General features: G+C 41.4%; 17 protein-coding genes across 27 annotated transcripts; 12 read left to right on the top strand and 5 right to left on the bottom strand.

Annotated features, from left to right (window-relative positions):
* Positions 1-19,679: 19,679 nt before the first annotated feature.
* Positions 19,680-33,563, top strand: LOC130202294 (apolipoprotein B-100-like). Its single transcript, XM_056427712.1, has 26 exons — positions 19,680-19,734; positions 20,075-20,119; positions 20,335-20,447; positions 20,539-20,684; positions 20,817-20,964; positions 21,379-21,531; positions 21,782-21,906; positions 22,241-22,332; positions 22,421-22,871; positions 22,976-23,090; positions 23,175-23,321; positions 23,412-23,623; positions 23,752-23,971; positions 24,202-24,375; positions 24,475-24,678; positions 24,777-24,944; positions 25,172-25,377; positions 25,528-25,698; positions 25,909-26,039; positions 26,146-26,347; positions 26,501-26,673; positions 26,783-26,958; positions 27,057-27,172; positions 27,290-27,663; positions 27,761-32,130; positions 32,249-33,563. The coding sequence occupies exons 1-26, from the start codon at positions 19,680-19,682 to the stop codon at positions 33,362-33,364; spliced, it is 9,603 nt and encodes a 3,200-aa protein (XP_056283687.1). The 3' UTR covers positions 33,365-33,563.
* Positions 33,564-34,478: 915 nt separating this feature from the next.
* LOC130202293 (rho-related GTP-binding protein RhoB-like) lies at positions 34,479-37,403 on the bottom strand. Its single transcript, XM_056427711.1, has one exon. It carries the CDS (start codon positions 37,269-37,271, stop codon positions 36,681-36,683), a length of 591 nt encoding a protein of 196 aa, XP_056283686.1. The 5' UTR covers positions 37,272-37,403; the 3' UTR covers positions 34,479-36,680.
* Positions 37,404-37,871: 468 nt separating this feature from the next.
* Positions 37,872-53,715, top strand: pum2 (pumilio RNA-binding family member 2). 8 transcript variants are annotated; one of them, XM_056427707.1, is made up of 24 exons: positions 37,886-38,125; positions 39,558-39,754; positions 39,820-39,900; positions 41,357-41,425; positions 41,820-41,925; positions 42,144-42,331; positions 42,447-42,619; positions 42,869-43,160; positions 43,252-43,345; positions 43,513-43,620; positions 43,782-43,921; positions 44,275-44,395; positions 45,087-45,227; positions 45,383-45,676; positions 45,772-45,999; positions 46,173-46,440; positions 46,556-46,685; positions 46,808-46,942; positions 47,069-47,206; positions 47,667-47,792; positions 48,059-48,130; positions 49,011-49,132; positions 50,662-50,854; positions 51,267-53,715. In XM_056427707.1, exons 2-24 carry the CDS (start codon positions 39,602-39,604, stop codon positions 51,396-51,398), a joined length of 3,504 nt encoding a protein of 1,167 aa, XP_056283682.1. In that variant the 5' UTR covers positions 37,886-38,125; positions 39,558-39,601; the 3' UTR covers positions 51,399-53,715. The 8 variants fall into 8 exon arrangements, with proteins under 8 accessions (XP_056283685.1, XP_056283684.1, XP_056283682.1 ...); XM_056427708.1 differs by lacking the exon at positions 37,886-38,125 and adding an exon at positions 38,280-38,447; XM_056427709.1 differs by having other exon boundaries at positions 37,885-38,125; positions 39,558-39,900; positions 42,240-42,331.
* A 577-nt stretch (positions 53,716-54,292) lies between these two features.
* On the top strand, positions 54,293-58,614 carry LOC130202658 (syndecan-1-like). The gene is made up of 5 exons (XM_056428361.1): positions 54,293-54,439; positions 56,191-56,275; positions 56,389-56,447; positions 56,545-56,650; positions 56,733-58,614. Exons 1-5 carry the CDS (start codon positions 54,374-54,376, stop codon positions 56,894-56,896), a joined length of 480 nt encoding a protein of 159 aa, XP_056284336.1. The 5' UTR covers positions 54,293-54,373; the 3' UTR covers positions 56,897-58,614.
* Positions 58,615-59,183: 569 nt separating this feature from the next.
* On the top strand, positions 59,184-67,370 carry laptm4a (lysosomal protein transmembrane 4 alpha). The gene is made up of 7 exons (XM_056428000.1): positions 59,184-59,415; positions 61,304-61,424; positions 63,468-63,544; positions 64,885-65,007; positions 65,637-65,732; positions 66,037-66,135; positions 66,509-67,370. Exons 1-7 carry the CDS (start codon positions 59,287-59,289, stop codon positions 66,581-66,583), a joined length of 720 nt encoding a protein of 239 aa, XP_056283975.1. The 5' UTR covers positions 59,184-59,286; the 3' UTR covers positions 66,584-67,370.
* A 91-nt stretch (positions 67,371-67,461) lies between these two features.
* On the top strand, positions 67,462-74,737 carry matn3a (matrilin 3a). The gene is made up of 7 exons (XM_056428001.1): positions 67,462-68,227; positions 69,184-69,693; positions 71,583-72,158; positions 73,220-73,345; positions 73,688-73,795; positions 73,982-74,055; positions 74,141-74,737. Exons 1-6 carry the CDS (start codon positions 67,924-67,926, stop codon positions 74,035-74,037), a joined length of 1,680 nt encoding a protein of 559 aa, XP_056283976.1. The 5' UTR covers positions 67,462-67,923; the 3' UTR covers positions 74,038-74,055; positions 74,141-74,737.
* A 2,572-nt stretch (positions 74,738-77,309) lies between these two features.
* ttc32 (tetratricopeptide repeat domain 32) lies at positions 77,310-79,158 on the top strand. The gene is made up of 3 exons (XM_056428835.1): positions 77,310-77,435; positions 77,641-77,807; positions 78,803-79,158. Exons 1-3 carry the CDS (start codon positions 77,320-77,322, stop codon positions 78,946-78,948), a joined length of 429 nt encoding a protein of 142 aa, XP_056284810.1. The 5' UTR covers positions 77,310-77,319; the 3' UTR covers positions 78,949-79,158.
* A 455-nt stretch (positions 79,159-79,613) lies between these two features.
* On the top strand, positions 79,614-84,684 carry LOC130202475 (uncharacterized). Of its 3 annotated transcripts, XM_056428049.1 has the most exons (21): positions 79,614-79,800; positions 79,881-79,960; positions 80,041-80,136; positions 80,215-80,339; positions 80,550-80,693; positions 80,768-80,842; positions 80,939-81,103; positions 81,179-81,275; positions 81,359-81,576; positions 81,656-81,812; positions 81,885-82,093; positions 82,178-82,295; positions 82,597-82,793; positions 82,861-82,975; positions 83,053-83,219; positions 83,296-83,378; positions 83,460-83,590; positions 83,664-83,853; positions 83,967-84,108; positions 84,193-84,310; positions 84,384-84,479. In XM_056428049.1, the coding sequence occupies exons 1-21, from the start codon at positions 79,781-79,783 to the stop codon at positions 84,452-84,454; spliced, it is 2,718 nt and encodes a 905-aa protein (XP_056284024.1). In that variant the 5' UTR covers positions 79,614-79,780; the 3' UTR covers positions 84,455-84,479. The 3 variants fall into 3 exon arrangements, with proteins under 3 accessions (XP_056284024.1, XP_056284023.1, XP_056284022.1); XM_056428048.1 differs by lacking the exon at positions 84,384-84,479 and adding an exon at positions 84,579-84,684 and having other exon boundaries at positions 81,656-82,093; XM_056428047.1 differs by having other exon boundaries at positions 81,656-82,093.
* Positions 84,685-86,822: 2,138 nt separating this feature from the next.
* LOC130202620 (uncharacterized) lies at positions 86,823-91,701 on the top strand. Its single transcript, XM_056428305.1, has 21 exons — positions 86,823-86,883; positions 86,963-87,042; positions 87,120-87,215; positions 87,295-87,419; positions 87,752-87,895; positions 87,966-88,040; positions 88,141-88,305; positions 88,379-88,475; positions 88,556-88,773; positions 88,853-89,009; positions 89,082-89,290; positions 89,375-89,492; positions 89,798-89,994; positions 90,062-90,176; positions 90,260-90,429; positions 90,506-90,588; positions 90,670-90,800; positions 90,879-91,068; positions 91,181-91,322; positions 91,407-91,524; positions 91,598-91,701. Exons 1-21 carry the CDS (start codon positions 86,864-86,866, stop codon positions 91,675-91,677), a joined length of 2,730 nt encoding a protein of 909 aa, XP_056284280.1. The 5' UTR covers positions 86,823-86,863; the 3' UTR covers positions 91,678-91,701.
* Positions 91,702-96,172: 4,471 nt separating this feature from the next.
* On the top strand, positions 96,173-99,298 carry LOC130202645 (uncharacterized). The gene is made up of 12 exons (XM_056428343.1): positions 96,173-96,377; positions 96,461-96,617; positions 96,695-96,903; positions 96,987-97,104; positions 97,449-97,645; positions 97,711-97,825; positions 97,899-98,068; positions 98,144-98,226; positions 98,308-98,438; positions 98,517-98,706; positions 98,832-98,973; positions 99,059-99,298. Exons 1-12 carry the CDS (start codon positions 96,249-96,251, stop codon positions 99,230-99,232), a joined length of 1,815 nt encoding a protein of 604 aa, XP_056284318.1. The 5' UTR covers positions 96,173-96,248; the 3' UTR covers positions 99,233-99,298.
* A 7,625-nt stretch (positions 99,299-106,923) lies between these two features.
* On the top strand, positions 106,924-112,139 carry tcp1 (t-complex 1). The gene is made up of 12 exons (XM_056428423.1): positions 106,924-107,020; positions 107,520-107,605; positions 107,894-108,022; positions 108,405-108,502; positions 108,613-108,723; positions 108,841-109,022; positions 109,393-109,519; positions 110,385-110,560; positions 110,704-110,827; positions 111,048-111,240; positions 111,336-111,499; positions 111,751-112,139. Exons 1-12 carry the CDS (start codon positions 106,948-106,950, stop codon positions 111,962-111,964), a joined length of 1,677 nt encoding a protein of 558 aa, XP_056284398.1. The 5' UTR covers positions 106,924-106,947; the 3' UTR covers positions 111,965-112,139.
* Positions 112,140-112,195: 56 nt separating this feature from the next.
* On the bottom strand, positions 112,196-116,944 carry acat2 (acetyl-CoA acetyltransferase 2). Its single transcript, XM_056428424.1, has 9 exons — positions 116,804-116,944; positions 115,018-115,152; positions 114,757-114,938; positions 113,788-113,905; positions 113,574-113,717; positions 113,374-113,496; positions 113,126-113,280; positions 112,932-113,042; positions 112,196-112,839 (listed from the first exon to the last, which is right to left on the bottom strand). Exons 1-9 carry the CDS (start codon positions 116,850-116,852, stop codon positions 112,669-112,671), a joined length of 1,188 nt encoding a protein of 395 aa, XP_056284399.1. The 5' UTR covers positions 116,853-116,944; the 3' UTR covers positions 112,196-112,668.
* Positions 116,945-117,421: 477 nt separating this feature from the next.
* Positions 117,422-123,554, bottom strand: wtap (WT1 associated protein). 2 transcript variants are annotated; one of them, XM_056428660.1, is made up of 8 exons: positions 123,369-123,554; positions 122,763-122,800; positions 122,597-122,652; positions 122,455-122,513; positions 122,185-122,315; positions 121,210-121,388; positions 118,776-118,930; positions 117,422-118,643 (listed from the first exon to the last, which is right to left on the bottom strand). In XM_056428660.1, the coding sequence occupies exons 2-8, from the start codon at positions 122,790-122,792 to the stop codon at positions 117,985-117,987; spliced, it is 1,269 nt and encodes a 422-aa protein (XP_056284635.1). In that variant the 5' UTR covers positions 122,793-122,800; positions 123,369-123,554; the 3' UTR covers positions 117,422-117,984. The 2 variants fall into 2 exon arrangements, with proteins under 2 accessions (XP_056284635.1, XP_056284636.1); XM_056428661.1 differs by lacking the exon at positions 123,369-123,554 and adding an exon at positions 123,066-123,351.
* A 1,210-nt stretch (positions 123,555-124,764) lies between these two features.
* sod2 (superoxide dismutase 2, mitochondrial) lies at positions 124,765-127,664 on the top strand. The gene is made up of 5 exons (XM_056428089.1): positions 124,765-124,871; positions 125,561-125,766; positions 125,975-126,091; positions 126,777-126,956; positions 127,030-127,664. The coding sequence occupies exons 1-5, from the start codon at positions 124,834-124,836 to the stop codon at positions 127,173-127,175; spliced, it is 687 nt and encodes a 228-aa protein (XP_056284064.1). The 5' UTR covers positions 124,765-124,833; the 3' UTR covers positions 127,176-127,664.
* A 19,564-nt stretch (positions 127,665-147,228) lies between these two features.
* fndc1 (fibronectin type III domain containing 1) lies at positions 147,229-181,799 on the bottom strand. The gene is made up of 22 exons (XM_056428437.1): positions 181,721-181,799; positions 171,193-171,384; positions 169,781-169,849; positions 166,248-166,490; positions 165,951-166,049; positions 165,588-165,705; positions 165,284-165,471; positions 164,633-164,740; positions 164,123-164,311; positions 161,824-164,028; positions 161,542-161,657; positions 160,909-161,020; positions 160,412-160,729; positions 159,362-159,436; positions 158,253-158,420; positions 155,543-155,779; positions 153,475-153,583; positions 150,276-150,355; positions 150,119-150,148; positions 148,948-149,109; positions 148,729-148,851; positions 147,229-148,222 (listed from the first exon to the last, which is right to left on the bottom strand). Exons 1-22 carry the CDS (start codon positions 181,791-181,793, stop codon positions 148,107-148,109), a joined length of 5,130 nt encoding a protein of 1,709 aa, XP_056284412.1. The 5' UTR covers positions 181,794-181,799; the 3' UTR covers positions 147,229-148,106.
* A 5,604-nt stretch (positions 181,800-187,403) lies between these two features.
* otofa (otoferlin a) lies at positions 187,404-268,296 on the top strand. Its single transcript, XM_056428458.1, is given in 47 exon segments — positions 187,404-187,482; positions 195,104-195,162; positions 217,893-217,981; positions 230,248-230,347; positions 232,204-232,403; positions 240,730-240,803; positions 241,400-241,526; positions 241,815-241,869; positions 242,586-242,717; positions 244,263-244,325; positions 245,619-245,703; positions 245,858-246,017; positions 246,268-246,336; positions 246,338-246,452; positions 247,420-247,606; positions 248,403-248,626; positions 250,088-250,196; positions 250,340-250,526; positions 250,633-250,753; positions 251,796-251,896; positions 252,244-252,334; positions 252,965-253,081; positions 253,289-253,441; positions 253,794-253,986; positions 254,257-254,381; positions 254,716-254,850; positions 255,562-255,723; positions 257,955-258,074; positions 258,147-258,308; positions 258,525-258,687; positions 259,378-259,448; positions 259,651-259,680; positions 259,804-259,932; positions 260,022-260,097; positions 261,565-261,710; positions 261,803-261,937; positions 262,021-262,158; positions 262,276-262,403; positions 262,589-262,759; positions 263,068-263,228; positions 263,741-263,883; positions 263,963-264,051; positions 264,297-264,395; positions 266,696-266,937; positions 267,039-267,217; positions 267,603-267,703; positions 268,116-268,296. Coding segments are annotated over 47 exon segments (5,976 nt in total).
* An 8,261-nt stretch (positions 268,297-276,557) lies between these two features.
* ostm1 (osteoclastogenesis associated transmembrane protein 1) lies at positions 276,558-283,612 on the bottom strand. The gene is made up of 6 exons (XM_056428128.1): positions 283,195-283,612; positions 282,823-282,937; positions 281,805-281,902; positions 281,606-281,716; positions 280,567-280,732; positions 276,558-277,907 (listed from the first exon to the last, which is right to left on the bottom strand). The coding sequence occupies exons 1-6, from the start codon at positions 283,585-283,587 to the stop codon at positions 277,852-277,854; spliced, it is 939 nt and encodes a 312-aa protein (XP_056284103.1). The 5' UTR covers positions 283,588-283,612; the 3' UTR covers positions 276,558-277,851.
* Between the last annotated feature and the right edge of the window lie 232 nt (positions 283,613-283,844).

The raw sequence follows: 283,844 nt of genomic DNA, 5'->3' as shown, positions 1-283,844 counted from the left end.
AAGAAAAAAATTTGGAATAATTTTTATTAATATGTTGTCATAATTTATGGAAACAATTTTCAATAGCTTCACTATTATCAAGTCTAGAGTGAAATCATTCAATATCTACGTCAATGGGCTCCACATGAGTGGACTACACCTCTAATTTTGAGGAAAAAAGATTTGGAATAATTTTTATTAATATTTTGTCATAATTTATGGAAACAATTTTCAATAGCTTCACTATTATCAAGTGTAGAGTGAAATCATTCAATATCTACATCAATGGGCTCCACATCAGTGGACTACACCTTTTATTTTGAAGAAATGTGTTTTTGAATAATTATTATGAATATTTTGTCATAATTTATGGAAACAATTTTCAATAGCTTCACTGTTATCAAGTCTAGAGTGAAATCATTCAATATCTACATCAATGGGCTCCACTTCAGTGTACTACACCTGTTATTTTTGAAGAAATATGATTATGAATAATTATGAATTATTTTAAATATTTTATGGAGACAATATTTAATATTCCCAATGTAGTAAAGTGTTGGCTGACAACATTTCCTACGTCAATCCTTTGTTGTACTAGATCAGCTATATTGATGTGCTTTTGCATAATTTTAAATAAAATGATGTTTAACCACCAATCCTGTGTTGGTAAAACTACAATACTTTCTTCAGAAGATCTCTTTTAATCATCTCAGTTTCGTTTTTAGGACAAAGTGTAGTGGCACCATTTTCTCGTCAGTCACTACCAGGATATTGATTATGAAAAACCAATGTGTATTTAAGATCGTTTGTTCAATTTGGAACCGAAATGTGTTTAGCATCGATACAATGTAAAACGGTGTCCCATTTGCTTTCCAGAAACCAGCATATTGGTTAAGGAGCACTTTCATGATTTATTATACATACTCAAACAAACAATAGATCTTATATTAACCAATTGCTTCTTCTGAGAAAACATGTAACCCAGTGGTATCAACGATCAGAAAAATGATACAATCTAAAGAAAGACATATTGAGAAGGTTTGTTGAACATGTATATAATTGTGCTACTCAGTAAATAAACAGTAACAATACTGTACATACATGAACATGAACATACAGGAATTTATGCGACAATGACATTTGAAAGCTTTTAGATGATTATTTCTCGTTCAGCCTGAAGCGTCAGTCTCCTCCTTGATTTCTTGTCAGCAGATGATGCAAACAGCGGATGACAGCTTCCTGTCTGGATGACAGCTTCCTGTGTGTGTGTGAGGAGCTTCCAGATGGAAACAAACTACGTCCTCTGTGCTGGTGGGGACGGGACCCTCCTCGTCCTCCTGGCTGGCGGGTGGTGTCGGGGTGGGGGGGCAGCTAGGACCTTATTCACTGGGTCTTGGACTCTCTGGGGTGCTGAGAGGGGTTCAGAGGTCTGCTGGGGGTCTGGGCATCGGGATGGTTGACGCCCACCCTCAGCTTCCCCAAGAGTGAGACAAAAGCCCAGTGGAGTCCTGCCTGTGAGACACAAACACAAGAGATGAATACTTTTGAACTCAACGACACATTGTTGTGTTGAATCTGGCCTCCATTGATGGAATCGTACTACTTCTGTAGTCTTGGAGAGGGATTACTTACTCAGCCCACTGAAAGAAAGACCACCGCCGCTGTCCATCTGGTGCTGTGGTCCTCCATCCTCCTCATCTGGTCCTCCATCCTCCTCATCTAGTCATCTGGTCCTCATCTGGTCCTCTGGTCCTCCGTCCTCCTCATCTGGTCCTCAGGTCCTTAACCTGGGTAAAAGAGACTTGGAGACTTTTCTTAACGTTAGTAGTTTTTATCACACATCTGTCTGGTTCAGCCACCTTCACCTAACTCTAAAAATAACCAGAGAGAGTCAAATGAACGCCGGGAACATATCTGATTTATTGCAGAGAATACAAACAGCTCATACTGCAGTCGCACAGAGACCCGACAGCCCGGCACCCCAAACTCTCGCAACACCCCACACAAAAGCCCCAGAGGAACCCAGGAGAAAGCCTTGTCCAAGTCCACAAAACACATGTAGACTGGTTGGGCAAACTCCCAGGACCCCTCCAGCAGTCTTGCGAGGGTAAAGAGCTGGTCCACTGTTTCACAACCGACGGTTTTGGTTTTGGTCCCCTGCTACCGCCTTGTCAGCTTAAGCGTATGATGGGAGACCCGACTATGCACTGACCAACGCTTGTCACTTGCGATGCCCCTGACGTTAGATCTTCGACCCTGGTAAGAGTTCCTAAATTGAAAGGGAGTCAGGATTTATTAGTAAGGGCCACTATTGAGTATAAAAGAATTTTAAGAAGGAGAGGCTGTGGTCCCAGCTGAGTCCGGCCCCAGCCGAGGTGGTTGAAGTTTGTGTTACGGTTTTTAAAGAATTAAAACCTATGTAGTTCGTTAGGAAGCGACTGAAGGTCTGTGGTAAAGTGGAATGGTGTGAGCAAGCAGGAAGCAGAGCTGTAAGGGGGGTGTGGATACACCGAGCACCCTTACTCACCTGGATAGGCGAGTCTGCAAACCTACCCGTCACGCCATTAGTTGGGAGCGTCGGGAGGTGGGAGGAGTTTTAATTTTAATTCTAAAGTAATTTAAGCGTTAATTTTATTTATTTTGATTCCTAGTTTTATTGGAGGTCTGTGTTATTATTAAGTTGTAATTATTATAATACTTGCAGGTTTTTTTTGAAGGTAAGTTTTTAATTAAACCTAATGTGACATTGTATTAATTGTATTGGTGACATGGTTTTCAGGTAAGTTACTGGTAGTGGATCTCAAGTTCGAGCGTCGTTGCCTTCATAGTTAGAGGTCAAAGGTCAATTTGTGGACCCATTATTCATTCAAACATCATAGGTCTGTCAAGTTGTTCCAATTCTAAAGTCCCCATATAGCCAACCACGGTCCAGATGCCCGGATGGGACTTGCTCCACTTTACCGAATGCAGAATGCATTTCCCACCAGCATCAGGGAACAATGGCGGAGGAGACAATACACAACTGGAAATGTAAACTTTGAAATGGTATTTTCTTGAGGTGAGATGTGAGTTGTTTAGGCATCACATCTGGTCGGGTTGTCAAGATTAAGCCTCCATACAAATGGATCTGAGTTGATGATGTCGTCAGGTGAGCTGCTGGTCTAATTGCAGGATGACCGTACTGCATCCTCCCGTGCCTGGGACTCCAAAGTACACATCTGGGGGCGGAGCTTCTTCAGGATGATCTGCACCAAAACCTCTCCTACAGGATGAAACCTATTGCCAACCCCGCCACACGCGAGGGAAGGCTGTCTGGTGCTTTGTCAGTCCTGCCAGACATAAAGGTTTAAAATCCTGCAGCGAACAGGCTGGGGGTCTCAATCCGAGTCGCTGTCCTCGTCCCACTGCCAGTGTGTTCTGTTTGTGGAGGATCCGAGGCCTGAAGTGGAGGGCGGAGATCGTGGTCCTCATCTCAAAACCAGTTCTTGTCTGAACTTGTGAAACATCTCAAGTCTGTCAAGTTGTTCCAATTCTGAAGTTCCCATAGAGCCAAAGTGGGAGGAGTCACATCTGAGCACAGATGTGACTCCGCCCACTTTAACGGTGATGCATCCTCAATGACTTGTCCGTACTTGGGAGACAAATATCCCAGAATTCTGCCTCCTTAAAATTGTGCTGGGACAATTTGGTGGCGTGATGGTAAAAATGCTTGACAGGGAGGAGCCCGAGTAAACTCAAGAGCAAGAGCAGCTGATGTGATGATGTAATCAGGTGAGCTGCTGTTCTAAAGGCAGAATGACCGCACTGCGTCCTCCTGACCATGGGACTCCAAAGTGCACAACGGGGACGGAGCTTCTTCAGGATTGACCGCACCAAAACCTGTGCTGCAGGATGAAACCTATTCCCAACCCCGCCAGACGCGAGGGAAGGCTGTCTGGGGCTTTATCAGTCCTGCCAGACATGAAGGTTTAAGATCCTGCAGCAAGCAAGTGGTCGGCCTCAATCCTCGTCGCTGTCCTCATCCGTCCGCCAGTATCTTCGGAAGGTAGCAACGCCTCAAGTCCTCTTCTCTGGTCCTCTTGGTGGAGGGTCCGCCGCCCTCTTCCCTGGTCCTCTTCACGGAGGAGCCGGAGGAGGAGGGGGCGGAGTCCTCTTCTGGCCGGGGGAAGAAGGGGGGCGGCGCACCAAGGAAGGGGATGGGAGGAAGGAAGGGCTGGTCATCTTCTTCGTCCTCCCTCTCGGACATGGAGCCGGAGTCCTCGCTGTCCGAGATGGCCTCCTCTCCTCGTCGTCATCAAATGGGACCTGGGACGCCACCAACCGCGACCCCAACCACCGCGACCCTAACCACCCTCAGGCATGGCCTGACCCACAAATGCAATCACAGCCTCACCTCGATTACCTTCGGTCGCCTGAGGCGATCCGGATGACGTAGCGCAGGCAGCGGCATGATGTCGTTCAGAGCAGCTAAGAGGGAAAGGTTCAAACCGTCAGGATTTTTCGTAACAGTAAATAAATATTTCTGTATTACATTTAGCAATAATATATTATTATTAGAAATAATAGAAAATAAAAAACCACAGCGTATCCTAACAACGACAGACCACATAAGAGTGCTTAAGAGCCTTTTATACATTTAACAGTTATATCCAACATAGTGCAGCTCTGTTTAAACAGATGAGGGAATGAGAATCAAGTAATGCTGCTTCCATGTGACACTTCATGTTAAACTTTAATACATTTTGTAAATATTAAAAACATATGTTTCACAAAGATGGACATGTTGACTATATAATAAAGATGTATTCTTTATGGAAATCATAATAATAATAATCGTTATTGATAATGTCAGCAGTATTTGCATATGCCCCAAACAACAAAGTGGGGTTCATAATGAATTAGTTAATTTAATCATTATTAATTCATAAAGTTTGGGGGCCTTTCACAGCTTCTGGTGGTCAATTAAGCGACAGTTGAGCTCTCGGCAAAGACATTTATTCAGGACGTCGGTGTTTGTGAATAAAAAGATGAATAAGACAATCTCCGGTTGTCTAAACTGTAACTGTTTTAATGTGTTGTACGGCAACCTCGAGTGCCTTGAAATGCGCCTTATAAATACAATGTGTATTATTAATTATTATAATAAATGGTTCGCGATAAACGGCGTGAACGTATTTAATATACATTAAACCACGCGCGTCATGACGCACAGTGAAACATGGCGACACAGGAACCTCTTTGGTTTATAACTCATTATTCTCCCGTTCACGAGGTGCTGGAGGCAGCGCGCGCTCTGCGCTGCCATCAGTTAACGCTACTGAACAGATCGCTCTCTTGTCCCCCCGAAAGCAAAGCACCGCAACAACGAGCACAGTGCATTTCAATGTTAAATGTCAAAGAAATCACTTTAATGTGTTAAAGTAAAGGAGCAGATGTGTGTACAGTAAGTCCCGTTTCAACCGGAACAACAGAGCAACTCAGGGTCACGTGCATGCAGGTCACGTGACCGCGGAGGCCCCAGCGCTTCATATCGAACAAAATAAATGCACTTTGCAAATTTTACTTGAAAATTCTATAAAAACGTTCGAGGCGCCATCTTTTTTCTGTAAATGCCAAGTTAAACTTCGACGTTTTGATGCCTTAAATCCACAATCATCGGGGTTTCGCCTACGCTACACTAATTGTCAACACACTCCGCACATCTTCAGCAATTTTCAAGACAGTCTGCAGCTCAAATATCTTTTTACACGACGAATCATCGACTGAGGCTCACTTTTCACAAAACATTGTTTCCCCCTCATTGCCAGACACCATTTTAAACCTTAAAAGTCAAACAGTTTCACTGATTTCTAAACTAAGAACACTTTTATGGATTTAAGGGGACACATTAATAATATAAATGCTAAATTAAATGTAAAATGGGTCTTACCGTCACAGTTATAGTCCAAATCAAAGCCCAGTCCGTTCAGCAGGGGCTCGTCCTCGGTGCTCGGTCGTCGGGAGGGCCTCTTTCAGGGTCTCAGGGTCTCTCGTAGTCCGGATCTGGTGTCGTTCGGTTCGCCAACAAGTTTTGTATCCAGCAAAAAGTCTCAAGAAGTGCAAAAGCCTCAGAGTATCCTTCACAGGTTTGGGTTCACAGGAGAGTCCACGGGGGGTTCAGCTCATGTCAAAGTCCAAAGTGCAAAGGGAAGAATCAGAACGTCCGCGGCCTTCTTATAGCCTCGGTCCGGTTTCCATGGCATTGACGTTAGTGCACGTGCGTGCGTGCGTGCGATTGAGCAATACAGAGAGATATTAATTATTTCCCCCATATTTTTCATATATTATATATTTGATTCAAACGAGAAATATTATTATTATTATTATTAAATTACAATAACAAATCACTGACATCAAAACACAGAGTTGCGTTTCATGTTTCGTGTAGGCTACCTGCGTGCAGGTACCGGAGGCAGAGAGAGGGGCTGCCGTCTCAGCCGGTAGCTGAGTTTACAATAATTTGCCATTTTTTAAAGATACAAACTGTTAGCTGAACAGGTCGGCCACATACAGACAGCTTTAGCTTATTTGACAACGATTTGCTGCTAGCTTAACCAGCGCTGTGGTGAAGTACAATTTACCGAGACACCGCGGTCAAAATAGCGGAAAATAACGCTATTCTACAAATTGTTGAGCGGCCGTTCGCCTCCTCTCATTGGCTTTTACCTGCGAAGGTTGTATTGCAGGTACAGTGACACGGTAGTTGCTGTTAGCTCAAACCTTATCTTTACTTCACCTGGTTCACTGTTTCTTCAACACAGCTTCCCTGCTCTGCTTTGTTACGCCCCACCCTCAGTCAGTATCTAAGTCGAAATAATGAGATAGTATCTCATTATTATGAGATAGTAAGTCGAAATAATGAGATAGTATCTCATAATTATGAGATAGTAAGTCGAAATAATGAGATAGTATCTCATTATTATGAGATAGTAAGTCGAAATAATGAGATAGTATCTCATAATTATGAGATAGTAAGTCGAAATAATGAGATAGTATCTCATTATTATGAGATAGTAAGTCGAAATAATGAGATAGTATCTCATAATTATGAGATAGTAAGTCGAAATAATGAGATAGTATCTCATTATTATGAGATAGTAAGTCGAAATAATGAGATAGTATCTCATAATTATGAGATAGTAAGTCGAAATTATGAGATAGTATCTCATAATTATGAGATAGTAAGTCAAAATTATGAGATAGTTAAGTCATAATTATGAGATAGTATCTCATAATTATGACTTACAGGATCTTAATTTTTTTATCACAGTGGCGGAAACGGGCTTCCATAGAAACGGGCTTCCATACACAACACACAACAACACTGACAGATCAAATACAAAAAATATTAAATATAGACAGAGTGCAAAAAGCAAAGCGTGTGTATGAGTGCAGAGCAAATGAAATGAAATGTGTGTGTATGTGTGTAGTGCAAACAAATGAGATGTGTGAAGTGCAGATCAACACTATGATCTGGCAAGAGGTGATCTGTTGTAGAGCCTCATAGCCGCCGGCAGGAATGTTCTCCTGTATCTGTCCTTGTGGCAGCGGAGCGTGAGGAGACGTCTGGAGAAAGTCCTCCTCTGTCCCTGTAGGAGGTGGTGGAGAGGGTGGTCCGGGTTGTCCAATATGGACAAACGTTTCTTCAACGTCCTCCTCTCCACCACCTGTTCCAGGTGCTCCAGCTGGCAGCCGATGATGGAGCCAGCCTTCCTAACCAGTTTGTTGAGACGGCTGGTGTCACCGGCTCCGATGCTGCTCCCCCAGCAGACAATGGCAAAGTGCAGCACACTGGCCACAACCGACTGGTAGAATAACTCCAACATCTTGCTGCACACGTTGAAGGATCGAAGCTTTCTCAGGAAAAAGAGTCGACTCATCCCCTTCTTGTACACAGCGTTGATGTTGGCCTTCCAGTTCAGTCGGCTGTCCATGGAGACGCCCAGGTACTTGTACTCCTCCACCATGTCCACGTCCACTCCCAGGACACTCAGAGGTGGAGGAGCTGTCGCCTTCCTCCTGAAGTCCACCACCATCTCTCTGGTCTTGGCCACGTTCAGCCGCAGGTGATTCTCCCCGGCCCACTTTACAAAGTCGCTCACCACTGCCCTGTACTCCTCCTCCCGTCCATCCCTAATACACCCGACCACTGCAGAGTCATCAGAGTACTTCTGCAGATGGCATGACTCCGTGTTGTACTGGAAGTCACTGGTGTACAGGGTGAAGAGGAAGGAGACAGAACAGTTCCGTGGGGCTCCAACATCACTGACCACCGTTCCAGACAGCACACGCCCATTCTGACAAACTGTGGTCTGCCTGTGAGGTAGTCAGTGATCCAGGAGATGGTGGACGCATCCACACCGACCACCCGCAGCTTCTCACTCAGCAGCAGTGGCTGGATGGTGTTAAATGCACTGGAGAAGTCAAAGAAAGTGACTCTCACAGAGACACCGGTTCCATCCAGGTGCGACTGAGCTCGTTGCAGCAGGTAGATGATGGCGTCGTCCACTCCCACATGAGGCTGGTAAGCAAATTGCAGAGGGTCCAGCGACGATTTCACCTGGCTGGATTTAAAAAATCTTTATCTTAAAGTAAAGTATTTAATTTCACAAACATTAACTTAACTTATTGTCTTTGCCCTGTAGCTTTAAATTCAGTGAATTCAGATGTTAAGTGATGTCCCCAAAAAAGCCAAGATTTTATCTTATTATATTCTTCTAAAAAGAGAAATTGAGTGTGCAAGAACATTATCTGTGGTTAATGAAATATCTTGTTTCAGTTCTATCCTCGCCGTTAACATCATTATTGGACAGAGAATTAATGTGTTCGGATTCTGATCGTATTGGGCTCTTAGATCGTTTATTATTTGGTGCCTTCATTTTGAATTTGAGTATTGTACGTTTGTTCAAAGAATGTCTGCTTTTTCTCGTAGTGGCGTTTCACATTAACGCTTTTAATAATCGTCAAGGTTACTGAACATATGAGAAATACTGTTTTTTAACTGCATTTAGGAAGAATAAACCTATAATATTAGGTCCATTCTTAACGGCTCTGGTTTAGCTGTCTACATTTCGCCATGGACCCGGTCCGCCTATTCGTGACCCCTGGCAGAGGCCGCCTGGTCATACCTTTCACCACCTGGGCACTGCAGAGCTGAACAACAAGCACATACATGCTCTGAACCTGTGTCACACGCTTTCTACAATGCCTAGGTCTTTAAAAGGCATGTCATAATGTGCTGATAGTATTTTTTTGCAAGGAAAGTAGCACATTATGAATCCCAATAGTTGTAATACATTATATTATTATAATCCCCAAAAAGATTACATTATTACATGTCATTTTAGCTGACGCTTTTATCCAAAGTGTCTTACAATCCTGTTACATTCATACACTGTAGACGCAGCTACAGGGAGCAATTCAGGGTTGAGTGTCTTGCTCAAGGACAAATCGACTAGGGCGGGGATTGAACTTCTAACCCCCTGATTGAAAAGACGGACGTGCTACCCACTGACCCATAGTCTCCCAAGATCATCTATTTCATGTATTACAAATGTGGGAATCATAATATACTTGTCATGTGGCATCGTAGCGAGAGAGAGGACCCAAATTCCAACAGCTTCTTCCAAACCAATATTTAATTCTGAATTTACAGGTAACAGCGGAAGACAAACACGAACCAAACGGTACAAAGCCACACTGGGAAAGAGACAAACAGGGTTTAAATACACAGGCAAGGGGAAGGTGATTGGACAACGGGGAAGGAGACACAGGTGGAAACAATGAGGGCGGGGCTAGCAATCACACCGAAGGAAACAATCAGGACAAGGGCAGAGAATCACAGGGAGACAGATGACACAAGGACTTCAAAATAAGACACAAAACGAGACAGAAACTCCGGGTCATATGATCTTTAAAAAACATTTAGTGGGTACCCAGCAATTTGAAACCAGCAATTTGGAAAGATATCTAACCATTTAAGTATTAAATGGTAAATAATGTATTCTGACTATGGTTATCAGACATTATGAATATGTTTGCTTATAAGTATATTTACAGTGCTATTGACCTTATTATTTGCCTGAATAGGACGTGCCTGCATTTGTAATCGTACTTCCGTTTTAGAGCAGAAATGAAATTACGTTGCCTACAGTCTGTCATGACTGGTTCTCACTACTTATCTTATGTAACATCCCCTTGACTTATTTTGAACTGCATGTATTAAAAGTGTTCATTACTTCTGTAATTGAGCTGATTTTAAATGTATGTTCGTGCAGCAATCAGTAAGTTCAATGTTATAAAACCACATGCCACAGACTTAAAGAATATTAATCATAAAACGTTCTAAATGTTACTATATTGCGCATTTTTCTCATCAAATGTCACAACTCTTATTGACTGATTAGGCTACCAAAACAATTGCACAATGTATTTTGTGTCCGTGCTTTAGAATTCACTCACAGGCCCTCAAACCTCATTATCATCACTACTTTCACTCTGTCACTACGAAACAGTTTGGATGTTGATAGCAAGTGAAGAGGGAACAAGTCCTAATACAACTGCACTTCAAGGCAAACAGCTGTCGGTTCCCTTCTCTGTGCACGGAAGGCCTTCATGCACTTTACTCAGGGGCCACTAGAGGTCAGTCTTCGATCTCTGTGGCACACAATGAAGGCAACGGTGTGGGAGAGTGAACTGCAGTTGTGCACGCGGGTCCGTTTACCTGGGAATACAAATGACCACTGACTCAGGATGTGAAGAATTCTTTTTTTTATCAGCCTATTTCATTTATACTATTATAAACACTATGATGTTATAAAAGAGCAATGAGCTTTTGGCATTATGTTGTTCTCATTGTGCTTGGAGGTTCTTGACAATATGTCCATAACATGCATGCTGCTTCATATATAAAACATGTCAATCTAAAATATAATAATAACGTTTCTGCTCTGCAGGAGTCAAAAGACAATAAAACACACTTTTAGTATATAAATAAGAATAAAATAAGTATTTAATCGATTAATAACATAATTATTTACATACTCACATTGCACATACGTAAAAAATGTTACATTAACTTATTTAAATTATTTTATTCTCATTTTACAACATAATACTTATTATTTACTTGTTGTCATTGTTCGAGCTGTCTATCGTGAAATCAGCAATTTGGGGTTAAGTGTCTTGCTCAAGGACACTTCGACTAGGGCTAGCCGGGAATTGAACCACCGATCCACTGATTGAAAGACGGACCTGCTAACCACTGACCCACAGGTGCCCACATCTTCACCTCCGCCCAGTCTTTGCAGGTCCATCAGCTTCACTAACTCATCATTCCATCAGCCTCATCAGCACCACCACCATGTCTGGACTCCACGGGCCAGAACGTGTTGGTCTAACAATAAAGTTGCATTCAACAAGTCTTAACCTCTTGGATTTTGACAAGCACTTCTTTTCTGAAGTACGGGGAGTATACAACTAGGTGCACAGTATTTCTTGAGAGAAGCTGAGTTCTAATAAATAATACAAATCCGATGTTGTCAGTTTATAAACATAATATTTGCTGAGTGTTTGAATTAATCTTTAATGATAGCCGCCAAAAGTGGAGGACAACCCCGTCTGTGTTGGAGCGGTTGAAAACTAGGGGATTTACTGGGAAAGTAGAAATGATAGTTATGTGTTGTTTATCATGTTTATTTCCCGTTCTTTCTTAAATTAGAGAGCAAAGTCAACAATGATACATTTAAATAAGTTTGGGTGATACTAAAGCTGTGTTTATGTAAGGTTCATTTTAGCTACCCCGGCTTAAAGTCCACACTAATCTCTATAAATTGATTCTGCATTCATATTGCAATCTCTAACACCCACATGTTACTTATGACAATGATCTGATGAGCTTGGCTATACTTGTAAAACAGTCTTTGTGCAGTATCCGCTGGCTACACCTGCTTGAGGTTCATTCTCTGCCATTATTTCATATTTTAATGGATCAGTAACCTCATATTATGGGCTGCGGATGGGGAAAGTAGTTGTAGAAAGTAAATTGGAAATATTAAGTCTGTTGGCCATGTGATGGGAAAGTTCACACTCTAAGTGGATTGAGGCTCAAAGTATTTTTTATTCAATTACCTCATATCGGTCACATGTGCATAGATAACACAATAGATACCAATTGCCCACTGATCTTCTGCTGGCAGTAACACAGCAAGATATGCAGCAATGCACCTGCAACGGCAAATAATATGAATGCAAACTAGTAGACGTGAATGTAAACAATGCTGGATTTGGGGGTGGGGGTGGGGCTGGGGGTAGAATCACCAGATGTAAAGAAAACAGAAAGCAGAAGAAAAACAATCACCAGCAGGGACAATGAGGAAAGTCCAAAGCATCCCGAATCACTCCAGCTGGTCATTCAGAAGGGCACTGATATTATTTATAGATGTGAGAAGCACACTTTCAGCTTAACATCTCTGATATACACACATGTACATACATAAATACATTGTGAACTAATCTTACATTAGGTTGTTCAGCTGTAGTAAGACGGCATTGAAGGCCTAGGTAGAAAATGCACGGCTCGCCACTGTGTATAAGTAAGTGTTCCATACATATCTTTTTAATTTTTCTAGTGTACGTATGCAGAAATAGACACAGCTAATAGCATGGATACAAATATGGGGTCAGATCAGTCTCAATAATTGAAAATGCACACAGAGACTCCAGAGAGACCTGGAAGTCTTCGTCAATCCAGGTACATTCACGTTGATCTTCATTAGTGACACAGATACATCCTTTCTGAAGATGAGACAGACCCTGAGTGCTGACTCTGACATCTTCAGATATTTCAAGTTAGATGTTCGCTCTGAAGTAGAATGCTCATCAATTAAAAGTAATCTTTTAGTAGGATCAGCTTATGCCAAACTGCATGACCCAAAGCTTGAGCTGAAGGCCCACAGCACAGATGTAATAGGTGTCTTCAATGGAGCCCTATACAATGTGATCACAATATAAACATTTTGAGCTGGTCGAACTATGTTTATTCTATCCAAATAAAAGGTACCAATTTAATTGGTACTAAATGACACTTAAAACCTTTGCTAACAGGATACAGTATTACTATACATACCATTGTCTCGTCTGGAACAAATACATGTTTGTTACGTCCCGTGACTGAGATGGCCCTGTTCCAGGAAGAGGGTGGAGCTATGTCTTTCAGGTCTGGCACGCCTGGAGCAACACTACCTGAGAGGCATCGCCTAATCAGTGGGCGGGACATATATACACCCTGAAAGCAAGTGTCTCTCTCTCTTCACCTCTGAGCTTGACCATTCTGTGGCATGGTGCCAAAGTGTAGGCCACCATTTGTGTTTTTCTGGGTCAAGCTGTGTAGGGGTTCTCTGCCATTTTTGTTGTGTCTTTTCTCCTGTTTTGTGGTAAGACAGGGAGCTCAGTATTGTTTTTCATTTCACCACGGTAGTTTAGTGTGACCTTTTGTTTTCTAGACCCTGACGCCTTTTTGTTTCTGTTTTAGTCTACCCTTAGTTAAGCCTTATCTCTGCTAAATAAATATTCCTTATTTTGCTGAAGTATTTCACTTTATTGTTCACCTCCTTGTTCCCCCCTTAGCTGTATCCCTTATTATTTGTATGTTACGGCCTGTGCATCCCTAGACAACCGAGAGGCCGTAACAATGTTATATACTTCGAAACACGGTCAATTAAATCAAAATTACAGTCACAATATTAATTTTGTGAAATCTAAAATAGTTGTTATGATGTACAAACAAGAATGTATCAAGTTAAATATGTACGGTCACTTGGGCTGTCAAATATTTTGAATATTTGTTCTAAAAAAACATAGGTTTGAATTATTCAAACATTTGCTTATTATGTCCAGGAGGCAGCACGACACGGTGTGCCAGATTAACTTTTTGGGATGCTCGTGTTTATACTGTATGTATTCTTGTCGCTTGCTTTGAAAACCTGCAACGGCCGAAGAACAGCTGATTTGAGAAGATAAATGAGGAGTTGTCTCTCCAATACCTCCTCATATTGGTACAAACACCTTCATAAGGTGGCAGCCAGTGATTGCGTTAGACTCCACGGTCTGCTGGCTGTTCTGTGTGTGCAATGAGGAACAGTTGGTTGTACACAGCCCTAGCTCTCAGAGTTCAAAGCTTCTATTGAGGTATTAGAATGAAGTTTCTCATGTCTACAGTTGCAAGCCTTCCTTTCTGTGTGTGTGGCAGCAAGTGGGAAAGCAAAAGAGTTTATAATGAGTATCAGTAAGACGTGTGACATCTTACATTCTCATCAGAGCTCTCAACCTGAGCAGAGGTCTGAAAAACTCACAACACCTGTCGGTGTTCAGGCTGTACACTGTAAATTTGACAAATGTGCTTTCTGTCGCCTATATTGGATATCAGAATCATGAACAGGCCAACAAATGTCTATTAGCAACCAAAGGGGGGCAGCAGAACATATTCTTTTTATACCATTGAAGACTAATACTAATGATATGACTTAAATGGGAATATATATGCATGTTGGGGAATCAATCTATACCAAAGAAATAAATAGATGGTTTGTGTGTGGCTGTGAATGATAACTATGCCACAATGGTACCTGGTGTCTGGCTGGTTAATGGCCAGAAGATTGTGTTCTGCATAAAACATAGCTTCCAGATTTAATATTTACAATTTTTGTTGATGAAAAAAAAGGAGAGATAACTTCAACTGAATCACTGATTGAGCTTTTGAGGTATATTTTAGAAACTGTCACCTTTGATCCATGATGTTCTCCCCTAAACAGTATTAGAACATGTTAAGATAAAAGGAGATAGAAATCAGTGAGTCAGACGTCATTTGAGCGTGTCACATTCAGAAGTGGACTAGTTTCAACAACAGTCTTTGCACGCATACTGGATAGAGCTACTCGTGAACAACAAACATGTACATTGCTTAATTGATCCAACAATTACCTTTGGGGTCAATTTGACTCCATTTAATGTTTAACGTCTCTAAATAAATGATTGGCATCTTTTTTTCCCTTCATATTTCATTTTTCAAGATTACAACTGGGTAGACATACAATTCACATGAAGATATGTTTTCAATGTCCTGTACACAACTTGTACGTATCGGTGTTCTTTAGGGTAAATTTGACCACAGACTTTTTTTCACTGTGTAAAACATATAAGAACTAGAATGGGCACTCGGTAGAGCACATACCTTCGCATATCACAAGATTGGGCATTGAATTATGAACATTTTGGCATTAGTTGCATGCCAATTGGACAAAAATGTATTGTGCTATGGTAAAAAAAAGAGTTTGACCTTTCCATGACCTTGACCTTGACCTTTGACCCGATTGATCCCAAAATCTAATCGAATGGTCCCCGGATAATAACCAATCATCCCACCAAATTTCATGCGATTCAAGAACATTTTGACCTGTTCATGACCTTTGACCTTGACCTTTGACCCGATCGATCCCAAAATCTAATCAACTGGTCCCCGGATAATAACCAATCATCCCACCAAATTTCATGCGATTCGGTTCAATACTTTTTGAGTTCTGCGAAAGATTTTGACCTGTTCATGACCTTTGACCTTGACCTTTGACCCGATCGATCCCAAAATCTAATCAACTGGTCCCCGGATAATAAACAATCATCCCACGAAATTTCATGCGATTCGGTTCAATACTTTTTGAGTTTTGCGAATAACACGCATACAACTAAATAAATAAATAAATAAATAAATACACGGCGATCAAAACATAACCTTCCGGCATTTTCAATGCGAAGGTAAATATCAACATTTTACACACATTGGTTTTGGTTGTTTGGATGACATTGAGGTCCCTATAACATTCAATTGTATAATCTTCATAGAGTTTTAGGGCCCTCACCCTACACACCTACATGACAGCTTTTATGTAATGTTATGCAATAAATTAAAACCGAGGCCAGCCCAAACATGTATGATGCATCCTGGATGCTCAGCACTGAACGCTAGGCAAACTAATATTGGTTCATTGTCAGTTATGCAATTCAAAAGCTGATGTTTGCCAACAAACACACACGCACACCAGATTTGTAGAATTACACATTAACTGATGGGAGCAACAATAAGATAACTCAACAACATGTTTACCGGGCTCTACTTTGGTACTCAGATACACATTTATATCATGGTTAAGTCATTATTAGAACCGTGGGGAACTTAATCACACACACAACCACTGGGAAACCCAGAACCAGAACTCTCAAAGCAGTGTTACAACAAAACCAGTCCTGCCAAACCAATCTCTGCAACTACAATGTAGGTGAGAGGCACACAGGACACAGCATTACATATTGGTTCTGTGGTTCAACACTGCCCTGATTGGGGCTGAGCTCTTGAGAATAATGTTTTAATGTGGTTGTGTAATGGCCCATGGGCCCTCCTATTGAATGACACTGCCATAGTTCAGAGTTGTCAAGGAAAATCACAGGTATAAGTAGTAGAGTGACATTAATAATAACTCAAATCCATTTACCTGGCCAAAGGACCTGGTATTGAACAAGCTGGCTCACTGGAAGGGATTGGTACCTAAAAGGGATGAATTGAAAGGAGAAAACTGATTGGTTCTCCTGTTGGTACGAGTGGTTCTTGCAAAAAGCCCAATGATGAAAAGGCCCATTACAGCAATGTACACTCAAGGATATCATGCAATTAATTCCTCACATCTCTACTGGAGAGCCTTCTAGACACACACACACACACACACACACAGACACACACACACACACACATACACACACACACATACACATAAGTTAACAGAGCCGCAAGCTGTCGGTGAATATATTAATATGGCCATGGTGTTAATTGGAAAGTAGCATCCTAGCCTTAAGTAAGTTATCAAGCCCATCTAAATTATTTTGAATCCCATGTCCTTTATTTATCTTGAACGATAAAGTTAGAGGCTCTCAACAGAACGGTCAGCGGACCATATCGAGAGAGAAAGGACTAAAAAACAACCACCTTCGGCCAGAAAATATTTGACAATATGGTGTAATTGTGTAAAAGACAAATATTTAAGCCTAGAATATCCCTCACATATGGAAACTAAAAACACATTTTCAACATGAAATCAACAGTACAGGACTTAGCAGCTGTGATTAGCGATTGGTCTATAATTTGTTGTGCAAATCCAAAGTTTTTATAGTCACCTTTTATATATCTGGTTAGGATTTTAAAATATGACTTGTGGTTTTTATCATAACAACCCCAGAAAAGGGTAATTTAAAATAACAGATTTTGAATTGTCACGTTAATTGTCCCACAATTTCTTTCTATTCATATAACATTGTTTTCCGTTCTATTCCATTACCCGAACCACTTGTATTATGGCCATTTGTTCCAGGCCCAATGATATACTTTGTAGGTACAGTAATCACTGTAACTAGTACTGCTGTGACTCTTGTGCAATTCCATGCTTCTTCTGCCTGATTACTTATCTTGAGTTCAGGCTGTTGTAATCCTGATCAAACAGCAGTCACAGACATCTCTTAGGAAGTTAAAGGTTAACCAAGACTGTTAAGACACCCGTGTTTTTGATCAGCACAAAATAACACACACATGTACTGTTTGATTGTAACATTAAACCACTGCGTTGGAGGACATTGGTTAATTGTGACTTTTCTTTAGAATAAATGTAACATTATGGAACAGTGTCTGAGACACAGTTAGTTATTAAGACAAGTACACAAGAGACCTTCATTTGAGTAGTAGGATACATTGTAGTGCATTGTCATGTCTTTTCAGGGAAAATAGTATAGGATTTAGCCACGAAGTATACTGCAGAGGTCATTCACATAATTGTAATGTAAAATAAGTCTTTAATTTTTATCTGAGTGATTTTATGTAAGTGTTTGTGTTTGAAGTACTCAAATTCTACAGTTAAGTAAAAGTACCAATATCACTAAATGAAAATATAAAATGTTAGGTAAAGCTGAAGCAATGCTTCCCACGTCCATGAGTACGCAAACTTTCACTTGGGTTGACATGACGTCAATTTCGCCATCAGTGTGTACGCGATGAATCTGTGTGGATATCAGCTTACAACTAATTTGCTGTGGCCGTGTGGACCGTCCACTCAGCCACCACACCACCAGTGGTCGTGTAGCGCTTTGCTCGACGCAGCAATAAGTCATCAAGCTATTGGAAATATTGTGTTTCAGAGCACATTGTTGTTTTCTGTGTGAATGTCTCCTAAGTCCTACACTGACCATTTTAAATTCAGTAAGAGTACAGGTCAAATATACCTGAAGTCTCAAATGTAGAAGTATTCAATGCATGACAACGGCCCCGTTGAGTGTGTATATTATACAGTATTACTCATGCAAACAGGTTCAAGCAGCATTGTACTCCCTTGGTTGGTTTCGGTGGAGCTAATTGTCAACTACTTTAGGGATAATGATTATGACACATAATGATCATGGTTAACTCTGCTAATGAAATGCCCAACACAGTTACCAATGCTTATAATGACACTTCTAAATACCTTTCTTCTTTCTGTCGGACAGTCCAAAATAATTTAGTTGACTGTAATTTAAGACAAGGAATAAACTTTATTCGTAGAAGACATTTTTATTTAAAGCACACACACGCTAAAAATGACTGTGTTGCATTCAGGCGTTCCAGTAAACCATGCCAGTTAGACACAATGCACGATATGCTCAGGAACTGGCACAACTAAATTAATGTTAGGTGTGGTTATAATATACAAATCAATCATGATATTGAGTGTGCACAATATTTAAAATGTAAAGAGCAGCGTGACATGACAATAAAGATCATATAGGATCATAAAAGAGCCAAGGCTACAGCTTTAAGATATACTGTAATATGTAGTGATACCTACTGAAACAAAAGCAGCAGGTAACTAAAGTTTCTATTCTGTATGAATATGATTTGTTGTTCAGCAAACAAGTGTAGCCTTTGGGCATGAAGTCAATAAAGAGCTGCAGAGTATTTACTTATTTTTTAAACATGAAATCCCAACTCTAAAATAGTCAAATGTCAAATAATCATTTGACTTGACGACAATAGTTTTTAAACATTTACAATAGAAAGCTAAATGGCACACACAACTAGAGGTAAAGAAACATAATCACCTTACTTTGCTGCTACAACCAAATAAGTTTGTGTACTACTACACACAAGTGTTCTACGTTAGTGGTTTGCGATACATGAACTATAATATAACATTGACCTGATTAGAAAAATATTACTGTTTAGATAAAGATATGTAATAAACATGAATATATTATTTTCTCCATCAAAATGACCCAAGGATCAGCCTAATGTCTCAAGGAAACAATCTGAAACAATAAAACAAAAGCAGAAGAGGTAATGTCACACAATCACGTAGAACATCCCCACCCAGTGCTGACGGAAAAGCCTTAGTTTGTGAAACGCTTTGACCTTTGGCCTGCCACAAGGACTGCTCAAACTTTGGAATCAGGGCAACACATTTGCAAGTCCTGGTGATCACATACAGTGAGATTGGAACACTATAAAAGCCAAAGGACCAAAGCACGAAAATTAGTCTTCACAGAAAGAGGAAGACTCGACGTACCTTAAAGCCGACAAGAGCTTTACTACGCCCATTATGGGGGGTATCAAGCTCTTCCTTTTGCTGCTGCTGGGCACAATCACACTAGCCCGTAAGTAATATGCTTTTATTATGAACTAATAGATATCGTATGCTATTTTGTTGGAGAAGAAATGCAGCGTCTGTTTATTGTTTGGTTTTTAAAAAGAGCGGATGATTTCCTTTTACGATGCTGCTATCTTTATTGGCGAAAATACCTAAAAGAAAGGTTGGTAGTGTAGTTGTGTCAGTTGTGACTATTCAAATCCTTTCACAAAACATAAACAGTTAAAAATAGTTTAATTGTATCTTTCAATATTGATTTAATATCGTTTAAGCATTTCATGTTAAGTTTTAGAGCAGCTTTCGGCTTTGTAAAATGTCAAGCAAACACATGTTTTCATCCTTTACAGAGCAAGATGTGGAAAGTGTTGACGAACAACTTCCACTTTGCTATTGTGAGTTGCCTTTTCATTCTTAACAAAATGATTATAAGATGTGATTTATCTTGAAATACACAGCAAAAGTTCCACTTTTGAAACCCTTACTGATGAGCTCACCTGTCAGCAATCATTTGTCATGTTTGTCATGTATGTAGTACGTGTAAAATGTTGTACAGTGTATGAAACAATAACTTTGAAGAGCTCTAACTGATGTTTTAAATATGTTTTAGTGGCCAAAAGATTCAAAAACTTCCGCCGTTTTGTGTACGACTATGAAACTGAAACCTTTAACGGCATGAATGGAGCCACCAAAGATACGAGCGGCCCCAAAATCTCCTGCAAAGTACGTCTCAGAGCCCTGATCATTACTGCAAACACTCTATTGACCCTGATTAGAAACCATTCGTACTAAAACTGTTAACTCTGCTGTACAGGTTGAGATTGAAGTGCCCCAGATGTGTAGCTTCATCCTCCGTACCACAGAGTGCTCTCTGAGCGAGATCCATGGTATGGACACGGAAGGGAACCCAATGTATCGTCCAGCTGAGGGAGCTCTGGCTTTCCAAGCTGCTATGGCTAAGTAAGTTATGTTTCCAGCAAATGTTTATATTCAGCTGTATTATTTAGTCCTAAAACTGAAATGTGGCTTAGAATAAAAGAGAAGGATGGGCTAAAGGGCCGGTTGTAAATGAGGATCTGTCCACGACAACAGGAACCCCTTGAAGATTACAGTCGAAGGACAGACTGATGTCCGACTGTACTCCGGGGACGATGACACTGTCAACATCCTGAACATCAAGAGGGGAATTGTCTCTGCCCTCATCGTGCCAGTAATGGAAGAGGAGAAGAACGACAGAATGGTAGCTATCCTCACAGTTTTATTGCTTTACATTTGTTTTGTCAGTATTTATAGCAGTTACCAATCAATTCAGGTCACCATGTAGAGATCAATTCTGATTGTGGTGAAGACTCATGCATAGATAAACAAGTTGCACAATAAGCAGATAAGCTGCCCCAGTCACAGGTGATGAATACACTCCTGTAACATGTTCTCAGCGACAATCTTCAACTGCAGGTCGAAGTCCTAGATACGTGTATCTTGTTTCATGGCGTCACATGCTCTCATAATGGGGGGCGATCTTTTGGATCAAGTGTTTATCAGATTGAGGGAGATTGCTTAAGGACAAAAAAACATGTTTACCACATTTTGTCATTTTGTTTTTTTAAATGTTTCCAAGATCCTAAGCATGTAAGATGCCTCTCATCATTTTCAGGCCACCGTGCATGGATTGTGCCCCACCGACTTCACCGTCAACGCCAGAGAGAACATTGCCACCGATGTGACCGTCAGCAGGGATCTTTCCAAATGTGACTATTTCGTTATCCACAAGCAGGTCACAAGTCCCTTGGCCCTCATCACCGGCATGGTAAGAGATTAAGCCACCACCTCGCACTAGCACAATCACAAACTAAAGCCAAGAGTTGTTTTGATTGAGTACAGGATTCAATAGCATGATATACATTTTTAAAAAGCTATATTCTCATGGTATAAATCCAGAAGAAATACACTAGAAACAGCCCACGTGAAACTGAAAACAAGAAAATCCTATTTTCTTCACTGTTGTCCACCAGTCTTCATAATAATCTAACAACACGTTGTTGTCATTCTACTATCAGAACACCCGTCTGTTTAAAATGATGAGCAGCACCCAGACTTGCAACTACAAGTTTGACAACCAGAAGAAGCACATGACCAGTGGAAGCTGCACAGAGAAACACAACTTCCTGCCACTCTCCTCCCTGTAAGTTTTACATCATTTTGTAGACTTCAAAAGTGACTAATTTCTAGAACGGGCAAAGAGCCATACGTCCCACTTCTTGAGAGCAACAGTGTAAAATGTGAATGTAGGTTTGTTGTATTATTTGTGTAGAGTTCAGAACATTCTTTGACTTATATATGCTTTAGAAAAACTACATTTGGTATGTTTGTATAAATGTTGTTGTGCTGGATATGAACATTGTATTCTCCCAACTGGTCCATATTTTTCCAAAAGTTCTAAACCAAGTAAGAGAGGTTTATATTTGATAAAAAAACGTGTTGCCTATTATAACCATTGTCTCATTTTCTACATACAGTACTGAATATGGAATTTCCACTCTGGTGAAACAGACTTTGACTCTAAGAGATACCGGCAAGATCAATGACAGAATCTTTGACATCAGTGAGTGTTTTGGTTTTAAAAACAGTATTTTAAAAAACCCTCAATTTGTCAATTTGCTTGATTGTGATAATGTTTGTGACATAATTCTCTGCAGATACGTTCAACCACTTGAACTTAGCTATGGATGAAGATGACCACAAGTCTCCTGTGCAGACCAAGGATGCTGCCATTGCCACCATGCAGCAGCTGAACACCCTGTCACAGACGACTGAGGGCGAGGACCGTGCCAGCCTCTTCCACACGCTGGTGTCTGAGCTGCGTGGCCTGAAAGTTGACGTTTTGGGATCTGCTACTGAAGAAATGATGGACATGTCCCAATTTCTGACATGGCAAGCTTTAACTCAGTGCGGCACGCCAGAATGCACCAGCGCCATGCTGAAGATTCTCAGGACCTTTAACAATGACTCTCTTGAGGTTGACGCTACTGTCTACGCCCTTGGAATGCTGTCTAACCCCTCCCGCCTCATGGTGAAGGACATGCTGGCAATGGCTCAGTACAAGCAGAGCAAACCCATCATGTATGCCCTGAGCAATGCAGTCAGGAAGTGAGTACATCTTTTTTTTATATGAAGAAAATCCTCCTCAATACTGTGGCAGTGAGTGGGGGTTCATATTGTAAATGAATCACTCATGTCTAACTTGTCACTAGGCTGTACCAGGCTGAGCACGTCACCCCCGAGATCACTGCTGTCTCTGAGTTCATGGCGACCCTTCTGGGCGCAGACTGCGCTGGTGAAAAAGAGCTGACCTTCCTGACCTTGAGGGTGGGTAACCAGCTGTGAACACAACATTGTATGTCAACTCCCAGTTCAATGTTTTTGATTATTGTCTTTTACTATTCCATCCAGGTTATTGGAAACATGGGAGATGCAATGGAGGCCGCTGACGCTGCTGTAAAGACCACCCTGCTGAAGTGTATGAGACAGCCTGCAACCACACTGTCTGTGCAGCTTGCTGCCATCCAGGCCTTCAGACGCATGTCTGCGACAGATGAGGTAACTAACACCACTCAACACATATGAACAATACCCTAGATACCCAATTTGATAGTTTTGACAATAACAAACACGTGTTTTTCGATCTAGGTTCGTTCTAACCTCCAGAAGGTTTGCCAGTATCCCAAGGGTGCTGTGCAGAAGCGCCTGGCAGCGTACCTGATACTGATGAGGAATCCTCACGACAGTGACATTGAGATAGTGAAGAAGCTGCTTACACAGGAGCAAAACATGCAGATCAAGTCCTTTGTGACCTCCCACGTTTACAATATAATTTCCTCCACCGATTCAGAGACCCAGAAGTAAGAATAGAGCACCCTTCAACTCACAGCACGATCTATGCTTTCTTTAAATGAAAGTACTGTGTTTATTTAACAAGCCAACTTCATATCTTCAGTTGACTTTTTATTTCTTTTCATTTTCACCCCAGGCTTGGTCAGAAGATAATGGATGCCTTGAAGGACACTGAAGTCAGCACACACAGCGACTACGCCACAAAGTCTCGCAACTACAAGCTGGACCTGGCCCAAGGGAGCATGCAGGCTGCCGTCCTGGGCAACGTTGTCTTTGATCCAAGTAGCCAATTGCCAAGGGAGGTGTTGCTGGAAACTACATTGAAAGCTTTTGGTTTCAGCATGGATCTTTGGGAGGTATGTAAGACTGTAGGCCTAATAATCAGGAATGCATTGCTGTTTCAAATTGTAGCTTTACACTTACTGAAAACACTCGCAGCTAAAGACTACATTCATAGGTGTTTTCTTGTTATTAATACAAGTATTTGTTCTGCTGCACTTATTTAGATTATTTCCCAGATTCAGATGGTAACACTCTAGTCTAAAGCCACACTGTTGTTTAATCGAATTGAATCCTTTTCCCATAGATTGGCATGGAAGGAAGGGGCTTTGAGCCAACTATTGATGCTTTGTTTGGAAAGAACGGGTTCTTCCCTGACACTTTGGGCAAGACGATGTACTGGACTTTAGACAAGATACCACCAAAGATGAAAAAGGAACTGGGGAAATGGGTTTCTCCCCTGGACACAGCAGGACGAAAGGTAAATCTTGTGTGTTGTTATTTATGTTATCTTAACACACTTAGTCTGAGTTATTAGTATTTCAGCTGATAATACCACAACTAATACAACTTTTTATAGATTCCCGAAAATCTTGTGAGAGAAATTGCCCGCAACTTCAACAAGCTGTTAAAGGATCTGCAGAGTCAAGAGGCCCCAGAGGCCATGGCCTACCTGAAGATAATGGGAGCTGAGCTTGGCTACATCAAGGGCAATGATCTGAAGTTTATTGCTGATAACGCAATGATGTATGCAGAGATTTTCATGAAGATCATTCCTGCAACGGTACAGTGCTGTACTCCTGTTATGCATGTCATGTGTTGTCTGTCTTCTTCTAAACCACAGCGAGGGATAATTCAAAGTTACCTTTTTTTCTTTTTCAGGTTGTGAATAATCTGATGTCCGGCACTGATAAGGAGATCTTTGCCCATTACATCTTCATGGACCACAAATTCGTCATGTCAACAGCATCTGGCTTGCCTCTGACATTTGCTTTGTCTGGTACCTTCGCTCCTGGAGCAAAGGGAGGCCTCTCCATGGCTCCAAACAAGGTACATTGTTTAGCATTTGTCCTTAAGCTACCCTCAGTACTCAACTAGAGTATTATCATTATGCTTTTGCGGTTTTCTTGATGTACTTCTTTAAATTTCTTGGGGAAATTATTACAATAATAAAGATTAAGTATACAAAATATTTGCACAATAGCTTGTAGTTGTGTTGTTCTCATGACTCTGCAACCTATTCAATTTCCTTATAATCTATTTATTCTTTTACACAGAAGGAGCTCCTGTTTTCACCATCTGTTGGAGTTGAGTTTGTGACTAAGATGGGAGTCCATGTCCCTGGCTTTGTTGTGTCCGCTGTTGAGCTGCACACCAACATGTACCATGAGAGCACACTGAATGCCAAGATCACCATGGAGCAGAACCAGGTCAAGCTTTCCATCCCCGCCCCACACGGCACCACCAAGCTCTTGAGCATCAGGTAACAAAAAACACAAAATACATTGAGAAATGATCATTATCATGAATGAAAAGGGCTTTAGAGTTAGATGGGGATAGTTAATACAGAATGTTGAACACTGTTATTTATTAGAAGGTAGAAACTGATGTTGCTGTTTTCTCATTAAAAAAGCAATAAGGTGCTGATTGTGGGTGCTGGTCAAGCTGCAGTGATGCCACACGCAGAGGTTGAAGAAAGCTGCAGACCTCTTTTCTCTGGAGTCAAATACTGCACCAAAACACTGCGTGCCAGCACTGGAGATAATTCTGCTATTCCTTATTTCCCCCTGAATGGAGAGACTAAGTAAGTAGATCTTTGAAGAATCTGTGATTGTTTTGTTAATTTGAATAAGATTCTAACAGACTGATTGATTCCAGGAAATGGTTATTTAATTGTATCTCGCCTCTGTTTAGTAGTCCAAGTTTGATACACAAATACTTAAAGTGTTTTGTGTTTTTTAGTACAATATTAGAGAAGATTACTCTTTGTTTAATGGAACTCTTTTCAACCTAGGTTTGCTGTGGAGATCAAGCCTTCCCACGAGGTGTCTGAGTATACAGCCACCATCGCCTACAAACTCCTCCACGAAGGAAAGGACGGCCACCAGAAGGTTGATTCTTTGAAGTTGGCTCTGAGAGCTGAGGGTATGAGCATCTTATTTGGACATTATAATAAGTTTTTCGATGTGCCATAATATCTTCTGTTTAAATACTTACATGAGTGATCACATTATACTTTTGCTCACTTTAGGTTCTAAGCCTACCGAGGCTACCGCCACCATGAAGTACAACAGGAATAGGAATGTTTTCACCACCCAAATTCAGGTCCCTGACTTTGATGTTGAGGCCGGCGTTAAGATTGGCATGACCGACAGTAGTGCCAAAGGCAAATCCATTATCCTCGAGATCACCAACAAGAACGTGCCCCAGCTCTCTCTGATTGGCCGTGCCAAGTGAGTCAACCCAGCTTAAATCTTTGTTTAACACAATGTCAATAGAAAATATATCTGAGAGCTATGTATTGTAACATGCTCATGTCCACAATAATGCAACAGTATTTTTATTTACAGTTATTGACTTCATCTGTATTTCTCTATTAATCACAGGCTTCAGACTATGACAGATGGCATGCTGCAGGTTCAGCTTTTAGTCCCTTCACTCAGGACTGATGCCGCCATCACTGCTACCATGAGCAAAGCTGATGGATTCACCATGGAGATCAAAAGTGATGTCAAACTCCCAGAGACCTCTTCCATTCAGGCAGTCACATTCAAATATGGTATGTCTTCTCAAGAAAATACTACTAATGAACTTCGGAGATTTATATTTGTTGTCATGAACACTGTCTCAAAAGTAAAAAATATAATGCTAAATGCTTTGCATCTCAGGTGAAGAACAGGCTGAGATTCAGTTGATGTCCGACATGAATGCTGATACTAAGATCCTGGTGCCTTACACTGAAGCCCTTCAGGCCTGGATCGGGCAGTTGGTGGAGGATGTCATGGACCAGCAGGTTGTCAAGACGGACATGAAACTGCGTCATGTCTTCAACAAGGCAGTCGAGGTGAAAAGAATATAATCATTTCAATTATTTATCAGCCCTTTAGTTAGTTCTAGATCTTTCAGACTAATGCATGAGAAATGTGGTACTTTTTTCTTAAGGCCAGTGATATCTGGATGAACAAGATCTCCGCTGATGTTCCTTCTATTAAGACTCTGACAAACACAATTGCAAATGTGGAAATGCCCTCCATGCCTGAAAAACTATTCATGAACCTGTAAGTAAACCCCATATCTAATAATATATGTATTTATTTTCACAACATTCACTCACCAGTCGAATGTATATTTTAAATTACAGAATAACAAATGCTCTGCTTTAATACTTTCAACAGTGAGAGCACATTCAGATACCAGTTCAACCACGACCGTTTGACCATCACTGTCCCTCTACCTCTTGGAGGAAAATCATCTGAGGAGCTAAGGATACCTCCAATGGTCAACTCCCCACACATCTCACTGCCTCAGCTGGGCATGGAGTTCGCCTCACAAGATATCCCCATCCCCACTTTTACCATCCCCTCTGAATATGATCTCACCCTGCCTCTGATGGGAATGGTGGAGGCATCTGCCAAGGTCAACAGCAACTATTATAACTGGGAGGCAACTATGTCTGCTGGTAACAACACTGCAGAGTCTCCTAGCTACTCAGCCAAGTTCAGCGTCATGGCCGACAGTCCGATACAACTTCTCTCATTCTCAACAGAGGGTAATTATCTTAATTTTTTTCTTCTTATACATTTGTTTGTTTACGTTAGAGAAACATAATACAGGTTAATACTCATACATATGTTACTGTTTTACAGGAGCTACAACAATTAAAGGCACAGCAGAGGAGACAATGAAATTCACCATTGACGGTTCCCTGAACCATATGATAGTGAACACAAGTTTTACTGTGTTGGAAACTGTTGCTGTCACAGACAATATAATGTTAACAGGAAAGTACAACATCTATGTCATCGCACCTGTTGGCCTGGAGACATCGCTGAGTATTACCAGCCAGGTCACCTTAGATTCAAACATTCTCTCTGGAGATATCAACACAGATGGAAGTGTGTCTGTTGGATCCATGAGTGCTAGCACCACTTATCTCCACACCTTCTCAGTTGAGCCAGCAAAGAAAACAGCTAAACTAGAGAGTACACTGAGGCTGAACTCTGAAGCCCTGAAGGTTGCCAACAAGATCAAAGCATCGTATGCAAATGAGGAACTTGTGATTAGCACCAACACCAACATGAACACTAACCCCATCAAGCACACCACTAAAACGAGCCTCAGCTACAAAGATGCCAAGCTTACCATCCAGTCTGACTCTGTGACCAAGGCTGATGAGCGAATGCTTCGTAGCCAAATGGAGTTCGCTGCCTCTGCCGGACAGGCCAGCCTCAGGATAGAGAATCAAGCGGACGACACAGTGAACCGTGCCTACTCTTTGTTAACTGGGTCTCTGAACCCCTCCGGCTTGGAGATCAATGCGGATGCTTCTTTGAACGTCTTCTCAAGCCTTGCCTCTCACAAGGCAACCTTGGCCCTCAACATGAATGGCCTGACCACCAGCTGCACAACAACTGCTCAGCACAGCCCAATGACCTTCGAGAATGTTTTCCACGGTGGAGTTGACACCACTGGAGCCACCATGTCTCTCACTACTAAGGGAGCCATTAAAGAGAATAAAGCTGAGCTCAATGTTGAGGGAAAGATTGCAAGCAGAGAGATGTATCTCAACGGCATCCTTAAGGGTAACCTCTTTGAAATCAACACCTTGAACAGAGTGAACTTCAGACTGAACGAAGATGGCTTGATTCTCTCCAATAACATAGTTGGATCTCTCAATGAGATGAGGACCGAAAACACCAACTCACTGTCCCTTACACTGAGATCTTTCACTCTCCACTCCAAGACTGACAACTTCCTTGACCAGAAGAACTCCTACATGCATGACATCGCAGTTAACATGGAGCGTTTTACTGCCTCAGTTAATGTAAAGAATGATGTGAAGATCATGGAGGTTAACTTTGTGAATGATGCCCACTTCAAGGCGGAGCCCTTCAACATGGAGCTGACTGGAACGATGATGGGAGTCGTCTCAAAGGAAGAGCTCAAGCACACTTATGAAGTCAAGTTTGTTGATATGGTCTTTTCTACCAAGTGCAATACCATTGGTAAACTTCTGGGAGCTCAAATTACACATACCACTGATATGGAAGTTGCTGGTCTTACCATGACATTCAACAATGTAGCTAACTTCAACTCACCAGTTCTTCGTATAGACAGTACAGTCAAAACTGTTGCTGCACCCTTCGTTCTGAACATCGATGCTCTTATCAACTCAAATGGTGCACTGCATCTTTATGGGTTAAGGCAGAGTGGTGAACTATACAGCAAATTCCTCCTGAAGGCAGAACCCCTCCTGTTCACACATTCATTTGAGTACAGAGCCTCAACCACCCATGAACTGGAAGCCGGAAACACTATCAACACCAATATGGACAACAAATTCAACAGCATGATGAACCTCCAAGAGCAAAGTGTCACACTGAAGATGGCATCCACAGTAGACAAGCACACTTTCGATCAAGAAATAAGTGCCTATAACAATGCAGAGAGAATGGGTCTTGAGATGTCAGGAGCTGCTTCAACTCCTCTCTTCAGTGAGGCCACTGAAGATTACGCCATCTCTGGATTTGTGAAATATGACAAGAACAGTGACAGCCACTTCATCCAGATCCCATTCATTGAGCATCTGCCTGAAGTTATTGAAAACATAAAGACCACAGTGATGAGGCTCATGGACCAAAGCATTGAGATGCTCAAAGACATCAACACCAGGTATGAGATCAGTGCCAAAATGCAGAAGAAAGTGTCCGAACTAAAGAAAGTTGTTGATAGCTTTGACTTCAACCTCTTTGTCCAAAACCTGACAAAGTATATCAACTCCATAGAAAATGTCATGATCAACCTGACAAACAAGTTCCCAACTGATAAAGTCATGAATGTGCTGAAAAAGGAGATTATGGCTTGGATCCAGAGGCTTAACATTGTTCACAACTTTCATGCATTTAATGCCAAAATAGAGAATATCCTTTCCAGCTATGAGGTTGAAAAGGTGATTGGGGCCATCATGGATGAGGTTGTTAAAATGATGAAACAGTATCAGGTGAGGGAAAAGATGCAATCTGCCGTGGCTGCTCTCAAGTCAATTGACATCGAGCCTTTGCTCAATAGAGTTATGGCACCTGTTCAACAGCTTGTGAATGAGCTGCATTCTTTTAACTTCAAACAGCTGATTGATGACATGAGTGACTATTTCATGAGGATGGTACAGAAAATCAGATCTCTTGATTATGACACATTCACTCTGGAGTTGAAAGAGAAAGTTGTGGAAATGAGCAGGATTCCCTGTTTTGGAAAACTCTATGGAGAGTTCAGAGTCACCTCCCCTCACTACACACTCAGGACCACTGCCGACCTTGAGAATACCACAACTACATCAGTCACACCAGATTTCAAAATCAGCCTTCACTCAAGTGCTTCATCTACTTTGAAAGTTCTTGACTTCACAATGGATGCCAATGCTCATTTTGCTGCCCCCAAAATGAGTCGCCTGTCCATCTCTGAGAACATCAAAGTTGACCAGTCATGTTTCACACTTGACCACAAAGGAACCATGACTCTCTATGGCCTGTCAGTTCAAGCTTCTGCTGAAACTACTGCACACGCTAACACTGAGTTATATGTTGCCGAGCTTATCAACAATGCATTCTTTGCCCTTGAAAATGGAGTTTCTGCCACTGTGGAGACAAGCTACAAACATGATCTCAATATGCCATCTCTCAACATCTTCAGTGGAACATCATTCAATCAAAAGAATGTCCTTCAGCTGGATGCTGGCACTGCCAGTCTGGTCATTACTAATCTGGCCAATGGAAAATATGCAGTTCAGGACTTTTCAGATGAGGCCACCCACAAGAGTAATATGGAGGTGGTGATGGATCTGCACACAGCCAAAGTGACTTTCACTGGAGCAACAGAGAGCAGCCCCTTCAAAATGAATCAGCATGTTGTTGCTGAAATCTGCATTTTCCGCCATGTGATTATTGAAGCCAAGTTTGAGACAGAAACACCTTTCATGAAGGGCAGTGTTGCAGATGTAAAATTCCAGGTTAATGCTAGAGACATGAGAATTGATTTCACTGCTTCTCACAGTGCAGAGTTGGCTGGACAGGTTGAGGGAACTCTCTCAAACTCAGCCCTTGCTTTGGTCACACCCAGTGAGTTTATGTTTGACACCAAGAACAAGGGAAATGTCAAGGTTGCCCTTCCATTCAAGCTGTCTGGAAAGATGGATTTCCAGAATGACATCTCTTTGACCCTGAACTCTGAAGTGCAGCAGGCTAGTTGTACAGGTCTGGCTAGATTCAACCAGTACAAATACTCCCATCACTTCACCATGGATAATGGTGACAGAGAAATTAACATATATTCCCAGATCAATGGAGAAGCTAATCTGGATGTACTGAAGGACCCTATCACCATTCCTAAAATAGTTGTGCCATTTGTTGGCATGATGACACCAAGAGTTGAAGACTACTCTCTGTGGGAAGACACCGGCCTGAGCAATCTCCTGATCACAACTCGGCAGACATTTGACATGAACTCCAAACTGAAGTACATGAAGAGCTCTGAGATGAAAATTCAGAGCCTCAGGATTCCAGTACTGGGTGATCTGACCTACGAGTTCGCCATGAAAACCGCAATGGTCACAGTCAAAACTGATGCTAGCATCCTTAACCACGACAGCATCATCATCACACTTGATGCTTCTTCAACCTCTGAATTTGAGGTCCTGACTGGAACAATTGAGGGAAACACCAATGTGAACACTGCTGGTGGATTGAAAATGGTCTCTGCCCTGTCTGTGAAACATCCAATGATTGAGGCAAACCATGAAAGCACCATCACCGTAAGCTATGAAAATGTGGATACCTCCATCACCAATTCAGCCAAGGTCAATTTACCTGTCCTGAGTATAGAAATACATCAGGTGATTACTGGAAACCCAGAGGAAGGCCTTGTTGTCTCTATGTCCACTCCATCTGCAGGACTCATTGCACTTCAAATGCAGACGAAGCGCCCGGCACAAGTGAAAGCGAGACTCTATGGTCGCTACCTGGTAAGATCATTTTTGCGTACTTGTTTGCTTCCTACAAATATCCCTTGATTGTAATTACAATGTGAATAGTGTATTTATATTTCAGTAATATTTGTTTTATGTCTCCTATTCCACACAGTCGGAGCCAACAACTGACATTGATATCCTGGGGCTGAAGCTGTCTGTGAAGAACTCCGAGAAGCTAAACATTCAGGCAACCTGGAACATGGAGATGCCATATGAGATGATGCTGAGACTGAAGAAACAGGTGCCCACAGTCATGGAAACGGTGTCTGAGCCTGCTGTCAGGACATACAACACAATCTCCAGACATGCTAGAAGCCTTGAGGTTTCCTTTGAGCAGGCAAGAAAGCAGAGTAAAGTGATGTTCAAGAGAGCTGTTGACAACTTTGCAGCAGTAACTTCTTCTAATTTTCTGAAAACTGTCACAGAAAAAAGCATTTTGATCCTCAAAGCGTACCAAAAGAAAGTTGAAATTGTCCTGAATGCTGTTGTTAAATTTCTGAGAGAGACCACGTTCCAGATTCCCGGTTATGAACAGAGGCTGTCTGGGCTTGAGATCTACCAGAAATACAGTGCTTTTGTTGCCGATGTATCTGAAGAGGTTGTTCAAAAGGTTCCAAAGTACTTTGCCATCATGTTTACATCAGTACTTGATTATGTCCGAGCCATCGAGTTCACCATTCCTGGCTCGAGCACTGTTGTCAGCGGAAGCAAAAGTCTTGATAACTTGCTGTTCTTTTTGGGAAAGATTCAGGACCAAGTGATAATAACCATTAGGAAACTGGGGGAAATCCAGCTGGAAGATGTCATCAGTAGATTATCTGCATTTGTGCAGTTTACCACTGAACAAAGTGAAAAGTTTCTCCAAACCCTTAAATCTCTGAATGTAGAGAAGCTCTCCACCTTTGTGACTGATGTATACAATGATGCCATCAACTCTCCTGTGCTGGCTGATGTTGCCAAGCGGATTGAAACGGCATACAAAATTGTTGTCAAATTCTTAAAAACTGTAAAAGCTGAGCTCAAGAATATTTTGGCTGACATATCTTATGAACAACTTCAAGCTGACATCGAGTCCTGGATTGACATCATGGTAAAACGTGTGAACGCTTTCAACAACAATGTCATAAAGACACTTAAGGAGAAAAGCAAAAGTGTTGAACCATTTGTGAGAGTAGGTGACCGAAGAATGGAGATTAACATTCCTTTCGCATTTGTTGCCCAATTCTAAACTAAACTGATTGTGGATAACTAGGATATATGACAATGTTTGTATTGACTGTGTCTGTGGTGTAACCATGATATATGTCTCTTTACCATTTTTCAAATAAATTTTCCTTCCAGTAGTTCTGGTCCTACTGTTCTCCCTTTGTGTATTGTACTATTTAAAAAACATGTATGTCACCTTCAATAAAGACCATTTCACTGCAGACGGTACATCCCTGTGCATTTCTTCTATATAACTTAACATAAATGACCACAAATACAATCATTTGGCATGCTTATGAAAGTATGTGGAAGCAAATGTACTAACATATGATTTTTCCACGCTGGTAAAATTGTCTTTAAATCTAATATTCCTCCCAATATATAAATTGGCATTTTTTTGACGTGAACTTAGTTTGAGTCAAAGCTGCTTCCCTAAATCTCACAAATAAATTGTTACTCATAAAAATAATACATTCTCAACAAAGCCCCAATATAGATATTTTGTTTACTCACTATACATGGCTGCAAAATACCCATGAAACATTTGTATCCTTGTCTGAATTTAGCAGATACACAAATAATAGCGTGTGTGACACAAGCTCTCTGATCATAAACAATAGGAGTCCGTTTGAAGGTCTAAAAATGGACGCACGCATTGAAATGTACATTTTTCTTTTCTTTTTTAAATAATGATTTGTGTTAACATAAACAGTGTGATTCATATCATTTACATAAGCAGAAGTAGCAATACAACAGTATACAAATACTCCACAGCACATGCTTTTAAATATCTTTTGTAAAAGTACAGTTATTTCAGCTAGATTTATGTCAAATATGAAAATATAATATAGCAGAAAAGAAAAAGCCTTAACATAATAAAGTATTGTACTTTAAAAACTACTTCGACTTGTGTTTTGTGTGTAAAATATAAGTAAGTAAAGTACCAATTATGAAGTTATGGGGTAAATGTATTCTTCTATAAAAGAAATGCAATGGTTGATTCACAGAATATTACAACAAAGTTTATATAATTCTCAATAAATGTATACACATTCTTTGAGGTATGTTAAATCGTATACCAACTGCAACACCACATTAAGTATTGCTTGAGTGTGAAAAAACGAGGCAAACATGGATAAGTAGTGGTGTTGACACACAATGATTATTTTTTATTGACTATTGACTTTGCCAAAACAGTACCATTAGTTTTCTTACATTCTGTATAGTTTTTCCTCAAAAAAATCATTTCATAATTTTCCTTCTCCATGGTTTCATAGTTGTATTCTTCAAAGTATAATAAAGAAAAAGACGCTCGGTTTGATACGGGAATAACAACTTAAGTCAGAGGCACATGAGGGGGGCCAGTGTGGGAAAATTAACCAGTCTAGCACAATGCATTCCTATCCTGTAAATCAGCAAAAAACCCAGCAACAGAAGGCAGGGAAGAATGTGACTTTTACACCATTGTAACCAGTTGGATTTATAAAAGATAACTCTTATTAAACTCGGATTTAGTGTATGGTTATTCAATGAACCACATACAAATGACATAAATAGAAATGTAAGATTAACTGGCATAGTAATCCACCTGTGTTTCTACCCTGGATTTCCAGGTCACACACGGAAACTGATGTCCATAGCTGGGATTTGAACAAGCACTCCCACCATTGTGTAAAAGACGACAGCAACACAACACTGCTTGTGAACACAGGTCGAACATGAGCTCATTACACAAAAAAGAAAATAAGCTAAAATACGTTGATTTCTGTTGCTGACTTCATAGCTCCAACAATATCATCATCATAATGGAACCCATGAAGGTGGAAAGTGTGTATATTTCTCAATCATAATTCGTTCAGCTATAAACAAACCTTTCATATTTTTCAGAACATAAAATTATAATTTACATTTATTTTGTATCTAGTGTTTTAGTGGAAGACACACCCTTTTGTTTATGTTTGTGTAATAACTATACAACTGTGGTTTTAATAACATAACAGGAACAATGTAAATAGCCAAACTTTCCCATAATCCCATTTGAATGTGCTACCGGCTCAGAGCTCTGACACGGCCCTCTTTTTATGACACGAAGAAAAAGCATTTCACTCAGCAAAACACTCACTTACTCAAACTTCTCTTGGATATCACCACAGTACCTGCCCGTCTTTGAGACAGATAGATTTGAAAGTTAAGAAACATGGTGAGTATGTGCTTCAAATGGTAAGCTGTAATGACTCAACATCCTCCTCCTTTGTTCATGGGACAATTTACAGGCCACAATGCATTCGCGTGACTGTCATTGCTTAGTAATCTATTTTCAAAAACATATTTTACAAAATATCCTCCCAAATTGAGTCATTGTAGCCCCAATCAAAGCATACCATTTGGGGTAGAAGCATGTTTAGCAAACTTTTAAAAAGATTTCAAGTAATTGTACTTTTAACTAACAAATCATCTACATAAAAACGTGCTAAAATATACTGTCTAATGTCTCTCAGACCTACAATATTATTTGTCCTTTTATGCTATATACACACATAAATATATATTTATACACACATATAAATATACATTTATGAACATGTATTTATATACACACACATGTGTGTGTGTGTATATATATATATATACACATACACACACACACAAACATCAGCCTATAGACATGTAATACTGTAGAGTCAAAGACATACTTTGGGGATTTTTTTTGGTACCAGCACCTGATTTCTTTCACTGTAAACTGAAGTTACGTCTTCATTCCTGGATAAAACAGTTTAACTAAGAGTTAGAAAGTTTGAAACAAAAATTATGTAAATTGCTGTCGTGTCAAACAGTAATTCCGCTGTGCATTTTCACAAACTATATTTTTACAATACAAAGTGGACATAAACGAGTGCAATATTTGCTTATTAAAAAGTAAGCTGTAGCCTTGGCAGTCAGGCAGTGGCCTATGCAAACACATGAAACACAAAAAGTTAGCAATTTAAAACCAGGCTCAAAACCAGGCCTGAAGGGACATGTTCACATGAGACAGGGGTAACTAAGGCCTCCGCTGACATGAAGCGTGTCCTTTTTACCCCTCCACCTGTCATACTGGGATCATGTGACCCGTAAAGAACATGCTTTAACCAGTTAATTTCTCACTCACACACAGATTTCAGATGGTCATCGTGCGTGTTCAAAACCACTCGTTTGCAGTCTTTCCTTTTGGCTCAACCAAGGTCGTCCGATTACAAGGGAGTAACCAAACCATGGCCAGGGCCCATACATGTTCAGACACAGATCCCGGCGGTGGAAGCGCCTCGTTTGCGCGTCCCGGTTCTCTAGACAGCGTCGATTCACATCAAAACACAGCATTTGAGACAACTTTTCGATGGCATTTTCTTTTTTTGTAAAGATGCGCGTGTTGCCGTTTCGAAGACCTCCCAGATCCCTTCCTTGGTTTTAGCAGCGCACTCCAAATAGTCATATGCGCCAATGCGCATGGCCATGGCCCGCCCGTCCTCTGCTTTCACCAGCTCCAGCTTCAACCGGGACAGCTCGTTCTTCACGTTCTCGTCGTTGCGGAGATCTTTCTTGTTTGCCACCAATATAATGGGCACATTGGGACAAAAATGTTTGATTTCGGGCACCCACTTTTCGGGGATGTTTTCCAACGAGTCCGGGCTGTCCACGGAGAAGCACATCAGAATGACATCCGTGTCCGGGTAGGAGAGGGGCCGCAGCCGGTCGTAGTCCTCCTGCCCAGCGGTGTCCCACAAAGCTAGCTGTACTTGCTTGTTGTCCACCTCTATGTCCGCCACATACGTCTCAAAAACAGTCGGGACATACACATCGGGGAACTCGTCTTTGCTGAATACGATCAATAGACATGTTTTCCCACACGCGCCGTCCCCCACCACGACTAGTTTCTTCCGTATGTCTGCCATTACTGCCTTCTTCCTACCGCTCGCTTGAACACGGCATCAAAAACCCAGACGCTCTCGTGACGCTCACTCTTCCTGCTTTTAAACTACAAATGAGACGTGTCTCATAGGCCGCTCCCGAATAACAACTCCAGAACATTTACCAGAAACCACTGCGATCTCTTTATAAAGCACAGGGTGGTTTCCTAAATTTAGCAATCCAATCGGAAATAGGGAGGTGAGATCACAGTTGGAAAAGGAAGAGGTGATTGGATCTCATCGAGTTTCCTTATGTAGAGGAGGGACATGGACCACGAGGATCCACCCGACCCAGGATCAGCCGAAATCAAATCTAACTGCATGATGATAATTTGTGCGACGATTATGTGTTCTCTTTTATTGCGAATTATATTACGGGCCTCTCGTTATTAAATTGTTTCCCATATCCAAAATATTTGTTTGAACTATTCATACGTTTTTATCTACACTCATCCTTATATACATACATTAATGTTATACTATTTCATTCACTGATATATTTTATATCCAGCAGCAATATGAGCGCATATTAGGAGAAATTCTTATTCCTAAAATGTTGGTTGACAAGCACATTAAACACGCCTCGGCGTAACATCTACGTTACGTTCACATGGCGTACAAAGGGGAATATGTCGGGAGGCACACTTACATTGATTGTTATACGCATGTCTACGTAGTTCACGCTATTTACAGGGAGGGGGCACTAGCGCAGGCAAACTCTTAGCTTTGACTATCAAGCGAGCCTGGCTAAATCACCGCTCTCTCCAAGGAAACAAAACAATATAGAATTGGACTGACGGCGTGCAACGAGCAGAGACCCTCTCTCCAAACGACAACGCGTGAGTAGCTCCTCTTTATTTGTTCTCGTCGAAAGCAAAATATGTACAAAGCGATTGATTTAAACGCGGCTGGCGTGGTGTGGGTATTTCCCCTTTTGTTTAGCGGTTAAGGCCCCTCTGTTTGGGACTTGAAGGGGGGGCCATGTTGTTTAGCCACCGAGTGTTTGGGTGATGTTCTCGCGCACACAACACCAATTTAGCGTGTGCTTGCTCTTGCTTTGGCTATTTGGGATTTATTTGGCTCGTTGCATCCGATCAACGTGGAGAAAACGGCTAGTTGTTCGTCCAGCACCGGAGCACCGTTGTTTATTGTAATACAAAGGTACATTATTGAATTTAACTTTGATGTCTCCCGTCGCCAACCAATAATAAACAGAACAGGCCCGCTGCGGTTAGCGTTAGCTTGTTGCTAATGCGAAGTAGCCGTAGCTAACAATAAACATGGTAAATAAAGGGATTGGAGACGAAGAACCATGCTACGTTGTGCAACAAGGGAACAGACTTCTAGTCATTAGCTACCTTTAATTGAACCACAATTTAGTTCCGTGAATGTGCAGTTAAATCCGTTGGTTAGCGTGCTAATTATCAGCGGACGCTCTGGCTAGGTTAGCCCCGTTAGCTCGCACATCGGTCTGCTATCATAACCAGTAATGTTGGCCGTGTCGTTGTAGCTAGCGTTAGTTTTACGTTTTTAAAAGTCGACGGCAGCTCTCGTGGCTACAACACATCAGTGTTACGTGATAGCCGCGCGTGTCATTTAATCAATAGTAACGTGAATTGTCGCGTTAGCTACAACTAAGCTAACGACAGCGTTACCTAGCGTTAGCATTCTTGGTCTTGCGAGCCATCAACATGCCTGTAATGCACCTGATTTGTTCTTGTTCATAAACGAGAGAACCACCAGATGTAGACCTGCCATTTTACGTTAATACCCCCTTGCCGGATAGGCAGTCTAAATAAATTGGGATATTCAGAGCAATATTCACGCCAACTAACATTTCAATCTTCAGCCGGAGAACAGCCGAACCGTGAAGCTAGCAGTACAGGATTTAGTCTTGTCCCGGCGAAAAAACGTGTACCTGTTGTTCAAGTAGTATGTTGATGCATCCTTATCCCGACGTGTAATAAAAAAAATTGGATTTGTATCAAGACTAGCATCCGAGTCGGCGATAAAGGCCACATGTTGTACCGTACATGTTTCACAACCCCACAGTCGATTAGAATAGTATAGCTGTCACATTAACATGTGGGGCCTCGTTGATTTTATTCTGATGTAATAAGTAATTTTAGCAAAATATCAGACTTATTTGTGTCTGGCAAACACGTAGACTAGAAGTTCATTAATAGGCCAATTCCAAACATTCTGAAGGACCAATGTCCCAACACTGCATACATATGCTTGTCAACATAATGCTTCTGTTGTATTGTGCAGGCTTTCCCGTGGAATGAGCGTTCCATGCAGCATCCTAGGTATGAATGACGTGGCCTGGCAGGAGACAAGAGGTGGGATGCTGCATGCAAATGGTGCTCCTGAGACTGGAGGTGTCAGAGTTCATGTTGGGGCGGCTGGACAGGCTCCTGGAGTTCCACATTTACAGGGCATGGAGAGGGTTGTTATCCCCACCCCAGGTACGCCGCAGCCTCCACTGAGTGGACGATCTCAGGATGATGCCACAGTCGGATACTTTTTTCAGAGGCAGCCCGGGGAGCAGCTTGGAGGTTGCACACCAAGCAAACATCGGTGGCCAACTGGTGATGCCAATCATGTTGATCAGGTAAAGGGTCTTTGGTCATTAATATTATTTAATGAAGTGTGGGTTAGAGAGATAGGTGGCAGTATTTTTGTATTCGCTAAAGCTACACATTTTACAGAATATTATATCGACAATAAGCCTATTGTAGTTTTCTCATGTATTATACTTTGTGAATGGTGGAGGGGTTGTCAATTATACCTGAACTGCACACCGTAGAAAAGAAATCAACCAATTTTCAGACCACAACCCTCCTTTTCCCAAATAAAAAACAAAAGGGCCCATTAGGAATATTGTTAAATATGCCTGCCCCAGAAAATGGCAAATAAAGAAAATCATGGACAGATCACGCGGGTGATCTTTTTACTGGTATCTGGACTGAACGAGCCACCTCAACCTGCATGCATTTAGGCTATAGGAGGACACAGGGAAAGTACTTGGTAGAACATACTGTTCAAATAATACTATATTATTATTATTATGGCAAATGTATGGTCTCAACCGTAACTATTGTTGGACATTCTAAAGAAGGTCCCATTGGTATCAAAATGATCTTGATATGTTTTTTATTTAGGTATATTAATCTTGTATCAGACTGGGTTGGTTTTATTGACCTTGTTTCCTCTATAGGTTCCAGTAAGGTGAATCCATTAAGCAACACAATTCCTAAACTCATTATAAAAAATAAATAAATAAAGGATTCCCCCTTTTTCTTTGCTAATTTTTGTATTTAAAAAATAGTAGTTTGTGGCCAACCTTCTTAATATTTTGACACATGGCCTCGCCATGTCTGTTGCAATACATGAAACAAACAATAGTTCCGCTTTAATTTGTATATTGGGTCCCCAATCTTCAATGCATGTCTGAGACCGTTGTCTCAAACGAAGGCCCCCATGCATGCCTACATAAAGTGGATTGGGCCTGAGGTTATCACTCAGCCTAATGAAAAGAAAGATGTTATTGAGGGGCCACCTTATTTCTGTGTGTTTGTTTGAACTGCAGATGTTATATCAGGGTTAATGTTTCATTACTGCAATTTTTAAAAAAACATCCTAAAATATTTAAATACTTTTGGTGCTGCAACTCTCTGTCCTTATTTTAAATGATCATTTGACAGTTGTACTTAGGTGATTTTAATTTATGCATAGCTAATTAGGCTTAAATTTGAAGAATTACACATTTCAAAGCATGTTGACACTGGAGATTCTTAGGCTTTTTTCTTTTTTTTACCGAAAATGTGTGGGGGGTTTTGTATGTTGTATTGTGTTTGATAATTTAGATACTTCATGTTGAAAAACCTTTTGTGGGCTGGAGGGCCTCTTGATGTGTGAGACCAGGTTTTGTAGTCAATAAATCTAAGAAGCTATGCTTTGTTTGCTCTGCAACAAAATGAATGTCCTTCAGGGTCTCTATTTTGTGGCCTTTCATTTGGTGCTTTTAGTGCTTTTATCTTTCTTGTTACACCGTTTTTATCTCTCAGGTCCGTGCAGCGGATGAAATGAACTATGACTTTCAGGCTCTTGCTTTGGAGTCAAGGGGCATGGGAGAGGTAAGGGATGTTTGGTCCTAACATTAGTATTTTTCTCCATTACAGTATATTTTATTTGATCATGTATATCTATATTGCAGTAGTTGCAATTATTGGGGATAAAAATGCAATAAAGTATTCTCTATGAAGGTGCAAAATACAATCTACAGCCTCTCCAAGTCCATAGGGATATGTTCACAATCGCATATCTTTGCTGAATCATGACTAAGTGAGAACATGTTAAGCTGACCAACACAACAGTAAATACTCATATTTAAACTTCAGAATTGTAACCCAGCCGCTAAACATCACAATTTTAATATGCTGTGTGTTTTTAATCGTGGCCTTTTTCAAATATTATGTTGCACCTGGACATGCAACATGAGTTTACAAAAGATGTACATTTTATGTTTAGCTTCTGCCAGCAAAAAAACTCTGGGATTCTGATGAGCTGGCCAAGGATGGAAGGAAAGGCATGCTTCTTGGAGAGGAGTGGCGGGACAATGCATGGGGATCATCTCGTGAGTGGCTCCTATATCTAAATTGTATTTTCACCATATTTTTCTTTCCTCAAGATGAAGTATCAATTATTAGATCTGGTTGTATGGCACTTATTCCAAATCAAACTACATAATTGGAAATGGCATCATGCCCATTGACTAAGATTTGTCTGACTGGATGTTTTCTCGTCTAGTTTGTGCACACCTATTTATATATTTGATTACGACTTTTTATTCAGATCATTCAGTGTCTCAGCCAATCATGGTGCAGCGGCGGCCAGGCCAGAGTTTCCATGGAAATGGTGATGCCAATTCTGTGCTTTCACCTCGCTCAGAAGGTGGAGGTCTGGGTGTGAGCATGGTGGAGTACGTCCTCAGTTCTTCTCCTGGTGACAAGATGGATGGTCGCTACAGGAACGGTGGTTATGTAAGTTGAGCTTCTGTCTGATGAGCATTATACGCCGCTTCTTGTCAGTTAGAAGTCAAACCCTAATTCTAAAGGGTGGCACATCGTCTTGTCTAATCTTCTTGTATGTATTCAGGGTGGTGGAGATGTTGACCAAGATGGGAGAGAGAAGATTGATGTCCAAGAGAAAGTCTCCCCCTATGAAGTGGACAAGAGCCCAGAGATGAAGGTTGGAGATGAGAATGATCCCGCTAAAGCCAACGGAAGAGGTCTACATAACGGCATGGACAGGGACTGCAAAGACTTCAAGTAAGTGCTCCTTTTACGGCTATTTATTGTTTGACACTTTATGAATATAAATATTCAGACTTTAAACTGTATCTTTCAAACCATCATCGGTAATCTTTCAGAAATTCTCCCCATTTCAGAATGTCCAAGGCTATTTTAAAGGTGGTATTCTAATGTTTTAGCTCGTTTGCTTCTTGCAATGAAGCCTGAACAGACTGATAATACTTAATTGTCAAAATAACACGCACGTGCACTGCTTTACTTTTCAAGTCCTAACCCTGGAAGTCGCCAAGCTTCCCCCACTGAGGCTGTGGAGAGAATGGGTCCCAGTCAGTCAGGTTTGGAGATGATGGCACAGCACCACCCACACGCCTTCCAACAACATAACCCTGCCCAAAACAAGGCCCCTGAGGACTTCCAGAGCCAGGAGGCCCAGAACATGGGAGGTATGGAGCAGCAAGCCGGTGTGGAGTCCCTCCAGTTTGACTATGCTGGAAACCAGATTCAGGTGGACTCCTCAGGGACTCCAGTAGGATTGTTTGACTACAACTCTCAGCAGCAGGTTGGTTGACAAACAAAACGCATCTTTCAAGAGATCCAACTGCAAGTTTGCTCAGCAGGTTGATTAACTTTGTTTCTCCCCCTCCCCCCAGTTGTTCCAGAGATCAAATGCCCTGACTGTTCAACAGCTAACTGCAGCTCAGCAACAGCAATATGCCCTTGCTGCAGCCCAGCAGCAACATCTCGGTAAATGAGGCTCTTTGTTTTGCACAGGTGTAGTACGGACCGCTGCGTAATATAGTAGTAGTATTCGTAAAAGTTTTTGTCTCTGGAGATATATTTTATTCAGAGTTGCATATTCATTTGAATGGGATATGGAGAAATTAATTGCACTCCTGTTCCTCTTTACCCAGCTGGCCTTGCTCCTGCCTTTGTGCCAAACCCTTACATCATTAATGCTGCCCCCCCTGGAACGGATCCCTACACTGCCGCTGGGCTGGCTGCTGCAGCCTCGCTTGGAGGTGATCATACAGCACATTTTCATCCCTTGTGTTCTTGTCAGTTAAAGCTAGCATTTGAATGTATTTTTGATACACAATGCTGTCGTGCCATGTTCAGATGAATGTTACTATTATAATCGGTTGTACAAGATCTGCATGAAACGTCTAAATGTTTTCCACAGGTCCCACTGTGGTTCCACCACAGTACTATGGTGTTCCTTGGGGGGTGTATCCGGCCAACCTTTTCCAGCAACAGGCTGCATCCACTGCCAATCACTCAGCTAATCAGCAAGCATCCAATCAGGGGCCAGGACAACAACAGGTAGGAAGTGTTGTGCTTTTGGTCTGAGATGTTTCATAAAGGTGGCTTTGAAAATCAGGCTCATTAGGAAAAGCCCGTCTTGAATGACAAGTTGTACCATTCTATTCATATGAACGCCACTCAAAGCAGACATATTTCAGGGAGTGTCTTGTTTAAGTGGTATTTAAAGGGTAAACCAATTATTAAATGCTTGTTTATTATAAATCTTCACTTGGTAGGACGGTTTTCCTTCTCTGTGGCCTTATCTCATCAATGATCAAAAAGTTCTCGTAATATATAAATACAATAGATTTAAAACAGTTTTGAGCACTTCGGCAGGCTGTGTATGACCGTGTCCTTATCATCTTCTCCAGGTGATGCGTGCGGGAAACAACCAGCGACCTCTTACACCTGGGCAAGGCCAACAGAGTCAGCAGGAATCTCTAGCTGCAGCAGCAGCTGCAAACCCTGCACTGGCGTATGCAGGAATGTCTGGTTGGTAGACACCTCGTACACGTGTATCTTCTCTGCTTGATGTCATTTGAACTGCTCTTTTAAGTATGTTTTGTAGATAAAAATAACTGCATAGAAAAATGTGTGTTTCATTGCTCTATACAATGAACTAAAATATTATTGGAGACTTTATCTTAAACTCCATTTCTTCAGAGATGTTAAAATTCCCTCTAAAATGGGCCGATTTATTTAGAAAATGTCTTTGTTGTGCAAGCCAACTGTTGCCATCATCTGACCCGGGGGCTCGTCTCAGACAACATAGAAGCCAGATGTGGAGGTCCTGAGTTAGTGTTATTTACATGTGGTCTGCAGTTGTAAGACCACTTGGTTGAAGTACAAAAAGGAAAATGATGGCATCTTATAGTAGTAACATCCAATTCACAGGCAACTGCTCTAGGGTGCAGTCGGAATTCTAACACTCATAAAAAACGATGATAGTTGCACATTTCAGAGGGGCCTTCTTTGTGAGAAGGGACACCTGTGTAATTGTTTAATCAGTATTTTGATATGCCACACCTGTGGGGTGAACCAACATGTGAGTGAACTGAGTCTTTAGTAGCCATAGAAAGTCTGAGATCTTTAACTGAAAAGAGTGAAAAAACATAGTTGTTGCATTTTAAGTGTTGTACATGGTCATCTATATTTTCTGACTGTCTTTTTATTATGTTTTTAGGTTATCAGGTTTTAGCCCCTGCAGCGTATTATGACCAGACTGGGACCTTGGTGATGGGCCCTGGTGCGCGAGCTGGTCTAGGTGGGCCAGTTCGTCTAGTCCAGACCCCTCTGCTCATCAACCCTGCAGCAGCACAAGCCGGTAAGTACCAGTCCACTCCTCACTATCATTTCAAATGTGTAGATCCACTCCTCTGTTCTTACTTGGTTAGTACCATTCAGGGTGATGTTTTTGATGTTAGTGCCCCTTTTACACCCTCACACTCTCCTCTCTCCATCACCCCCCCACCCAACCAGCAGCTGCGGTGTCAGCATCTAACTCTGGAAACAACATGTCTGGTCCTCCAGGCAATGGTTTATACCGCTCGATGCCTCAACCTCAGCAGCAGCAGGCTCCCCCACCCAGCGGCGGCCTGCCCTCCAGCTCATTTTACGGCTCTGGATCAGTCCCGAACACTTCTCAGAGCAGCTCCCTTTTCTCACACACCTCTGCTGCGCCGCCACCACAAAACTCCTCCCTGGGCTTCAGCAGTACCGGTGGGTCCCTCGGCGTTGGCCTGGGCTCTGCTCTTGGAGGCTTCGGCTCTTCTGGTCAGTGACTTGGCTGCAAGCAACATGAGGATTAACGGACCTTTCCTTTTCCGTATTCTCTCTTCTCAACTGGTTCTCGACTCTTTTTCTTGCAGTGTCCAGCTCTACCAGTAGCAGTGTATCTCGCAGGGACTCCCTGCTGGCAAGTTCTGACCTATACAAACGCGGCGGCAGCAGTTTAACTCCCATCGGCCAGCCTTTTTACAACAGCCTGGGTTACTCTTCTTCACCAAGCCCCATTGGCCTCACACCAGGTCACTCTCCACTCACTCCTCCACCTTCTCTGCCCTCCTCTCATGGATCCTCTTCCAGCCTTCACCTAGGTAGGCCTCATATTCATTAGACTAGTAAATGATTGATGGCTTTTACGTAGTTTATAAAAGCGCATATTTTATTTCTTAAATCTGTCCATCCCAGTGTTCTGTTTTATATGAATAAGGATCATGTGTTACTGACACTACCACTACAACAATATCAGGTTATTCTCTAATCTTAGGTGGCCTGACGAATGGCAGCGGGCGTTACATTTCTGCCGCGCCTGGAGCTGAGGCCAAGTACCGGAGTACCGGGGGGACATCCAGTCTTTTCAATTCCAGCAGCCAGCTATTCCCTCCGTCTCGGCCTCGCTACAGTCGTTCAGATGTCATGCCGTCCGGACGCAGCCGCCTCCTGGAAGACTTTAGGAATAACCGCTTCCCAAACCTTCAACTCCGTGACCTGCCCGGCCACATGGTGGAGTTCTCTCAAGACCAACATGGATCCAGGTGGCTAAGAAATTCTCCTTTTTTCTTTCTCTTTTAACTAGACATTGCGTTTGTGTACCAAAATCCTACAAATTAATTTTCATCTCTACCCTTTTTGTTTCAATCGTCCGTCTAGATTTATCCAGCAGAAGTTGGAGAGGGCCACTCCAGCTGAGAGGCAGATGGTGTTTGGAGAGATTCTTCAAGCAGCATACCAACTGATGACTGACGTGTTTGGGAACTATGTCATCCAAAAGTTCTTTGAGGTTGGGACAGTTTACAGTTCATCTAGGTGTCATGTCAGTAACCACACATTAACTATAAGAGACTACAGAGTTCTCCTGCTCTCTGCATGTGTGCAATAGTGTTTGTGTTTTGTGTGGTGCAGTTTGGAAGTGCAGACCAGAAGCTGGCTTTGGCAACGCGTATCCGTGGACACGTCCTGCCTCTGGCTTTGCAGATGTATGGTTGTAGGGTCATTCAGAAAGCCCTGGAGTCCATTTCCTCAGACCAGCAGGTAATTGTAAGTGAGATTATACTTCTCTATGACGTTTTTGCTAACCTTGTTTTTCTTTTATTTATTCTTTATCAGTCAACCCGGTGACATCTGTGAAAGTTATGCCCTCGTTCCCTTTTATCTTCACTTCAGAGCGACATTGTCCGTGAGCTGGATGGCCATGTGTTGAAGTGTGTCAAGGACCAAAATGGCAACCATGTGGTGCAGAAGTGTATCGAGTGTGTCCAGCCTCAGGCCCTGCAGTTCATTATTGATGCTTTCCAAGGACAGGTGGGTTTATTATCATAAGCAATAGCTCAGCTGACGGTCATTCCCCTTTTTTATAATCTACTTTTTGTGATGGTGGAGATGAAAATGTAAAATGTTTAAAATGCCTGCTTATGTATCCCATTTGCTGTAATCAATGGTATCATTTATATACAAGCAAAAATGTAATGAAAAAGACATCGGTGATAACATAATGTGACTACAGAGTAGAAAATCAAACCTAAAACTACATGTATGCATCCATCACATGAACATTACACATGTCACATGTTTTGAATACATTCTATAAACCTATATAATCTCTTTGAAAATGCATAGATATAAAAATCAGTCGAAGGATACAAATTCGGTGATGTGCCTTTTTAGAGTTTTAACTAGACCTGCTTTCTGAAACGCCTACAACTCATGTCAATACACAATTTCTGGTATATTGATCAGCTTTTATTTTTGCTTTCTTTTGCAGGTGTTTGTGCTCTCCACACACCCCTATGGCTGCAGAGTTATCCAAAGGATTTTAGAGCACTGCACCCAGGAGCAAACTCTGCCCATCCTGGAAGAGCTGCATCAACACTCAGAACAGCTGGGCCAGGTGAGCACATCTGTCTGATTTCTAAGCCCTTTGTTGTTTGCAGAGGTTGGTTTGCTTGTTAGATGTGACGGATCATTGAGATGTATGCTTGTCATGTGTATTTGCATGTTTCCTTGTTTGAACATTTCATATTTTCAGCTTGTTCTTGTGTAGTTGTGGTCTGCTAAGTGTAAGGATGAATGTATTTGGACTGTTAGCTGTCTCATTGCATCTGACATATGTGATTATCTAAACATCCATCCTGCCCCCCCACTTATTCCATCTAGAAATATCAAGGCGTATCATTGGAGATGACACCCAAAACATATTATACCGTGTCCCGCGATGCACTGTTCAAGGTCAGAGCAATTTGCCTCTCTCTCGCGGATGTCCTTATCCTCCCTTCTTCTGTCCTTTTAAAAAAAATACATATTTTGTAAATAATCTAATCTAACCTGTAACTAGTTCTCCAACTACAGGCCTTCTCCTAACCCTCTTAGTTGCCTTTTTCTCTGTCTTGCTTTACGCCACTGAGGATTCACGAAGCACATGCTTCCCTGCTGTGACAACTCTCTCTTGCCCAAAGCATCTCCTGATCAATCTGTTTTTCTGTTTTCATCTACTTGATTATACTAATTGTTAGATAGGAGCTTCCAGGGAGCTTGAACCACTCGAGTGTTCAGAAGTAGTGCTCAAATCACTTCACCGTGAGTACTTGGCTGGACCTCAAGGCCAGCAGCAACATCATTCAGGTTCTTGTTCAAACGGATTGACAGGAAATGAATTTGAAGGCAAATGCCACCAAATAAAAGGTGGAGGTTACATTACCTACCTAACAAATTACGACTTTAACTAAATGTATTCAGTGTGGTGTCATTTGTTGCTTGTTCAGGTGAGTTCTTGTCGCACTAAAATTACACCTGTAACTGTCTATCACCCATTTCTGAAGGGGCAACGATGCTATTGGTTGTGTTGTGTGTTCAGCCAAACTCCAAATAACAGCATTTGTTTTGTCTGACCTTCCACGGTGATGACATGGGGGGTATTAGTAAGACTACAAATGGGGGTGTCACTCATTCGTCCACCCATCATATGAGCGATGCATGATTATCTCACACCAATTAAGACGAAAAGTTGTGCATGAGCGTCGGCGTAAATGGTGTCTTGGATCCTTTTGTGATTATCAAATATTGAAATGTTTTTTTTACTCTGAGCTCACACCGCCACTGCCTCCTACAGGATCAGTATGGTAACTACGTCATTCAGCATGTTTTGGAGCATGGCAGACCGGAAGATAAGAGCAAGATAGTTGCAGAAGTTCGTGGAAAGGTTCTTGTCCTCAGTCAACACAAATTTGCAAGGTGAGTTCTGTTTTACTGTCGTGACAGTCGAACACTACGTCGTACAGTGCGGCCACTGACCCGGTATCGGAACAATACTTGACTCTAGGGCTGCAACTAACGATTATTTAATCGATTAATCGGATAAAAAAACAAAAACACTTTAATTTTCAACCCTTTATTCAAAACAGAGTCCGTACGGTCATGGAAAACCTGGAAAAGTCATGGAGTTTTTAAATGGCTATTAGCAGGCCTAGAAAAGTAATTGAAAAAAATAAAATCCCAAAATATTTGGAAAAGTAATGCAAATTTGTTTTATTCAAATTTTAATTTACACGGTATATATACGGTATGCTTTGGAATTCTCATTGTTAGTTTAAATACTACATCTTCTCACTTTGTCACGTTTCGACAGTTTTCACAACATGTTTAATCATGGAAATTTGGTTTAAAGTCATGGACAGGTCCTGGAGACCCACTGGTCGCCATGGTGATGAACCTGTTCACTGGTCACCATGGTGATGAACCGTCACAAACAGACTGACAGCTTTCCTCTCCTGAGCAGTGGTCCCCATGTGGCCCCCTGAACAATATCAGACGCGTTCCGATTTATTATTTTTTTCACCTGGCCCGCTGCCGTTGAGATTGCAGTGAGACGCGGAAAAAATGTGAAGTGGTGCTCTTCGCAATAAAACATCTTTGATGGACGTGTCGCGTCTCGGCCAATCAGCGTTCAGATGTCGACAGCGTTTGGGAAGTTAGGTTAGCTTGAATGTTAGTCCGCTACATCTGCTGCTGTCACGCTGCACGGTGTATCGATACTAACAAAGTACCCGTGCGTTAAAAACGATGTGATTTAGCATATTTTTAGTTTCGATACTTCATTAAAAGAGCGCACGATCAGAGCGCACGCGCTGCTCCGCTCTGTTAAATGTTGTCTGCACGCGCAGCGCACACAGCGAGTGGCGTCGTGGCTTATCTCCGTTGCCTTTCTCCGTGGAAAAATATTTTCCGCTATCCGCCACGGAAAAAATAACCACGTTTTCTACGCTATACTCTTGTGGAAATGCCACACACGTCGTGACATGTAGCGCCCTGGTGTCTGGGTTCATAACGTCACCCGTAGGCGCTCACAGCTCGGTGAATGTCTCCGACGACGTGAATGACTTCAGCATCCAGAGCCACGTGAGCAGCAGCAGCCAATTAGATTAACTAACGGAGGAGCAGCTCAGCGCTGATTGGCTCTCACACCGCAGCGTTCTCTCCTCTCTCCTCTCTTGTTTCTCCAGCGCCGCTTTGCTCTCAACTCAATTTTGTTTATACTCCGCGACTTATTGAGCGCCGTAATAATCGCGCGACACAACGAATCGATAATGAAATTCGTTGCCAACTATTTTAATAATCGATTTTATTGATTCGTTGTTGCAGCCCTACTTTACTGTCACCATTAATGGGAAATTAATGTAGTTTTGATATGGTAAATGGTTTGTAGTACGAGCTGCTCCATATGAATTTGAAACTAAAGCTATCTGCTCTCTATTCTTCCTCAGTAATGTTGTGGAGAAGTGTGTGATCCACTCTTCGCGTGCAGAGAGGGCTCTGCTGATCGATGAAGTGTGCTGCCAGAAAGACGGCCCCCACAGCGCCCTGTACACCATGATGAAGGACCAGTACGCCAACTACGTTGTTCAAAGAATGATTGACATGGCAGAACCTGCTCAGCGCAAAATCATCATGCACAAGGTTGGTTTTAAATCTGTTTGTTCATGCCCATATGGAATGAAGGGGCTTGTATTTACATCAAAAGGGACACATTTAAACTTTCTAGTTAAATGCATTGAACCAATGCAATGATTACATTTATTGCATCAGAAAACAATAATTACTTGGGCGTCTAAGCCTGTTGTGGAATCAATATTTTATCTTCTGCCCAAAATTGAATATAGAACATGTCTTTTTTATTGAGTTTTCCTTTCCCGCATTGATTTTAAGCTCGGGAAACTACCAATTGTATGATGTATTCTGCCTAAAATTTTTCTTGATTGGAAAATACTTGTAACATCTTGAAAAAAGTGAAATCGGATGTCTTGGTTTTGTCAACCACTGGTCCAAATATAGAAATGTTGAATATACTTTACCGTTTCACTCTCCTCAGATCCGTCCTCACATTGCCACTCTACGTAAGTACACCTATGGGAAGCACATTCTGGCCAAGCTGGAAAAGTACTACATGAAGAGCGGCTCTGAACTGGGTCCCATTGGCGGCCCCACAAACGGCCTCATGTAGTCACGTCGAAATCCTGGGTCCCCGAAGAAGTGGAGTAAGAGCCCGAAACCCCCCTGTTCTGTGAGAGATGCTCCTTAGCAATAGGGGTTATAGCCTTTGACACCCTCCGTTATCCCATTTTGAGGGAATTACCAAAAAAAAAGACAAGTCAACTTCACCTAAGAACGCTGTGACAACTGACCCCTGCCACTCTACCACCCTGCCACCCCTGGTGCAGGCCCCCAGTGGCCCCCAGGGGATGCAGTCAGCAGGCAGGTTTTATTTTTTATTTTCCCCCTGGGTAAAGCACAAGCCCATTGTTAATGATGTAATTGATGTATTTGACTGGTTTTCATATTATCTTGTACATTTAGTTTTTTACCTTGTAAATTCTCTGTAGAAAAAAAAACAGTTATACACATTGCTGAAATTTCCAATTCCTACAATTAACACCAGCAAGTGATTTTATAAGGCTAAACTGAGTGATCCTTTTAAAAAACAAGTCCACTTGTTTTTCTAACCAGACTTGTTATGTCAGCTGTTCTAATCAAGTCTCGGCAATTGAATATTATATTTGTATATTCTCCAATGCACAGTAAAAGTGTTTCCCATGCCAAAGCAGCTGATGGATTAGTTTTTAAACAGCACTGCATAGTACGGATGGATATAACCCCTCCGTCCACAGGTGAGTACTATGTGTTCTGTGCCACAGTCACCCAGAGGTCTTCAAGACCAGTTTGCGAGCTTGGCTTCGGGATTGGTGCTTTAGTCTAGGGCGGTGTTTTCCAGTGGTGGCTTATTATTTTTCAGGCTAATTGGGGGGCGGTGCTTACCCGAGCAGCCTGTAGTTTGCCTAATGTAATTCTCTGAACAGTTTCGGTACTCAATATTACAGACTGACGAAGCTGAGCTGCTGCATCCACTGAGCCCCATTTGAGCCGTCTGTCCCTCATCCAGGTGATCTCTCGGGGTTTATGCAAAATTAAACAAGCTACCATTAACTTATAGAAGCAGAGCATGAGGTTTGGTTGTACCTGAACATAACATGAAATGACTGTAGTGGGGGGCTTTTTGTGGGTATAGTGGGTTGGGACTGGGTATGTGTTGGCATGCTGTGACAGGTTTTAATCCTTGGAATAATTTTTTTCCATTATGTTTTGTGTAACATCTTATCTGTCTTGTACTTTGAGATGAACACTGCCCTAGAAACGGTATCTTTATGTACTGAATAATCATCTCTTGCGTAGAAGTAGTTTAACGATGTATAGCATCTTTATGTATGTGTAAATTGTTGCTTTTGGGTAGGGGCTTGCAGCGACGATGGAACCCCCACCGCCTGAAGGTCAGAGTAGTCCAAAAATATGTTGTGACGTGGGACTTTTCCCAGCTTAGTATCTGAGGTGAAATTAACTAGAAGTAGTGGGATAAGTTACAAGGGATGCTGAAAGAACTTCTTTTTTGTTTTTTTAATGGTTCGTTTTTTTTAAATCTTACTTTTTCCATTTGGTTGGGTATGCAAGTGCATTGTTGGAGGCCGGTGGGGCCATCGAAAGCTATACAATTCACCTGTAATGCTCGTAGTGATGGCTTCATATGAATACTTGTAGAATACATGTAGTATATGTGCAGTTAATAAGTGTAAGATTATTAGTTTAATTGAGTAATGTCTAGTGGTGTTTTTTGACAGGCCTTGCTCTAAATTCGTCGTGATGCTTTTATTTTGTCTGTACAGTTGTACATTTGTAAACGTTTATGCTGTAAATGGGATGTCTTTTACACTTTGGGGAGAAAAAGGCAAAAATGTGCATTTTGATGTGTGTATATTCATCACTCCTTTCCCCTTGAATATAATGTATACAGTTTTATTTGATCGTGTTCTTTTAAAGGAAAAAAAATCTTTATGGCTTCACAATCTGGCATGTTTTTTGTTTTTAATCTGTTATGGGAAAGGCCAGCCTCTATTTGTACTGGAGCTGTAACAGCCACTGTTGATAGTATTTCTGAAGTGTGACAGTTTAAAAAGAAGAAAAAAAACACTCTGTACTAAAATTGAGGCTGCATTTAGTCCTCTCTGATACCATGGAAACTTCACAGGACATGACAAGAATTATTTTTGTACAGATGAGTGCTGTATTTTGGAACAGCTTCTACCTTGTAAGCAAAAGCAATGTAAAATATTGTCAATTATATAAATATGAACATATGAGTTTTGTCACACTGTCAAAGTCATGTACATTTTCAGGTGGCCTTATGTACATTTCCAGATGTTAGATGAAGAAAACACTCATTTTTGGAAGCAGAATTGTGACTGTATGATTAAACTGTTCTTCTAACATTTGACCAGCATCGTTGTGGTCCTTTTCACATTTGCCATCTTTAAAGCTGTTCTAGCTCAATTTTAATCAACTATGACTCGGTGATCTGTGTCAAAGATAAGGAACTTTAAACTTGTCAACGGTATATTCTTTGCTATACTACACAATGCGAAAGCTGCAATAACTAACTAAAAGTGATTACAATGTATGCATAACCACATTATAGTAAATAAGTAATATACCTGTGGGGGGAAGTTAAAAGGTAGATTCGAAAGTTCTGTATTGAGTACAATGTTTATATATACTTTTTTTCTCCAATGCATAGTGGCTAAAGTGTGCTCCTTTTTTATATTTCGCTTCCAAATTATGATTTTACATATCTGAAAGCTATAATAATCCCCCATTTTATATAAAGAGTCATTTGCTCCAACTTGACCAGCCACGCCATTTATTACACTGCTAACGCGATAACGCATCAACAATAATGCACGCGGGTCTTTATTGAAACCGCCCGCTGCCCTCAGTAAACACGGAACCAGCTGATGCTCCGATTGGACCGCGGCGCTCAGGTGGGCGGAGTCTGAGCCGAGCGGTGGAGGCTCGAGCTGCAACACCTTCAACACCTTCGAGAGGCTGTCGAGGATTAGGACAAAATAAACTGAACACCGACCCAACGGAAAGATGAGGAACTCTGTGGCCGCTTCTCTGATCTTCGCGCTGGGGCTAATCGTTCCCGTCAGCGCGTCGGTAAGTCACGTTCAGCTCAATGTAGACGTCAAGTGAATCTCGAGCTCACTTTCCCCACTTCCTGAAGTTGAGCTATTACTGTTCAAAGGTGTGTTTACGTTTATGATTGTATTGTTTGTTGGGTCTTGCGTTTTATTAGAACGCCTCGATTTAAAGCTTTTAAGTTACCTCTATTAAATGTGTAATGGTCGAATTCTTACCTGCTTATATTTTATTTCAATAATGGCTTTTAACATTTATTAGAAACGTATTGGTTTTACAGGGAACAGACGAACTATTGCCCGGTGATAAATGAAGAGATTATCCTTTTATAGGGCAGGAAATGCCCCGTTTGGCAGAAACGTAAAAGTAAAGTAAATGTCAAATCGAAAAAATAAAGTACATACATTCATATTTATTTATTATTAGAAGAAGAACATGTAAATAATAAATGCACTGTTCCACTGTTGTTTTCCATAGTGTGTAACATTACTGATGAATTAATATGTAAGCGGTATTAAATTATTACTAATAATTACTAATTAATATACAATAATGCATAATTTGATCTATAATATTGCACACATTTATTAGTCCAATTAATTAAAGTATTAAATTAAATATTAAAGTCCAATGGTGGTAAATGCACTTGAGATACTTGAGTAAGAACAGCAACACCCCAATATACAAATAGTTCACGACAGATAAGTCTGCACTCAAATGATAAGGAAAAGTACTGAAGAATTTACATGGAAAATGTGCTTAAATTATCAAAAGTAACTATGATGGATACACTAAAAGTTGCGTATGAGTATTTCATTCAATGATTAATACCGAGTTCTTTAACTCACTCGCTCTCTGACCATCAATGCAAAAAAAACAGATATTAAATCCAAGATATGAGAGAAACCAGCAAATCATCACACTGTAGGATCTAGAATTAGAATATGTGGTGTCTTTGCTAAACAAATCGTTCAAATGAAAAATGGATTAATGGTCTCATTGATTCATCAAAGAGTTGTTCCATCCATTCAGCACGCAATCGACAAGAGTGGAACAAGGAGGGAAATTCATGCAAACATTTGGGAGAAACGGGCCTTGCATCCATTTCAAGTTAAACACAAGATTGACGACATCCCTTGAAGCATTAGTGTTGCCCTGACAGATATTTACGACCTACAGCCGGGCAGCATGGACATTATAATAAGCCTTGATCAAGAAAGCATATTTTATGTTCTGGGAGGTACGAGTGCTCATATTGATTCTCTTCACCTCATCAGAGCTGCTTTATATTTTTAATTCAATGCATTCAGGCATTGTATCAATAACTTTAGCTTGGGAATATTCAGTAAGGTTTTCAAATAAATGCCTTTTGTTGTCGAACATAGTATGCTAATGAATCATTTACTTGAAGAGAAATGTTTGTAAGAGTTTTTTTCAAACTTGAATTTGCCAAATACAATAAAATTAACCTGGAAACACTAAAGACTGAAGCTGCTCAGTCATAAACACCAGAGTGCTTGTTTGCTTTAACGTCACTGTTTTTCTAGATGGGTGGAGTGACTTTACCATTTATTTAAGTTCTATGTACTCATTACACTTTATTGGTGATAACAATGGCGTCTTTCTGGGTTTGTCAGCCACAGGACTGTGTTCCTTCCGCGGGACTTTGGATCTACGACATGATTCATTTCTTTATTGTCCTCTTAAGGAAAGTACCTTTTACGGGCTTCCGTCACCTCCTGTCTGATTTGTATACGTCTGATTTTTAGTTTTCTTCCCGTCCTGAGGATTTGGAGGGATCGGGATATGAATTGGACAGTTTGGGCTCTGGTTCCGGGGATTGGTCAGAACAAGGTAATACACAATGACTGTAGAATGGTTATAATTCACTTAATATTGGATCTATTGTTCTTGGCATTATTTTTCCCAAAACAACACACAATATATGTCATGTCTCTCTGTCTCAGAGGAAATAGAAAACATCAAGGATCAACCCAGCAGCAAAGGAACCAGGAATACTTCCCATGTATGGTTGTTTGCACAGGTCTCCATTTCTTCACCTCAGAATACAGACGGCAGAGCAGGAAATGAAGTGTTGCAACTGTTCTTCCTCTTGTCTTCAGGGCCCTCCGGTCCTGCACTTTGATGATGCATACAAAGGCAGCGGATCGGGATTTATTGTTGTGGCAAACAGCAAAAGTTTCTTGGAGAACAAAGAAATATTTGCCGGTACTTTAATAGTATGATACATTGAATCACCAGAGTGATGTACTGTGATTTTGTATTCTAACTCAGTAATTTGTGTTTGCAGCTGTTATTGCAGGAGGTGTAGTAGGGGTGGCCTTTGCGGCTACACTGGCAGCACTATTAATCTACATGTGGCAAAAGAAAGATAACGGAGGATACATGCAGGGTCAGCAGAGGACTTCAGGTGGAATTTATCACAGACCCAACATGGAGGTTGTTCGTGTTTAACTTAAAACTTTGTCAATCATGTTTGTGTTCGAGGGCCAATGTCTGGAACTTAGAACTTCTGTAAATGTGTTATATCTTTTTATGAGGGGGGGGGGGTGGGTGTAACAGCGATACTTGCACTTCATGGAAATGTGCTGCAGCTGTTAATTGATAATTTATTTATATTTTTAATGAAATACACGAAGAGTCTTTATGTACTAACTTTGTCGAAGATTTGAGTAATGGTACCTAATAATTTTATTTATATAGCACCTTGAAGGAGATGAAAGCATTAATGACTCTGCGGTCAAAAGGAATAACCTGCTTTTGTGAATGTCTTAATTGAGCAAAGCAGATCTGCCAGACTGAGGACACTGGAGATCTTATCTTGAACTTTCCATTTTTGTAAAAATGTGCTGTAGTCAGTGGATGTATATGATCATAGTTGACTTGTGGTTGTATGGTTAAAAGAAGTCGGTCATAGATGCAATACGTGATTTATTAATTATCAATCCTGTATGATGAACTTTGCAATATTACTGTTTTTAAGTGGCTTTATGACAACATTTTTGTAACATTTAAAAAAGAAAAAGATCAGAAGTCACTTTACATATACTGTTTTGTGCAGCAATTACTTGATATTTCGTTCTTATGGATGACATTTTGATGTCACGGTAAGAAAAATCACAGGTGTAAATAATGAAATGATTAATGACTGAATTGTATTTAGCTGCTTAGCTTATGTGGTCGGGTTGTTTTGCCATTGTTAAAGGGGAACTAGGCACATTATCAAAAACATTCATGTCATTTCTCTGGTCTCAGACAATCCAACAATTTTAGTGAACATGAACGACTCGCTCCCAAATTGAAAACTAGTGTGTTAAAATTGAAATATGTGATGTCATGTACAAAATGTAACTGCTCCAAAGGCAACGCATTGTGGAAGATGTTATAGGTAGCACTGAGAGCACTAATGGGATTGTTGTGAGGACTGGCAACCCGACAATGAAGCTCATTTGGGAATACAAAAGAAACACACTTTCTGTGGGTCCACAAAATCCATCTCCCATTAAATATCAATGGAGCAGTTCCAGTCTTTACAAGCTATTAGATAACAACTAAAGTTTGAGACTTCTGGCTTTGAGAGAAAGGATCTTGTGTTCAGAAATTTTTAGCGAACTTCCCTTGGGCTTGAAAATAATGTATTGTAATTCTTAATTTAGGTGGTGTTCCCCTTGAATTCTATTGGTAACACTCATGCCTTTCCTACTATTAGAAGCCAACATGTCTGCTGTGAACAGCTCACCCTACGTTACACACCAGGTGTAACCGGCTTTCAAAGCTGTATGCAGGACTATATCAGCTTTTTCTAAAATCATATACAGCCCTGGTTGTACTAAATAAATAATCCATGTGATATGAAAAATGTATGAGGAATTTAGGGGGAAACAAGGGTGTGTGTAATGGATGTAATGATGATTGGCTGCTGAAATACATAATTTGATTCCCGGGCTGCTCATCCCAAAGTCCAAAGACATACAATTTAGGTTAATTGGTGACTCTAAAGTTTCACGTCGGTGTGGATGTGAGCCTGAATGGTTGTCTGTCCCAGTGTCGGCTGGGATCGGCTGGGATCAGCCCCCTGGGACCTAGAACAGGATAAGTGGTTCCGGATAATGGATTGCTATGTATATATTACAGAATTTGTAATACATTTGCTTTTAAGTTGTACCCCTTAACGTTTGTTGTTTATTTATTTATGAGTGTATATTGAGAGCATAAATCCAGTTTGTTTAAACTTCCATATAACAATGAGAGGATATTATGAACATGCTATTGCACCATGTGTGTTATATTATAATATATAGCACAGTAAAATGATTGCAGTGCAGTGTTTTTCAGGAATCAATCTCACATCACATAGCTAATTTGAGTGTTGAGTGATATGTGGAAATGGTTTATTATCTGTTTCATCAGATAACATGGTTTTACCTGTTGGCCCCCTCTATAAAATAGGATCTCAAGATTAGGTAAATTATGCAAGTGTTGCTTTATTATTTTCTTTAGTAGTAATAAACACATTCCAAACTATATATTGCTGTTCTCGCATGGTAATCCAGCCATACCTGCAAAGGAAGTTTAAATGAGCTGGACATGATTTTCATAATTGTACTTACATCACGGCTTGAAGCCGATTGGGTTTACTCGGAATATCTTCACAGCTATTGGATGAAACTCCCGTCAGTCAAAAGTAAAGCTCTGGTTCCCGCCCCCTTACGGCCTGTCGGAGCGTTTGTTTGTATCCGCAGTCTCGCACGGGGTTTGTCAAGGAAGTGATGGGCGGTCCTCCCTGTTAGTTTGCTGACTGTTGATGACGAAAAGATTGTTCTCCTGAACAATAAGCTCTCCCGATGTTTCTTCCTACGCTCGTGGAGGACATGCATCACTTTAAGGCGAGTCGAGACCGACTGTTCACCACCAGGTGTTGTGGATTCTGCCACGTCCGCACGGGGACCATCATCCTGGGAACATGGTACATGGTACGTAAAATGGTTGGTGGAGCTAAGCAAGCTAACGCTAGCTAGCACCGCCTGTCAACTTTATTAAAGTTATTTAAGTACTGAGCCACACAATGCATTTCAACCATTATCTATTAATAGAGTTATGGTGACAGTTGTAAGCAGCTCCGATGTTAGCTAGGCGCCATTTTGACCGATTACCAGCCGTTACATGCCGAGTTGACATAACGGAGCGCTAGGCTACCTGCATCCTGCTTTTATTTAAGGTTTAATTAGCTAGTTTAAGTGTTTGTGTCGACACAAATCACCCAACCTCCACGATGCGGTCAGCAAACCGACACCATGACAAAAAGTATCGGCATCCGACTATCGTGTGTTAGCTGCATCCGGGTTCTAAATGTGTAAGTAAGTGGCACTTTTCACTGAAGGTAACGTTGTGACTTTCCGCACCGACTCGTCCCACAACACGCGCGCCGGGGAAGGACCCCACTGTGACGCTGGAGCGGCTGGAAAGGGACGCATGTTGTCATCTCACACCGTGTATTTTGAAGACTGTATTTTAAGTTAAAAGCGAGAGGCTGTAGTTTGTAGGCTGAAGGAGCTGCATGTTTGCTGACGTCGGCTCTTTGCCGTCCGAGGACCCGTTTGGTTCCTGCTGCGCTTACGCAACTCACATCGGAGTGAATCCCAACTCGTTCCCCACGTCACACACGCACCAGATGTTCCTGGCTTTGGGTGCGTTGAAGAGTTTTGTCGCCAGCTGGACAGTAATTCACGCTTAAAAGCACCTCAACTTCCACAGAAAGGTTTTGTGTTATCTGTAAGCCAGGTAAATAGCTTACATGTTTTGAGAAAGTTGTAATATGACGATAATAATGACCTGCTATGTAAAAACTGATACGAACAGACACCACTTTTAAAAAGGCATGCATCTCAATAATGTGTTTCTTAATGCCCACACAACTTCACTACCTCTGATAAAATGCAGGCTGGATTCACTTGATCACAAACATTCAAACCATCAGTGTTATTTGTGCTAGTGAGCCGTAACTACACCATCGTGTAAGACGGTGTACCTTGTAACTACCTGTGAAAACCTCTTAACCCTTGTGTTGCCTTAGGGTCAATTTGACCCGAATCAATATTACACCCTGGTGTCGCCTTAGGATTAATTTGACCCCGTTTAATGTTTAATGTCGGTGTTCTTTCGGTAATCAACAAACAAACATAAAGTGCCTCACACTTAAACTTGGAAAACAATATTAATTCTAATAATTTTCTGGAGGTTTTAATTGCTGGCGTCAAATTGAACCCAAAGGGTAAAATATGTTAGTAAATATAAAGGTAACAGGAGGGTTAAACATTGAATCGGGTCAAAATGACCCTAAGGCGACAGGAGGGTTAAATCAAATTCCATTCAATACTGTATCAATACTAATTGTCGTCAATACCCTCCAGATCACCAGTAGTTTCAGTTTGTGCCAGCATGTATAATGTCTTTTTATAATTGCTTAATTTTTTTTGTGTGCAATAGATTTTTCAACAGCACACTGTGTCTTATGCATGTGATTCCTCTCAGCGGGTTGAATGCTGGAGCGTCCTTGAATCCTTAAATGGTTCCTCCGCACACCTGCATTCCCACATGACAACCAAGTAACCGTGACAAAAAAGAGTGATGCATTGTTCACTGAAATGTTGCTTATCTCACTCCTGCTCTCTGCAAGTTGGCTTCCCCAAAATGTTACATGAACTGAAACCAATGGCTGAAGGGAGGATTTTAATCTAAAACGTATTCCAAATGACTGTCTGAAGATGTTGTTAATTATATGAATGAAACAATCGTGTATTGTGCAAAAGTACTGCAAAAGTTTTTTTTAACGACCCTTTTTTCTGTCCTTCCTCTCCTCAGGTTGTCAATCTGTTGATGGGCATCCTGCTGACTGTAGCTGTTACGCACCCAGAGAACGTGCCCACTCTTGACTTGCAGTATGAGGTCATCGACCATTACTTTGCCTCCGACAGGATGTCTGGTAGGCAATGGAATCTACATGAGAATTCATTGGATGTGTTGTAACTCTGTAACGCCGTCATTCTGTCCACATGACATCCACTTCTTTCTGTCCATCCGGGGAGAGGGATCCTCCTCTGTTGCTCCCCTGAAGGTTCCTTCTCTTTTTCCCATGTGAATGTTTTTTCTGTTTTTTGGGGAGTTGTTCCTGATCCGATGTGAGGTCCTGGGACAGGGATGTCTTGTGTACACACTGTAAAGCCCTCTGAGGCAAATTTGTGATTTTGGGCTACACAAAATAAACTGACTTGAATTTAATTGAATGACTGTCAGTGTTAAAAAAACTGCATTATCAAAACATGGAGGTATATATTTGTTGTTTATGACACATATATACACATCAAATGGATCTTGTTATTATGGGCTTTTTAATTCAACTGTGTCCCTTGGATACAGTTGAATTGAATGAGCTGGTGTCATGCTGAGGTTGAACATGTGATTCATCTTCCAGAGGGAGCACAACTCCACTCCACTGACGACAAAACAAAATGACTCATGACGACAACAGAACACCGCTGTCCTATGTACACTACCGTTCAAAAGTTTGGGATCACCCAGACAATTTTGTGTCTTCCATGAAAAATCACACTTTTATTTATCAAATGAATATAAAATATAGTCAAGACATTAACAAGGTTAGAAATAATGATTAATATTTGAAAAATTAATTTTGTTCTACAAACTTCAAGCTCAAAGGAAGGCCAGTTGTATAGCTTATATCACCAGCATAACTGTTTTCAGCTGTGCTAACATAATTGCATGGGTTTTCTCATCAGACATTAGTCTTCTAAGGCGATTAGCAAACACAATGTACCATTAGAACACTGGAGTGATAGTTGCTGTAAAAGGGCCTCTATACACCTCTGGAGATATTTCATTAGAAACCAGACACTTCCACCTAGAATAGTCATTTACCACATTAACAATGTAGAGAGTGTATTTCTGATTAATTTAATGTTATCTTTATTGAAAAAACAATGCTTTTCTTTGAAAAATAAAGTCATTTCTAAGTGATCCCAAACTTTTGAACGGTAGTGTACATGTAACTGAATGTTGTTGTTATTAGTGGGGTGCCCCTGGTTGTGTTCCCTCGAGGATGTTTGTGCATCCTAGGTGATTGTATGTGTGCAAGGGCACCACAGTGCTTTTCTTTCTAGCTGGTAGTTGATTTGGTTTAGGGAAGTTCTCTCAATTTTTTTCTTTTTTTAAAAAGTGACTCAGCTGGAGAGGAAGCGAAACAACCCATGGTGTACGGGTTGACCCCCCCACAGCAGGCTTATTAAAGAATATTTACGTAATATAAAGATGGCATGTGAAATGGTCTCTGGTCTCATTTGAAGATGTCACATTTGTTTAAGAAAAGTTGGATTGTAACGAGGCTTTATTTTCACAATTGTCTGGCATTTAATAGACAAAACTAGGGTTATTTCTAGAAATTTATTGATCAGCAGAATCTTTAAAAGAGGTCCTTTTTAAACAACTCCAATGTACAGGCCTTTTTTAGTAGGCATAATACAAGCGCTTACGCTATGAGTTTTTGCTATAATTCCAGACTTTAATTAATTAATTAATATTCAAATTGTTCTTTTTGAGCTACTAAAGAAAAAATAAATATGATCGGGCCGCAGTGCGTCTGTAACTTTGTCCACGGCATCAGTTTTAAGTTGGAGTTGGAGTAAGAGGAAGGAGAGACTGAGTGATGGAGCTGAAAGAGGATATGAAAGGCAGGCCTTTTACTTATCCCAGGCTGAGTTCCATTGTGTATTTACAGACACGATGCAGCTGAGAGGCTTAATGCTCCCCAGAGCTGGCCTTTAAAACCAAGTTAGCTGGCAGGAGAGAAGCCCTGGAGACTGTTCACTTCCACTGTATGCAGGCGATTCTACATTCACCTGCACACACTAATATATGAATACTTTAAGGATTAAGGTGAAAGCTGAAATACTCAAACTAAGTAGTAATTCATCATTCACTGATTTAATGCATCTCACTTTCTCTCACACAGAGAATGCCTGTGTTGGATTCGCCATCTCTCTGCTGATGCTCACCATCAGCGCCATGATGGTGTATGGAGCCATTACTGTAAGTCTTCCCAGTGGATGTTGTGCCTTTTTTCAAATTTTGTTTTGTTTTTGACAGCATGCATTTAATTTAAAGGACTGTTTTTTAATGTAAATATGTAATCCCAGAATGTGTCTGCAACAATCCCCCACATAGCTTTTAAGTTGTATTTTAATAGCGCCGCAGTTCAGAGGTGAGGGAGACGTGTTTTCTTCTTTTTTAACTCCAGGGCGTTTTAGCTGAATGTTCAAAAGAATCCCGACGCAGTGGGAGTATAGTGCACGCTGCCATGTTGTGACTGACTGTCGTCTTTACCTCACAGGCCTGCCTGATGGCATCCAGACGGACAGGTTTGATAGTCTTTTGACGTGGTCCTGCATTCAGCTGCTAGTTAGGATTTCTGCACGGTTACGGTGTGACGCACATCTGTTGGCTCGGCACTCCGTTCACGCCGGCTGTCCGTGCATCAGTTCTGCTTTAGCTGTGCAAATACTTGCACCCAGACAACAGTAGACGCCCATCTCCAGATACAGTGTAGCGGTGCAGAGATGTAGTGTCCCAATAAATGCCCTAAATGTTTGAACTATGGTCCTAATAGAGCAGCTATATTTAGTCCTTAGTACCTGTATAGATTCTTGTATAGTAGCCAGTCAAAGGACCATGCTGCTGATTTCAACCTTCTATCCTGTATGTATTGTTTCCAGTAAGATGTGATAACGCACACAGTTACAATGTCAGCACTCTGATGACGCAGCCACAGCTTGAGCTGATGGAAATTGTATTTCTGTCCAGGAAATTCTTTACTTTAAGAGAACTAATGTTAGAATCCAAATTAGACCAGAGTATAAAAATAGAGATGTTCCAATTTGACTTCTTTAGTCCTGACGCCGATACCGAGGACCTATTCTAACTGAATGGGATCTCTTGTTTTTATGTGTATTGCAACACAAGGCGTAACTTAAACATTTAATTCCTTACTTTGTAAACAAAATATAGAATATATTTACATATTTCAATGTACTGAATTGTTTTTGATTAAAATAATACCAGATCGGCTTGTTGGCGGTTCAGCGATCGGCTGTGTGGGTATTGGTGCATCTCTACTTTAAAACTCTGTTTTCTGTGTTTAATTTCGCTGCTCGGGCTGTAAATGAATCGTCATCCGTATATTTTACAGAGGGCTATAGAGCCTATCTACTGGACACAAATATGTTTGAAAGTTAATCAAAGACAAAGGTATGGATATAAGGTTGGGAAAAAAGCAACATGGTCCATGTACACATTGACCTTAAACACGGTCTGCTGAATGGTCGAGGGGATTCAGAACATGACTTTTGTCCACCTGTAACCGTTTTCCTCAGCATCGTGACAGCTGGCTCATCCCATTTTTCTGCTATCAGCTGTTTGACTTTGCTCTGAGCTGCCTGGTGGCCATCAGTTCTCTCACCTACCTGCCCAGGATCAAGGACTACCTGAACCAGCTGGTCAGTGCAAACAGTCCCACCAGTCCACACAGTCGGATCCTGTTGACATTGTGAATTATTCACATGATCGCTTACATGTTTATTTTTACGAAGGAGGATGCTGACAACAAAAGACGATGTTTAGAACTGATCCTCATTGTTCTCAGTTTAACAATTTTTGCCCAGAAATAGGAATGTTTCTGTAAAGGAGTTGGTATTTTAAGACGAATGACGATCTTATATTTGTTTACATTAAGAATTAGTTTCCTCCAACAAAAGGACACTGTTGACATTTTAAAACATGATTCCACTTTCATAGAAACAGATACAAAATCAAATGAGCTGTCAAGTCGGTCCCTAAAAGTATTTAGAAAAACCTTCCAAGGATAAACGAGTCTGTTTACATTGCAATCATATTTCATGTAACTTGTTTTATTATCGAGAAATCCAGAAGAAGAAAAACGCTTAGTTTTCTGAAAAAGTGGCACCTGTATATGTTTTTCTGTTCAAACAACCTCAACATTTGGTAATAACTTTTTATTTTATTGATTGCGTGTCAGCGTTCAAGATGATGCAAGTTTTTATTTATATATACGCATAGTATACAAAGGTGTTCTTGATTATCAGACGTCTGTTCTCGTCTTCCTCAGCCTGATTTCCCGTACAAGGATAACCTCCTCTCTCTGGACTCCAGCTGCCTGCTGCTCTTTGTGCTGGTCTTCTTTGCCTTCCTCATCATCCTCAAGGTGAGATTATTAGTTATACCGTTAATAAATCTGCTGTATTTAGTGTGTTGGTCCAGATGATTCATACCATTGTAAAGGAAACTAATATGATAATAAATGATATCTGGTAAGATGTGGACATTGCTCTTAGTTTCATCTCAGTGGGTTCAGAAACGGGGCGAGTGAAGACATGGAGAACACAGCGAGCATCGCTCTGTTTGTCAACAACTCTGGCTCTGTCCTGTTTGCAGGACAGAGACATGTGGTGCCACGAGTTCAGGCACTGAAAGTAGATTCAAAATATCCTTTTGTATTTGCTTTCCAGTCTTACCTGATCAACTGTGTGTGGAACTGCTACAAGTACATCAACAACAGGAACATGTCAGAGATTGCAGTTTACCCGGCCTTTGAGACCCCACCCCAGGTATGCAAGCCGCTCTGATTGACCGTTGTGAATTTTATGAGAAGTATCTTGTCATAAAAGCACACGTGGCGGTATTGGATGCAGCTTTATGTAATGCTCATGATAAACCAGCAGGTGGCATGCCGTCACCACATCGCTCTGAGAAGCTAAGAAAGGAGAGCGCGTCAGTCCATGAAGTGGCAGCTACATTTCAAAATGTTTATAAAGCCGAGTTTAAAGATCCTCAATTCCAGTTCAAGAAAGTAGTTTGGACTCGAATGCTGCACTGATGTGGAACGTGGCGAGCCGTCTTGTCACACCTCTGCATCCAGAGTAGTTTATGCATCGGCTGTTGTGTTTAATGTTACGTTGTTTTCTTTTATTCTTCTTCCAGTACATCCTGCCCACTTATGAGATGGCAATGAAGATGCCAGAGAAGGAGCCCCCTCCCCCTTACATGCCTGCTTAAGCACCAGCCCTGTTGCCAAAACACACACGCACGCACACACCACCATATGCATTCCTACCTTACCTCACGAACCCTTTCTGAACACCTCCCGACTGTGTATGTGTAAGGCCACTGGCGGTGTTTGTCCAACCCTCCCGTCTGTATTTCTACAGAGCGTCTCTCGAGGAGGGGGAGAGGAGAGAGGTGGGAAAGACTGAAATCTGTGTGAAATAAATGAATGAATGTGATGTTTGAAAAGCAATGGGGGTTAGCAGCCCACCCTCCCACCCTACTGGCCTTTTTATGTCCTAGTAAAAGGGATACATGTGAAAATTAGATGGCAGGAAATGTTATCATTAACCCAGCATCATCCTTTTTAAAGACTGATTTATGAAGTCTAAAAAGAAAAACAAATCGATGACAATCCTCTTATTATAGCTATTATTGTTGACTTGTGTTACTTTTCCCCCTAATTATGAAGATCTAGACTATTCCATCCGTCTTGAATGGAGTCTGTAGCACTTTTTCATCTGTTATTTATTTAGCTTTGCTGCGCTTCAGTTCACCACCACGCTGGACCTTTGTGTCCCTGCTGCAAGTGAGTGGTTTCCCAGCTGAGACAGACAGACAGAGGCATTGATTCATGATGATCATGTTCTCTGCTTCTTTCTCACCTGACATCTGGAGCAAACAGCTGGTCTTTTGAACATTAGCAGTCGCATGCTTATCAACAACCTCTATTAATTTTCTGGGAGTATGATTTTATCCAATTGGAAATGCATTTTACTTCAATAAACGTTTCAGAACATTTCTATCTTCATGACTCTTTTGTTCATGTCAAGTCTGCTGAAGCAAATTTAAGAGAGAAATACACAATTTCGACTGGAGCTTTCAATTATATCCCATAATGTTCAGCAAAACAAATGGGAAAACATTTGTTATGAATTTGATTTGATTAAATCCTCCTGTTTTCACCATAGCATGGATCTTTGATATTGCTTTAACATTTTGTACGTCTCCAAATGTTGCTTGAACCACATCGAAGGCTCATCCAACGACTTGACTCCAACTGTTACCCCCTGAACACAAACCGCAAACCATATTTTAAATGTGCTTTTATTCTTGATTCGTTCACCAAAATATGGGAAATGTAATCCATTCTAAAACAATGCGATGGCTTTGGCAGTGGAACGTCGTGTGTTTTTTGGGACTCGAGGCTTTTCTATGTAAACGACCCTGAAGCAAATTGGAGTTGCAGGTGAAACGCATCGATACAAACGCGACTGTTGAAGTCTCCTCCACATTTTGCAGGTCGGACACGAGTCGTTTTCTATACCGTCTGTCACGGTGTGCTGGAGGTCATGTCACACCTCTGGATTGGGCAGACGGTTCGACGTGTTGGACTGAGAGCCCGTCATACGTGGAGGCGGTTAGACCGCAGCAGGACCATCTGGGACGAAGAGCGAGCAGCGGTCAGACCACCGGGGGGACTCCACATGCAGATAAGGATGAAGTCTTTCCTCTGCAGCCTCTTCTCGCTGCTGCTGGCTGATGTTCTGGCCACTTATCACCTCAGTGCGGGGGATCCTCAGCTGATCGCCGCACAAAGCTACGCTCAAACCAGAAGCAATGGCCGACCTCCGTTCAGGACCCTGAATCCAGCAAGTAAGTTTTACTGGAACTTGTATCAGTTTTTTAATTTTTCTGAAAAACAGTTATACATAGTCGGTAAGAGTCGTGGATGAAGTATATTATTTCAATATCAAGTATATTATTTCAATATCTCACCACTGATGGAAAGTAATTACCCTAATATATTAATTATTTTCAGTACAGTTGTGAAGTACTGGTAGGCCTATGTTAGTTTATACTTTTTAATTAGATTTATAATTCTTGTTACTGCAGTAATTATTTTTTTGACTGCTGTGGTGACTTGTGACTTTTTAAATGAAGATTTAATTAAAAAAATAGATTGCATAAAAAAATCAAACTATAGGTTTGACTTGATCCCAGTATCGACTTCACTGCTTTACTGTTACGGCCTAGTCAGCAGGAAATATGTCCCCTCTACAATATGAGCTGTTTTCATGTAGATGGCTGTTTTAGGCACAAATGTGTAATATAATTAAGTTCAAGTTGATTAATATTTCTCCCTCAGATTTCGAAGTACCTTCATATTAAACTTAACTGTAGTATTTGAGTTATTGTACATTCTACATTAAACTTAAACAAAAGAAATCTCTTTTTTGAATTTGTGAATCAACGTTTCACAAAGTTTAAAATAACATATTAAAAGTATGTCTAGATATTTTATCATTCACAAATGTAATTTAACCAGTAGTATAACAACAGTATTTTCCTTTTTTCCCCTAACACAACTTGCATGACATGTGAACTCGCTGAGGGTTGTTTGGTGTTTCACGAGCATTATCCAGGACAATCACAGTTGGTTGTAAACAACCCAGGTGGCTGAATTTACACTTGTGCTTCAACTAATAATGTGTCTGTCTGACGTCGTGTATTTCACTTGAACTTACTTGTCAATGTCAACTTACAAGTCGTTCCTTTACTTTCAGCCTATTAATGTTCTCTATCACTTTTCCTTTCTGGTGGCCCTGTAGTTCACAGAAGTGATTACACGTATAGAGGAGGGTATCACTCCCACTACCAGCCACCAAGGAACCATCCGCCCCTCATGTATCGACATGTTCCTCTATCTCCTCCAGAGACTTATCACAGGCCCTTGGTGGCCATGCCGCCCTATCACAACAGATTCAAAGGGCCGGTGGTGCCACAAATGCACCACATATACAACGGTCTATCTCCACCAGTAGCTCAACATCCCCATCAAAGGCTCAAAGGGCCATTCCCTTACAAAGTGAAAGGTCCATGCCCAACTATGTCAGACCCAACAGTACCAAGAGCACCTGTGGCGCACCCCCCTGCTGCCCCTCCAATCCTACCTGAGCACACAGTGCAGCCAACTCTGCCAGCTACTACGGTGGCACCGGTGACAACCAGCCTGCCAGTGGTGGTGACCACTGTGCCGCCAGTGGAGACCACCGCTCCTGTGAAGCCACTGGTCAGTACCCAAAGCGGCCTCATCACCACCGTCAGTCCTGTGGAGACAGGTAGACTATTACCAGTCAGGTTTGCTTTCCAAACCAAATCCTCAATGCTTTCCAGGTCAGATCTGTTTCTTACATTCTGAGATAAGAAAAGAAACAACACTTGAAGCAGATGGTGTCTTAATTAAAAAGTGATATAATTGCATTTTTAGATATGTGGTAGGAGACAGATTAGCAGCATTCTAAAGAGACTGAATTGACATTTCCTTTCACTTCTTTATTCATCCTATTTCAATTCAGTATGTCTCGGAAGTGAGAGCATAAAACAGCTAAAACTAATGTATTTGTTTGTGTAATCTCTCTCTCTTTATTTATATATGTATATATTATATATATGTATATGTATATATATATATATATAAATGCAACCCTTTTTTCTGAAATAAAAAATGAAGACTTCTATGTCGAAAAAAACCTATCGCTCTCAAATTTAGTGCACCAATTAGTTTGAATCTGTTAGTGAGCATGGATATCCATCCACCTGACAGGTGTGGCTTATCAAGAGGCTGAGCAAACATCTTTATTACAGTCAGGTGTGACTGTATTTGTGTTTGTTGTTTTATGGACCCATGAGTCTGGAATAAAGATATATATAATAATAATATATTAGGCCAATCACAATAAATAGCCGCTCTAAAATGTGCAGATTTACCAACACCGACATCGATGTTGTTGGTTTTGAGGGAGCGTGCCATTGGCATGCTCACTGCAGGAATGTCCACTAGAGCTGTTGCTCGTAAATGTAATGTTTATTTCACAGCTATGAGTCGTCTCCAATGTTGTTTGACTTTGCAGTTTATTACGATCCATCATTCAACAGGCCACAATCAGTTCTATACAAAGAGGATGTGTTGCACTGACAGAGACAAATGGCAGTCAGACCAGATATTGTTTTTGAAAAAGATAAAACTGAGCAGCAGTTTAGAGGGTCCTTTCATTGAAACGCGCCTACGATACACCTGTGTAATAATCATGCTGTGTAATCAGCATATTGATAAGCAACACCTGTCAAGTGGATGGATTTACTTAAAGATGCAAGTGCTCACTAACACAGATTCAAACGAATCTCTGCACAAAATGTAAGAGACATTTGTGCGCGCATGAAAATTATCTTTTATTTTCAGAAAAAATTAAAACAAATGCATTAATATTTTTGTTCAATGTAAAAACAGTCAGTATTTTTGCTGATCTGATGCTGAACTGCAGAATGTATGTCAATGTATATATATATATATATATATATATGTATGTATATATGTGTGTGTGTATATATATATATATATGGTTATATGTGTATGTATGTATATATATGTATATATAATATATACACATATAACTATATATATATACTCATACATATATATATACACATACATATATATATTATATATATGTATGTGTATATATATACGTATATATATGTATGAGTATATATATGTATGTATATATATATATATAATATATATGTGTGTATATATATATATATATATGTTTGTGTGTATGTGATTGGACAGGCAGAACACTGTCTCAATCTTTAGGTGTAATGTCACTTGTTATTTGTGGGCCTCAGGCGTCCTTTTCATTTATAGAAATTAAATAAAAGAATAAGTCCTATGATAATTCTGTGATGGACAGTTGAAAGACTGAACTGATACAGTATGTTTTTTGGAATACTAAATCTTTTCACCAGACCCACAAGCTTTAATTTGACCATTGCAGTGATGCACAACAGTTTCCTTGTGTTACCATCGGGACATGTGTTGTGTATCCTGTTGTCCTGTGTGTTGTTCTCACTGGGACAGATTAACCAGCTTGAATGTTTGATTGAATGATGAACTGGATTTTCCACATGAAATGGACTTAATCCTGCCATGGTTTTGGTTGATCACCAGAGATGGACTCTCAGTGCAGGAGCCGTCCCCTGGACCTGGTGTTTATCATCGACAGCTCTCGCAGTGTGCGTCCCGGTGAGTTTGAGAAGGTGAAGATATTCCTGGCTGACATGGTCGACACGTTGGACGTCGGCTCCGACGCCACCAGGGTGGCTGTGGTCAACTACGCCAGCACGGTCAAGATTGAGTTCCTCCTCAAAAGCCACTACAACAAACCCAGCATGAAGAAAGCCATCTCCCGAATCGAGCCCTTGGCGACCGGCACCATGACGGGCCTCGCCATAAAGACCGCAGTGAACGAAGCCTTCACAGAGCAGTCTGGAGCCCGGCTTCGCTCCAGGAACATCTCCAAGGTGGCCATCATCGTCACAGACGGGAGACCCCAGGACCTGGTGGAGGAGGTCTCTGCTTCAGCTCGGGCCTCGGGCATCGAGATCTACGCCGTCGGGGTGGACCGAGCTGACATGCGCTCCCTGCAGCTGATGGCCAGCATCCCTCTGGATGACCACGTCTTCTATGTGGAGACCTACGGGGTCATCGAGAAGCTCACCTCCAAGTTCAGGGAGACCCTGTGCGGTAGGACAAAGAGACCTGCGAGACCATTACCAGGTTCTAGTTCCTCAGTCAGGGGCACCTACAGTCTACAGAGGGTTTTGTTGCAGATTGTGGATCATTTGCTGTTTTATTGGTAAAATAAAAACTCTGCAGTCATGAGGAAAAATACCAGATGCTCTCAACCCCCACATGGACAGCAGATGTCAGTCCTAGAACCTGCTTTTAGTCGCCTAGTTAAACCTGTGTAAAGTGTTGGAGCCGTGCAGCCCTAAACTTTTGGCTTCTTTTTTAAAAAGCTAAATGGTGATCATTAGAAAATGGTTTTGAATAAATGTATCCATGTTAGGTAAAATTATTTAAATGCATGGTCGAACCTCAATTTTTTTAACGATGACTTTAAACTAATGGAATAATTACATATATATATATATGTAATTATTTCATAAGTTTAAAGTCATATATAAATGTATATTTATATATATATATATATTTGAGAAATTTGTATTTGAATTGATAGATTTGGATCGTACTAGAACTTAAAAAATGTTGACAAATGAGCCTTGACGTTGAACCTGAATGTGTCCCCATGTTACTGTCTGGTATGTGTGTCTTGCCCCCTGGTACCTTTGCGATCATAGGTCCATGTAACGATCATTACTGTTGTACTTCAGGGTTCTGTGATTACCTGTGTTGTCCAACACACAGTGAACCTACGCAGGTCCTTCATGACCTTGGCTGAGATGTGGTGAAGGTGTACGCATGGATCAAGTTTTTTCCAACAAAAATGACGTGATCAAGTACAAACACAAGAAATATAATCAAGCAAATATTTAAAAAATGTGAACCAATACAAGCAAATACATAGCGTGCATTTAATCAGATTGAACTGTAACAGAAATAATATTATATTTTACTTTTGTCAACCGTAGAAAGATATACCGATAACAACCCACTGGTTTGATGGACTTACAGAGAGAGCACTGCCTTACCTCTCACAAGAGACCTGCCAACAGCACACTGCATGACACTGTTCCCACGCTGCCGTCTTGACAGCGCCATCCCTTAATCTTGGCTTATTCTAGGTCTGGACCCCTGTGCCATGGGACATGACTGCGAACACAAATGTGTCAACAACAATGCCTCGTATTACTGCCAGTGCCGGAATGGATTTATCTTAAATGCAGATGAGAAAACATGTTCCCCGAAACGTAAGAACATACCGTGTGAATACAGCAAATGTGACTTGTTGCTGTGCTATGAATGCTGCTCTGTGTAAAGTCTGTTCTCAGCAATGTGCAGATAGTGTTTGTCTTCACAACATCACAACCGGGCAATTTGTTGGACAATTATCGGGTAATATTATAGAATGTATTCACTATTATGGCATTACTGCTAAGGCAAAGGTAATTGTAAATTTATACTCTGGAATATTTTGAAAAGTGTACTTTGGTTTGTTCTTGAACTGCAGCCCAGTTGAGTGGGCGCTATTTTGTGTGCTTTTTCACTCTCGACATGATCTGTTGCACTGATGTGAAATGTGCTTTCTCAAGGCGAAGAGGTGAAGGCGCTGGTCGTGATGGAGGATCCCTGCAGATGTGAAGCCAGAATGGCTTTCCAGAAGCAGACGCTGGCTGCCATCCAGCAGCTCACCGCCAAGCATATCCTTCCTGTTGAGTCAGATGGAAGACTTTTTGTTCGAAACATTCTCTGAAATTAAAGTTTATTATATCTACCTGTTGGCTATGTAATTGTCATGTAATTTAGCAGTGTGTTTTGTGTGTGTTTTTAAAATGTTAATTGTGTCTGTAAATGTGTTTGCACACTTTTTTCTTGACCGATCTCACTAGTCGACGTGTCTGGGAGAATAGAGGTTCTGGAGAACTTGGTGGGCCGTGCCTGAAGCTGGACGCAGTGGGAGGTATTGACAGATTTCTTTTCTTGGGGAGATTTGTTGTCACAGCTTACTACCCTCCATAAATCTTTTGTTTATTTACTTTCTGCAGAGACGGCTCGCTTACTTCCCGCCCACGGACAGGAGTTTCCTGTCATCCGTCCTCCCATAACTATATGGATGTGTCAAGCTGTGATTCATAAACCAATACTCCTCAAGCTTCTGACTGTTGTGCACTGTTGAGTTACAATGTCGACAGTTGAATGTCATTAAATAGCATATTTTGAAACTGCAGTTAAAGCTACTTAAACATTTTTCTCTAAACACCCACATAAACATAGTGTGATGAATAATAAGAGAACATGTATTATTTCCATTATTTCTCCTGTTCTGTATTAAGTATATTTTGCATCCTGTTTGTACAAAGTTGCATATTGTATATAGTAGTTTTAATGAAAACAAAAAATTGGATTTAATTGGTAAAATAATTTTGTTTACAATCAGTAGTTTTCTTCAGTAGAAACTTTTGAATTATTTCTTTATTGTATAATCTGTAACAACTGTTAAAGTATTGTTGCAATATGCATTATATTTCATATATGATCAATGTTCTTATGCGTCTGTGAATGTTATCAGATGTCTTATGTTTGCTAAGAATCATAAATGTAACCAAGCAGACAAATCAGACAATAAAATAATCACAAAGGAGGTTGTTGAGCACACTGTTTTGTTGTTTTTCTTAACTTGAGGGTGATATTGAACATTTCATGAATATGATGTTTTAACATAATATTTTGAGGCTAAACAGTTAAGATGTTAACAGTGAAATAAATAAAAATTAAAGCTAGATTACATGCAAGTATCGTGCCCCGTTAATACATTGTACAGTAATCTGTATCCAGCATGGGAATGGGCGGGAGCCGCCACCAACAGTGATACAATATAAATCATATTTTTTTAAAGGCTAATGATACAGTTTTAGTCTGTTCTGTACTATAAAGTAGTAGAACCCATCACTCTAAAATGTGTGAAGAAGAGCCATGATATCAGTATCCCTTATATAACTGTACATTTCATTGCCATACCTGTTTGTCTGTGTCAATATAGAAAGGTAAACATGATGGACGAGCGCTCATATTTCTATCAACGATGTGTTATAATTTACTTTGGCTTCATAAAATCAGTCAAAGCGCTCTGAGATCTGAGGTCAAGGGAAGACCACGCCCTGACCCTCAACCTTTTGTACTCAGAAAGAGACATTCAGTCACTAAACATTAAAAAATAAAGCTGTAATAAAGTCTACAAAGAGTCTGACTGAGCAGAGCTTTGGATCCAACTAACCTGAGTTGATGAATTCATTTGGACGATAACGTTTTTCCGACACCACCAACTGTTTGTGTACACCGTCATCACCACCATGTGTTTTTTTACACCTTCAGTGTTTCCAGAAAACCCCAGCCAGAGGTCATCATGTGACCTCTGGAGTGAGATGGTTTATTTGCCTGAAGCAGCGCTGACAACAGAGCTTCTCTGTCTGCTCTGTCTGAGTGAGCTAAAGAGTCAACACACCAACGTTTACCTCGCGTCTGGTTTGGATCCTCTCCCTGCTTCCTTGAACCTGAACCTGTTTTGTGTTTGTTTGCTATTTTAGTGGCTTCCATGGTTACCACACACATGGGTGGTCAGGGAGGGGAGGCCACCGGCGTTTCAGTGTAAAAAGATGAATGAGCCTCACATACCTCTGAGAAGTGGGAAAAACACAGAGTTTGGTGCAAAGTTGACGACAAACTAAAATGTTCCGAAAACAGTTGAACAGTGTACTGTTTCATTGATAATTACAATTTGTAAAATGTATTAAATAAATAGTTGGACATTTTAGGAAATGCACTTAGAGTTAGATGAGAAGATGTATACCACTCTAATGTTTTGTAAACTACATATGAAGTTACTAAGGATGGAAGGCTTATGATGCTATGCCACTAAGATTAAGGTAGCACAGGGTTAATATATGATCAAAAAGTATCAGTATAAGAAAATAGAAAAAAAGGAATTCAACAAAAATAATTGTGTTTACTAAAGCAGATACGTATGTGTTACTGCGTTGATGTGGGAGCAAACATTGATTTAAATTTTTTAACTGTTTTGTTGTTGTTGTTTTTTAACTTGCAAATAAATAAGAAATATTTTGACACTTGTATATCCAGAGAAATGTTAAAGCATAAAACAAATTAAATATTCAGTTTCAGATACGATTTTTTATTCAACATAGTATTGAGTGATCAGTCCATTCCTGTCTGGCCACGTACGTCACGTCTTCCTCTGGGTCAAACTGCTCTCCATTTGATTTATTTCAACTCGTCCACACAGTATGGAGATCAATGGGCTGCAACGGAAAGTACAAGGCCACTGAGCGACCTCTGCTTCCTTCAGGTGGCCTTATTCACCAGCGCAGTGGACTTCCTCCCTTGGGAGATGGTCTGAGAATGTCTCACCAGTTTGCTCATGGGTTCCCTCCTTGCTGTGTCCACACTGTCCTGAGAATGGTGTGACAGATGTTGGTGTCTGTTCGGGTCATATACTTTATTTTAAAATGAAAAACACCCCGATTGCTAAACTATTCGAGTAATACTGTTTCAGATAGTGAGCTGGTCCATGTTAACATTGCATGCATCATCATGTGAACTAGGTAGAATTTCCCTTAGACAACTTGCACTGAAGACTTCATTGCCTGTTTTAAGGAGATCTGAGTGAAGACTGCCACCTGCTGTTACAAAAACGTAGTTTTGAAACACCAGAAATCAGCTATTCTCGGTGTACAACTGTTTTAGATTGAATGTTCCTGTATGTCGTCTGGATTTCAATCACTACATATGATTTGGAATTATTTAATGGAAATGATATGTATTTATCTTTTTACGTGTGCAATAGGTTAAGCAATATATGACTTATGGGAGTTGTCACATAGTGGATGAATATCATTTTTGATTATTGAGTCAAAAAGAAAGAAAAAAAAAGAATTATGGAGAAAGTTGCATCTTTGTCAACATATTACAAAAACATAGGAAAAGGGACATCTTTGTTCGCATTTGCATATAAATATAGAGGTTGATTGTATGTAAAGTGATAAATTATATAAATTGCAATGGGGAAATACAGTATTACCTTTTCGATTTTACTCTATTGATTGCAAGTCACGCCCACTTGCCAAACGCTGAAACTGATTGAATGTTTTATTGAATGACGTCACATCCGTAGTTGGAAAAACACGACAAAAAGAAAACCCTTCAAACTATGGAGGAAGATAATCCCCCAATACTTGAATATGCTCACTCTGAGTTTAAAAAACAGCATTTCAAACGGGCAGAAGAACTTTACACAAAGTTTATCTCGTCCTGCGCACAGCTCAGGTACCGTTACGTTTACGTTTTGTAGATGTGAAACGAGCTAACAGTCCGCCACCTTCGAACTGTTGTTACACAATTTTCAGTCACCCATCAAATTCTATGACCCGGTTTTTCCTAACTTGCTGACATTAATGTGGTTACTCTTTCATTTCATTCAATCAATTGTTAAATAAGTCAATCCATCTTTAACGATGACATGTTTCTACAGAGAATGTGAAGCTAGTAATTTGGCTGGAGCTTATAACAACCGTGGACAGATAAAGTATCTCCGTGTGGATTTTGATGAAGCAGTAGATGACTTCACTTCCTCAATACAGACTGACAGCCAGTTTGAAATACCTCTCTACAACAGAGGACTCATCCGCTACAGACTAGGTAAGGGTCGTGATACAACAGCACGTTTGTTGTTAGAGCTGTGCTGCTTTAGTCAAGCCTGACAGAACAACGGTAGAGACTTCCGCTCTGCTTCAAAATAAATGTCAGATTTTGACTGCGTTAAAATATGTTGTCCTTTTTCAAATTAATTAAAGTCCAAACTGAATTAAAAATGTATTAATGTAGGAATATATATATATATATATATATATATATATATTCTTTTGCAAAAACTCCCAATATTCATACCATATTTTATTTCAAAAGCTAAACAAGAAAATAAGCTTCCATAGAGGCACGTGGGGATGGTTTGATCAGCATGCATATTGATTTAATCCTATGATATGATGCTCTTCACAGTTCCCAGATGTCAACCTAATGAGACATGTTTGACCAGCATGTTTGAAAGCATTCTCCACATTAACCATCATCACAACAAATAGGGGAATATGTTTTGGACAAATGGTGACCCAACAACTTATCAAGACATTTCCTGTTGTTTTTTCCTTTACTTTGTCATCTATCTGTACATTTGTACAGTACAAAGACTGTAAAAACAGTCAAATATATGTTGAGAAGCAGATGTTTAGCTTCCTCATCAATTAGGATTTAGTAATATGATTGCAATGCAGATACAAATAAGCAGCTCTGTCACTGTTTGAAAGGCCAAAATCTGTGAAACTATCATACAGACTCATATCGTACTCATGCAGCTGTGCCAACAATGTATACATCTGTATGAATGTTAGTTACTGCTGATGTGCAGGTGGAACCTTAGCCATTGCCATCAGTGCATGAATAGGTGTGAATGGGTGAATGATGACAAGTAGTGAGAAAGTGCTTTGAGTGGTTCAGGTCCATTTACCATTTACAATTCGCTGTGTCTTGCTCATACTGCCCAATAAATAAAACTTCTAACTCTTAACTAGCCAGTTAGGGAGTACCTTATAAATCGTAAACGTATTATGTATGTACATTTTTTTACGATTTTACAGGTTTTTTTGACGACGCCAAGAGGGACTTCCAGCAAGCATTGGAGCTCAATCCAGATTTTGAAGATGCCAAAGTGAGCCTGCAACAGACACTTCTGGACCAGCAGCACAAGATAGAAAGGGGCTACTTACAGCTTCATCAACTATAGAGGACATATTTTAAGTATACTTAAATCTGGAAGCTAAAGAAAACATGTACATGTTGTCAATTTATTTACATTTATGTACAGCTGTCAGATAACAAATTAGCATGATATGATCTGAATAGAAATAATTCCTTTTTTGCACTCGAGATTCTTCCATTTTGGTACATATGTTATGGCCTCATGAATAATAAATATATATCATTATATAAAGTCTTTGCGTAAGTCTGTGTGGATCGTGTAGACTTATTGTTTAGGGCTCATGAGGTGAAAAGATGAGCTTTGGTTTACTGTGAGGAATACATTTTTTTGCACCATTTTGAAGACACTGGGTGGAGGTTTGTGATTATAAACAAACCTTAATCAAGTGTTGGCATACAGTAAAGATAATAAGTCTCTCAGCTGCAAAGGAAAAACACGTTTTCTTTCTTAAATTAAGTCTTTCTAAAAGCATGGTTTTAAAAACTGACAGTCAGCCTCCTTTGACACAATGTCTCTCTTAAATTATACTTCATATTTGTGATGCCAAGCTCAAATGCATATATGTTTGGAATTAGTGTAAAATAAAAAAATGTTTATCACACCAATGATTCATGTGTATGCATAAATTAATATTTTCCAGTCTTCATAAGACATACATCAAGTTCACACTGCGTGTGAGCTGGGTGGAGAATCACCAAATGGTCTCACCTGTGTATTGTAATTAACTGATGTATAAAACAGCTGGCGGTGGATCAGAAAGCACTCAGTCACTTATTTTCAGAGTTGGTCTGTTATCGGGTGAGCTGTGTGTTCAGTGCCAAGCTCTGATAGTGATTGGATTCCCTCAGACTGCAACATGTGGAGGCTTGGTAACATGTAAGTTAATTAAGTTTGTCTTTTTTCAAAGACTGCTAGCTGCCCACTTAATGTCTCTGAATTGTATTTTGTACTTGTAGAAGTTTGTTATGGAACTTGATGGCTGCAGTAATCTTCTTGGGTCAAGCAAGGCCAAATATGAAGGTCAATTCACAGTCAAGTAAGCCTGAATTTAAAAAAAAATACTTTACCATTGTTACATAAAGTTTACTCTTCCTCACAAGCCTTTTCTTTTACCAGGCAGTGGCATACATTCAGACTGCGTGGGTAATCTAATGAGGCTGTCATTGGACAAGGCCCTAGCAGTAGGGAATGAGCTTGAGGTGGCGGCCATCAGTGAGTATACAATGTGCTATAGGCATGATATGTTTATCATTAGGAGAGTCATGTCATGCTTGTCTTTACTTCTCCCAGATGGCACCCAGTACATTGTGTTAACTCCCAACTTGGCTGCTCAGTGTGGATACAGCATGGAGTCTGACCTGTGGGGTAACACTCGAATCTACTCGTCTCTGCTGGGCTGCTACGTGGACAACAAAGTATGTTTGCACTCATTTGATTGGTTGACCTTTTATTATAATTTGCAAGCGATGCAAATGTTGTGGTACCTATTCATTAAATTGAGACCTTTTTATGTGCTTTCCTGAAATGTAAAGTATACCCCTCCACATTTTCACTTCAATTGGCTAAACAATGTTTCTCTAATTTGATGTAATGTTTAAAATCTTTTTATTTATTTTTATTTGTAGGAGGATCAAACATTTAATGTTGGCTTAAGGCTCCGCATGTACAGCCCCACTCAGTCAGACGTGGTTACCCATGATGTGACGCAGACTTGCAGCTACACTCGGTGGGCCTCTAGGGAGATTCTCTGCGACAGGAACTACATGGAAGTAGGTCACTTTACATTGATAGTTATACCAACTGGTCTCTATCAATTTATTAAGCCACCTCTTGTTGTTTTTAGGTGTCGCACCACATTGCTACATCTGAAGCTAAGGGACAGGCTCAAGATGTGAAATGGATCGACACCATTCCAGATGTGTGTAACAATTCTGCTGTTGCAGTGGACTTGCGTTTCAACATGCTCCCTTTTATGTTCAACAGAGGAAATAATTAAATCTCCCCTTCCCTATAGGACTCTGGGGCAGAACATGGTATCTGGAAGTTGACATTTTACACCCCAGAACCAGTTTCAATGGTACTGAGGGAGGCTGAACAAGCCGGCTACGGTGCCATGTTGACCTCGACCCGGCTAGTTATGCGATCCCCGTACAATACAGCAGAGACTTATTCGGAGGATGTAAGCAACAAACTCATGTTTTGCATTAAACTTGGCCTTAAAAGCAAGAATGACTTTAAACCTGAAATCTCTTAGGTGGATGGAGTCTCCATGGAAGTGTTCAGGGTGAGTGCCTACTACAAGGCACCACTTGGTCTGAGTGTGGTGAACTTGGCAGCTGCTTGTCCCACAGGCAAGTCTAGCACAATTGGTGTATGAACACAGTTAACAATAGTTTGTCAGACATGTGTCAACAGATGGTTTTATCATTAACAGGTGGCGTCCTCGTCCTTAACGATGTAATCTCTTGGCACGTACCTCGCCGTCTGAAACCTCTGGTAGATGACAGCTTTGAAATCTTAGAAAAGCACATGGGCATCAACGGGAAGAGGCTTGATAGATCTCAGATGGCCTCCAGAGGGTACACGCTGTCCACCACAGAGTTCCACATCGTCATAGAGATCCCAGTCGGATCACCTGATGGATACTACAAGGTTGGGAAGTTCTTTAGCTTAGAAATGCAAGTCACTTTATTTTGAGCATGTTTTATTAAAATGTCATGAATAATTTCAGAGCCATGCTCCAGATTACCAGTACCACATCGCCTACATTGTGGAGCCCATGCTTGAGGTACTGTGGCGGACCACTGGCACTCAAGATGATACCAGATACAAGGTTTTGTTCCCCATTACCACCCCTCTTGTGCTTCAACCTCTCCACGTGCAAGAAAGTAAGTTATCTGGTAGACGACAGAACCATGGGCTCGTAGGGAAATGCAATAAACCCGTTCTCTGTCCCTCAGATACTGTCCCAGAAGCCCGGGTGTTTAGTGTTGTCTTGGGGCCCCTTCTTCATGATGTGGTGCTGAGGAACATCACCTTCCTCACCAAGGTGCTCACTGTTGAAGAGAGCAATGCCAGAGGCTTTACCGTCCAGGAGCACCTCTACTCCAATGGAACCAAGAGCATCTCTGTGTTGGTGCCCTTTGATGCAGATATTGTCCTGAAAGATGTATGTGAAATTATAGATGCTAAATGTCTGTCAGTAAATTTGCTGTGTAATTCTGTGACATGACTGAGCTGTTTATTTCTGCAGAATCCTGAACTTTTGGTTACAACCTACTTCCTCTCTCTGGTCTTTGGGTTCATGATCATTCCTGAAGAAGCTCCATTTGCCCACCCCGTCGAGTTGCAGGCATCTCTGCAGGATGTTGGTGAGATTGAGCTGTTCACTGTATCTAGCTCAAAATTGCTTTAAACGTAACTGGTTACTAGGGAGTACAATTTAACTGATATTGCCATGAGATTTCCCCAGGCACTTTTAAAATATGTTTTTGTGATACATTCTGATCTGTTGGTGCATGCAGGAGAAATCAAATGTAAAAGGAACATCGCAAATATGCCTAGAAAATTGACCAAACCGTGTTTCCCCTTGAATATCAGCTGCAAAACAACCCCACTGAGCCAAGGGAGCAAGATACCCAGTCAAATTGTGAACCTTTTCTCTGCTTTTAGAGCTACCAACCATCACTGGCACCTGTGACCAGAACCAGTTTTACATCAGTGTGAAATACGGGAGTCAAGGCAACAATTTGAAGGCAATGGTTGGACATCAACAGCTGACACCTGAGATGGCTGACTACCAGTTCCAAGAAAATGGAACACACTTCAGTCTTGTACTGCCGTACACTGCCAAGGACACAACCTTTGAGGTATGCGTCACTAAAACATCTTAACATGAATCTTCTGCACGGTAAAACTTTCCTCTTTGTCTTGCAGCTGATCACCTCAGATTCACTAAGGGCCAGCGTTGACTTCTTTCTGTTGCATACCAGCAACGACTGGGTGCTTGCTGATCTTTTCTTGACCTGCAACTTCCCCTTAACAACAACCCGTAAGACTTCATAATTGTAGTGTTTCTGTTGATGTGATTGGAGGACATTTTCGTCACCCTTGCCCCTCTACCATCAGAGTGCTACCCCAATGGAACGATGACCGCTACGGCTGTAAAGGTGGATTCTGTGGCCGATATCCCGAGTAGGCTGACCCTAAAGGACCAGTCCTGCAAACCGGCATACAGCGATGATCGCTTTGCATATTTCTCTTTCAGTGTTGCTTCCTGTGGAACCAAAAGAACAGTAGGTGTTAATTCACTTTAATTTCCACATTGTTTTGTTCAACTTTCTAATGCTTCTGGTCTTTATTTTTTTTAAGTTCTTTGACCACTACATGCTGTATGAAAATGAGATTGCCTTGCCTTACAACAAAAAAGCATCACAAGTTGGACCTCAGTACAGGTAGAGGGATTGGTCTAATCTTTTATCCTAATATCCCTTCTAGTGAGTTCAACCCCTTCAGTGTATTTTCTTTTCTCCAAGACAAACGATTTCCTGCTACTATGTGGTCAATGAGACTCAGACTGTTGGCTTCAGCTCAAAACCAAGACTCTTTGAACCCACCGCAGAGATCGGCTCAGGACAGCTGATGGTGCAAATGAGGCTAGCCCAGGGTAAAGTTGCTTTTATTAACTTTGCTTTCGCAAGACTGTGCCATTTCTCTTTCTAATAAGACTTCTCCTCCAGATTCATTGTACGAGCTCTTCTATCAAGCAGAAGATTATCCAGTTGTGAAATATTTGAGGCAGCCTCTGTATTTTGAGGTGGAGCTGCTTGAGTCTACTGACCCAAATTTGGAGCTCATCTTAGAGAACTGTTGGGCTACACTTGATGAAGACCAGACATCTCTGCCTAGCTGGGATATCATTGTGGACAGGTAATGGGTAGCATAAAGCTAGCTGCAGGCTCAAAACTTACGGGTTTATGATCCAGGAAGCATATTTGTGTTAGTTTCAAAAGAAGCATTCAAATGTGTTCTATTCCCCCCAGCTGTGAGAATCCAGATGACAGCTATGTGACAATTTTCCATCCTGTTGTGAGCGACGCCAGGGTTTTAGACCCATCCCACATCAAACGCTTCTCTATGAAGATGTTCACCTTCACTAAAGATGAGGAGGTTCTGAAGGACGAGGTAAAATATGAATTGATTCCAAAGATGCGTGTATTGCCCTCATCACATAGTAGCCCTGTAATGAACCCTTCTGTCCGTCTACAGATCTTTGTCCACTGTGATGTAGAGATTTGTGACGCGCACAGCCAAGCAGATGGTTCATGCAGAGGCCAGTGTGTGAAACCTGCGCACCAGATGAACTACAGACAAGAGCGAAAAAGGGGTAAGTGACATCTGAAAAACATTTTGTAATCTACATGCAGTTGGTGACTGCTACTGTCTAATTTGTGTTCTAGTGCAAAGGGGAATAGACTCTACCAACCAAAGGCAAATCTCCTCTGGGCCTATTGTGTTGACCTCTGGTTAAAAACTTCTGAATAAAGTAATTTCAAAAAAAAGATGTTTACAAGTTTGTCCGCTCAATTTGTGTAAAAGCTTTAAAATATCCTTTTGGTTTTCACTCAAAGTCACAACGGCTGTTTCTTCCGCAGGTAGCTGTTGGCACATTAGCCCGATCAATGTGTGAGTTTGTGTACAGATGTGGTAGAATGTAAATTCTAGAAATAATGACGTAAGTCTGTGTGGACGCACTGCCTTATAAACCAAGGCCCACCAGGTGAAAAGATGAGCTTGGGCTTACTGTTGTACCACCTTAAAAGGCTGGAGGCGACGGGCATTGCAAAATAGTCTAGGCCTTTCAGGCAGGAGGCCGGATCACTCGTGTTATCTGGTTTTACAGCCTTTTCGATTTCAAAGTGGTCCGTACGCAGATGGTTGTGGCCGACTTCCTCCCCCGCTCTCAGGGGGTGTGGTTGGGTTAAGCTGCAGGGGGAATTGGCCTCAGCTGAAACTAATTTGGTTTCCCCCTGACAAACGGCATTAAGCAAGAGACCGGCATCACTGTCTGCAGGTCAGATCTGTAGATGTAGCCGGGGGAGTAAAAAAGAATACAAATAATAAAATGGTGTCATTGCGCAAGGGGAAAACTCACGGGGGCAACGGGAGCTTGTTACAGATGATGATCCCAACCAACCCTGAAGACATCGAGATCCTTCTGCAGATGTGGATGAAATACATGGTTAAATCTACTGATTATAATAAATATTATACCTTTTGTTGTGTACAGTCTTTCTTCACAGGAAATGGGGCCCCTACGCAGCCTCTAATAGTGAACATGCATTGTGCTATGCCAACATTCGCCACTCTTGAGTCACCCTCTACTCTGAAGAGAATGTGTCACACACTTATACAACTAAATGAGAAATAACTTATCAGCCAAACCATTCAAATAAATGTTCAACATGATGAAGGTGAATGATCAGGTATTGTACACTATAAATTAAATCACCAGTAGCGCTTTGGACTGATAAAGTGACTGTCAATTCCCTTGTCTTGTATAAATCTCTTGTCAGCTCACTGCTAGCCAGTATAGCAAAGTAATGCTTTATTATTGGTTGCAGCACACAGGAACATGATCAGGAACAATATTCAGCGGAAAAAAAGTTTTTCAGACTCATAAATGGATGTAAATACAAGCTTGGTCATATCACAACATCTTTGTTCTGTATCGGATGTAGACTGCAAAACATGTAGATCCGTTAAGGACCTAGAGTTTCGTAGTAGACCCATATCGGTTATTTTCAACTTTTCATCTCACTTATTGGTGGAGAAGAAATTACCTTTTGTGAGAAGCCATCAATCCCTCCAAAAATTCAAAAAAATTATACTCTACACCGAGTGAAATAAATAATCAGATTTATTGTTCAAGAAGGAGCAGATTTGAATCACAAACAGGTTATGAATCAAGCAGTCTGAGCCTCTTTTCTTTTATACAGTGTGACAAACAATGAATTACAAGATGGGATGGTGAAGGTCCAGCCGGTCTGAACCGGTTTCATTCTTAGCTCCTTTAGAGGCAGGTGCCAATGAGAAGACTGGTTGGATGCTGCCCTGGCAGGAACTTCCTTGAAAGGATGCGTTATCTACAAGGTCACGAATAGTATGAAACAGTTTCACAGATTATCTTACAAAGCAAAGCATTGTCTTTACTTATTTTTCCAGCAGAAACACATCTGTTTAAATTAGTATGTGTACCTTTATTTGCTGATGCCAAACAAGGGTGTTAAAACTTCTGTAAAAGGCTGCTAAGGCCACTGTCGAATTATTGTCGACATTCTTGAAAAAAACCGGATGTTAACAAAGGAAACACACATTAATTAAAAGACTTGAGCTGGTTAGTCTAGGCAGAGAAACATTCCCGAACACAATGAGCATTACGCTAGATCAGGGGTGCTCAATACGTCGATCGCGATCTCCCAGTCGATCGCGGCGGAGTATTGGTAGATCGCATGACATTAAAAAAAATTGGCCCGCCCCCCTGTAACTTTCTCTGTAGCGCCAAATTACAGCAGAAACATGTCATTTCTGTCTCTACGTGTCGCGTTAACAGTCCTCTGCTCGCCGTCTCGCGCGCCGCAGAGCTCCGATGCCGGTTTGCGCGCATCGGAACGGAGCAAAGAAAAAGTCACTCAGACCAAAACTGTAACTTTCAAGTTAACATTTTTTACCTCAAATAATCAAGACTATTGGCCTGTATTTTTCTCACCTGTGTCTTGTAATTAACTGATGTATAAAACAGCTGGTGATGGTTCAGAAAGCAGTCAGTTGTTTATTTTCAGAGTTGGTCTGTTATCGGGTGTGCTGTGTGTTCAGTGCCAAGCTCTGATAGTGATTGGATTCCTCTAGTTCTTTTGTTTGGCTTCCCTCAGACTGCAGCATGTGGAAGCTTGGCAACATGTGAGTTAATTTAGTTTTTCTTTTTCAAAGGCTTCTAGCTGCACATTTAATGTCTCTAAATAATGTTTTTTACTTGTAGAAGTTTGTTATGGAACTTGATGGCTGCAGTAATCTTCTTGGGTCAAGCAAGGCCAAATATGAAGGTCAATTCACAGTCAAGTAAGCCGGAATCCAAACAATTACTTCATCATGTAACAGAACGTTTACACTTCCTCACAAGCCTTTTCTTTTAACAGGCAGTGGCATACATTCAGACTGCGTGGGTAATCTAATGAGGCTGTCATTGGACAAGGCCCTAGCCGTAGGGAATGAGCTTGAGGTGGCGGCCATCAGTAAGTATACAATGTGCTAATAAGCATGCTTTGTTCATCACTAGGAGATTCATGTCATGCTTGTCTTTATTTCCCCCAGATGGCACCCAGTACATTGTGTTGACACCCAGCTTGGCTGCTCAGTGTGGATACAGCATGGAGTCTGACCTGTGGGGTAACACTCGAATCTACTCGTCTCTGCTGGGCTGCTATGTGGACAACAAAGTATGTTTGTGATTTTATTGGATGGCATGAAATTATTATTCACCTAGTTCTTACATTTTATTTAAGGCAAAATATTTGGCATTTACTTTGCTGAGAAACTTCCCCATATTTTTATCTGCACTATGGGATATACAGTATTTCCTCATTTTACTTCAAGAGGAATAATGTTAACTATTCAGGTCTGTATTATTGCCCAAATTTCTCACCTTGCTTGTATTTGTTTGCAATTTCCAAAGCAAGATTTTAAACATCTTACAGCTATGTATGCCACGAAAGAAATTGCTTTCTGTTCCTCTGATGCCAAATTCTTGTTTCACGCATATAATTTGTAGGAGGATCAAACCTTTCATGTTGGCTTAAGGCTCCGCATGTACAGCCCCACTCAGTCAGACGTGGTTACCCATGATGTGACGCAGACTTGCAGCTACACTCAGTGGGCCTCTAGGGAGATTCTCTGCGACAGGAACTACATGGAAGTAGGTCATTTAACATTGATAGTTATACGGTTCTCTAATCAACTATTAAGTCTCCATTTCTTGTTTTTAGGTTTCAAACCACATTGCTACTCCTGTAGCTAAGGGACAGGCTCAAGATGTTAAAGAGAGCGACATCAATCCAGATGTAGGTGTTAAAATCACATTGTTGAAATGGACTTTCTTTTAAACTTGCACCATTGTTATCGCATTCAACAGGAAGTTGATAATTCTCCCCTTCCCTATAGACCTCTGGGGCAGAACATGGTATCTGGAAGTTGACATTTTACACCCCAGAACCAGTCTCAATGGTGTTGAGGGAAGCTGAACAAGCCGGCTACGGTGCCATGGCGACCTCAACTCGTCTGGTTATACGATCCCCGTACAATACAGCAGAGACTTATTCGGAAGATGTAAGTAACAAACTCAAGTGTTTTGCATTAAATTTGGCCTTAAAAGCATAACATTAAATCTGACATCTCTTAGGTGGCTGGTGTCTCCATGGAAGTTCTCAGGGTGAGTGCCTACTACAAGGCACCACTTGGTCTGAGTGTGGTGAACTTGGCAGCTGCTTGTCCCACAGGCAAGTCTAGCACAATCTGTGGATGGACAAAGTTATCTTTGCATCATCACTGTTGTGTAAACGGTTGGTTTTATTAACAGGTGGCGTCCTCTTCCGCAACAATATAATCTCTTGGCATGTACCTCGTCATCTGACCCTACTGGTAGATGGCAGTTTTGAAATCTTAGAAAAGCACATGGGCATCAACGGGAAGAGGCTTGATAGATCTCAGATGGCCTCCAGAGGGTACACGCTGTCCACCACAGAGTTCCACATCGTCATAGAGATCCCAGTCGGATCACCTGATGGATACTACAAGGTTGGGAAGTTCTTTAGCTTAGAAATGCAAGTCACTTTATTTTGAGCCTGTTTTATTAAAATGTCATGAATAATTTCAGAGCCATGCTCCAGATTACCAGTACCACATCGCCTACATTGTGGAGCCCATGCTTGAGGTACTGTGGCGGACCACTGACACTCAAGATGATACCAGATACAAGGTTTTGTTCCCCATTACCACCCCTCTTGTGCTTCAACCTCTCCACGTGCAAGAAAGTAAGTTATCTGGTAGACGACAGAACCATGGGCTCGTAGGGAAATGCAATAAACCCGTTCTCTGTCCCTCAGATACTGTCCCAGAAGCCCGGGTGTTTAGTGTTGTCTTGGGGCCCCTTCTTCATGATGTGGTGCTGAGGAACATCACCTTCCTCACCAAGGTGCTCACTGTTGAAGAGAGCAATGCCAGAGGCTTTACCGTCCAGGAGCACCTCTACTCCAATGGAACCAAGAGCATCTCTGTGTTGGTGCCCTTTGATGCAGATATTGTCCTGAAAGATGTATGTGAAATTATAGATGCTAAATGTCTGTCAGTAAATTTGCTGTGTAATTCTGTGACATGACTGAGCTGTTTATTTCTGCAGAATCCTGAACTTTTGGTTACAACCTACTTCCTCTCTCTGGTCTTTGGGTTCATGATCATTCCTGAAGAAACTCCATTTGCCCACCCCGTCGAGTTGCAGGCATCTCTGCAGGATGTTGGTGAGATTGAACTTGTCACTGTATCTAGTGCACAATTGCTTTAAACGTAACTGGTTTCTAGGCAGTGCAATGTAACTGATATTGCCATGAGATTACCACAGGCACTTTTAAAATGTATATATTTTTGTAATACATTCTGATCTGTTGGTGCATGCAGGAGAAATCAAATGTAAAAGGAACATCGCAAATATGCCTAGAAAATTGACCAAACCGTGTTTCCCCTTGAATATCAGCTGCAAAACAACCCCACTGAGCCAAGGGAGCAAGATACCCAGTCAAATTGTGAACCTCTTCTCTGCTTTTAGAGCTACCAACCATCACTGGCACCTGTGACCAGAACCAGTTTTACATCAGTGTGAAATACGGGAGTCAAGGCAACAATTTGAAGGCAATGGTTGGACATCAACAGCTGACGCCTGAGATGGCTGACTACCAGTTCCAAGAAAATGGAACACACTTCAGTCTTGTACTGCCGTACACTGCCAAGGACACAACCTTTGAGGTATGCGTCACTAAAACATCTTAACATGAATCTTCTGCACCGGATAACTTTCCTCTTTGTCTTACAGCTGATCACCTCAGATTCACTAAGGGCCAGCATTGACCTCTTTCTGTTGCATACAAGCAAAGACTGGGTGCTTGCTGATCTTTTCTTGGCCTGCAACTTCCCCTTAACAACAACCAGTAAGACTTGCACAGAACCACTACCTTTTTTTTAAAGTGTGATTATAGGACATTTTCGTCACCCTTGCCCCCTCTACCATCAGAGTGCTACCCCAATGGAACAATGATGGCTACGGCTGTGAAGGTGGATTCTGTGACCGATATCATCCCGAGTAGGCTGACCCTAAAGGACCAGTCCTGCAAACCGGCATACAGCGATGATCGCTTTGCATATTTCTCTTTCAGTGTTTCTTCCTGTGGAACCACTAGAACAGTAAGCGTTCATTCGCCTTTAATCCTACACATTATGCTGTTCAAGATTCTAATGCCCCTGGTTTTTATTTTTTAAGTTCTTTGACCACTACATGCTGTATGAAAATGAGATTGGCTTGCCTTACAACAAAAGAGCATCACAAGTTGGACCTCAGTACAGGTAGAGGGATTAGTTTAATCTTTTACCCTAATATCCCTTCTAGTGAGTTCAACCCCTTCAGTGTATTTTCTTTTCCCCAAGACAAATGATTTCCTGCTACTATGTGGTCAATGAGACTCAGACTGTTGGCTTCAGCTCAAAACCAAGACTCTTTGAACCCACCGCAGAGATCGGCTCAGGACAGCTGATGGTGCAAATGAGGCTAGCCCAGGGTAAAGTTGCTTTAATTAAAATCACCTTGTTTTTGCAAGACTGTGCCATTTCTCTTTCTAATAAGACTTCTCCTCCAGATTCATCGTACGAGCTCTTCTACCAAGCAGAAGATTATCCAGTTGTGAAATATCTGAGGCAGCCTCTGTATTTTGAGGTGGAGCTGGTTGAGTCTACTGACCCAAATTTGGAGCTTATCTTAGAGAACTGTTGGGCAACACTTGATAAAGACCGGACATCTCTGCCTAGCTGGGATATCATTGTGGAAAGGTAATGGGTAGCATAAAGCTAGCTGCAGGCTCAAAACTTCAGGGTTTATGATCCAGAAAGCATTATTGTATGAGTTTAAAAATAAGTATTCAAATGTGTTTTATTTCCCCAGCTGTGAGAATCCAGATGACAGCTATGTGACAATTTTCCATCCTGTTGTGAGCGACGCCAGCGTTTTAGACCCATCCCACATCAAACGCTTCTCTATGAAGATGTTCACCTTCACTAAAGATGAGGAGGTTCTGAAAGACGAGGTGAAATATGAATTGTTTCCAAAGATGCGTGTATTGCCCTCATCACATGGTAGCCCCTTAACAAGCCCTTCTGTCCGTCTACAGATCTTTGTCCACTGTGATGCAGAGATTTGTGATGCGCACAGCCAAGCAGATGGTTCATGCAGAGGCCAGTGTGTGAAACCTGCGCACCAGATGAACTACAGACGAGAGCGAAAACGGGGTACGGGACATCAGATAAAAAAAATTAAATAAACTACATGCAGTTTGTGATTTGTCTGTAATTTGTTTTCTAGTGCAAAGACGAACAAACTCTCTCAACCAAAGACAAATCTCCTCTGGGCCTATTGTGTTGGCCTCTGGTAAAAACTTCTGAATAAACTAATTTCTTTAAACTTTTTCAAGTGTTTTCTCTGCTCAATTTGTAAAAGCTTACTTTTTTTTTTACTCTACATTACAACAGTTGGTCACAACGAAAGTTTTTCATTAGCAGGGAGCTTTTGAACAGACGGCTCAACAATGGGTGTCTGTGTACAGATGTGGTAGACTGTACATTGGGGTAAAACATTTAATGATTTACAAGTCTGTGCTGCGTGGACTTATCAAAAAAGTCTAAGTAGTTAAAAAGATAATATTGGGGTAACTCTGCGCCAGCTGACACTGAGGTGGTTGTGGCCAACCGTAATCAAGTGTTGGCATACAGTAGAGTAAAGTCTAAGCTGCATAAGAAAATTATCTGAGATTGTAGTTGGGCACATAAGCACAGTCTGTGAGCCGCCTCCTGGACTTTGATTTGGTGATTTTTCTTAACTCCACTTGCGCGATCAGTCTGAAGTTGTTTTTGCGTGTCCTGTGCAGTCTGTTTGTGCACATCTCTTCAGTTGAATGTCTTTACAAGGAGCTGAAGGGGTGTTTCATTGTGGAATTCCAGGTGCACAGGAACCTCATTCAGGGGATTAAAGCTTAGAACACTTTGGCTGTGTAGGAACTCATTTGCATTCATGGAGAATCTTTTCTCCAGTAGTCTTCCGACTTAACTTCAGAAAATATTCGCGAATGAGGCCCAATGCGATTCTGAATTCAATTTAATTTTGGAGGGTGACAGGGAAAGTCTCCGAGATAGACTGGTCGATCACAATCGAAGGGTTGCCGACCACTGATTTAGACACTTTACGTGTGCAGCTAGCATTCGTTGAAAATAATTTAAATGAACTTGTATGTTGCCAAGCCTCAACATGTTACAGTCCGAGGGAAGCCAAACAAGAACTAGAGAAAGCCAATCACTATCCGAGCTTGGCACGACACACCCGATAACTGCCACTTCTCTTCAGAGTTGGTCTAAGTGTTTTCTGATCGACCGCCAGCTGTTTTATACATAATTACAATAAACATGTGAGGCATCACTATGGTACCAAATCAAGGCCTATAGTCTTATTTGAAGAAAAAACGTGAACCTGAATTCTGGTTTTGAACTCGAATGATTACAAATAAGTCCGACACGTTTTTTGTTAAATATTGTTTTGAATAAAATATGTATCAAGTTTTTCAAATGTTTCTGAACTTTTTTCACTTTCAGATTGTCTTAAATCAGCTCCAGGCCAATAGTTTCAATTTAGAGTGCATCCCAGATTTGGTATTTAACTTAATGTATTCACTTTTTTTTTTTTTTTTAAATAAAATGAGTATATGAAAAGTTTAGGGCTAGACCAGTGTTAAATTCAGTTCTGGAATTGACTTGAATACAATATTTATTAGAATTTTTTTCGTTGCAGATTTTAACATTTGAAATTGAGTTGAGTTGAGCCTATTTTGGTTGCAAATCTTTTTTTCCGTTTAAGAACTTTATTTCAGTTTTAGATATTTTTAAGTGCTCGACTTTTGGCCTGGGGGCGTGGTATTAACTGAGAGGAAATTGGATCATGGGCATAACAAAGGTCGAGGACTTGCCTCAACCTTGTTGCCTTGAGGAAACAGAGGTACTTGACAATAGCCGTAACTAGTTAATGATCGCCCTTGCTTGATCTCTAGATTTGGAAAAATCCCCACCTAAATACATCTCAGTTTATGATCATTTACACTCTTTAACACGAGCGGACAGCATCGCGAGGGTAATGGGCTGTGTTTGCAGCGGTGTGTGGAAGGGCGAAAAGTCATATTATAGTGGGGTTTTGGAACGGCACAACATGGCATAGTTTATTCTTTTTTTTGGGACAAATGTTTTTTTATATCTTTTTCACATTACACAAACACAAGACAGGAAAAGACAAGTCTCATCAAAACGTACATATATAAGATATTTCAAATGGATATCAGTGGCAAGAGAAAGCTGTTTTGATTCCATATAGTTGGTCATTACTGAAGCACCAGATTCATGATATAAGAGTTTGATCCAACGAACAAAGTCTCCTACTAAAAAACAGTTAAGCACTTTCAAATAGGTATTTATGCTCCACCCTGTCAAAGGCCTTATCCGCATCAAGTCCTATCACAGCCACATCAGGTATTTCTTTCTTGGCATATATAATGGCGATATTGTGAGAGCCCTGTCTTCCTTTAATGAATCCATTTTGATCTAAGGCCACAATAGATGGCAAATATTTCTCCAAACTCCTGGCTAGCAATTTTGCTATTATTACAACGTTGTTGAGGCAAGTCCTCTGCCATCTTTGTTATGCTGTCACTAATGATACCACGACCCTCTCAGTTGATACCACACACCCAACATTTTTCTTTAAACAATTCCATAAAATTCTATTAAACCCACAACAACTTCTCAAACACTTATTTTAATTTTAAATACATTGTTGAGTTAAGTTGAAGACCAACACTGGAACTTTGCATCTTCACGTTTGTTGTTCAAATAACCAAATTACTGGTCTGGATGTGGCGCCGTAGTGATGGTCTCACCTGTGTATTGTAATCAACGCATATATAAAACAGCTGGCTGTGGATCAGGAAGCACTGAGTCACTTATTTTCGGAGTTGGTCTGGTGTGCTGGATGTTCAGTGCCAAGCTCTAAAAGTGATTGGATTCTTCTGGTTATTTTCTTTGGCTCCACTCAAACTGCAATATGTGGAGGCTTGGAAACATGTAAGTTAATTGAGTTTATTTTTGCAAAGGCTGCTAGCTGCACATTTAATGTCTCTAAATGATGTTTTTTTCTTGTTGAAGTTTGTTATGGAACTTGATGGCTGCAGTAATCTTCTTGGGTCAAGCAAGGCCAAATGTGAAGGTCAATTCACAGTCAAGTAAGCCTGAATTAAAAAAAAAATACTTTACCATTGTTACATAAAGTTTACTCTTCCTCACAAGCCTTTTCTTTTACCAGGCAGTGGCATACATTCAGACTGCGTGGGTAATCTAATGAGGCTGTCATTGGACAAGGCCCTAGCCGTAGGGAATGTGCTTGAGGTGGAGGCCATCAGTAAGTGTACAATGTGCTATAGGCATGATATGTTTATCATTAGGAGAGTCATGTCATGCTTGTCTTTACTTCTCCCAGATGGCACCCAGCACATTGTGTTAACACCCAGCTTGGCTGCTCAGTGTGGATACAGCATGGAGTCTGACCCATGGGGAAACACTCGCATCTACTCGTCTCTGCTGGGCTGCTACGTGGACAACAAAGTATGTTTGTGCTGATTTTGTTGGATAGCCTTTATTATTGTGCCGTTGACAATTAAGAAAAATATATTTATCCTATTCTTGAGATGTTTTGTATTCTGTGATTTTTCTTGTATGTTTTCCTAACATTTAAATCAAACCTCCTTATGTTTTGAACTGCATTTTAAAAATATGTATGTATACATAGAGCGATTCCTCTTTTTATACTTTGAATAGGTGTTATGTAAAAATGTCAGAGCTGCAGTAATCTAACTATTTTCTCCTTTGTGTGTGAACAATTTCCAAAGTAAGGTTTTAAAGTATCTTTATACTAGCTAAATACATGGGCTAAATATTTGCATTTACTTTAAATTGTTACTTCATTTAAATTCTATTGACTCTCCTGATGCCAAAGTCTTATTTAATGCAAATTTGTAGGACGATCAAACCTTCAATGTTGGCTTAAGGCTCCGACTGTACAGCTCCACTCGCTCGGGCGTGGTTACCCATGATGTGACGCAGACTTGCAGCTACACTCGGTGGGCCTCTAGGGAGATTCTCTGCGACAGGAACTACATGGAAGTAGGTCACTGAACATTGATAGTTATACCAACTCGTCTCTTAACAATTTTTTAAGCCACCACTTGTTGTTTTTAGGTGTCTCATGACATTGCTGCTCCTGAAGCTAAGGGACAGGCTCAAGATGTGAAAGAGATCGACATCATTCCTGAAGTAAGTGTAACAATTACATTGTCGCAATGGACTTTCTTTTCAACTTTAACCATTGTTATTGCATTCAACTAGAAGTTAGTAATTCTCCCCTTCCCTATAGGCCTCTGGGGCAGAACATGGTATCTGGAAGTTGACATTTTACACCCCAGAACCAGTTTCAATGGTACTGAGGGAGGCTAAACAAGCCGGCTACGGTGCCATGTTGACCTCGACGCGTCTGGTTATGCGATCCCCGTACAATACAGAAGAGACTTATTCCAGCGACGTAAGCGATGCAACACAGCCATCAAGTGTTTTGCATTAATCTTGGCTTTAATGACAATAAACTGGACATCTCCTAGGTGGGTGGAGTCTCCATGGCAGTTTTCAGGGTGAGTGCCTACTACAAGGCACCAAATGGCCTGAGGGTGGAGAACTTGGCAGCTGCTTGTCCTACAGGCAAGTCTCGAGCAATTGCCGGATACCAAAGTGATGTTGCTTTGTCACACAGTTGCAGCAACAATTGTTTTTTATCATTAACAGGTGGTGTCCTCTTCATCAACAATGTAATCTCTTGGCACGTACCTCGCCGTGTGACACCTCTGGTAGATGGCAACTTTGAAATCCTAGAAATGCACATGGGCATCAACGGGAAGAGGCTTGATAGATCTCAGATGGCCGCACGGGGGTACACGCTGTCCGCCACAGAGTTCCACATAGTCATAGAGATCCCAGTGGGCTCTCCTGATGGCTACTACAAGGTTGGAAAGTCTTCTAGCTTAGAAATTAAAGTCATAGATTTTAATTTAGTCTTGTTTTATGTAGATGTTATGAATAATTTCAGAGCCATGCCCCAGATTACCAGTACCACATTGCCTACGTTGTGGAGCCCATGCTTGAGGTACTATGGAGGACCACTGGCACTCAAGATGATACCAGATACAAGGTTTTGTTCCCCATTACCACCCCTCTTATGCTTCAACCTCCCCACGTCCAAGAAAGTAAGTTTCATTATCTGAGAGATGACAGACCTTCAAGCTCATGGAGAAATGCATTAAATCTGTTATCTGTCCCTCAGGTACTGTCCCAGAGGCCCGAGTATTCAGCATTCTCTTGGGGCCCTTTCTTCATGATGTGGTGCTCGGGAACATCACCTTCCTCACCAAGGTGCTCACTGTCGAAGAGAGCAATGCCAGAGGCTTTACCGTCCAGGAGCACCTCTACTCCAATGGAACCAAGAGCATCTCCGTGTTGGTGCCCTTTGATGCAGATATTGTCCTGAAAAATGTATGTGGAATTATGGATGCAAAATATCACTCGGTGCCATTTTATTTGCGCTGTTTCAGTGACCTCACTGTTGTTATCTGCAGAATCCTGAACCCTTGGTTACAACCTACTTCCTCTCTCTGATCTTTGGGTTCATCGTCCTTCCTGAAGAAGCTCCATTTGCCCACCCAGTCGAGTTGCTGGTATCCCTGCATGATGTTGGTGAGCTATTTATCATTTCATAGTATCTAGCTCATAATTGCATTGACCCAACATGTGACTAGGGAGGACAATTCAACTAATATTGCCATACAACTTGCACAGGTACATTTGTGTGTTTTTAATAAAATGTCTAAATCCATTGCATATTAAATGTTGCCGCCTGTCCGAAGATGCAAATACAGCTGTGAAGGAACTTCTAAAACGTATCTTTCATTCTACAGTGACGTATTATGCAAAGAGTAATTACCTAAAACTTGAGTGACTGTCCCTAAAATGATACCACCAAAACCCCACACAGCCTAAAACCTGCTCAGTCAAATTGTGAACCTTTTCTCTGCTTTTAGAGCTACCAACCATCACTGGCACCTGTGACCAGAACCAGTTTTACATCGGTGTGAAATACGGGAGTCAAGGCAACAATTTGAAGGCAATGGTTGGACATCAACAGCTGACATCTGCGATGGCTGACTACCAGTTCCAAGAAAACCAAACACACTTCAGTCTTGTACTGCCGTACACTGCCAAGGACACAACCTTTGAGGTATGCTTCACTTGCATCTTACCATGAATCATCTGCACTGGATAACTTTTCTCTTCGTCTTACAGCTGTTCACCTCGGAGTCACTAAGAGCCCGCGTTGACTTCTTTCTGTTGCATACCATAAATAACTGGGTGCTTGCTGATCTTTTCTTGGCCTGCAACTTCCCCTTAACAACAACGGGTAAGGCTTTGTAATAGTTTTTCTGTATGTGATTGTAGGACATTTTCGTCACCCTTACCCCCTCTCCTATCAGAGTGCTACCCCAATGGAACGATGACTGCTACGGCTATAAAGGTGGATTCTGTGGCCGATATCATCCCGAGTAGGCTGACCCTAAAGGACCAGTCCTGCAAACCGGCATTCAGCGATGATCGCTTTGCATATTTCTCTTTCAGTGTTTCTTCCTGTGGAACCACTAGAACAGTAAGTGTTAATTCACCATAAATTTCCACATTGTTTTGTTCAACTTTCTAATGCTTCTGGTCTTTATTTTTTAAGTTCTTTGACCACTACATGCTGTATGAAAATGAGATTGCCTTGCCTTACAACAAAAGAGTATCACAAGTTGGACCTCAGTACAGGTAGAGGGATTGGTCTAATCTTTTACCCTAATATCCCTTCTAGTGAGTTCAACCCCTTCAGTGTATTTTCTTTTCCCCAAGACAATTGATTTCCTGCTACTATGTGGTCAATGAGACTCAGACTGTTGGCTTCAGCTCAAAACCAAGTCTCTTTGAACCCACCGCAGAGATCGGCTTAGGACAGCTGATGGTGCAAATGAGGCTAGCCCAGGGTAAAGTTGCTTTTATTAAAATCACCTTGTTTTTGCAAGACTCTGCCATTTCTCTTTCTAATAAGACTTCTCCTCCAGATTCATCGTACGAGCTCTTCTACCAAGCAGAAGATTATCCAATTGTGAAATATCTGAGGCAGCCTCTGTATTTTGAGGTGGAGCTGCTTGAGTCTACTGACCCAAATTTGGAGCTCATCTTAGAGAGCTGTTGGGCAACACTTGATGAAGACCGGACATCTCTGCCTAGCTGGGATATCATTGTGGACAGGTAATGGGTAGCATAAAGCTAGCTGCAGGCTCAAAACTTCAGGGTTTACGATCCAGGAAGCATATTTGTGTTAGTTTAAAAAGAAGCATTCAAATGTGTTCTATTTCCCCCCCCCCCCCCCCCAGCTGTGAGAATCCAGATGACAGCTATGTGACAATTTTCCATCCTGTTGTGAGCGACGCTAGAGTTTTGGTCCCATCCCACATCAAACGCTTCTCTATGAAGATGTTCACCTTCACTAAAGATGAGGAGGTTCTGAAAGACGAGGTACATTTTGAGTCGTTTCCATATAATGCGTGTATTGGCCGCATCACATGTTATTCCATTAATAAACCCTTCTGTTTGTCTACAGATCTTTGTCCACTGTGATGCAGAGATTTGTGACACACACAGCCAAGCAGATGGTTCATGCGGAGGCCAGTGTGTGAAACCTGCGCACCAGATGAACTACAGACAAGAGATAAAAGGAGTAAAACGGGGTAAGGGATTTGGAAAACAGTCAACTAAAACTACAGGCAGTTGGTGATCGCTATTTGTTTTTTCTAGTGCAAAGAAGAACTGACTCTACCAACCAGACGCAAATCTCCTCTCTGCCCATTGTGTTAACCTCTGGTTAAAAACTTCTGAATAAATGAACTTCTTTAAACTCTGTATCAAAGCTTAAAAGTTATTTTGTTCAAGTGTTGGCATTCAGTAGATACGACTCTTGAGCTGCAACCGCATTTGGTGTATTTCTATACATGGTTTTAAATAATGTCTCGACACATGAATCTAGCCCATGAGGCATCTCCAAAGTGGCCAGACCAATGAGGGCTGCCTTTGACGCAGGGCCATTGTGAGACTATCGGCGTTTCTCAATATGCGTTCTTGTCCGTACTTTCCTCTACTTGTGGACTCGTGAAACGTCATCAATCTCAGCCCGGGTACATGTTCAAATTCAAAGTTCGCTTCTCGCAAAGCACGGTCAAAATACCCGGTTGTGGCTTGATCCTCCGACTTTCCGGAGGATGCATTTCACCAGCAACCGGAAACAATAGCGGAGGAGAAAATAAAGAGACGTTAGTTGTTTAAAAATCAAATCTGTGGTCGGTTTGTTAAGATTCAGCCTAATAAAGATCTGCGCCGTATATTTAAGGTTCTGCTCGCGGGACCAGTGAGCTCTGCAGCGCCGGGCGGTCAGCGCGCTGTGTGGCCACCGAGAGCAGCCTGATCTCGGCAGGACTTTTTTAAATGCTCCGCTTGCTCTGTCTCCGTAGAGGTTAAACACGAGATAAAATTCGGTTTGGAGGATCTAACTAGCACAGTTTATTATTTATTCACAGATAACGTTACATTAGTTTGACTGAGGGTTCATAACTTAATATTTTAATTAAACTTTAACTCGTGTCTTTTTACTTTTGACCGAATTGTTTGCAATTACATGTGTAATAGAACTATATATACATACAAATATGTATATAACATATTTATTATATGTATAAACAATATAAGTAAATGTTTTTTATTTTGTACACAATATGAATACAATTATGTGATTATTTTATATTTGATTATGTGTATATATCCACACTTCAAAATAAAATTAGAATTAAAAAAGCAGGTTTGTCTTTTCTTTTTTTACTGTAAAAAATTATTTAGTGAATAATTGGAGTAAACTCGGGAGCAAGAACAGCTGATGTGGTGACGTCATCAAGTAAGCTGCCGTTCCAATCGCAGAAAGACTGTACTCCCAAGTCCAGACTCCAAAAGAACACAAGTCTGTACTCGGTGAACTTTGAATTGAGAAACGCCGTTTGTCTAGGCTGGATGCAGGAAGCACGGGCAAGGACACCGTTTCAGTTTAACATCAGGGAGTTGTCGGTCATCCATGTTATGTCTTTAAGGCATGCTTGAAGTTTATCAAGCTCGTCTTTTCTGGTTTGATTGATGGCTAGAAGTCGTCTGCATAACAATGACTATGTATGCAGTGTTTCCAGATAATATTGCCTAAACAAAGTCAGATGGAATTGAAAAAATCAACCAAGACTTCAAGGGGGCAATCACGACTGAGTCCGTTCTTCATAGCCCTGCTTTTTGTAAGCCGTTCTGCAGACTGACGCATCAGGGGTTGAGCTTGTAGAAGTGCTTCTTCAGGAAACTGGGAGAGACGTCAACTTTTGATCCCGAGCCGCACTGGACAGAGAAACGAGGGATTCGGCTGTGGAGAAGGAGTACTTGGCCATGAAGTGGGCCATCGGGGCCTTGCAGTATTACTTGTTGGGCCGGTACTTCCCCTTGGAGACAGACCATCAAGCTCTGCAGTGACTTAATCGAATGAAGGATGCAAACAAACTTCTCACTTATTTAGTGTAATCAACGTTAAAAAAAAAAGATAAAAAGTATTAAAAAAGTAATGAAAAGTTACAAAAGGTTAAAATGTTATACAAGTTATAAAAAATATTAAGTAAAAAAGTAATGAGTTACAAAAAGTTAAAACGTTATAAAAAAGTTGAAGATTAAAAAGTAAAAATGTAATGAAAATCTAATAAAGTATTAAAAACCATTCACACATATGGGCAATTCAGAGATCAATTCCACTGAGCATGTCTTTGGACTGTGGGAGGAAGGAGGGAACCCCCACTCCCACGGCCCTATCGCTGTGAGGTGACAGTGCTCGCCACTACACCACCGTGAAGCACAAATAATAGAAAAAATTCCTACATTTTGTGTTACACCCATTAAATAAAATATATTCATTTGTGTAATTGATTTAATTGAAAAAAAATAAAACGTAATTTATAGTACAAAAGTAATAAAAAGTAAAGAAAAAGTACAAATTGTAATAAAAAGTACAAAAGTAATAAAAAGTACAAAAGTAAGAAAAAGTACAAAAGTAATGAAAAAGTACAAATGTAATAAAAAGTACAAACGTATCGAAAAAGTACAAAAGTAATAAAAAGTACAAAAGTAATGAAACAATAATTATGTAATAAAAAGTAATTAAAAAGGTAAAACAATTTTAAAAGTACTAAAAAGTCATAAAGAATGTAAAGTTATAAAAAATTATAAAAAAGTAATATAACATTTTAAAAAGTATTAAATACCATTCACAACTATGGGAATCTTAGAGATCAATCAACCTTTGCATGTCTTTGGACTGTGGGAGGAAACCCACACTGCCAAGGGGAGAACATGTAAACACCACACAGAATGACCACCCTGACCGGGAATTGAACTCATGGCCCTCTTGCTGTGAGGTGACAGTACTAGCGACTCCACCACCGTGAAGCTTTACCCATCTAACCTAAAAAACTAACCTCCATATGAAAAAGTTAAATAGTAATGAAAAAGATAAAAAGTAGTAAAAAAGTAATGAAAAGTTATTAAAAAGTTACAAATAGTTAAAACGTTATAAAAAAGTTACAAAAAGTTAAAACGTTATAAAAAAGTTATAAAGTTATACAAAATGTTAAAAAGTTAAAAAGTAACGAAAATGTAATAAAGTATTAAAAACCATTTGAACTCAAATCTATGGGAAATTTAGAGATCAATTAACATGAGCATTTCTTTGGACTGTGGGAGACACTCCAACTGGGAATTGAACGCACGGCCCTCTTGCTGTGAGGTGACATTACTAGCCACTCCACCACCGTGAAGCCCAAATAATAGAAAGAATTCCTACATTTCGTGTTACACCCATTAAATATAAATATATTCATTTGTGTAATTGATTTAATAGAAAGGAAAAAAATCGTAATTTATAGTAAAAAAAGTAATGAAAAAGTACAAATGTAATAAAAAGTACAAAAGTAATTAAAAAGTACAAAAGTAATCCATCCATCCATCCATTATCAATACCGCTTATCCTCATTAGGGTCGCGGGGGCGCTGGAGCCGATCCCAGCTGACATAGGGCGAAGGCGGGGGACACCCTGGACAGGCCGCCAGTCCATCGAGGGCACATATAGAGACATACAACCATTCACTCTCACATTCACACCTATGGGCAATTTAGAGATCAATTAACCTGACGGCATGTCTTTGGACTGTGGGAGGAAGCCGGAGAACCCGGAGGGAACCCACGCTGCCACGGGGAGAACATGCAAACTCCACACAGAAGGACCGCCTCGACCGGGAATTGAACCCACGGCCTTCTTGCTGTGAGGCGACAGTGCTAGCCACTACACCACCGTGCAAAAGTAATAAAAAGTTATAAAAGTTACAAATAGTTAAAACGTTATAAAAAAGTTACAAAAAGTTAAAACGTTATAAAAAAGTTATAAAGTTATAAAAATTAAAAAAATGTTAAAAAGTAACGAAAATGTAAAAAAGTATTAAAAAAGATTTGAAATCACATCTATGGGAAATTTAGAGATCAATTAACATGAGAATGTCTTTGGACTGTGGGAGCCACCCCAACTGGGAATTGAACCCACAGCCCTGTTGCTGTGAGTTGACAGTGATAGCCACTACACCACCGTGAAGCCGTAGCCATCTAATCTAAAGAACTAACCTCCATATGAAAAAGTTAAATAGTAATGAAAAAGATAAAAAGTAGTAAAAAAGGAATGAAAAGTTATAAAAAAGTTACAAAAAGTTAAAATGTTATAAAAGTTATAAATAATATTTGTTACGTGTTGTGTGTGTGTTCCCCTCCCCCCTTGTGTTCTCTTCAGGTGGAATCAATCGCCACCTAAACAGGCCAATCCGATTGCACCTGGGTGCAAGAAGGCGAGCTGGCCAATCGGCTGAGAGGGCCCTGTTTAAAGCAGAGAAGACGGAAGACTTTGGGGTGGTGGATTTTGTGAGAGTGTTAATGTGGACACTGCCACTGAGAGAGGCTGTACATTTATGCACTCATGTAGGTACTGTGTGTCTAGAAACACGAGGCTAATGGTTGTTGCTACCTCTGTATTGTTTTGACGCAAACTTTGTTAGAGAAGCTAGTGGAGCCATTTTGTTTGTTTCCTTTCAGAGAGGTAGATAGCCAGGCCTAGTTTTGTTGTCTTGAGTTCATTTGTTTGGCACAACCGCAACTGTCCCGATCTCTCCCACGTTATTGAACCTTTGTCTTTTGTGTTATAAATAAATATTATTTGACCACGTTACTCCTAATTTTGAGCGTTTCCACTTATTCTTTGACTGTCCTGTGTTCGTTCCCCCCGCTTATCCCTTAGACCAAAAGGGGACGTAGCAATATTAAAAAGTAAAAAAGTAATGACGATTCATAAAAACATTAAAAAAGTTACAACATTAAAAAAAGTAATAAAAAAAGTTAAAAAGTAACATGAGCATGTCTCTGGACTGTGGGAGCCACCCCAACTGGGAATTGAACCCACAGCCCTCTTGCTGTGAGGTGACATTACTAGCCACTCCACCACCGTAAAGACTAACACATCTAATCTAAAAAACTAACCTCCATGTAAAAAAGTTAAATAGTAATAAAAAAGATAAAAAGTAATGAAAAGTTATAAAAAAGTTACAAATAGTTAAAACGTTATAAAAGCTACAACAAATGCAAAATAAAAAGTACAAAAGTAATAAAAAAGTAATAAAGTAATAAAAAGTACAAAAGTAATGAAAAAGTACAAATGTAATAAAAAGTACAAACGTATTGAAATAGTACAAAAGTAATAAAAAGTACAAAAGTAATGAAAAAGTACAAAAGTAATAAAAAGTACAAAAGTAATGAAACAATAATTATGTAATAAAAAGTAATTAAAAAGGTAAAAAAATGTCAAAAGTACTAAAAAGTCATAAAGAATGTAAAGTTATAAAAAATTACAAAAAAGTAATATAACATTTTAAAAAGTATTAAATACCATTCACAACTATGGGAATCTTAGAGATCAATCAACCTTTGCATGTCTTTGGACTGTGGGAGGAAACCCACACTGCCAAGGGGAGAACTACGCCACTGTCCTGTTGAGACTCCGCCTACTGTTGAGACTCCGCCCACTCCTCCTCCCCACCGCCTTCTGCCTGATGGATCGTGGAGGTCTCCATCGTGGAATATGCCTACTATGAACTATTCATACACTCTGTCATATTCATTGAATGTATTTTAACTCTAAATCTGTCCTTCTGTACACATTACATCTATTGCACCTGTCCATCCTGGAGAGGGATCCTCCTCTGTTGCTCTCCTGAAGGTTTCTTCCCTTTTTTTCCCCCTGAAGGGTTATTTGGGAGTTTTTCCTGGTCCGATGTGAGGTTTTGGGGCAGGGATGTCTATGTGTACAGATTGTAAAGCACTCCGAGACAAATTTGTAATTTGTGAAATTGGGCTATACAAATAAACTGAATTGAAACTGAATTGAATTACATAAACACCACACAGAATGACCACCCTGACCGGGAATTGAACCCACAGCCTTGTAGCTGTGAGGTGACAGTGCTAGCTACTACACACCCATGAAGCCTCACCCATCTAACCTAAAAAACTAACCTCCATATAAAAAAGTTAAATAGTAATGAAAAAGATAAAAAGTAGTAAAAAAGTAATGAAAAGTTATTAAAAAGTTACAAATAGTTAAAACGTTATAAAAAAGGTATAAAAAAATATTAACAAGTAAAAAAATAATGAAAAGTTATAAAAAAGTTACAAAAAGTTAAAACGTTATAAACAAGTTATAAAAAATATTAGAAAGTAAAAAAGTAATGAAAAGTTATAAAAAGTTACAAAAAGTTAAAACGTTATAAAAAGTTATAAAAAATATAAAAAAGTAAAATGTAATGAAAATGTAATAAAGTATTAAAAACCATTCACACTCACATATATGGGCAATTTAGAGATCAATTACACTGAGCATGTCTTTGGGAGGAAGCTGTAAGCTGTGAGGTGACAGTGCTCGCCGCTACACCACCGTGAAGCCCCACCCATCTAACCAAAAGAACTAATCTCCATATATAAAAGTTAAATAGTAATAAAAAAGATAAAAAGTAGTAAAAAAGTAATGAAAAGTTATTAAAAAGTTACAAATAGTTAAAACGTTATAAAAAAGGTATAAAAAAATATTAACAAGTAAAAAAATAATGAAAAGTTATAAAAAAGTTACAAAAAGTTAAAACGTTATAAACAAGTTATAAAAAATATTAGAAAGTAAAAAAGTAATGAAAAGTTATAAAAAAGTTAAAACGTTATAAAAAGTTATAAAAAATATTAAAAAGTAAAATGTAATGAAAATGTAATAAAGTATTAAAAACCATTCACACTCACATATATGGGCAATTTAGAGATCAATTACACTGAGCATGTCTTTGGGAGGAAGCTGTAAGCTGTGAGGTGACAGTGCTCGCCGCTACACCACCGTGAAGCCCCACCCATCTAACCAAAAGAACTAACCTCCATATATAAAAGTTAAATAGTAATAAAAAAGATAAAAAGTAGTAAAAAAGTAATGAAAAGTTTGTAAAAAGTTATACAAAATATTAAAAAGTAAAAAAGTAATGAAAAGTTATAAATAGTTACAAATAGTTAAAACGTTATAAAAAAATTATAAAAAATATTAAAAAGTAAAAAAGTAATGAAAATGTAATAAAGTATTAAAAACCATTCAAACTCACATATATGGGCAATTTATATATATATATATATATATATTGCTTTTTTCAATGCTCTCTGGTGGACAAACTATGACATAGTTTCCAAATGACCTCAAACATATTTATCATTCTGTTCTGCAATTTCGTGTTTCTTATACTGGTATGAGTAACTAAAATGTGACGATAGCTCAGCCAATTTATCAAGAGGAATAAAACACACAATTCCACCACAAAGTACACCAAGAATAACATCTCAAAAAACTAAATGAAGGAGCTGCAGATCAAATAAAATGATAAGAAAGGGGGAAAAAACGTTTTATATTGAAATACATATAAACACCGTCGTCCTCTTAAATTTAAATACTTCCACAGCAGTTGCACTGTGAAATATGAACGCTGTGTCCAAAATCAACAGCAGAGGACGCAATTGCAGCCCACCTCAAACTAACAAGAGCCGAAATATAATGTGAGGCATGCTGGGAAATGTAGTTTACAAGAAATGTGGCAAATCGTTTTAGTCTAAATTGATAAGGGAACTGGTTGACGTGAACAATTACTACACATTAAATGTTGACACCCTTTACTTCATGAAAATCCCGTAAAAAGCAATTTCCAGGCTGTTTTAAAACATTTTCTTCTCGAACCTTCTGTTAAATACCGGTTTACCCATAGTGCACCTCGTCGTGTCCTTTCTTCTTGGTTGTGTCCCGATTCCAAAATGTCGATGTTAGATGGTCCGTTAAATGTGCTCGGCCAGAGGACAACTGGTGAATCAGTTCGCACTCAAAATGGTAAGTTACGGGGTCCCTCTACTCGGCGGTGCACCTCCGCTTCATGTATTTGTTGTGCGTCATAAACTGTCGATGGGAGAAGTGATTTCATTTACTGCGTGCACCGCACGTGGCTAATGCTAATGCGAGCTAACTTTTATGTCAACTAAGGCTCGCCTCTCTCTAGTTAAAATTTCGCAAAGCACATACACGCGTGCTCCTTTATAAACTGTGTGCACCTTACTTGTACCTCGCGAGTTGTGTCATAATCCCATTTCAGTACTTTCCATTCGCATCCTATGAATCGACGGCTATGCTAATGGAATAGAAAAATACTGTCATGGTCTGAAGGTGTGGCTCTGAGCTAACTGTGAACCCCACTCAATAATTTGACAGAATATGCCAACGATAGAATATTATTACAAGTTAAGTCAGACGTGTTAAACGGCGCACTAGCTCTCTTTAAAAGTGAAATAAAATGTGTGAAGTGCTAGTAGCAGCGTCCCTCTTGTCTTTGCAGTCATGGCCGCATCAACCATCGCCAACATCGTCAAGAGCTCACTGGGACCAGTTGGACTCGACAAGATGTTGGTGGACGACATCGGGGTCTGTGTCACATTCAACAATATTTATATAAATTTACTTGCCATTGCAGGGTAAACACAGATGTAAGCAGTAACATACATCTTGGCCCTGGTTTTGTTCATGCTGGCTCACTGGACAGACTGCGACACCAACTAGGACGATAATCAATTGTATCAATTTGCATCTGTGTTCACCCTGCTGTGCCATGTCAACAGCACTAGTCTGCTAAATGGTCCATTACTTTAGTCTTTATGTGATGGCAAATAATGATGCCGAGTTGCTCATCTCTTCCATGTTATTGTATGACAGGATGTGACCATCACCAACGATGGAGCAACCATCCTGAAGCTGCTGGAAGTGGAGCACCCAGCTGCTAAGGTCTTGTGTGAACTGGCTGAACTGCAGGACAAGGAGGTCGGAGATGGGACCACATCTGTGGTGAGTAGGGTTAATGATTGCTCTGATTTGGATTTGGGGTCGAATGTTAAAAGGCCTTTATACTCAGGGGGAATGAACTGTGCTTGGTTAACATTTCTTGGTACAGAGTTTAGTTTGTTGAACTAATTTCCTGTTATAGCACCATGCATCTGCATTTTATTACGGATGTGTGGCTACATTAACGGGAGAGAGAAACTGTCCTTCATTGTCTGAAGGGGTTGAGCAGCCTCATTTCTGCCTCCCCTAATTAAATGATGGCACAATATGAAACTCGTACCTATATTTCCAAAAAATGGTTTATTGGTGATGTAAAAAAGTATTCTTAAATTGAATATGATGCAAGTGTCTTTGTAGTTACATTTGTACCGTTACATTATTTTAGGTAATTCTTGCCGCAGAATTGCTCAAGAATGCAGATGAGCTGGTGAAGCAGAAGATTCACCCCACTTCAGTCATCAGTGGATATCGTCTGGCTTGCAAGTAATATGAACTGAAACTACTTTTGTTTTTTTTAATCAACATTGCTTATTGCTTGGGGCTTCAGGTATGTCCATAATTTTGACATGCAAACTTACTTTATTATCTTCCAGGGAAGCAGTTCGCTACATTAATGAGAATCTCACTATCGGAACAGATGATCTTGGCAGAGAATGCTTGATCAATGCAGCCAAGACCTCCATGGCCTCCAAGATCATTGGAATGTATCCCTTTTTTTCTGCATATTATATAGTTTTATATTTGTATTCCTGCAGTACGCAGACGTAGAGTAAATGTCTTTGTGAGGAAAGACCATATCTGCCTTAACTCTGACCCCTCAGTGATTCAGATTTCTTTGCTAACATGGTGGTGGATGCTACCCTCGCAGTGAAGTTTGTGGACTGCAAGGGAGTGGCCAAATATCCCATCAACTCTGTCAATGTGCTGAAAGCGCATGGCCGCAGCCAGAAAGAGAGCTACTTGGTCAACGGCTATGCACTGAACTGCACTGTTGGAGCACAAGGTTAATTGTTGTTATGCTGGTTGCTGAAATTCCACAATTCCAAATGTGTGGGGTTACATTACAGCATTGGGTGATGCCACATGCATTACCAATGCATTTGATAAAACTGATCTAAATTTGCTGAGATGTCATCTGATGGCTTTAGTAGTGATATGTGTTGTAGATGGTACACTAGATTTGAAAGGAGTCTAGACCTGGTAAACTGGGTTACAACTTTTTTTAACCAGACAATAGAATAATATCCCCAAGTAAAATGTTTTATTAAATTTTTTAAATATATTTTGTCCTTGTGCGTGATGTTTTACGGTATAGGTTATTACTCTGGATATTTCCCCCAATGATAAACATGCTTTATTTATTTTTTACAAAGGCATGGTAAAGCGTATCCTCAACCCCAAGATTGCTTGCCTGGACTTCAGCCTGCAGAAGACCAAGATGAAGATGGGAGTTCAAGTGCTTATCAACGACCCAGAGAAGCTTGACCAGATCAGACAACGGTCATTCTTGCCGTGATATCTTTCTTCCCCATGCGCTTACAAATGCATACTTAAGAATAGTCCCATTTAAAATGAGCTTTGATCCTGAATAAATAGTTCAGCGATGCACTTGAATGCCCCACGGCAGCCTATTGCTCTGGGACCACTGTGGGCTCAAATGATGAGGACGATGTTGCCTGAAATGACATCAGCATTAAGAGCCAAACATCCTTTCTGTAGGACTGGCAGAAAATGCGCCTTGTTTCCTTTCATAACGGTTTATGCCATCTACATATTCGACAGAACTAAAGGGGGGGGCTTAGTTCTGCTCTTGAACCCAGAGCAGTAGAGCTACTCCGAGTACTACCTGCTACCTCTTCACCACCTTGGGAGCATTTAAAAAAAACGCGGATATCGGTTTGCGTTTCTTGCGACATATTGGACGCTCTCTGCTGGCTGGTGGGAGTGTGCTCACCTGTGTGCTTGTGCGCATCGAGGCGGAGCCTCGCGCGATACTCTGAGTTAAAGAGACCATGTAAAGACAGAAATGACATGCCGCTGTGTACATACAATCAATAACATACGGCCATTTAGTTTAATAAAAGAACAAAGACCTGTTCTTTTGGAATGGGAAACTTAAGTTACTTTTGTTGTAATCTGGCGATATAGAGAAAATTACAGGGGGATGAGGGGCTGATTTCAGGGGAGGTGGGCCGCCACCCTGATAGAATGGTAGGGGCAACACTGCTGGACAAACGTATAGCGGCAGTTTCTCACTGAGCTGTTGTACCAGTATTGTGTGCTGAACAATTTGGTATTGTGTTTATATATTGTATCTAAATATAAGTGGTGAAACTGAATCGAACATTGGATTTGTTTGCTCCAGGGAATCTGATATCACCAAGGAGAGGATCCAAAAGATTTTGGCAGCAGGCGCCACGGTGATCCTGACCACCGGTGGCATTGATGACATGTGTCTTAAGTACTTTCTGGATGTAGGAGCCATGGCAGTGAGGAGGGTTCTCAAGAAGGACCTCAAACGCATTGCCAAGGCAACAGGAGGTAGGATGGCAGTACAATGAAGCTTTTGTGTTACTGGCTTTAACATCTTTGTTCATGTTTTAATGTCTCGTTCACGCCCTTTATATCCAGGCGTTTGAACTATTGTATATCATGGTGACGTTTTTTTTCTTTTTCATTCTCAGCCACCATCTGCCCTTCTTTGACCAACCTGGAGGGAGAGGAGACATTTGAGGCCACTATGCTTGGCCAGGCAGAAGAGGTTGTGGTTGAACGCATCTGTGACGATGAGCTCATTCTTGTCAAAAAGTAGGAACTGCAACTATGTTTTTATACCTCATTTTAACTGTAAAGTACTCCTTTTTTAGGAGTATGATTAGACTTATTTATAGCATTTAGTTGTTGTGATAAACCTGGACACTGATAATTATCTGTATGATATGTAGATGGTAAAAGCTCCTCATTTCTCTGCAGATAGTCTGACATATTTTAACTGGTTCTGTTTTCTCCTAACTTTGATTCTGCCTAGCACCAAAGCACGCACATCAGCATCCATCATTTTGCGTGGGGCCAATGACTTCATGTGTGACGAGATGGAGCGCTCGCTGCATGACGCTCTCTGCGTGGTGAAGAGGGTGCTAGAGTCAAAGTCTGTAGTACCAGGAGGTGGTGCTGTGGAGGCAGCTCTTTCAATCTACCTTGAGAATTATGCTACCAGCATGGTGAGCCATAAACTTTTTTTTGCGACACGTGTGGATTTTGTTGCCCCCCCCCCCCCCCCAAATGCTGATGTTACTCAAAATGTATGTTTCTTCAGGGTTCCCGAGAACAACTGGCTATTGCAGAGTTTGCTCGGTCTCTCCTGATCATCCCCAAGACGCTGGCTGTGAATGCAGCTCAGGACTCCACTGATCTGGTGGCCAAGCTCCGGGCCTTCCACAATGAGGCTCAGGTTAACCCTGAACGCAAGCATCTCAAGTGGTAAGTCTTTCCTTCCTGCAGCAGTTATGAAACTAGAATGTTTTCTTTCCATTTAGTGAATTGTTTACGGCTGAGTCGATGCTCACTTTTTTGTCGCGCTATTAGTTGGACGAAGACTTTTAAAGAGAAAAAAACATGTTTGAAACAAATTCTTCTTAAAGATGGTTAATTTTCTTTTAAGTTCTCAGCTGCTTGGTTAACTCTAGTTATGTAGAACACTCGGTATTTGACTACAACATTTTGTCTCGTAGGATTGGTCTGGACCTGGTCAATGGCAAGCCCAGAGACAACCGTCAGGCTGGCGTGTACGAGCCCACCATGGTGAAGACAAAGAGCCTCAAGTTTGCCACTGAAGCCGCCATCACTATCCTTCGTATCGACGACCTCATCAAACTGTACCCCGAGCCGAAGGAGGGTGGCAGTAGTTACCAGGATGCAGTGCGGTCTGGATCTCTCGATATTTAAGAAGCTCTGATCGGCCCTCATGTTCACACAAAAGGAGCTCTTCATCGCTGTCGTGTCGGCCGTGCACTTTGCTTGTTTACTGTTCTCCCGCTCCCTTGCTTCCAGTAAGTTTTGTTTTTTTGCCACACGTAATAAAGCTCCAATGGTTGTAGATGACTGTTGATTTGTTAATTCAGTTGACTAGCTTTGGTTATTGTGCCCGCTTTGATAAATGAGTTTCAAAGTCGTGACTGGCTTATAATCCTTTATTGATATGTAGACAGTAGGACATTCCACATATGCCATGTATAAGAAGAAGGCGAGCATACATGAGTCAAAAGTCTGCGGAATGTTGATCAGTTGAACCATTTATGAAATGTATTAAATCACATCTTCCATAGACACGTAAGACTTGCATTTTCATTTTGTTACACTTTCAACTGAAAGCAGGTAAATTTAAAGGGAAATAACACAAGTTCATTGACTGCTAACAACTAAATACGGTGTGTACTTAGAACATATTAGACTAACTTGCATGCTACAGCTAGGAAGGGTTCATTTATTAAGTGTACAGTGAGTGGCAAGCTACTGTTGGCTAAGATTTAACAATGACATCTCTTATGACCGGCCCAGTGAGTGAAGAGCTGTGTCCTGCAATGTAGTCAGTATCCCTTAAACATTGAATGTGATTAGTGCAATTTATCAATCAGCATTAGGTTATCCTCTCAATCCCTCTCCACGCACATGGCGATGCCCATCCCTCCTCCGATGCAGAGCGAAGCCACGCCCTTATGGCCGCCGGTCCTCTGAAGTGCGTGCAACAAGGTCACCAGCACTCTGCAGCCGGACATACCGAGGGGATGGCCCAGAGCGATGGCCCCGCCACTCACGTTCACCTGAGGACAGACGGCACACGTTGTCCTGCTGGTCGATTCTGGAGTGACACGACAGTTTAAGGACATGTCAAATGAAAGGTCTCAAACGATACCTTGTCTATATTCAGGCCGAGCTCCTTCACCACAGCAATAGACTGGGCAGAAAATGCTTCATTGAGCTCAAATAAGTCCACTTGGTCCAGCTGCCAGCCGGCCTTTTCTACCTGTCGGAGGAGGACACGAATGACCGAATAATAGAGAAGACACATTTTCTCAATTGTTAAGATTGTGGGCTCGGAGGTCTCACCGCCTTCCTGATGGCTGGTATTGGTCCAGTTCCCATGATGGACGGGTCAAGGCCAGCTTGAGCCCAAGTCACGATCCTGGCCATGGGTTTGAGGCCACGCCTCACCGCCTCCGATTGGCTCATGAGGAGAGTTGCTGCTGCGCCGTCATTAATACCTACGATGAACAAAAGGCGTGGAGCAGTGATTAGCCTCAGTGACATCGCATCAACATGCCCAAAAATAAATCGAGGAGGACCAAATGTCGAACCTGAGGAGTTGCCGGGGGTGACGGTGCCGCTGCTGTCCTTAATGAAGCAGGATCGGAGTTTGGCCATGCTGTTCATGTCGCTGCCGTGGCGAGGAAACTCATCCACCTTCACCTCCACGGGGCCTGAAGAGGACACACACACACAATGCTGCACACACACAAGACCATTCCTCACAAAACTCAAATCGGTGACAACTCACCTTTTCTGGACGACACCATGACGGGGACGATCTCCTGATCGAAATGTCCTGCTTTCTGCGCAGCCTCCGCTTTGTTCTGGGACCGGACGGCAAACTGGTCCTGCTCCTCCCGACTGACCGCCCACTGCTTCGCCACATTCTCAGCTGGTGAAAATATGGTCAGACGATTGATCATGACTGTGTGCCCATCAGGTGTCCTCCCCGCCATGCACACCTGTGATGCCCATGTGGTAGCCGTGGAAGGCGTCCGTCAGGCCGTCGGCCACGATGGAGTCCTGCAGGGAGGCGTCGCCCATCCTCACGCCGACCCTCATTGGCAGCGTGTGAGGAGCCTGAGGCGGAACCAGGACACACAGTGAGGACGTCTCATCATCGAGGGAATACAAGATGTCTTCCCGTGCTGGAAAACACTTGTTGATCATCTACATTCTCTTGGTACAAGTTGTATTCACAACATTGTGCTTACTGCACAATATCCCTCGTTTCAACTCGATTAATGCCATCATTTTAAGAAATTCAATGGCCCCTATTTTTGCCTTATAAGGCTATCAAATGTCAAGTGTAAAATCGAATAACAGTCAGTAGTCCGATTTAGAGTGTTCTGACAAAAAATTTAGGCTGAAATGTCGAAGAATATACTGTATGCATTAAGTTTGTCTTCATTCAGTATTCGATTTTATTCAATGTCGGTAGAATATTTACACTTAAGACTCTTACGCGCCCTTTTTTTAGGCAATCTACGGGGACCAACGGTAATTTAGTGTGTTCCTTATTAAAAGTATGAGAAAATTGACAAATGCCAAAAACTCTCATCAATAAGTTTCCGTTCTTGCATATGCACTCATAACTAAAGCATTTACATCTATGAGTGGGTATAAATATATATATATATTTAAAGTATCAGTTACAATACCGTACTATATTTATTTGTAACCACAGAGTTTGCTACTCGTACTGAAAAGATTGCATCTTAATTTGAGAAATATTCTGTTTTCTGCAAACCCAGTTTTAAAGTTCTCAAAAATTAAACGTACACACAAGCAGAGCAAGTCAATAAAATAAGTCTGTATTTCTTACATAATCAGATACTATTTTATAAATGAATAGGTTTATTTCTCCATTATCCATGGGATCTGAACACAGTTTCCTCTTCCTCTCCGACGCTCCTCGTGTCGTAACCTACCCGGCTCATGCTCTCCATGCCGCCCGCCACCACCACAGCGGACTCCCCGGTCTGGATGGACTGAGCTCCCAGACACACGGCCTTCAGCCCAGAGCCACACACCATCTGGCAGCTCCAAGCCGGGACAGGGTAGGGGATACCTGCCCCGACGCTGGCCTGCCGCGCCGGGTTCTGCCCCTGACCTTATGGCCACAAAGGGAAGGAATACGTTGGAGTCGGGGAAATAGAAAAAGGGACCTCTGTCACACTTTGAGCTTTCACCTGCTGTCAGGACATGCCCCATGATGACCTCAGAGACCTCCTCTGGCTTCACCGCAGCCCGCTTCAGGACGTCCTTGATCACCACCGAACAAAGCTCAGGCAGAGGTACTGTGGACAGGGCGCCGTTCAAGGACCCTGGGTAAAATTGGAATGAAAAATGTCAGAGCGTGAGCAATCGATCAGGGACATAGCGGCGCTCAACCCACCGGGACACAACTAAATCTGACATTTTACAGCGAGAGGAAACTTCGGAGTATATCTGCTGGAGCTTAAATGTAATCCAACACAAGATGATTTATTTCGCCAGTGTCTCTGACGGCAACAATCAATAGTTGTTTACCTCATCAGCCAATGAAGTGAGGAGGCAGAGAAAGACAAAAGGCGTGTGGGGAAAAAAAGGCATTGTATTGTGTGCCGCCACAACATATAGAGGAAAGTGTGTGATACTTGTGCATAGTTTAGATTATCCTTAAATTACAACTGCAAAGATGACTTGGAGACACACACACATCCATCTCCCGGACCAAGAACGCCAGACGTAGATAGACACAGCGACCGTGTGCTGTTCCAGTATTAACCGGGAGAAAGAAGACTGTAGACCAAGGTCTGGGAGGCTCAGACAGAATAACGATAAGAGAAAGACCGGGGGGGTCAGCAAGAACCGCCACATTCCTTAAAGTAACCGGCTTGAACCGGTGTAGGGGGTGAACCGAGTGACGAGAAATATATATATTATGTCAATATGTTTGTTCGCGAGTTTGGAAAAACAGATGGAGGGAGGTTGTTGTCTTTAATGCCGGACACAACTCGGGTATATTTGTGAAACCTTTGGCAACAAATAAATCTACGTGAATTGAACTCTTATCAAACTCTCTGTGTCCGGTGGGTGTTTGAATACTGAGGTCCAGAGGGTGAGTGTCCAGTGGCGTCTCACCAGCAGTCAGATAGGAGAGAAACAAGTTCATATGCATCAGGTTAAAAGATTAGTCAGCATCGATCAAGAAGGAAGAAATCCAAGAAACAGGCGGCAGCAGCCTGGAGGACAAGCGAGCACATTATGCATCTATTCCTCCACTTTCCTCATGCTTGGTTAATACTTCATGAACAGTATTTCGTAAACATTGAATGCTGGAATGTTCCCGGCTGACTATTTTATTATTGACATTTCGACACTACACTATATGGAGTATTCATGAATGATCTTGGAATGTTGGCTAAAAGTAACTCATCTCTGGCTCTTATCAGATCGACAGCTCATTCCAGCTTAGTGGATCACCCAGTGGATCCCTCAGTGGATCCCTCAGTGGATCCCAGTGGATCACTCAGTGGCTGCGTGTCATTCCAACATGGCAGCGGAAGTGATCACAACACACAGTGGCAGAGGTTATCGATGTTGGGTTATGACACATCTTGAAGAGGAAACACGCCAAACTGGCTCTGATACGCTCGACGTGTTGGTAACCAATGGTGGGAGGCTCGTGCTCCGTGGCACTATGACCAGCCAGCCAATCACTGGCCACGGGACACTCCACGCGCCTGGGCGAACCAATCACAGCTCTGCAAGACCGAGGCACGTAATTAAACAACAACCACTGAGCCAAATTAAACAAGACCCCAGTTCATACATATTTGAAAGCAACTCACGTGTAAGTAAAGACAAAGAAACACGAAGGCTACATTCATAATGAATACAGTTCACGCCACAAATACACAAAGTAGCAACAGCAGAGCGACAAGTCGGCAAAGTGTTTGAAGTCAGCGTGCCCGCGCTCCGTTCCCGTCCTACCTATCGGTGTCCGGGCGGCAGCGACGACGACGACCGGCTCGCGGTTCATGGTGGCTGGCGGCGGGTTGAAGCGGGAGCGCGCGGGTGAGTTATTCTGGTGGGTCTGGTCCTCCCTGACTGCTCTGCTGTCATGCAGATACTCCCAGTAGCCAGTAGGATATGTTCAAGTGTCACTGGTGAGGGGGACTGCGCCACAGCGCCCCCGTGGGTGTCGGAGGAGGATTCTCCAATTCACCACAATGCCCATGTCATTTAAATATGTCTTATTATGCTTACCAAGTATTTACCAACCCACATGGGCCAGGGCAACGCTCTTCATGCTTTTATTTATTTACAATGTGTGCATTTATAATGTCTTCATCCGCATCCGGTTCAAACTCTTTGTCTGGACATTGCATTTACTTAAATTGTCTTATACTTCAACCAAATTATGTTCATCTTAGATGTGTACAATATTTCAAATTTAGAGCAAATGACGAGCAGAACACTTTAGAAGTCCTCCTTTTACTTACTGAAGGGGCATCCTTTAAGACCCTGTAGGGTAATTGAGGCTTTTGAATATTCAATGTTACATTTATATATTTTTATGTTGAATAATAATGATAATAGAGTTCACTGTAGTATTAAAAATCTTTATTGGTATTTGGTCAGTACATGAAAAGGACTGAAGTCAGAATAATATGAACATCGCAAATAAACTACTCACAATGCAACAGTCTTTTGAACAGAATTTTTTTGTCAATGAAAAATTAAAATTGCATTAAAAAGAAAAAGAAAAAAACAGGCCAACATCTAAAAAATGACCGTGAATATTGCAAAGCTACCGTGTTTCAGTGATATTTACTGACTTGACGATGAGTTACAACACCAGATGCCTGATTTCAGTGTCTAGAGCTCAAACGAGAAGAGCATAGACATGCTCAAAGAAACAGCAGAATGAAACGTACTAGTTTTAAATCATACATCCACTGAAGTCAAATCTAACATTAACCCATACCTGTTGTATCCCTGTTTAGCAACACACAGATGACAGAGGCATCACGATAGGCAAGGGGAGGAGGGTGAAAACTAAATGTCTCGGACAGCAGCGCTGAGTTACCAACGATGCATTTGTTGCCTTGTTTGTATATTGTATATAAAAAAGAAAAGAAAGAGGAAAAGACGGTACATGTCAAAGTACATTACAAAACCACGCTGTCGCTCGTGCTGGAGTCCAGGCCGTTCTGAGTGTGCCGTGACCCCGCAGTCCTGGTGCCCTTGGTCACCAGGGCAGCCTTGTCCTCGTGGGGGTCGGTGGTGGAGTCCGTGTCATTCGAGTGATGAGTCAATGACGTCTCGCTGCCCGTCGGAGAGTCCACGCTCTCGTACCCTGCACTCAGCTGGCTCCCGAAACCCACGGGTCCTCCAACTCGCCCAGCAGCAGTCTGACTCCCTGACGCCTCCTCAGAGTGGTTGGACAGTTTGGTCTCGGTCTCGCCGGGGCTGGAAACCACTGGGGACATGGGAAAGTCTTCCTCAGTGCTGCTGACCTCCCGGTACAGGCTGGGTGTGGTGGTCTCGCTTCTCTGGGAGGAGTCGCCGTTGCTTGGTCCGTTGGAGACCCTCCCGTAGTCTTTGCCCGTCGGTTCAGACGGCACGCTGGCCGGCTCGGGCTGGGCGGACGGTTCAGCGGACGAGCAGGAAGCAGAGGGGGAAGTCCTGCTGGGTCCTGCTCCGGTCAACGCCCCCTGAGTTTGAGTCAGCTGCTGACGGGAGTCCTTCAACTGCTGCTGCAGGACGAGGATGGTGCTCTGCATCCCCTCCACCTCCTCGTCGAGCTGGATGATAAAGTCATTCAACTCTGGGAGAGACAGATCAGGAACAGACAAAGAACAAACCTCAAAATCAAGTCGACAGTAGAACGTTGAAGGATGGCCACACGACAAGCAGTCACGTGAAGACGGTCCCATGTGGATGCTGCTCATGTTCTCACCGTCCTGACTGCTCTTGAGCTCCTCGCTGTACTTCTTCTGCAGGGCCAACTCCGCCTCCAGCTGGGCGATGCGTCCCTGGGACATCTGCCGACCCAACTCCTGGTTTTCTTGAATCAGCATTCGACACTTGGCCATCAGTTTCTTCCCCGTCTGGCTGCAAGGGAAACAAGTCTCACATCACGCAGTGAACCAGGAGAAACACAACGGGGAAAGTGATGCCAATAGTCGGTTCCAACTGAGAACGGCCACTTAACACGCTAACCTGGCCAGGTGAGAGACAGGGATGTCATTATATAATTACTGACAAGCCTGTTCTGTACAAATAAATGTTAAAGTATATACAAACCAGCATATTCTCTCCAACTGAATTAAAGTGTCTGAATTTTTTTTGCTCATTGCCGCTCCAAATTAAAAAAAACAAGCTACCTAGACCCACATTTCTGTGGCACTGATGCATCCATTATTAAACTGACTTAATTCACCAGGTTGAATATTGAAGAAAAGAGAGCACTGAGAAAAAGATCAAACACACCCGCTGCATCACTGTGTGTGAACACAAAGCAGAATAACAAGAGTAACAGTGTAATATTAGATTGACACGCTACAAGAAACCCCTAAAGTAAATTTCAACCTTTAACTAGGAGTAGCAAAATAGGAAATATTGACTACAGAACCAGGCACTGGTTGTGGAGTGACTTTAAAAACACACAGTAGCAAGTACTTCAGCAGTAAGATGGCGTAAGGCGCTGCTTTCTCAACATGGTAAGAAATCCTCCAACAGTCCAGCACACCTGTTAGATTGACATCAGCTGTTTGTGTGGCTATGCTTTACAAAAGCCAGAATCAAGAAGCCAACATTAAGAACAAATGACAGCCATACATGTTATGTAAAACCATAACTAACTGCCATCTATTTAGTCTATAGATGCCGGAGGACGTCATCTGGCCAAAGGGAAAGGAAATAGTAAGAGCGAGTAACTCGGCGGCTGCAGCCTCTGGAAGTCATCAGTGGCCACAGCTCAGAAAACCTGTCAGAACCATTTGGTATTCTGACTCGTCATGATAATGCAACTATGCACTGAAAGGTGATTGGTTAACTGCATTTCTTTCCAATTGAGAATTAGCATAACAACCACTTTCCTTTGAAGACTGGGGAGACGTGCTTTTAGCTCTCGAAAGGCTGTGTATACACCGCCAGCTCAAACCTCGCCGCCTCGCACAAGTGTGAGAGACCGGAGGGCAGATTAGTTTTTTGAGACAGGAAAACACATAACAGATTCCACGCGCTTCATTCTGAATACAGGGGCCAACGAGCTGGGCCACACAGGTGAGAATAAAAGCTATAATGAGCTGTAAGCGTAAATGGCTGAGGAAAAGATTAATCACAAAAATATACAAAAATACAATAAATACATTCTCATCAACTCATAACATGACTCGTTGAAGACATTTGCATTCACAACTTGAAAACAGGACTCAGTGCACCTACAGCAGTGTGTTTCAGTTTGCATCTGAAAGATAAGCAAAGCTTAATTCATAGTAATAGTGCAAATATGTACACAAGTGTAAACAATCAAAGCCAATCATGCGTCTTGGGTCACACACTGCAGTAAGTGTTTGTTTTGGAGAAACAAGAGAGATCAAATGAAATGGCAATCAAAAGAAACAAGTCACAAAATAAAAACATGTAAATACACTCTACCGTGAGTGGGCCCATGTTCAGACACAGGCGACTGGACCCTCATCCCTGACCCACAGCCCTCTGTGGACCGAGGCTCTGGCTCCGCCTTAACACCGTCACTAGTGGCTCTTCCCCCCAGTCTTACTTCTAATCCTAGAAGCTTTCCTCATGTTACTGCAATCTAGACTGTCCAAAGAGTCTTTGTGTTTCTCAGGCCGACTACAGGGTATGTGTGTGGTGTAATCCACAGTTAAATGTCTTTATAAACCAAGTTTGGGAATTGTCTGTAAAATGTTCAATTGTTTTTTTTTTAGGCTAGGGATGCTCCCTGCCGGACTCAACTTCCACCCCTATTAAATAAGTGAACTGTCTGGTTTGAGCTGAGGGGGCGGGGAGGGCATATCCGTGTCGGGAAGTGAGAGACCGCCTCTTCAGGAACAGTCCGGACTCCTTCAGGCCCTTGGACGGTGAGGGGATATGAGGGGAGAGAGCTGAAACACAAGTGTCACCTGACCATACGGTCTTTTCCCTTTAGGTTATGTGATATGTAGCTGGCACAGTGCAAGAGTACAAAAACAGTTTTGTTTTGCAGTGACTGGCTTTCTGTAAAGTCTGAGCCTCGTGGCGAGTACAGCATTGTCAGCCTCCCCCCCACCAGAGTCCCTGCATGCCTGCAGTGAGAGTGAGGGTGGGGGGCATGAGGAAGTCTTGACTTTTTGGGGGGGAGGGGGGGTTATTTTGATTGTCTTTACCTATCAGGTGTAAATTTCCAGGCACTCAGTTCATTTTGGGCCTGCTCCAGTTTGTCTTTAGTCTGTTCTAGTTCAGCCTTCATTTTGAGGAAAAACAAGTTGATGGCTGGGTCCACCATGGATGACCGCAGTTGGGCTGCACTCGGCTGCTGGACTTGCTTGAGATACTGGATCTGGGTCTGCAGGAAAAGACAAACAGGTGTTACTGACCAGTAACGTGTAGTATACCACTTCAAATGAAGCACATTTCATTGTTATGAGTACCAGTCCTTTAGCTTGACCAATATTCAGTGGATTGAGCCACATTAGCAATTTCCTCTAAAAAGAGTTATCAACAACTTTCCAATCCTGAGCCTCAGGAGAATAAATTGGATCCCCAGACTCTTCTTAAGATAAGAACTAAAGCAATTCATGCTTGTTGCTTCTTCAAACAGTGTGATCAACTGTGAGCAGACTTTAGATTCAGATAATGCCAACATAATAAAAAAGCATAGCAATAGCTATTAAGATTAATCTAAATTACACCAAAGCCACTTTCAATCTTTTTCAAAGGCTTCGGTTAGATATACGTTGCAATCATGGCAGACCAGATGAGGTCAGAACAAATAAAAACTCACCTGCCAGTCACAGCTAGGATGACCTTGAATTTCCCAGAACTTTTTGGAATTATTTACATGAGGCCAAGGGTCTAACCCATATGCCTCAAAGCTAGGAATGTAACATACTCAATAGTTAAAAAAGAAAGGTGACGACAAACCTTCCTAACCTGTGTGTGTGTGTGTGTTGGAATGACATGCGCTCCTTTAAAGCCACTGCGTGATCCACTGAGCTGTCAATGCCCTGCTTTACACTATTTACCTTTAGCCTATGTACCATGACTGATTAGCACCAAATATAGTGTAGTGCTGGAAGCACGCCAGTTAATAGAGGAGTACAGTTTTACATGAAAGGTTAAGTGGAGGAATAGATACATACTGTGCATTCTTGCATTTCCTGCTCCTTGGTAGCAAGCCGCATGACCAAGATGTTCTCCCTGCGTGCAGACTCCTGCTGCTGCTGCTGCTTCAGCTTTTCCTCAGACTCCTTCAGACCCGTCCCATCGTTGGCTAAGCCGGGGAAGAAAAGGAAATCCATCAGGAGAAAGATCCATTTCACAAGCAGCCACATCAAGTGATATAGTGAGTCCACTGGCTAGAGAATTATTGTTGTGCTGGATTACAGTTCAGGAACAGCAGATGCACTTACAACATATCTCTGTATATTTTGCCTCCAGGACCTGGACATACGCTTCATGCTGTTTCCACCTGAGGAGCAGAACATGTGTAAACATTAGCAGCCAAGCCTCCCCACAGAACAATTCAGCTGCAACTGTAGAGCTGTCGTCTACCTCGCACACAGCTCCTCTCTGGTCAGGGTCTTCATGTCAGACTCACTGAGGCGAACCTGGAGCGAAGAAAAGCGACAACTGGTTAAATAAAGAAATAATTAATTCCGCTCACATTTTTGACACGAAGGGGCTCGTGACACGTGAATCAACTCGAAGTGTCAATCACCTTCTTGGGTAGAGGCTCCTCGTTGGTCATCGTGAACTCTACAAGGAAGCGCGAGAGAAAAAGAGGATCATTATGCACAGCTCGGTGTCGTGTGGAGCAGCCGCTGCAACATCTTGGGCAGGAACGCGTTGGCTGCCCACACGCAGTCAAATATGTCACGTACGATAAGTTTGCTAATATGAATAATAATTATGTGGTATAGGACCCAAGAGATGCAGCTAACGGTGTATGGCAGCCGAGAAAACGGCATGACTGACCAAATAAAAGTTAACATTACGAGTCCATAAGAGCTGACGTGCTTACTGTTAGCTGGTGTGGCAGCAACGATGCCGAGGAACAGAAATAAGTCAACCAAGGTGAACGCTTAGGTGCTCGTAACGTTTAGCATCCGCTGGCAAAATAAATATAGGCTATACAATTACAACGCAGACCAACAATATTTTCTTTTTGTTCAGCTTGGCAGCATGAAATTCTTGGCTCTGTTTTCGGCTCCTTGTTGTCACAAAATGGCGGTGAAGGAAATGACTCCCTCCCTTGCGCTCCTTTTCCTGAAACTAGCGGGCTCTTAGCTGCAGATTTCGGGCCTTCGGTCATCAAAGCACATACCAGGCCCGTTTCCTTCGACGTTTCTGGAACCTCTCGGCTTCACGGATTCTTCACAAGTGGCACAATTGAGACTATGTTAAAACTAGCTGTGGATTTATGTGTAGTTGTCTCGCTTCTGCGTAATCACCATCATCTTCGTCACTGACGGGAGAACAGTGGCCGAGCTGCTGCACTCGCGTTGCTGCAGAGTACAACCAAAGACTGCAAGAACAACACCAGACCTCTCACTCGGCCGCAATTTCCGGAAACTAAAACGTGAAGATGCTCCTCGCTCAATTCAGCTGAACAATAAAGTAACACATGTTAATAGTTATTCCTTGAGAATAAATTAATGGAATATGGTATTTATTGTAAATTCAGGTTTGAGATTAATGGGATACAGTTTGGGGCTCTTACTACATGAGTTTATTTGAAAGATGTGTATAAGAGAGCTTAATCAATTACTAAATTAATAAAAAATAATTGTGTATTTCAAGAATCGATTAATTGATCATTGACACACATTCAAGTTACAGCATCTTTATTATACATCCCTCTGGAACGATACCCCTCTGGAAACATGTGACTGATATTTTTCACACTTTTAAATGATATTTTCTAAACCAAATTAATACTGAAGAAAAAGCTATGCCACTGAATTGTTAATGCTAATCATTTGAAAGTGTCTTTGTGTAGTTTTTTGTGACAGCAGTGGTTGTCCGTTGTTGTAAATTTAGGCTTCTCCCTGGTGTTCACTGTTTTTGAATGATGGAAGTTTGTGTATATTGGTAGCGTGATACATTTATTGTATGAAAACTCAGGTTTTGGCATTATGGTTTAATGTTGGCTTTTTTGCAGGGCTGCAGAAAATGGTTGTTTATCGTTTATTTATTGTGTTGTGAGTGTCAACTTATTTATCCATAATTGTCCGAACAAGTTGGACCCACCAATCAAAACTATTGAGACGTCGTTGTGTTCTGCGTGATTCATTTGCCTTAGTATAGACGATCTCTGTCTCCTCTCCGCTTTGGTAGAATAGTTCACGTGATCTAGTTAGTTTTGAAAATGGTGCTAAATTGTTAATGAAAATATATGTGGCTATATTACATTTATTATGTATAATTTATTGTATCTAACATGGTTTGATCCGAAATTGAAACAGGATACAATATAAATGACAGACATGAGCAGATTAGTTCTATAACAAAATGTGTCCTTTTTGGGTGAGGTATTATACCCAAAAGATTAGATTAATTCCGAAATACCAGATTTCCATCACACTTGTTATCATATATAGACTATTGGCATTTATTAAAGGAGGGTCGGCTTCAACTGTCACAGTTTAAGGTCCATCTCAATCCTGCACACTCCCCTCGACACCCCCGCAGTAAGATAATGGTACGGTCGGCCGCGCTGTCAAGTTGAAATCGCACATTTCAAGGGCAGTTTCTAGTGTCTGCTCTGCCCTGATTACCACGCGAGCACTATGATGAACATGCTGTGCAGAGTTGGCCAGGTTCGCAGGTAAAGAAGACGTCGACTTGACATTTAATGCTCTTGTTTTGACCGACGAGCACGAGGAAGTCGGCCCCTGCTCGTAGCGTTTCTTCCTGAATTTGAGTCGGTTGTTTATTTAAAGCTAACAGTTAGCAGGGTGCTAACTTGGTTCAGCAGCTCAGTGAGGCTTGTGGCGCACCAAACGAAGGAGTTGGTTTAACTATTAGTCCTGTACTCATGACAAATGTCCTGTCAGGGATTCATAATTGAATACTGTTATGTTTGGACATGCTAACCCGGTGCCACCAGCTCTTAAATTAATTAATGCAAATCCTTAATCTACAATCAACACCTGGCAATTGGCAGGTGAGTTCAAAATAGGCGTGCACGTCTTGTCAAGCCATTGGACCTAACTGCCAGGCTGGTTTGGGCTAATACTCTGCAATACAATCAGACGGGTCACACTGAGCTTCGTTATACCTGTATCTGTGTATTATTTATAAAGATTGAACTGTGTTGGTTTGGTCCAGTCAGTAGTGGATTGAACACAAGATACGTTTTCTCAAAACCAGACAAGTCTGTCTCAAATGTGTGTTTCCATTAAGTAGAAATCCTGAAGCTCCTTCATTGACAATTCTTTGCAGACCTATTGTAAGCTGTATTTTATTTCCAGTGGTAATGGTTGGCAACTCTGTCCTCTGCTCTGTCTTCTTCAGGTGTGCAGCTGGCCTCAGCCTACCTATGAGCCAGGTAGCTGCATCAAAGCAGAAGCACACGCTCCCGGACCTGACCTACGACTATGGGGCCCTGGAGCCCAACATCAATGCAGAGATAATGCAGCTGCACCACAGCAAGCATCATGCCACATATGTCAACAACCTCAACGTCACAGAGGAGAAATATCAGGAGGCACTAGCGAAGGGTACAAAACACAAATTCTCATGAACTAATCAGTACATTGCTTTTGTAAATGAAATGATTAACTACATGAAGTTATAATCTAAATGTTGAACATCAGGGTAGATTGTTTAAATGTATATTTTAGTCAAACATTTGTATGTCTGTATGTGTGTGTGTGTGTGTGTGTGTGTCTTTGTAGTTGTAGACATGTATTTTACTTGTTTTTTTAGGAGATGTGACTGCTCAGATTGCCCTCCAGCCAGCTCTGAAGTTTAATGGTGGAGGACACATAAATCACACTATTTTCTGGACAAACCTCTCCCCAAATAGTGGAGGCGAGCCACAGGGTAAGGCTTTTGTAAACAGCTTGTTGATTTTGTTCTTAAACTGCTTTGTTTTGTAGTTAACTTAAATCTGCACATTCTGTTACTAGTAGTGCTGGATTTACTGTGAGTGAACAGCCAACTGAGATTAAAGCTGCACAACTCATTGTTTTTGGTTTAGAACTCCTTACAAACTATATTTTAGTCCTGCCACCGTTATTGGTATAAAACAGACAGCCACTCCCAGTGAACAAGCTCAAATGTATCGGCGTAAAACGGCAGCTAGTAAAGTAAATAAATCACTTGTGAAGCACTTGGTAAGCCAAGATGTCTTTTATAAGGATTCTGAATACTAAACGAGAGTTCAAAGTATAACTGATATTTAAAAATATTCATCAGGTGGGTAGAAACATGACTCCAGTGGCCGGCTTTGGGAATATCCACATTGTGTTATGCTCTATGATTGTTTTCCTTTATCATGCTGCCTCCTAGTGGTCAAAGATGGTGGTGTCTGTAAACTGGTGTGGCTTGCCTCAAGTTCTCTCTCTCTCTCGCTCTCTCTCAATATATCTCTCTCTATCTATATATTTATTTTTTGCAAAATAACTGGAATAATATGAAATTTACTGAAAGTGCTTTTGATTTTAATTGTTTGTGTTTTAATATTTAATACTTCCCTAAAGTAGCACCTGTCTGTCACTTCTTGTAGGTGAGCTGATGGTGGCCATTCGGCGGGACTTTGGCTCTTTCCAGAAGCTGAAGGAGAAGATGTCTGCAGCTACTGTGGCGGTGCAGGGCTCTGGCTGGGGCTGGCTGGGCTACGAGAAGGAGAGTGGAAGACTTCGTGTTGCTGCTTGTGCGAACCAGGATCCCCTGCATGGAACTACAGGTGTGTTGAAACGCACTTTGATGGCTCTGTTGCACAAGTGCCCGATCTTTACCTCAGTGTCTCTCACCCTCAGGTCTCATCCCCCTCCTTGGTATCGATGTATGGGAGCATGCCTACTACCTTCAGTACAAGAATGTGCGGCCGGACTATGTGAAGGCTATCTGGAATGTCATCAACTGGGAGAATGTGAGCGAGCGTCTCCAGTCTGCCAAAAAGTAGAACCTGGTCTTCAAATAGTCCCGTTCATCCTCACCTGGGTTACATCGAGGTTGCAAATGTTCAGTTTATCGTTGCATGGAGCACTTGAGTGATGGTGTTTTTTGTAATCAGATTTAGGACCGTTTGACCTTTCATATAATCAGCTACATTAAAGTTGATTAAATTGAACTTTAAAATATTTCCTACGTCGGTCCAGATAATGTTGCCTTCAAGGCAAATTTAAAGCCCTGCACACACAGTTTAAAGCAAACTTTAAAAATGATTTGCAAGTGCTTCTTTAGCTCCGCTCTGCTCCTCACAAATCGGCCTTCTATCACATCGTGGCTGGCTATTATTAATTTCAACTTAATAATGGCTGCCAATTGTGTGAACTATGTGTAACCAGAGTGTGTATTCAGGATGTTTGTCAGAATGAGTTTCTCTAAAGCCAGACATGTTTTTGCAGTCCATGCTTTTGATGTATTATAATAAATATATATTTAAATTGGACACGCTTGATGTTTGGGGCTTCATTCTTCCATTTCTATGCACTGTGATAGATAATCCACTAAGATTATTTTTCAAGCTATTTATGGAGAGTTAATTATGTCAGAAAATGAAAAGTTTTGGTTCTTGTCACAGCCCTGACCAGCATCGCCAATATCGCTGTCGGGGTGAAACGCAGGTCGAGGAATTTCCAAATGAAGAACAAAACGACACAGATTTTGATGCAAGCATTGGTGGTGCTTTTTCATTTAAATGTCGTACCACACTTGGAGAGTAATGTAAGACGTTTATAAACCAGTTCACCCGACAGCTCTCCCTGGCTGTGATCCTCATCATAATGGCCAGAAATAAGTTTTTCCCACTTTTGTTCCATTTCTCCAGCTTGGCTTCAGTCCAATGAAAAGCTTGATGTTTTTCTTTGGAAAAGCCGTGCTTGCTGAGAACCACAGCCCTGCTGGTAAAGTCAACAAAGTGTGTGTGGGAGTGAACACTTGTGTTAGAAAAACATGAAACACTATATAGCTAAAATGGCTTAAACCTCGAACCGGTCTAAGCTGAAATATCAGACTTGATTACTTGGTCACAGCTTCCTGCAGACTAGGATCTGCTTCCTGCTTCCTGCACTGTTACCAAAAGAGGGCGGTGCTTCCCAAGTTGTTGTGCTGTGGATCCTCTGAGCAGCTCATTGAGCTGACTGCACCCATTTCTTAGCAAAAATACTTTTCTATCAAATGCAATAAAATGATGAATATAAGAAAGTTGTGTATCATGGCTCTGGCTCTGACGGCCTTTCGAAAGATCACCACCTCTTCATCCATACAACTTATATTACATTTGAAAGTGCTTCAGCGGTGCACTGGTTTCATGTAATAAAATAATAGGTTTTCTTCATAAATAAATATCAAGGACTTTTACTGAACAAATAGTTTCCAGCTGGCTCATCTTCGGCCATCCAAGTGATGTCGCTCTTCCTGTTAGTGATTAGGACTGACCGCTTTGCCAGGGTGAGTTTTACATTTGAAAGAGCTCTCCGTTTTCCTGGCGGTGGTGATGTCGAGTTACACGGGTTTCCAGTGGACACAGAGTTCTAACACGTGGATGCCAGACTCCAGTTGGGAGACTGGAATATGCACCCTTTTGGTGTTGTTATGAATTATTTTGGTTGGGATTGTCCAACTGAATAAAAATACTGATCAATACAAATTAAAAACAAGTACATTTGATTTGTTTTGCTTTCCACTTTGCAAATACATCAGTTAATATTAAAATGTTGGTTGAAGCGTGACTGTGGTGGATATGGATTATTAAATCTGGCCCACAGGCCTGTTAAGATTTACGTGACAAATTACTACTCGTGTGGCAGAAACCAGCTGCAGCCAAAAGCCTGTGTGAACCGAGACGGGTTAACGACATGCTTCTTCATCCGGCTTTTGGAATAAACGACAAATAATTGTTTAAAATTTATCCGAGCCATAAATACAAAGTGACAAACTTGAGTAGGTTTAATTGTGAGTCAGTGGCTTTAAAAACACGTCTTTCCCTGTTTGTGAGACGAAGGTTTGTCTCGATGTGGCCGACTTTGGCTCTGTAAAAGTTTGGGTGTGCCAAGAATTATTTCCCTCTTCCACAACTCGTAAAAAAGATGGAACTTACTCAGGATAGCGTTTCTTTAACCTCGAAGGGAAGAACAAAATATATTGGGACTGTGTGATTCCTCTCTGAAATCAGTATTTCTTCTTTCTCCCCTTTACCTCTCCTCATGTTTCTCGTCTTTCCTAAAAAACTATTGCATGTAAAACTCTGACAGTGAATTATATTGAACTTTGTGAAGTCCCATTTTCCGTCTCCATTAGGCACGTCAGGAATGTCCATAATATGAACTTGTTTTTGTGCACATTTTGATCAAAAAGAAGTTTCAATTAATAAGAAGAAGATATTCTTGTTTCTTTCTTCAAACCCACAAAAACACAAATTTAGGGAAACTTGAGTTCCTCTGTGGGTTTTTCAGTGGGCGCACACAAGCATGCAACGAGACTTGCTGTTGTCGGGGTATTAGTTGTGGAAGTATGTGGTCATCACAGAACTCAATTTGTAAGCTTCTGATTCAAATTATGGACTGCATTACCACACACAGTGTTGCATCCATTTTAAGGGGTTGTTTTCAGGAGAGGAGAGGAGAGGAGAGGAGATGAGAGGAGAGGAAAGGAGAGGAGAGGAGAGGAGAGGAGAGGAGAGGAGAGGAGAGAGGAGAGGAGAGGAGAGGAGAGGAGATGAGATGAGAGGAGAGGAGAGGAGAGGAGAGGAGATGAGAGGAGAGGAGAGGAGAGGAAAGGAGAGGAGAGGAAAGGAGAGGAGAGGAGAGGAGAGGAAAGGAGAGGAGAGGAGAGGAGAGGAAAGGAAAGGAGAGGAGAGGAGAGGAGAGGAGAGGAGAGGAGAGGAAAGGAGAGGAGAGGAGAGGAGAGGAAGAGGAGAGGAGAGGAGAGGAGAGAGGAGAGGAGAGGAGAGGAGAGGAGAGGAGAGGAGGAGAGGAGAGGAGAGGAGAGGAAAGGAGAGGAGAGGAAAGGAGAGGAGAGGAGAGGAAAGGAGAGGAGGAGAGGAGAGGAGAGGAAAGGAGAGGAGAGGAGAGGAAAGGAGAGGAGATGAGAGGAGAGCTTAACATGTGGTCATGTAATGCTGCAGGATAGCTGAAAGGTTCACTCGCTGCCACACAATCAATACGAGGATAATTGATTTGTGCCACTGAGGTGTCCGCAATGAGAGTGTCATAGTAGCTTTCTTTATAGGCAATAATTCCAAACCTGCAATTACTGAAAATATCTTAAATATTTAAGAAGAAAAAAATCCACTTGAACAAAATTATTTCTATTTGAGAACTTTATGTTGTGTATCTTCTGTAATCCGTTCACTCACAATCCAAAAATCTCTGCCATCGCTGCCATTTCTCCTCTAGCGGCTTTGTCATCACATGGCTCCTGACTATCCTCCGCCTGGCCACGCTGTTCGCTCTACACAAGCCGTCATTGTCCCATTTGGACTGGAAAGCCAATAGAAAAATTGAAGTGTCAACATTAAGGAGGTAAAACTTTCCAGCATTTGCCGTCGCTTGTTCCTGGCAGAGAGGGTGACGGAGCTATTCGGGGCACCCGTTTGGGTCTGAGCCCGAGTCTGAGTGCTTTGGAGAGGGAGCTCTCCATCAGGCGCTGAGAGCCACAGCCAGACTTTTCAAGGCTTTGTGGGAAACCTTTGATACCTCAGTCTGACAGGCTGATTGATTCATCACAGCTGCTGAAGAAACCAAGCATCCCCAATAGCTAGAATAAAGTGTTGGTGAAAATCTCACTTGGAGAAAAGGTCCTGCAGCTATCTATTCGTTTTGTCATTGAGTATTCTACCTATGTAATTCATTTAAGTTTCATCTGACATTCAAGTTTCAAAGCCCACTAGTTTTTTTCACCGAGGAGTTTCTTGAGGAATTGTTTCAGCCCAACTGAAAAAGTCTTTGTTGTGTGAAAAAAAAGGTGAATAAAAGATAGTTTTAACAAGAGGGCGTGGCCATGTCTTGTTCATTGGTCTCAGTTATGTAAGAGTCATTCACACCAGGAGTCTCAAGGCACGTGGACATCGTTCAGGGAGAAGAGTTTGATAAATCACTGCAGGCCTAAGGGCATTTAGATTTATATGATCGATACAAAATTCACAAATCCATCTCTGATTATTCTTTGAGTGAAGTGAAATGTTCTCCTTGCTGCCAAATGTAGCTCATTCAGGAAGAGAATTGTAGACCTGTGATCCTTGTATCCATTAAACAACAATAATTGCACATATTTAGACTCATAAGACCTCACCTCTGCATTGGTTTATGGATCATTTTACAAGATGGCAGATCAGAGAAAAATGGAGACTTAGCTTTGAAGCATTGAAGCTTGAAAGTAAAAAGTTTAAAAACACAGACACCTTGTTTGCTGTTTGGAAAATATTTCCTCTGCCTATATTTTCTCTTTCCATATCCAGAAAGTCTGAAGCTGCTGTTTCCATTTCTGTATCCATTATATTGGCAATAAAGCCTGTTGGATTTTGATTCAATAATCCCATTGGATTCAATCAAGAGAGCAAATAAGTCTTCTCTCATCCTTTGCTGAGTCAGCACTCTCCAGATCCTCTTTGGCTGGCCGCTCAGGATGTCAGAGGGGAAGAGAATGTAGCGAGAGAGTATTATATTACAATAGGGTCCTTCATGTGCAGCAGAATTGACTTCCTGAAAGTGGTCATATTTAAAAGCACATGTGTCTCTCCAGGTGGCATCTTGCGACTAAAGAAGTTCCATAAGAACCGAAAACACCTTTCAACCTTCTTCACCAGGCAGCCAAACAATTGGCTGAGGATGAACTAGAAGAAATTGCGACTTATCACCATGTGCTTGAAGGATTTGTTGCTGATTTACTAAAATATGAGCATTAAACTAGAGATTATTGTTAAATTGGAGGTACGATGCCAGTCGTGGGATTAAGAGTAAAGCATGAATGAAAGAAAGCTGCAAGGTCAAAGAACTAAAGTCCTTATCTAATGATTGATCAACAGATTGTTCAATATGTGAACAAAACTGCACATATCTGGAACATAGTCCCTGAAAGCTGCAGTCCCTGAAATATATATATATACATATATATATAAATAAATAAAGGTATTACATGTATGCTTTGTATGTGATAAAAATGCACATCCAGTTTTGATCTCATCCAATATTAAAAATATGTTTACGTCCTCGGCCTATTAACAATACAACGAAAAATAAGAGGTCAAAAAGGTATAACAGAAACATTGTGATCTGTCATGATTATCATACCAAAACGTATCCTGTTGAAAGTTTTATGTTTAGAATTGCATATATACGGTACAAGACATGAATCCTCCTAGCAGTACTTTAATTGCCACCATACTGAGCTGTGTTTGCGGTGTTTTCCTCTCAACCTTTACCAAAACACCGTGGAAAGCTGGCTGTGTTTGCAGCAGCAGACACTTGGGGAGGTTCTCTGAAGAACACATTGGCTGATAACAGTCCCTTCAGCAGATGTGCATTCAGGAGAAATGAGAATATGAAGTGAGTCGAGGTTTACTTTCAATAAGCATGTTTCATGAATGGAACGCAGGCATTTGTTCACATGATATATCTGTGATTGTTTATCATTTTAGCTATCAATTATTTTAGTGAACGAATGTTCTCCCCACTATTCCATCGATAAATGTTTTAATTATGTAGCCTATTATACGTTGCTTAGCGCTAGTATTAGGGAGTTATATGGGTTGTAAATCATAATCAAATATGTAAGTTATATTGCCGTGAAAACATTTCCTTCAAACAACTGTATTTATTCAAGCTTCTCACCAAAAATAAAATGTTCCAGGAATACATATGAATACAGCATGATAACTTTATTTATTTAATTTCAACTGACAATGTTTGAACGCATCATAATGTCCTCAATGCAACCTCTTTTAGCGGCACTGCACACCTGCAAACCATCCATGATTTTTAGTCATTGAGTCACTCAAATCTCTTGGGAATTGTAATGCTCTTTTGTGTGTCTCCTCTGTCTCCTTGATTATTTCATTCCCATCACCTGCCCTCAGCCACTCTCGTCTCGTTAGTGTCTCATGCCGTACACCTGTTTCCCCCCCTATATATTGTGCCTGTCTTGCACTTGTAAGCTGTTGTATTGTTGTCTTTAGTTCTGTCTTCCTTGTTCCTTGTCGCTGTACCTGCCTGTCTTTGTAGTTTTTGTTTGGAACCGGTTGCCTCAATAAAGAAAGAGTTTTTGTTATTTACCTTGTCCTTGAGTCCTGTCCTGTTGCCCTGCGGTTGAGCTCTTGCCCCTCGCTACCCGTAACAGGAATTGTGTCAGGCCCATATGAAATTATTTAATATGTCCTCTTTCAACTGCTAAATACAGATTTTCTACACTGGAAGTTGTCATTTTTACATTTCGGAAGCAGAAAATCCAACAATAATGTCCCCTTCAAATAATCTTTTCACAGGTGCGCAGAGGTGTGAAAAGAGAGGCAAGATTTGGATTTCACTGTTTTTTCATTCCTCACAAAACCGTTTGTGTGTACCAATTGCATTCAATGCAACACTATGAATGTCTTTGAGAAAAGACTAAAACTGCCTCCATTTGTACAATATTGACATTTTCTTTTTTTGGGTGGTTGATTTTCATCTCTTTGTGGTTGTTTTCTGTTTCTTTGTGTTTGTTTTTTGTTTCTTTGTGGTTGTTTTGCATCTCTGGGTCAGCATGAGTCTCTTTGAGTGACCTTTTGCAGGTGAAAGCCAGGTGATCCTTGGGCCCTTTGAATAATCAATTCATATCCTCGAGAGTCTTCATAGAAAACAGTTATCGATCAGCTCGTTGATGTACGGGATTGAACGATCATAGCAAACTATTTCAATCTGAAGACTGACTCCATGTGTCGTACATAATGAAGTCATGCTGTATTTTAACGAGAATCCATCAGAATCCTTTCATCAATCTGGCCTGGTATTTTTAATTGTCTGTCTAAACACATCTGCACATGGAAAGCTAGGAGCAGAAACCAGAATGGAAAAAATGACTGGTTCACAACAGAAGGTATCTTGAAAAGAGACACACAAAAAGAAAAAAGCTATTTCAAATGTCTCAATGGTAGATTGCTCACCTCCCCTCCACAGAGTTTGAAGAAGTAAAAGAAAAGATGAATCTCCCATGACATAAAGGAGTTTATTGTTTAAGAAACCATTTGGGGGCTTTAAAATCTCATTTCCTCCTCTTGTCTTGTTTCACCTGTCTTTCACAGGTCTGAATCCTGTTGGAAATAAGGACTTAAGAAAAGACTGTGTGTGTGCAGTATGTTTGCAAGATGGAGATGTTCCTTGCCAGGGGGTTTTCCATAGTCACTGCTGTATTCAGAAACAGATGCAGTCCTGGCAGTCAGACCACTAGTCCGGTAGAAAGTCTCAGAAAAAGAAGCCCTCAGAGCTTTTTTCCAGTTGTCCCAGATAATTTCACACTCTCTCACTGCCATTCCTGCTTCTAATACAACCTCCCCAAAAACACTAATTCCACTTGTTCACATTACTCCCACTGCACTATTTGTTGTGGCCTGTTTTTATCTCTTTCGTTCTCTTTTTCTTATCCTCAGCAGTTGCCCATAGAAAGCAAACATACTGATTAATGTCATTATTTAAGAGACACATTTCCTGACAGCTGAATTCCTCCAACGTGATTCTATTTATTTATTAATGCTGGATAGATTTAACTAACAAGTTCTGTGTTTTTATGTGCAGTCTGATTCTTTCACTTTCCCTTTCTTCCCTCCCGCTGCTGCTCTCTGTCTATGTGAGGTGATTCAGCATCAGTCTAAATCTCTAAAGCAGCAGGTGAATGACCTCATCCTCACACATCTGCCGCAGTATTTTACAAACCAGTGTACAACAAAGGGCCTCTGCGCTCTGCAGGGGCTATGCTAAACACGTGCAAACCAATACTCTGGCAGCACGTTTGAAAATGCCTTTCACAAACAGTATCGTGAACTCTGCAGACACACACTCTCTCACACACAGAACCAATTTTATTCACAATTACAGTTGATTTTCATCAAGGTTCCTTGTAAACATGTACACAACAGAAACACACCATATGTGGAATAAATGATTGTTAACATTACAACTTTTGAACTCCTAATTAGCAGCACAAGACCTTGTTATTGAAAGAGCTCCCCTTCAAAACAGTGGTTTAGTTGATTGAATTAGTTGATGTTTTAAATGCAAAACAAATGGCTTAATTTCAGCATTACAGATACACAACAGCCAACACAGCCTCTCTGAAAATAACAGGATAAAACCCAATTTTGTCTCCTCCTTAAGTTCAGATATGGGGCAACATTACATACATTTGGAATTTTAATGAAAATAAAGTTAATACAGCCACCTGTTTCACAACACAGTCTTTTGAGTAAGTTATTGTAAGAATATTAATTAGTGCAGCTTTAAATTTGTGGAGGTCTGTATCGTGGTCCATGCCTACTACCAACTATTCATACACTCTGTCATACTCATTGAATGTGTTGTAACTCTGTGATGATTCCTTCTGTAAACATGACCCCAAGCGAACAAAACATGCAAAATGGAGGCAGCAAAACAGGCAGGAGGTGATATGAGGTAAGACGTCAGGCGGCAGGACACTGAAGAAATGTCTGAAAACCACCATGAGCCCCAAAGTGCCAGGACACGGGCCGAAAGGGGTTGAGGACAACGAGTGTCTTTTACATTCTGGCACTGATCGGGGGAGGAGCCAGCCCGAGGCCTGCGTTCACAATTTCAATTTTAATTCATTTTGTATTGCCCCAAATCACAAATTACACACATCGACACAGCCTCCTTATGTCCCTTTCATGAGCTTTCGTTGGTTGGCCGTCGTCTCGCCTCGGCCAAGCAGCCAGCCAGCCAACCAGGCAGCTCCTGTTGTAAAGTAACTTTTCCATCCAGAGCTGTGGGGCTCAGCCAATCAGCCTGAGAAGAGCGCGGCCTGTTCTTTCACGACATCTCCTGGCTCCACTGTCAAGGATGAGTTTTAATGCAGTCATTAATAATACACACAGTCAGATAATGCCTTGGCTTTGGAAAACTGTATTCTAAATTTTCCATGGATGACTCTTGAGATGGCTTTTCAAGATGTGATGTTTTTCCTATTTTTGTTAATCCAGATTTATTGGTGTGAGACAAGAAGGGAGCGGAGTGATACATATAAACAATCCCCAGTTTTACATTCGTAAAGTCAAAGGATCAAGCATCACTTCCGATCCTTGAGTTGATCGTTTCTCGGCTTGTGCGTTGTTTTTGTGTCAATACTTGTTTGTGTTTTATCTGACTGCAATGGAGGTACGTGTGTGTCTGTTTGTAGCACATCTGTTTGTGTGCCTTTGAATATACATAAATATTGTCCCTCAAGTGCATTCCAATGGTAGTTAAATGATAAGTAACAAAGTCTACTGGATATGTGGTCGAAAGCTCCCGCCTGTAAAACCAGGTTGTCGCTCTGTGTTGTTGTTTTCTCTGGCTGTCTGTCCCAGCCACTCGCAGAAGGGCGTAACATTTACAGCACCAACAAGTCAGACAGGGTGGGGCTGAGTTTAATAGATTCATGGAAATGGAGCCGAGACTCAAAGAAATATGTAAAGGTGGCCAATTGCAAACAATTTTGATGAAATTAGTTTTATAGCGCAGCACTAGATGAGTTTTGACATTTATGACAACACATTGCATCACGACTAAGTGTGTTTAGCATGCCAGTTAACGTGCCTGATGACGGCCCCGGTCTCCCTGTGTTTGGTGCTCTAACAAGTTTAAACAAATGCTCATAATAATTTCTGACACATTCCAACAAAAGGAACGCACATATTCCAAATTCATCTAACACATGGCAAAGAGGAATAAGTCAATTCATAATAATAAATGAGCTCATACTCATATAAGTGAGTCATAAATAATACAGCAAAACAGTTTCCATTCCACGCTCACACGCTGACGTGTCTGCTTTACGTTATGCCACTGCCACGCCTTCTTTTTATTTTATGTTTAGAAATATACCTTTTTTTGTTGCCTACAAGCTGTTTGACCGTTTGAACGAGATTTTATGTCACATCCCAGCAACTTACCTAATATATTAAAAGTGTTAGCACCAATTTAACAATGTGTTACCATCTTTGGCTAAAACATGAGTCAATACTGCTGATCACCTCCCCGTTCTTTGGTCATCAGGCGGAGGACAAGAGATTACTACCTTGATAACTTGCCATAAATATTAAATCCTGCTTCAAAGGAGTTTGGAGCGCTCTGCAGTGTCTTGGCATATAAGTCTTCAAACTGAATTTCTTGGTTTGTATTTCATTTTCTCATCGTGAGAAATTGGGCCTTGTGTATTTTGCCATGTTTTGGAGTAGTCTTGTCTGGACAACAATAACCGCAAAGAGAAAGCTCCTTTTGATTATGTCTCATCTCCATCTGAGGAGAAGCAAGGACACCAAATAGTTATACCTCGCTGTTCGCCCCAATAAGATTATCCGTTTTTATTTTACACAACACAAATGAAGATTAAGACGGATGTTTATTTGGTTCAGCCCAATGGTGACCAATAAGTTCCTGAGACCAGTCATAGTAAGATAAACATCTGCTCAATGCTTTTGATGCTAGGGACCAACACATTTAATCGGTACTAAAACTTAAGTCCAAAATCATGTTGACAGCAGTCCAATGCTGGACATTGAGAGTAACAAATCCAATTTAGCTTGCGTCTGTGGTACTTTTTCCACACAATTATGATGGGTGATATAAAGGTTAATAGTTGTGTTGGAAAGTTGACATGGAGTAAAATGATATCTTGAACAATAAACTTGTCAAAATGTAGATACTCTTGCCAACATTGTGTTTTGATTAGCAAGGCACTGAACCCCCAGTTGCTTCCCGGGCGCTTCACCGCAGCCCACTGCTCCTTAATAACTAAGGATGGGTAAAATGCAGAGAACTAATTTCCCCTTGGGGATTAATAAAAGTGTATATATTTTTTATTTAAAAAAAAATTTTATCAAGAAAAGCTGCGCCTGGCCTTGATCTCCAATGGCACAGACTTTTCCAATGACATATATGTATCAGCTGCACAGTTGGAGGATAATAATGAAGTCATAGAAATTGTATACAACTTGATGAGTGGAAGTTATTCAACGGTTTGTGAGAACGCACAAGGTCAGACAGCGCAGTATCCGAACGGTATGTATGTTTTGATGTCAGCTAAGATGTCACTCACATCAAGGTACATACTAAATATATTATGTTGTTGATACTGTATACTGAACAAAACTCTATTTGCTCATACATTATGAGATTTCTTGGGCTTTTGAAGAAAGCCAGTAAGCATACTTCCCCAAATGACACACGGTTCTTCTCAAATCTAAGAAAACGACAAACTCAAGAACTGTTTTCTAGCTCATTATCTCTAAAATCAGGCCCATCAGAAGTATATGTATGTATTATAATGTGTTACAGTCTATGAAGTAGATACACACAATTACAATGTCAGTGCTTACTCATGAAACAACACATTTATCAAAACAGACAGTTGAACTGCCTGAATGAATGTGTCATTCTTTTTTATTAAATTTCTTATATTTTGGTTTTATTTATGTCGTTTCATCCTTAATTTATATCGGGTATGATTACATTGTTACTGCTGACCTGTAAACATATCAACAAGGTGGGCAATTAAAATTGATGGCACAAAATAAAACTCGGTGTGCACACAAGCAAGGAAAGCATGGTAGGTCCAGATGAACCAGGAAGTGGGTCTGTAAACTGTTGATGGATGTTTACAATCGTAAGTTGATGGATGTTTACAACAGTAAACATCCTTCGACAGTAAACATCCATCAGACAGTTTGGATCTGAATTTCACCATTTCTACTTTTTTATTTGAAACTGTGTGATCTGACTTCTCGTCAGACGGTGCCAAACTCCAAATGAAGTGGGTTCGCGCCCATGAACGCCATTCCCAAAACAAGATAATATCGATTTTATAAAAGTGAAATTTGCCTGCTATTTTGTCCACATTGTCAAGCAATCCAGCATAAATTAAACATCTTGTCCCCTCTCTCTGAAATAATCTGGATATTCCTAACTTCCCTTTCAGCTTCAGTTCTCTTTCCTTTCTTTTACTCGCCTCCTCAGAACTGAAAACAAAACAAAGTTCCCTTTTAAGTGTGGTCAGCTTCTCATGCTGTCACCCCAAACGAATGATTTATTTACAAGACCATAACCCCCCCCCCCACCCCCATATGCTTCAATGCAAACAATTATAATCTGTATCGCTGTAATAGAACTTGAATTTAAAGGTCCAAGACAAATTAAACTACGTCATCTGAACCCCCTCCCCTGGCAGGGAGGGGGTTCGGAGCCTCATTAATCAATCACAATGTCTAACGTTGACTTCATCAAGGGTTTAACAAGGACTGTAAAGACACCACAACTCAGCCAAGCTCTTTCACTGCACACTTATAAGATCTATATAAGCAAATCATGCAACATAAGATGACATCATGATTTAGTTTGCCAATAAAAGCGCCGGGAGTAATTATCCACAGTCCTAACCCCTATCTTTGTGATTTATGGACCAGTAAAAAATCATTTCTGGAAGCTGCGGGATGAGAGATTTGCTCATATAATTGAGTCAATGGACGTGTCGTGAAGATGTGCATGTGTGCCATGTATTGACACAAGTGCAGTTGTTTATGAGCAGCAGATGAGCAGTTGGTATGTGTCATCACCATGAGTCATAAGACATGATAAATGCACCTCAGACCTCACACACAGTCACAGAAGAAGGTTAGTGGCAAATCAACGTCAATGCTTAAGTGTGAGTAAATACCCTGCTCTCCCAAAGTTAACGATGTCTACAATCTTCTGTTTTTTCAAGCTTGTTTCCATCACACGAGTCATTTAAACATGAGTTCAGCTGTTGACAGTACTTTCTCTCCCTGACCTAATTACCTGGAAATGAAATTAAAAACTAAAATGAGTCCTTATTTGCCTTACATTGTGGTATGCCTTGTGTGTGCTCAAACCCTAAAACAGGTCTTTCATGATGGACTGTGTTTACTTTTTAGTGTTGAATGAATGGATGTTGGCAACGTGATCTGGGTAACAGGAGCTGAGTTTTTCATGGCATTAATTGCGCCTCTAATTTCTAAGCTTCCTGTCACCATATTGTGTTTTTACTCTTGCATCTCCGTACTCGGAAATGAGAAACTGAGGTTTATACTTCAGACTTCTTCCTTGTAACTTCAATTTTCAAGAAATAACACAAGTCTAACCCCTGATCATTTGAAAAGATAGTTTTCCACTCCCTTTCGGTCTATGCGTGACTATCATGTGCCAAAAGAATGATATAATTGCAAGGCACCACAGGCTGAGTTCATAACCGACTTCTACAATGAGCTCAGAGAGGTGAACAAGAATTGAGCCCAAACTTTGATCCAAACCCCATTAAAAGAACAACTGGCTTATTATTTATTACCTGTTATGTCATCTTAGTGTTCGGTAAATATTATGTCTCTCAGCAATTGAGAATTTCCAGACCTTTGTTCAAGAAGAAAAGCTTAGAGGGACAGGACATTTTCTCTGTCTCTCTAGTATTTATGGCTCCAATCATTCCAACTGATACTGCCGATGATATTCGATAGCCTGGATCATGCATATTCCCTCTTCCAAAGCATGTAACGTTATTTTGATCTAACCCCATAGAGCTAAAATCAGAGAACGGTATTGTCGAAAGGTTTCACACCCTCCTTGTTCATCATGTGTTGAATTGATACAGCAATGGAACATCATTTCAGGTCTTTAATAAAACTAGTTTAGAAGTTGAAGTCAAACTGGATCGCTTCGTTCGACCAAAATCCACAGAAAAAAGAAAGCAGGAAAAATGAAGGCTTTTGGATACATGCCTCATAGTTGACTCTTTGAAATGGATGAAGCAAAAAGAAAACACATCACAATCAAGTTTTGCCTATCTAAAGATTTCTCAACACATCTATAATTCTTCATCTTGAGTATCTGTTTCTCACCCTATTTCCCCTCTTTTTCGCTTTTCTCTCTTCCACTGATTCGTCTTGCGATGATTTCAGCTCTCTAGAATGAAGTCTAACTTTTTCCAGCCCAAACAGCGTGTGACCCACTTCTATCAGAAAGAAACAAAAAAAAGCAGCATGTGGAAAACAGTTAGAAGACCTGCATTCTTTCACAACCACGCATTTATTTCGTATACGATTTTAATGGTCCTGTAATTAAGCAATTTTGTGGTGTATTCAAATGTATGAAAATGTGCTTTTTTCTTAATCAATACAACAGACAGGGGGGGGGGGGGGATACTATCTGAATGTATAATGTAAGATCCACGTGTGGAAAGTCAGCTGGGCCTGGACTCAATCAAGCCAGCGTGGCCTTTTGTCCCTTTTAATATGAAAGATCTGCTCTGCGCTCAAACTTTGACAGAAGATCTGACACACACTGAAAATGTATGACCCATCGCATCACCATGGGATAAATAAAGGATACGTTATTATTATTTTAATATTGTGGACGGATGTTTTGGTGTGAGCTTGGCTGTAAAGAAGCAACATTTCACCAACTTTGGACAAATTTACAAGGCAGAATTTGTGTTATTTCTTATGATGTTGATGCCGGAAACCATTTCATCTTTCTGTCTTCTCGTGTCAGGCTGGCTTCTTGATCAAAGCAGACGGAACAAGTCAAAATCCAAGTTTAATCAAGTAAAACATTGATGCCGAAGAATGAAGAACACTTTTCATGAGAAAAGAAAATGACGACAACTTCAGTGATCCTACATTTAATGAGCTCAACTCTTGTCTTTATGTGTGAAGCACATTGTACCCCGAGGACCACTAGGCCGAGAAAAACACAAACTCCACCGAATAGATTGCATACATGATGTAATTGTGGTCTTGAATAATCTTTTATCAGTATGAGCTTCACTATGTGGGGGAGTAGAGCTCAGGGGCCATATTTACAAAGCCTCCTTGTAAAGAATTGGAAGGACATTTTGATGAATTATAACTGTTCCTAAGGATTTCCCCTTACGGTTAAGACAAGATCGTAAAGGTAAAAGCTATTCACAAAGCATGTTGGTCTCTTAAGAGAGCTCCTGAGGTGAAAAAGAGTAAGGAGGAGGACTAAGAAGAGGCTTAAGAGTTTCGAACAACAGCGTTACTTAAATAAACTATCCAACAATCATGCACGAAAACTGAAAAATTAGATATTTTAAGGGTCTGCTGAAAAATCCCCACCTCCAAAGTTAAAAAAATAAAATGAAAGAGCGTGCACCTAATGACAATAGCTGGTCCACAGACCACAGCCTGTATAACGCCCCTTCACTTTAATAAGTGGGGGGCAACCATTATACGAGAGTTGTAGCATTTATTCACCATTAAATAGCCTAAACTGTGCACACACTGCTAAGCTCAAAGCGTTACTGATGAATTGATATTCTCTCTCTCTCTCGCTCTACCCCCGCCGCACATAGTGGGTACCAACTGTAGTGATGCAGTTTAATTTACAGAAAAATCACCGAAATCATTAATATCATCAATATAATGAGGACTGCATTCAATTTAGGGGCTCCGATTTCAGAGCATACAGCTACATTTTAGATGGATTTTTGTTGTTGTTGTTTTTATCTGTAGAAGTATGTTAGGTACATATCACATATGAAAGTTTGGCGACTTTTATATGTGTTGAATACAAATACCGGTATTGTTACACCAGCACTGCATTCTACAGGCTTTAGCTTCCATGGTAGCTCTGACTACTTGACCCAGTATAGCAGTGGGGATTACCGAAGGGTGAATACATTAAAAAGCTCCCAAAATAAAAATAACAAAAAAGTGTTTCAACATTTCATCCTTTTTTTACACTCTCGCCTAATTTTCTCTCTCTTTTTTCCCCCTTTCAAAATGTTACAGTACATCTTCAGTCAATTGAAAATCCCTGACAGAAAGAGGTTGCTAGCGTGGGGTAGAAAAAGACACTTCTTTAGGAGTTAGTGCACCAAAACCATGACATTGAAAGCTGAACTGGCATTTGATAGTAATGAGAACACACTGTATAACATGCCTATTATGATGCTCATAGTGTTGCTAACATGTAAGCACGAGAGCACCCAGAATTCTATGAAACATCAATATTTGTTCGTGCTGTTTTTAGTTTCTCGAGGTCAGCATTGGTTTTTATTTTATTATGATTAATAGGCTGTTAAAAGACCTCAACGAGGAGCTTCAGCATCACATGCTGCGTTTCAGTTCTTTCCAAGAAGCAAGGCCTCTGGGAAAAGCAATGGTTCAGAGTTTAAATCTTGGACCGCACTCCTGTTCTCCTGCTTGTAGAGCTGCTCAGTCCTTATTGGTTTTGGTTCATCTATTTTTCTTCTCCCCTCTGACAGCAGTCAGATTTTTCTTTCCAGAACACAGGCGCACATTTAAGATAGTGTGATTTTATTCTCTGTAACATCTACAGCGGATGTGGCAGCCCTCATGTACATGTCTTGAAGCATGTTTGTCTTCCGGTGTCTTCTTTTCAACTCTTTGATAGATGTTTGAAAGATTCATGTTTAACATTTTCGATATAGGGTTCCACATGGTGCATTGTCTTGGTGAAGAGGGAGCTGGTCGGTCTACGTTCCAACCCTCACCTACATGGTCATGAACTCTGGGTCGTGACTGTAAGAAAAAGGTTATGGACACAAGCGGCCAAAATGAGTTTCCTCTGTAGGGTGGCCGGGCTCAGTCTTAACCCTTGTGTTGCCTTAGGGTCATTTTGACCCGAATCAATATTACACCCTCCCCCCGCCTTAGGATTAATTTGACCCCATTCAATGTTTAATGTCGGTGTTCTTTCGGTAGTCAACAAACAAACATAAAGTGCCTCACACTAAAACTTGGAAAACAATATTAATTCTAATAATTTTCTGGAGGTTTTAATTGCTGGCGTCAAATTGAACCCAAAGGGTAAAATATGTTAGTAAATATAAAGGTAACAGGAGGGTGAAACATTGAATCGGGTCAAAATGACCCAAAGGCGGGGGGAGGGTGTAATATTGATTCGGGTCAAAATGACCCTAAGGCAACACAAGGGTTAAAGAGAGGGTACGGAGTTCGGACATCAGGAGGGAGCTTGGAGTCGAGCCGCTACTCCTTCGCGTTGAAAGGAGTCAGCTGAGGTGGTTCGGGCATCTGATTCGGATGCCTCCTGGACGCCTCCCGTGAGAGGTTTTCCAGGCACGTCCAACTGGGAGGAGGCCCTGGAGAAGACTCAGGACACGCTGGAGGGATTATATCTCCCAGGTGGCCTGTGAACGGCTCGGGATCCCCCAGAATGAGCTGGAAAATGTTGCGGGTGAGAGGGAAGTCTGGGTCAGCCTGCTGGGTCTGCTGCCCCCGTGACCCGACCCCGGATTAAGCGGATGAGATTGGGTGGATGGATGGATGGTGCATTGTGTTATCCACTGCTCAGGTCAAATGGCACTGAAACTTGCAGCCAAACTCGGGCAAAGAGAAAACACATGATAGTCGAGGCTTTCATGCACACAATCTGGAAACTATGTTTGAAATACGACAAACATCCAACAAAGTGTTGTCAAATTGGTCAGTCATTTCTCCAAAAATAACTCAATTGGAGCCAACCTCAACAAACTGTGCTCGTCAGATAAAGAGTTGCTGAAGACCTTTGATACTGAGAGTTAAAGTAAGGGAAGTTAGAGCTGCGTCAACTCTGCTCAACGGAATGGAATGAAAGTCATGTTTGTGCAGGAATCCTGCTCTTCTATAGCAAGGAGGCGATTTGTTGGTTTTTAACAAGGAGGAGGACTCGGTTTGTTCGTTTCACGGCTAACTTGCACTTAGCTGACTTGACTCTTGGCTTAAATACCTACAGAGAACATGCAGTACCAGGTGTCGTACTGATAAATGTACTATAGCACATTGATAACGTCTCTTGCCTCTTCTGGGTTATACAGATTAAATGTGGTTCCTGGAGGACTGATGGGGTTTAATATGAGTTATGCGTTGGGTTTTGCTACCAGGCAGATGTGTGTAGTATGTTGAAGACGAGTTAACACTGACAGTAATACATTTTAGACAAGCACTGAAAAGGGCCGAACTGTCTCTGCTGTCGAGCTTAACGGAAAGAGCAATACATTTGGAAAAAGATTGTACAAATCCCATGACTGGAGTAATAAATTAATTGGCAACGCATAGAAAAAAGAACCTCGGCATTCATCTGTTTTCCACCTGGTTTGTTACGGTGCTGACCCAGTCACGATCAGACGTTTTCCTTTTTTAGTCAGTTATTTTACACAGATGGACAATACGTTTTGCTCAAACAACATAAGTGTGAGCTCCATGATTGGATTTCAGCATGACAATTAATTCCTTGTGAAAGATTTGATCTATAGTGAGCAACATTTGAAACAAATTCTCACTCGTCTGCCGCTCTGGTAGTTCGTTTAATTCACAGTTTCAAATGATCCAGGGTGGACCAGACCAGGGATAATTGGTTCAACAAATGTGTACGGTAGGTCTTTTCAAAGCCAACACAGCAAATAAAGATACTATTTTAAGCAGAGATGGATGACGTATTCAGAAAGTTAACTTGAGGGGGGGAAAACTATTATAATAATGTAGTAATACTCCAAGACAGGTTAAAACCCTGCATTCAAAATTCTACTGGAGTTACAGCAGTATTATTTGCAAAATGTACTTAAAATAGAAAACTTGGACTTCCTTTATACTTCTACTCTATTAGTGTATAGATATATTGCAGTTTAGACTATAGTATTCGAATAGTTACTCGTCACATATAGCATATAACGATTTTAGAAACAAAACACATGATTCTATAAAATAGTATTAAATATGATACTATCTATACTATTTACTTGTAAATGCATCAATAATGTAGTAATAATTATACAGTAATATAATATATATCCCAATCACACTTACAGTGGCCAACTTTCTGCAATATGAATAATATGAATATGTGATACTTTAAGCACATTATGCTGTTAATATTTTAACGAAAGTAACATTTCAATGCAGGACTTCTAAAGTTATAACGTATTTTTGGATCTGAACACTTGGCCCCACAATATTATACATACAGACTGAATTTGAAAAGTAAGTTGTAACTACCGTTTCTGGAAAGATGTAATAGTGTAGAAAGTACAATTTATAGAAATTGTAAAGGAGCATAAAATTAAAATACTCACGTAAGACAAATATATGAAATATATAGGTGTGTAATCACCTGAAACTAAGAATGGTTGTCTTTTCGTAACAGATTGGAATGATGCCTGCATAGGGAGCAGGTCCTCTTCCATGGAGTTCATTATTTTGCACCTCCATGTTTTATTGTAAACCCAGAATGGACAAACACCGGCTCTTTAGAGGGCCTTTTGCCTTTTTTAAGTAAAGAAATAAACTTAGCATTTTACTCCAGCCGGGTCTGCCAAATCCTCCGTGCAGTCCTGGCTCTGGTTCTCCCGGGCCTCCCTTTCCTCCAGCGGGTCTCCAGCAGCGCGGTGTCGGTGAGGAGAAGCGAGGCAAAGCTCTGCTCCTCGTCGAAGGAGGAGACGATGATGCCCGGCGCTGAGCTCTGCTCCTCCCACCAAAGCTTTCGACTGCAGGTCGTCGGATCTGACCCTGCTGGAGTCTGAGCTGAAAGAGATTCTGGTGAACCTGCGTGATATTTCCTGATTTCGTGCTGAATCCGACCTGGTGGCACCGATGACATGCAATGCTAATATATAGAAATAGACAATCTTCTCGCTGGTTGTCATCAGCAACTGTTTCATAACCAGTTAACTTTCTCACAGTAACTTGACGAAAAGTACTTGAGTAAATTTTATTTTTTAAGATGGACCACTGATTTCAAGCCGAATATTAACACGGTATAAAAGGTATGCATAAAAAAAATTAAAAAAAGTGGACAATTATGGGGTAGTGTGTTAAAATGCCACTGAACCAGTATTCCCTCTTCCCCCTCACATGGTTCTGTCTACATTATGTTGTTTTTGACATTTCATCAGACTTTAACAGTTAGGTTAATTGAGGGGATCTGGTTCACGTTTGGAAGCTTTTGCGAGAAAATAATGTGGCAGCAGGAGAATATGATATGATTCATGTTTTTGGATGGCTGTGGTTTATTCAGTCTCTCACAATTCCTGAGCAAATATTTGGTCTTTTTATTCTTTGTCTGTATACGTACAAAACTTACACAGTAACTTGTAATGAATTCTGGTGCATTACAAAAGTATGTAAAAAAACAGTATGCTGGTTTCAGAACACAAATAAACAAACAAAGTAGCTGTCAGAAGCCATTACATTATGAAATACAAATCTCACGATTGAAAATGAACAGACCTATACACACCTTAAGTGCCCATTCTTACAGTTTGCTTTGCAGCTTGTGCTTTGGTCCAATGTCACTGGTTTGACTGTGTGAAGGCATTATTGATGAGATAAATAACACTGGGTGAGGACCCGTCTTTGGGATAGTTGGGAATAGTACAAGGACACTTTAAGGCCAGAGATACATGAAGCAAAAGCACACATGCTTATTTTCTTCCCCTCATATACAGATTGCTTTATATAAAAAAGTGCATCGTAATGATATACATTGAGTTGTTTAAAAAGTACTATATTCTCTTTCTGTGACGCTCTTATAAATTCGTAGTGGTGTCATTTCATTGTGGCAGGCAAAAGTCTGTTTTTAATGGCAGGACCACGGCCGGTAAGAGCCTGCGACAGGATACAGAAGGGTTGCCCGCGGTAACAATGTCTCCCAATCCTCCTGTTCTACCACTTCCCGGGGATGGGTACCCCGCACTCATACCAGCCCACGAATGGACGGGGCGTGCGTCGACCAATAACTCCAAATGAAACCGGCTGCTGTCTGTAGGCACGATAAAATCCTGCAAAAGAAAGAGATGATAATGCTGTTCATCGCCATTTACAGAAATGTATCAAGACAAAAAAGATTGAGCATGTCTGAATAACATCAGTGTTGAGAACTTCTAGTGGAAGGTAATGGGTTAGCAATTACAACAAACACACATAATAGCTTCATAATATCTTCCTCCACTACTTAACCTTATATAGAAAAATAAAGCCAAATGATACTCAAGTTTCAAATGTTTTCATTGTGTACCGATATGAAACAAATAATGGCCAGGAAGTTATGACATTAATCTATGTGAAAAGTTAAGGTATCATGAGGAAAATGGTCTGTAGTAATGAAAAGCATGTGAGATTTGGGCTAAACCGTGAAAAGCCCTGGTATGTCCTGTATTAATTTAAACAATATAATGCATCTACTTTCTACATCTGGTCCAGGGGGAGTCAGAGAGCCAGGCTGCATGGAAACAATTAGAATAGGTTAGGTCCACATATCTTGGCCACACATGTGCAACTTGTTTACCTTGTGCCGCGGGCAGATTATTTGAGAGGTAGGCCGGACCTGTCCTTCCATCCCTGTAGGAGTCCACAAACTGGCAATGGTCATCTCCCTGGCCAAATGTGTCCCCTATACTGTAAAAGGGATCTGTCGGTAGAAGAGTGGGTATCGTATTTTTTCATGATTGCACAAGTGAAAGTACCGACTACAACAGGTTTTAATACAGGTGATGTCATACGTTACCTCTAAGACCATCTCCCATGAAGATCTTGTATCGCAGTGAGTTACACAAAACCACACCCACGAACTTCCTGTACCACGTCCGCTTGACGTACTGGCTGCCCTTACAGCTGCTGTGGGCGGAGTTATACTTGAAACTAAAGGGAATCCAGATTGGTTCTCCACCTGAGGAGCAGAGGAGGAGATGCTTCATGTTGTGGCAAAAAATATGCATCCTAAGAATAGACACACCATGTAAACACCGAGGAGGATGAGGTGATAGAGGGAATACAATCCATGTTGTCTGTAAAGCTGAAAAATGGAGATATTTGGCAGCATATCAAACTTAATCAAAAACAGGTCCTAAAAGTAACCACAAGGCATGTGATTTATACGTAGAGATACATTCTGTTTATAGCTTGTGTCCTAGATGATGACTTATACAACTTTTGGTTTCCAAAGCACTGAATGGTTCAGAGCCAAATGGGGGATTACTATTGGTTCACTGTCTCTCGAGGCCAAACTAGACCTGAAGAAGCAGCGTTCAGTTAAGACCTGCATATTCAAAACAAAGTCCAGAGAACACGTTGGGTTTGCTTCAACTCAGTTCTTTAAAATCAAGGTTTAAAATGTTTATGTTTGGCAATATTATTTTTGTAAATTTGGAATTATTCATTGATATCTTGCACTGCACCGTAATTTCTGTCTTCATGTCTTTTCACATGTCATGTTAAGCACTTTGCCTTCAAGAAAGATTCAGGGAGGGAATGCGGTTATTCAGTTAATTTAGTTCGGTCTACTCCCTTTTTTTGCAGTTTGAGTGATTATGTGTAAGTTCTTGAAAAAAAGTGAAAGAATACTTATGTCTTACACTATAATATTTTGCAGTAACTATGAATATCCAAATCCTATTAAAAATGACGCTTTTAATGATCATATTACACATACACTGCTTCTGAATGACAAGCATTGGGGATTTCGGCCCTGCAATTGAATACTTTTTGGCAAACATAGTACAATGTTTCTACAATAAGCGTATCATCCCGTCTTATTGTGAAAGAGCTTTGCTGATACAAAGTATCAATTCACTACTAATGATAAATGGTTCAGTAGTGAAGAAGGTTAAATCCTAAACGCACAACGGTCGGATATGGCTTGCTGACCTCGGAGATGTGTCGTCGGTGTATGGACTTACCAGGTGGTCTTTCAATGAGGAGAGGATCGTCTGAAAGAAAGAATGCGATCATTTCACAAGGGAGGAAAAGCACACACTGCAGGTTTAATGCATTCTCCTGATATTGAGAATGAAATACCCATAATGCCATCTTTGCAGGCGTCGACAGGTTACATACCTGATTCGGTGACATAGGTGAGCGTATCGCTGACGGGTCCCAAACCGAACACGTTCTTGGCCCGCACTTTGTAGTAGTACCTGAACAAACACAAACCACCGCATCAGGATTTGCAAGAGAGAGAGAGAGTCGAAGAGTAATTCTGACCGTGTTGTTGTGAGGGAAATGTTAATGACCATAGCAGATGACTGGCCATGCTTCCGTCCGACTGATTTAAGAGTAGTCCGTTTTATATATTCCTATGATTCCAGAGCGGACGCAGCATAATAAAATGGCTATTTGGCTTGTGTTGAAGGGAGAAGGAGGAAAAGGCACTGAGGAGGAAAAGAGACATCTAGACATGTGGAGATTAACAGATAGATGATATACGAATGAAAGACAAAAAGGAGGGATATGGAAAAAGTAAAGCTCAGGGAAATATATATATATATATAAATGATAAAAAAATCATTGATAATTAAATAAATGTGACTGAGCTCACTCGTCTCCAGCTGGTGGAGGATAATTAAATCCTCTCAGATTAAAAAATAACACCATTAGTGACAACTTTGGAAGTTTGCAGACTTTTCCACTGGAGCTGACTGATGTGTTTGTGCAAGTATGTGTTCATTAATGCAGTATTGTGCGCATATGTGCTACCCTTCACTCTCCAAGGTCGCATACAGTAAGTTCATGGTCTGTCAGTTCCTAGCAACAACAAAAAAACAGTTTCAACGCACAGCCACGAGGTCTGGATCCAATCACCAGAGCCACGTGACAGTCACCAAAATATATATCGCCAGAGAAAGAGAGGGCAGCAAGGCAGCTGTGGAGAGATGATGTAATGAAAGAAGAAATCGGAGAAGGTAGAAAAATAAAAGAGTGAGTCATAATGTAAAAACAGAATGGACCACAAAAATCTACATTAACCATTTCAAACTTGCAATACAGAGAGCTCTCAGCTTCATTCAGAGCATCCATCTTCATCTTCACTTCAGATGACTAAGTGACCACTGCACATACACTCCAGGCCAAATTCTGTCTGATAACATATACGCGCCTCAGGATATATCATAGTTGTCACAGGCTGGACTCCAGGTTTGAGTGAAAGAAAAAAGACTTTACTTGGGAAAAAGGTAAAACATAAAACCTACAAAAAATAATAGGAATCACCATGCGGACAAAGACTGAGAGTGAGACATCGAAACAGACACACTACGAGACTGAGATAAAGACAACAAACCGACAGGAGACAAGGGAAAGACTGGCTCAATATATAGGGGGGGAAACACAGGTGTACGGCATGAGACAATCAGGGAGAAGAGTGGCTGAGGGCAGGTGAAGGGAATTAATCAATCAGGGAGACAGTGGAGTGGCTGAGGGCAGGTGAAGGGAATTAACCAATCAAGACAGAGGAGACACGGAGGAGAAACAGAGGAGTCAAAGAGGAGACACAGGAAACACAGGAGAAACAGAACAGGGCGTTACAATAGTTCAGCAACAAAAACTATCAAACTCGTAATTTAGTCGACATAAACTGAAAACTGAAGACAAAAAAATAAAACATGAACCAATGCTTCAAATTAGCTCTGTATATATTTCATCAGAGATTCGGATCCATTTCGCAAGAGAACCCTGAATACAGAAACAACTAAATGATTCAATATGTATGATCAATTCGATCTAGTGATCTAATGGATTATTTAAAAAACAGTAGAGTTTCTCATTGCTGTTTCTTAGAGCCCGATGCAAGGTCACCAACAAAGAAGAGAATAAATGTGCTAATGCAGCAACTTCTCACACAAGCTGAACTCATTCAACATAAAGTCCTTTGTATTTCACTCCATTTATCAGCAGAAAAACATGGGATCAAAGGAAATGTGTCCACATGAGGATATACTTAAGTATGTGTGTACGTTGAGGCCTATTGTAGCTTAGCATTTCTGTGAGGAACTCAACCGTAACCACGCGAGACACACCATCATGAATACAAACTGGTTGCCAGGGAGGGAATCCCTCCTTGCAGACGTTTCCCATTGCACAGCTCTGTTTGTGCTCAGCAGCAGGGGTTTGGTTTCCTCAGGCCCAAGATGAGAACCTTATCATAACACCTCTAGCAAGTGTGTGCCTCCCCTTGGTGAGAGGATACTTCTATCCCTGACAAACTCTCACTTCTGAAACTATTTTCCCAGCAGATTCTTGTGTGACAGCTTGCAAGATCTAAACAAATAGTTTGAAGACAATTTATAACTTGTTTCATATGTTGACTAAATGATAAAGAAACTAGCATGTGCCTATTCTGATCCCTCAGTCCCACGTGAAATATATCAAACAAAAAATGTTCAAAGAAGCTAGAGGATTTTAATAATACTAATAACAAATTGTATTTGTATAGCGGTTTAAAAAGCCACTTTAGAACATGCATCTTGTACATGTGCAGCTATAAATGAAACAAGACCTTTGAGAGATTTGAAAAACAACTCTTCCTTCCTCTCATGGGCCCAAGTGCTAAAAACGGTTTCCATGCATTTATTTTGAAAACCATAACCCCGTGTCCCGTAAGACAGGGTTTTGGAAACACTCTAATAACTGAAACAGACATGTGACTGTTTCGGTGAGAAAGTGTTCGATAATATGTGCTGTATTTATGTTTCATTGCATTTCCAAGATCTCACATTTTGGTGCAGATTCAAAATCTTTTTTTATTTTTATTACCTGCCTCTTTTTAGCCAAACGGATTTACTTCACTTGGTGAGGGTTTTACTGAATCTTATCCAAGCATTACAGTATCCGTATCCAACTCACACTCCCCTCTGAGCAGTGGCAGTCCGGTTCAATATCACAAGTGGAAGCATGTTCCCACATAAACACAGATTAATACCAACAGACACATGCATACGCATGAGGTTACATACAGACATGTGCATTATATGAGGACGGCTTCATGATATAAACACGCTTCCACAGCCAAGAACCTGCACCGGAGGCAGCATCCTCGTCCTAAACATTCCATGCTGGTTCAGGATAGGCGATCTTTCAACAAAGCACATTTGTGTTTGTAAGTTGAGGTTCACTTTTCCAATGACTCCCATGTGGGATATGATACCGTGAATCAATAAACATGAAAGCTTTGTGTACGAGCTAACATCAGCCTCCCTCTGAGCATTGTAGCCATGCAAGCACAATGATACAAACACACACCAGCTGGCATCTGGGTTACCTAGAGTTTGGTTTGAGATTCTCCAAAGGGAGGTGTGACCCGCTGGAGGGTTTAGTGGCCCATCTATTGTTGAGCACATCGTCATAGGAAGCACTGTAGACCAGGTAGCCTGCAGAGAACATACACAGAATAAAAGGGCAGAGGTCATTAGGTGTTAGACAGAAAAGTGAAAATAAAATCACTTGCACATGATAAGTTAGGAAGAGATTGCATATGTTTATGTCAATTTTAATGTGAGGCTAAAGAACTGAATCTGACCTAACTTCTTTATTTTTATTTTTACAAATACCACTCTCATGTCTTTAAGGCAAATATGAGGATAAAGCCAACCGATGGTTAGCTTAGCTTAGCACAAAAGGGGAAATGGCTTCTCTGGCTCCGTCCAAACGTAACAAACCCTCCGACCAGCACCAGCACTTTGTTTTTCTTCTTTTGTTCTTCTTTCCACTACATTATTAAACTGAGGTTTGATAAGTAGTATATGTAAACTCTTGCCTACTCTTCTTTTTCTGCTTTAGGTGTAGGCCTACGTGTGATAGGTGTTGGTCCTTTGAGCCAAGTGCAACATTAATAACACTCAGAGAATAATAGGTACGTCTCGCCCAAAAACCTTTAAACAAAAGGTCATCAATGCATCAGAGTTGATTGAACCGGAAGTTGGGTTTAGGTAAATCCACTTGCTAACAGCTGTTTCCATCCACTTGTTTTGAAGGCTGTGACCCAGAACTCCTACTGTAAAACACGCCTTAATAACTCTAACAGCACCTTGTGTGATTGTATCTGTAGATAATTTCAGCTGTCTGTAATGTGTGCGATACACAAGACATACATTCACGTCAAAGTTAGTGTGACTAAAATGGTTTTATCACACAAAAAACCATCGAAATCGTACTTCAGCGTCATGGCACTTAAAACAAATGAGTTTCTGGAATGTAGAATGATACGCAAGATACAACAAATTGACTGAGAAAGTCTTTTCAATGGGAGGAAATGGTGATAATATCCAGACAAATTAAGTGCAAAAATGAAATAAAGTTAGAAAGCGTCAAGATAGTGTGTGTGTGTGTGTGTGTTTGTGTGTGTGTGTTTGCGGGTGCGGGTGCATGTGCAAAGTGAAAAAACACCATGGCAGAGCAGATGGAAAGCAAGTAGGGAATAAAACATAATGGTACAGACCAACAATCTGTTTTACACATGTGTGGCCGGACCAGCCGACATCATGACCAGGAGTTTGTTTTTTGCTGCCAAAGAAAGCGTGCTGTCTCTCTATCTGGCCAAGCTGCTGACTTTGATAGTCCACCACATCTCATGCAGTTTTCTGTTATCTCCACGCTCTGCTCGGTCGCAGAACCCTCTCCTCCCCCTTTTCATTTTTCAAAGGAATTTGGGTTTTCCCTGAGAAACTCTGCCGGAGCTTAAGAGCCTTATTCCATGTGCTCAATGCAGCCTTTTCATTATTTACTCACAATCAACTGCCGGTGTAAGATCATAAGACTGACTCAGGAGGGATGTTTGGAACGTGTTAAAGTCATATCCAAAACCACAACAAATGAAAGGTTGATGAAAGTAAAAGTGGCAGGCAAAATGTAGGTGCTATAACGTTCCTCCAATTAATAAATGAAACAAGCAATAATGCGTCTTTACGCTTTTATACATTAAAGCGCTCTTCTTCTACAATGATTTAATGGCACATGACTGGTCATAGTAGAGAACTACATAAAATGTCATAACTGTAAAAAAGAAAAGAACGTAGAGAACGTACTGTGAGTAATAAATAATTGGTTAAGCTTTTAAGACAGAACATGCGTTATATTAACCACAGCTAACTTACAGTTAAGCCCTATGCAGACTTGAAAGGGATAAAAACAATGTGATTGTGTTTTTCTTTTTGACTTTCAAAATGTTATCGGTCAGGAGAAAGACGGGTCCAGACGGCCGGTCAAATCTTTATGGATCTTGTGGGCGGTTCTGGCCCACCACTGCAGTGGCCCACATTTATAATGTGTTTGGAAACAGATCTCGGATTTGACTTTGACTGGACTTTAAGTTATGGCAAAACTTCTCCTACCTGACACCATATCATCAATCAGTGGGCGACTCCAGTCCAGGATGATGAATGAGTGGCAGCCCTCCATGGCAACCACAGTGAGGTTATGAGGCTTGTTTTTGGGAGGCTGATTCTGATTGGCTGCCAGGCGGTCCTTCTCAAACAGGCCTACTAGGACGTCAACCTGAAGATACTCCAGAGCCTCCGTCAGGGAGCAAGGCGAAGCCGGGTCCTTCTGGATGTAGTTCACATAGGGAGCTGATGGCAAGAAAAATTAGATGGAAAGAAGAAGGTACAGTTTTTAACTACATAATTATATAGGAAATTCATTATGAATAGAAATATTTATCTCGCTATATTAATTAAAATCATTAATCAAACTTTAGTATGTAAACATATGTATGTAAAACTGAATTTTAAAGATATTAATACTATTCTAGTTCATACTATTTTTATTGTTTCAGTCTTGTCCAGTTTGTTCCTATATTCCTATTTAAAAGTGGGCACCAGGCTTATGTGAATACCCCCTGTATTTCCTTTGTTTCCTCCGCTGCATCTTTTGTCATTTTTTTAAAGTACTCTGGAAAGTTCAGCTGGACTTACAGCGGTGAATACTTCCGTTATCCCACTATTCCTGTGACTGCGTTGTGAAGGGAGCCACTGGAGTCTGGCTCCGCTCCTACCTCCCCAGATGAGTGTCCCTTTGCACATGCCAAGAGTCAAACACATGCCAGTAGCCGAACTACACATCAACACACAGTCCGTGAGGCTGTATGGGTTTAGGGTTTAACAAGCTCCTACTGTTTGTGTACGCAATCATATGGCTTATGTATTACGCACTCATACACTGAACTACATGATCTGTCATCAAGGTAAGCACATTTATGAGTCTGTCTATACACAGGGTGCTTGTAAGGCTGCATTTGTGAACAGCATCCACATGTTCCGGATCAGTCCAGGCTCATACACACAGAATATCCAGATGTTTTGCTCTGTTCATGTGTCCTTCTGTCTATCTTCTTCTGCTTATTAAAAAGCCAAATCCAAAAACACTGACAAATATTTACGTGCATTAGCCAGACGTGGCTCAAATGACACTGGTAAATAATATCTGGGCAGTTCACACAATGTCATTTGTAATATCAGTCCAGTAAGGCATACATTTGCAGCTAATAGTCTAAACATCCTGGTACTCATTTTCTAGTCCACTGTGGCTATGTTCATACATCTGGATCTGACTGTAAAACAGATTCATGCAACTGCTAAGAATGATTATCTCCAGCGAGAAAATCATGCAGTCAGCAAGTGAGTGGTACAAAGCATGACGCTAGACTGGCAGGCTGCTGAAGGGTATTCTAAACTTTACTAAACTAATACATATGAAAGAGGATAACGCCTTATCGCACTGCTTAGGTCAGCACCCTAAACTTGTTGGATTTACACTGCTTCTCTCTTGCTTTCAGATGGCTCTATGTGAGGGAATCACAAGACAGTTTCTGCTTACCAAGCTAGATGGTGTCGAGTAAGCTCTGTTATTTTACCACGGTTGCTTCTGGATCAGATGACACTGATAGTGCTGGCATTGCACTCGTAAAGACACAGCATCAATCTGTCCTTGTTTTATTTCACAAAGATCCCTACAACTATTACAAGTTGTATTTAATCTGTCAATGAATGATGGTGAATCTGGAACTGAAGGTTTTTTCACCCCCTGATTGGTCAGAACATCTGCATTACTTTACACTCCACCAATTTTAAATGTCGAAGTCAAAATACTTGGGATATATTACACAGCGTGTAAAGTGTGCCATGGCTCTGGAAGGATATTTGTCAAGTCTGGAAAAAATTATTGATGTGTCATCTTTCATGCATCTTGGTCTGAGTTGCATTATGGGAAGTGTAGGATCCAGCGTCTTTAGAACATTACCAATCCTAAGAACTGAACGCCACTATTTCTTGGTTTCCACTGCGTTAACTATCTTCAAAAGCTATTTTGTGAGCACTTACTGAGATTTGTCTGTGAATGTACTATTTAAGTAACCAACATAGCGCTATTGAAAGGACCTCTCACATTATGTCATTTTTAGAAGGTCGGAGTCGAATAGATGCAGTCTTTATTTCTGTCATGAGAATATTGTGGACTGTTTGTGCAACCAGACGAGGTGATATGGTATGAGAGGCCAAAGTAGGCATGTAGGAACAGGAAACAAGTTTACTGAGATCATGTCTGGAGAGAAAGAACAACACTGCCTCTGTGAACTTTCTTATTTTTATCCAATTACAGATAGATGGAACCAAGTTGAATCAAATGTTAAAGATTAACTTATTTATCTATGACTTTCTTATCAAGAGACATATGCTCTTTAATGTGCTGTCTGGTAAAGATAATATGTGTTTTTCTCTGGTATAACAGTCAAATAAACTCAATGACATAAATACAAATATAGACATTAATTGGTATATTCTCTTGCTTCCTGGAAGAGAATGCTTTCAGGTCCAAGGTATAACATATTTTATATTTGAGAGGGACAGGTTTCTTCTTAAAAAGTAATCCATCATGCTTAATGAGAATGTGTCATTAAATCTACAATCTGAATTTGAAGCTACTCACATACTCAAAGCTTACTCAAAGAGTATAATCTCACTCTTTGAGAAGAAGGCTGTTAACACACGATGTGGAAGTATGACTTAATGTGTGAGAGAGAGTCAAAATACTTGTGTTGATGAGTACCTGTGAATCGCTTCTTCCCACTCAGGTCCAGCTCAGCTGATGGGCCGTGGTTGACCGGTCTGGTGTCTGGCTGTGGAGACGGGATCTCTGTCGTGGTGGCGGGGGTCAGGGTGGTGGTGGTGGTGGTGGTGGTGGTGGGGGTCCGGGTGGTCTGGACAAAAAGATCATCTACAACAACACATGTGTCAATGAGCTTTTGATTTACATTTATTTTTATTATTTACAATCACATTCTACAGAACGCTGCTGTGTTTCATTAATCCCTCGTAATTGGCAGCATGATCTGTGGAATAAGAGTGTCAAATATATTTAATTAATTGCGGGCAGATGTGTGAGCTCACTTTTAAATAAGCCCTTCTTTCCCAAACACAGTATTCTCATGTAATGATTTGATACCCATATTTTCTATGTGAAGGGGGCTTGAAGACAACGGCCATTTTACAAGTCTCCAAAGCTGACAAATGGGGGAATTAGTTCCTTTTGCTTTCAGCACTGTTTCCCCCTGTGCCGCACTGGTGGGCCTTGGCATTACATCATGGTCCACACACATGCAACAACCAGCTCTGAGCCATGGCAGGAAAATGCCAAGAAAATATTGTATCGCTCAATGTGTCTTCTCTAGGAAAACCCCAAAAAGAAAACAAATATCAAATGCTGCTCACATGCAACATCATTCTTAATAGATCCTAACAGTGAAATTAGAACAATGGCTCACATCAACCAAACGCTGCAATTGTTCAATGTGTTCAGCTGAAGCTGAGTTCATCTATCACATTACAAAGCAACAATAAGAACAGCAACTACATCACATTATATCAACAGCCAAGGCATACTCCCCGGCTTAGTAATGCAGTTCAAATAAAGTCTTTTGAATAAAAGTGGAAAAAATATCCGAAACCCCAGCCGGGAACCGAGACCAGGCCACACAAACGAACAAGAAGAGAAACAAAGTGAAGACCACAGGCAAAGAGGAGGAGGCAGGATGAGCTAGCCAACACATAAACAGACAATAAAACAAACAGTGTAGGAAACAGTCAACAAACAACAAGCATGTCGTGCAGTTAAGTCCAGTAGTGGTAAGACGGTCCGAAGCCAAACTCAGCCAATACCTTTCTTAAGAACTAAAGCATCAGGCGCCATGGTCACTGTCAGCATGTAGTCCATTTCCATTCCTGAGGATTCCTCTGTTAGAGAAGTAGAACAAGCTGTAGCATCAATGTCACGTGACAATGTTCATATTTCTGAGCTTAGCATACACACATTGACATGTGCGCCTCCATATCGACACATCGAATTGAATACATGCTGTAAGTACTAGCTAACATGTTGACACAAATGTAACTCTGGCTAAATTTCAAAAGTGTGAAAAGTCTAAACCCAGTTTCTTTATTTTGGACTTCAGCTGTGTCAGTTTGCTGGGTGTGTTTGAGATCGTCTCTGCAGTGCTGTAAGGTACAGAGCAGCCATGGGAAGAAATCATTATGCTAGTATGTCGTTACAGTGGGAAAGTATTATATTGTCATCGTAAAAATAATTTGTTTCCATTATATTTAGAAAAATCTGCAGTATAAGAATAAGAAGATGTTTCATATTGTTATTATAGCAATATCGCTGAAATTACACTGCATCATCATATACTGACCAGATCACACAGTTAAGGCACACACAGTTGTAAAGTTATAGGACTTTGTGGCTACAGACAAGAAACCCTTATGGCCTCGGCCAAGATGGATTAGACACACAAAAACAACTGAACAATTTAGTGAAGTCACTGTGCTAGCTCTAAAATAATTCCCTAAACTTGACTTCAGTTTTGAGGAAAATCTATTTACTGTTGCAAGTTAAGGGCACTGTAGTATTACATTACATTACATGTCATTTGGCTGACGCTTTTATCCAAAGCGACTTACAATACTGTTACATTCATTCACTGTAGACGCAGCTACAGGGAGCAACTCAGGGTTTAGTGTCTTGCTCAAGGACACATCGACTAGGGCGGGGATTGAACCTCCAACCCCCTGATTGAAAGACGGACCTGCTATCCACTCACCCATAGTATTTAGTTTCATCCCTTTTGCATGAATGTCTTTCGAGATAAATCTTTTAAGAATGCTGTCTGCTGTGCGTTCTAATGAATTTCAGGGACTTCAAAGTCTTACCTTCTGGATAACAGTTCAATATTCCTTCTTCATCCAGTACTGGATACCCATATTCATCTTTTTTGTAGAAAGTTCCAGGTGGACAGGTTGGGTATATCCAGTTCGTGGTGGTAGGTTCAGGTGTGGTGGTAGGAGCCATGGTGGTGGTAGTGGTACTGGTGGTGGTGGTGGTCCTGAGGTGAGCAAGGTCCAAGCCGCGTAAAGGTTTCCCTCCAACCATGAGGACCTTTTCTTTAGGATTAACCACTGGCCGACTTTCTCGGCCGGGCCCAAACAGAGCCATACCTTCCTGGTTTAACAGAGGACTGCCCATGTGGTCTGTTGGTCAGTGGAGTGGAGGAGCATAGGAGAGTAGGAGAAACTTACACTTTAATCTTGCAGTTTACTTTGTTATTAATAGTAAAAAAATTAAGAGAATGATTCAAGCATTTCTTCTTCATGTATTTAAGCTGTATTCAGTTTGTTTAAATGTCATGCAAGATTGACAAGCATATCACCAAAAATCGTGCGCCCGTCCTCTCCAAGCACCACTCTCTTAGGCCGGCCCTGGGAGTCCTGGAGAACTCGACCATCTTGGTTCATAAGAACCCCTCGATCCAAGTCTACTATCTGGAGTGAAAAAAAAGACAGCAATTCATGTGGATAAAATCTAAATATCCTGAGGGTGAAATGTGGTAAAGGCATACTCCAAATCACTATTTCTTACACACTGATTCAGTCAACCATTAGAATGGGAACTATAGATCTGTGATATTTTAAAGACCTTGCTTCAATGGTTTGATTTTGTTAGATGAGAAGACCAGCAACCAAATCACGTAGTTATCACTTAACAACTGCACACAGGGGGAGACATAGAGAGACTACCTTCTGCTAGATCCTCCATAATTTGTAATTAGCTAAACTAATCATCTGATGGATGTAGCTTCATATATACATACAGTATTTACTTATTAGAGCATCACCAAACTTTAAATCAAAAAAAAACGGATAAAATATTGTACTCTTCCTTAAAAATGATGGATTACATCAGTATTTTATGCTACTTCAGAAGAAAATACTCAATAATAATATGCCTCACAATGTGAGAATACATATATTGTTACACTCACTAAACCATTAAACATAGTTACCCATTTGGTTCCATCAGGTCCTGTGATAAACCTTTGACCAACGGCCTTGCTGGTTCCACGAGAGGAAGAGGAATCGTTATCACTTGTAGCTGTCAGGTGTGGTCTTCCATTTTTACCTAACAATTATACGATTTAAGAAAAGTTTTTCTGTTACTTCAATAGTTAATTTATTATTGTATCATAACATCTACAAATGATTGCCCCGTTTGCTTTTCGCTGAAGCAAATCCTTGCACATTTGGAGTCATAATGCAGCAACAACTTTAAATCACATGTACTTTACCGTTTCCGTTGTTAGGCTTGAGTTGTCCTCCATTGGTTGGTTTCCCTCTGACAATGGGATAGCGAGGCCGACCTCCCTGGCCCCTAGATGAGGATGAAGATGCTGAGGATGACGACGCCGACTGAGAGTTGCCTCCAATTAATCCCCCCGTCTTTGTCACAGTAGTATGACTACCGACGTCACGATCTGAGGTCCAAACTGGCGAATTTGAGGAAGAGGAGTCAGATGATGATGAGGAGGAATCGGACGCTGAAGAACCCATCCTTGAGTTCTGTGCTGGCTGTGTTCTGATGGGAAGCCAAGATCCACCAAAATGCCGCTTAGCAAGCAGAGGAGAGTGTCCCCTCCCGTTCCCCCCCACACCAGGACGACGATACGATTGAGAGCCTCCAGACGGTGATGCAGGTCTTGTACTGGAAAAAGTTTTCTTTGTATCCACACTATCATTGTCCTCTACATCGCTGTTGCGGTCAGCTGAAGTTAAAGCAACGTTATCATTTTTTCCACTGATTTCTCTTCTCTTTTCATCGAGATAATCTTCATTATGATCATTATTATTGTTATTCGCGGTTGCTCTAGGGACTGGCTCATTTGAGGCTCTGCGTCTACTTGAGGAATAATGGGAATCAGAATTTGAAGAAGTTGCTGCTAAAGAGGAAGATGATGAAGAGGATGAGGTAGTTGGGTTTCTAGTGTCACTAGAGGCTGTATTTGTATTAGTCAAAGAAGGCTTAACAGAACCCACGCCCACCCCATTCTTTAGTGAATCATGAGTCCTCAGATTGTCACTAGTCACCTGTATCATGGATACTCCTGCAGCACCTGTGGCCCCTGACACCCGAGTAGGTGTCCCTCTCAAGATGGGTCGACCATCCCCCATAGAGGATGAGGTCCTGGCCAAGGAGGCCCTACCCTCCTGCCTGGGGGATGAAGCTCTCGTCCCTGAACCAAACATGCCTGGGTAACGGGTAACTAGCCAAGGGAACCTTTCAGCAAATGAGGGGCTAATTCTGGTCCGAGAAACCACCAATTTGTCATTGCTGCTCTCTTCCTTTGCCCTGCCCTCCCCTCTCTCCTCCTCTGTGGGTTGTGGTTTAGAGCTCGAAGTAGGCTCTTCAACTTGGATTACTTCAGTGTCTTTGTTCTTGATGTCATCATTTCCCTCCCTGTATGTTGCGTCTCGCACAGGTGATCTCCTGTCTGGTAAAGTGGACTGTGATGTTGCTGAGCTTTGTGTGTTGGAAGTTCCTTGGTTTCGAGTTCTGCTTGGTAAATTCAACTGTGAGGTAACAGCAGGTTTCTTACCATTCAGTATTCGAGTTGAATTCCCCCTAAACACATTTCCAGGAAGTCTTCGACCGTAGCCATATCTAGAGCCCAACCCAGCCCCCTTGGTGCGCCCCACTGGAACCAAACCTCCTCCAACAGATGTAGCGTCTGTCTGCTGTGAATTGGTCTCTTTTACAACTGTGGACGAGGGTTTAGTATGCGATATGCTGGGCTTATCGTAGGTGTCTTTGCTCTTTGGGTATGATGAAGCCACATAGTTCTTTCTATTTGCAGTTGACTCTTGAATACGTGATGAGGAGGTAGACGATAAGGAGGAATCGAAAGAAGAGGAGGAAGCGGGCGAGGTGGCAGAAGATAAGGAGGGTGAAGAAGAGGAAGCATCTTTGGATATTGGTTTTTTATGAACCCTGATCTTAATGGGCCTCCTGGGAGGATGATTGGGACGAGGTTTAATTGGGGATGGCGTTGAAACTTTGAGTCTGGGGGTCTCAGTAGTCAGAGGCACTTCGTCATATCCCACTTCATCTTCAAATTCAGGGGAAACATCATTGTCTGGTTGTTTTGTCTCCATGGTTGTCGTCTCTTCGACTGGAGATGCCGTTGTAGTTATTTTCTCTTCCTCCTCCTCCTCTTCTCTATCTTGAACTCTTCCTCTGGAGGACCCACTGTTGACTTTGTTTCTGACTGAGCCCCTTACAGAGGAGAAGATGCCGTGATAGGAGCGTGACTGGGAAAGTGGGCGTACACGCCTGTTGACCGGTGCAGCAGAGCGTGGCTGAGGGGTTGTGGTTCGGACTTCCGTCACCTTTGTTGACTGGAGGTCAGATTCATCATGGCCGGTATCCTGTTTGGAAGGAGTTTGGACAGTCCTGCGGCTTTCCTTGGTTTTTGAGAACGACGAGACAGCGCTGCTGGCTGGCAGTAGACACAAATTGTCATGAATATAGGATAAATCAAATTTTAAAAAACAAACATGCTCACACATACTGTTGATATTCAAATTGCTTACATCCTGGCATGACAACACTGAGGACCTTGCTCTGTGGTCCCTGGCCCCTCCTGTTGGTGGCTCTAATCTTGAAGATGTACCGTTCTCCCGGTGTGAGACCATCTACCGTGGTGGTGCTGCTGCTGCCACGGTACGTCACACTTTTCATTCCAAATGGCTTCATAGCAGGAGCATAAGACAGGATGTACTCTGTGTGTAGGTAGAGCATACATTACTGTTGTGAAGAGAGGTGAACAATCAGGAGAACACATTGACCCTTTCCCCAACAAACCCATAAAACAATAGGTATGCATGTAGTCCTGTGACCACAGCTCCTTGTACATTACCCAGGCTTTTAGTATTCAGCGTTTATTATTACATGTGCCAGTTAATTACAGTACCAATCACTAATTTTAGGGGCACTATTATGGGAGAAAATAAATGAAACGCTAATGACTTGTGTTTCCTTATTTAATTGCTAAATTCCTTATTGCTATAATTGCTAAATGAATGTATTCTTTCCGGCCTGACCTCTGATCTTCCCATTGGGTTCTTCAGGTGGATCCCATGTTGCTATGACAGCCGTTCCTTTCCCTCGTAGTGACTTGACCTCAAAGTTCTCTGGTGGCCCAGATGGTGCTAGCATGTGAGGGAACCACAAGAGAATGTCAAGATAGCAGGAAGTGGAGGGGCAGCCGAAAAGAAAGCAGAAGCAGAATGGAGGGAACAGGGTTAGGAAATTGCTGCTTAAAGAATGTAAAAGTTAGTGCCAGAAGGCTTTGACTGAGAGAAGTACTGTTGCCATATGTTGCTGCAGGAACCTTCCTTTGAGATTATGAATGGAACTACAGATTGATATCTAAACTGTGAGTCAAGCAGTCCATGATGACATTCCAATTAACCGCAGCTCAGGATCTGCTATGACATGGTTTGAAGCTGCAATCATGACAGAAGCTGCAGCCAAAGTTGGAATCAAATATCAAATAGGCATTGAACGCGATGAAGTGTGGTATTGAGGAAATACGTTGACAAGAGCCAACAGACAGTTATGCAACATATCATTTTTTTCTTTGTATATTTTATGGAAAATGCTGGACTTTGACTCACAACTCATTCCTAAACTGACATACAACATTATAGTTTATAAGCAGTTCTCTAAAGGCCGTGGCCGCATGTGCATACCTGATTCAGGGGTCCTTTGAAAGACAGAAGTGCTCCACTTTCCGTGATTTTCCCCCTGAGAGATTCTGACAGAGAACTCATACATGCCGTCAGCAGACAGGGTGTCGATCATCATCCTCCTCTGGCTGCTGTCCTTGTACTCCCAGCGTGCTGATTCACCTTTCTCCCTGTACTTAATTGTGTAGGATCTGGATGAAGAAAAAAAGGGATGTTCTACTCCAGTGGCAGGTCAAGTGCTCTCTCTGACTCAGTCAATATTATTTTTTAATCCCCTTTCTTCGACCAAACTTCACCAGATTCCCACCTGATTACCCCAGGGCCGACTTTTCCCTTCTCCACAGCAGGGTCCACCCATGAGATGAGGACTGACTGAGGAGACATGACCCGGACACTGATGTCCTTGGGCTCGTACTCTGGTGGCTCTGGACAACAGAAAAACACAGACAAAGGTGTAAAGAAAAAAATGTCTTGCTCCAAACCAATATTAAAATGTCCTCGTAGGTCATTCAATTGGGTTATTGGTCGGCCTCACATTTGTGTCAACGTGACAAACAAAAATCATGCACTTCCACAGGAATCGACACAGTATTTTATGATATTTATCATTGAAAATAAGGCAGATAAATGTGTAGAGGAGTGCAGTGATTCTCTGTAAACCTGCAGGTACCTGGTGGAGTTCTTTTTGTTGCGACTTCTCTGTTGGCGGGTGCGCTCCTGCCCGGGGCTTTCTCTGCCTGCATTGACACCACATGAACGGACTCAGATGCTATGAATAGAAAGGGATATCAGGTACGGACAGGATTTACACTATGGACACTAACGATATACACATTTAGCTCGAGAATGTTGAGTTTAAATGTTGCCAAATTAAGTTTGGAATCCTTTCAGCCTCATGATTTACTGAAACGGAAAGTTTCGTGCTTCAATCTGGTTGGTTCATGGTGTAGAATGTGAGTCCTCTTACTTTGTTTTGCTGTCTTTCGGATTCTCTGGTCAGATTGAGGCTTGGTGTGGTGTTGGCGTCTCCTTTTCAAAGTAGGAGCACCTGGCAAAGCTCTCTCAGGCTGCCTGGGACCCGAGGAAGACTGAGGGGCCCTCTTGTGTGTCCTGGAATTAAACACTCTCAACGGGGCTGTTCTGTTCCCCCTGGCGGCCCGCTGTATTGAGGGCCGATGTCTCACAGCAGTGTGTGAAGGCCTGACTTGACCTGGTGGTGGATGATAACAGAGGGCAAAAGTCAGAGTTCATGTTCCATTTATGACCCTGTAGTTCAATCATAATCTGTGTGTGCTCTGTGCTGGATTTGTCTTTGGGGTCTTGTTGAGACAAACTGCCATGGAAAAATCATTGAGTATAATTGCTCAACTCAAGACACATCTGCACACAGATAAACACACAATTCCATGTCACGTTCATCCAACAGTGTCAGTTTACATGCTCAGTTCTCACACAAGGGACATGGCGCAGGACTGTGTCATCTGCTCCAACGGCTGGTGTCCTGCTTCCTGCTTCAATCCCACCCTAACAGTGACTCCATCCTGGATAACGACTCAGACATTGACTTAAACAGCCAGACAATCTCCCATATCTGGCTGCAGTGTTAAGGCATAGCATTGGCATGAAACAAAAAAACCTCTTCTTTCTTTCCTCTCCTCCCTCCAACCTTCGTTCATCTGTTTCTCATAATCACTGTCAGATGAGAAGGAGCTGCCCAGTTTCCCATCAGGAGAGACGCATGCACAGCTGGGGAAATACTGCTCGGTCAGTTCATGTAAGAAAGTGGATTTGTCAAAATTTAAAGTGTTTATAAGGACAGAAAAAGTGGCTTGATGTGGTTTTCCTTTTCTGCGAACAACTGTGAAAGGTTTTCCAACAGTGGACACCACACCCAAAACAGTTTTCTTCAGCTGAAAAAGGGAGAGAGGGGGGGGGGGGGGTTTAGCGCTGGTGGACTTGCACCATGGCACTCGTCTATGTGAAGGATGCAAACATGACACAAAGAGGATGTGAAGAGGAGTGTGAAAGCACACGAGAAGAACTCCAGGGGAGCTCTCCCTATTTCTTGTGAAGTATCTCTTTCTGTATCCATCTGTCTCTTCTGCCAGCACATCTGAGTGCATTTCTCCCCCTTGGATCTAGACAAGTGGCTGCTTGGTAATGCAACAACTATCTCTCTCTCTGATGTTGCTTTTCTCTCCAAGATTCTTCGCTCCTGTACAAGTTCCATGGATAATCTGTTCGGTATGTGCCTCTCCTCTGTTACAGCAAACTGTCCCTGTAACTGTTTGTTAAAGACATTGGATTCAACCTGAGTGCATGAAATTCACCATCATAATGGTTAAACCAGTTAAAATTAACAGGATCACATCTGTTGTTGACAGTTTTATTTGGTTTACTTACTACAAATCAAATCACTGTTTTCAGTTGCTTTAGTGTTTTGATTGCGCCTGAATTTTAGTTTCTTCAAATTAAATTATGTATTTCCCGACTGTCCGAACTTGCATTCTTTGTGTTACTTTTATTATCAGTCAAATATATATCTTTTAGTGTGACTGAGGAAACACTGTAAAGAATAACAATAAAATGGGCCAATCCTCTTTTTCATATCCACTGTACCTGTTTGACCATCTCTTCTTTTAATATCCGACTTAAAATTAGAAAACATTTGGTTTTAATCAGCCTATATCTCCTTTTCATTATTTTCTTCTTCCTCTTTTTGTCTCTCTGGAAAGCTGTCACAGTGCATATAGTTGGCCCCGGGGGCCAATGCCGCAGACCGCTTAACCATGGACTGATCGCACTTGCCAAATCCTTTTTCTTTTCCTGGAAACCCGATGGCCGGAGGTGCTGTGAGGCTGGCCTCCAGACAGACGGACATACCACCGCTGCAGCGGAGACCCCCCTCACTGTATTCAGGCAGATGCTGAAGTTTTATTCCTTTAGCTTTGATTTTTCACCAGCTTCAAAATCAAACTTTATTTCTTTAACTGGGCTAATTTGCTAACCTAAAATTTAATTTGGGTTAAGGTTTTGGGTAGGCAGTAAGTTAAATCATACATAACAGTTGCTTGTGTTTACTGGTTAAATTGGTTTTATGTTGTTGTGTGTTGTAAATGTATACAAACAATAAATGCAAACCTTTATTAATTGTTTCCTGCATATAATTGCTCATTTCTAAATGCCATGATAAATATGTCTGCCATATTAGCTTGACTTCTACCAGTAAATAACTAATGCAGTCAGGAGGGGCTTGAAGATGGAGGTCACACCTTCTCAGTATCAGGCGGTCTCTGTGTACCCAATAGGGAGCGCACTCGGCTGTTCCCATATTACATGGGGTCTTTATGTAAATGAATAAGATAGTTTCCACATGCAGGGGTAACATTCCAAATATATCCAGATGGATAGGAAAACGCATCAGTAGCAGTAGGCCAGTAGCACGTCGCCTATATATCCAAACAGTCAGTTAACAGGGATTAACATTAGCTGGTAGCTTGCTAGATAACTTAAGCTCAATTTTTTACTGGGCGTTATTAAAGCATAACTGTAATGCTAGAATAATGTAGAATAACATATTTCAAACGTTACCCCTGGAAGTGGAAACTAGCGTATTCATTTACATAAAGTCCCTTGGTAATATGAGAGCAGCCAGAACACAGTAGGCCTTTGGATCCATTCACTGAGGTTAAACGTAACAAATATGATTAGCTGCGTCTCCAGAGAGGCTCTGCTTCAAACAAACACAACTGAAAATCCAGAGCGGCCCGGTGGTTCAGTGGTTAGCGCTGTCGCCTGACAGCAAGATAGTTCCTGGGTTCAATTGCTGGTCCTGATTCTTTCAGTCTGGAATTTGATGGGTAATCGTCATGTCCCCCATCGCCGCAAAAGGACTTGCCAAGTCAAGTGGTTTGAAGACTAAATTGTCCATGTGGAACCGTACAAACACAAGTGTCTATTTGAGTCGCCATGTGATAGTCTAGTAAGTGTTTACATGACATAGGCTTACATGTCCATGACAATTACACCACACAGAATTAAACCAATAATTAATGAACAAATGAAGGTCAAATAAAATAGATATGTCAACACAGTACACGATGTTGACATACTTTTTGTCCGCAACTTCTTTTCCCTTCATTTTACAGTCTGTTGAAAGCCACTATAAATATGTGATAATTGCCTTCCATGTTCAAGGCAAAGACAGAAATTGTTAAAAGTCAAATTTGGATCACCAGTAAGAAAAACGGACCTAGCTAAATAGATGGGAACTTATGAGTCATGGGCCACGGAGTGTAAAGGACAGAACAAGTGAGCCTGAAGACATTGCATTGGGAATCATCCCATAGATTCAGCAGTTCCTTTTATCTCCACGATGACAACAGATCATTACAACAAACCACTTTTAAAGGATCCACGACATAGTTGTATAAGTACGGCGGTTAGCGGAGACACACAGCTGCCATATAATGTTGGTTGAAGCCTTGAGACCAAGTTTACCTGCTGATGAGTTCCTGACTGGCGCACCGCCCAACACAGCAAAGCCATCCAGGTTAACCCATTCAGGGTCTGGAAAATAAAACACAAGCAAATGTTAAATGATGTACAGAAACTTGGCAAGCCAACAGTATACACATTTGAAAAAAGAAACTCAGATTTACAGAATAACCGGATGACAACATATTGAAGTGAAAATGTTCTTTTTTCTTTTTCGTGGTCAACTTCAAATGTCTGTAACTATTTGTTCCTCATTTCAGTGAGAAAAGCTGTCCCCCTTCTCGCCCCATGTGGTTCCTGGTAAGTCATGTCAGCGCATGGCCAGTCACATTCATGGGATGCAAAACAGCAGGGCGTTATTTATGACTCCTGATGCTGCTCTCATGCTGCTGAGGGAACTACACTCGATCTGCAAGGAATGCTGGGAAGGCAACAATTAGACGCTGCTCGGTCGCAAGAGAGTCATGACAAACTGAACCAGAGATGGAGAGACCACAAAGTCACAGCACACACTAGACTACACACACACACACACACACAACTAAGACGACACACACATGAACATGAAAGTATCTCGACGCTTATTAGAATGCAATGACACACAAGACAATGCATGAGTCAACTCTTGGATCCAGCCCATCCTCGACCACAATCACCAACACACATACACATGTCGAACACACAGCGAGTGACCACAACAGAGGGGACTGGGTTAAAGGAGCTGGGCTGTGTTTGGATGTGGAAAAGAAGGGTTGGCTGCAGACTCTGAGCTGCTGATGAAGTATGGCTTTAAGATGCCAAGGACAGAGGAAAATGGAATAATGACAAAAGCAGGCTAGACTGTGTCAACACTGCAGACTCTATAGAAACAGAAGACTTGACTTGTGTTTTACAAGGCAGGATTAGGAGTGAAGGAGCCGTTAAGACCTAAAAATAAAGTCCTTCTTATGCTTAAAATAACCGCTGTCTGCAGAGCCGGACTGATGACGGCCGGTCACGCACACCATCACCCTCTAGTGCCCTTTCTTTCTGTCTGAATATCAAATTCGGATGACGACACATCCAATGATGAAGTAATCCTTTGATACAAATAAATAGTGCATACACATGCATGTGTACTCTTTACCTCCCGGCATCTCTGCTTTATACACAGCTTTGCTCATCCCCCTCCTTAGTCTTGGCACTTGTTTTGTGAAAGTGCAGAACTCAGGGATCTGAAGTTACTCCGTAGTTTACGTGAAACCTTTTCTTGCCTCTCCATGCATTTGTTTTCCTCTAAATCATATTGGGGATTTGCAGTGTGACTTCAGGCCTCTAAGAAACATACTAATCAGCTGCCACGTCACACCATCTCAAACATCCTCAGAGACTCCCCCCCCCCCCCTGTCTTTTCTTTCTCTATGTTACTGCCTTACCTACATCCCCCAGTAGATGCGAGCGACTGTCCTTTCCTTTAGTGAAGCGGTGAGACCTCGTGTGTTTGTTGGAGCTGATGACGAAGCGGTCCACAGGTCTTCCATCCAGATGAATGGATGGTTCCCAGCTCTCTCTCAAGCCCTTATCCGCAGATGTCTGTTTCCCATTTGGTGACCGTAGGGGCTTCTCTGCTGCAAAACAAATTACGTCAGGATCGATTGAGTCCGTATAAAATGTATGTGAACAGTTATCTGTCAGCAGTATGCAGTTCTATGTTCAAGCTTATCAGAATCAGAACCAGAACCTTTTATTGCCAAGTATGTTTTCACATACAAGGAATTGGTCATGGCGGGTGGTGCAGCATTGGACAGTAACATCTAGTTAGCTGTTAAACCTCTTGTTCAATCTCACCAACAATGTCCTCTGTATGTATCATTATTAGCCTTTAATTCAAGTAACTTCTGATTCTGATGAAGCATAAACTTACATGTAAAACGTCAAAATGTTTTGATGGTTGAATAAAATCAGGATTTAATGGAACAGCTGAAGGCTCAGGACAATAGATTATCTTGAGTCTCCCTCTTGGCTAGATCTACACTAAACAAAAGAAAGAGCATGGTACCACCACTGTGTTTTGGACATAACTGCCTATTTGATCTTTGATTTGGGTTGGCATGCTAATGCAATGGAGGGGTGACAGCACAGTTATCCAACAGGCCAAGAGAGAATAAAGTAAAGCATTGAGCTTGAATACAGCTTGTATTAACTAAGAAAAGCTGCTAAAAGCTCCCACATGGGACTGTGTACAAGCATGGGAAATTAAACACAACCACTTGAGATTAAAAACAAATTAGAGTTGGCATTGATGCTGACTCAACATAAGTGAGGAGACATTTGTAAAAACATAGAAAGAAAAGTGCTTAATACTTATTTACAACCCTGACTCACATAATCCACATGAATACATGTGAATGTCATTGTCTTGCTCTCTTTTAGCAGATGGTTATACAGTTAGAGAATCTTGCATAATGATTCTGCTGAGATAACAAATTCATAGCATTAATTAATAATATACATGAATATTAAATCTTCGTTAAGTCAGTGTAAAGGCCTGGCACAAGGAGGAGGTTAGGGGGGCCGAAGAGTAACCGTGATTAAGTGACAGATAGTAATAACTGCACACCATGAATCTGATTGGATGTTTCTCATCAATGCCAATCAGCCAATACAAGACAGATTTTATAGCTCGTGCTTAATTAAAGGCAGCATGTTAGAAAATTGTTGTCTATTAACTAGGGCTGGGCACGTTAACGCGTTAATCGTGCGTTAACGCAGCACTTAATTAACGCCGACAATTATTTTATCGCGCAACGCATGTTTTTTTTTTTTTTTTAATATATATATATTTTTTTAAGAATAATTTTTTTAGACAAAAGACAATACATAGACATAACACCTAGAGGACTATAAACAATGCAGACGACAAAACAATGGACATAACATCATAAAGTCAGAGTATTTGTGGGGGAAAAATAATCTCAACAAATGACGGCAGGTATGAGACGCCCTCAAGACACACATCACACGGAGAATACACGAGTTGTATGAAAAGGAGAGGACTGCAAAGCGACAGCTTCACAACGTGCACCCTGTTGCTCTCACTGGGGACGACTGGACATCGGGTGACCAGACGTCCAGTTTTCCCCGGACATGTCCTGCTTTTGAGCCCTAAAAATGCGTCCGGCAGGGATTCCAAAACGTCCGGGATTTTGCTTCGTCGGATATTTGTTTTTCTCTGGGTTTTCATAAACTCGTATTTACCCCTGACAAGTTTTGGAAATGGTATCTCCCTTCTTACGTGAGCTCTGACGGTTTAGAGGACAGTCATTGGTCGACCGATCTCAGGGTTGCCAGATACACGATAATTATCCTCCAAATACAACCATTTTGAGCCTTTGGTACGATACTTCACCATCTCCAATCTGGCAACACGGAGCACCTTGCCGCCTCCACTAGTTCATTGTTGTTTGTGCGGCATGCTATACACTACAACCAGCGTCGCCGCTCCCATAATGCACTACGCGCTGTGCGTAGGGCACAAAGTCCTGAGGGGGCTCCACAAAATAGGCAACTAGAAAATCCTCATAGTTATAATAATTATAATGCCGATATTATTTCAGTCTAGAAATTATGGCACCTACACGTATATCACATAACAGAGAAGTTTAGAGATGTTTAATTCAGCCCCCCAGCCCCCTTTTCCTTTCACAAACTCAACAAACTCAAATCTGGACACCCTACTGACATCACCTAAATGACCTAGATGTGACTGTGCATTATTGAATATTGATATGCGCTGCCATTCACCTGACTGATGAAAACAACAGAGGAGACACATGATGCTGAAACGTGCGCGGGACACTTTACTGAAGTTGCACAGCAGTGGAATGAACAAATAAAGTCACCACACTGAGCAGATAGAGCACCAGAGATGATCGCTGCTGCGAGACGACTGCCTTTGATCATGTCCCTGCTTCAGTCTCCAGCGCTCTGTCACAGTGTCTCTGCATAACAGTGCATTTGACAATGTCCTGACAGATTTTATGGCACTTTAGTTCATATGGCAGAACATTTAAAATAAGTGTCAAGTTCTAGGAATTGACAAACTGCACTGAAAGTGTTTTCTGGTGTCTCACTCTAACAGGGACAACACATGTTATGGCACTTTCATTCATATGGCAGAACATTTCAAATAGAAGTGCGCTATACACTACTTTTGAATGAATTATTGGATTTTGCGTATACAAATGCGATTAATCGCGATTAATCAGGGAAATCATGCGATTAATCGCGATTAAAAATTGTAATCGTTGCCCAGCCCTACTATTAACACATAATGGCAAATAAAAAAACATTAGCATTCATGCAGAGTCTTGTTTATGTCCTCTTGATGGAGGTAAATCCAATATTCACCTTTATTTAGCTGAACGTGTGCTGATGAGAGTGCTGAGGGTATTGTTTTGGACCAAAGAATAAACTGAAAAATGCTACAAAGAGCAGATGGGAAGCGCAGAGTGTTCTGCTAATGGTGGTGAAGGGTTTATTGGCAAGCTGGTAATTGATCATTGTTACAAAATTATTGTCAGTGTTGTCTGTCCGCATCCTAAACAGCTGGTCCCTATGACTCTCTGTCTCTGCTCCCCTAATGTTTAGAGCAGCCGTTTCAGCTTAGCGTCATCACAAAATGACTTAATCGCTTTGAAATATTGTTGTCTGCAGGTGTGCGCCCAGCCGGATTTGCACTTTAATTTTTTACTTTTACAAATAACTATCTCGGTCAGTCCTTTTGTGCTGCAGTTTACAGACGGTCGCAGCTCTTCAGTGACCTGCATTGTTGTCTCTCTTTTAAGTGCAGAAGGTTTGTCTCCTTGCTGTTGCTGCTGTCCAGTTAGCACAGACCCTGAGATACAGACTTAGAGTCCCAAAACAAAACTCTCCTCATTATATCCTGATTAATGCAGGGTTACAGTTGAGTAAATTGTATCAGCTGTTAGTGGCAGACTCCACACTCAAAGAAATGACTCAATGGATGAACTCAATTAAAGTGTTGGCAGGTTTTCCATCCAATATTTATATGCAACTCCAACTCAAATTTAGCACATCAGTGCAATAAAATGTAATTAAGTTCGTCCAACTCATTTGTATCAAATACATCTAAAATAAAATAACGATATTCATTAAATTAAATTAATTTGTGTTTGTCCAACTCAAAATATGAATTGGAAATTAAATATTCTATTCCATACCGCTTATCCTCATTATGGTCACGGTGCGCTGGAACCGACCCCAGCTGATATTGGGCGAAGGCAGGGTCACCTGGACAGGCCACCAGTCCAGGGCAGATATAGAGACAGACAACCATTCACACTCACATTCACACCTACGGGCAATCTAGACACCAAATAACCTGCTGCATGTCTTTGGACTGTGGGAGGAAGCCGGAGAGAACCCACGTTGCCACGGGGAGAACATGCAAACTCCACACAGAAGGACCACCCCGACTGGAAATTGAACCCACAGCCCTCTTGCTGTGAGCCGACAGTGCTAGCCACTACACCAGCCCTGAAAGCGTCTTCACCTCATGCAAACAACTGATTTTCAGCTGGCGCATGCGCAAAGGGTAGTCCCCAATTAAACACATTTATTTTGCGTTGATATGCACACCATCTAACCTAAATAAATCTAATAAATGAAAGTATTCCTACATTTTGGGTTACACCCATTGAATATAAATATCTATTTTTGTAATTGATTTATTTAAATGTATCAAACAATATTTAAATGTGTCCCCTCTAAGAAGGCCGTGAATCGTTTTTTTGAGTGCATAGACACAAGTCTGGACAGACTTCAACCACTTCTAGCCTGTTTTCAATAATGCCATGAATTACGTAGGGTAGGATCTGCTCCCCTGTCCAGACATCATTCTGTGATTTGGCCTTTCTGGAAATGTATGATCCAAGGGTAAACCAGATATTTCTGATTAAATCAAGACTTCTTCGAGCACAGCAGATGCATGATTGCCATCCAAGAATAAACAGTGTTAGAAGCCATTAAGCAACGGAGCTGTTGTAACATCATAATCGTTCTGAGGGAGGGTTGGTTTTAGACCATTGTCACGGGAAACCCGGGCAATAATATAACTTTAAAAGACGGACAGATTGTTATTGAGTGAGACAGTGGAAAGTAATACTTATGTAAAGAATCAGGGCAGAGCCTGAGGGTCATTGTGCTTTATTGATTAAAAAATGTGTGTGTTTAAGAGATAGTGAGACAGACAGACAGACAGACACACACACATGTATGTGCATGTATACTTTGGTACAAGAAGTATGTGGCAGCGGGGGGTGTTTAGGCTCGGCGGCTGAGTGGGTGGAGCGGGGGTGTGGTTCAGGGAACGGTGTCTGATTGTCATCAGCTGGACTGATTGCCAATCTGATTGGTAATCAGTCCAGCTGATGATATGTGTTTGTGTATCTGAGGCTGTCTCCATAAAGGAGGTGGACGGACAGAAGAGTGGGAGTCAGGGTGGAGAGCAGAGACACAGTCTGCGGTGGCAATAAAAGTAGTTACCAACTATCCCTCTGGATGCTCAGTCCTTATTGGTGCTTAGGGGGGGAGAAACCTACTGGTGACAGCAACCCGCTTGTCACAAAGTATTTTGCAGGTAAGCCTCGAGGTAAAAAAAACTCCACAAAATACTGTGCTCATGCACCTGCAATGTGCTCCACGTATACACGAGCACCTTCTCACCTCACACACCAAATCCCAAACTCTGACCTCCAGCTCACCCCTACTGTGGTTGACATTAACTCCTAAAAGCTGTCTTCTTTCACAAACTAGCATCAGGATCAGCAGTGAATGTGTGTGTGTGTTGAAGGAAGTTTGTATGGATGGATTAACAAGGCTAAGACTGTCCATTCTGTAAGTTCCAAGAAACAAGACCAAAGTCACCAGGCAGGGATCAACAAGGTCTGATACTTTTGTTATCTCTTTATGTTGTGTCTTATATTGTATCGTGAGTTGCTGTTCGATGGAGAAACAAACATACTCACTTTTGATTGGTCAGACTGAGTCACGAAATCCATTAACCACACTTGATGTTGTTTAACCCTTGTGTTGCCTTTGGGTCATTTTGACCCGATTCAATATTTAAAGGGCTGGTTCACCCAAATATATAATTTATTCATGTATTATTGTGGGGCTCAAGCCTTGGAAACATTCAAAAGTGAAAGTTCACTATGAACAGTTTTCAGTGGAAATCCAACAAACAGTTCCTATAAAAACACATCGACAGCCTATTCTGTAGATTACCATCGGTGGCTGTGACAGTATCTAGTTTGACGGTCTGGTGTTGGTGTGCCGATGGTCATGCTCTCATTCTGGAGTGTCAGCTTTATGACAACATTGATCACTGGGGAGAGTTTACTGAAGGTCAGAGGTCAGAGTGACAGAGGTGCTACAAAGAATTCTCCAGCCCCTGGCAGCAGAAGAAATGATGCCCATTGAAGCAGCACAAATGTATTCTTCCCAAAATGTAAATACTTCCCAAAAAGGTGAACTATTCTTTTGACAATAGCTGCTCAGATCCAAGAAACTACGTGGGAATTGATCACACATCAAAATTAACTTGAGCTGCCTCAATGAACATAACGTTATCTGGGTGGTGCTGTCAGAGCTTGCCAGGGCTGCAGAATTCTTTGCAGCACCTCTGTCAGCCTGCCTCTGACCTCCGACCTTCAGTAAACTCTTCCCAGTCATTAATATTGTCATACAGCAGACACACCACACATCAATCACGAGACGGTCAAACTAGATACTGTGATTGTAATCTTGTGAGTGAAGTTCTATTAAAAAGGGAATTTGACTGAGCATATTTTATTTAAAGCAACAACCTGAAGTGAGTAATTGGTCCGGTTCCGTGCATCGACATAGACGCCACTACATGTGACATTCACCAACAGAAGCCGACCATTCAAGTGTTGGTGGTCCAAAGTTTGAACCAACAGACTTCCCAAACAATCAAAAAGCTGCATGATGAAGACTGACATCTCATGCTGTTGGTTTATGCTGTGTCATCCCGCCAAACACTTGGTATGCTGACATCGACCGTGCTGTGACAGGTGCGCTCATGGCCCAGGTGGTACTTGTTTAAAACAACTGGAACCGCACCAGAGATGACATCATGACACAAGACACGCCATCGCTGGCAGGTTTGAGAGGCAGCCAAGTTGCAGGTGTGTGTGTGTGGGGGGGGGCACTGGGTCAGGCCATGTCAGGTGATCAAACAAACCCAGCGTTGTGGAAAATATGAGGAATATTTGATCTGCGTCATATTTTCCCAACGCAAAGGTCTTAAGTTCCAGCTCCTAAATGTTTTCTCCAAGATCTGTGACCAGGAGCTCCTGCAGAATTCCAGCATGTTAAGTGGAGCAGAGAAATTAAATTCCACTGGCCTGCGAAGACATGATTCCCTCTTTTCCCCTCACTCTCTGTCCCAATTACCCTCCACACTCAGGAGTTGGTGGACTGTGGCTGCATGGAAGAAGTGACATTATTTATTTGCCAAATAAACTGTTTCTGCCCAGGTGTCCATATATTCCCAAGTGCCCAATTTCATCCACTTTTGTAAAGAATTTTAAACTAACAAGTTGATGACGTGTGAGCGGAGGAAGTTAATGAGTAACTCTTTCCTCTCACTTAAAAACTACTGTCAAAACAGCCGAGAGAGAGAGCGTGCTGCTCGGTGGCCCGCAGAAGTGAAATGTGTTGAGTCGCTTCCAGGTGTGAATGTTTAGGGCAGGGGTGGCCAACCAGTCAGAGACTAAGAGCCACATTTTTTACTGTGTCACCGCAAAGAGCCACATCATACACATATGTATGCGCGCGCACACACACACCTCTGATCAGCCAGATTTGTTGTAAATGTCACACACCAACATGATAATGACAGAAATGGACTCCTACAGTACTAAGACAACAGGTCTGTCATGTTCAACAATGAACATTGTGTACACTGTCTCACACACACACACACACACACACACACAAACACACATTATCTCAGTTCAACCAAGTCCACAAACAAAAATAGAATAATTTACAATAGCGTTTTTCTTTTACTATGCATGTTGCTTAGTGGGACTTATGGGATTCCTTGCCTTGAACAATTCAATTCAATTCAGTTTATTTGTATAGCCCAATTTCACAAATTACAAATTTGTCTCGGAGTGCTTTACAATCTGTACACATAGACATCCCTGCCCCAAAACCTCACATCGGACCAGGAAAAACTCCCAAATAACCCTTCAGGGGGAAAAAAAGGGAAGAAACCTGGAGGAGAGCAACAGAGGAGGATCCCTCTCCTAGGATGGACAGATGCAATAGATGTAATGTGTACAGAAGGACAGATTTAGAGTTAAAATACATTCAATGAATATGACAGAGTGTATGAATAGTTCATAGTAGGCATATTCCACGATGGAGACCTCCACGATCCATCAGGCAGATGGCGGTGGGAGGAGGAGGGCGGAGTCTCAACAGGACAGTGGCGTAGTCATGAGCAGGAATTCCACGACCCAGACGATCCATCAGGCAGATAGGATCTATGCCGTCTCATAGGGTCCGATGACCCCATGAGACGTAAAGTCAAAAGGACTTCGGGAGAAAGCAGAGTTAGTAACGTGTGATTGAGAGATGAAAATTCATCCTTAAGGAGAGAAAAAAGGAGATAGGTACTCAGTGCATCCTAAAACGTCCCCGGCAGCTATAAGCCTATAGCAGCATATCAAGGGGCTGGACCAGGGCAAACCTGATTCAGCCCTAACTATAAGCTCTGTCAAAGAGGAAGGTCTTAAGTCTACTCTTAAACGAGGTGACTGTGTCTGCCTCCCGGACTGAAATTGGAAGCTGGTTCCATAAAAGAGGAGCTTGATAACAAGGCTCTGATACTTTCATTCTACTTTTGAAGACTGAGTCACGAAATCCATTAACCACACTTGATGTTGTTTAAAAAGGGCTGGTTCACCAATCATGTATTATTGTGGGTTAAGAGAAACATTCAAAAGTGATTCACTTGAACAGTTTTCAGTGGAAATCCAGTGACAGCTAGTGCAGGTGTGATGCTCTCATTCTTAGTTTTAGTGAGAACATTGATCACCGTGGGAATTGATCAATCAATTATCTGGGCTGCAGAATTCTTTGCAGCACCTCTGTCAATCGATGTGACATGAATGCCGCATTTGGTGGAGTTTGAACCAAACTTCCAAACAATCAAAAGCTGCATGATGAAGACTGACATTCATGCGGTTTATGCGGTTCATCCCGCAACACTTGGTATGCTGACATCGACCGTGCTGTGACAGGTGCGCTCATGGCCCAGGTGGTACGACATCCCATCGCTGGCAGGTTTGAGAGGCAGCTGTTGCAGGTGTGTGTGTGCACTGGGTCAGTCAGGTGATCAAACAAACCCAGCGTTGTGGAAAATATGAGGAATATTTGATCCGCGTCATATTTTCCCAACGCAAAGGTCTTAAGTTCCAGCTCCTAAATGTTTTCTCCAAGATCTGTGACCAGGAGCTCCTGCAGAATTCCAGCATGTTACTGGGACATGATTCCTCTTTTCCCTCACGAGTTGGTGGACTGTGGCTGCATGGAAGAACATCCACTTTTGTAAAGAAAAACTAACAAGTTGATGACGTGTGAGCGGAGGAAGTTAATGAACTTAAAAACTACTGTCAAAACAGCCGAGAGAGAGAGCATGCTGCTCGGTGGCCCGCAGGTTGGCCACCCCTGGTTTAGGGGAACCAATGAGAAGCAGGCTCTTCTGAAAAGACTTCGTACACCATGGAAAAGAAAACAGTGGAGAGGAAAAGACCAAAGCAAGTAGCAGCTGCTTATATAGAAAAAAGCAAAGGCCTCATGCACAAAGTGCTTACAGTTGAGAAGTAGACAGACAGAAACTTACGATTAACTGAAAAAATATGTTGAATATGTTAAATAAAAAGGAAGAACAAAATGAAACGTGGCCTCTACTCAGTCAGAGCAGTTGGCTTCCAAAACCATTTTCATATTTTGACCGTAGAGGATGTGGGCGTCTTCTCCCAAACATTTATTTTACAAACAATTCTGAATAAACTTTAAAACGTGTGCTGCGGTCTCTGCGTCTGTCAAATTTGGTCAATTCATATAATAAATCACCAGGCTGACGTGGATCCCCCAAAAAATATGTTTCTTGTGAGTAAAGAAAACATTTGGAATCATTTCAAATATTTGGGGAAATAATTCACCCACTCCTCTCTAATAGTTGGTGATTGATATGCAAGAAAACTTAAGTGATCCAACGATGGAAATTAATTTTACAGGCAGATCATGTATCAGCCACACATTTGGTACTCAACAGAAAGCACAATAATGCAGTCTGATATTCACCATCATCTTCTAATGGTTGATGGCAGCTCCTCCAGCATGTGCTTATGATGAGGTAAGGACCCCCCCCCCCCCCCCCCCCCCACAAAGTAACAACAGTTCAAATACTGTCAAAATCCTCATCATTTAAACTTACTCTTTCACAACTGCCAATGATAAATCCAAAACACTCAATAAATTGTTCAATGCACTCTAAATGGCGACAGTTCAACTATTTGTTTTTTTACGAACAAATATGCAGCATCTGGGGAAATGTTTATTCCTCACGCGCACAGAAATGGATATGCACGTGCCCACCGATACTTTCCAGTGTTTCTTTCCTTTTAAAATAACAGCATCACAATTCTGAAAAAACCCAACAACATTACATTTAAATGCACTGAAACTCGTAGATTGCAGCAGAAAACGAATCAATGTCAAACTGGCGGCTGTGATCACTTACCCGGGAGAAAGTAACATTGCCCCTGCAGTGATCAAACTGAATAACATTATAGTGCAAAACATGCACTTGCGTTAGTTGACAAAAGTATAGAAATCTTTTACCTGCCCATCCGCATCCTGGTGCGCAAAACGTAACAAGTAGCGCCAAGAGCGTCCTGCTTGCGGCTAAAGCCATATTGAGAGTGGCGCGCTGCGGAGCGACGCAGCAGCTGGATGCAGAGGGCTGGGACACTCCGGCCCTCCCTCCCTCCCCTCCCGCTGCAGCTTCTCCTCCTGAACTCTCCGCTGCTTTATTTCAGGAAAAAAAAACTTTCAAAACCCAATAATGGAGACCACACCCATACACCTCTGCAGTGGATGAGTGACTCCACTCTGTGGGAGACCAACGGGGATGAAGAATCGTGATCTCATTATCTTATTGGATGCAAACATATTGTTTGATCCCGTAATAATATGTATTCTTCTCAGGTATTCAAAGACACGTTTTAATAAAATTGACGAAATGTCTCCCTCTTCCGGGAGCAGCGCTAATTTTATTCCCAAAACATAAACTCTGGCAGATGGAGGGAAACTTCAAAGGCTGCAGGATGTAAACCAGTGATAAGTGCCAGAATAATTCAGATATGAGTTGTGAACATTACATCTCCACAATAGTGCTTTTTGTGTGCATTTTTTCTTCTTCTTCAGGTAGGTGGATTTGAGACATTTCTAAAAACCTGTATGAAGCGGTCCAGTCGCACCTGTTCTGTTCCGGTCTCATTCTTGCAGACCTGAACCACTTCAGGATCAAACATTTCCATGACACCTCCTCCAGGTGTTCGAACAGGATGGTGGGCCTCTCTCTGTCTGTGCACAAGTCAATTCCAAAGAAGTCACCCGACCACAAGATGGCGCAACAAGACACGATTTAAAATACAGCCGGTGTGCAGCAAAGCTACGATGGTGATTAGAACCGGTGATATTCAGGAGCAGCAGTAGAGTCTCATCTCAGATGTCCTCGGTATATATGGGATTAAAATGACTGAACAGTGTTTGCTGTTTGTAGCTTTGTTGTGCTCCAATGAGGTGAAGAACAATATATACACTACCGTTCAAAAGTTTGGGATCACCCAGACAATTTCGTGTCTTCCATGAAAAATCACACTTTTATTTATCAAATGAATATAAAATATAGTCAAGACATTGACAAGGTTAGAAATAATGATTAATATTTGAAATATTAATTTTGTTCTACAAACTTCAAGCTCAAAGGAAGGCCAGTTGTATAGCTTATATCACCAGCATAACTGTTTTCAGCTGTGCTAACATAATTGCACAAGGGTTTTCTAATCAGACATTAGTCTTCTAAGGCGATCAGCAAACACAATGTACCATTAGAACACTGGAGTGATAGTTGCTGTAAATGGGCCTCTATACACCTCTGGAGATATTTCATTAGAAACCAGACACTTTCACCTAGAATAGTCATTTACCACATTAACAATGTAGAGAGTGTATTTCTGATTAATTTAATATTATCTTTATTGAAAAAACAGTGCTTTTCTTTGAAAAATAAAGTCATTTCTAAGTGATCCCAAACTTTTGAACGGTAGTGTACATCATATGCACATGCTATATGTCATATGCTATATGTATATAGCTATTATAGTTCTGTAAGGTAGTGTTATTAAACATTTGAATTGAATCTCTTTATCCTCATTACGTTGCCCATGGTTACTATCACACTAAAGTTGGAGAGTGTTCCGCATCACCGGACACCATGGAGCACGTTCGGCTGTCAGAGGTCTGATGTTCCCAATACATGTTCTGGACTTGGCTGTAAAACAGCAAACCGACAGAAAGTTAATTATGAAATGTCGTTTGACAGTGTCTCAGAGCCCGGGGGGGTAATCTTTCAGTCATTCACACTGAAATAATTTGCTGAGCAATTGCCTTTTTTTGTTAATGCTCTGTCTGTTAATGCTCTTCATACAACAGCAAGTGACAACAAAAGACAGCTCTGATTACTTGTCTGGTGGTGGTTCTATATAGACCAACATCTCCCTCTGTTGGCTGGAGCCTTTATCTACACGGTGGAAAAGACGTCAACGGCCACTTATTCATTGCCTCTCAAATACGATAGGACATTGGGGCTTAAATAACGCAACGCATTTCCATCACACAGGAGCTGCTCTGTAAACACTATGGGGACAACTCAATGTCTCCAGGCTGCTTTGTATTTGTTACTGAGAAAAAGAGCCAGAATGACAACAACATCAATACACGTGTCAGTTCTCATCTTCATCTTTGAGGTCCTCAGGGGCCAGTAAAGTAACTGCAGTTTGTCTTTTCGATGATGTCTGCACTCAAAACCACATCCTTTGCTTTAGTGTTGTCTCTCTCTCTCTCTCTCTCTCTCTCTCTCTCTCTCTCTCTCTCTCTCTCTCTCTCTCTCTCTCTGTGCGTGTGAACGAGTCAGCACAAAATGTAAATTTTTTAAGTGAAGAAAATAATCTTATTGAAGCATATAGTTGCATCTTTCACTCGCTACTAGCACGCCTGCAAAATGCACAAAGACACACACACACACACACACACACACACACACACACACACACACACACACACACACACACACACAGGGGTCTCCTCAGGCATCAGTCAGCTCAGTATACAACGCACAAGGTGTCCGATCTTGTTATGCATGCTGCCTGAGGTTATCCATGTCAAGTCTGACTCTCATCCCCTGTGAGTTGATGCTTGTGATGAAAGGGGCGATCTCGGCTGATGTTCTGTATCAACTTGGACTGCATGTCTGGCTGAGTTATATGATTAGTGTTGCGTTCCAGTTCTATCAGCTGGTTTACGTGATCTCTTTTGTCATTTGTGTTACATAAGTCTTACCATCCTCTCTTGAACATACAACGACGACAACATGTCTGTCACGTGTGGTCGTTGTTGTATTTATAGCTGTAATGTGTACATATTGTTTTAAGCTGATTGCAACTTAATGGCAGCACTATTGTCCAAGAAAAGTTTCCCCCTTGGAGACGGCAACAGATATTTAATCCTATCTTATCTTACTCCTTTGGTGTATCTCATATGCAAAGATGATGAAAAACTGAGCCAGCTTTATTATTCCATGATTGTTTTGTATGTTTCCCTTAATTTCTGGGAGAGTCGAGGGACAGAAAAAGAAACATCCAATTGTCTACTGTCTTCAACAGTAACAGCAAGTTTTGGGAGAAAATGTATCCTTAACGTTCTTTAGATTAGCAATCGGATGCCTGTTTATCTTCTACATCTATCTAAAACTATAATGGAGTCGAATAAAACAGCCGTGCAGTACATCATACTTAGGAGGTTTTAATGTTCAGTTCTTTAAAAACTTTTTTCAACTATGTTGATTCAAATATATGATTTGGGGGATGTAGTTTGTGATGCTATTGAGCTGTATTATTTTACTGTATACTGTTATGTTTCTATTATTTTGTCCACCTCATTTCCGTCAAAGTGCAACAATAATGGAGATGACACACTGGCTAAATCTGCACGTCAAAGGGAGAGTCTACACTACATCGTCACACAGAATGCATTCTTTTGTGAGCAGATCATTTGATTTTGATACACTGAGCTCCTCTCTCCTCTTCTTTCTCTCCTTATGGATGAATTTTCATCTCTCCATTGCACATTACTAACTCTGCTTCCTCCCCGGAGTCTTTGTGACTTCACGTCTCATCGGGTCCATTGGACCTGCATGACCTTGCTGATATGCCCCGCCCACCCCTCCTCTCTACCTCCATCTGCGTGATGGATTGTGGAGGTCTGAATCGTGGTCCATGCCTATAACTATTCATACAATCTGTCATACTCATTAAATGTGTTAATGTAACTCTGTAATGCTTCCTTCTGTCCACATGACATTTATTGCTTCTGTCCATCCTGGAGAGGGATCCTCCTCTGTTGCTCTCCTGAAGGTCCTCGGACAGGGATGTCGTAAGTGTACAGATTGTAAAGCCCTTTGAGGCAAATTTGTAATTTGTGATATCGTGCTACAACATAAACTGAATTTAATTTAATTGATTTATCTAACAGGCAGTTTCATATCTCGACAGGGCCAATACGTTGTGCTGATAGTCTGATTGTGTCCCTTTTTTTCCTGGGAAACTGTCTTCTCCTTGGCTAAACATGTTGCATATTTCAAAAAGGCTCGGGCAGGTGTTCTCAAATATTTATGTTTAGTGCTCCCACACATGGAAAGTGCCAATGAAATATTGCTCGTGGAGAGCATTGTTTTTTTACATTGTACCAACATTGAACCAGTGATCCTCTGGGTGGTCGGACTCTGTTTGGAGAACTCTTGGCACAGCCGCCTCCCTGCTGGTCTTTCCTAAACAGATTTCTGAATTACAGCCAGCAGGTCCAACTTGGCGACATGGCCCAGCATCAGACAGGGACCACTGGCAAAGCTCATGTGACCTGACCTGAATTTATCCTTTTTGGGGATCATTATCTCAAGATAATTATATATTGTACATCTTAATAATAATTATAATAATAATCATTTATTTTATATAGCGCTTCACAAGTCACCCGAAGTCGCTTTACAGTCCAGAGTCCAGTAGTCATACACACACACAGTCATACCGGTGGTGGTAAGCTACATCAGCAGCCACAGCTGCCCTGGGGCAGACTGACGGAGGCGTGGCAGCCAATCAGTGCCTACGGCCCCTCCGACCACCACCAACATTCATTCACATCCATACGAACCGGGGTGAGGCTGCGGTGCATGTCCTTATGATGGTGGGGGAAACCGGAGTACCCGGAGTAAACCCACACAGACACGAGGAGAACATGCAAACTCCACACAGAAAGGACCTGGAACGACCGGGACGACCGAGATTCGAACCCAGGGCCTTCTTGCTGTGAGGCGACAGTGCTAACCACTGAGCCACCGTGCTACCCATTATTATTATTATTATTATTATTATTATTATTATTATTATTATTATTATTATTATTATTATTATTATTATAAACAAGCTCTATTGTGATGCCTATTGATATACGCTAACACTTATATTAAAAATATATGTATAATAACAAAAAATTGTTGCGTGATTATTTTAGACATTAATTATATTTAGCAATATTAAATGAGACATGTCATTATTTATGCCAAGCATTCGACTCAAATATCTTTACTATCCAAACTCTGTATTTATACAACATTTAAATGTCTTTGCTGCATAAGAAGATGGAAATTACACTGGAATAGTCTCTCCTTTATGAATATACTGCAACAACCTCTAAATGCATTTTAAGAGTCTTTTCTGACTGACCAGGCAGTCTGCAGAGAAGATAAAGAATATAAATCTGATGTAAAGTAGGCTAATGAATATAGAAGACTTCCCAGAGCTGGACTGATCTTTTACAATTAGAGCATCCACAACCCATCCATCCATCCCCACGCGGAGGCTGAAGCGCATGCACCCCCGCCCTCCCTGCACGACGAGCTGAGTAAAACCAAGTGGCAGTCCGGAGATGCGCGACAGACCCTGCGGCCACGGAGCACGGAGCGAGAGGGCATGTTAACTGGAGCATATCATTAATCCGCTATTTTTGTTTTCGTTTGTTAAAAACAAAACCCCCATTATTCTACATGCTGCCCGTGTGGAAAACCATGAATGTGTCTAGGTGCAAGGAGAGGACCGCCTAAATATCGTTGAACACAGATTGCACCAAATCGACTCAAGTTTTCTGGTTCCGTGTGGGGTAAAACTCCTCTGACCAGTGTGGACTAATGATGGCTCTCATGGTTCACCTGAAGACGGCCGCTCACCTCCGGGGGAAAGGGGACCGGGTCGCCAGAGTCACATTCAGAGGTAGGACAACGTGGCTGAGTTGGAGACTGTACGTTATAAACAGGATACAGACGGTGGAGTGTGCCCACATTTGGATTTATGTTCGCTCTCCACCGTGATGGGAGAGAATCAGCCGTCCCGGTTGCGTAAAAAGTTCGGGAAACATATACGCGCTGCATGCGTTCTGATTCATGCATCAATGCCTCTTATCCGAGGATGGAAACTGGTCTGGAGTTGGACATGATGTTAAAAGTAAGGGAAGAAAGAGAGTAGCCTACAGCAATCCGACTATAACTCGTTAGGATATATGCGACACACAACGCAAACCTTGGAGTTTATTTCAAAATTGTGCTTATATAATCATTTGGTATACCCCCCTCTCACAATCAGATCATGAATGAAATACTTAAAAGTACCACAGAAACAAACTGCATTTGACAAAGGAGGTTTCTGTTAATGATAATTAGTGATGTTTCATCAGCTATAAATCCAGTTATTTCCCCCGACTGTCAGGACAAGGACTTCTCTCATGAATTATTCAAATGTGAATTATTCACAATAGCCACAACAAGCGTAACAGGATGTATATCAATAAGGGCCAGTATTGTAGGTAACAATTGAATACGCTGGTGGCATTGATGACTGAAGAAGATGATGTACGTGTGCGTCTCCTTCATCATACCTCAGATCATTTCCAATCCTCTGGTCTTTTGGCATCTCATAACTCCTGTGGGGTCATCAGCCCAACACCTGATTGCTGCAGGATTGGAGGGTATAGGGAGTTCAGAGGATACATTCATCAACACCAATCGCTTCTTTATCTGTGAGAGAGAGAAAGAGAGTCAGGAAGAGAGAGGCGTGTATGTGTTTTAGCACCTTGGATCGATTAGTCCACTCTCGTACAGATGCGAGACATTTAATCACACCCGAGCTCTCATCACACTCCTGCTGAGAGCATCGGTTTTGTGTGTGGTCTAACAAGACCACCACCCCATCTTCCTCTCTCCTGCTGTGTGTGTGTGTGTGTGTGTGTGTGTGAGAGAGTTGCATAGAGGATGGCTTTCAGTGTTGTGCTGGGTGGAATTCACCAGGGTCTTGATATTACATGAACCTTATCATCCAAGTCAAGAATTAGGTCGTCTGCTCTTCCTCCCATGGGCAAACGATCAGCACAGCAGCGTCAGTGCATCTGTTTTAGCCTAAACAACAATATGTGTGTGTGTGTGTGTGTCTTTTTTATCCCATTTCTGCCCGATAGTATCTTATTCAGTCAGTGCTGATTACAATTCTGCCGTTAGAACCATGTGGCTTTCACTGATTCTCACTGAGGCCAATGTCAAACACGTACTACATATAACAAGAAAAAGCAATAATCTCCTTTGCGACCATAACAGATTTGTAAATACCCACTAGATGCATGATAGGGTGATCGTCTTTATCAGTCAAACAACGTGACCCCTATAAATCCACGATGCCTTCTACGTACGGAGAGAAAGAGCATTTAATAGCCGTCATAGTGTGAACCTTCGTGTCAAGGTGCTATACCCTATGTGGTTTACACTTTCTCATCTTCCAAAAACACAGAAATCTCCATCTAGCTAAGAACTCAGGGTTGCAATATCGAAAAATAATATGACATAAATTGTGATCAAATCGTTCAAACCTACCAAATCCTGATGGAAGTATCCGTGTCTTTCGCTGCTATGTTCACCAGCTAACATTAGCTAGCATGTTGCTACTGCCATTAGGTATTAGATTAATTTACAATCTAAAGTACATCCGGTCAAAGTTGAAGGTAATGGACGATATTTGAAGAACCCAGAAGTTAATATTACACATTTAGCGCCCTTCAAACATTATGTTAAGAGTCAACAAAAACATTTGATACCAATCGGAAAAAAAAGGTTTTTTTTCTGATAAAAACAAATTCATAATCCGTTTCCCCAAATCATGAGGTTAGTCTGTTCCACCTGTTGTACCGTCATCTTGGTTTTGATTGGGAAACAGTTGCGAATGTGTTAAAAATCACACCGGTACCGGTACCGTTCACACCCCGGCACGTTCGCTCCGCTCGGCAACAGCCAATCGACTTGTGACTCCTGCACTTCGAGCTAATCCCTCTACATCCAGACTGTTTGCTGTCCTGGCTCCTCAGTGGTGGAACGAGCTCCCCACTGACATCAGGACAGCAGGAAGTCTCTACATCTTCCGTCGGAAACTGAAAACACATCTTTTACGACTATATCTGGATTAAAACACAGATTTGGACTTCAGTGGCACTTAAATAGCTCTTATTATGGTACTTTTGTTGTTCGACTATGTTGAAGAAATGTTACTTTCTGTATTCTTGTTGTTCTTAGTTTGTCCTCTAGGTTGAATGCACTTATTGTAAGTCGCTTTGGATAAAAGCGTCTGCTAAATGACATGTAAATGTAAAAATGTAAAAAAATATTTTGTAATCATGCACCAAGATGGTTCGGTATTCTGGAAACATCTTCAGGACAACAGTAAACAGCCTTTTTTCTAACATGGCCGGTTAATCAGGATGAATGTAAGATAACCTTAACGTTACTCCGATGTATGCTCACACGTGAAGGCTACACATTGGGACTCGTGCGAAGCAGGTAGTGTGCAGTGAGTTTCAGAGCTTTTTCGCTGAAAACCGCAATATTAGAGTGATAAAAGTGAGTCGTAAAAAATGTTATGGGCCCGGACTGCTGAACAATGATGGCCAACATCTCACTCCAGCTGAGGGGAGCTGCAGATTGAGGTCATACTTCTCTGCAGGTTCATACCTACGAGCCACTGTCAACATTGTCACATTTCTTTTGTCTCATGTTAGATGTAACAAGTTCAGTCATTAATCACTTACTGTTATTAATTCATATGAAAGCACTTAATCTGACTATGAAATGATAGACTTGTATAGGTACAGTCCTATTATTTTATAGATAGATAGATAGATAGATACTTTATTAATCCCCAAGGGGAAATTTGTCGTCACAGCAGCAGCACCAATAAACTAAACACACAAGAATTAAAAATAAAATATAAAAAACAGGGATGAAAGATATAGGAGTATACAAAGTAAAATATAAAATAAAATATATATGTATATATATAACATATATGCATACACAATACACAATACTAATGACAAATTAAATTAAATATAAAAATATTAAATATAGACAGTGTGCAAAATGCAAAGTGTGTGTATGTGTGTAGTGTAAATGAAATGTGTGTGTATGTGTGTAGTGTAAATAAATGAAATGTGTGAAGTGCAGATCAACATAGTGTGGATATGAAGTTATTATTGTAGTTATTGCACTATGATCTGGCAAGAGGTGATCTGTTGTAGAGCCTCATAGCGGTGATATTTCATGTACACACATTTACTTCTCTTTACTGTATTCCTAGCTGTTGCTCCTCTCCTCTGCATTGCCACACGTTCCTTTGAGGCCTCATACATATGTTTCCATACATTCAACATGAAATATATTTGTTATATAATGTTAGGCATTGTCCTTTAGCCCGCCAAATAATATCTTCTGAGTTACACATCTGCAGAGAAGGGGCTCTATTGTTCTGTGTACGCCCGACTTTGATAGTATGTTACATCATATTTTAAGGCTTTATGAAAGTGCTTCTTTATTTAGCAAATTGAAAGTAAAAACCTTTTGGTGGAATTTTGAGATTTAATTTGAAAAGGAAATAAATCCATCACTTCATTTGAGAGGTCAGATGTCAAGTGTGTGATGTTCATTTTGAATACATAATAATCTATTGATATTATGTCACTTCTTCTTCTACTCACAGTATTTGTATCAGTCTTGCGTCCCCAGTCTCTTAAATTGTGATCGGTTTTTGAGTCATGCTTTTCACTGTCAGCCTGTCAGTAGCACTTCCTGTCTCAAACAACAACTCTCAAACGACTTCCTGTCTGGAGAGGAAGAGGTCTGGTAGGAAGGCCCAGCCCCCAATTGATTGACAAATAAGTAAATCAATTGCATTTGAGGTGTAATACAAAAACAGCAATACAAAAGACTGTAAAGTTTCCTCTCCAGTCTCAAATGGTTTATTATTATCTGTTACCATGAAGTCTGCTTCAAAGGGGAGGCAGGAACACTTAATTAATTTTGTGGCAAGTCTGATGGATTTTTGCTGTTATCTGTAGCTCTTGGATTCATCAAAGAAGTGATACTCCTACTCCAACTCCCCACACACACACACATACACATATATACACCCCCACCCCCACACACACACACACAGCGTTATCTTAAAAATTAAAGCTTAATTTCCACACTCACGATATTCCGCTACATTTTTATCTCTTTCATCCCAACTTTCTTCCTTTTTTTAGTCGTCTTCCTTTTCGCTCTAAATCTTTAATATTTTCTGGGCTGAAGCAAAGCTTTGAGGTATCTGCTGTATCCCACTCACATCAATACATTTCCTTTCTTCCCCACTGAAACGGCTGGAGCAGATATTTACCTTGTCTTTAGTTTGAATTGTGATACTTGTTTAGTACGCTTGCTGTCTCTTTTATGGCTTGTAAATTGCACAGGAAATAAGACAACATGAAATCACACGATGGAACGACAAAGCAGAGGCATCCAGGGAGACTGAATGCGTCTCAAACATGAAGGAAATGCCTTCCTCTTTTCTACTTGACACTGTTTCTGTTCTGTTTACCCTTTATACATCCAGCTAAAGCTGAAGAAGCTAAAAAGCGCCTCTGTGCAGGCCTCATTGGTGTTAGCATAAGTCCATCCTTCTCTTTGATTCTTTTCTTCCAGTCGGCATGCTCTAGAATAAACATTTACGCTCCATTTCCTTTTTTTCTTTCGCAACCGGTCGGAGCTCCTCTGTTTCTATTCCTCACTGTTTTCTTGAGCAGATTAGCAGATGATTGTTTTAGTTGCTTGCGGAGCAACTCGCATAAGCCTCACATGTTAGATTAAAACACAGTTATCACAGTGATGCTTCTGTTTTGAATAATGTAGGACGACTATTGTCTCTTTACCTTTCTCCCTATAGGTGGTGTGTTTATTTTGTAAAAATAAGATTTCATAGGACGTGGGTTTTGTAAGTTCTGGAGACTGGCGTGGTTATGAATCAGGGTCAAAGTGGACAAATTGTATCGACAAACCGATACAGTTAAAGCATAATATACTTAAAGTTTTGATTTAGCATGTCTGTCTTTTTCTTTCTCTGAATTAAGAGGTTGTTTGCTCTGTGAATGTGTGAAAAGAAACATTCAACACAAATGACAATAGCCAGAAATACCCTTTTTATTTCTATTTAAGATAATAATTCCAGCCAAGCAGACGGGCGCTGTAATTCACTGTGTTGGTTCCTGTGTGTGGTTGACGATATATGTAGAAATGTCTGTATGATTTTGTGATCTGTACACATCAGCTGTCCACGTGCACCCAAACAAACACCCACACAAAGCCTCAGATACACAAAGCAAACTACCGCAACAAAGCAGAATGCGAGCAGTCCGGCGCCGGCGCCATTCATGAGCATCACAAAGCAGCCAGGTGAAGACCGGCTGCAGCGTGCATGAGTGAGTCAGATCTCTGTGCAGTGACCGGCTCTCTGTGTGAAACCTTGAATACACACTGCACCACGGCATTATTGTGTTCACGATAATGTGTGAAAATTATGTATTCTCGGCAATAATCTCACTTCTATTTTATTTCTATTCTGCTGAAGTCTCTGTCTGTCTCTCTCTCTCTCGGTCTCTCTCTGTTTGTTTGTTTTCTGTCGCATAATGACTCTTAATGTATCCGTTCAATTCTCTGCATTTCTTTTTTTTCTCCTGTGGCTCCGCACCGCCTGTCTCATTTGAGTATTTATTAGATACTCATAGCATTCATTTGTCTTTTCACTTGTCATTGAAGTTGATAAATATATCTCAGCAAATAGTTTATATGTTTGAGTTGAAGTACCAAGAGTGCAATGTAAAAGTACTCTATTACAAGTAGTGCTGTGAAAAATAAACTCAGTTAATTCAATTACAGGTTTAACTAGTTTTTTTTTAAACGCATTTAACGCATGCGCAGAATGAGCTTCCAATCCGTCTGTTGTTGGTCGTCGGGACGAAAAAAAAGTCACTTGCAAAATGAGCTTCCAATACACCACTTCAATCTGAACTCTGTCCGCTCTCATGCAGACGGTCTGTTCATCGGTAATGATCCTTCCGCAGGTTCACCTCCGGAAACCTTGTAACGACTTTTACTTCCTGTAGATCAGGGTCTCAACACGTCGATCGCGACCTGCCAGTCGATCGCGGCGTAGTGTTGGTAGATCTCATGACATTAAAGAGATTGGCCCGCCCCCTGACATGTTCTCTATAGCACGTCTTTGTTCTTTTATTAAACTAAACGTCTGTTGTTGATCGTATCTCCACAGCAGCATGTCATTTCTGTCTCTTCGCGTTGCGTTAACACTTATCGATCTCCGTCTCGCGCGCCACGGAGCTCCGTGCGCGCGCATCGGGACCGAGCAAAAAAAAAGTCACTTGTTAATCTGTCCACCTGTCCGGGCCGGTGAGGTTTCAGCTTTGCAGCGGTGTCCCCGCCGTCCCTTTCATCACGGCCCAGTTCATGAAGAAAACCCACACAGTCAGTTTGCCTCAGCAGCTGCTAGAGGAAGACTAGAGGCCTTTAGATTGTATCATGGTGGAGTTAATGGTTGACAAACAAGAGAAAAATGTTCTGTTTAACCTCCAGTTACCTTTACATTTCCTAACATATTTTACCCTCGGGGTCAATTTGACCCCAGCAATTAAAACCTCCAGAAAATTATTAGAATTAAAATTGCTTCCCAAGTTTAAGTGTGAGGTACTTTATGTTTGTTTGTTGACTACCTAAATAGCCCTTTAAATAAATAAAAAAGTTGATATTTCTTATGTTTGACAGTGAAAAACAGCCTGGGGTCAAATTGACCCCAAAGAACACCGACATTAAACATTGAATGGGGTCAAATTGACCCGAAAGGTAACAGGAGGGTTAAACATTCTGTTTAGGATGAAGATGTATTAATGTTCCATATGGAAGAAAACTGCTAAATAACTGCTGAGTTGCAGCACCATTGTATTGAAGAATGTATAAATGTATATATCCGTCTTTTGTCATAAATCTCTATGTTCTCACAAAATATACAGAGAATATCGGTAATATGTGATTAATCATGATTAATCCACAAAAACCTGTGATTAACCCGATTAAAATTTTTAATCGTTTCACAGCCCTAATTACAAGTAATAACGCTGCATCATAAACCATGAAACACAAAAGACAAGTGATTTTCATACATATAGAGAGAAGTAAAGAAAACAATCAGAAGTACTAAATGTAGTGGAGTCGAAGTAAAGAAGCACAACATGGTAATACATGTAAAACTCCATTTAATTTAAACTGTTCAAACTTTTTCCGGCTAAAACTTTCTAAGAATTTATGAATTCCACTGCGACTGACAACCTGCAAGAAGATTTAAAAAAGTAAACAAGATTTATAGTTTTTGCTTGCATAAATTGCCCAGCTGTGTGTACTCAAGCTGAAATGACCATAAACGCAATAAAGGAACCATTGATCTGTTTCTAACCTCTATATTCGCCCTCACTTTCCAGGTCTGTCCTTCTACAGCCGCGTGGCCGAGAACTGTGAGGAGGTGGCCCAGTTCAATGAGGTCAGTGTCTTCATTTCCCCGTCATACACCGCGATAATGACCGAGAAGCGATTAGCCCTATATTTTAATATAAACCGTCCCCAACCGTCCAATCTCAACTGCAGATAATAATACGCTGATTTCACTGGCTGCAGGTTTTCTGAATGAACCGTGTAAGTCAGTGGTCACCAACCTTTTTGAGCCCAAGATCCCTGACCTCCGCCTTCATGACCGGCAAGATCTACCTTTGAGGCGTTGAGAGAAAACGACGGTCCAGACTGGACTTATGACTTTTTATTTGGCCTAATTGTCATTTTGGTCCAGCGTTCAAATTGATGAGACCAGGTACACAGAATTTAAGTGTAATATAACAAGTAAGATATTTGTTAACCGCACACAATATGAACAAGAAAAAACACATTTGCAATGAGCAGCTGGATGAACTACCAATATAAATGTTGTATTTATTTACATTACAGCACAACACTGACAACATGATCAGTCAGTGCAACTCATGTAAGTTCAGCTCTCATCATAATGCCATCAAGCCATGTGACTCCAGTCAGTGTTATGGGAGTGACTGAACTCTGTCTGTGAGCTTGTAGTTAGTTCATAAGCACAGACAGACAGTCTGAGGCAGTCTGTCAGCTGTCTGTCAGTAATCCAGCTCCTGGTCTTTGATTTGGTGATTTTCTCAACTCCACTGACAAGTTTTTCGGGGCAAAATTGGTATTCATGAAAGTTTTCTCATCTGGGATTGGTTCTGAACTCAGACCGTTGGTGATTACGTTCACATCAGCTCTACAGACATCCTCAGATTTAAATCATTTTCATAATAATAAATATGAGAATCACCATTTGTGACTCCTGCATCTGTCCCTTTTCAAATAATAGAATAAATGCAATTGCAATCACTTTCAAGTAAACCAGATTGCTCTATCAGACAAGAAAAAAAAGCTCAATGTTGAGCTTTTGTTTTGAAGGATAACAGCAGAAAAGCCCAACTCACGGAGGTAAGACCTGGCAAGTCGCCAAGAATCTCGGCTGTCGCGCATGCGCAGGCGTAACCTGTTAATGCCTTAACGTAAACATGTACACGAAGGTACAGGCATTTCAACATGTATTTATTGATGACTTAGTTTTATGTCGGTGTACTTTGAGCTTGTGTAATATGTGAAGTTATCAATAAAGGTATTTCTGCATTTCCCCTGCGCCCCACCTGTAGTGGTACGTTCCTCTTTCAGGAGCACAGCTGACAACACGGCTGTGTAAGCGAACCCGTTTTCAGGCGTTCATGAATCAGGCGGAGATCTTTTCTGACCTCAATCTTCCAGTCAGAAAGAAAACATTTCAGAAGACACCTCAGAAAATGTTCGAAAACAAGGAACAATGTGTTTCTGAATTTATTTTCATTTTATTTTGGAGATCGACAGGGAACGTCTCCGAGATCGACCGGTCGATCGCGATCGACGGGTTGGCGACCACTGGTGTAAGTCAATAAGTAGGAGACACAATGAAGGCAATGGAGTCCGTATTTACTTGTATCTCTTTGAGCACGACACACCCGGTACCGAGTCCACCCCTCTGTTGTAGTGAGAACATGGTTTATTTACAGAGATATGCATGTAATACTGTTTTGAAAACATGTAATCATCAGCTGTCGGAAACTGTAAAACAACTTTAAGTTTTCCAAAGTATTTAAAGGAATGAGTTCTAAAAGCTGGAAATGACTCAGCATGTTTGCACTGGCGGTTCCCTCGTCTCGCAGTCTGTGGGGTTTTTTATGGGTTTTTCTTGTTCATTTGGGAAGAGTGTCTGGCTGAATAAGAAACATTTTCATCAAAAATATTAAAATTGACCATTTTATTCTAGTTCCTTTTTACATTGACAAAATGTAATGTCATTGTATAATGCAGAAGAAACTAAATGGTCTGTTTCAATGCAGCACACAGAGATGAAAGACTATCATTCTCCACCTGGACAAAACATGGAGACAGCCTTAGTTTATTTTCGTGTATTTTCCTTAAATTGACTGTCACAGTTGTAGTAAAGAGTAGGAGCATGAACGCATTGTTGCATTCTTATTCATTAGACATATTTGTAATTTACTGTCAAATGGTAATGAAAAGAGCTTTATTTACAATTCTGTCATATTCCTTAGATGTTGTTTTTTTAAAAGATAATTTGTTATGGTCGAGGAGCTAATCATGTTTCCATTGGGAGGTGTTTTTTCTTTTTTTCTCAGGCTATTTAATAAATGGTATGTCAGTTATCAGATTTAAGTGATGACATTATTGCAGCTAAAATGTAATAGTATGTATCATTAAACAAATGAGAACAGGAACATTTCACATTTACACCTACACGATAAAGGAAACATTGCATAATTAGATTTATACTGATTACTCGGTTCATTTAAGACTAGAGCTTGCAAAAACAATTCTCCACCAGGTTTCAGTTCTTGGAATGTAATAATTGAAAATAGCTTCTTTGGAAACACTTTACCGTAATAGTACACCACATTCAGAATTATTATTAAAATCAGTTTGGTGTCTCTGAAATCTTCTCTGTGACCTTTCCGGCATTGTGTCATTAGATATGAAAGAAGCTCCTGTTGTTGGTGCAGGCCCTTCAGGATTTTTACAAATTAGATATACGTTCAATTCCTTTTACATTATTATATGTGGTGAGAGGGTGGAGTATGAAAACAGACGTTGACATTTATATTTTCATTATTGTAGATGAACATTCACAGACAGAGCACTTTGGACTGTGGAAGGAAACTAAAGCTTGACATGCTACACGCCCATCCACTTCCCCAACTTCCACTCTCTTAACTTCTGGCTCACTACATACAGGGCACCCTTCTCATCCTGTGTTGGCACTTAAAAAGCAAAGTGCCGAATTCTCCAATGTGCTTATACTTACCCGGAAACTTGATCGCACATAGATACAAAGAAAGTGACAAATAATCCCCACAAGCGTTCATGCTGTGACCCGGGGACAGGGCTACTCAATGAGCCAATGGTCACGACTAATCAACTTATCATTCTTACTCTAAATCAAACTTATTCTCACTTGTAACTGGCCAATGTCCTGCCAAGTGTCTCCTAATGATCCTCTCCTGGTCAGTGACGGCCTGTAAGGTTCTGAGAGGAAAGGCAGAGGTAGTGGTCTCCATCCATGCATGACATTGAACACTTGCTCTGTTTGAATTAAACAAGACACTCCACTGCTATAGAGGGAAAAGAGCTGATCACCTAGGTAGCACTTTTACCGGAACATCAAGTTCTGTGAAATCGAAAAGCTAAGTTAGAAATATATATATATATATATATGAACACGGACCTGAGCAAGCCTCTAAGAACATGAAGCATTTCACTGCATCTGGTTCCTGATTGGCACATCTCTTTGGTGGCTGCTTTGGTATTGTGGGAAATATTTTCCATAGGATTCCTGCAGGTTCCTGTCACACTGAGAGACCAGTTGTATGAAGGATTTGAATGCAAAGAGATATATAAGAAATTAGGGTTGGGGGGGGGATCAAAAGAGAAGTGCTGGAGGAAATCCTCACAGGGTGAAAACAAAAGAACAAAGAAACCGATATAGTCAAGGAATTAAATAGGGAAAAAACGAAGAAAGAGGACCTCAAAAACAAAGACTAGCTTCCCTATGTGAGGTGTGTTCCTTCTTTGAGCTGCCTGCCTTTACAGAAAAGAAAAATCGTTTTTTCCTTTGATGGGCTCAGAGGCAGAAGGCTGCTTCCTTTGCTGATAACCATGCAGAGCTCTTGTTTTGTTGTTTTCAGTCTATTCAGGAAAATGGCAAAAGACTAAACATTGTTAGTAACTTGCATAGTCACACACACATACATACACACACACACACACACAATCATATTTATTTTTCACGGTCATTGCAGACATATTTTAGTTTTTGTAGAATGGTTAAAAGAAAAAAAAGAAAATTGAGCAAAAGGGAGAAAGGTGTGAACGATATCTTAACTGGTGCATGACATTATGTGTGTGGCCTGGTTACAGTTACTGGTATAGAACCGAGTGGCTGATGCGTGATCTCTTGTGTCTGCCCCACCCGATACTCTCGTCTCGGTCCTGTCGTGCTGGCGAGGTCGTTAGCTTCACTCAGCATCAATAAAAGGGCCAGGCTTCCTTTGGGATGACTTGTGCTTCCAGTAGTTCTCGAGTCTGTGTGTTTGTTTGTGGGTGTGTGTGTGTGTGTGTGTGTGTAAGCATGTGCGGGGAGGTGGGTATTACATGTTGCTGGTGCCGGAGCATTCATATACTGTTTTCTCAGCCACGACCGACCCCCAACACACAAACCCTTGAGCAATTCCTCATCACACCTTCCTCATCTGACATCTTCATCCTTATCACTAGGACATTTGCATGGCTCAGTAAGCTCAGTCCAGCCCCCGAAGTTGAGGACCATTAGCATGAAGTTGTGTGTCTTTGTTGCTTCATGCATGGACTAGCACGATGCCTTTGAACTGGTATGCAGATAGACTGGATGGGGATTCTGTATTCATTATTCATGCCATGGTGGGACTTGGCTTTTAGCTGCAGTACACCAGGACTTCCCCCTCACTATTAGACATAACTGGAACAGAGAGCCTTGCAAGTGCTGTATGTGACGACGGGGTTCATTCTGTGGGCCTGTGGAAAGAGCTACTGTACATGTGTATGTGTCTATGGCAACGTGTCAGGAAGAACCTCATCAGGAATGAACAAGATGTCGAGAGATTTGAACCATGCAGAAACGAAATGGACAATTATTATGCAAACATAATGAGCACCAGCATAGTCCCTCTCCACTAGCCTCAAGCTGCGACAGTGTACTAAGTGCACAGGTCTGACTTTTTAATGAGAAAAAAAACAGTAACTACACAATGGCCTAAATTCTGAATATTTTAGGACATTCTGTCGTTGCTGTTTTTAACCCTGTCCCCCACAAAATATGTTTGCAACTCAGAGCTGCCCAGATTCCCTTTTATACATCGCCGTAATGAGGTATACTTGATAAAGGAGTACTACAACAATCGAGCACTTCCATAACACTGTATAATAAATTGTCAACAAGTATCTAAATCGAGGTAGATTATGATTTAAGAACAAATATTTTTTGAATGGGTTGTTTACGTTATATTTTTTTGCAAATAACACATTTGTGTCTTCCTTGCCTTGAAATAAGTGACAACTAATTATTATTTTAAAGTGGAGTGAAGATTAAAGTGGGCCAATTATTCCTACTACTTTTAATCCCAGAAATTCTATTTCAGCTCCGTAATTGTTATTTTCAGTATCAAAGTTGATGCAGCAGAACCAGAGATATTGTCTTTTATAGAGTCAAATATTCTTCCTGTCAACACCTACATTACCCACAGTTTCACTCATAGCATCTAAAGCATTTAAGCATTATAGTAAAGCATTCACAGCTCTTGTTTAGAAAACATCTTGGTTTTTGTCTATTATCGAGATCAACAGCGACTTGATGCATGAGAAACAGAGTTGTTGTCTTTTTCACATGAACCACAATCGTCGCGCGGTGTGTGTATTAGACATCCACCCCAAACGCGCTCCGAATGACTGGCTTACAGAAACATTAGAAATGAACTGATGCAATTGTTTTAAGGCAGTTAGTGTATATAAAAAAAAGTATAGAAGGGAGTAAGGGACAGGGTAGCTGTTTTAGTAGTCGCTGTGTCACTGTCAATGCCCTGGCAGTACTTCAGCGCTGAAAGCCCTATTAGTTTGATCAGGACTGCGTGCTGCAGCAAACCAGAGAGAGTAGGAAGAGACTCCAGTGAGGTCACTTCCCCTAAACTTCACCGACCGCCTCTCTAATCAGATTTGGGAAGTTAGTGGGCTCAAGAAAGGCGTATCTGTTATATGAGAACAAATTAGGTTTTTAAACTAATATAGATCATACCCAGCAGTACAGTATTCCTATCCAGTCAGCCATTAGAGAATAAAAGAGCATAACTTCATGCATTGGGGCGATTCACCTCTGGAGGTCATATTTCATCTGATACTTTCTTCACCACTTCACTGATACCACGACCACTTGACCACGAGTAAGAAGAGGAGGAGTGGCTGTAGCCTATGGACAAGACACAAGATGGAATATTGCAGGTGCTAAAAATATTTTATGAACTTAAAGATTCAGGGCTGCTTGAGGGAGGGGAGTATACTGAATAAATGATGATCTGAGTTTAAGGGAAGCTGAAAAATGAAACCTCGAGTGACCAAAATGAACACAATAGAACCTGATGTACCGGCTGTATAGAAACTATTCTCATAGTGTTGTGGGATGAAATGCTGATATGCACGCAGAGTTAACAAAAACATATTTTCTGTGGGGAATGTTGTATTTGTATTTTGCTGTGTGAGCCCTGAGGAGAAGATACATAAATAACCTCTCTTTTGCAGTTTCTGTGTGTACCCATGTGCATCAGTGTGGAGCTTCTCTGCCTTAATGAGTCTCTCTGAAGAGTGACAGAGCCAAACACTGGAAAACAATTCGGAGACAAAGTATTTCACTTACTGACTCAAATTCAAATGTTGAATAATAATATTCTTGTAAAAACAGTGTTTTTTACTTTATTAAGCATAACACCAACAGAGCAAACCAGAGCACAACAGAACTAAGCGTTAGCAGGACTTGGGCGCTACAGTGCTACGAGCTAGATGCTAACATCAGTATGCTAACATGTTGACGCTTACAGGCAACATGTCTATACCACTGTGGTTTTGCATGGAAGCATGATAACGTCTGCCAATTGCCATCCCAAGAGCCAGAGCCATCTCATTAGCATGGCTAAAAACTACTCAGTTTAACCTCCCACGTGTATTCTGTTTAGAAACCATCCGGGATGAAGACTAATAGATTTCCTTGTGGTCCAACTGTTCAAATGTAGAAAGCAAGGGATGTTTGGTTTGCATTCGGGGAAAGCATATTTGTGGCGAACAGCAAGTGAGGAATGTGTTTACCTTATGCTGCCCCACCCATTTGTTCCTTCATTGAATGCACATTTCATTTCATTTACGCTGAACATCTGGCCTGTATCACACAGGCAGTCGCTCACTACAGCTCAAGAAACATCTATACGGTTGCTTAAATCAAAGTAATTACACTTACACTAAAACAGAAGTAGTATTACAAAATGAAGTAATGCGGATGCACCCTAGTTCAGGCAAAGAATAAGGTGAATATCTCTAATCCTCGGCGGCAAGGCACTGTATACCTATGAGAGGGTATAGTGCCTTATTACTATGAATATTCTTGAGATATGTTTGTTTGGAGCTTTGTGTTGGCTCAGCTCAGCTCCAACAATAACTGTGATCTTGTTCAAATATTTTCTTTTTCCTCCACAAATACTTGCTTTTTAATGAATAAATACAATAAATTACACCCAGCTTGGGTTATTGTTAAGCCATTTTTAACTCTGCATAGTTGGGTAATTAGGCACAAGATGAGGTTATATAGTTTGTGAAAAAAATCTGTTTTAGCAGAAAAGTTTTTAATTGAGGTATAAGAGCCTTCGCCCAGCACAACACTGTACATATTCAAGGAGTTGTGAAGCTGCTTACTCGACAAGGTGTTTTTCTTTATCGCTGCAGCATCTGGTCTTTCCCAGCAGAAACTGTTGAGCTAATTGCAGTTTTATGTCAGAGTCCAGCTTGCAACAAAATTATCTCAGTTTCAGAAGAGGAGGAAGAGTTAAGCTCCATATTGAGATATCTACCAAATGGTTTAACCCTGCTCTTATAATAAAAAGGGAAACCTACTCTTTTATGGATCAAATTATATGTAGCAGTGGTTTCCCGAACAGTCAGTAGGGCTGTAACAGTTATGGGTTTCATGATTCAAGATTCAAGATTCAAGATGTTTTATTTGTCACATACACACACAGGGTGTGCAGTGAAATGAAAGTGGCAATGCTCAGCAGGAATGTGCAAGGGCAACAAGTACACACTATTTACAATAAAAAACAACACAATATTTACAGTAAGTGTGTGTGTGTGTGTGTGTGTGTGTGTGTGTGTGCCTAAGAGGGGCAGTTGTGTGGGTCTATGTGGGGGTCCTGGTGAGGTCGGAGTTCACAATCCTGATGGCCTGAGGAAAGAAACTCCGTCTCAGTCTCTCTGTTCTTGCAGCGTGACTACGGGGGCGCCTGCCTGACCGCAGCAGCTGAAACAGTCTGTTGTTGGGGTGGTGAGGATCCTTCATGATCCTGCCGGCTCTGGTTCTGCACCTCCTGGTGTACAAGTCCTGCAGGGTGGGAGTGTAGTTCCAATAGTGCGTTCAGCCGAACGCACTACTCTCTGAAACCTTCCTGTCCTGAGCGGAGCAGTTGCCAAACCAGGCTGTGATGCTTCCTGTCAGGACGCTCTCTACAGCTCCAGAGTAGAAGGACTGAAGGATCCTCTGGGAAACTTTAAATTTCCTCAGCTGCCTGAGGTGGTAGAGGCGCTGCCTTGCCTTTCTCACCAGAGTGTCTGTGTTCGTTGACCATGTCAGATCCTCGGTGATGTGGACTTCCAGGTATTTATACCCGCTCACCCTCTCCACAGTAGTCCCGTTAATCCCCAGTGGTGAGTACGTCCTCTGTTGTTGTACCCTCCTAAAGTCCACAATCAGCTCCTTAGTTTTGGTGACATTCATGATGAGGCTGTTGTCCTGGCACCAGAGTGACAGATCAGCAACTTCCTCCAGGTAGGCCTTCTCGTCGTTGTCGGAGATCAGGCCCACCACCACTGTGTCATCCGCAAACTTGATGATGGTGTTGAGCTGAACCTGGCCACACAGTCATGTGTGTACAGGGAGTACAGTAGGGGGCTGAGGACGCAACCCTGGGGGGATCCTGTGTTCAGGGTGAGGGATTTGGAGGTGTGTCTGCCCACCCTGACCACCTGTGGCCTGGCGGTCAGGAAGTCCAGGATCCAAGCACACAGGGGTGTTCAGTCCCAGCTCAATCAGCTTGCCGCCAGTCTGGAGGGACTATGGTGTTGAAAGCTGAACTATAATCAATGAACAGCAGTCTCACATAGCCCCCTCTGGCTGTCCAGATGAGAGAGTGTGGTGTGCAGTACCTGGGAGACAGCATCATCCGTGGATCTGTTTGGGCGATAAGCAAACTGCAGCGGGTCCATGGAGGAAGGGAGGAAGGCGCAGATGTAGTCCTTTATCAGCCTCTCAAAGCATTTCATGACCACCGAGGTGAGGGCCACGGTCGGTAGTCATTCATACATGCTGGAGAAGCATTCTTGGGCACAGGGACAATAGTGGATCTCTTGAAGCAGGCGGGGACCACGGACTCAGCCAGGGAGAGGTTGAATATTGTGGTGAACACTGGAGCTAGCTGATTAGCACAGGTCTTCAGTACTCGCCCAGATATGCCATCTGGACCTGCAGCTTTCCTGGTGTTCACCCTCAACAGAGCCCTCCTCACACTGTGCTCGGTCACAGAGAGTGTGTGTTCATCCCCAGCGGTAGAACTCACCTCGGCTACGCTAACGGTGTTGTTGTTAGCCGGCGAGCTAGCGCTGTTGTTGCTAGCCTCAAACCGTGCATAAAATGAGTTCAGGTCGTCCGCTAGGGATGCGTCGGCACTCACCATAGCGCGGGGTCTGCTCTGGTAGTCTGTGATAGTCCGTAGCCCCTGCCATAGGCGCTTGGTGTCGCGCTGCTCCATCTGTGATTCCACTCTGTCTCGGTACCTCCTCTTGGCTTCCTTCACCGCCCTCCTCAGTCCATAGACCGCTGCCTTGTACTCGTCCATGTTGTCGGATACAAGACCGGAGTTATAGGCAGCAGTACGGGCGTTCACAGCTTCACGGATGGATCTATCAACCCACGGCTTTTGGTTAGGAAAGACCCTAACTTTTACCGTGGGGACGATGGTGTCCGCTAGCGTTGCTATGAGGCTCATTGCTACTTCCGCAAACTCGCTGACGTCACTGGAACTGGATTGGATCATGTCCCAGTCGACGACACGCAGAGCGTCCTGTAGCTCAGCCTCTGATTGGTCAGACCACCGCGTTACGTTCCTCGTCACTACCGCTTCCCGCGCGATCTTTTGTCGGTACTCCGGAAGCAGAAAAATGGCGGCATGGTCTGATTTGCCGAACGGAGGAGAGAGACAGCCTTGTAGCCTCTCTTGAATGGCGTATAGCAGTGGTCCAACGTTCTTTCCCCTCTGGTAGCACACGTAATGTGCTGGTGAAAGTTCGGCATGACTTTTTTTAGGTTTGCCCTGTTAAAGTCCCCAGCCACCACCACAGCCGCGTCGGGATACTTGTTCTGATGCCGACATAACACATCATGTAGGTCCGATAGTGCTACGTCGGTGTCCGCTTGTGGTGGTATGTAGACGGCTGTGGTGATGACCGAGCTGAACTCCCGGGGAAGGTAGAATGGACGGCATGAGATCGTCAGATGTTCCAGGTTCGGCGAGCAGGAACGAGAAAGAGTCTTAATGTTCTTGGGGTCGCACCACATGTTGTTAGTCATGAAGCAAACCCCTCCACCCTTAGATTTACCAGACTCTTCCGTTCTGTCTGCACGGAAAACAGAGAAGGACTCGGTTGGGCATATGACTCGATCCGCATCCAGCTGGGTCAGCCATGTTTCCGTCAGACAAAAGATGTTACAGTCCCTCATGTCCCGTTGGAATCTGATCCTTGCCCTAACATCATCCATCTTATTTTCCAGAGACTGGACGTTAGCAAGAAGGATGCTGGGCAGAGGTGGACGGTGGGCTTGAACTCTCAGTCTGTTCCGAATTCCGCTCCGTTTCCCTCGATGTTTCGTCGTCTCCCGTAGTAGCGGCTCCACTGTTGTTGATGTGGTTCGCTCGTACGATCTCTGCCGGCCACGCTGGATCGATGGAAAAAGTGGACAAAAACCCTTGTTTTGCGCAAAAGTTTATGTCCAAAAGTGTGCTGTGGTCGTATGCTGTTAGTGCCGATGTGTTTGTGGCAAAGAAAACATTAAAAATAAACACAAAAACTAAAAGAGCGCACAATCTCCGCGGAGCTACCTCGACGGCGTCTGGACACAGCCGCGCCATCTTGTGCTCGGCTGATAAGCTATTGTAACATTCTTGATGTTAGTGTGAGACTAAAAAGGGAGCCCCGATGTGAGCGGTTAACTTAGCTTATGGTCGACTTTAAGGTGGACCAGGGATTATGTAACGTGTTAGATAATAAGGTAACTATGTATATCAGTACTGCCATACAAATGAATAATATGTGTCACTTTAATCTTGATATTATATTTTCAGACCATTTCATCTTCATCTTGTCCGTAACAACCTGTTGTCAATGGTTGATATTGCAGAGCACCAATGCAGTAAGAGTTAATAGCATAGAAAACCTGCAGGCTTGTAGCTGCTACAGTCAACAATACATTGCATTCTGGGTGAATGAAAGTTTCTGACTGGATTAATGTCAACATGTCAGCATCCATAGCAATTAATTTGACCCACATTGTAGATGAGACTGAGATGGATTCAGAAACGTTGGTGCATGTAACCTAGACAAAGGGAGGAAACAGAGCGGGGGATGGAAATGAAAACAGGGTTGGACAGTTCAGTAAATCAAGGCTAGGTTGGAGTGGTGGTGGTGGTGGTGGTGCAGCGATGTCAGTGAATTGGATACGATTGAGTTTCTCAGCAGCAGCAGCAGCAGCTTATTAGAGATGCTATTTCATCCAGACTGTCAGGCATACCTAGTGTATGTGTTGCAATAGTGGAATATCTTTACTTAAGTAAAACTGGCAATACTACAATACTAAAAATATAATTCTTAATCCACAACACTAATGTGTCAATAAATTAATTTACATACAGCAAGTATAACAACTGTATATTATAATGGGATAATTCTTGTTGCACAAAATTCAGTTTTCAGCCACGCTCCAACTTTAAACGAGCAACATAAATATTCTGCGTATATATTATATTATATTCTCAGTGTTAATGGACATGTTAACAAAAAGGACATTTTTGTTTTGTGTTGATGATATACTGTATTTGAAGGTGCAGTTTTAAATATTTGAGCTACGTTTCATTTAATATTCTAAAACATGTGGGGTTACACAATGACAAAATAGCTGGGTCTATAAAGCCAGGCTCACACCTGTCAAAAAAGGTAAGAAAACGTGATTTAAAGAAGCAGTAGAAAGAAAATTCCCAACATTGAATAATTTACTGTTGCAGAAATGGACTTTCTTTTTGATTATCTTGTACAGCAAATTCAGAGAAAACAGAGAAACCCTATTCTCACCATCCTAAATATTACAGAGCATTTTTGAGTGAGCTGTTAAAGCCAGATGCAAATCAAATTATTTGTATTTGAGCCTTTAAGTATACATCTAAGCCTGCACAATCCAAGTGCGCAGAGGACTGCATCACCAGATCACCAACAAGACTGTAAACTTGTAAATATAGCATATTTCCCCCTTTCTGTGAGTGGAAATGAAAGATAGAGCATATTGTTCATAATTCAGCATAGAGGTGTTTTAATTCTCTGTGTCCATGGCAACAGTCATGCGATATGATGAGCGGGGGAAAGAAAGGCGGTCGGGTCATTGCTCCAGAGTGGGATCACAGCAGTAATAGCTGCTCTTCAGTTGAGCATTTAGCCTCTCTTAACAGCTACCGGGGCCTCGAGGCTTCTGGTTCGTGAGATCATACCTGTCACTTTTAATATTCGGTCTCATGCCGCCAATTAGGCTTTGTATCATGCACTGCAGAGGGTTGGAGGGGGAGCTTGGAATAGTAGTATGTGTTCTTCAGACATGCTCTAATACGAAAGAGGAGAATCTAATATTAGACCGAGTTGGTGTATTTTTGTTATCAGTGCAGTGGTGATTGTTTTTTCAGATTACTATTGCACATTTCCACAGCCACATAATCTGCAATACATTTTTATAAAGACCGACTGAATGTTAGGGTAGGCGCATTGCAGCAGTGTTAGATGCATTGTGACAGCTTCAAGTCTGGTCTGTGCAGAGCTACAAACAAGAGCCCATATTTGTTTTTTTTTAAAGCCCTGGACACCCTCACTGGGGTTTTCACGTGTTGTGGCTCATTTGACTTCTTTTTGGGTGCAGTTGTTTTTATTAAAGCTGCAGTCGGATAAAAATTCCCGATGTGCTTCCCATGTGTGGCTGAAAGCAGAGGAGACAAGATACCAGTAGCTTAAATGTGTTGCGTGTTGAGAAATCCATGGCGTTGTCCGTGGTGCTGAAGTAGCAGAGTTCTTTCGTCAGTTTTGTTTTGTAGCCATAATATTACTCATATTACATATAAGGTGGGGAGAGAATGGGGCAATCCGCTAGTCGCAGATGAATGAAATAACCGATTTCCTACTAATGAGTATTTGAATAAAAGTGTAATTTTCAGTGTGTTTAGACATCTTTTTCAGAGTTATTCATAATGATTAATAACACACTTTAAAAACAATCTTAGAAAAAAGTATTTATATAGGACACAATAAATAGAATAAAGTCTCTGAATAGTTTTTTGCTCGACTGCAGCATCTATGGCCTTTGTTACATTTGTACCATTTTGATATAACATGCTCCGTCAGATATAAACCAATATACTTCCTGATGGCGCCGCGGACGGCCGCCTCGGTGTGTTGGTGCGCGATGTTTTTTGTTGTTTTCGTTTTAAATACTGTTTTCTGCTGTGATTCCCAGAGCTCTTTCACCAGAGAAGAGCTCATGAACATCAGGGGAACAACTCCAGCGGATTTATTTCCAACGTTTTTAACTTCTGTGGAGTTACTGGACATTTTTGTAAAAGGTGTGCTCACCTTCACCCACGCGGTGAAACGCCGGCGGAGAGGGAAACGCTCAGGGGCGCTTATGCGGCTACGAAGCGGGATCTCGTACAGCGCTGCGGGCATATTTCTCCAACGTCCGCTCACTGTGCAACAAACTGGACGAACTCCAGCTGCTGGTGGGAGAGACAGAGACTTCTCCTCATCCTCCGCCCTGTGTTTTACGGAATCATGGCTAAGTGGATCGATACCAGATTCTGCGCTCCAGCTCGCTGGCTTCCAGCTGTTCGGCGGGCCGGGACACGGAGCTCTCCGGAAAAGCAAAGGGTGGAGGAATCTGCTTTTACCTCAACAACGGCTGGTGCAACGACGTAACGGTGATCCTACAGCACTGTTCGCGGACCTGGAATCTTTATCATTCACTGCAAACCCTTCTACTCCCCACGTGAGTTCGCTTCATTCATCCTGGCGGAGTTTACATGCCGCGCGGGAACGTGCACGAGGCACAGCGGACCCTCGCCGAACAGATACGGTGTGTGGGCGGACCTTCCCGGACTCTTTAGTTATTGTACTCGGGATTTTAACAAAGGAAACCTCAGCCACGAACTCCTAAATATAGACAGTTAATTAAATGCCCTACCAGAGAAGAGCATTCTGGACCACTGCTACACAACAATCAGCAGGGCCTATCACGCCGTCCCTCGAGCTGCACTGGGAAACTCTGACCACGTCATGGTTCATCTGATTCCCTCATACAGGCAGAGACTAAAGCTCTGCAAACCTGTGGTGAGGAAGTTCAAGAAGTGGACCAGTGAGGCTCTGGAGGATCTACGGGCGTGCTTGGACTGTACTGACGGGATGTCTTCAGGACTGCTACCAACAGCCTGGATGAGTACACAGAGGCTGTAACTTCCTACATCAGCTTCTGTGAGGACAGCTGTATTCCATCCAGCTCCAGGGTGAGTTATAACAACGACAAACCCTGGTTCACAGCGGAGCTCAGGAAGCTAAGACTGCAGAAGGACCAGGCATTCAGGAGTGGGGACAAGGACCTGTACACAGAGTCCAAATACAGGTTTAGCAAGGCGGTGAGAGATGCTAAACGTCTGTACTCTGAGAAACTGCAACAGCAGCTCTCAGCAAACGACTCTGCTTCTGTCTGGAGAGGGCTCAGGCAGATCACCAACTACAAGCCCAAATCACCCCACTCCATGAACAATGTGCTTCTGGCAGGCAGGCTAAATGAGTTCTACTGCCGCTTTGAATGACAATGGAGCAGTACTGAGACCATCCACATCAGCCCCATCATCAAGCCACAGACCATCAGCCCACCCTCCCCAGCCCATCAGGGGCTCACACCTCTGGAGCACCCTCCATCAACTCAGCGACGACCCTCGTCATCCTGGAGAGAGCGTCAATAGGCTGTTCAAAAGCAGAACCCCGCAAAGCAGCGGGCCCGGACTCCGTCTCCCCTCCACCCTGAAGCACTGTGCTGACCAGCTGTCTCCGGTGTTCACCGACATCTTCAACACCTCCCTGGAGACATGCCACGTTCCAGCCTGCTTCAAGGCCTCCACCATCATCCCCGTCCCCAAAAAACCCAAGATCACAGGACTCAATGACTACAGGCCCGTCGCCCTGACCTCTGTGGTAATGAAGTCCTTTGAACGCTTGGTCCTGTCACACCTCAAGACCATCACCGACCCACTCCTGGACCCCCTGCAGTTCGCCTACAGAGCCAACAGGTCTGTAGACGATGCAGTCAACATGGCCCTTCACTACATCCTCCAGCATCTGGACTCCCGAGGAACCTACGCCAGGATCCTGTTTGTGGACTTCAGCTCTGCTTTCAATACAATCATCCCGTCCCTGCTGCAGGACAAGCTCTCCCAGCTGCACGCGCCCGACTCCACCTGCAGGTGGATCACAGACTTCCTGACCGACAGGAAGCAGCACGTGAGGCTGGGGAAACACGTCTCAGGCTCCCGGACCACCAGCACGGGTTTCCCCCAAGGCTGTGTTCTCTCCCCTCTGCTGTTCTCCCTGTACACCAACAGCTGCACCTCCAGTCACCAGTCCGTCAAGCTCCTAAAGTTCGCGGATGACACCACCCTCATTGGACTCATCTCTGGTGGGGACGAGACCGCCTACAGGTGGGAGACTGACCACCTGGTGACCTGGTGCAGCCAGAACAACCTGGAGCTCAACGCTCTAAAGACAGTGGAGATGGTTGTGGATTTCAGGAGGAATGCAGCCCCACCCGCCCCTCTCATCCTGTGTGACTCCCCCGTCAACGCTGTGGAGTCCTACCGCTTCCTGGGCTCCATCATCTCCCAGGACCTCAAGTGGGAGCTGAACATCCGCTCCATCACCAAGAAGGCCCAGCAGAGGATGTTCTTCCTGAGGCAGCTGAGGAAATTCAACCTGCCAGGGAGAATGATGGTACAATTCTACGGCCATCGTTGAGTCCATCATCTGCTCCTCCATCACCGTCTGGCACCCTGCAGCCACAGCCAAAGACAAGCGCAGGCTGCAGAGCATCATCCGCTCGGCCGAGAGGGTTATCGGTTGCAATCTGCCTTCCCTCCAGGTCCTGTTCACTTCCAGGTCACTGAAGCGGGCCGGAAAGATTGTCGCTGACCCCTCCCACCCTGGACACTCCTGTTCGAGTCCCTCCCTCGGGAGGAGGCTGCGTCCATCATGACCAAGACCACCCGCCACACCAAAGCTTTTTCCCGACGGCGGTCGGGCTCATCAATGGGACCCGGGACTGACTGACTGTCACCCCCAGGACTACCACCTCTTCTTCCACCTTCCTCTCTCCTCCTTCTTCCCGCTCCTTCCTCTTCCTCCTCCTCACTCCTCCTCCCTCCTCCTTCTTCTTCCCTCCTCCACACACGTCACTTTAACATGCACTTTAACTAAAACACACCACTTGAAGCACACACCCAAACACTTCACATTATTTGTTGTCTTTCTGTCGTGTTGATTGTTGTTTGTTTGTCATGTCCAAATGTTGCACCTTCCACCAAAAAAAATTCCTCGTTTGTTTGTGAAAACATTCCTGGCAATAAAACTGTTTCTGATTCTGATTCTGATTCTGATATAAAACCATTTATCTGGAGCCTAATGCTCAATTCTCATGGAATCAGGCAGACGATAGATGGAAAATCAGATATACTTTTACTGGAAGACAAGGGGACGGTAAAATTAGTTGAGGTTGGCAGGAAATACAAATAAAGGTAATAGTAAACGACATTCGTGACATGTGCCTTCCTCCGCAACATAATTTACACGTAACTTGCTCCCAAAGGGAAGTTTCACGGGGTTTTGCAATATAATATTAAGAGAAAGCTGCATTGTATAGCTAAATGCATTACTAAAGTAATTCAATAAAATAGTAGACACAAAATGGTTGCATTAAATCATAGAAACATATGGTCATTCGTATTCTCAGTTGTCAGCGAACTGGCTGATCTACTGTCGCTATGCCATAAAGGTTTTGTTGGGGTTACCAACAAATGATAGCGAATCAAATAACGATCCATAAACTTCATCCAAGTTTTTTTCATACAAGCCGACTGTCACGGGAGTATTAGGGTGACCCAATAGCACGACTCAGGAGATAGAACTGCAAATAATGATCTTTACTCAAGAGTAGTATTGTTATGAGATGTGCCGACGCTTCGAAGCGTGTGTCGAGTAATGGAGGGGGCGTTTCCTCGAAGCGCGTATCGAGGCTTGCTTCATTTAGGGGAGGAGCCAAAAATGATGGCGTCCGAAGCCTCGCTGCCCGGCTGTACCACGTGACTGCTTCGGGAAGTGGTTCAGATTTTGCCGGGAGGTTTGACAGCAATATAAATCCCTCAGGCTCCATTCAAAATGTGGGTTGTTGGTTGAGAGTTTGGAGAGTTTAGAGAGAGAGATAGTTTGGAGAGTTAGGAGAGTGAGGAGAGAAGGATAGGTGATAAGATGGAACTGTTGAGAAACTGTTATTTCTGAATAAAAATGAATAAAATGTCCCCTGTTCTGTACATCACTGTCCAAGTTACACAAGCATATTCAGTCCCCTCTTCCGAGTTCCACAAACACTTTCACTGTCCTCTGCCTGCTTAAGCCCATGCCATTTTCCTAAAGTGACATAATAACATTATTACACAACCTGCCATATCAAATGATACTATCATTTTGGGAACATTTACACACACAGAATACATTAAAAACATATTTTATTATGCACATATGTGATAATTTATGTACAGAAATGATTTGGTCATACATTTGTGTAATTCATAGTCATTCCCAACAGCCATAACAGACACAAAAATTCAATGCATCACATTATGTGGTTCAGATACAGCTGCCTGTGATTATGCACTTGGCCACTAGGTGGTTTCGTGAGCACATGAAGCTTCGAGAAATGAACCCTTTCTCGAACCAATTGGCTGAAGTGGTTCGATGCCTCATGAGGCTTCATCTCACCATCACTACTCAAGAGTATCATCAGGAACAGAACACTAAGAAATATATACAATATGTGACACACAAGGACTTGGGCTGGAAACCACAAGGTGGAACGCTCGAGGGCTTGGTCTGAAAAACACAAAACAATTTGGCCCAGGACACGTGCAAGTGAGGGGACCTAAGTAGACAGGGACTAACGAGGGAATGGACAACAGGTGAGACGGGCATGAGGGATTGACGAGGTGGGCGTGACCAGAGGCATGTGAGAGAACAGGTGAAGGGAGTTGGACTGACAAGATGGGAAGCAGGATCTGGAACGACATGATAGATAGTGAAACAGCAGACAGGATGAAAACTACTAATAAAAGGAAGGTTTGGAGGTGAACTGTGACACCGACTGAAATAGCGTTGCCACTGCTATCACATCATCATCTATCCATCGTCTATTGTACCTGTTAAATAAATAAATTGAGCCGCATAAAGAACATTTTGTGTGGGTGTGCCTCTTTACTTTGGAACATTTATTTTTCTCTCAATAACAAAACAGTTTGAGGTCTTACATCTTTAAACTTGGCTTTTAGATAACTCTTTCAGTAAGCAAGGCAAAATAAGTGTATTGGAGAACTTAGCTCGATAAGCTTAATTGTTGCACAGCACTATTTGAAATTGCTTTCTTCTGAGAAAAATCGGATCATTTAGAAAATGCAGTAGTCAATATTGGAAGAGTATTGTTTTCTTATTTCTGTAATACTGTTACCAAAATCCATTTGTTTGTTTAAAATGTGTGCAAAGCTGAAGCATGCTAAACTTGTCCACTTCATCACCTCAATTGTATTTGTCTGCATTGTTTGGGTATTTAAACCTGTATAAGTATTAGTGTCGGTCATAGTGTGTGTGAAGGCGTTAGGCCAGATAAACAATGTGCCTCTTAATTCCTGCATGTGTGCTATTCCAGAGATAAGTAGTCTTGGACATCAGACACTGAAGACAAGCAAAGCTTATTGTAAATGTAAATACATACCTGTATTTATAAATGTACCACAGAGATGATTCAAATGAGTGGTTTTCTTACTCGGGGGAAATTTGTGTGGCTGCCCTGAGCTACTCATGTTGCATTAAGAAAACATAGCAATGTTTGCTGTGGTGTTTGTATTATTTTAGCTCCAGTGTGTGTTATGCTCTGGTATGTGTATATTAGGCATAAGTTGCTCCATTTGCAGTGAGTGCTGTCCTTCGTTCATTAAAACCATGCAGGGGCCTCTTTCTTTTCTCTCTCGGCTATTCAAATACATTGGAGGAGATTTAGTGGCACCGCTGTGTTCGCCATAATTGGAGCAAACGCCATCCCTTTGATAGTGTTTGTGGGATGAATGTTGCCAGTGAAGTGCAGCCAAGAGAGAGGCAGGCGGACTGGTCATGCCTGGCTTAAGGCTGGGGAGAGAGACCTCAGGGCCGAGAGCTCAGGGTTACGGTTCACTGCAGTGCGCACATGCCAACACACACGTCCACAGATGCTTGAAGGCAGATCTGCCAGTAGCAGATGGGAACCGCAGGATTCAGTAATGGGACAATCCTGATGGAGCGCACACCTAATAGCTCACAGTCTTCTCCTGAATGAGAGGCCAATATCAGCACGGGGGCAATGAGTTTAAAATCACCTGTGCAATCCGTCTGCCCTCATACACCCTCTAACCCATTTACTGATAAGAAGGCTCAGAGGAGGTTTTACTGAAATCATTGTTCTAACCTTATTAATGAATGTTGTTGTTCTGTACTTGTTGTAGCTAAATTCACATCGTTAATCAACCCAATGGGAGCTGAGTAATACATCAAATCTTTCTCTGGAACTCGAGATTTTAACACTAAATTACAAACTATCCAAAATTATATAGCACACTCTTAATTTAAACTAGTTCTAAAAGAGTTACATACCTTGAGGTAACTATAACAAAAAGTATTAAGCATCGATATAAAGTCAATTGTACTAAAGTAGATCAGGATATTTGGAGTGATGGAGAGATGGGCTGTTCTCCCACTAGATTTCAGTTCACGGATAGATATTATAAACATGAGCATACATCCAAGACTCCTCTATTTCTTTCAATCACTACAAATCAAGATCAATGAGAAACAATTCAGAGCCTGTGATAAAATCATTTCAAGGTTTATATGGAATAACCAAAGGCCAAGAGTCAAGTATGAAACACGACTGATGAAAATAAAAGGGGCATGGCATTACCAAACCTTCGGGCATATATGTCCATGCAGCTCAAATTAAACCTGGAATCTACTGGTGTACTAATGATTATGAAGCTAAATGGAAAAAACTCAATCGATATGTAGAATGAAGTGAAAATCAAAGCCTCACTGGAGACAGATATAAAAAACTATTTACTTTCATAGATGGATGCTGTCCCCCGATTTACGATAGAGATGTGGTTCAAATTGGTACAAAAATATAGATTAAAAGAAGAGCTCAGGGTTCTGCGATGGATCGCCTATGATCGACATTATATTCTAGGTATAATCAATCAGAGGTTTAAACAATGGATTCCATTTGGAAAAACAGCAATATGTACAGTTATTAAAGATGGAAGTGTCGTGAGTTTCCAGGAGCTGAAAATAACCAGGACCGCTTTAGATTTCTACAATTAAGGGACTTTTTTGACAGAGAGTTAAAGCACGAAATATATTGGGAAGAAATTGGATAATTAGAACCATAATAGGAGCTCAAAGAAATATAGAAACATATCAACTTTATTTCAAAATCTGATGGAAAATTTGGGAACACAACATTTGATGTCAAACTGAAATGGGAACAGGAACTTTCTGTGAATATTACACACATTTGGTCGAATTAGGAAGAATACAACAGACCTCAACATAAGCGTGAACTTGGAAAAATATAATTAGATTTTTTATGACTCCCAAAATTACAAGCAAATGTCTGTCTATTGTTCAACCATGTTGGAGTAAATGGGGCAGTACATGTAGACCATTCCCATATATTTTGGCTATGCTCGGAAATTGTACAGTTTAAGGGAAATGTCCATATGGGTATTGTCAAAATTCTGGGCTATGACACACCTAAGTCCTGTATGTGTCTCTACTTTGGTAATATGACAACAGATACTGTGTTAGGGGAAGACGGATATCGGCTGACAATCCTGCTAGCAGCTCGTAAAAAAGACTATTAAGAAGGAAGAGATGGCACACGATAGAACCACCATCACAAGATGGACGGTTGAAAGTCGTGACTGATATATATGATGTGGAAGTGTTAACTCACAGAATAAGAGCTTAAGAGGAGCGATGCTGTGAGAAGTAAGATAAAACGATAAGACGAGATAAGAGCACTTTAATGTTTCTCAGGATTTATCATGTTTTTTAGAGGACTGAGCAAACCAGATCCTTTTTTCTTTCTTTTGCTGTTGTTATTTGTATTTTTTGTTGTTGTTGTTGCCCAAAACTTTAAAACAATCTGATATAATGCAAGGCTCTCTTTAAAAGGTCTGTTTTTCTCTGAACCTAAATTTAATTTAATTCTGTTGCATCAAAATCATAAACTTCAACTGTAACTGTGATCCAATATATGAATTTAAACTTACACTTTTAAATATGCTTTTTGAGATGGATTGATCAACTATACCAGACTCAACTCAGTTGTTCTCATCTTCAAAATATGCAGCAGAAAGTAGCTTAGAAGCCGTGGATGCTACCTTGTTCATAAATGATCATAAAGGAATAATGTCCAACTTCTCAAATGTGATTTATTTTCTGTTATATATACAGGACTGTCTCAGAAAATTAGAATATTGTGATGAAGTTCTTTATTTTCTGTAATGCAATTAAAAAAACAAAAATGTCATGCATTCTGGATTCATTACAAATCAACTGAAATATTGCAAGCCTTTTATTCTTTTAATATTGCTGATTATGGCTTACAGCTTAAGAAAACTCAAATATCCTATCTCTAAATATTAGAATATCATGAAAAAGTATACTAGTAGGGTATTAAACAAATCACTTGAATTGTCTAATTAACTCGAAACACCTGCAAGGGTTTCCTGAGCCTTGACAAACACTCAGCAGTTATAAATCTTTTTTTTACTTGGTCTGAGGAAATATTACAATTTTATGAGATAGGATTTTAGAGTTTTCTTGGCTGTAAGCCATAATCAGTAATATTAAAAGAATAAAACTTGCAATATTTCAGTTGATTTGTAATGAATCCAGAATGCATGACATTTTTGTTTTTTTAATTGCATTACAGAAAATAAAGAACTTTATCACAATATTCTAATTTTCTGAGACAGTCCTGTATATATATATATATATATATATATATATATATATATATATATATATATATATATATGTAAATAGATTATCTGTAGGTGATTTACTGTTGGTTGGAAAGACACTTATTTGAATTAAAACAATAATTAACGGTTGCAAGTCTTATCTTTTCCTTCCCAGGTATTTCGGTGGCCCATCGCCAGCAGGCTGGATGAAAACGAGATGCTGGAGATCCAAGTGTACAATTACAGCAAAGTGTTTTCCAACAGGTAAGGTTGCACTGCTGCCCACTCTTTGTCCTTAAAGGACATTTACCAGACCAAACAGCATTTCAGAGTAAAGTGTTTCTGGCCGCAGTGCACTTCTTATCTTCCTGTGGCCAACTCAGACCGACACACGGTGCGGGTTGCTCGGGTGAAGGAGAATAAGCTTGTGCTCCCTGAGAGCTTGTTCTAAATTGACTCAATTGTGTGTGTAACAGACTGCTGGCCATGAATGAGTTGCACTTCAGGAGGGAATGAAACTGCATTAGATCCTCAGTTAGCGTATTTGTCACTTCACACAAACCAAAAATCATTTTAGTGGAAATTGGATCATGTGTTGAATTTTTTTCATGTTGTGATTATTTAAACACATTTTGCTATCACTGTTTGTATGATTTTACTGACAAATCCAAAGCTGAGGAGAAAATATTTCAATTAGGAGATATTTACAGTTTTCACATTAATGCTTGAGCAATGCGATCATACTCAAACCTGAAGGATCTGAAAAGCCCTCCAATTACTCCAAATATATCACTTGTGCAAAGGCGATGGTTGAAACTGGCTAATTAACTGATTCCCCTTTACTCCACTTATTTTTCTACACGTTTGTTTCCCTTGAAGTGTGTTTTCTTCTGGTGTTTCCAGATCTGATGAGACGCAGGCTGGTTGTTCCAGGAAGTCTCTCCATCTTATCTTATCAGAATCAGAATCAGAAACAGTTTTATTGCCAGGAATGTTTTCACAAACAAACGAGGAATTTTTTTTGGTGGAAGGTGCAACATTTTGGACATGACAAACAAACATCAACACGACAGAAAGACAACAAATAATGTGAAGTGTTTGGGTGTGTGCTTCAAGTGGTGTGTTTTAGTTAAAGTGCATGTTAAAGTGACGTGTGTGGAGGAGGGAAGAAGAAGGAGGAGGGAGGAGGAGTGAGGAGGAGGAAGAGGAAGGAGCGGGAAGAAGGAGGAGAGAGGAAGGTGGAAGAAGAGGTGGTAGTCCTGGGGGTGACAGTCAGTCAGTCCCGGGGTCCATTGATGAGCCCGACCGCGTCGGAAAAAGCTTTTGGTGTGGCGGGTGGTCTTGGTCATGATGGACGCAGCCTCCTCCCGAGGGAGGGACTCGAACAGGAGTGTCCAGGGTGGGAGGGTCAGCGACAATCTTTTCGGCCCGCTTCAGTCACCTGGGAGTGAACAGGACCTGGAGGAAGGGCAGATTGCAGCCAATAACCCTCTCGCCCGTGCGGCTGATGCTCTGCAGCCTGCGCTTGTCTTTGGCTGTGGCTGCAGGGTGCCAGGCGGTGATGGAGGAGCAGATGATGGACTCAACGATGGCCGTGTAGAATTGTACCATCATTCTCCCTGGCAGGTTGAATTTCCTCAGCTGCCTCAGGAAGAACATCCTCTGCTGGGCCTTCTTGGTGATGGAGCGATGTTCAGCTCCCACTTGAGGTCCTGGGAGATGATGGAGCCCAGGAAGCGGTAGGACTCCACAGCGTCGGGGAGTCACACAGGATGAGAGGGGCGGGTGGGGCTGCATTCCTCCTGAAATCCACAACCATCTCCACTGTCTTTAGAGCGTTGAGCTCCAGGTTGTTCTGGCTGCACCAGGTCACCAGGTGGTCAGTCTCCCACCTGTAGGCGGTCTCGTCCCCACCAGAGATGAGTCCAATGAGGGTGGTGTCATCCGCGAACTTTAGGAGCTTGACGGACTGGTGACTGGAGGTGCAGCTGTTGGTGTACAGGGAGAACAGCAGAGGGTAGAGAACACAGCCTTGGGGGAACCCGTGCTGGTGGTCCGGGAGCCTGAGACGTGTTTCCCCAGCCTCACGTGCTGCTTCCTGTCGGTCAGGAAGTCTGTGATCCACCTGCAGGTGGAGTCGGGCACGTGCAGCTGGGAGAGCTTGTCCTGCAGCAGGGACGGGATGATTGTATTGAAAGCAGAGCTGAAGTCCACAAACAGGATCCTGGCGTAGGTTCCTGGGAGTCCAGATGCTGGAGGATGTAGTGAAGGGCCATGTTGACTGCATCGTCTGCAGACCTGTTGGCTCTGTGGGCGAACTGCAGGGGTCCAGGAGTGGGTCGGTGATGGTCTTGAGGTGTGACAGGACCAAGCGTTCAAAGGACTTCATGACCACAGAGGTCAGGCGATGGGCCTGTAGTCATTGAGTCCTGTGATCTTGGGTTTTTGGGGACGGGATGATGGTGGAGGCCTTGAAGCAGGCTGGAACGTGGCATGTCTCCAGGAGGTGTTGAAGATGTCGGTGAACACGGAGACAGCTGGTCAGCACAGTGCTTCAGGGTGGAGGGGAGGCGAGTCCGGGCCCGCTGCTGCGGGGTTCTGCTTTTGGACAGCGTGGTGACGTCTCTCTCCAGGATGGCGAGGGTCGTCGCTGAGTTGATGGAGGTGCTCCAGAGGTGTGAGCCCTGATGGGCTGGGGAGGGTGGGCTGATGGTCTGTGGCTTGTTGATGGGGCTGTGGCGGATGGTCTCAGGACTGCTCCATTGTCTTTCAAAGCGGCAGTAGAACTCATTTAGCTCGTCTGCCAGAAGCACATTGTTCATGGAGTGGGGTGATTTGGGCTTGTAGTTGGTGATCTGCCTGAGCCCTCTCCAGACAGAAGCAGAGTCGTTTGCTGAGAGCTGCTGTTGCAGTTTCTCAGAGTACAGACGTTTAGCATCTCTCACCGCCTTGCTAAACCTGTATTTGGACTCTGTGTACAGGTCCTTGTCCCCACTCCTGAATGCCTGGTCCTTCTGCAGTCTTAGCTTCCTGAGCTCCGCTGTGAACCAGGGTTTGTCGTTGTTATAACTCACCCTGGAGTTGGATGGAATACAGCTGTCCTCACAGAAGCTGATGTAGGAAGTTACAGCCTCTGTGTACTCATCCAGGCTGTTGGTAGCAGTCCTGAAGACATCCCAGTCAGTACAGTCCAAGCACGCCCGTAGATCCTCCAGAGCCTCACTGGTCCACTTCTTGAACTTCCTCACCACAGGTTTGCAGAGCTTTAGTCTCTGCCTGTATGAGGAATCAGATGAACCATGGCGTGGTCAGAGTTTCCCAGTGCAGCTCGAGGGCGGCGTGATAGGCCCTGCTGATTGTTGTGTAGCAGTGGTCCAGAATGCTCTTCTCTCTAGTAGGGCATTTAATTAACTGTCTATATTTAGGGAGTTCGTGGCTGAGGTTTCCTTTGTTAAAATCGCAGTACAATAACTAAAGAGTCCGGGAAGGTCCGCTCCACACACCGTATCTGTTCAGCGAGGGTCCGCTGTGCCTCGTGCACGTTCCCCTGCGGCATGTAAACTCCGGCCAGGATGAATGAAGCGAACTCACGTGGGGAGTAGAAGGGTTTGCAGTGAATGATAAAAGATTCCAGGTCCGGCGAACAGTGCTGTAGGATCACCGTTACGTCGTTGCACCAGCCGTTGTTGAGGTAAAAGCAGATTCCTCCACCCTTTGCTTTTCCGGAGAGCTCCGTGTCCCGGTCCGCTCGGAAACAGCTGGAAGCCAGCGAGCTGGAGCGCAGAGTCTGGTATCGATCCACTAAGCCATGATTCCGTGAAACACAGAACGGAGGATGAGGAGAAGTCTCTGTCTCTCCCCACCAGCAGCTGGAGTTCGTCCAGTTTGTTGCACAGTGAGCGGACGTTGGAGAGAAATATGCCCGGCAGCGCTGTACGAGATCCCCGTTTCCGTAGCCGTACAAGCGCCCCTGAGCGTTTCCCTCTCCGCCGGCGTCTCACCGCGTGGGCGAAGGTGAGCACACCTTTTACAAAAATGTCCAGTAACTCCACAGAAGTTAAAAACGTCGGAAATAAATCCGCTGGAGTTGTTCCCCTGATGTTCATGAGCTCTTCTCTGGTGAAAGAGCTCTGGGAATCACAGCAGAAAACAGTATTTAAAACGAAAACAACAAAAAACATCGCGCACCAACGCACCGAGGCGGCCGTCCGCGGCGCCATCAGGATCCATGACAAATCCAATCCGATCCTTCCAGCCGCAGCGTTTAACCAACTGGTTGACGTGTCCAGACTGAGAACAAATTATGTCGCCCACACAGTCATTACCACTTGGCATGGTTGTCTGTCAGTTTGTGGGCGGATATGTTCTATGTTTGTACCATGGCCTTTTTATCTCATGTGTGACCTTACTTCATCAGCCATGTGTGAATGTAGGTGTGTGTGAATGTGTGTACTGTAGGTGGAGACACATTTATCAATGCGTCTCACTTTTATCTCAGAGCTAAAAGCCAGTGGCGGGTGGGCTGACAGATGTTGTATCAGTTGTACATCCCGGCAACTCTTAACTATCATCATTAATTTTGTTATGGTACCATTGTGTGGAAGAGGAAATAAAAACAAGACAGCCGCACATAACAATTCAAAGAGGGTCAGAAAGTAAAGGATAGCTCAACATTTCCAACTCAAGTAAACTAATAACCAGCCTGAATTGTCTTTTATCTTCGTTATTCTTCATTGTGTTTGAGGTAGCAATTTTCTGTGAAAGGTAGCGTAGCTCCCAGGATGAAAATGTGGGTCGGTGTGTCCGTCAGTTTACCAATTTGTCCAGACTGAAATATCTCAACAACTATTTCATCGGCAACCTTATAATTGTGTACAAACGTTCAGTTTTTTTCTTATCAACACCACCATCAGGTCAAAGTGTTCACCTGTTTGCAAAAAATGGATTGGCCATATATTTGGAAAAGATCCGATTGGTCCCCACAGGATAAATTATGGCAATTTAGTCAGCGTATGAAGGCAGATCAATGTAAATAATCTCCAAGCACAAATGTGATCCACGCAAGGGGTCCTGAACGTGCAACTCAAACAGGCTCGCAAACTTACTTTTGCGAGCGCTTTCACATACAGTATCTGCTCACGCAAGCAAAGTTGAAACCCACAAGACGAAAAATCAGATTTCCGTGCGAGAAGTGTCCGCTGGTGCACGACTTCTATCCCTGTGCTTCTTCTCGCAAGCTTTTACCTGCTCGCTCACCAGTGTTTTTTAAATTTATTTTTTACTGTAAGTGGGCAGATTCAGTCACCATTGTGTCACAAAATGTAATTGGTTACAACCCTCATCTTCAGATCACTCCTGACATAAATGTTAGGTGGCAGTATAAAAGGTGGCTTTCAATTCGCCACTAAACACTACACTTCAGGGAGGTAAATGATGTCCTTTTTTACTCCACTCCACCTCAGAGAACGGCCACTTACTGTCAAAAAGAAGAAAAAACTCGCGAGCGAGCACAAGAACATTGATTTGCTTCATATTAGCATCACAATGAGGTTCACATTTGGAGTCTTGTGAAATATCTTGTCAACTATTAGATGGATTGTTAGGGAATTTGCATTCATGTCCTATTCAGGATGAATTTGATTAGGTTTGGTGATTCTTTAACTTTCATCTTTCTTCAGGCTCAAAATCTCAATTTGTCCTATATTTACTGATATACTTCTATACGATACTGATTCATCACCAAACACCTGCAATACAAATGCCGTCTAATAAGTCTCAGCTGTACTTAGTGATAATTACTAAATGCAAATATGCTAACATTTACCTTATCTATATTTCAAGTTCTGACACAGGACATCACGTCACCACTCTTAATCTAGCTTTCGAAAACTGATTGCCATGTTCTGTCAAAAAACAGCAGTCAAGAGCAAGACTCTCATCAACCCAAATATCATGCACTCATGCGAAGTACTTCGCAGTTTTGAGAACAGAAATAGAAGATTCCAGAGAAAATAAGCTTGCATTTGTCATCCATCCACTGCTTGATACCGGCCCAATCTCAATGCACATGCAAGAACACAAGCAAAATATATAAGTTATTTGCACATAAACAAGTAAAGTGGCATTCAAAGACACTTACCACGTGCACGCACACACACAAACTGAAGTAAATAATTCAAAAGGAGTCGTAGCTTGTGTTGTTCTCACACCTGCTCCACGTGTCCACAAGAAGCATCATTACCAGGGTAACTGATCTGCTTCAACACACTGTAAGTCCAGTGTCACACTGTGCGACCATATGTGCGATCGTATTACCAAAACAAATAGAGAAGGCGCTGATGTGGGATGGTCTCTGTGCTTCGATGCATCTAGACCATGTTTTATGATCCGTTTTCCCCTGTGGCAAAAATATATGCGTTTCTATTATGTATGCTGTGGAGTACACTGTGTGTGAGTCGGAGCTTATAAGATTGTATATTTAAGGGCTTCAAACATGCTTGCGGTCCATGGAGGAATACCAGGGGTCTGTGACGGGTGGTGGACGGACCCAAACGCAAGAGGACAGAATGGTGGCTAGAAAGCAGAGGTTTATTTAGGCAGAACATGACAGTGGTTACCATGGGGGCTAAGCGCTGGATGGTCTGGCAGAACGCGAGAACAATCTGGTCTTGACTGTGAGCGAAGCTGCAGCTTGTACAGCAGAGGGAATATGCAGAGTGGACAGGTGAGAGTGATAGAGCTGATGAGGTGGGTGTGACTAACAGGTGAACAGAATAAACTGATGAGGTGGGTGTGACTATCGGTTGATACATATATATATATATATATATATACTTTATATATATATATATATATATGTGTATATATATGTACATATTTATATGTGTATATATATACATATTTATATGTGTATACATATATATTTATATTTATGTGTATATATATATTTTGTATCGAATCAAATGCAGAAGGAATCGCTTCTTTAAATTTAGCTACAGCACTGTCAGTTAGACATCTGGTGTAGAAACTTTTGACTAATGGTGTACACTCCGGAAGTATAAATTCAAAAGTTATGAGGTTGTGGTCTGACAGAAGAGGATTCTGTGGGAAGACCTTCAAATGCTCAATGTCAACGCCATAAGTAAGAACAAGATCAAGCGTGTGGCCAAAGCTGTGAGTGGGTTTCTGTACTCTCTGGCAGAAGCCAATCGAGTCCAACAATGAGATGAATGCAGCACCTAGGCAATCATTATCAACATCCACATGGATATTAAAATCTCCTACAATAATAACTTTATCAGTTTTAAGAACCAAACTTGATATAAATTCTGAGAATTCAGATATAAACTCTGAATATGGACCTGGTGGCCGGTACAGAATCACAAATAGAATTGGCTGTAGTGTTTTCCAGGTTGGATGTGAAAGACTAAGAACAAGGCTTTCAAATGAGGTGTAGTGTAATTTAGGTTTAGGATTTATTAATAGGCTCGAGTCAAAGATGGCTGCTCCTCCACCTCCTCGACCGGTGCCTCGAGGAATGTGAGTATTAATATGACTTGGAGGAGTCGATTCATTTAGGCAGACATATTCTTCATGGCTCAGCCAGGTTTCAGTTAGACAACATAAATCAATGTGATTATCTGATATTAAATCATTTAGTAACACAGCTTTAGATGACAGAGATCTAATATTTAGGAGACCACATTTAATAGTCCTGTTTTGTTGCACTGCTGAAATAATTGTGTTAACTTGAATAAGGTTATTGTGTACGACTCCTCTTCTGCTTTCTTTTGATAGAATTAATTTAAGTTTAAGTGGCCGTGGGACAGACACAATCTCTATGGAGCTCTGGGAGGGACTGGGTGAGAGGGGGCGGATGCCCCGGGGGAGGGATGTGCTATGGGGGACACTGGGTGACAGGGATGACAGGGGCGTGGGGCTACTCTGTTTCTGCTTTATGACATTAACCCTGAGGTGATCTGTTGTAGAGCCTCATAGCCGTCGGCAGGAATGTTCTCCTGTATCTGTCCTTGTGGCAGCGGAGCGTGAGGAGACGTTTGGAGAAAGTACTCCTCTGTCCCTGTAGTAGGTGGTGGAGAGGGTGGTCCGGGTTGTCCAATATGGACAAAAGTTTCTTCAACGTCCTTAGCTTCTGCACTGTGACTTATTAAACACAATATTTGAGAGGTGTACAGTTACAAGAAGGATTTAAATCAAAGCATTCACATTTAATTTACAAAGGTATTTCAACAACATGCATCACAAAAGAATTCATACATCAAAGGTTGGACATTACAAGTTCTAAATATGAAGCTCAGATTTTAATCTGATTGCCATAATTTAATCTCGGTGAGACATCGAAGCACCTCTTCAACAATTTAGTCCTTTTGTCTACAATTCAAATGGATTATCTTAGATTAAATTAATCTCCCCCTGTCTTTCTCTTCCCCTGATCCCAGCAATGAATCAAATCATAAAATGTAGCCATACAATTAAATATAATCAGGCAACTGGTCTTTTCTGGCTACAAAAGTTTTTTTTCCAATTTATTTATACTGAACAGTTTCTCAATTCATTTTATGAACTTCATTATCAAAAGTACATTTAACATCTTCGCTTAGCCCTAATTGTATTGTTAGAACATTAATCTCATATAACCATGTACTGGCTCTGTGGCACTCTGAGATTCTTGGATAAAGAGTGCCTTACAAATATAATCCATTATTATTGTTATTATTATTAATACTGCAGTATATTTCGGCACATTTTCTGTAAAAAAAACAGCCCCATTATTTTCTCCTTCTTTCTGGCTCACTTTCTACAGAATGCCATATAAATGCATCACATTGGGGTCATCCTGTGTTTACCGTTATTTTGAATGCAGCAACTGTCCGATAACAACTGGGCAATGTTTCTGCTTTTAACACCCAGATTGGAAATACATGTTGATGGACACTGACTGGCAAAAGTCTTAATCATGTTTTGTCTGCTATTATTGTCTTAGTTTGTAGTTTGCGTCCATGTGTATCAATAGACATTCATCCTTGAGCACAAAGTTTGCTGAATCTTCTTACGTTTACATCAGTGTGTGTGTGTGTGTGTGTGTGTGTGTGTGTGTGTGTGTGTGTGTACCGATGGGGGGCAGTGCTTTGCAGAAGCTTCTCCTCAAATCAAATCACACACATCTGTCAGCTGATACATTTTTTTTTCACACTGTCTTCCAGCTGGGTGTCGTTACTGTACTAGCAGCTGGGGTGGATTAGTGAAGAACAACTCCATTTGATTTAGAAAAATATTGTAAATTTCTAAGTTGTGCTAACCTGCACTCAAGTTCACCTAAACCAGAGATTGATATCATAGTCACACCTCCATTGACAGGAGAACCTTCAGCCACACCAAGTAAAAATGTACAAATTGAAAGGGAAGGGAGCTCTGCATTATAAAGCAGATGAAAGTAAATTCTTTGCAGAACCTCAATCAATATTAATGCCACCTTTTGATGTGCTAAAAAGTGAGCCAGAACATGATAGGCCCTGCTTTGTTCAATTATTCAGCACTTGTACCGACGTAACAATTGTAGAGAATGGCAGACCATTTGCTGGACATATCGATCACCAGCGTCTGGGGAAGGAATGAGGATTATACTGGGTTCGTATTTTCAGCGATGTTGCTTTGAGGTGAGAAGTTTCTACTCCTCCTCACAGGAAAAGTTGACTGCAGAAAACCATTATTACCCTGACAGACTCTCTTGAGTCACGTCAAGCCTGAAATGTTGAGCGTGGAGTGATTCAGCGGTAAACCTGGAGACATGCACCGACATAGAGAAAGCTTCTGCCAACGGCTCAAGGGAAGCACTTCGATTTTCTTTTTTTCCAGTGAAAAAGTGAAGTCAAGTTTTGAAGCACTGCTGATGAATAAAGCCTCACTTTCAACTGTTCGTGAAATTCATCACCACCTACTTCAGAGGAATGACATAGGTGAGGACAGAGATGGAGATAAAGACAGAGGCAGATGCCTGAGACAGAGATGGAAGCTCTTGTGGGAATTTCATCCAATAAACACACGTCAATGATCAGAGCAATGCTGTGAAGACCACTGCCCTTGATGATGAACTTCTGCCCTTCATTCTTCTTCTTTGTTTCTAAATTTACTAATTTGTTATTTGTGGGTCTTATGTATTACGGTGCAGGTGAGCTTGTTTACATACCATGTGTTTTGTGTCTTGTACTCAGTCACTCTCATCTGACTGTAAATGTTGATAGCCCTCATGGGGATCCCACATCATTAGCAGCCACCCATGCGGATGTTCATGTTCTCCGTGTGCGAGTGTGTTTGTGTGTGTGTGTGTGCTTGTGTGCGTGTGTGAGAGAGAGCATGCAAGTGGGAAGCTATTGATCGTATGCCCTTGTTTCATGATATTACCTCTCCCTGCGGACTCATCCAGTCTGGTAATTGTGTGTCTATTATTTCCAATGACTGTCATGTTGCTCCATTTTATTAAAGTAGTTTATGTGTGTAATTATGTCCGTCACTTCATATTTAAATTAAAAACACTGCTGGATGTTCAATCCATGTGTTAATGGCACGTTTGTGAACTAGTGTCCATTAAAGTATAGTATAGATAATAGCTGATTGTTCTGCGGACAACAAACTGTTTTTGGGGGAAACTCTTTAAATTATTCACCAGCTCTAATTGGCTAGCTGAATGGGGACTGTGCCAGCTTTCTTCTCACTGTTATGAGCTGAGATGGATCCTTGGGCAGCATGGAAATAAAACTCAAGATCTTATATGTAAAAACAACAACAATTGAAGACTATGCTGCTTCCAACTATGACCACGACGACCCCCTAAACGGTAACAACACAAATTGCAATGTTTCCCAATGTCAGAGTTGAAAGGTTAAACATACCATGCAATGACCATCTAACTCTATATCCATAACGTTTGTTTCATTACCTTGAATGAAGGACTTTGGGTGACACGCATTACTATATTGAAATAATCCATTAATTATCAGGCTATGAGGCTATGAGGTTTTACTTGAAAAATGCTGATTGATGTTAATTTTTCCATTTACCCTGACGGATAGACATTTTGTTAATTTATCTAAATTGGTAAAATTGTTCCTTTTTAATGCCAATTAGAAGAAAAGGGTTACTGTTAAATGCAACATGTGCCACACTTGCTGGAGTCTCTGGAGGCTTCAGCTTTCAAATTAAAGCAAAGAGAAAGGAGAGAGAACTTCTTCTTGTCATTAAATGGCAACTTTAGAAAATAGAAACGAAGGATAACATTTTCATTCAGTGGGCTGGGTGAATGAATAGTGTGCTGTGCAAGTCTTTATCCATTACTGACGTGTCCTTGGGGGCATCGATTAGAGATTAAATGGCTGACAAATTCCTGCCTGGTGCGGGGATGTGTTGAAGGCTTTGGAGAAGTATCTGTCTGAAATGTTTGAACAGCTGAGTTTCAAAGTACAAGCTTCTGGAACACAGTAGATGGTTTAGCTTTTGCTGACATGTGACACCAAATGGGTTTAATTTACAAATCAAGATAATTAGATCCAAGAATATTTTTTCTAATTGTCACACCAACATTTTCAAGTTTGTTCTTAATGGTGCTTATTGTAAATTATAAGGAAATACCACAGAATTCCAATTTGTGTGGTATATAGCTTACACTCACTTGGTCTAACCTGGGTGTGATTGCCCAATGCCCATGGTTTTATAAATGCAGGTAATTGAGTGCAGTAAGGAGGCAGCCATACGGAGCAACACACCAAACCAGCAGCTCAAGCTACAGAGTAGATAGTATTCATCAGTAGTGTTAGCAACCTATTAAAAAAAGAAATGTAAACTTTTATTTATCCCTACGGTGAAATTATTCTCTGCATAGTTATTAAGGAGCATGGGCTGCAGTGAAGTGCAGTGTCTTGCTCAAGGACCCTTCAACATGCAACTGTAGGTATGGAACCAGCTACCTTGTGGTTATGGGACGACCACTAAGGCACTTTTTGAAAAATGCACTTTTGAAGAATGCACTTTTGAAAAATGCATATTTGAATAATGCACTTTTGAACAATGCAAATTAAAAAAAATCACTTTTTGAAAAATGCACTTTTGAAAAATTCACTTTGGAAAAATACACTTTGGAAAAACGCACTTTGGAAAAACGCACTTTAAAAAAAATTGTGTGTGTGCGTGTTCCTGACGTACTGTTGTTAGCTGACAAAGGCAGTTCGGCATTTTCTCAATGACTATCACACAGCTGTTCCACTATCACTGACACACACTCAAGTGGTGGAGATCCGATGCTTTTGGTGAATAAAAATTAATACCGGTATTTGCATCTGAACAAGCAGATAAGATAAACCAGCGATGTGACAAGCACTAAAATAAATGTAGTTTCATACAAAGGGAAAGGGCAGAAGAAGTCAAACAAAGGTCACTGGGAATTGATGTGATGCCTTGTATTGATCTCACGGATTTGTTTTTAATATGTGTGGCTCTCCTTTGGTGTTTCTACGCAGACTGGTGGGGACTTTCTGTATGGTACTTCAGAAGGTGGCTGAGGAGGGACACCTTGAGCTGACCGACAGCCTCATCGACGATAACAACACTTCAATAAAGGTAAAGGTTGTTGCTTCAATGGCTGCAGAAATTAGTGAATGCAGGTTTACAGCTGCCATGGGTAACAAATTCAGGAAACAATAAAAAAACTTGCACATCAACAAGGATTTATGAAAATATAACAATCTCTTCAAAACATCAGCACCATAACATTAGCATTGATCCAGATATTCTCTAATGATTAGAAATTGGGTTGAGAACATCTGAACTGGGAGCAGCTCAATGGTGATGATAAAGATGGGGTGCAGAATTGTGTTAGTGGAGCTGGCATGGCTGATGTGATGTTTCTGAGATGATAAAACACAGCATGGGATTGCTTTAGGGCTTACACCCACACCCACACTCACACACACACACACATACACACACAAACACACACATTTTGGCTTCTCGTAAAATGTCACATCAAACACACACACAGTGACAGACACAGAATTAAGAGAATTCCAGGACTTACCTCCCTGGAGGAATAAACTACATCCAACATAACATGAGCGACAACACTTTTACTACAGCTGCACTGGTTGCCATAGTGACAATATGCTCAGACTAAGAGAAGCATATTGTAATCTTCTTCTGGCGGGCTACAGTTAATGTCTTGAGAAACATCGTGAGAGAAAGAGGTTAACGAGAGCCCCTCATCTGTCTTTGTCAGGAGAATAAATTGGCCGCTCCGGAATAAAGATGCAGTCAGGGGGATGATATTTGTCCAAATACGACTTCCCAGAAGACATCAAATACATTTCTGGTCTGAATGAAACTAACATTCATTGTCATTCTGAATTTCGACAACACATACGAGGTGGAAGTGGTCTCGTTGAAGTGAGTTGTCTTTACTGACAGGTCTTTCTCAACGCATTTCAATGTATTGTTAAGTTTTAAGGCGTTACTTAATATCAGACCGAATTACAACTCCTTCCTCTTTCCATCTTCAATCCAACGTCTTGTCCACTCTAATCAATTTCCATAGGGGTTGGTGACTCAAACTAATGTATCCCCCTGAATCATGTGTTTAAAGACTTAAGAAGTCGACGGGCGATGTGTCTCCATGAATACATACTTTTTAATAGTGGAGTGAGTTAAAAAAAGAAAAGAAAATCTTTCATGTCGGGTGATATTATACAAGTATAATCTTCCTGACTGAACCTCTGCTAGAGCTTCATTAAAGCTGCACTATAAAAATATTGAAGAAAACTGTAGCATGTTAGTATCCAAGCATTTTCTAATTAGCACTAAGTACGGATGAGAATGTCATTAATTTGGGAGATATTTGGTTATAAACCAAAGTACTGGACACAATTTAGGATTATGAGATCATAAAGGTGCCACATGAAAAGTCAAGGGTTCACTAAAGTCTTCACAATTCTTCCTGAGGGGAACATGAATGTGAGTCTGGAATTTCATGGCAATCCCTCCAACAGTTGTTTAAATATTTCATTGTGGACCAGAGTGGTGGATCCACCAACAGACATATATTATCCATAGAGCCACGTTTATGCTAAGATAAGATATTATGCTAAGATATTTTAAATGATCTTCATAGTCAAAGGAATATAAGTTATGACAAACTAATTAGATTAGTTTCAGGGATGTTAATCAGAGTGTCATTACTCATTTGACATGTTGGATAGTTGTTCAAGATTTTGGTGCAGATAATAATTCAGCAGTGGCTAACGACCTCTGCTGAACAGGTGGGTTTAAATACATTGCCACATTGTATTATTATATACATACATTAAAATTAAATGACCTTTCCACCAAATGCTCTGAAGATAAAACGGTGCACTGGGACCGTTGTGGAAGGTAAGGCGTATTAATTATCTGCTAATAGTTTGTTTATTTTGGTCTGTTTTCAGACGAGCGTAACCATAGAGATCAGATACCAGTCAATGGATGGCGCAGTGGGAGTGTGGAGCGACAGGGAGTTCCTCGATGTTCCCGAGGACCGTGACGGGATGTTTACCTTTGAGACGGACAGTTTACTGTCAGGACAAAGCCCCGGGTCGGGGACGTCTCCTGGACGATCCCTACAGGGTTCCATACCGACCTTCAGGAAGTGAGTCATACACACAAACTATCTCCATGAGAACTCCACTTCCTGATGTCTCAGTGAACCAAGCTTTGAAATGCTGATGATTTGCTACTGAATATTTCATGATTCTGCAAGAATGATGATGATGGAACATCTCTCACTGTTATGAAGGGGAACATGGAGGGGTCCTGTAACTAAAGGATAGTTCTAATGTTTTGATGTGGGGTTGGATGAGGTACTTATCCCTCCTGAGCAGTACTGTATTATGACCTACACATGATGGTTCGGCCTTGGGGGAGCAAACAGGATTTTCTGTGAATTTGGACGTCAGCAAACGTTCTTTAGCCAGAAAAAAAGAAATAAGTCAACATTGGTTTAAGCTGTATTTAAAATATATTCGTTGGTTTATTTTGCCCGTGAGACATCGGTTTCCGACAGGTCACTGTATCCATCTAGGCTCTTGTCATGGCCGTCAGACTCTATTGGAGAAAAAAAAGAGTAGTTTTACCTTGCAGATCACAGGGGTTGCTGCAGCGCTGCCGGTTATCGGTTAGTTAGTTCGTGTTATTGTTTCACTTTGTTAGTTTGGATTCATCAAAGTCGCACCAAAACACGTAAAAGTTCATAATATTAGACAAGTAATCCCATTCTGTACTCGGCTAAACAGATTTTGTCAGAACACTGTAAAACCCTCCGACCCACAGCACTGCACTGTCTTCTGCGGTTTGCTTTTCGTGTTTCTGCTGAATAGAATGTGAAATAATTGGTGGGTGGTATTGATTTCCACTCAGGATCCGCACAGCCAGACCTCTAAATCCTTCATTATACTGCATATTAAATGTGTGCGGGAAGGATTGTGTGTGTGTGAGGCCGAATGCAGCCGGCTGCAGGCTTTTGTTTGTTCACACCGAATGTCTTAGTGTTAGAGAATAAAATGGTTCAGAGTCTGCCGATGTGAGACTGGAACAAGCCTGAGGTCAATGTGGCTAATCTAAGTTTTAGAGCATCCCACTCTCTATGTCTGGTATATGTAACACATACAGTATTTGGATTGTGTTAACAAAGAGAAAATATGTACAGCTATGGAGAAATACTGTTCACTGAATTAGGATTCAATAAAAGTGGGATGAGATCAGTCACTGAACTCATGAGGCTGAAACTTGATATACAATTTCCTTACATTTGCTCACCTTTCTGCAGGTGAAGAAGCCCTCTTTCCTTGCTGTCATCTAGTTGCAGTTGTAGCACAGAGCTGTCAGTCAGACTTTGTAATGGCTTTTCTTCTGGGAATGAAAGTTTAGAGCTGCTGAGAAAAATACCAATAACTTCCAGCCTTGCCAACAAATCCCCCGGTAATCTGCCCCTGACTGGTGTTGGTCAGACGGATGGGCTTGTATGAAAAAACATATTTTAATTGCCATTTCTCATCCCCTTCATATCCTCCATTTCCAGCTGCTCAGTTTATATCTGGTTCGAGGTTTTCAACTCTCTAAGAATGTTTTGCTGTGTCATGAATCACGATGCTGCCAGTGGCTATTGTTCTTCTTCTGGTAATTAGGTGTTAATGGGCTGGAGATGATAACCGGTGATGACTCTCTTATTCCTCTCGGGAAGAGGACGAGGGGGAGAGAATGTCATAAACAGTTTAGCCTCAAGGTATATTTCCTACATCCTTCCTGTCCGTCTGATTTGTCCACATGTTTGGTCTCTTCCATGATTTGTCCACATGTTTGGTCTCTTCCATGATTTGTCCACATGTTTGGTCTCTTCCATGCAGATACAATATATCTCAACAATGTCACCGTAGTAATCTTTTTATGCTTGAAGCCAAAAACATCTGACAACGTCTTGGAGAATTACGTGTCTCTCTCGGTCATAACACTTCTAAAAGTGTTGTCATCAGCTGTCTCAAGTCTTTCTGCGTCTTTAAACTTTGAGAGAACAAGACTTATATACATTTCTAACACTCTACAGCAGGCTGCCGATCGCGATCGCGATCGACGATCGCGATCGGTCGACCGCGGCGGCGTCGCGAGTCGTGGTAGCGCATGGAACATAACACGGCCCCCCCCAAACCCTTTGGCCTGCCCACATCACATACACAGCAGCAGCATGCATGTCATTTCTGTTTCTACAGTCCTCTGCCCGTCCTCTCGTGTGTCGCGGAGCTCCCGGGAGCTCTTTCGCACCATTTTGCGCGACAGAGACGGAAAAAAAAAAAAAAAAAACCCAACAACAACCCCGTCCTCCGGTCCGCTAGGTGGGCAGGTAGCACACACTGCACCCCCCCCGTCGGTCGATCGCCTTGACTTGGTCACATAATAAGTAGCTCGCATGCTGAAAAAGTGTGAGCACCCCTGAGATGCAAACACAAAATCCTCTATTATTAATTATTCCCACACCGTATCATAACTGAGTTTACGCATGAATGAGTGCAAGAACAAACAGAAGAAGTGTATCTACATGGTACAATGAGCTCCAAATAATGCAGTGTTGTATCACGTGCAGCCTAAAGGTCATGTGTGCTACTTTCATGAGTTTGTTCAATTTGCCATCGTCAGTTGGAATTTCATTTCATTTCGTTTTATGAGTATGTCTGTAAGAGAGCGTGGTAGTGGCTCGTTCGGGGATATTTGGTTCCTCTTTCCCTTAATTTTGTGAAATGACACCATCCTACTGCTGCCACCTCTCCTCTCTGTAGCTTCCAAGTTGTCGCTGTTCCTGCAGGATGATTTATGGAAGGCTTATGAAGCATCTTGTGCTATCTGCGAAACCACGATCAGCTATCTTTGCAGGGTTTTTGTGATTCCGGATAAATAAATCCCCCTCTGCGCGGCGTTACGGCCAGTGAAGCAGATCTGCTGGAGAGTGCATGCAAAAGAGCAAATGTTCCAGACAAGAAGAGAAAGGATTTACGACTCCAATTGTCAGGCAGGCATCAAATACTAAAACAAAAAGACAAACAATAAAATGAAATGGTTGCATATTGGCGTGTGATCAAACTTCAACACAGGCTGACGGTCCAGGAGTTTTTTCTCTCGTAGGCTAAAAAGAAATTGATGAATTATTTTGCTTTGCCTCACTGAGACATGTTGCTGTAAATAGTCATTGTGTTTATTCAAACCTTTTGAATATGCATGACTCATTTGAAAAAGATCAAATAGGAACTCAACTCAGACAATTTAAGCTCAGGCAAAGCTTCTGTTGAAAGTGTTCATTTATTTATTAGGATTTTTATTTCCAAGTGTATGATTCACTTGTCCGGCGGTGTAAATTGCTGTGTCTTCAAAGAGCGCTCTGAGGTCACGTGTGGAGGACGTATCGTCACTGGGCGCTGTGGCACAGGAGTCGCTGGGCCTTTTATCTCACTGGTCTTTGTCTCGTGAGTCTGCTCACTGCAGCACCGACGCCCCGTGGAAACATTCATGACAACCGATGTGTCGGCTCATTCAGAAGCAGGACATTCTTATACAGTATATTGATTTTTAAAATACATGTTGTGCCTTTTCTATATCTTGATAGCTGTCAGTTTTAAATGGGCAGCGCATGCTCGTCAGCAAAAATATAAATCTTAAGCTCAGTGAGTCGAGACATTGCTGACACAGATGAAGCTTCACAGAATCCATTTCTGCTCAGGCAATAAATGGCATAATCTATACAATCAAATACAAAGGCCATTTTACATTATACATCTTTCATTCTAGGTTTTAAATCATCTAAACTTTCCAAAGGATATGTCGGTGATGTGTTCTCCTGCTCTGTTTCCTTTTGCAGAGGCTGCATTGAAGGGATGTCTTTTGAGTGTTTGGCATGGTCTCTTGTCGTGTAGCTGTATTCTCCGGAGAGACTGCTCTGTGTCTGTGAGCTGCTCCCTTGTGTGTTGCTGTGGTTTGCAGTGGTTGCCGTTCTCAGCTTGCATCTGATTGTATGGGATGTACATTTGAGCACAGCAAACAAGGGTGTAAGGTCCTCTCTGGTTATGGTTCTGTTCCAAGCCCTGATGTGGGAGCAGTCGATGACAACATGAGGACATGCCTCTTGGGGTACATCCCAGTTTCTGCATCACCTGTGTGTTTTCAGATGGCAGTTAGGAGCTGCTCTTCTTATCAGAGATTATTATTTATGAGATTACATGAAAGGAAATGTCTTTGGAATCCCTTAGACATCATCAGGAATGTCGAGAAGAAATGAAAGCCTTCAAATCGTGTGAATGAAAGTGCTTTTTCCAGTCCAGTTGATGCCATATCAGCCATATATCCCTTTTCATGCCATATATCCCTTTTCCTTCTTATTTTTTTTTTCTTGCTCAGTCTGCATTATGTAGATGATTGTCGACACAAATGCACCATGAAATAATGTTTATTTAAATTCACTTTAAAAAAATCTAAATCAGCAAAAAGATTTCTTCAAATGTTTTATTAGCACTATGAAGGCCACGAAGGCGCATAGCAGTCTTATTTTTAGATGTTTACGCTTGCATTAGCTTCTAACGATGTGACACTAATGAGGGTAAAGTTATTTATACATGTGCAAGAATATCAATTACTGTATCAATTAACTAAGCAACTACACAAGAGATGAGATGACACACTAACAGGGATATATAATGTTGATGTTTCTGTTGTGGTGAAGTAGAAGTTGTCCAAGTGGAAAGTTAGAACAACATTATACTTGATGCCTTAAGGAAGAAATCTGCCAACGTAATAAAGTATTGAGTGTGAGAGTGAGAGTGAGAGTGAGAGTGAGCAGACTGCACAGCATTCGGTGAACTTTCAGCACAGAGGGTTCAAGTTTAGTGAATGTTTTCTGGTAGAGCCGATATCTGTCTGGCTCCAGTCCAGCGGATCCTGGAAGCATCGACATATGTGGACCAAATGTATGTAAATGTATAACCAACAGAACCATCGTGTGTAGGATTGAGCTCCAGAACCCTAAGAGCACAACGCACAGATAGTATAAGTCAATGAATTATTGATCGCTGGCTTGTATTTTATCTTCCATACTTACTCAAACGGACACAAGCAAGCAAAGAGAACATCTTCACCACTTTAAACGATACATAATATATATTACATGAAATTCTAAGTATAAATCAAACTCAGGCAATGCTAATGTGAATCAAGGTGACTCCTCCGCCCTCATTGTGTGTGCAGGAGCTACACACACTTCTAATAATTGTTGAAAACAGGAGTTTTGACTGCAAGCAATTGTGAAACTTCAAACACTGTCGGATAAAACATGAAGAAATGTAATGATAGTCATTGGAAAATCGGACAAATACAGAATAAGATACCATTCCCACGAGTTACACCAAAGGTACCTTTTGAACTCAGAATATGTAACTGCAAAAATGATGTATTTCATTATTTAATATGTCTTTAATATCTTTAGCAACAGTCACACACAATTGTTTGGTGACAGCAGTGGCAGTGACCATTGGTAAAAGTAAATAGTCATTAGTTCTTCACACATACAGACATCTCCATGCGTTCAAAGCCAGGTCTGTGGAGTTAACTGCAGTTTACACACCCATCCTCTGCTCCATATTTACATGCACATTAAAAATGAATTCAGAACGGTGGGTATATGTTTCATGCATTTGTTTTTTCGTAGAGGAGATGCTAGGTAGCCTACAGCCGAATATCCTTCAGTTTGTTAATCCAACTTTGAGATTTACACATGTAATAAGGCAATTTATTTATGGTCTCATAAATGATTGACTCTTGCACAATCCCCCTCTTAGATAGAGTACAGTTCATTTTCAGCTTTCAGCACAAATGTACATGTGTTGCCTATGATTTTTAAAAACATGGAATAGCTGGCTTTGCATACAAAAGTAAGCTTATTATTATTAATATTATAATTATCTTATTATTAATCATCACTCTGTGTGAGTGTTTGTGTGGTATGAACACCTCTTTAAGTTTCTAATTCAGCTTCTCATCAAGATCACTTTTCTCTGTATTTTTTTTCAAAGGTTGACATTCTTTAACTTTTACCTGTAAACCTCGGTGCCTTTGCATATTTCCATTACTCGAATCAGAAACCCTTGAAAGTTTTATTTTGTCAGTAAATGAGCCAGAGGGAGAAAGAAAAGAAACGTTCAAGGTGCATGTCCTTTTAAACTCCTGATGTTTGTCCTTCACTGAGTCTTCATTCAGAGACGGAGGCCTCACTGCGTGCTGTACTTCAAGCTTCTCTGTGCTTTCTTTACTTGCTGGCCGTGCATGCATTTGAGTCTTTCAGTTGTGACCCACTGGCTAGCTAATGGACGCTCTGCCGCGGTCATCGCTGGTAACGCTGTCCAGACCCACTGCTGAGAGCCGTGTGGAGGCAATAGTTATGGATATGGAGCAGCTTTTAACACCATCCATCATATTGGAGCAGCTTATCATGTTCAACTTATACCAGCTGACATTCTGCGAAGGCCGGGTTTACCCTGGGCAGGTGGCCAGACGACTGCAGGGCTGGACATATTGAGAAAGAAAACCATCCATGCTCACATCCACACCTGCAGCCAATTAAGAGCCATCCATGAACTTAAGCTGCATGTCTTCGGACTGTGGGAGGAAGCTGTGGACACAGAAGGGACCTTTAAGATCATAAAATGTCAATCAGTTTTCTGAGGGTAATGTTGGTGATTTTCAAGCATGTAGTTGTATGTTTAGTAATCCTAAAAGGACTGTTCAGTACATATTCGTCTTTATAAATGAATGCAGCAATGTAAGATATTACCATTTTAGATTTGTTCACAATTTCTTCTTCAAGTTCACACATTTTTCTCCCAGATGATTTAATTTCACGGTAATTTTGTTACTCACCGAGGAAATGAAACACCTGGATTTGCATATTTTCAAACACCGAGTTAGTGCCTTTGAGATTCCCACTTGTTTTATTCAGCTGACTAAACAGTGTTTTCTTTTCTCAGTGTTAAAGTTCAATATTACATGACGTTCAAGTCAGGTTGTTATGAACTCTCTCTTCTTTGGTGGTGTATAGAGCCCAACCCACTCCATCCTTCCCCTCCTCCTCCTATCTCCAGCCATGTAGCTCTCTCTCTCTCTCTCTCTCTCTCCTTCCCGTCCTCTCTCTTGCATAATCCACTCATCTGGCAAACTGTTATCTTGCCTGGAGGATCTTCACCTCACAGGTGAAGACGATGGAAATATAGTTCAGAATAGAAGGAAGCTCTGGGAGACATTTTGTTGGAGCAGACTTATTGTGTTCTGACCTCTGTGTGGAGTTGAGTAGGATCAGTGGTGTCTTTCATGTGGTATGTATGAAACACATTATTTCACACATAGTGTTCCTTTTGTTTTGGTAGTTTATTTCTGAATCATAGATTAAATAAAACAAGGAGGTGGACTGGATTACTGACACATCAGATGTTGTGATAAACCAAAGCTTTAACTCACTATTATTAGATTATCTATACATTGTGTTTTAATCAGTTAGTTTATTTGTCTAATCTATGGTATCTGATTCTGACACCCTTTTTTTAATTGATTACAAATTCTGGGGATTGAGCAATTAATTATCTAATTGTTTCAGCATTTCCGTTACAATTAACATATGTTGCATCTAAATGTATTTTAAAGTTGTTGTTTTTTATCCATGCACTGATAATTCAACTTGCACATCTGCTGGAAATGCACTGGTGAAACTGTGCTTCATACTGTTGACAGGTATATTCTCCTTTTATTTTATTCCCAATCATATGCCCTTAGACTTTTACTTTGAAATAACTCTTGGTGCTCAGCCACATCCTCAAATTATGAGATGTAAAACTATCCGGTTGTCCATATTCCATCAAATGACATTAAAGGTGGCCTCTATAATAACTGGCAAAAGACCCGACTCGAATGCTCGAGGAAACAAGAGAACAAATCTTTCTATTCATTCATTTCTTTACATGTATCCATATCCACAGCAAATTGGACGGTCACACACATTTTTAAATTATTAAGGTCCCTCATTTGTCGTCCCGCTGATGACATCGCAAGCTCTTTGTAGTTGTAGTGACATTTGATCCAGATAATATCAATGTGGAGACACTGGATACTCTTGTTTTGTGATTGAGGGATTGGTGATGTGGAACAAGGCAGGGGGATTAAATCCATTGGAATTTAATGTCTAGCCGAGTTACATAAATGTCCACAGGATAAATTCTGGTGTTGGGTTGCATAGACCCGGGAGTTTTCAGCATAAGTCAAGTTCATTAGTAATCATTTTTTTCTTTGGTTCTGAGTCTACTGATGAAGAGACATGAATAAAAAAGTTCACTCCACAGAAATGGTATGAATTCCCTTTCCCTTGTCCTCCTATCTGCTGTCTCTGTCTCCTCCACCAGAGCGGGGAAGGGAGTTTTCTCAGCCATGAAACTCGGCAAGATCAAGAGCTCTAAGGACGATCACAAGAGAAGAGGTAAAGTAACGTCCATTCAACACCAATTAACTTTGTATTATCCTGCAATCCAGCAAGTTATCTGGAGTCAAAGTACACGTTGAAGCCCATTTCCCAACTCATTAGTCATATAGTAGAAAACAAGCAACACTAAAAATGGACTGTCCTATAAAGGTCAAAGCCAGGAGTTACTGAGGTCATACGGCTGAGCCCCCCTCCCAGAGAAAATTAAGCCCATGTAAAGAAATAAAGTAGTGTAATACATAAACATAAGACAACACATGCTGGAATAAGGCTATTACAGATCCACCAAGAGTTTTTAATTGCATAACATTTACTCCCCCCAACTTTCACAGAAAATAACGAAGGCAGGCCCTCGGATGGACAGAAGCAATAGATGTCATGTGTACAGAATGAACAATGTTACAGAGTTACATAAACACAGTCAATGAGTATGAATAGTTTGTAGTAGGCATGGACCACGATCCAGACCTCCACAATCCATAAGACAGAAGGAGGTAGAGAGGGAGGGGGAAATCAGCAGGGCCATGGCAGGAGGCATCAGACACATTTACGATTGGTTCTGGTGATGTCCCGATTGTGATATTGTCATTCAGATGAGCTGGCAGTTCTGGAAATGGATGACCTGGACAGGAAGATGATGCGTCTTGCTGGAGCCCCGGACCCAGATACCATCTCTGTGGCTTCTGTCACAGCCGTCACCACCAACATCTCCAATAAGAGGTCTCATTTGCTCATTGACACACACGGTAGAGAAGTCTGCCTCAGTACATCTCAAACTACTGATGCCCTAGGGTGATTTGAAGCTGGTTGCACAGTGACACCATTTATTAGCATATATATATATATATATATATATATTTTAAACGTAATCATCCATTATTCATTCAAAATGGAAGAATGAGAGCATTCCCAATTCAGGATTCAAACTTATAATTGAGTTGTAATCATAACATTTCAAATGTTGGCGCACATGAGGATGTCATTCTTGATTATGTTGTGTTTCTTAAGGTCAAAGCCAGATATTAAGATGGAGCCAAGCTCTGGACGCCCAGTGGATTATCAGGTGTGTATGTGTGTCTGGGTGAACACATTTCTGCACATCAAACTGTGTGCAGATTCATTTATGTGAGTTAAATCTTCCTCTCCATTTATGTCTATTTCTCTTTTTTGTTTTTTTGTCTGTTTGTTTCTAATGTGATTAATATTATATGTGTAATGTGTAAGTTTAACTTACAGGGTAGTTGGGAGGTGGAAGTATAGCTTTCATGTAAAGGCAAATTATGTAAATATTTACTGTTAAGTTGAGATGTAGTAGGCATTTATTTTATTTATTCACCTCAAAATCAATGTAAAGAAGTACAAGTGTGGACACATTTTACCTGTCAATCAATACTGGCATATTTTCATGGACTATTTAATTTAAGAACAAGAATACATTTGTCCACCAGACTGAAATCCTAGTTTCCTCTTTTCCTCTGCATTATCCAACGACTAATTAAACCAATAGGATATTACTTGGATGGCTCAGATCTAGTTTGTCCATCCAATGCTACATTACTTCAACCAAGGGAGAAACCAGTTTAATCTGGCAAAAGCCCTCAAGAATCAGAATCCTTATTTTGTGATCAATCTTTGCCTTTGAACTGTCCTCTGGGTAATTACTGCGTAGTAGCATGATTTATGGTGATGGAGTTGCTGCTGGTGAACTCACTGTTGGAGGAAATGTCAACCTGTCTTAGCTTTCAAAGTCATATCTGATGTGCTTATGTCTACACTCAGATCAGCATCACAGTGATAGAGGCCCGGCAGCTGATAGGCCTCAACATGGACCCTGTGGTGTGTGTGGAGATTGGAGATGACAAAAAATACACGTCAATGAAGGAGTCCACCAACTGCCCTTACTACAACGAGGTGAGACTTTGTGAGCTTTAAACACTCAGCACGAATGCGACTATAAACTAAATATGAACTTCCTTTCAATGTCTGCATCACCCTACTATTACACTCATTGTTTCTTCATACAGACAATCATATTTACAAGGCTGAACCAATTTTTATAACCGATGCGGTATTAAAACACTACCAGAAATCACATTCTGACCAACATTGAGTTTCGACTGCGATGGTTGAGATGAATTTCCAACTAATGATATCAATTATATTTGACTATGTTAAATTAATTGCAAACCTGGGTTGTATTAAAGAAGACCATAATCTAGGTCAGTGGTTCTCAAACTTGTTTCAGTGATTTACCTGCTGGGATATATTTGTTTCAGCCAAGTACCCCCTGATCTGTGTAAAGCATTTTTAGTTGACAAAATGTCATACATAGACTATATACAATTCAGTTAATGAATTTACACTAACATTTTATTTAATTTTTTAATGGATACTCATTTTGAAGAAATCTTACGTACCCCCTGGAAGGCCTTCACGTACCCCATTTGAGAACCACTGAGCGAGATAATGAAATGCTGTGTCAAGGCTGTCAGTTCTCTCTTTAATGGTTTAATGTTGTAGTGATTTATTAACTTTAAAAAGCTCTTGACTAGAGAGTTTTTGCCAGCTCTGATTGTTCCTGAACAGCAGATAATCTCTCTTGGTGGGCCGTGTCGGTAGTGGAGAGGGTCGCTCAGAGCTCAGCCGCTGGGTTGTGTCCTGCAGGGACAGGAAGTGACAGTTTGTCCTCCATCGATTCCTCCTGTTTGTCTGAAGGTCCCCTGCGGACAGAGTGCTCAAGTTAATAGTCATTCAAACTTGTTCCCCTTGCATCCAGACCCTCCGGTCTGGTCTGTTTCAGATAGATGCACACTTAAATCATCATCTGAAATCATCACTGACAATATTGCAAAAACGACATCATCGTAAGAAATGTAATGTCATCCCATTTCATTAAACTTGTTTCTTTGTCGCTCTGCTTTAGTTTTTCATTTTGTATATTCATATTTTATCCTGACTTAACAGCGCACATTTGGAGGTTTGACTTGCCTGCAAAATACCAGATGCAATCGTAAGTGACCTGTTATAGGCCTGTGGTTGAGATATGGCCTGAATCAAAGTCAATGATGGACAGTTCTGCAGTGTCTGGCTATCCAGAGTTATTCTTTGCATCCACTGTCAACAAACACGAACAGCAGATGAAAAAACTCAAACAAAGAAGAACTGCAAAGTGATCTTATGAGGACATTCCTTTGGGAGTTGTTGTGAATTGTGAAGTCTGTACAATAACTGGAAAGCTTGAGGGGCTCGAGCTATGATGTGGCTTCAATATCAGCTGATCTGATGATGCTTCAGTTCGTTCCCTCCGTTCCTTCGTTGAACTCTGCACTGATATTCTCTGAACTTCAAAGTTACCACGCACACTTTACTGCCGGAGCAAATCTGAAGAAGATTGTGTTATCCAGTAGCATAAGGGAATATGTTTTAATGGGCTAACCCTTTTTCTCAACTATGCAGTATTTCGTCTTTGACTTCCACGTCCCTCCTGACGTCATGTTTGATAAGATCATCAAGCTCTCAGTAAGTAATCCCTACCCCAAAGGTACACACTGCAGTACTGCTAAACAAACCTGTGTTTCACACTGTAGTACATGTCTTTGTACATGGTAATGTTAAGTAATGCTTTAGGGTTTATTTTAGAGCACATAAAGCTCAAAAACATGTTATGTTTTGATGAGGAAACATTTAATGGTGAAAATAATCTTCCTCCTCAAAGGAAAACTTCACCCCTAAAATATCATTTGCATTTCAATTGCTCACAGCGGTCCACCTTGAATACTCGAAGAACACTTTTTTTGTCTCGCATGATCCCAGGGAGAACGGATGAGTCCGAAAACTGAGAGAAGTCTCGATATAATGAAGTAAAAGCCAGGTTCAACAATAGAAACACTACAGTAGATCAGACAACCATTTACAAACGCTCTGTGCAGTGTCTCGTGCAGTATAATCCAAATCGTGTTTATCCAGTCATATGCTCACTGTTCCCCAAACACATCCATCTTCGTTTAAACTTTGCGATTTAAAACACTTCCATTTCGTGCTTTTTGCATGTGCACTACGACTCTGTGTCTTCAACACATCAAGGCAACACGTGGTGAATGATTGATAAACAAATAGTCTTTTTCAGAATACATTATATTGAATATTTCATGGTACAGAGAAGAGAAGATATTACCATCCTTCAGTATATGAGTGTGAAGACATAACATTATATTGGCGGTTGTGGCATCACCACACTCCCCCTCACCAGTCATAAAAAGCTTGATTTTATAGAAGAATTGGTCTCCCCTCCCCCAATCTGCTAGCCCTCATTGACACCTCGCGGAGCACCGTCCATGCGGCACACGACCGCCCTCAAACCAGCTTCACCCTTCTCCCCTCTGGCTGCTGACACAGACAACAATCTGCAAAACAAACAACACTCGTGAGGAGGAGTTTTATGCCATCAGCCATAACTGCCTGGGCACACTGTAATGTGTGTATGTTGCTATGATCCTCTTTTGTTTATACCTTGTTTTGGAGATTATTTTTGTGTACGCACTGTGAAATCAAATTATCTTTAAAGAGGACAATAAATAATCAATCAGAATCTGCATTCATTTACATAAGTAATGATCTGAGAGCGTAGTTATGGTTGTATTATGTTATGTTTTTAATGGAAAATGGTCAAGACACTATGCAGCCCCCCATGTTAAACATGAATTCCATAGCAATCTGTCTTTCTTTAACACTCACACTTTTTAATAATGTATTAATCTTTCCTATACTGTTGTGCCTTTTTTTAACATTTCATTTTCAATTCTGTCTCCATAGGTTATTCATTCTAAAAATCTTCTTCGAAGTGGGACATTGGTGGGAACCTTCAAGATGGATGTAGGGACTGTTTACTCTCAGCCTGGTAAACTACGAGCTGTAGCTCCAATCTGAATATAATAACTGATCATTACATCCATGTATAGTCTACTTAAAAATGTCCTTTTGTTCATTGTGAAGTGAGACTGGATGCAATAACAGCTGTGAGTTATTAACTAATTGATTGCTATCTATCCTAGAACATCAGTTTTATCACAAGTGGTCCATCTTGTCTGATCTTGATGACGTAACAGCGGGGTGTAAAGGATATATAAAGTGTGACATCGCCGTGGTGGGGAAGGGCGACAACATCAAGACCCCGCACAAGGCCAACGAGACCGATGAAGACGACATAGAGGGGTAATAAGCTGCTCCTGGTGTGTTTCACATTAAATGGATTTTGAAGTATATATGAAATTTTCCTCGTAGAAAGTGGTATAACAAATGTCAATATGTGCAGATTATTCCATATACTGTATAGGAATTCAAATATGTGAGTATTTTATACCATAACTAAAGGTTAAAAAGCGTATTCTACAATCTTCTTGAATGTAGTTAATAACTCCACAATCCTGTCTGAATGAGTTTTTGTCCTGCTGTTTTTTTCCAGGAACCTCCTGCTCCCAGAGGGCATTGCAGCAGAGAGGCAGTGGGCGAGGTTTTATGTGAAGATCTACCGCGGAGGGGCTTCCTAAAATGAACACCAGTCTCATGGCTAATGTGAAGAAGGCCTTCATAGGAGAGAACAGAGACTTGGTGGACCCCTACGTTCAAGTGCAGTTTGCTGGACAGAAAGTAACTCCGTCCACATCCTGCAATGACTTATTCTTTGCTAGTGGGGTTATTCCTCCCTGGGGGATCATTCTTGCTCCCCTAGAATATGTGATCCAATTATCTCACATATAAGCTTAACATTTTCCATTAAATTGTCCAGCCAGCATTTATGAGCTGGTGATTCAGGAGATTTATGCATCTAAAGAGTTTGAGGAGCAGGCTACGAGTAAGTAATGTAGTGAAGGCATCTGAAAGATTGGGTCACATATTTGTTTTGTGCAACTTAATATCATAATTCCTTGTCCATGTGGAATTTGAAAGGGTTGTTGGTTGCTGCTGTCCATATTTGTTGCAAAGCGATCTCGTCCCAAAGAGACTTCAATGTAATTGATGCGATGCAAAATCCTTCTTTTCCTGCAAAAGATACTCAAGTACAGGCTGAAGCTAATATGAGGAAATATTTCAAAGGACAGGGTGTTCTTATCGACACATGGGAGGGGGACAGTACCTTTTGTAATTAGAGGACTGCAACTTTGAAAGATAGCCACTTGATTTGTCAAACTCAGACTGCTGAAGCTTCATTTTTACTTTTGCGGAATGTCAAAATGCATCTTTACACTAAAGGAGAAGTGTGGATTTCATCCTTCATCTCTCAAATTGAAATTGCTTAAGATGGGATCTCTTAATGCCCAATATGAGCAATTACATTAAATAAATACTGTTTCAATTTAAATATAGGCATGTTAGTATTGTTTTAGGACAGACTTGAAAAAATGCTAACCTATCTTTTAAGCCATTCACATCTACTCCTGAACAAACGTTTTCCAATGTGCTACTGGACAGAGGGCCCAATGAAGTAGTATAGAGCCCTTAAAGGTATTATAATTTAAACAACAGTATCATCTACTATAACATAAGGACCAGAGCCACATGACTGATCACAACACATGTGATTGTTTTCGATACTTACTCCTTCATGTGTCCCCAGGGGAAGACTTCCGTCCAGAGGAGCAGTTATGAACCCATTTGGAACGAGCAGGTGGTCTTCACAGAGCTGTTCCCTCCTCTCTGCAAACGCTTGAAGGTCCAGATACGAGACTCGGATAAGGTCAATGACGTCGCCATAGGAACCCACTTTGTTGACCTCCGCAAAATCTCAAATGATGGAGACAAAGGTAGGTCAACACACGCAGTTGGTCTCATGAGCATTGATTTCTTGTCAGGTATATTTATTAGTCAGTTTTAACGAGTTCATATTTTACTGTATGTGGTGATTAGCTTTGCTGTGTGAATCGAACCTCATGACCCACCTGACCCTTTGGTAATGGCTGTGTGAATTTAAGGGATGACAATCAGACTAACTTGCAATCAATACATACAATAGCATATATTAAATCAAAGAACAATATCCATTATGAAGAATTGTGCTAATGTTTGTGAGGAAATTCCCCACAAAGTGATACAGTCACATTTCTAGCAGTGACTGGATTTTCTTTTTATTCATATTCATTTAAACATAATTAGTGATGTCCACCATTATCGATCAGACAATCAAGAATACAAATTTACAAAAACTCAAAATATTACAAACTCATAATGACAAAAAAACAACATAGTAAACCATACAGCAATGAGCTTAAAGCAATACTCAAATTGAGGCAAAAGTCTTATGAAAATAATGTAAACCTTCAAGTGGTGTCAGGCCAACAATTTGCTATAAAGAAATGGCTCTGATGAAAAGTTCAACAAGATTTGGGATGACAACGAAAACGAATATGTGATAACTTGCCTGGTGGTGTCTGGCTTTTTGTTTGTTTGTTTGTTTGTTTCTGTTTTGCTGGGCAGGGGTGGGAATCGCCAGCATTTGATAGTTGGGATGTAGACACTTTAAAAGACCTCCAATGTAATTGTCAAAGCATTATTTTAGATGACCACGGCATCGCCTACAGACATTTATTTTCCCTTTTCCAGGGTTCCTGCCCACCTTGGGTCCAGCCTGGGTCAACATGTACGGTTCCACCCGCCAGTACACTCTGATAGACGAGCACCAGGACCTGAATGAGGGTCTCGGAGAAGGCGTGTCCTTCAGAGCCCGTCTCCTGTTCTCTATTTCTGTGGAGATCCTTGACACCACTTCACCAGAGCTCATGAGCTCCACTGAGGTGCAGATGGAGAGTGTCTCCAACATCTCAGAGGTGACAAGACCTGACTGCAGGAACAGCAAAGTGGTTTTTTGGATATTGTTTTTGGTGTATAAGACAGAGGCTATTATGTTATTTGAGGGGAGTATTATTTGACTCATCGACTGGTTCATTACTGTGGTTTTGTTGCCTGAACAGCAGGCGCACTCATCACTCGTTGTGCAGGACATTTGTAGGAAAATGCACCAAAACAATCTTGTAAGATATGCAAACTGTTGTAAGAAGATATGTTGAAATGTTCCTCAAACTTCATCACTTAAAACTAAATGATCTTACACAACAACAAAAAAGCTGTTAACGACATGCTGTTTGACCTCTCCTGACCTCCTGACCTACAATAAACAGTATAATGCTACAATCCACCATAGTGTGTAGTTAACTTCTCATCAGTGAAATAAGAAACGTTAGATCTTTGCCTCGGGGTCGGCTTGCCAGCTATTTTACCTCCAGGCTGTTGGTGTAAATGTGTCCCCTGGGAACCTCAGTCATTCACGCCAGCGTTACTCGGTGCCAAGTGTCGAGTACTTTGCTTTCAGGGAGAGACAGATTTCTAATTTAATCAAATAGATGAGAAACACTGTAAATAAACTAATGCATCTCACCTCTATTCAACTTGAGATTTGTTTCATTCACCGTTTGTCATCTATAAGACAAAGTCAAATGTGATCATCAATGGTTTGGGATCATTCCCAGGATTGGAGATACCCATTTCACTTCGGACCCGTAACAAAAAACTATATCCGCTTTCTGGTCCAGATAATTATGAGCTGGCTCTGGTCCATTTATGGTAGTCCAGTTAGTTTTTCAGATGGACCAATCGTGATTGGATCGTCCCATTTATTGCAGCTAAATATTTTCTGGGCTTGCCCTAAAGTTAAAACATGTTTGAGGTGATATTTCATTAATTTAATGTTATTTGACTTCCCTTTAACGGTCCATATGATAACGAGGAGGCTTTAATGTTTTGTATGGTTATTGCATTTTGAGGAAATGGAATTGTTTTAAGAAGTGTCTAAATGTTATGGTCTTTATTTGGATGACACTAAGTATTCATAATACGAACAGACGTTCATATGATGTGTTATGATTTGGGTCCTTTATTGATTACGTAAAAAAGTAAAATAACTCATCTGCAGCTAAGCAGTGTACACCAAGCTGTATAAGCTACCTTGCAAATCTTTTTTTAAAGAATAATGAATATTGATTCACATTCTAATAACAATCATAGTAATATGTATACGGCATCATAGGGCAGAAAATAGGGTGTAAATTAGTGTATTTACAAATGTAAAGTATATGTTAAGTGTCTCACTAATTCAGAGAGGAGGCAGGTAGACTTTATGTGTGCAGAGAATTACAGAAAAGAGCAGATGCAGTAATTCTTCCACAGACTACGTCTCAGTCCAACAAAATGTTTCTCTGATTTATGTATTGCACTTCTCCTCACTCCATTAGAGCGCCACTGGGAAAATAGATGAGTTCTTCCTCTTTGGTTCCTTCCTGGAGGCCACAATGATAGACAGGAAGATTGGTGACAAAGCTATTAGTTTTGAAATCACAATAGGTAAATATACCTTTTCTTCCTCTCGTTAATATTGACCTGCACTGCACACTTTTACAATTCATCCGAGAGATGTGACAGAAAGAATCAATATGCCATAATCGAGCAAATCCCAGAACAATGTGAAATGTTCTGCCCGCTAACAGGGAACTATGGCAACCAGATAGATGGTATCAGTAAGCCTTCATCGGCAAAGAAGAAGAAGAAAGATGGCGAGAATGAAGAAGAGGAGAGCGAGCTCATCCAGAACTCCAGTGATGACGAGGCGGACGAGGACGGGGACCTGGTTTCTGTCTCCTCCACTCCTCCAATGAAGCCTGTCATCACCGGCAGGTCAGGGGTCAAGGGTCACAGGGGCAATGTTCAAGGATGTTTAGAAAGCAGTTGTAACAATCTAGGATGTTCGACTGTTAACAAAGTTCTTCTTTGTACTTTATAGGAATTACTTCCATCTTCCCTACTTTGAAAAGAAACCATGTGTGTACATCAAGAGTTGGTGGCAGGACCAGAGAAGACGACTTTACAACTCCAACATGATGGACAAGATCGCTGACAAGCTGGTCAGTATACACCTATGAATAATATGCAACGCTTTGCTCAGATGGGAAGATTAACTTAACTCAGAAGCAGTTATAGCAGTCATAACAACACTCAGAGTCTATAGTCCTGCTACAGTAGCAGTGTGTAGAGGCAGTATTCAGGTGGTTACAGACATTACCATGTGTTAAAGGAGCCCCGTCCATTACTTGGGCTACTGAGGCCTTAGTTCCTCCGGATAGATCTTTTTGACGCGCTCGTGTCAACCGCTGTTTTTTTTTTTTTCCCCTTTAATCGCCGACATGGCCCTCCGACACGTTCTCATGTATGAATATATGTTCATTAATTTGCAATCCGGGGTCAACAAGCAGCAAGCGGTCAAAATCCTTTCCCTTTCCGGGATCCAACACCTCCCATCACTAATTATTCACCTGATTGATATAGGTGTCCTTAGGACCCCAGAACAGCGCCACCCAGTGTACATATAAAGGATATACATTTATTTATCACATTTGGCTTTTACACCATGCTTACGTTCTCACAGTAGCAATGCTAAAAAAGTCCCGCTTAGGAGCTTTAGTATAGTGGGTCAGCATGCTGAAGCAGCTGAAGCCGATGGGAGTTTGGCAGGTTTCTAGTCATGAACCAAAGTAGTGGGGAAATCATGCGAGCATCATGAACGGCCATAATTTAAGTCCATAGGATTTATCCTCTGGGCACCATGAATGTCTGTTTAAAATGTCATAGCAGTCCATTCATAGTTGTTGTTATATTTAAGATGTATGGATTCCCCCAGAACCATGTTGCTACAATGTCTAAAAATATGCAAAAAATTAATTCAGTATAATAAAATGCCACATCAGGGATAGACATATTAGAAAATATAAGTTGTATTGTTTTTATCACAGATAGATTATCCACTCCATCCTCTACAGTTGTGTTCAGAAATGTGTGTATGTCTATAAATACTGTTAAAGTATACCATAGTAGTATGTGTATGTTGATATGGGGCATTTCGCATTTGTAAACTCAACCAACCGTAACAGTATTGTTGTGTCCCGGCAGGAAGAGGGTTTGAATGATGTTCAGGAGATCATTAAGACGGAGAAGGCCTTTCCAGAGCGCCGACTCAGGGGAGTGCTGGAGGAGCTCAGTGTCGGCTGCAGGCAAGATACTCATACATACTCATTTGTCATGGTCTTGTATTACATCTGTGACTCGGTGGTCAGCGCAGATACAGAGAGTTTCTCCTGATGTTGAGAAACTGTAAGACATAAATCTGTATAGTGCTCATTAGACAATTATGTATTTAATGCTGTTTAAAAAGTTGAAAGTTTTCAAACATGCACATTATTGACTACTAGCAGCTTCATAAAGACTTAGAAACAACTGATGACAGCAGCCCACTGAGGCATCCCTAAAAGACATTATCATTGTCATGGTGACAATCACAGAGCAATAAGTGATAGAGTCGCGTCCCTTTCATGTGTCATCCTCTTGTGGTTGTTTCCAGTCGATTTGTGATTCTGGCTAACAAGGATTTGAACCAGGCAGGCCGAACCAAACTGGATCGAGAGCGGCTCAAGTCCTGCATGAGAGAGATGGTATGGTTTATGTTTCTCAAATATAGAAAGGGTGAGAGAGGACAAAATAAAGCTGTTATTAATCAATTTGGCTGCTGTTCAGATTGTAAGCCAAGCGCCTGAGTGAGTAAATAGTTTGGAGACATTTATTTTTCTACATTTTGAATAACTTCAATAATTCTTTGCCCACATTTGCATGCATTTGGGATGCTGCCACATTCTCAGAACCATCTCAAGTTTGTATTTGATAGCAAGTAGACTTTTGAATTAGCGTCAAGATAAAAAATGCAAAGATATTACAAAGTGTTCTCGACACCAAGAATTAAACTGGCCACTTTACGAAAAACAAAAAAACAAGGAGGACTTGAAGCTCCACATTTTTTTCACTACTCACTAGCAAACCAACTTCAATACATTCTTAAATGGATCCACCCCAATCAATCAGACATGGTTAGACATAGACCAAACAGTTTGTATTGTCTTTTGTCTTATGTATTCTTCTCGAAAAAATAGCATTTAGAAATGTGTTCTTGTGCCTAGAATTTCTGTTCAGTCATGTTTTTAAGATAATCCACTCATGCAGTTGGTTATATTGATTATAGATAGGCCCCCAGCTATGATGTGTACATTATGTGTGTATGTAATCTTCAGGACAGCATGGGCCAGCAGGCCAAGCAGTTCCGAACTCAGGTGAAGAAAAACACAGTCCGAGATAAACTCAAGCTGGTGCAGAACTTCCTGCAGAAGCTCCGTTTCCTGGCAGACGAGGTAGTGTACCTCTCTAACCCGAACCCTGTATTTCAGTTTCAGAGCTGACACAGAATGAGGGCCTAGAAATATGAATGCAGACTCAATACACGGTATATAAGCATTGTCAAATCCGTGAAAGAACTCAAGCACGTTATATTTGGCTAAAGAACTCTGAATAAGTGCTTGATCACCTATCAATCGACCGAATTTATTTATCTTGTCCAGCCCCAACACAGCATCCCAGATGTTTTCATCTGGATGAAGAGCAACAACAAGCGCATCGCCTACGCCCGGATTCCTTCCAAAGACATCCTCTACTCCATAGTGGATGAGGAAACGGGAAAGGACTGTGGTAAAGTCAAAGCTGTCTTCCTCAAGGTGAAATAATCTCTTCCTGCTCCTCTTAGTCAAACACTGTTAGTCCTTAAAACACACGTTGCTCATTGTCAACCATCGTAAATGATTCACCGCTCAATATTGTATGTGAAATGATGAGTAGTTGTGAGTAGTCAATGTACAAGATACAGTACTGACAAGGATGACGGTAAATAGGCTTGTAAATCGATGACGGCTGCCTCGAGAGAACTTGAAATTCAATGAGGTGATTTCCTCACATTGTCTGCATCATGCTCAACGATTGAGTCGCTGGAATAATACAAGAAAGGATGTGCTGTCATATGTCCTGTCCTGTGTTCATGCAGTCCCCTGTTGTTGTTCTCTGTGCCCACAGCTGCCCGGTAAGAAGGGGTTCGGTCCTGCAGGCTGGACCGTCCAGGCTAAGCTGGAGTTGTATCTGTGGCTCGGCCTCAACAAGCAGAGGAAGGACTTCCTCAATGGGCTGCCTAATGGCTTTGAAGAGATCAAATCTGGTCAAATGGGCCAGGGTCTTCAATCTGTACCTCCCATCAGCCTGGTCTACAACAGTAAGCTCTTACATATATAGGTTTGAATACATTCATGTTTTAAAGAAGATTTACTTTTCATTCACTTGAGGGATCTCTTAATCAGTCGGTTTTAACTCGAAAATCAAAAATCAATTAGAGGCAAAAAGCACAAAAACAAACTCACGAAGAACATTTAACTCCCATTGATCGTTTACCCTTAGTGATTAACTTCTCCAACTTCTAGAGGAGATTGCAAACAAAGAGTTTTGATTGTCCGTTAACGGGATGCTCTGTGTGTGCGTCCATCAGTGAAGCAGGTGTTCCAGCTGAGAGCTCACATGTACCAGGCCCGCAGTCTGTTCGCTGCAGACAACAGCGGCCTGTCGGATCCCTTTGCCCGGGTCTTCTTCTCCACATACAGCCAGGTCACCGAGGTAGGACCATGGATGACATCCATACATTGTTTGTTTTGAATGTGTGAATTGAACGAGTGTTGCATTGATGATCCGATTAACTCAGTTGATATTGGCGGCAGTCGCTCAGTGCGTGGGCACTCGGCAATTGGACCAAGTACTGAGCGTGGAGTGGTAGCTGAAGAGGTGCAAGTTCAACTCCTGGGCACTGCCGAGGTGCCCTTGAGCACAGCATTGAACTCTCGAACCCCTCCCCCGGAGCTGTATAGTAGTAGCTGCCCACTGACGGGTTATATGCAGTGGCTTGATTTGTGCGCGTGTGTCAATAAAAGTTGATGTGATGTGTGTGTTGCAGGTCCTCAGCGAGACTCTTTGCCCGACTTGGGACCAGCTGCTGGTGTTCGACGATGTGGAGCTGTTCGGGGAGGCCAGTGAGCTGAGAGATGACCCTCCAATCATTGTAGTTGAACTCTATGACCAGGACACTGTGGTAGGATCTTACTCTTTGTGACTGAATGGATGCATCATTAAAACACTGATTCATAGATGCGTCAATACTTGTCGAGCAGTTTTAAAGCATTTATTTTGAGCAAAGAAGTCTAAAAAGTCCTTTGCCTCTCCTTCCCTCATGTGCTGACTGTCTGTACACCTGTGTTTCATTCCACCCCACCCTTCACCTGACCTCTGGCCTTGCTCATGCTGCGCTGGCTGAATAGAGTGTGAAAGCTTTAGTCGTCCTACTTTAAAGGCTGTGTTGAATTCGATGTTCTGATAGCTGCTGATGACTGTTCACTGGTAAAGCATGACTTATCAGGTTCACCTAGCTGCTGATGAGCTCTGGAACAAACATGCATGTACCTTCTCCATTGTTCCTCTCTCACTGTAGCTGCAGGAGCATTCAAGTGTGTACTCTCGGAGCGGTGTTGAAAATCTGCCTCTCACTACTCAACCACAAAATATAGACTAAAAAATTTATATTTTACTGTAATCTTTAGTCAGTTAGTTTGTTAGTGTTATACAAGACTGAGTTTTTGCTGCAAGCTTCCCTTAATTTTCACATTTTGTAAACTTTCCATCACTTTAAACCAACACTGACACCAAGTGGCTGGCCTGGAAGCTGCACTTCCCTCACCGCGTTTAATTTCCCCTTCCCTTGTCCCCTGATTGTCTCGACTGCCTGCTGTCACAATGTGGTCTTCAGGGCAAGGCAGAGTTCATAGGTCGCACGTTTGCGAAGCCCACCCTCAAGATGTGTGACGAGTACTATGGCCCCCCGAGGTTCCCGCCACAGCTGGAGTACTACCAGATCTACAGAGGGAACTGCACTGCTGGGGAACTGCTGGCTGCATTTGAGCTTCTGCAGGTAACAAGAACACACACACGAGAGAATGAATGTTGTTGCATGTGCATGCACACACACACATTAACACTTACATATGAATACATGATGTTTCACATCCATGCAACTTCATAGGGTCTCCGTGAGAGATTCCTTGTCACTGCTGTACAGATTGGTTTGGTTATAAAGTGAAGAGAACAAGAGAAATGAAAACGGAAAATGATAGATATGTTCTTCTCTTTCCCGGCCTTTGTTGGTACTACATTCTGTGTGTTACAGCCACTAGCTGTTGAAAAGTATGAATCTATTGGTAGAAATGTTTATCTGCAGGCTTCGACTATTCACACAAAACACTATTACGCCCAAAAGTACTTCTCCATAGCACCACATAAACTCCACACAGGGCCTTTAATTATAGAGAGCATGTACAATCGATCACAGGGTAAACATGCCATGCTGTCTTATGTCTCGTGTCCGGGTTGCAAAAGGTCGCTACATTTCTGGAATTTCTTTTTTTCATTTATTGATGTTTCCCAAGGGAAGTTGAGCTAAAAAAAATTGACATTTTGCAGATTTTCAAAGTAAGAATCATAGATGAAGGATCTGACACATGTAGCGTTCAGGTTGCAGCTCGCAACCAGCTGAAGCTTCTTCACCGAGCACGGAGGAGAACTACGTGGCTGAAACCTGAATGGACTTCTCCAGAACCAGTGTTTGGTTTTTATGTTCCTGGTTGCTGTAGAAACATGGTGCTGGCTCCAGGAAGAGCACTAGTTATAAACTAGTTATAAACTGCTCATTCTAAGGGGATGAACACATGACCATTCTTATTCTCTGGTGATTATACATGAAATATATCATACTTAAGTATGATTCCCTTGTTGCCAGAATATCCCCCTAAATGCTACACACTGTTTCTTTGGTGTTGAACTTATTTAGAGGGGAAAACAAAATTCTATGTCTTATTGTATTTTTGGGGGCTAAAAGTATACATATTTAAATGTAACCATTATGTAGCGCCGTCTTATAATACAATTTGCCAGCGTCCCATTAAATAGGAATTTAGCTTGAAAATTCAAAAAAAAAAATTCTATTATCTATTGTAAATTCTGCCTTACAGTAACTTATTTAAGTAATTTCATGTTGATTCCCGTACTCATTTTCTATTTTGAGAATCACTGTATTACTTCTTTCCTGTCCTCCCTTAAATATTCACATCTCCATGTCTCTTCTGTGACACCTTGTCAACTCCCTTCCTTTCCACTAATATAAATATATATAAATATATATATATATATATATATATATATACAGGACTGTCTCAGAAAATTAGAATATTGTGATAAAGTTCTTTATTTTCTGTAATGCAATTTAAAAAAAAAAATGTCATGCATTCTGGATTCATTACAAATCAACTGAAATATTGCAAGCCTTTTATTCTTTTAATATTGCTGATTATGGCTTACAGCTTAAGAAAACTCTAAAATCCTATCTCATAAAATTTTAATATTTCCTCAGACCAAGTAAAAAAAAGATTTATAACAGCTGAGTGTTTGTCAAGGCTCAGGAAACCCTTGCAGGTGTCTTGAGTTAATTAGACAATTCAAGTGATTTGTTTAATACCCTACTAGTATACTTTTTCATGATATTCTAATATTTAGAGATAGGATATTTGAGTTTTCTTAAGCTGTAAGCCATAATCAGCAATAAATCAGAATAAAAGGCTTGCAATATTTCAGTTGATTTGTAATGAATCCAGAATGCATGACATTTTTGTTTTTTTAATTGCATTACAGAAAATAAAGAACTTCATCACAATATTCTAATTTTCTGAGACAGTCCTGTATATGTATGAATGAATATTTTCTCCTTTGCAATATCCATTTTCCTGTTTCTTCCTTCCTGTGCCTCCTCCTGCGGCCTCCAGCTACCTTTCGATGAGGAGGTGATTAGGCGAGCTCTGATCGCTGTCCATAACTTTGCTGTTCCTCAAATAAAGGTGCTTTTTTCTTGCATTCTCTCTTTTCATCCCACTTTGTCTTACTCGTAACTCTGTTAACTTTTATCTCTACCAACATGACATTAACCTCTGCCTTCTCAGCATTTCCTCAAAGTTGTCGTACTAAGAAAAAACAGAATTAATACAAATATTAAGACTTTACGAAAGAAAAGTGGTCTGGTCACAAAACAGAAATCACAGAAGCGTTGCATCCTATCAGTGAGAGCTTTACTTTTGCTCTCTCCTCTTTCATTAGATTGGTCAAGGAGGGAGAGCCGAGCTTCCTCCAGTCGAAGGGCCGACAGACTCGGAGCGTGGACCCGTTCTGCCTGTGCCGTTGGGCATCCGACCCATCCTGAGTCGCTATCGCATCGAGGTGAGATCTTAACCTCCAGATCTCTTTTTTTAAATCTCCCCTTCTGCCTAATGCAGTTTTTTTTCGGTTTAGGTTTTGTTCTGGGGCTTAAGGGACCTGAAGAGGATTAACCTGGCTCAGGTGGATCGTCCTCGTGTGGACATAGAATGTGCAGGCAGAGGTGTGCAGTCGGTCCTCATCCAGAACTACAAGAAAAACCCAAACTTCAGCACCTTGGTCAAATGGTTTGAAGTGGTAAGTACAGCTGTCAATTTACATTAAAACCCCCTACAACGTTGAATATTGGATTATACCCAGTTTCTTTAAATAAACATGAAACTTGACTTGAAATTAGTCTGCTTGCCTTCACTTAACTAAAATACATATTCTAACCTTTTTCAGGAATAGTGCAAACTATTCTTCCTTCCTTTCCGCTACCTCACCAACATAATGTCTTCATTTTGTCCCCAGGACCTTCCAGAGAATGAGCTTCTCCACCCTCCTCTCAACATCCGGGTGGTGGACTGCCGGGCATTTGGCCGCTATACCCTGGTGGGGTCGCACGCTGTCAGCAGCCTGAGGCGTTTCATCTACAGCACCCCAGACAAGACCTCCAGCAACTGGGCCACTGCAGGTGCTAACACTCATTATAATATGTTTGTTGTTGTGATATATTGTATTACTTTTAGTGAGAAGTCTATTCACTGTGGGATGTTGTTTGTGTGTTTGTGTGTTTCTATTACCAGCTTGTATTTCGTCTCTACATTTTACACTCAGTCTCTATTCTTATATATATAAACAGTAATACATTTGAACCATGTAGAAGATATTCTTTTGTTCACTTGTTTGTCGTTTCTGGCTTTCCTTTATATCTTAAAAAAAAGAAGATGTGTAGGTCATCAAACATTTATAAAAAACACATTTTTAGACTTCGTTTTAACCTTTTTGAAATGGCAGTTGGACAGGGCTCCTGCAACAATACCAGGATATTGTCACATCATTATAACAAACTTCAAGAATGACATTTAAATATTTCTGATTCAGCTCTCGGGTCAGATGAATGTTCATTCTGTATTAATGTTGCTGATGTCTCTGCTTGCTTTTCCGCTCTGACCACTTCTCTTGCCTGTGTCCTCCCTCCATCCGTCCCCTTTTTTCCTCTCTCGCATGTCCTTGACTGTCCTCTCCTCCTGCCGCCTGCCGTCTTTGCCTTTCGGCCTCGCTCCAGCTAAGCTAATGAATGGCTACATGGTCCTCACCGACGGCGGCTCCCAGCCTCGCTCCTCACCCAGCCTTTCCTCCCGCACCTTCTCTCGCCCTGCAGGTGACATCCTCGTCAACATGGACACGGATCCTCTGGTCCGAAAGATGGACACGGTGGTCAAGTTAGACGCCGTAAGCTTTTCTTCGAGTTCACTGTAGGGCATTGCCTTCCAACTTCTATTGGACAATGTGTGTGTTTGTATATGTGAATAGTAGCACTGCTTTACGTCCAGTCCTTTTTACCGGCCTAGTCTGTACATGTGACGTTCCTTCCTGCATCCTGCGTGGTGTGTATTAACCCGTGTGTTGTTTCATGTAACGCCCTCTGTCGTAGACGTCTGACGCTGTTGTAAAAGTTGACATGGTGAGTAATCGTTCCTATGGAAATTTGGAAATGAGAAAATGTGCTGAAGTTAAACTGGGGCCTCCTTGTGCATTATATCGGCGCTACTGATGATCACTTAATGTTTTTGAACTGTTTCAACAGACCGAGGAGGAGATTGGCAAAAAGAAGAAAAAGAAGAAAAAGAAGGGAGTGGAGGAAGAAGATGAGACCGATGAGAGAATGCTGGACTGGTGGTCCAAATATTTTGCTTCAATAGAGACACTGAAGGAGGTATGTCTATTTTATTATTATGTTTCTGTCTTTGCCCTCACAAGGGAAGTCCTATTAGCCTGACAGCATTTTCTCGCCCGGTTCTCCAGAAACTCAGAGCCCAGGAGGCGGCTCAGGCAGAGGCGGAGGAGAGAGAGGACCTGGAGATAGCTGCGGAGGCAGGAGGTACTGAGTCCAAATCAGCTGTCTGCTGCTTTGATTCCCCTTTAACGCGTATGTCATTCATATTAAAGTTTAAGTTCGGGATTCTACATTCACATTTTAAAGAATAATTCTCAGTTGTTTATTCATTTTGAGTTGAGAGTCCTCAGGATGAAGGACATGCAGATCTGTTATGTCAACTGCACTCCCTGAGGTGGCGCAGATAAATTAGTTTTTAGTCTTACGTCGGTCAAATCAATGCCCTATGGTTGATCCCTAAATCACTCCCTAGTTACCGTAGATTATAGTGCACTATTTCTACTATCCCTTTTAAAATAGTACAAATATGCTCAGAATCTGTATGTTGTATAGATTTGGGACATGGTGTAATTTCTGTTAACAATCCCACAATACAATGCGACACATGACGAATATTCAAAATACCAATTTATTTACTCATAAGAGAGTGATCGACAGGGGTTTTATTGTAAAGGAAGTAGTGAATAAGGGAGTGATTTTAGTCAAAGCATGGTGATGTGCTTCTTGCTCTTCGTCTCTTTGCTCCCATTGATTCATCATTCAACCACGCTTTAAACTGTCAATCATTATCATATTCATGACCATTTTCTACATCAGCATGACCTCCCAGCTCTGCAGTCCACATGAAAGCTGACTCATAAAGATCCACTGAATAAAACAACATGTACACTAACATGCTTACATACATTATTAACTGTTGGACTGCAATCCCTTCAGCATTAAACGTATTTAAAGGTATAGGATGCAGTACAATAATACATATTGTCAAATACAACATCACACTCTGATATTAACTGTAAACAATTGAGAAGATAGTGTTTGTGACATATACAAATGAATACATGACCCATAAATCCTCTGGTCTCTGCCAAACTTCTCGCTTTCTGAGAATCTCAAAAAGTTCTTTTATTTTACCCATTTATTATGTATTATGATGCATATTCGAATATCCTACATAAAGTTAGACAGCGGCAGAGCAAGTTATACACAGTTTTTACAAATGACCTTCCAACATGTTCTTGTCTTACACCCCAAAGCGTAACTCCACGATGAGAAGCTCTCCTCAGCCAGCTGTACTGACGAGTTTAGTTCATCATGAGCCACCGTAACCACACCCAGTAGTATGTCACTGGTCTGTGGTACACCTGCACATCACTGGAGCAGTTGGTTATTAAATCACTGCAGATCAACAAAAATAAGATTTATAATACGGTGGTGTTACGTAACGCGAAAAGTCAAATACATTTAACATTTGTGATGTGTTTGGTTCTTTGAGCCACATTTGAACATGTTCCTTCTTTTACGGACATGAGCTCAGGGAAACTCAACCCTGAGAAACACATCGGTCAGCTTTCATGTCGAGTGACACGTGTCGCGCGCAACCCTGCCGCCCCTCGTCATGACGCCAACCCTACTTTGTCCACCTCCACTTCCACTCACCCCTCCAATCAGATATCAAACCTGATGACCTTATTCTGAAAGGGTCCAAAACAAAAGAAAAGAGCAAAGAGAAGAAGAGCTCCAAGGACAAGAAGAAGAGTCAGGCTGCAGACGCCTCTGATAAACGACCGGTGAAAGCAAAAGTTGACGAGCTGATGGTGAGCATGTCATTCGCACTCAGAAAAATAAACCGGCACACACGAATAGACACGCAGAGACAAACGCTTGATGTCTTTGTTTCCCTCTGCAGGTGTACAACAAGGAGCTGGAGATTGAGTACGGAAACTTTGAAGACTGGCTTCACACGTTCAACTTGTACAGAGGAAAGGCCGGGGATGACGACGAACACGCTCTCGATGACGACAGGATTGTTGGCAGATTCAAGGTGGGAAGAAACCGCCTAAACTTACTGACTGGAAATAAGTCATTAGCTTGTCTTTTACTCTGTTCCTGTGTTCTGTGACCCAGGGGTCGTTATGTATGTACAAGCTACCTCTGTCTGAGGAAATCACGAGAGAGGCCGGGTTCGATCCTAATATGGGCATGTTCCAGAGCATCCCACACAACGATCCAATCAACGTACTTGTCCGCGTTTATGTGGTCAGGGTGAGTGACTTCTTCTTCATTTGAATCTATACGGCAGTTACAAAAAAAATCCCACATCATAATAAAAAGAAACTGACAAATATTTCTCTGATTTTGTCCGGTTCTGTTTTGGTCCAGGCGACAGATCTTCATCCTGCGGACATCAATGGGAAGGCTGATCCATATGTCGTCATCAAGCTGGGCAAGTCAGAGGTCAAGGACAAAGAGAACTACATCTCCAAACAGCTCAATCCTGTATTTGGCAAGTAAGTTGATAGTTAGCTTTGTTCAGTTTCAGTTTGTTGTCATGTGTCGGTCAGTGCAGGAGAATAAAGAGTATGTTTTATTGCAACAATATTCTGAACGAGCCTGAATCTGTTGCCCTTTCTCACATTTGCTTTAAGGACGGTTCTTGTTCTCACTTGTTTATCCTCTACTTGTCTGTGCTCAGGTCTTTTGACATTGAGGCCACATTCCCCATGGAGTCCATGCTAACGGTGTCGGTGTACGACTGGGACCTGGTCGGCACTGACGACTTGATCGGAGAGACAAAGATTGACTTGGAGAATCGTTTCTACAGCAAATACAGAGCCACCTGTGGCATCTCATCAAACTACTCTGTGTGAGCAGCCTGGTCTTTTATACTTTATATGTTTTGAGTTATTTTAATGATTAATTTGAGTTTAATTACAGTCCTTTTTAGTGTACTTAAAAATAAAAGTTTATAAACAATAGTAATAACAGAAATGTTCTATTCAGACACATTATGTTGTGGAGGCAATTCGAAGCCCCAATTGTTGCCCGATTTGCATGAATATTCTCTATTTCTTCTATATTCTTCTATATTTATGAAACATTTAATCACTTTCTGATTGGCTTGAAGACGACTTCAGAAAATTCAATTACCTCTGTGTTATCAATTACGGTCAGCCATGGATACAACGTTTGGCGGGATCCATTGAAGCCCAGTCAGATTCTGACGAAGCTCTGTAAGGACGGCAAGATTGATAGACCTCATTATGGGCCGGGTGGCAAAGTCAAGGTGGCCAATCGGATATTTCTGGGACCGACAGAGATGGAGGATGAAAATGGTATGGCTGCATTTTTCTCCTAAAACTGTTGTAAATTGTAAACTTTAAACAAATTATTAAACATCACTATTTAATGTTAATTGTGATACCAAATTAATACCATGTAGAAGTGATTAGTAGTCTCTGATTTAAAAGTTTATTCCGAGGACATTTACTGTTATTTTTGTGGGTTTTGCTTTGGTTGTTTACATTTAATTTTTATTTTGTCATTTCTTTCAATTCCTCCCTGTTACCGATGAATAATTAAAAAAACAATATCTCTTATATAATAATAATACAACTGTACTTTTGACATTTGCTCTTCTATTGAACATATGTTAATCCTACAAACGATGGAAAGGCAATAATCTAACATATTATCTAAATACATATATATATATTATACATATATACTGTATATATATATTATACACATTATGTATTTGTTTACATTAACATGAGGCTGTAAACGTCTGAGTTGTGAGTGTGTCTGTGTGTTTTCGCGTTCCCTTTTGTTCTTGTCCATATCCCAGGTCTGAAGAAGCAGACTGAGGAGCATTTGGCTCTGACGGTGCTGACCCACTGGGAGGAGATTCCAAGGGTGGGCTGCAAGCTCGTCCCTGAACACGTGGAGACCAGACCACTGCTGAACCCCGACAAACCCGGCATCGAGCAGGTAGGAGAGAGCCACGCTTGTCTGGAGTTATGCAACAGAAATGATGGTTGGACTGTATGTTGTTCTTGTGTGTTCAAAGGGCCGTATTGAGATGTGGGTGGACATGTTTCCCATGAACATGCCTGCTCCTGGACCTGCGATTGACACAGCACCACGGAAACCTAAGAGGTAGGCTCCGGCTGGAGCAAACAAGACAAACTATGGATAATTGTAAATCCAATACAGATTTAATCGGGAAAGATATTTGTAAATTGGATTTTGAAGTGTCTAAAGTTCAGTTTTTCCAACAGAATACGTAGTTTTATCCCCAGCTTAAGTTATGGTGAGTCTGTTTTACTAGTTAGCTCTCCACTTATTGTCAAATATAAGTCCAACTGTGTGTTCCTTCCTCCCCCCTCCCCCCCCCCTACCAGATATGAGCTCAGGGTGATTATTTGGAATACAGATGAAGTAATACTGGAGGACGATGATTACTTCACTGGGGAAAAGTCCAGTGACATATTTGTCAGGGGGTAGGTACAGTGGGACGCGGCGACCAAGCCTCGTCCCGTGGGTGTGTATTTTTTTTTTTTAGGAGTTAACCATTCTTTTTTTGTTTTGTTTCCATTTTTTTCTGTGCGTTTTTGTGTTGTTTGTGTTTGTGGTGTGTCTCCTCTCTCTCTCCTCCGGTCAATGCTCTGACGCTGTCTAGCTTTGAGCTTCGTGTTGTTATTTGGAACACTGATGACGTAATTCTAGAGGACGATGCTTTCATGACAGGAGAGAAGATGTCTGACATCTATGTCAGGGGGTAAACACACGATTCCATCGCATGGCTCGTACAACTACCTCCCCTCCTTCCTCCGGGAGTCATTTATTTCTTCCCTTTCTCACTTCCTGTCTCAACTCTCCATCCAGCACGCAACCTTGCTTGTCTTAAAATCGTACAATCAGCACGCTTAAAACTATTGCCCAATGAAAAATGAGTTCAGTCAGAATCAAACCACACAAACAACTTGAGTACAATCATGATCATAGTTGTATGTATGCCAAAATAACCCACCATATGCTAAGATTGAAACAAATACATAGATAAAAGCGATTAAGTCGTAGAGAAATTTATATATTTCTACAGTTTTATTTTTTTGTCAAACTACCATTTTCTTTTTTGTTACAACTGCAATTATATCTTATTTAAATCCAGTACAATTTCCTTTTTTTGTAAAACTATTTAATTTACTTAAACTACAATTTTGTAATGAAAACAATTTTTTTTTATTTTGTCAAAATAATTTGTTGTTCACCGACTTGTTTCCCTTTGTTTGTTAAACTACCATTTACAATTATTTATTCTGTCAAATAATCATTTTATTTTATTAAACTACCATTTCATTGTTTGTCAAACTACAAATTTCAAAAGTCAAGTGTATTTAATGTTTGTGGTTTGGTCCTGTATTGTAGATTTTACTTGAAATTACTTTATATGCAGACTAATAATATATTTGTGATTTCAATTTGAAGGTGTTTGGAGCTACTGCATGTGCATCAGTAAAGAATGTGCATGGCAGCACGACAGCTCCAATGTTTTTGAGAATATTGTCATGTTGCACACTAGTCCCAATACTCAGTTTATGGGCTATACAAATAAACTGAATTGAATTGAATTGAATACTGCCCTTTTCATGGCAGACATTTTAAAGTGCAGTTACATTTTCCTTTTTGTCCAATTAATTTGCATCATATTGAACCCCCCAAAGATATTGTGAATAGGGAATGTTTGCCTTAATTCATTCATTATAGGACCTCTGTTAAAGTAAATGGAAGATGCAGCAAATGTTTACAGGCTTGCAGTATAATGTAACCATCAACAAATAATACAACATGCACTGGGGTAACTAATAGCATTAATCCTTCTCATTTCATTCAGAATGCCCCAGTAAGCAATCCAGTATGCACAATAATACCAGCTTCAGGAACTGACACCTAAATGAAATGCAGCTATTAATAATGACTTCTTCGTAATTGTGGTTTGCTTGTGAAAAGTCTTAAATTCAAAATGTCTTTTGATATTCTACTCCCGTTTAAAGTCGTTAGTGTCAGTGTTTTGCAGAGCCTCCTCCCTCCTGCATCTATCTCTTAATCAAACACATTTTCCCGTCAGCTGATCCATGGTTGTCAACACAGGACTGTAAATAACGCGGTACCATCCTCAAACCACCCGAAATACATGGAGGATCCTAAATACAGGGAGGATCGGACAAGTATTTTAGAAATGGAGGTCTCACGCAGAGCTGTCGAGTTAGTCGCGGTCCAAACTGTCTGCATTGACACACAGATCCCTCGTCGTGATGCAGTAGTTCACAGACTGATGATAGCTTTTGATCCTCTGCTATCTGCATCCAGACACTAAAGATGAACATTTTATTTACATTTTTTTTAAAGGTAAATTTCACTAATGGCATGTTTGCGGCTTTGTTTGTGCATGGCTTTGAAAATAGTGTGAAGCTCCAACGTCAAATCAGGTTTTATGTATCATTCAACTACGTTTTTGTCATTTTCTCGCAGATACATTAATCTGATTTGCTTTTGGGGAGCCACATTATATGTTTTGATTATGACCTATTAGCATCATCTCTCTTGTTGGCAGACTGGTACATTCAACCTGTCCTATGCTCAAGTGTAAATCAACAAAATTAGTATTCAGTAACTGACAGAAAATTGCAATTTCCTTTTAATAGAACTTAGAAGTGCATGACTGACTAAATAAAACAATCTATCAGTCATCTATGACCCTGTAGGTCCACCTAACTCTAATCTATGGTGCCTCCTGCAGATGGCTGAAAGGGCAGCAGGAGGACAAGCAGGACACAGATGTGCACTATCACTCCCTGACTGGCGAGGGCAACTTCAACTGGCGCTTCGTCTTCCCCTTCGATTACCTCATGGCTGAGGAGAAGATCGTGATCTCTAAAAAAGAGTCCATGTTCTCCTGGGATGAGACTGAATATAAGATTCCTCCTCGTCTCACGCTGCAGGTCTGGGACGCCGACCACTTCTCTGCCGATGACTTCCTGGGTGAGAGGCCTGAACAATTACACGACTTTCCATCTGATCTGACACAACAAAAATGCTCAAGTATCACCATCCTTCTTGTCTTTGACCATCACCGCTCACAGGTGCGATTGAGTTGGACCTAAACCGGTTCCCTCGCGGCGCCAAGACGGCCAAGCAGTGTTCCCTTGACATGATCCGAAACGAGCACGAGCTGCCCACCATTTCTATCTTCAAACAAAAGAGGGTCAAGGGCTGGTGGCCGTTTGTCGCCCGCGATGAGAACGATGAGATGGAGCTAACGGTTAGTGAGTCGTCAAATACTGAGCCCGACAGCACGACCAAAGTCACAACTGCAGTTTGGCGCCACACGGGAAATTATCGTCTTGAAATTACATCATAAATCATTTTAAAACAGCGGCTAGAAAGCTGCCTCCAATGGAGTCGAATCTGTATTGAATAAAACAGTATAAAGAGGAATGTAAGTAAACAAAGAATAATAAAACCAATAAATAACATGGTGGGTCCAATAAATCGTAGGGGTCCGAAGAAGACTGTATCTGTAGAGATGAATGCAGTGTCTCGTCTGTCGAGACAGAACAGGGAACTAGATCGATAGTATTAATATCCTCAAGGCATCTAGCTCATTGATGCATGTTGATATATGGCATGTCATGCGGTCATTGCAGGGTAAGGTAGAAGCTGAGTTTCATCTGGTGACAGCAGAGGAGGCGGAGAAAAGTCCTGTCGGGCTGGGACGAAATGAGCCGGATCCACTGGAGAAACCAAAGTAAGATATTAACGTTTATTCAGAATATGTATCTATAACTCTGACACACACACACACCCTTTTTCACTAATACAATGAGAGGATGGTTGTGTGGTGCTGTCCTTCAAATCTCCTCAAGAAAATCATTCTCACAGTATAAAAAGCTGGAAATCAAATGTTACAAATCCCCATCAATCAGGACTTAATAATTGATAAACATGTGATTGATGACAATGCTTTCTGCACTCAAAAGGCATTGTGACACGTTCACGCTCGTTTCTCCTCCTACCATCTCTTCAACTGTCTCCCTCTGTGTCTCCCCTCCCTTCTGCATGCGACTCCCCCGTTATCCTTTCCATTTCCCCCTGTTTTTGCCTCCATCCGCATTCCTGCCTTCCTTCTTCTCTCCTTCTCTCTACCTCCTTCCACAAAGTCGCCCGGACACCAGTCTTATGTGGTTTCTGGGCCCCCTGAAGGCCATGCGTTACTTCATCTGGCACAACTACCGCTGGCTGATCCTCAAGGTCCTGGGCCTGATACTGCTGCTGCTCATGCTGGGCGTCTTCCTCTACTCACTCCCTGGCTACCTGGTCAAGAAGATGCTGGGGGCCTGATGCGCTGGTAGTCCCGCCCCCCTCCTCACTGTCTCTGCTTTAGCCTCTTTACTTCCAGGACTTTCCTGTCCTACGTGTAGCTCTCCCTCTCCTGTCCCGCCAAAACTCAGTTTCTTTGTTGTCTCCTCCTTGTGTCAGCGATAGAATTATCTCCTTTGCCACCAAGTGCCATTACATGTCTGAAGTGACCAGCTGTTCAGTATAGAAACAAGCAGGGAGCTTCTTTTAGGCATTGGAGAGCCAGTCAGCCACCAAATGCCTCTTTCACATATTCATCATAGAGGATGGTCGGTAGAGATGAGAATGATTCACTTGTGTTCACGATTCATGAGAAAAAACCAGCATGCATTTAAAACATAACGCAATACTCTTGAGTTTAATTACATTGAACGACAGACTGGAGGCAGCCATGTGTCTTTGCTTCCTGTCTCTTCTATATTATTAATTGACATATAGATTCATAGATTTATCTGGCTGTCTAAATCCTGTCCAGACCATAATCCAACAGATCCTCATTGGCAACCAGATATTTTACTAAACACTTCACAATATATTGTGAGCTTTGAGTCAAGTTTTAGTTATGTCACATAATGCTTATTAATGAGCATTTTAAGTTATATCGGAAATATTGGATAATACACACATTTTAAAATAATAATCATGCAAGAATATGTACAACAGTTTTAAGTGTTGTGTATCATATCCTGAATATGAATAAAATCAGAAGTTGAATTAAACAAAAATACAACTATATTTTTGACAATGAAAACATTACGCCCGTCAGAGTTGTCTGGTTAAAAAGAAACTGGAGGAACATCAGCGTTTGGAGTTGTTGATCAGTCATCCATTTGTATCAAGATATTCATAGAAATGTGAACATGCTGTGTGAAACACAACTCAAAATACTCACCACTAATGTGATCTTTCTCTCTCTTTTACCCACGTTTCATCCCATTTCTCACTCTCCTCATTCCCCTTCATTAACTCATTCCTCCATCCACCTGCATGCCATCTTCACCCAATTGTACTTTCCTCTTCCTAAAATCTCCATCCCTCTAGTCGCCCAGACACGACCTTCCTGTGGTTCCTGAGCCCGCTGAAAGCCATCCGCTACCTGGTGTGCAACCGCTACAAGTGGCTGATCATCAAGATAGTGCTGGCCCTGCTGCTGCTCGTCATGCTGGGCCTCTTCCTCTACAGCATGCCGGGCTACCTGGTCAAGAAGCTGCTTGGGGCCTGAGAGGCTGCTGGGAGCACTGGGAGGAGGGCGGCCAGCCGGATAGATAGGGGAGCTTGTGGGTGCAGACCAGAAGGAGAGTATCAGCCACAGGAAGGAGAAAGCCTTTTGGAAGTACGATTTCACTATTTTCTCCTCTCTAATGCAACTGATCGCCCCCCCTCCACCACCTTCGCTCTACGGAGAGAGGCTGAAACCACCCAAAATTACTCACGCCATGAGAAGCACCGTCTAATCCAACCTGCAGCAAGCCTAACAAAACTCATGCTCAATATTTGGACTGACAAAAAGCATCATTTTTTAAAGTGTTTTAACCCCTGATATTCTTCTTCTGTTTAAGCAATGTTACATGACAATGAATTTGTCTTTATCTGTTTATTTAACTTTTAATTTATTTATTAAGTTAAATCCGATTGCATGAACATTTATTTCAAGCTCCTGAATCCCAGATCCCATCACTGCTACAATGTCGACTGTTGTTTGAAGGCAACCAATGCACATTATGTTTGATAACGCTATGCTCTAAAGCCTCGTTTTAGCATTTATAAGCACTGTATTCACATTTAATGTTAACTGGATAACGCACATGAGCAGAAATGAGTACATTAATGTGTTTATTAATGTAGTTATTGTCGACAATTATACATTCTCATGTGAAAACATTTTATATTATTTCATCTATAATATCATGTATCATCTGTTTATACAACATCCTCCTTATTGGGTGCCCACAGTAGGGGTTCTAGTTGGTGACAAATACATTAATATCTATTTTTTATTATTTTTACTCCATTCATTTTATGATTATATATTGCTTATAAATGCTGAGTAGGGTGATTTGTGTTCAGTGTTATGTTTTCAAACTATTAAAGCTCTTGCAGTCTATGCACACTTCACAAATAATAATGTAGAAACGAAAATATATGTATATTTTCCTAATTAAATCAATCAGAGGCAATCAATGACACATAAAACAAGATGATTCCAATGTTACAATATTTAATCTCTGGGATCAAAGCAACCAAGCCAGACTGGGGTCAGATAGAATTTGCAAATAATTATTTTATAAAAGAATAAAACTAACTGTTTGCTAAAATAAGTTGACCACATCTGTTTGTAACATAAAAAGAACAAATACTTAAAGATTATTAATGTTTTCTACCAAAATGTAAACTTATATTGTGGATATGCATGCAACATTGTAACAATTGACCACGGAGGTCGTGTGTGTTGGCATGGCTGTCTCTCCAAATCAACAACCTTCCTATCTTTAACTTTACAGATGATGTGAAGGTGATTTCATGGGAACAAGGGGGTCCGGGATTGATTCTCTAAACTCTGGCTCCATCGCGGGTGGCATTGTTTGCACTGTCTGTTATTTCCTTTTCATTTTGATCTCATTTGTGTAGCAGTCTTTGTTTGTAATTCTGTTTCCACTGATTACACAGTTATTGATTGCACTAAACCTGCCTGTTTTTACAATTTGCGTTTATATATCTAGTGAAACGTGTGCAATATTTGTGTTTTTTGTGTCTCTTTTGGCAGTTTGAAATAAACTGAATTCCATGGACAAGATTGAGATTTCCCTGAATATGACATGCACTCGACAGCTTATTTCAATAGCTTACATTTAATAACCTTATTCGGTACTGTATCAAATAGCCATAGCATTGTAAGTCATAAATGTCTTGAAAAGAGTCAAATATATGTTGAAAAATGCCCTAAAGAAATAATAATAATAATCATTTATTTTATATAGCGCTTCTCAAGACCTCAAAGTCGCTTTACAGAGTCCAGTAGTCATACACACACACACACACACAGTCCTACCGGTGGTCAGAAGCGTGGCAGCCAATCAGCGCCTACGGCCCCTCCGACCACCACCAACATTCATTCTTATCCATACGATGCGGTGCATGTCTTTATGATGGTGGGGGAAACCGGAGTAAACCTAACAGGCACGAGGAGAACATGCAAACTCCACACAGAAAGGACCTGGAACGACCGGGACGACCGGGATTGGAACCCAGGGCCTTCTTGCTGTGAGGCGACAGCGCTAACCACTGAGCCACCGTGCTCCCACAAAGTCAGAACATAGTTAGCACAATAAAAAGCCATAGTTTAGTATGTCGTTAAATGTCCTGAATAAAGTGAAAGTATGCTGAACATTTTTCATAAATATGCTAATTATATGCTGTGACCTTTTTCATGAAACTTTTTCAACAAACTATACTATGACATTGTATTCAGGACATAGCCTACTATACTTTTTATATTATAGATATTTTATAAGATGCATTATATTTTAATCATCTGTCTTCATTTACATGTAAAACAATACTAGACGACTGCATCCCACAGGTTAAGAATCACATCTTATATAACCAGTTGCATGGCAGCTATAGTGGTACCCATTTGATGATTTAGTGGCATGTACATAATATATTTGTAATAAAGAAAATGGTGACTGTTGATTAATCAACACTAAATACTTTCCTCCACCACCTCCCCTTGAGGCTGGCTCTCCTTGGGCTCCTCATTCAACTCCATCATGGGGTCTTCTTCAATATCCTGCGTGTATTACGACAACAAATAATCCATGCAGCATGACAACTATATTAGGATGAATACTGTTACTTGTCGTGAGGCAATCGAAGCAAATCTTCACAGTATTTCTGATACGGTTACGCTAGCTGTTCGCTAACTAGCCGACTTAGCGTTACATGTTCTTAGCCTCTTGATGTTCGGATAACAACGAAGGTTCAGACTCCTCTTCTTTATCCGTGTAAACTTTAAAGTACGCAATATAGAAACTTCTGTTCATAGTATTGCACAGAGTCCCTCATACGCGTTAAACTTCAAGATAATGTACCATAAAACAACAATAGGAACATACTGCATATTTAGATGTTATTTTCTTTTCTACAAACTGTGTTCCCTTTTTTATTGATTGTTTGCATTGTATCTAAATTGAAAAAGTTATGTAATTCTAAAAGTTTGAATTAAAAGAAAATAAATCGGTGGCCCCAATACAGAACAGGGACTAATGCATCACACTGATCACATGTTGAATATGTGGACTATCACACAGACACAGACAGATAATGTTCTCAGAATAGTAGCAATGCAGAGAGTGAACCACTGGGTCTGGGCTTAATGGTATTTTATAAGGGACGTTGTGCTGCCATCTAGTGGCAGTATCATATTTCCAAACTTTTGAAAGATACATTTCAAGGCAAGTTTTGGATTATCTGCACCACACCAATATTATCAGTTTTCTCCAAAAATATATATTTCTGGAAAGGTTTGGATTCCGTTTTTGACACTTGTTTTGTTGTCAAGGCTCTATGATGACCATTTAGGAAATTAAAAATAAAATGCTCATTAACTCATAAAACTACTCATATTAGGCTGAATCCTAAGACCATGTGGAATTTACACAGGTGGTCTGACAGGCTACTCTAAAAGATATTTAAATCAATATGAGACAACAGCGCAAAACCAAAATGTCAGTCCCTTTGGAAAAACTATGCTTAACATTAAAGAAGAACTTAGTTTATTCAAAAATGATGACAATGTATCTAAAACACAGAAGAAGAAGAAATCCAAAACTAACCGGTGCATAATAGATATACAATACATAGTATACAAATGGTTAATAAACAATATAGCCCAATATTGATTATTAAAACATTAAACACATGTGAGGCCTTCAATGTTCACACAAACATGTTGGCATTCTTCATTTTGAGCAAAAAGTGAAATGATGTTCTTTCCATAAACTGACTGGAGGTGGCGCTATGGGCTTGTGATCAAAATTCTCCTCGAGTTCCACAAACTAATACTTGAAACACTTCATTTTTGACACGCCTCATGTTTCAAACACATGCGGATTGAGCATCCATATCTCTCTCATGTGCAATGTTCAAACACAAATCCAGTCACCGACATGCTACAATTCAGATGTCCTCCTTCACCCACACACTCCACACAGATGACAAGCGTCTGCTCAAGCTGATGGCGAGATGGGCACTCTCTGGATGTCGACACAAACAAATCCACACATGGGTCAGACGTTCCTGCCCCCAGGAGGGCCCCCCTGCTGCCCCTATCATGCTCGCCATCGCCGCCGTCCCGCCCCCCCCGGGCACCTCGGCTCTCATTTGGCCTCAAGTGGCCTTAGTTGCTACTGAGCCACACGGGATGTAAGTCAGCCAGCAAAGGTTCTGACATATGATCCAGCATCTGTGATGTCACCAACAGCTGACTTGTCATAAGACCTTTGTGAAAGGAGGGAAGTAAGGCATGAATGAGGAGAAGGCCTTATTTTCAACAGACCCTTAGCTGGAACCCTGAGTGCTTTTGCATCAAGCTTCAGAGATTACACACTGAATGACTGCCATTAGAGAGTGATTCTATAATCTATTATAATACCATAAACTAGGGATTGACAGACTTTGACCCCCACTCGCAGGTGTATAATAAGCCCCATTCACTCTGCATATGCTCCGGGAGAGAGGGTGCATGAGTGTGTGTCTGCTAATTCCAACCCCCAGGGGCATATGTTTACTCCTTCTTCAACAAAGCATCATATTCATTGCTCAGGGGGTGAGAAGTGCAAAATCTAAGCCTGACCTTCAGCCAGTTAACTAACTGACAGCTTAGAGTGTTGGTGGTGGGGAGGAGTTGCATCACCACTTAAATCCTGACTAACAGTTTCTTAATATTGCAATAAAGAAGGAGACCATCGCTGCTCCGCAACATGAGATGCTCTGTACAGAATACGGAGGAGTGGAGGGCGGCTGCTGAGGACAGCAGAGTATTCAAAGGCATTTAGTCTAGAGGAGGCTGTGACCTTGTCAAAGAACAAATCATTCATTTAACAAGAATTAGATTTCATAAATAAAAAGAGAAGGCCAGATTCAGGAACAACATGACAAGTGTCCCCCTACTCTTCTATCAAATATGAAATGTACTGGCCTTGTCTCAAGGTAACTTGTGCAAACCGAAGTATGTTTTGCCATTAACAGGAGCATCTATTGCAAACAGGCATACAGATTTTCCTCATCATAACCATGTCGCCTCTAAATGTTCAGGCGCACAACGCGTAACCTTTACAGAGAAAGTGAGGCGTTGTTGTGCTCACAATTGTGGGAGTAATTTAAATGATATAAAGGTCTCTGCAGTGGAGCGTACTTACCAGTCTCTGACAGTCCTCATTTATTATCAGAAACATCAACAATCCTCCATTCAGCTTCAGCCGTCATGCGCCAACATTCCTGCTTTATTCCCTCCTCGGCTATAAAGAAGTCAACTAACACCTTCACACATTACAGTAGATCAGAGCTCACGAGAAAGGAACACAATTGTTGCACAATTGTATAGTGTTGATTAATAAAAGAAAATTAGATTTTTGTCTTTATTACTTTTGGTATTAAAAAAAACTGTGACACATAACTGATTGTTTGGTTAATCTAATCTCTTTTATAGGATGTGTTTTACAGATAAAATACAGTGTGCATGTTTTACCAAATTTTAATTATTACAGTGAGATCTCTGCATTAGAATTAAGTTATACGAGAAACTATACTCTGCCCGCCTAGTGCTTGTATATCATTTTCAACAAAACGTATCACAAACATCAGCAGATGTGTCCCCCTTGTTGAGCAGAGCACTTTTAAATCAGAATATTAGTCAGTTTACAAAATCATACAAAATAATGAAGCTTTGTGGTTATTCAAGCGTGTAAAAGTGATCATAACTAAAACATCTTAAAGCTGCATACATAAGTCTATCACTCGATGTGGCAGAATGGAAAGCTATAAGATAAGCTGAAGACAGTGATGGAAAGTAAATAAGTACATTTACTCAAAACGTGGACTATATACTACATGCCACTACACAGATGGTAAATAAATACATGTTTTAAGACGTGTTACATCTACTCCGTCTCCTCCATAATAAAATCGCATATTGCTAGTTTTTTAATCTTTCTAGGTTTCCTATAGACACAAGATGTCTCCCACTATTCTACTTCGTTTCCACATCACACTTCTTGTAGGTTGCATATTGATCCATGATTGGCTACACAAATAATTAGTCTCCTCTTCAGCAGATGAGCATGCAGACTTATGCGCTAAAGCTAAACTCTCCCCATACATTATTCTGCAGAGAAATAATGTGCAACAAAAACAAAAAGAGTGTGTGTGTGGGGCTACATATGTAGCATAGGATCCAGTAGGCACACCAAATGGAGCCATAGTGTGCACTTCTTCTCGTGCACTCTGAATGCTGGACTGTTCATGGTAAAGAAGTGACATCACTACTAGAGGTGTGTCCCCATGTACATCACGGAACCACGTCTCTGAAGCCCGGTGTGGCGCAGAGAAGCAACGTGGCTTAGCGGGAATCGTAGCGGTCATTCTTGCGCTGCGGGCCGCTGTGCCCGAGCGCAGATGACAGAAGCGCGTGTCCGCTGCCGCCGGGTCAGATGACTGCGCGTCCCCGTAATGCTCTTAGACCTGCTGATGGCCCGCCGGGGCCGCGCTCCACAAGACCAAAAAGCCAAAGGAGTTTAACGGATATGTGTTGCTGCGATTATTAGGCAAAACATCTTTATCCTTCATCCAGATCAGCTGCTAATGACGAAGGGAAAACCTCGTTGCAACAAAATAAATAAAACACACGCCATGTAGAACAAGGGCCGTGACTGTGAAGAAATAGATTTAACCACGACACGAAACGAGCTCCTGAGGCGTATACATGCAGTCAGTTATGGAGTATTTAGATTCTTAAGTCCCATCACAGCAATATGTACGCAGAGTAAAAAGTATGCATTTAAAGTGGAGAAGTTTTAGCAAAAAAATGAAAAAACAAATATAAAAAGTAATAATTATGCAGATTGGCCCTTTCGAGATACATTGTTATACTAGATATAATATAAAATAATAAAATATGCAGTACTTAAAAATTATAGATGGCAGGGGGTCATTTGAAATGAATATAGATTAAAATACACGATAGGTTCAGAGTCTGTGATATATTTTTAATGACAATTTTAATCTGAAATATAACTGGTCTTTGTCAAATATGCAATGGTATTAAAGCACAATATTTCCATGTGAAATATAGTAAACAATAAATATAAAGTAGTGTAAAATAGAACTATATAGTAAAATGTATTCTTTCTTGACTAACTATACTAATGTATACTTACTTACCACTATAATAATCTTCTAAACCATAGGCAGGAAACTGTGGCAGTGGTTAAATTACAGCACTTGCATCTTTGGTTTTTTTCTAATGTAAAAACATTTATTTGGGTTTATGCATTCAAAATTAAGGTTTACATTACTTCACAGCAAATGCATTTTTAAATCGAAAAATTCATCAATTCAACACTCACAAAGGAGACATAAATGAGACTTCACTGTCATGAGCAGTCAGAAGCCTCTTCACAAATTAAGTTAAACATCTGTGGAAAACGACAACAAAGCACATTAAAAGCTTTATGCAACCACAAAAAACCCTGACTGGAAAACAGGTAACATCACAGTGTGGAACTCTGGAGTGCTCTTACTTCTGTGTGTAATGTCTTTATCTACTTCCCCCACCCCACTGATGTGTGCACCCCCCTCTTCTTACAGCAGATACATGTCACCACTAATGGACATCAAGTGCTTCCTTTTTTGCAGCTCTCTTCTGGACATACATTAGAGACAGAAACCCCATTTTTTCAACCCATAAGTAGAGTTCATACACGCACTCACTTGCACGCACACAAGCCACTCACTCTTTCTAGTGACAGCTATGTGTACCAGGCTACAGAATGCACTGAGCTACGCGAAGATTGTTAACGAGTTGAAAGGAAGGAGGCCGGATCTGTGCAGCAACATGAAGAATAAACTGATTTTATAAATTAGATATCACTCGATTCAAACAAGCTTAATATCGATAAAGATTATCACAAATTAAAACTCAGTAGGACGCAGACTGTTGTTTGGCAGAAAGACAATGTATACTGTTGTTTTATGCATTTCAAATACAATTTAGTTCTTTTTGAGAAGAATATATCGAGGATATGAAAGCAAATGTAAAGAAACAACAGAAAAGCACAAAAAGGTGCCCAAAGCTTTTCATTCTCATATCTAGATTCTTGAAGTCCTCTGAATACTGACCACAGTCTCTTGAAACACAAACAGCTGTTTCTGTTGTTGAGTCTGCTACAGTCGAACCTCCGGCACAAGATGATGACGAGTCCAATCTTCTCCCGGGTTCTAGCTTCTAATAAAAGCTGTTGTCCATCACCCGTCTCCTCTTCAGCTCAACTTGTTCTGCATGTTCCTCAGGCTGGTGTAAGACTTTGCCCGTTTGGCTGGGAAGAGACAGAATTAACATTAGTTTACAAAAAAAAATTTATGATGGGGCGCAGTCGCGGATGCCAAGACCATGGAGATGTGAGAATACGAGTCTATAGAGCAGGAGATGTCACACCTTCAGGTGCAATGGAGGAAGATCCCCTGCGGCTGGCTTCATAACAATAATTTAGACTGTTTTTTAGATACGGGTCGGACTTAATTTGGCTTTAAGATTAGTTTACGGCTGTGGTTCTTAAACTGTGAGGCCATAATAAGCTAATTTCTTTTTTGCACCGCTAGAACTTTGCTTGCAACAAAGTGATTACACATTGTATTACTTTTTTGTCTAATGATAGGGATTGCAATTTTCTTATTCTATTATTTGATTCCTAAAAAGTTTCAAGAAAAATTCATCATAGACCATTTGGTTGGGGCGGTGGAGCATGAACATCTCACTCCGAAGTGGGGCGTGACAGAAAAGGTTTGAGAAGCACTCGTCTAATGCTAGCAAGACATTTTATTATTTATTTTAAGACACCTGGAGACCAACCTGCGTAAAGAAAGATCCTGAGAGCCTGAGCTAAGAACTTTGGCGGACCTAAAAAATGATGATATGATCAACAGATTATAGATAGATATTTTTAATCCCCAAGGGAAATTTTTCGAGTCAGTAGCAGCAACTCTCCTTTGTGGCAGCGAGCGAGAGCTGGAGAAAGTAAAGTACTCCTCTGTCCTGTGAGGAGGTGGTGAGAGGGTGGTCGTTGTCCAATATGGACATATCCGATATATAGGCGGCGCTTGTTTTCATTACAACGTGGTGATACACAGTCATTCCGCTTGACCTCTTCACACCACCAACAACAACAACAGAGAGAAAGATGGCGAACAGAGAAAAAATAACTACATCCCTCTACTATTCTTCAATAGGACAGCGAATGCAAATGGCGCTATTGGCTGAGTGATAACGGAGAGAACGCGCCGCCAAAGGTACCACGGAGAATTTAATTTATCGTCTCTCTTCGACTTCGGTCCCATGAGAGAGAGGAGAGGCGGAGAGGATCTCGAGCATCGCAAAGGCGCAAAGTCAGTCCGAATCAAAATCAGAGTTACATGTGCGAGAGTCGAACCGGAGCTATCAGGGTGTGTGTCGGACCGAAAGTCGGATATAGTATACTTCGACTAAGTGTGTTTACAAGCGGATGATTTTCGATTTCAGTCAATAAAAGCCAATGCAGCATGTACGCAAGACTGAGTGGCAAGTGGCACACTGGCCACAACCGACTGGTAGAATAACTCTTGCTGCACGAATTGAAGGAAAGCTTTCTCAAAAAAAAAGACTCTCATCCTTCTTGTACACAGCCTTGGCGTTTCAGCGCGCAGGTGGTCTTCATCGGCCCACACAAAGTTTTCACCACCACTGCCCTGTCCTCCTCTCCTCCATCCCTAATACACCCGACCACTGAGATGGTGGGCGCGTCCCACACCGGCCACCTAGCTTTCTCACTCAGCAGCAGTGGCTGGAGGGTCAGCGACGATGATTTCCTGCGCGGGAGGTGGGCCAAGAGACCAGCCTCCAGCACCTTCATCAACCAGCACCACGCTTCCACAGCACGGGGACTTCCCCAGCCTCCTGGTGTCACAGAGAGGGAGGGTGGAGGGAGCCCATTGTATTGAGGGCTCGGTGGATGTGCAGCAGTTCAGCTGTTGGCCCTCTCAGGGAGCCCTGGCTGTCTCCCTCCACCTTGAAGTGGCCTGTATGCGCTTAGTATTAGCATACAGCAAGTCCAGAGTTTTATTGTCTCTCGGCAAATCAGGCGGCGCATCCCGGCCAACAGTTCAATGTTCGCTACAGAGCGCTCCTTCACGCACACATGGTCCTCTCGGTCATTACGCCGACTCATCCGTCTTATTTTCCAAAAGACTCCGCCTCCTCGTGGATCGACGGTACACCCGGGGTTTGTATCTCCTCGTTAGCCCCTCCGCTGACCCGACTAACTAAGACAAACGAAAGAAAGAAAAAAAAAAAAAAGAGGAAAAAGTGCAAAAAGACAATAAAATAAAAAAGCAAAACTACACTTGACAAACAAGCGCTGGCACAGCGCTTCCTGAATATGGTTATCAATATGGTTTAAAGTTTATTTTAGTTATTTATCTTTCCTTCCTGAAACACATTTAAAACTACAAATTAATTCAGATTAGGAATTATAATTCTCAAATCAAATAAACAGATTATCTGTACACGACATCCGTAGAACAGGTCTGAATAACTTGAACATTTTGATAGAATTCCAACATGACAAGTTCTCTCAAATCACTCGTACGTGGTTCTTAAGAACACATCTGTCCTACAAGTGTTTCCCAGAACACAAGTGCAGAGGTACCGCCCTCCTCAGTCTTTGGAAATGCTCTTTGATGCTTGAAGGCTTCCATCATACACCAACACGCACACAAAAATAATTACTCTCACCGTATGATCCAGAGGTTTGCAGGAGGCAACCCCACAATTCTATATATCAACTTAGACCACTCCCTCCTTCCTCCATCCCACGCCAAACCCCGATATCACAGTCACTCAAACCCCCCGGCCCAACCCCCTCTACAAAGACCCCAAACCCCTCAAAACCCTGTCAACAAATCTCTCTGTGTGACAATGAGCAAATTAAGCTGGTTACTCACGGTGTATGAGCTTGCGTTTCTTTTGTTCAGAGTGAAGGAAGCTGCTCAAGTAGAAGATGATGGGCAGAAAGAGCATGAAGCTGGACACGGCGATGACAGGCACCGTCTCCTCTCGCGGGAAGGAACAATTGAATTTCTTACTCCACAGTCTTCGAGTCATATTCATCTGAAACGAGGCAAAGTGCCAAACGCAACAGAAGCTTGAGCACATAATTATAGGGCATTATTAATTCGACTCACAAATGTTTACTGTACTGTGGGATTCTACATCCTGCCGTTGTTATTGAAAAGACTAGAGGATTCTGGAGCAAAATCTTTCATTCAATTAAGAAAGATTTCTTGCATTTCTGATTTCAAGATTTTTGTCACCATTTAGTTTTCTATAAACACCCTTTAATATGAAATCCTCAACCATTGAGATATTGTAAAACCAAACTAAACCATTGAAATTGAAAACTAATGTCATAATCGGGGCTAAAACATCAACTCTGAAAACAGTAAAGGTTCAAGAAAATCACACTGTTGGTCTCTTCACAAAAATTACTTGATTTTTTCATTAAATATTCTGAATGTTTAAACGCATTGCTGGGCTTGACACCAGAATTCCCTTAACCCTTGTGTTGCCTTCGGGTCATTTTGACCCGATTCAATATTTAACCCTCCTGTCGCCTTCGGGTCAATTTGACCCGATTCAATGTTTAATGTCGGTGTTCTTTCGGGAGTCAACAAACAAACATAAAGTACCTCACACTTAAACTTGGAAAACAATATTAATTCTAATAATTTTCTGGAGATTTTAATAGCTGGGGTCATATTGACCTCAAGGGTCAAATATGTTAGTAAATATAAAGGTAACAGGAGGGTTAAACATTGAATCGGGTCATATTGACCCGAAGGCGACAGGAGGGTTAAGAGACCTTGACACAAGCTTAAAGTTGGTGCAGACCCAAATGATTGTCCTTTAGTGTCTCCAGATTAATCGAGGCCGCTATCGCTCTTCCCATTGAGAGAGACTTCTATAAATCCCTGACATACATACCGCATCCTCGATGTCGATACACAAAGTGTGATTCGTCTCCATTCTGCTGTACAGCTCATTCAGGCCTTTGTATGTTTTCTTACAATCTTTGCACAGCTCTGAATGATTCCCCTGTAAACAAGACATTCTTGTCAACTTCTAAACATAAACTTATAAAAACGACAGATGTACAGACATCCTTTACTTATTGATGGTCTACCTGTTGATCCTTCTTAAAGCAGGTGATAGTTTGGTTGACCGTGTCCAAGAAGTACATCGTGTCATTGGTGAGGCTCTGGAATCCTCCCGTGATACATTCTACACAACAGGAAGTAAAAACATCCGTTACGTCTATTTATTCAACAAAAGTGGATGAATTGAATCCGATGCACAGCGGTGTTTTGTGTGGTTTCACCAGGGTAGCGTTCATTAACTCAGTCTCACTTTAACAATACCTTTGTTACATGAACCTTTGCGGACAATTTTTTAGCAAAAGGATTTATGCAGAGACCAGGGTTTATGACAGATGCAATATTGACCACAGTGGCCTTTTACTTTATTTTGTTGTTACAGAAAGATATAATAGATTCTTTAAAAAATTAATGAGATCCCTTGTGATATTATAAGAACCCTAAGTCAAAACAGTTAGTATATTAGGAATGTAACCTGCATTATTGTACAATAAACAATTTCACTAAAGATTCCACTTTCTCATGTGTGAGGATTTATTTAAGTGTTGCATGTGCTAGTAAACTGAATATGTTTGCATTTTGGAGTGTTTTTCATGCCATTAGATGGGCTTTGGGAAAGTTGAGATTTGACATTTTATAATATAAACCAAATTAATAATCAATTCACGAATAATGAAAATAAGTATTATAAAACACATACTCTTGCTGAGTGGAGATCAACCTAATCTAATGCAATTATCTCCTAAAGTCACAAGCTGCTCAGGGTCATACTGGCTATTGTACGACTGAAAAGTTTTTCAAATTGAGTCCACATGTTTGATCTCAGCTTCAATGTCCACTGCCCGCTCCAATTAAAACATCCCATGCAAATCACTGAACTGAACTGAACGCTGCCTCTCCTTGACCCTGCACTATGACCTCTGTGGTCAAATGCATACACATAAGTGTGTGAGCGGGAAGTTATAACAAAGGCGGAAGCTCCCAATTACACACACAGAATCACAATCATTCAGATGGATCTACTTTAAATGAATACAGAGGACTTACGGTCACATTGCGATTTGCGCCAAATGTCTTGCATGTTGCTGTACAGCAGGTAGACCAGCATCAGACGGTCACTGCGCAGGAGGCTGTCCCGGCAGCTCGCATTACCAGGACCCATCTGAGGACACACGGGCAATATTGAACATGTCATTCACATGCATTTGTTTTGTTGACAAAAACAGCTCAAACAAATATGTGGCTGAGCTTCCTATTGATAGCAAGTCAAGCAGACGCATCACCAGCAGTCAGTCACGCCACAAGACTCGTGACTCTCGAGATAACTGCGCACAAACGAGGCTCGTCCTCTTGATGCAGACAGGCGGTTTAAGGCCAACTAAAAAGGCCACAAGAGGATGCTGCTCACTGATCCCGCACCTGGTCCGACGAGATGTTCACGTAGGTGTCCGTGAGGCTGCCGTAACTGGAGAAACACTTCTGGCAAACTTGAACGGGTCGGGCAGCAGTCACCAAGCAGTCCACATAGGCGACATATTTCAGTCCGAATATTTCGAGCATCTCGCTGCAGTAGTCGCTGATCTCCAGGTATTCTGGGAAGGACGAGCGGAGGTGGAGGGAGAACACGGAGTCCACGCCGGGTTTAAACACAGGCGAGTTGACCACAACAGCCGCGGGGATGAAAGACGCGGTTTGTTTCATCGTGTCCGCTGGATCTGTAGCGGTGACGTTTACTTCACCGCTGGACACGCGAGCATAAATATATAATAACAACAAAACCCAAAACGAACTGTTTTTGTAAAGAGACGACATCGTCGAAAATGGAGTTTAAAGCATCTGTTCCTCTTCTTTCACCACACACAACCCATGACTTCCTGGTTATCTCTCAACGTGATCATGTGACGACCTGATCTCGCGAGAGCAGAGCATGATCACGCTGCGCCAGTTCTTCTGTGACGTCATATCTACGCTTTAATGATATTCATATTTAATTGTAAGCCTATGTTTCCTCGCACAGCCTATTATTTATAGTGTTTTTTTCCACTTTTACTGATAAAATAAAATGTATC

The sequence above is a fragment of the Pseudoliparis swirei genome, chromosome 12 (genome assembly GCF_029220125.1).
Source record: "Pseudoliparis swirei isolate HS2019 ecotype Mariana Trench chromosome 12, NWPU_hadal_v1, whole genome shotgun sequence".
Lineage (NCBI taxonomy): Eukaryota > Metazoa > Chordata > Actinopteri > Perciformes > Liparidae > Pseudoliparis > Pseudoliparis swirei.
This window is presented reverse-complemented; position numbering and strand designations above follow the sequence as displayed.

Coding starts and splice junctions, on each gene's coding strand:
- wtap (XM_056428660.1), bottom strand. CDS start 122,792: ATGACCAACGAGGAGCCTCTACCCAAGAAG. Junction 122,316..122,454: donor AAAATATACAGAGATATGTT/GTAAGTGCATCT, acceptor TCCCCGGCTTAG/CCAACGATGGGACGGGTCTG. Junction 118,931..121,209: donor TGGAAATTTACACCTGATAG/GTAAAGACAATC, acceptor TTTCCCTTGCAG/CCAGACGGGGAAGAAACTGA.
- fndc1 (XM_056428437.1), bottom strand. CDS start 181,793: ATGGCTTTAGCCGCAAGCAGGACGCTCTTGGCGCTACTTGTTACGTTT. Junction 171,385..181,720: donor ACCAGGATGCGGATGGGCAG/GTAAAAGATTTC, acceptor TTTGTTTTGCAG/CAGAGAAGCCCCTACGGTCA. Junction 159,437..160,411: donor ATTGAACTGTTATCCAGAAG/GTAAGACTTTGA, acceptor CTTCTCTAACAG/AGGAATCCTCAGGAATGGAA.
- tcp1 (XM_056428423.1), top strand. CDS start 106,948: ATGTCGATGTTAGATGGTCCGTTAAATGTGCTCGGCCAGAGGACAACT. Junction 108,023..108,404: donor GAGATGGGACCACATCTGTG/GTGAGTAGGGTT, acceptor ACATTATTTTAG/GTAATTCTTGCCGCAGAATT. Junction 111,241..111,335: donor AGAATTATGCTACCAGCATG/GTGAGCCATAAA, acceptor ATGTTTCTTCAG/GGTTCCCGAGAACAACTGGC.
- matn3a (XM_056428001.1), top strand. CDS start 67,924: ATGTCACACCTCTGGATTGGGCAGACGGTTCGACGTGTTGGACTGAGA. Junction 68,228..69,183: donor CAGGACCCTGAATCCAGCAA/GTAAGTTTTACT, acceptor GTGGCCCTGTAG/TTCACAGAAGTGATTACACG. Junction 73,346..73,687: donor GAAAACATGTTCCCCGAAAC/GTAAGAACATAC, acceptor TGCTTTCTCAAG/GCGAAGAGGTGAAGGCGCTG.
- ostm1 (XM_056428128.1), bottom strand. CDS start 283,587: ATGTCGTCTCTTTACAAAAACAGTTCGTTTTGGGTTTTGTTGTTATTA. Junction 282,938..283,194: donor TGAACATCTCGTCGGACCAG/GTGCGGGATCAG, acceptor GTGTGTCCTCAG/ATGGGTCCTGGTAATGCGAG. Junction 280,733..281,605: donor GTATCGACATCGAGGATGCG/GTATGTATGTCA, acceptor GCCTCGTTTCAG/ATGAATATGACTCGAAGACT.
- LOC130202294 (XM_056427712.1), top strand. CDS start 19,680: ATGGGGGGTATCAAGCTCTTCCTTTTGCTGCTGCTGGGCACAATCACA. Junction 20,120..20,334: donor ACAACTTCCACTTTGCTATT/GTGAGTTGCCTT, acceptor AATATGTTTTAG/TGGCCAAAAGATTCAAAAAC. Junction 20,685..20,816: donor TTCCAAGCTGCTATGGCTAA/GTAAGTTATGTT, acceptor CCACGACAACAG/GAACCCCTTGAAGATTACAG.
- laptm4a (XM_056428000.1), top strand. CDS start 59,287: ATGTTTCTTCCTACGCTCGTGGAGGACATGCATCACTTTAAGGCGAGT. Junction 59,416..61,303: donor TCCTGGGAACATGGTACATG/GTACGTAAAATG, acceptor TCCTCTCCTCAG/GTTGTCAATCTGTTGATGGG. Junction 65,733..66,036: donor CCTTCCTCATCATCCTCAAG/GTGAGATTATTA, acceptor TTTGCTTTCCAG/TCTTACCTGATCAACTGTGT.
- pum2 (XM_056427703.1), top strand. CDS start 39,571: ATGAGCGTTCCATGCAGCATCCTAGGTATGAATGACGTGGCCTGGCAG. Junction 43,922..44,274: donor AGGGGCCAGGACAACAACAG/GTAGGAAGTGTT, acceptor CATCTTCTCCAG/GTGATGCGTGCGGGAAACAA. Junction 45,677..45,771: donor TGGAGGCTTCGGCTCTTCTG/GTCAGTGACTTG, acceptor TTTTTCTTGCAG/TGTCCAGCTCTACCAGTAGC.
- LOC130202658 (XM_056428361.1), top strand. CDS start 54,374: ATGAGGAACTCTGTGGCCGCTTCTCTGATCTTCGCGCTGGGGCTAATC. Junction 54,440..56,190: donor TCGTTCCCGTCAGCGCGTCG/GTAAGTCACGTT, acceptor TCTGATTTTTAG/TTTTCTTCCCGTCCTGAGGA. Junction 56,448..56,544: donor GAACCAGGAATACTTCCCAT/GTATGGTTGTTT, acceptor TCTTGTCTTCAG/GGCCCTCCGGTCCTGCACTT.
- sod2 (XM_056428089.1), top strand. CDS start 124,834: ATGATGAACATGCTGTGCAGAGTTGGCCAGGTTCGCAG. Junction 124,872..125,560: donor AGAGTTGGCCAGGTTCGCAG/GTAAAGAAGACG, acceptor TGTCTTCTTCAG/GTGTGCAGCTGGCCTCAGCC. Junction 126,092..126,776: donor TAGTGGAGGCGAGCCACAGG/GTAAGGCTTTTG, acceptor CACTTCTTGTAG/GTGAGCTGATGGTGGCCATT.
- LOC130202645 (XM_056428343.1), top strand. CDS start 96,249: ATGCACATGGGCATCAACGGGAAGAGGCTTGATAGATCTCAGATGGCC. Junction 98,069..98,143: donor CCTGTGGAACCACTAGAACA/GTAAGTGTTAAT, acceptor TTATTTTTTAAG/TTCTTTGACCACTACATGCT. Junction 98,707..98,831: donor TGGGATATCATTGTGGACAG/GTAATGGGTAGC, acceptor CCCCCCCCCCAG/CTGTGAGAATCCAGATGACA.
- LOC130202293 (XM_056427711.1), bottom strand. CDS start 37,271: ATGGCAGACATACGGAAGAAACTAGTCGTGGTGGGGGACGGCGCGTGT.
- ttc32 (XM_056428835.1), top strand. CDS start 77,320: ATGGAGGAAGATAATCCCCCAATACTTGAATATGCTCACTCTGAGTTT. Junction 77,436..77,640: donor TCGTCCTGCGCACAGCTCAG/GTACCGTTACGT, acceptor ATGTTTCTACAG/AGAATGTGAAGCTAGTAATT. Junction 77,808..78,802: donor ACTCATCCGCTACAGACTAG/GTAAGGGTCGTG, acceptor ACGATTTTACAG/GTTTTTTTGACGACGCCAAG.
- LOC130202475 (XM_056428047.1), top strand. CDS start 79,781: ATGTGGAGGCTTGGTAACAT. Junction 82,976..83,052: donor CTTCCCCTTAACAACAACCC/GTAAGACTTCAT, acceptor CTCTACCATCAG/AGTGCTACCCCAATGGAACG. Junction 84,109..84,192: donor AGGAGGTTCTGAAGGACGAG/GTAAAATATGAA, acceptor GTCCGTCTACAG/ATCTTTGTCCACTGTGATGT.
- LOC130202620 (XM_056428305.1), top strand. CDS start 86,864: ATGTGGAAGCTTGGCAACAT. Junction 88,774..88,852: donor CACCTGATGGATACTACAAG/GTTGGGAAGTTC, acceptor GAATAATTTCAG/AGCCATGCTCCAGATTACCA. Junction 90,430..90,505: donor CCTGTGGAACCACTAGAACA/GTAAGCGTTCAT, acceptor TTATTTTTTAAG/TTCTTTGACCACTACATGCT.
- acat2 (XM_056428424.1), bottom strand. CDS start 116,852: ATGAACCGCGAGCCGGTCGTCGTCGTCGCTGCCGCCCGGACACCGATA. Junction 113,906..114,756: donor GCATGGAGAGCATGAGCCGG/GTAGGTTACGAC, acceptor GTTCCGCCTCAG/GCTCCTCACACGCTGCCAAT. Junction 113,281..113,373: donor CACCCCCGGCAACTCCTCAG/GTTCGACATTTG, acceptor TGTTCATCGTAG/GTATTAATGACGGCGCAGCA.